This window comes from Enhydra lutris, unplaced genomic scaffold, assembly GCF_002288905.1.
Source record: "Enhydra lutris kenyoni isolate GAN:26980312 unplaced genomic scaffold, ASM228890v2 scaffoldscaffold20, whole genome shotgun sequence".
In the NCBI taxonomy this organism is placed as follows: domain Eukaryota; kingdom Metazoa; phylum Chordata; class Mammalia; order Carnivora; family Mustelidae; genus Enhydra; species Enhydra lutris.
This window is the reverse complement of record NW_019154104.1, coordinates 28,914,825-29,203,182: the sequence shown is the minus strand read 5'-3', so window position 1 is coordinate 29,203,182 and position 288,358 is coordinate 28,914,825. Positions and strand designations below refer to the sequence as shown.

At 49.2% G+C, this 288,358-nt stretch overlaps 3 protein-coding genes across 4 annotated transcripts in view; all 3 read right to left on the bottom strand.

Moving 5' to 3' along the window:
* LOC111148488 (Enah/Vasp-like) overlaps window positions 1-50,423 on the bottom strand; it is a 144,346-nt gene extending 93,923 nt beyond the window's left edge. The window contains exon 1 of the mRNA XM_022505069.1: window positions 50,168-50,423. Coding sequence (XP_022360777.1) covers window positions 50,168-50,172 — 5 coding nt within the window. The 5' untranslated portion in view covers window positions 50,173-50,423. The remainder of the gene's footprint in view (window positions 1-50,167) is intronic.
* Window positions 50,424-68,214: 17,791 nt separating this feature from the next.
* On the bottom strand, window positions 68,215-246,161 carry LOC111148526 (echinoderm microtubule associated protein like 1). 2 transcript variants are annotated; one of them, XM_022505153.1, is made up of 22 exons: window positions 246,020-246,161; window positions 142,223-142,405; window positions 127,616-127,751; window positions 114,375-114,509; window positions 103,628-103,656; window positions 99,992-100,121; window positions 96,428-96,577; window positions 95,597-95,666; window positions 93,766-93,876; window positions 92,843-92,938; window positions 91,099-91,233; window positions 90,344-90,443; window positions 89,154-89,308; window positions 86,477-86,602; window positions 86,071-86,202; window positions 83,408-83,475; window positions 81,126-81,214; window positions 73,614-73,711; window positions 73,422-73,509; window positions 71,950-72,045; window positions 70,432-70,562; window positions 68,215-69,790 (listed from the first exon to the last, which is right to left on the bottom strand). In XM_022505153.1, the coding sequence occupies exons 1-22, from the start codon at window positions 246,045-246,047 to the stop codon at window positions 69,665-69,667; spliced, it is 2,412 nt and encodes an 803-aa protein (XP_022360861.1). In that variant the 5' UTR covers window positions 246,048-246,161; the 3' UTR covers window positions 68,215-69,664. The 2 variants fall into 2 exon arrangements, with proteins under 2 accessions (XP_022360861.1, XP_022360860.1); XM_022505152.1 differs by lacking the exon at window positions 246,020-246,161 and adding an exon at window positions 195,761-195,827 and having other exon boundaries at window positions 68,289-69,790.
* An 8,372-nt stretch (window positions 246,162-254,533) lies between these two features.
* Window positions 254,534-286,864, bottom strand: LOC111148659 (cholesterol 24-hydroxylase). The gene is made up of 15 exons (XM_022505423.1): window positions 286,653-286,864; window positions 280,029-280,109; window positions 279,408-279,489; window positions 275,009-275,082; window positions 274,454-274,540; window positions 273,384-273,522; window positions 272,524-272,634; window positions 271,544-271,694; window positions 271,272-271,334; window positions 270,195-270,267; window positions 267,829-267,913; window positions 267,005-267,115; window positions 256,289-256,377; window positions 255,474-255,540; window positions 254,534-255,281 (listed from the first exon to the last, which is right to left on the bottom strand). Exons 1-15 carry the CDS (start codon window positions 286,772-286,774, stop codon window positions 255,114-255,116), a joined length of 1,503 nt encoding a protein of 500 aa, XP_022361131.1. The 5' UTR covers window positions 286,775-286,864; the 3' UTR covers window positions 254,534-255,113.
* Between the last annotated feature and the right edge of the window lie 1,494 nt (window positions 286,865-288,358).

The following is a 288,358-nucleotide window of genomic DNA, read 5'->3' as shown; positions in this document are numbered from 1 at the left end:
GTGGCCAGGGACTTAAGACCCCTTGGTCCCAACAGCTCTTGATCCCAGAAAAAACAAAACAAAACAAAACAAAACAAAACACAGGAAACACCACGTTTCCTAACAGTCCTAGCCAAAGTGCCATTGAGGACTCATGGAGAACAGACCCGCCTCCACAAATCTCCACGGCCAGGAGGCTCGGGCCCAGGGGTGTGCCTCACAGAAGCAGGGGTGAGGGGCTACGCCCGCGCACACCACACAGCCGCTCAGACTGCTGGGGGTGGAACGCTGGCCCCCCCACCCTACCCTCCTCTCCATACAGGCTGCTGCAAAACACGGCCTCTCTGTAGGAGGAAGAGCCATGGTGGTCTAAGAAAGGATCTGCTCGCTGCTCACTTCTGTTAATTTCTAGATCTTTGCGCACCATCTTACCTATCAAGATGGTCTTAAACTCCTACCTGTCTCTTTTGGCCAGGGCTAAGAAACAAATGACTAATCTGAACGAGGTGAAGAGTGCCCTCACCCCTTTCTCCATCAGAAGGAACTGCACTGGCAGGCAAACTTGCCGCAAGTTTCTCTTCCTGACAGTCTTTGAAAAGAGGAAACATCAAGAGTAATTACATCAAGAGTGTGACACATTAGAAATTCCTTTAAAAAACACACACGCAGATGGGCACATCTGAGGAAATGAGCAGTGTTAAAAAAAAAAACAAACCCCAACAACAACAAAACCAACACATGCATGCTGTTGAATGAAATTTACCATTTTGGAACTGTCCAAAAAATTTCTTGCTGCCAGGGACATGTCAGAAAAATACAAAATAAACTGCCTTAGCAGTCCAACTTGGGGTACAACAAAGTGAATGAGAGCAACGTGGTTCCTGATTTTCCAACTGCATGATTTCATTAAACTCCAAAAACATAGAAACCAGCAAAAACACAATTTAGAAGGAAAATTCAAGGAACAAAGTGTCATTTTTTTCAAAGTATCATTTTTTAAGAAGATTCACTGTATGTCAATTAGATCCCGATAAAACTGAAAGAAAAAAAAATCAGTTGTAACATACCAGTTATAGAACCCAGAGACAAAGAAGGCAAAATACACTCATTCATCCAACAACTGTTAACTGTCCTTCCAACAGCTGTGAGAGGCCGTGCTAAGGTACCAGGACAGAAATGAACTGGTAAATAACAATTAAAAACAACAACTTTGAGTTTTGTTGTTTACAAAGCATTTCTGCATCTAAAATCCCAATTTTCGGGGCGCCTGGGTGGCTCAGTGGGTTAAAGCCCCTGCCTTCGGCTCAGGTCATGATCTCAGGGTCCTGGGATCGAGCCCTACATCAGGCTCTCTGCTCAGCGCGGAGCCTGCTTCCCCCTCTCTCTCTGCCTGCCTCTCTGCCTACTTGTGATCTCTGTCAAATAAATAAATAAAATCTTAAAAAAAAAATAAAATCCCAATTTTCCTCACAATGATCCCATTTTTACAGGAAGGGCAAGAGAGACCCCCCAAAGAAAAAATGAATAGCCAATAAGAGCAGGACCCTGAATTCATGCTCATATGAGACTTCTTTTAACTTCTTCCACTTAACAGATTTTGCCCTGAACCCCCCCCCCCGCCCCGATTTCTAATTTCCGGGCTCTGAATCTCCCTCTGTTGCAGCATGATTTTGCAGAGCGTCAACAAAAAATCAAGTGTTAGGCAATAAAAGTTCCTTCACTACACATATGTGGGAAAGCCGGGGGCAAAAGTCCCACCCCACGGGACTTCCCAGAGCCTTCGTGTTACTGTGTACTGTGCTCTTCCAGGGGAGCTGGTGCACAGTTCTTCTCAAACAACTGACCACGGAACTCCTGTCCCCTGTGAAGCCTCTGTATGACTAGGCTGGCCGTCAAAAGCACAGGTCCCAGAGGCCGATGAGCGTGGGTTCAGACGCCAGCTCCGTGTGAGGCTGCTTCTGTGATTCAGCTGGTGTGTGCCTCCGTTTCTGTTACCTGCGAAACAGCAGCTCCGTCCCAGGATCCTTATGAGGACAGTGGTACGTGTGTTTATGCATAGGAAGTGCCGAGCAGGTTGCGGTGCTCATAGTTAAGGCTCAGTAAAGGTGCCGTTTCATTTTCTCCATGAAACAGTATGTAAGACAAGCACCGCTAGAGAACCTGACCGATTCTCCTTGTTTTACGAAATCAGGGTTGGAGGCTCTGAGACGGCAAAGCAAGCACTGGCTCTTTAGCTTGAAGATTTGGATCTGACTTCCAGCTTTGCCAGCTAAGCACAAGTCTGACCCTGGGAAAGCACCTTAGCCTCTCGGAATCTACCGGGGTGCCTCCGAGGGGAGCCGGTAACGGTAACCCCCAGCCCGCAGGCCTGCTGGGAAAACAGGGGGTGGCAACAGAAGGGCCTGCAATACACATGTGGGATCTTGTGTGTATGGGAATCAGGACGAGTCAGAAACATTTCATTTAAATACATAAGGGCATTTTAAGCCTCCCATGCATTTTTATTAGCTCATACACGTTTGTAAATCCCTACAGTTTTGAAAATCTACCACCTAGCACTTTTAGGCCTTCCTGCCGATCTACTGCCTAGACCAATTCTGGTCGTTCAAAAGCAGGTCCCACTCCCTGGACTCAGTAGCTCTTCCGGAATCCGCATCAGGCCTCCATGCCGCCAAGGGAACAGACACCAGGAAGGCAGGAATGGTTTTTTTTTTTAAGATTTTATGTATTTATTTGACAGAGAGAGAGATCACAAGTAGGCAGAGAGAGAGGAGGAAGCAGGCTCCCCGCCAAGCAGAGAGCATGATGTGGGGCTCTATCCCAGGACCCTGAGACCATGACCTAAGCTGAAGGCAGAGGCCCAACTCACTGAGCCACCCAGGTGCCCCAGGAATGGTCCTCTTTACTGCATGTCCCCCTCCAGGGCCTTTAACAACGACTGACATATGGCAGGAGGTTAAAGAGAAAGGTAATAAAAGGTGCGGAGAAGGCACGATGCACCCAGACCCCCTAAAGTGTGACAGATGGGAGGCAGCTGGAGCAAGCACTCTTCCTCCCTTCAAGTAACCCTCACTCTAGTCAAGCAAATAAGACTGAGAAAGATTAAATACTGGATTATGAGTGATGGACCTCGAGTGTTATACGGGAGTTTAGGAAGCACAGAGAAATTCGTGGGGATAAAGAGGTCAGGAAAGGGAGTGTGCACAGGGCTAGGTTTCAAAGGACTTCACCGGCGGACAACAGAGGCTGTGTGATGGGGAAGCAAGGTGGTGCGCGCAGGGCTGTATCCAAGCCAGGCTCGCTGGGGCAGCGGGAAGGTTCCTGGGAGCTGAGCTTTAGGAGAGCCTGCAGCAGGCCGCGGAGGGCTCCATGTGCAGGAGACGAGAGGAGCTGGATTGGCAGTGGACAGAGTGATAGCATAACCTGGTCCCCAGAGTAGTGGACACTTTCCCCTCCCTCTGCGGCCTTCTTGAAGCCGGTGGAGCCGAAGTCTTCAGTCAGGGCAGGGAGGAGCTGGTTCCCACTTGGTTCACAGTAGGATCTGATGATCATGAATGTCCCAACCAACAGCGGGAAAACGAGGTTATCGCCTACAGCAAAATGCGTCTACTTTCCTCTACCTTGGGCATCTCTACCTTCCTGACTTCAGTAAGCTGGAGAATAATAGAGCACCAGGTCTTCGCTCCACTGGGGCTTTGGAAGGGCTCCAGGTTTCTGACTATAGAAGCATCCTCTCTCCAGGAAAAGGAATTTCATCACCGAGTACAAAGACTTCTCTAAATCAGCGTCTGCTGGGTGTTCTGGTCATCATAAAGTCCCCTCACCACACAGTTTTACCCAGCTCCCATCTCCCTCAAGAAGGCTCTATCTCGACTTAATACACAGCTTCTAAACTACCGCAACCAGGGAAAGACGGACACCAGGCCACAACTTGGGAACACTCACGAGGGATCCCTGGAGGGGACGCCCATCTTCCAGTCCTGGTCCCTTCCTGGCACCCCCGGCATGCAGCCTGCATACCAGTGGCCAAGAGGGGATGGGACCTTTGAAGATGGAGGAGCTCCCAGGTTTCATGTTTTCTCCGGAGCTCCCCAAGGAAACTTCGCAGGTTGTCTTCTCTTCCAGCGCTCGTGCCGATGAAGACGGAGGGATGATGAAGAACGCATAGCTGGATCAATGGTGGCATTCCGCAGCCTCTGAACCCGCTGACTGGAGTGAAAACATTCCTCTCGCTTGTAAACAAGCACAAAATGAACTCCTCACAGCCAAACGACGAGTCGTGCAGTTACCGAACCCAAGAGAGACCTCGAACCAGCAGCAGTTCAGTGCGGACCGGATGCTGTAGTCTGTACCGGCCACACACACCAGACACACCTGGGTTCCCAAGTTCTAATTCAGTGCACACCTGGGTTCCGAGTTCGTACGTCTCCGGGTCCGGGGCTCTCAACTTTCCAAAGCTCCCATATGGCCATCGTCTTATTCTCTCTGAACCCCATCTCTGTAAACGAAATCTGATTTCTCTTTCCTGGGGGGACAAACTAAATCCCAGGCAAGACAAGTGACTTACCCAGTGTAACACAGTATCCCTAGAGCCGAGGGTTTCCAGACTCCGGAGCTCAAGTACCTCCTGCAAACTCTAGCTGGGAGTGAGTGTGCCTCAGAATTACTGGCGAGCTGACACAAGGCACATACCTCGGTTCTACGTCTGGAAATCTGGACTCAGTAGGGCTGAGGTGCAGCCTGGACCCCTGAGTTTAGACCTTGATGGGCCCTCTCAGTCGAGAACCGTCACACAAAATCCTCAACGTGAGGATCTTCAGTAGCTTCTCCTGATGCCCAACAGAACAGAAGCCCCTTTCCAACGTGTCCTGTCAGATGGGCAACAGCTCCTTCTTGTTGGAAAGGTGCTCACCACTCTGTTGTCTGTAATTCACTCTGCTCCCGCCCCCATGGAAGAGACCTCACACGTCGTACCTGTCCAAAGCAGCCCATGTTCCCTCAACAGACATTTATTTCTGATGGCAGGCTCCGGAAATAAAGAGATATAACCCCGAGGGGTACAAAACAATGAGTTCTCAGCTATGGCCAGAGCATGTGGGCACTGGGGGAATGTCCACACTCGGGGTGGGCTCTAGCTCTGCTAGCCTAATTAGACAGAATGCACCAGAGTCTCGGTCTGTCAACTGCAAGGAACTTAATTAATCTCTCAGACCAGTGAACCTGCGAGCAGACCAAGCCAGGGTCCAGGCATGTAGCCGATCAGTCACATCATGGTTTGCTGTGGCGCAAACATTTCAACCAACAGGGTTATCTTCCAAGGCCTGATTTCTGGCACTATGAGTCTGCCCTCTCTGGGAGGTGCTCCACTCGTGGTACGGCAGTCCTCTCTCCTGGCTCCTGCACAATTTCTAGCCCAGGATGAGGGTCTAACTAAATGCTTTGTAACTTAAGGGAGATTAAAGGAATTAATTTACTGAGTATCTGCTAGGGCACCTTGCTAGAGGCTGCATGTAAGTAATGTCCTTTAATCAACACCATAGCTCTGGTAGGTAGGCAACACCCCCATCTTACAGAAAGGCAAACCAGAGCACCAAGGGTCTGAGTAACTTGCTCACGGTAGTAAGGCTAGTGGAGAGGCCAAAGGGCCAGCTCCGCTTCCCTTGAATGTCACACGCACCCTGAGGGTGAAAAGGGTTTACCTCCACAAAGTAGTGAACTTCAAGGCAGAAAGTCATCAATCGTGAAGAAAAGACAAAACAGACTTGGTTACTCTGAGAAGGAGAAAAATCTCTGTTTTTCAGCCCAAGTGTGGCTGGGAGCACACACCGTAGCCCACTCCCCATCCTGATTTTCATCCACCCACACCCCATACTTCTCTAGGACACACTTAAGACATACGTCCTCCTAAAAATTCCCCCTTAACTCTCCATACAGCAAAACCAAACCCTCCTCTTCCCCATTTGCCTCATCAGTGTCCCTAAGAAATTCATCTTACTTTTCCAAGTGCATTTGTCTTTGGCTACCCTACTCTGTACTGCTGGTGTTGGCTCAGCACCTTTTCAGGACGGTAAATGTCTGCGTATTTGCAGTTTCTACTACGGCTTCTATTTAGTAAATGTTTAGGAAGTGTTTTTTCAGTGAATGGTCATCCTAACTGCAAAAAGGCCCTCCTTCCCTCCCAAAGACATGTAGGAAGTGTTCAGAACCTACACAGCTGGGAGATGATTTTGCAAGTACCCTAAACAGCGAGCAAGAATCCCAAGGATCCAGGCTGGCATCCTCTTCTGGGACTCATTCCTCCGGGTAATGAGTCCAGTTTAAGTCTTTCCTCCAAGTGTTGTTCTGTTGTGTTTAATATAAGAGATTATGACAATGCTGAGCAACAAAAAATGGGTAATGGAAATCAGGACTGTCTTAAAAAGTAACCTCTGAGCCAGTCATATATTAACTGATCAAGCTTCCACTAATTCCAAAATAGAAAATACAAACATTATAGCAAAATTTTGTCATTTACACACTTCTTTCCTATATATTATCCTCAAAACGGCCCTTTTCCTATAAATGAAGTAACTAAGGCCTAGAGAAATAAAGTGACTTAACCAAGATCACAGCTTTTAAGTTTACATTATATAAACTGAACCCAAGCCTTTGGACTCCAGATCCATGATATTGCCTCTCTTTGAGGAAAACTCAACAATAATTTTAACACTTACTTAATAACGGAGGATAGACTGATATTTTTAAATATGTCTGCTTTGCCATTCAACAGCTAAAGTGTTTCCCAAAATAACATTGTGCTGTGGCTACAGCACGAGGTGGAACTGTCAAGTCAACGCAATCTCTCTGTCCTTCCACTCTCCTGCTCTACTTCTCTCTCCCTTAACTCTCCCTCCTCTGCCACTTCCTCCAACCAGGTGCTCCTGCTCTCGCCTGGTAGAGACCCACACAGCTGTGCTTTCTAATAGACCCTGGGGGACCACAGATAGTGTGATCACAAGCTCCTCTCAGGGACCGTGACTTATATAATTCGAATTATCTTAATACCTGCAATATCAATCTTACGGACAATGTTCCCAATCACTCCTAAGTTGGTAGTGATAGAAGAGGATGGAGCTATGCTCCCTGACTTCCAAGAGCTCAGACCACAGGAGGGCAGAACGGTGTGAAAGAAACACTGCTGTCCAATTACCCTGTAGGAAGTACCCCAGAGAGACGGGATGGAGGGTCGGAGGGAGGCAGGACAAGGGGCAGTCTATTCCACCCTAGGTGGAGGGATCCTCTCCTCCTGTTCTCCACTCTCCACAGACATGGAGGTGTGCCAAGAGCCAGGTGACAACCGGCTCCGGGCCCACCGGAGAGACTCAGGAAGGTGTGCCAGCTGGAAGATGGAAGGTCAGTTCATGCGATGGCATTCCAGGCTCAGAGTGTCTGGGAAGATGAACTGAAATGAAACTGACTAGACCTCCTTGCTGGGTGACTTCAAACAAATTACCCAACCTCTCTGAGTGTCTGTCTTCATTTCTTTCATTCATTTAGTAAGTATTTACTAGATACCTGCCATGAGCAAGGCACTAGGGACATAGCAGCGAATAGAAATAGATTTTTATTTTTATTAAAGATTTTATTTATTTGAGAGAGGGGGAGGGAGAGGGAGAAAGAGAGAGAGAGGGCACAGAGGGAGAGGGAAAAGCAGGGTCCTGCTGAGCAGGGAGCCCAATGCAGGACTTGATCCCAGGACCCAGGGATCATGACCTCAGCCGAAGGCAGACGCTTAATGGGCTGAGCCTCCCAGGTGCCCCTCAGAAATAGATTTTTTAAAACCCTACCTTGTAGCACTTACATTCTGCTAAAGAGAGACAAACAATAAACAAACACAAAATTAAAATCCACAGCACGTTGACGGTGGTATGTGGTCTGGTGAAAAGATAAAGCTGAGTAAGGGGGCAGGGAGTGCCTGCTGGGGGGGGGGGGGCACCTTAAAAAGAGAAGTTGCGGCCATAACTGAGCAGAGACTCCAGGAGATGAGAAAGATCACCGCGCAAGCATCTGGGGCAGAGGCCGGGGGAGGGGCACCTGGCGTGCGCAAGGACAGGCCGGCGTGGCAGAGGGTGTGAAGGACACATGGCGCTGTCAGAGACGGAATATGGTGGCGACAGGGTCAGGCTAAGCAGGTCTGCAAGTTACCCTGAGAGCTGGGGCATGTGCAGGCAGGCGGGTAGCCACTGGAAAGTTCTGAGCACAAGACTGACACTTGATTTGACATTTTATAAAGAAAAACAAGTGAAGAACCAGGAGCAGGAGGATAAGGCAGACAGGACGCTGGGAGGTCGGTTCCAAGGCCATGGCGGTGAGTTGGGTGTGAGATGGCGGCAGTGTGGACTGGGTTGGTGGCACTGGAGACACTGAGAAGTGGTGGGACGCAGGGCATACTTTGAGGTGGAGCTGGGAGAACTCCCTGTGATGGCTCAGACAGGGAGAAAAAAAGGAGTCAGGGATGACTGAGCGGTCAGAAGGAAGGCTGGGCTGTGGACAACTAAGGAAGGTATGGCTTAGGAAAAGCCACGAGAACAGCGTTAGATGTGTTAGGTTAGAGATGCCCGTAGACTCCCAGACAGCAACACCAACCAAGCAGGGAAGACAGGGGACGAGCGTGGGGAAATGTCGGGGCGGGAGGTCTATGTTTGGGTTGTCCGTATCCCTGAGCTTCTGCTTTCACTGACGTTCTGTGGCTCAGAGTCACCACGGGCGAAGCGACCAGCGCTTGTGGGGCAGAGAGGCACGCACCGATCCAGTCCTGCGCCTTCCCCATCCCTGGCTAGCCCAGTCCCCATCTCCCGTTGATGAGGCTTACTTGTTCGCCGCAGCGTGACAGTCACTGAACTCAAACACCTGTCTCTTTGGTGGACTGCAGGGCCCAGGAAACGAGAGGGGTGAAGGCCGGCTTGGGCTCCACATTGGGTGGGCTATCCTGGCTCGAACTTCAGGTCTTCCCTGATACCACTCATTTTGACTCATTCCCATAATCCAGTGAAAGAGCAAGAAAAGTTAAAACACTTCCCAAGATTAGATATGAATCTGAGTAAAGAAAGAGGGGGCTGGCGTTTGCTTCCATGAAGCAGACAGACTCGCAGTAGTGACTTCCTGTTTTCAGGTGACTGACACATTCCAACTGCGGATTTTAGATCTTGATGCTGGTATACCACATTCCTTCTAGAAATAAATCAGAACAAGTATCAGGAATTCTGAGAAACAGTGGTTTCTGATTTGGGTTCCATTCTCCCTGGTGAGATTACGGAGCCAAAAATCACATTTAAAACTGTTTATTCTGGGGATGGCAAGTCATGTAGTCTCCATTCTGGGTCTAGAAGGGGAAAGAAAACTACAAAGTGTTCCACAAAGCTGTCTCTAGGGGTGCTCAGAAGGCAGTCTTTGCCGTCTGTTGGAACTGGTAAATGTGTACTAAACTATGAACCCAGTAAGCTTCTCATGTAACAAGTTTTTCTTAAAAAGGTAAAAACACAGGTGAAGTGTGTCTACCACAAAAGCCAGCTAGAACAGCTTGCCTAGTGTTGGAACAATACAGTCTTGAAGTCAATGGCAGGCCAAAAAAGAAAAAAAAAAAAAGCCCTAACCATCTGGAAAACGCTGGCCCAACCACTCAAGCTCTCAGGATTCCGCAATTGTGTGGTTTTGGCCCCGGCAAATCATGACAATCATCTGCACGTTCTAGAGTGAGATCATCCGCAGAGATTCCTTAGGAAATGTGACCGAGTTCTCTGGCACTCCGGCAGCCGGGGTGCGCTGAGGACACTTCACAGTTTTCTCAGGAGGTCAGCTGTCAGGTTTTTGACATGCTCTTCTGAACTAGTGCGCTCGCTGGGCACCCGGCCCTAACGTCAGGCTGCCCTTGAGCCAGCCAGGACACTTGGTTGTTTTTCCTTCCTTACTGAACCCTCTGAAAATGACCTGCGTCAACTGCTTACTTACTAAGGCCTTACTGTGCATCAAGCGGTTTTAGGCACAAAGGAGACAAAGTTAAAAACACAGAAGACTCGAAAGCTCTCAAGGAACTCATAGTCTAATACAGAATAACGGTGTGTCCGTGTGTCCATCAACGTGAACGTGGCCTGTGTGCTGTCAGGGTTGGGGTGTGTGCATGGAGGAGTACGTGCATCCGTGAGGCCCGGAAACACGTGTACATAAGCTGACAGAGCTGCCCCAGGTCCTCTCCACCACTGTACTCACAGAGAAAGAACAATATAATGTATAAAGTAAGTTCATGCCATCTCTTTTAATTCTAACAGCATTATAGACTTTCTTAAAAAATGATCAAGAAACTTGACAAGTCCACACAGGCCGTGCATGGCAGAAGCTAGGTTATAAACCAATTCCCCAACTCTCAGCCCTACCCAAGAGGAGGGGGCTGTTGGGAATATCAACTCCCACGAGTATGCCTGCTTCTGGTCCATCTGCCTGAACTTGATCTGCGGCTTCTGGCTCTGGATTTCTTTCCTCCCTGTACCTCCCTGCCTTTGCCTCAGACTTCCCATCTCAATAATGACAGTCTGCTCTCCCTAAGCCGATGGTTCTGAAAGTCTGGTCACCAGACCTATGGCATCAGAATCACCTGGGAACTTGCTAGAAATGTAGATCCTCAAGCCCACTCCAGACCTATTGCTGAATCTGAGCCTTTAGAAGGGGGACCCAGCAATGCGGGTTTTCACAGGCTCTGCAGGTGATTCTGCTGAAGGCTAGACCTTGAGCGTCACCCTGACCTAAGCTAAAAAGCTAAGTTCCTCTATAGAGCCTGTGTCACCCCACTACGATCACTTGGCCTGTGACTAAAGAAGAAAACCATTTGTCTGGTCCGTGCAGCAGTCACAGAATACAATCAGACCCGGCAAAGTTCTTCAGGGCCAGCTGAGGTAAAGCTGGAAACACAGGTAACAGACCTCCCCCTTCTGGTCTACTTTCCACAGATGGCCCCCCACTTTCTCAGTTCAGCAGCACAGCGGCCTTCAACTTCACCCCCTTCCAACTCATCGGACCCAGCTTTTGGGCTAGGAGCTCAGCAAAGTGGGACAGGCTTGTGGATACACAGCCCTCTTCCCTAACCAGGCAAGGAGGTGAACAGCTCCAAGCTCTGCTCAGGCAGTTAGCTAAGGCTTAATCCATCTAGAATCAATACTAACAGTAAGATATGAACCTCCCAATTATATTACTTTCTACAATCCCCCAAAGTCCTCTGTACTTCTCAGCAGATCAGAAAAACTACTTTTCAAACTGGGATTAGAACCCGGGACTCCTGACTCACTCTCCGTGGACCTATCTACTGTAACATGTCACGCTTAAAACAAATTCTTGTTAGTTATCTAATGGAGCTACGGTAAAACAGTAAGTGCTGGTCACTGTGTGAGGGCACAGGCCCATGTCAATAGAGCACGCTACCACATGGAAAGAATGTCCTTTTCACAACCCAGTGCATTAGAAATCATGCAGAGACACTCTCTTAAACAAAGGATAACTTCCTAGATCCAGAGCTCCAAGTTTACAGAAAGGGCGGGGGACAATCTTTCCAGCCCTGCTTTTCTTCATGCAAATCTGGGGATCCTCTCATCCACTCCCTTGATTTTGATTAAAAGGTCTCTAATTTCCTCTTACAAATAATGAAAGCTGCTTATTCTATTATCATGTTGATGTCTATTGCAGCAACGTCCTTCAGAGAGAACAAAAAAAAAAAGAAGAAGCCTGTAGAGACAGAGCTGAGGTCCCCACACACCCGCCCCCTGCCCATCAATATACTATTTACACTCTGTTCTAAAATCTACCAAAATTCCATTTGAGAAATGAGAGGCTGCTGGATGTCAGGAGCAGACACACACAAACACACTCTCTTCCATGTTCCAAAAGGTGGAAACCTGCACACAGATGATCAGATCACCCTCCCATTCCGCCTCCTTTATTTTCATTTCTTAGAAACTATCTCTGTTGGAACATCCCTTCCCACATTCACACCCGGAGACAAATCTGCAGAGAGGAGATGGAGGAGAGAGAAGGAATAAGATTCACAAAAGACTAATTTGGAGCATTGATAATTACAGCAGCTGGAGAGCTTACAAAAGCAGAGAAGGACCCTGCTAACAAAACACCATCAGGGCACTTCCCCGAAACCGGCCAGGCACGAGATTACTACTAACAATGAGGGAACAGTCAGAGGCCAAATCAAATCTCAACTAAGCAGGCAGACTTGCAGAATTTTTCACCTTCACTGCTACGATTAGCATTTTAAAAGAGCCGAAGACTCCATGAGTTTGACAAAGGAAGAAAAACAAAAGATAGCAAGAGACTCATTCTGGATAAACAGTTGCTGCTCTGCATTCATAACTCTACACCATCCACAGCAGCCCGGCAGCTCGAGGGAGGCACAAGGTGGGGTCTTCAGCCGATGTGCCCCCGACCAACCCAGCAAACCAATTACCCACCCTGCACTTGAGCATGCAGTATACCCCCCCGACCTGCACCACCTCTCTGCCTCCCACCCCCACAGCCGGGATCAACCCCACCGAAGGCCGAAAAGAATGCTTTTTTTGGGTGAGAACCAGCCAGAGCCTAAGCTGTCATTACACAGCAAAAACCTAGCGAGAACAAAAACCCAGCGGCAGGCTGATGTAGGAAGCCCGGAACGTACCTGAATTCTTCAAATGCAAACATGACCTAGTCAGAGACAATTTCCTTAGATTGTCTGGTAGCCTTTTTGGTTCGGAGGACAACCATTTAGTCAGTCAGATGGTGCAAAGTGCAGGAAAAAGAGGCGGGGTTTCCACACCCCCCAATATTCTGAAGTAAAAGGCTTTCTGCAGACGGGGGCCTGCAGCCTCCAGCTCCGCCAGCTGCTGACAAGCGGCAGCTAACAGGGGAGGCAGCTAGAAAACCATGTGATCATTCCAGCAAGTCTGATTAATGCAGTGTCTGCTTAGGCTCCAGGCGGGGAGCTGGAGGAGCCCAGAGAAATTAAGTCGAACCCTGGGACTCGCCTGGGATCCCGGGTGAATCACATATATGTACCCCTCTGCCCCCAAACCAAAAATTCAAAGGTCAGGACGTGGGAGGCAAAGGCCTCCAGGAATGCCGCCAGCTCCCTGCAACCTGACCGATGTCATCTTCTGTGGCTGCTGCTGTCACCACCAGGTATGGCCAGTCGGTCAGTGAACAGTATAGAGTAATATCAGGCTGCATTCTACTGACAATTCTTCAGAGTTCCACTCCCAAACATTTGCCCAGCCACAAATGCACAGACCGCTTCAGAATCACAGAGGTCACGTTCTGGGCTACCACTTTACCGTGAACAGCATGACCTTGTAGGTCAACTGTGATGAATGATCTCATTGACTTAATTACTCATTTACTGAGTGTCTAGTATGTACCAGACTCTTTTTAATTCCTTGAGGTACAAAAATTACTATAATAATTTCAGAACAGAAGAAAAAGGAAAAGATGTCAGCCAAAAAAAAAAAAAAAGTTTACCAGTTTGTAAAGCCTGAGCTGGCAAGATTCAGCTGTGTTCTGCAACGTGCCATTAAGGAGATGTTCAGCATTTAGAGCGCAAGTCTATAAAATAAGGCAGACAGATCTCAAATAAAAACCCGTGAGTCACTCTTGACTTGCTCTCCCTCACGACACAGATACAATCAGCCCCTAATTCTGATTCCGACTCTGGAAGGTTTCTTTGAGCCCAGCCCCTCCCACCCCCAGGCCCTCAGCACTTCTTTCACGGCCTTGTGCCTTAGAACTGGTCTTCCTCATTCTTTCTCCTCTTAAATCTGATTGTGATGCCGCTGCCCCTTCTAACCCCTCATTAGTTATTCAGTACCCATGGGATTATGCAAAAATGCCTCAGCCTCACAAAGAACGTCTTACTTCTCCAACTCTTCCTTCCTTCAAAACTGTCCACAAACCCCCAAATTCAGGAAGACAGTCCCAGTTCCCAAAATGTGCCAGGGCCACCTTCTTTTGGTCCATGAGGCAACTCCACAGATGATTCCTTGTTTCCCGTGTGACCTGTGTCCTCTCACGCATGCTCTGTCCCCAGGGGCCTGCACACCCCCAGGCCAGTCAGCTCTCTCTCTACCGCCACTGACCCACCGCATAGCACTCTGCTGACCGCACACATCCCTGAGGCCCGTCGGGCAGGGCCGTGCACTCCCAGAGCCTGGCACAGAGCCGGAGAGAAAGGAGTCATTCGGTAAAGGTCTGCAGCAGGAACCACCTTTCGCCTCTGCCTTCTGTTAGGGAGGACAGTGATGGGAGCGCAGGTATCCACACCACAAAGGTGCTCTGGGATGACTATGCCCCCTTCCCACGTTCTCTCTACCTTGAAGAGCAGCCAGAGTCCAGAGCCTGACTCAAAGAAATGAAGCGGTAATGCCCGACTGATCGGTGAGAATGATTTTGGGGGGAATCCTGAGATCCCTCGAACCACACGGCAATCATCAACTGAGCGGATCCAGAATGCCTTGCCCGATATTCCTGACAAGCCTCTGCCTGGGACCCTCCAGTGACAGCAGCTTCTTGGCAGAATCATGATATAACAGAAAACCCAAGAGATTCGGAGTCATTAAATAACCGAGTTTACGTCCCAGATCTGCCACTTCCTGACTCTGTGATCACCGGAGATGACTTGAGTGGCCCACGCCCCACTCCCTGCATGCACAGCGGGAGGAAGGCAGATGCCGGCCGTGCCCCTCTCACAGGATGGCAGTCGGGACCCCACAGGGCAGCACCTGCGGAGCTGTGAGAGCTCCTTGTCGAGTGGCTCAAATTACGGAACGTTCTCCATCGTCGTTACCGGTTCACGAGTCCGCCTCTCCCAGAGAGCACCGAGAGCCGGACAATCTCCTCTACGGCGAGGCCGCCCTCCTCAGTGCTGCGTTCTGTCTGCTCGCTGGCAGCTCATTTAGTTTTTGGGTGGGGGTCAAGGTATTTCTGTCCAGGATTCTCAGGACAGGAGGGGTGTGTGTGTGTGTGTGTGTGTGTGTGCAGACACCCCCCCCATGTATGGAGATCTGTATAAAATCACTGTCCAAAATCCTAAGTTTAAAGAAGCAGCAGAGACTACCCAAGGCTCAGAAGAACAAGTCCTCCACAGCAAACACAACGGTATGATGTTGCTATTTACTAACAACCTGGGCACAGCTGCAGGTGCACCGGGGGAGGGGCAGCTGGTGCGCAACCAGACGCGAGCTTCCGGAGGGAAAGGAGCTTCAGGGCATTCTCTTACCAGTCCTTCCCAGCCTCAAGGACGGGTCTAGTAAACAGCAGATGCTCAACAACCACTCCTGACTGAGAGAGGTGCTGGCTGGTCTCATGGCCAGAGCCCACGATGTTGGCATTATCTGCAAGGCGTGGGGAGGAGCAGCAGTGCTCTTAGCTCCTAGTCGTCGGCCGCCGCGGGCGCTGGCCAGATGTGCTTCAGCCTGGCCACGTGGCGGGTCCAGTGTGGCCAAGGCCTGGGGGATGGAGACCTCAGGACTTCATGCCTGTTTTCCATCAGTAACACAACAATCTCCTCTTGGAATGCTGGTTATACCTTTTAGGGCAATTCATAAGGTCCGAGTTCAAGCAGAGTTGGTGAAAAATCTCCAAATCCCAGAACCAAATGTATGGCAGACAAAATTTCATGAGACCCCCCAATTTACTAATAAGGAAATAGAGGCCAAAGAAGTTAAGTAACTTGCCCAAGGTCACACTGGTGTCAAGTCGCAGAGCAATGACGTGGAGCCAGGTGAGCTTAATGCCAGTGTTTGCCAGCCCTGTGCCCTCTTGGGTCGCAACAGCAATGACCCAACAGCTTCAGGTTGCCTCCAGCAGAGCGCTTATCCCATAGACTGTCAGGCAGCCTGTGGCTCTGTGACAAAGCTGGGCCACAGTGACCATTTGGGGTACTTCCACCTAGCTGGTCCACTCTAGTGCCTGAATGTCATGGCCAGGCACGCGTCTGTAAGGGCTGCAAGGGTGCGTCAGCTGCTGCAGGGAGGAAGGCATAGGATCTCAGGTTGACACAAGGCCAGACCCGGGATTGAGTGGGCTTCAAAGGCTAGGCACTCCATTTGATCAGACAGCGCCAAAGTGCCAGGAAGAGGGCCACAGTGAGGGTCCGTGCCTCCTGACAGCTCCACGCCTACCTGAATAGGCCAGGAAGGCACTTCTGTGACCAGAGAATGTTAAAAAACAAAAGGTCATCCCAGGTCATCTGCCAATGACTCAAGATTCAGACAAAGCCTGTTTCTGCCATGGGACTTTTTTTTTTTTGGAATGTTCCTTACATGGGACATAAAGCTGATAAATGTAGAGGGTTCCCGTTGAAGGAGGACTGAAGGGGCCAAAGATGGGGCGGCCAGGCTTTCCTCTGCCTCTAGCAAGGGCAGCCCAGAGAACGCCTGGCTTCCAGGACAGGCAGCCCTGTGGGCAGGGGTGGGGCTCATCATCACATTCATCCTCTTTAAACTAGACACACCCCCCTTTTTCTAGTCTCATTGTAAGAATAAAGGCCTCCTGATGTCCTGATGGGCCCGGCTCTCCTCCTGCCATGACTGGCCACAGTGGGCTGCCTGAGGAGCCTCCAGAGAAACAAACGTGGGGATGCTGAACCCAAATACAGGAGGTGTTTCCAGGCCCCTGACAAGCTGGGAAAGCTAACATTCCTAGGCACACAGTAGGCCTTTGGTCAAACACTTGTTGAATTCACTGAATGTGCTTTTACTGCAGTTGAATTAACCTTTCCAAAAATTTAAAAACAACAACAAAAATCCCTTCTTCAGTTGATAAGAAATGTGAGTCCTACACTCCGAACTAACTCTCCCCCCAAGTTACATAATTCAAGTGAACTTCTACAGTGACATTTAGCTTTAAAAAAAAGTTGCTTTTTTTAAAATTAAAGTTTTAAATAAAGCCGTCCCTCACCTCTATTTTGAGAATTCTATTTAAACGAAGAGCTACCCCTCAAAGGCATTCTACTACAAAGGAAACATGACTATATTTTTCAGTCTACCACTACTCAACAGGAGGGGTCACTGGTACTGATTTCTGTATTCCGTCTGCAGCAGTCTCTCTCAGCAGATCAGCATTGTCTAGATATCTGTGTCGGTTACTGGAGGGTTAGCTTTGCACTCACTAAACCAACAGCTGGAGAGCCATGACGCTAGCGCTACTCCAGGGGCTGCAGAGAGAACAGTGGGTACATGGAAGTCCTCAGTCTCCCAGAGCTGGCTGGGAAGTGGGGAGGGCAGATCACGAATGAATAAAGAGATTAGAGGGGCACCTGGGTGGCTCAGTGGGTTAAGCCTCTGCCTTCGGCCCAGGTCATGATCCCAGGGTCGTGGGATCGAGCCCCATATCGGGCTCCCTGCTCAGTGGGAAGCCTGCTTCCTCCTCTCTCTCTGCCGGCCTCTCTGCCTACTTGTGATCTGTCTGTCAAATAAATAAAATCTTAAAAAAAAAAAAAGATTAGAAAAGAGGGCAAAGGGCCACAGAGTGACGGGAGCTACTGAATTTAACCGAGATGACAAGAAAGATCCCCTCGGGGGTGACAGTTCTGGTGAGATTTAAGTGACAACAGGAGACAGTTGTGCAAACCTCAAGGAAGGATTACTGCAGGCGGAAGAATGAGCTGAGGTGGGAGGAAACAAGCTTGGCTGTCTCCCTCCCATGCAGCGCGGCTGGAACGGAAGAGTAAGGAACAGAAGAGTAAGGAACAGAGGAGTTGGAGAGGAGGACAGAGGAGGACAGAGAGGTCTGCAGAGCTTTAGCAGCCGCGGAAGCCACTGTGGAGTGTGAGACAAGGGAGTAACATGACAGATTTTCGTTTTTAGAAGGAACATGGAAGTGGGGAGACCAGTCAGAAGCTGCCGCAGCAGTGCAGGTAAGAGCAGACAGGGTCTGGACTCTGGGGTGCAGGACACAAGAGCAGAAAACAAGATAGTCTTTCTCACAATTACATGGTTTCATGTGGTTCTTAGGTTAGTAACAAAGCAAAGATGGAAAACACTTCAACAGAAATACTGAGCACCCCACGAAGATCATATGCCAAAGAAGTGTTAGCGCCATGTGAGCAAGGACCTTGTCCCATCTCTAGCGGTCTACGTTAGGGCCAGTGCCCGGAATCGCTCCGTGAATACGGGTTGGATTCATGAGCCTGCGGTCTGCAGATGAAGAGAATTTCATAAAAAGGCGGACCTGGATGAAGTCTGCATGCTCTTTCTGGGGCAGCCATCAGATAAGGTGCAGATTATCCTTTTGAATAAACAAGTGCATCTGCTCTAATGTCACCCAGATAGAACTTTGCCAAGAAAATCATACCAGGAACCAGGGAGAATCGCGGAGATAAAAGCATGCACGGCAAATTCACATATTCCATCAGGTCCCTACTGGGCCCCTGCCAGTAGGTCCAGCGCCACACAACCGCTGAGAGTCGAGGAGGGGCAAGAGAGAGAGACACACCTGCGGCCTTTCAGAAAGCTGGGAGCAGACCACAGGGCCTCAGAAAGCTCAGGGAGAGTCGGTGTTGGTAAGCCATTATGAAGGCGTCTGCAGCTGGGACAAAGGATTTTCTAGTGACCCTGTTCGCGCTGGTCTTCTTTCCCACCTCGGCTCACTGCTCTTATCAAGATCCTCTCGCAACCTGGTCCCAGTGTGCAGCAGCCCGTGAGCTTGGAGCATGAAGAGCTGAGCTGCGGTCTGAGCTCCAGCCCTTAGCTGCACAGCAAGTCACCTCACCTATCAGAGTCTCAGCCCACTCGTCTGCGCAGCGTGGGTAAAAACTCCTGTGCTCCTCCCTCACAAAGAAACTGCGACGGCCAAATACAACAGTCAGTGTGCCAGGGTTTCGTAAATTACATGTGCTAGATAAATAAATGATCATATTATCATCGACAACACAGGAAATCACCCTTTTCCACTTGGTGCCACTGAGGTCTTGACAAGGCAGGAATTTTAAGTGTTTATCCAGGTCACATAATTAGATGAGCCACAAATGCAACCGACTATCCAAGTGACCAAGAGAGTTTAAAAACACACGCAACCGTGGGAATTCAGGGCTAAAAGGACCTCACAGTCAGGTAAGTCAAACCCCACTTCAGGCAACAGTCTAGCTACCTAACCGAGATGCTTATCTCCTCATGTGTTCATTCTGTCAAAGTGTAATTTTCAAAAGCTAAAAACCTAACGGTCATACAAAAATATAGTATGCTTGTGGCAAGGGCTGATTTAAGTCATGATGAGGGAACAGTCGGATGACAAAGCTGGTTCAAAGGTGACACAAGAAACACACAGAGTCAATGGCAAAAAAAGAATGTTGTGATACTCTTGCAAAGATCGAAAACTGGCTCATGTCCCACAAAGCAATGACACCATACCTTTGTAGTTATCTTTTCTACTAAACACAGTCATTTAGCTCTCTAGCAGACAGAAATCACGTGTAACTCATTCATCTTCTACAGATTAGCATCTAACTTTACAAAACGAAGTCTTCTCCAAAAACATTAGGTGTGGGGCGCCTGTGTGGCTCAGTGTGTCAAAGCCTCTGCCTTCGGCTCAAGTCATGATCCCAGAGTCCTGGGATTGAGCCCCACGTCGGGCTCTCAGCTTGGCGGGGAGCCTGCTTCCTAACCTTTCTCTCTCTCTGCCTGCCTCGCTGCCTACTTGTGATCTCTGCCTGTCAAATAAAAAAAAATAATAAACAAAAAAACATATATATATATACCCCCTAAATCTAGCACAGGGCTTTAGTCTAGTCTCCAGCCTGAGCACATTCTTTCCCCCTTTTTTTATCTTCTTTCTTTTTCCAACCAACTTATCTTATCAATTCCTTTTTTAGAATTTTTTAAAAATTTTCATCTTTACAGCCATATTCCATCCCTTCATTGTGTTTACCCTTATTTTGGTACATATATAACTTTTTCTTTCTTTAAAATTTTGGAGGTAGTTTCTTCTAAGAGATCAAAATACACCCAAAATCAAGTGGGTGTATTTAAAATCTTTAAAAATCTTTAAAAACAACAAAAAAGGTTAGGTGTCCCTTAGGTGGGCTTGCTGAATGATGCTCTCGAGTGTACCAAAAGAGCACACTATAATCTTTCTGCCTCTGTACAAGCTGTAGGTAATTTTCCTATAATATCTCACCATAGCGTATCATCCATCCCCATGAACAGGTAATTAAGAAATTCTTTCCTATCTGGCCCATTTTTGCTTTTTTCCCATTTGCATCCTCTTATTTTGCGAAAATCCTTCAAATGACTGAAGTCAATTCTAAATCACTGCCTCGTTTTCTTAATTCAAATCATCCTGAAATGGGAGGTGGCGGAGGTGGCGGTGGTGGTGCTATTTTCCAGAACCTCCAGTTTCAGTGCTTCTCTGAATTCTCTCCAACTATCACACTTGTGGGTCTCTCAAGACAAAAAAGGGACCGTCTGATTCATCGGTGCTGATTCACAAACCCCTCCCCTCCCCCAGATCTGGCTATTCTGAAGCACTTACCATAATTAACTCTAATCCCCCAACTTCACAAACCCAGCCTATCATCCCTTTCCTTCCCATGTAATAGTGCTTGGAAGTCACAAACCAAACCCACTACAGAGACACATGCACACCGAACCCACACTAACTGGCACAATAATGCGAAGTCAAAGGAAAAATTGAGCAGATCAGAGACCGTCTTGTTCATATCTGTATTTTCCACAGAGGGTAGGGAACAGGAACGAACAAACTAATTAATTAATTAAATGTTGTAAAGAGCGGCAGGAAGGAGTGCATCCCAAAGGCTTTGGCACGTGACGTGTCTTCCCAGAAGCTAAGTGAGGAAGGGAATTTCTGAGACCAGTCCAGTGGGAGCCTTTGGAAGATGGACACTGCCTTAGTCCGCTCGGGCTACGGTGTGACAAACCGGGGAGTCTGTAAAGAGTCATGAATCTCTCACAGTTCTGCAGGCGGGAAGGCCAAGATCAGGGTACCAGCACGGTCAGGAAAGTGCCCTCTTCCAGGTCGCAAACTTCTTTGTATCTGCACACAGAAGGGGCCAGGGAGCTCCACGGGGTCTCTTTCATATAAGTCCCCCTCCTCACACCATCACGCTGGGGTTTAGGATCCCAACAAGTGAATTACGGTGGGACACAAACATTCAGGCCATGGTAGAGACCGAGTGAATGAATGATGTGAGAATTTCTGGCACTTGCTGGCAAGGCAGGGTGGATGTTTCATTTTGAGGGTAGGAAGTAAAGGTGGGGTCTAGATACGTACATCTAAAACCAGCCCACAGAGATGTGAGGTCTGTGCCGCCTTTGAAGAGGGGAGCTGCCCTGTGTTTTGGGCTCCTAAGGTCTAGAGTCCAGACACCCGTCCTGACCATGCAATTCTTTCCCAATTATACAAGCACTGAAAGGGAGAACCTTCATTTAATGCATGTCCTCCCTAGAGAAGGACTTACAGGGGAGACATACAATGGTAAAGAAATCGCATGAATATAAGCCTCAGCTGTAATTTGAGAAGTCCTGCTTTAAATTTTGTTCCCTCAAAAAGCTAGTTCTTCTTTCTCACATTTTATTTCTGATAATCAGGCTTTCTCTATTTCTGATTCCCTACTAAAATGTACAAGGTGGTGTTTTTCCTCCTCCAAAATAGCACTGCTTCTTAGTTTCCAAAAACATTTCATTTGCATAAGTCTTGCAATGGTGTTTATATTCCTTCTTACAAAAAGCTCTGACGCCCAGCCTATAGCCCTGCTGTTAAATTAATAGGTATCGCGATAAAGTGATTAAGACCTTCCCATGCAGCCCTAATGCTGAGCTGGGATTTGCCAGGAAGCTGACGACATCTGGAACTGTAGTTCTTTTTTAAAAATATATTTCTGTGAGCACGAAACAATACAAGCACCAGATTGTGTTCCGTGCCTCCTTCTCAAACCATTCACTCTCCTATGATGCTACCTCCCTTGGACCCCACAGCAAATACGGCATAAAAAAAGAAAAAGGAGAGCAAAAGGGACACAGGCTCTGGCGGAACCAAACTTTGAGAACCACTGTACTCTAGGAAGAGAACGTGGAACTTGAAGGGCTTCTTAGATTTCATTAAGTGGCATCGGTGACTCTAAGAAAAATGCCGGGCCCCTTCGGACCACAGAAAGAGAAAAACAGCACCGTCCCCACGGCTCCACAGTTACTGTCACGGATGGAGTCAGAACGGAGTCTCCTGGTTTCCAATGGAGGCGCTTGTCCTTTAAACCCGTGCCTCTCAAAAGCAGGCGCCTCCCCCAGCAGTCGGGCATCACCCACCTGCGAGCCTGAGCCCGTCAGAGAGGAACATTCTCAGCCCCTCCCAGACTAAGAATCAGAGACTTCAGGAAGGAGGATGCAACGCAGCAGTCTGTGTCTCAGCAAGCTCGCCGGGGGACTCCGACGGACACACGTTGAAGTCGGAGACCCGTGGACTGCTCTACCACCGGGGGCCTCAACTGGGGCCATCTGAATGGCCCAGGGACCATCTGGCACTGTGTGGAGACACTGTCAGCTGTCACAACTGGGGACGGGGGAATGCTACGGGCCCATGCTGGGTAGAGGCCAGGCATGCTGCCAACACCCTACTATGTGCAGCACAGCCCTCCACAACAAAGAATTAGCCGGCCCAAAATATCAGCCGTGCCGAGGCCGAGAAACCCCACACTTGCTCCTACAGGGACGGCAGGAGAGACAGAAGTTGCTAACGCTGCACTCTCTCCCTCAAAAGCGTCCATCCCCTCAGTTGGAGGTTCTCCTCTCTCTCATTAATGTGTCCTCTTGGGCTGGGCTCCCCAGCTGGCGTGCCTCCACCAGGTACGGGGCTCTGGCATCTGGACGCCCTCAGCTCCCCACGAGGCCAGTGGCCCAGACCCCGAAGCCAGTCCCTCCCATGGCAAACAGCTACACCCACTGCCCAGGTGTGCCACCCAAGTACTGTCATTTTCCGGGACAGCCATCATGGGACGAGAGATGGGAAATCAACACGGATCTTTAAACAAAGCTGGATCGACTTCTCATTTCCAGTGATGATGAACGGGGTGGTTCAGATCAACCCTTCTAGTGAAAATAACCCAGGTCACGCTGCTAAAAAAACAAGCTGGCATTTCTAAAGGCATCAAATTGCTGTCAAGATGGCAAGCAACTTCTAGGTTAAAACTGAAAAAGAAAGATGAGGGTCTGAAAAGGCAATTGGGCACAGAAGCCCCCTTTTGCCCTGAGGGCACTGGTTGTTCCTGGAAAAAAACAAACTTTCACGCTGGCATCACAGGACAAAAGAGTCACCCTGTCAAGGTGTCCCTTCTTCCTTGGAAGGGATCCACAGACACCTCCCCAGCAGCGATCCATGGCGCCTTAGCTGAAAAACTCCTACCACCTCCAGCGACCAGCGCCCCATAAGCAAGGGTCAGCACTCACTGAACAGTTATGATGTCCCCGGCTCTGCTCTGCATGTTGCATCAATTAACTTGACCCTGGGGGGGCAGCATGGAGTCAGGTTCTCTTATTTTTCCCATTTTACAGATGGGGAGACTGAGGAACAGAAAGGTGAAATAATTTGCCCAAGATCACACAGTTCAAAGATGGCAGAGCTTATCATACTCAAACATAGGCTACCAGACTTGTAACCACCACAGAACAAGTTAAAACCAAAGGGCACAAAGATGCTGACTTTTGTATGACTTAAAATAGCAAAAAACTCATTATCTATCACCAGGGATTGGTCAAATAAAATACAGTATATACAAGGAATCAGTACGGGGCGCCTGGGGGGCTCAGTCCGTTGAGTGCCAACTCTTGGTTTCATCTCAGGTCATGATCTCAGGGTCATGAGATGGAGCCCCTGCTCAAGATTCTCCCTTTCCCCCTCCCCCTGCTCGTCCTCTCACTCTCTCTGAAATAAATAAATAAAATCTTTTAAGAAAAATAAGAAAAAAATACTGGGTGCCTGGGTGGCTCACTTGGTTTAGAAAAATAAGAAAAATACAGAGTCACTGCAAACACAGACCTAGGTTAATACTGTTGAATAAAAACATTATAGAGAATTGTTACAAAGTATGAATTATTGTGTAACAAACACTTCCACAAATCAAACAAAAAAGCACATTACAGAAAAGACCCTCTAGTACAGTATATTCTCAGGGACGCAGGACCACATACATACAACCCCGCCCCATGGTCACAGGCCCAGCCTTTAGATTCAGAGAGCTTGCCACGACTTGACCTTGGGCAAATTAAATTACTTCTTTGTTCTGAAACATCAGTTTCCTTCTGAGCAAAATGGGGTAGCATTTTCATCTCAAAGGGTTTTGGTGAGAACCATGGAGCTGCTCAGGCCAGAGCTGCTACGGAACAGCTGTTCTGTTACTATTATGTTTTTATGTGTGCATGGATGTGAGCATAGAGATGTCTGGAAGCATGTCAGCAAAATGCTAATAACACTTATCTCTAGGGAACTGGCATCCTTGGTCATTTGTACTGTATTTTTTTGTACTTTTCTGTATCGCTTGATTTTTACGATGAACAGGAATGATTTTTATAAAAACAGTAACGCCATTTTATATATGCTCTCCCAACATACACATAAGGGTACACCCTGAACAGACTGTTCCAACAGCACTAACAGGACAGGCGACACCTCAGAGGTCCCGAGGAAACGAGAAGGGCAAGCTAGGGAAAGGGAAAGGCCTGGGACATTACCAGGCATCTAACAAATGCGTGTTGAGTGAAGGAAGGCATCCACGACTCAAGAGGCCACGGAGTGCAGTAGTACCGAGCTGGAAACTCGCACAGCTGCCGTGAAATACCAGCTCCGTCCTCCGAGCTGCTACCCCGATTTTTTAACCCTGCTGACCTTCGGCTGCCTCATCTGTGAAGCAGGCCTGTGCCGGTTCGGAAGGCCATCACACGGTTAAACGAGATCGTACACGTGAATGCAGTTTGCAGTTAGTAAAAGTTCCACAAAAGCTAGTTCTTCTCCGCCACCCCCCCAGGCCCCGGTGTGCCGATAACAAACTGGGTGGCGCTGGACAAGTTGTCTCCCCAGCCTTAGTTTCCTCACTTCTAAAATGAGAATAACATTTAGCCGCCTCTCGGGCTGCTGTGCTGATCATGTCCAGTAGTCCCGCGCAGTATAAATGGGAACACTTGCTATGATTGTTACGGGAGTGTTTCTGTTCAGTTTATTTTACAGCCTCTTGGCTTCAAAGAACTAATTTTAGGAAGCCTTTAAAATCTAACAAATATGCAGATTTTATTAATTGTAATAATTTACTGACCTTGCCCAGAAGAGCCTAATTCCTGTCTGCCTTGATGGGACTGGAATTGATACCTCCCAAGAAACCCGGGTCCAGCTTGGCCCAGCGTCCTGACTGCCCGGCACAGAGCAGGCGAGGGGCCACAGGGCCGGCGCCCACGACTGCAGTTTGGTTCCCCGACAATAGATGGGAACCCTTGCTTCTTTTCCTCGGTCTAAGACGAAGTGCTAACCTCTTCGAGGTGCCACACGCTGAAACCCTTACATAGCAGGCATGTCCGTACTCTTGCTATCAGACCTTCATGAGAGCTAACACTTACAGAGCGCTCTGAAAGCGTTTCTCAGACACTGTCTTCTACGGTCAAAGAAGCATCCAGCAAGGTGACCAAGCCGGGGATTACTATCCCTATTTTAAGAGGAAACCACGGATCCAGGCAGTTAAGCGAATCTGGTCAAAGGCAAGCTCTGCACTGTCCACCATGCTCGACGACAAGGGAAGAGTCTATAGTCCGTCCGTTTGGGAAAGGCGAGGAAGGAGGAACATAAGCCGGGCCTCCAGCCCTACTCAGGAGTACGGCCAGAGACCCCAGTGAGCAAGCAGGGCTTGGAGTTTACTTACATCGGAATCACATCTCCCTAATGAGACCAACCAAGAAAAGGAAACATTTATGTTTACAGCTCACATGACTTGGTTCTGCCCTAATTTTGGACGTCCAGCAGCCTGAATCAGTCTGTCCTCCTGAGTCAGAAAGTCCCCCTAGACCCTCAGGCTGTGGAAGCAGAAGGGCCCTGAGACATCAGGCAGTTTGATCCCCGTCCTTCATAAGCAGATACATGGTAGCGATGAGGCTTAGCAGAGGGGGCGACTCTCCAATATCAGCAGCAAGTTCAGGCAGAGCCAGGCCTAGCCCCTAGCTCCCCTGAATCAAGGCCCAGCTCCCTTCTCCCATCCTCCACGGGCAACCAATTAACTCCCATTCCCACTCCCAGGAACCCCCTGCCCTAACCCTTTGTCCTCCCAGGATCATAGTCATGTACCCTGACCAATGGACACTGAGCAGATGCCACGGGTGAATGTGGAGTAACAGCCCCCATTTCCGGACCTTTACTATACAAAGGATGAGCCCACCTGCCAATTAATATGTGCAGGAGGCCACGACCTGGTCTTTTAGAAAAGAAACAACCGATAGAAGAAACTCAGTTGTGAGTCCAAACATCTACATGACCCTTTCCTTCCAGCTTCTTCACTGAAAGCCTGAAACTCTCAGTGAGAAGCCTGATAGCTATGCCAGCCCCACCAGAAATGCCAAGAGAGTTACATCTGGGCAAACAATTATATTTACAAGTGGTTAAAAAAATGAATGCAATAACGAAGATGGGAAATATGTAGTATAAACTGAAGGCTTGGACTGCGGATCAAACAGTCTCTGGAAGTCTCTGGAACTCCACAGCCATGAATTTGTGAACAGTACCAGCTTAGGATGTGCGGTAGGGCCCCAGCTTTCCTGCTAAAGGCACAAATGTCTTGACTTCTTGTGCCTCAGACTCCTCACCCATAAAGAGAAAGACAGTAGAATTCTGGATCCCTGAAAAAAATAAAATAAAATTCAGAAAAAAGAGAGAGAGAGAGAGAGAGAGAGAGAGAGAGAGAGAGACAGTAGTACCTGCCCTCAAGGGTGACTGCAGAGATTAGAGACAATGTACGTGAAGTGGTTAGAAAAGTGCCTGGCCCGTGAGCAGTACTCCTTAATACCAATACTGCTATCATTATTACCAAAGACATTAATTAGGAAATAGAGTTCAGAACTTCTTGCCAAACTACACTTTTAGGGGCGCCTGGGTGGCTCAGTGGGTTGAGCCGCTGCCTTCGGCTCAGGTCATGATCTCAGGGTCCTGGGATCGAGCCCCGCATCGGGCTCTCTGCTCGGCGAGGAGCCTGCTTCCTCCTCTCTCTCTGCCTGCCTCTCTGCCTGCTTGTGATCTCTCTCTGTCAGATAAATAAATAAAATCTTTAAAAAAAAAAACAAAAAAAAAACTACACTTTTAACTCAAAGTTCACATTTTGTCATATTTTCACAAACTGTAATTACTCCCCAAAGAAAGCAGACTTCAAAAGAGAGCACAGGAAAAAAGTAACTTTTAGTCTTAAGGAAGTTTTCTGAACTTTGCTGGTATCCTGGTACATGCCAGAAGATGTTTGTTTCCCCCACAATTAAAGCATTTACTCTATCACTGTTCCTGTGAACACTTCCCCGAGTAGGTAATTGTCACTCATGCTCCTAGGCAAATAACCAACCTCAGTAACAGGGAGAAGGGGCAAGAACAGGGTCCCTCGACAGTATTTTCCCAATTCTTTACCATTCCCCATGCTTCTGCCACCCATCATCACAATCAAGATGAGATCTACCGTAGAAAATAAGCTGTTTCCAAAACACATGGTATAAATGAAGCCATCAGAACAGAGGCAAAACACAGTTAAACAGAAATGAGATTTATTCTATTCCATACCAAGTTAAAAATGAATGAGTAGAGAGTCAAATGATTTTCAGTATAGATGCTAGGAAAACTCATGGGGAAAAGCATGTCTTTTTCTACAAACAGCACTGAAACAATTGGAAATCCACAGGCAAAAATGTGAACTTAGGCCCTTACCTCACACCATACACAAGAATTAACTTAAAAGGAATCATAGGCTAAGTGTGAGAATTAAAAGTATCAACCTTCTAGAAGCAAACACAGGAGAAAATCTCCCTGATTTGGGCACGGGCAAAGAATGATCTATAAAAGACAACACTGGGGCGCCTGGGTGGCTCAGTGGGTTTAGCTTCTGCCTTCGGCTCAGATCGTACTCTCAGGGTCCTGAGATGGAGCCCCGCATCAGGCCTCTGCTTGACGGGGAGCCTGCTCCCCCACCACCCCCGCCTGCTTCTCTGCCTACTTGCGATCTCTGTCAAATAAATAAATAAAATCTTAAAAAAAAAAAAAAAAGACAACATTGGTAAACTGGACTTCATCAGAATTAAAAATATATGTACATCACTAAGTAAATGAAAGGACAGGGTGCCTGGGTAGCTCAGTCAGTTAAGCGTCTGCCTTTGGCTCAGGTCATGATTCCAGGGTCTTGGGACTGAGCCCGTGTCGGCTCCCTCTTCAGCAGGGAGTTTGGTTCTCTCTTCCCCTGCTCTTGTCTGCACTCGCACGCCCGCTCTCTGTCAAATAAATAAATAAAATCTTAAAAAAAAAAAAAAAGAAAGAAAACGAAAAGGCAAGCTACGCACTGGGAGGAGACACTGCAGACTGCAGATCTGATAAATGACTTCTAAGTAGAACATGTAACAAAATCTCAAAGTCAACGGTGAGAAAACAAGGATCATGTAAATGGAAAAAAACCTGCCTACCAACGACTGGGTGGCTGTGTGGCTAAGTAACCTAGACACCACCAGTCAATGAGACACTCCGCAGCTGACAAAAAATTAAACTCTTATCAAACAAACAAACAAACAACCCCCCCCCACACACACACAAAACAGAGGAATTGATGAAAGGATAGAAAGAAAACTACATGGACAGAAAAATGACACAGCAAATAACGTAAAATAGTGGCAGGTATGTAGGTGTTTACTAGGCAGTTCAATTTCTCTGAGTCTGAAAATGTTCATGATAAAATGCTGAAAAAAGGTAAGCTCTGGAATATTTAACGACACAAATAAGTCATTAAACACGGCATATTGGCAAATAACAGTGACAAAGCTGTGTGCATAGTACAAATCTGCAATATATACATTTTTAAAAAATGTGTAGCCATAGAAAAGGACACAGAGCAGAAAGCTACAGTGACTATCTCTGGACAATGTGCTAATGAGCACCTGTCCTCTACTCTCATTGCTTACCCATATTCTTTAAATTTTCCATAGTGATTAAATGTTTTTATGATTCAAAAAAAGAGGTGCCTTAAGAGCAATTAAGAAACAATTTCGGGGCACTGGGTAGCTCAGTGGGTTAAGTGTCTAACTCCTGATTTCGGCTCAGGTCATAATTTCAAGGTCATGGGATTGAGCCCCAAGGTGGGCTCCGTGCTTAGCCTGGAGTCTGCTTGAGATCCTCTCTCTCTGCTCTTCCCCACACTAATGCATGCTCCTCCCTCTCTCTCTCTCTCTCAAATAAATAAAAGCTTTGGAAAAAGAAAAAATTACAGATATGATTAAAATTTATTTGATCACACACGCAGTGACAGAAAACACTGTCCTCCAAAAAAGTTTAAAAAGTCTTTTTTTTTTTTTTAATTTGATAGACAGAGATTACAAGTAGTCAGAGAGACAGGCAGGAGGGAGAGGAGGAAGCAGGCTCCCCGCTAAGCAGAGAGCCCGATACAGGGCTCGATCCCAGGACCCTGGGATCATGACCTGAGCCGAAGGCAGAGGCCCAACCCACTGAGCCACTCAGGTGCCCCCAAAAGTTTAAAAAGTCTTAATTCAACATACATTCAATGACTAATCCTTTCAGACAGCTTCTGTGCCAACTGCTGAACTCCGTGGCAGGCGCTGACACCATTGATTAGGGCTGCACAACCTGAAATGCATGTATCAGAGAGAGAGCTGATAAAGCCCGGGTTCTGTCCTGGTCACACGGTCTGGAGTCAGCAACCGTAAGGGGCACCAACAAGCTGGAGACCGCTGACTGTTACACAAGGGTTAAGTGAGCCAAGTGTTTAACCCAAGGTGGAACAGATTTTGAGGAAATGACACCCAGAGTCTAATAATGTGCATGCTGTTTTGGATGATGTAGAACTTGAACTTCTTATCAGCAGAAATTTCGGAGAAGTAAATACCAGCTAAGTGTAACAAGAAGAAGGAAGAGATAGCTAGGGCTGACTGGGGAGTCCGCTATGCAGCCTCATGACCCAGGGAACACAAAAGCAGAAGCTGGGTGAATGCCTGTCACCGTAACAGCTACGATTACATTCACTCATTCAGCAAGTATTTACTAAGTGCTTATGATACAATGTGAAAGTTCTACAGTCTATGCTGTCCAACATGGTAGCCACCAGCCACACGGGGCTGTCCGTCACTTGAAACCTGGCATTACTATCAGGAGGAATATCATATGCAAAGAACACGTGAGGGTAGATTCCTCATAAGGAGAATAGAGGAAATTAAGCTGAAGAGCCAGAGAGGCCAGTTCACGCAAGACTTTACATACTATGCTAAGGAGTCATGACTTCATCCAGAAAGACAGAGAAATATCCTAATGAGACTTAGGAAGAGAAAGTTAACTCAGATTTGATTATTACCAATTTAACCAAGTACAGAGAGATTTTTTAAGAGGTAAACAACAAAAGTGGAATGCAATTAGAGTGTTTTAACAATGATGAAGACCTGACTTAATTCAGTATCATGCTTGGGAGAAGGGGACAGACGAAAGAGATTTTGAGGAGGAGAAAAATGACAACATGCCTGCCTGGATGTGGCGGGAGGGAACTGGACGACTCCAGGAAGTCTCCAGGTCTCCACTGTGGACACCAGTGGACACCTCACAGAGAACAGGAAGGAAAACAGTGAGTTCAGTTAAAAAACAGATTTATTGAGAAACAAATTTTTATCCCACGATATTCATCCATTTGAAGTACACAATTCATGATTTTTTAGCGTATTCATAGCATGCGTGGTGTGACCATCGCTGCACTCTACATTTAGAACGTCTCTGGGGCGCCTGGCTGGCTTCATCGGTATAATGTGGGCCTCTTGATCTTGGGGTTGTGAGTTCCAGCCCCATGTTGGGGGTAGGTCACTTAAAAAAAAATTGTGGCTCAGTTGGTTAAGAGCCTAACTCTTGATTTCGGCTCAGGTCATGATCTCAGGCTCAACAGACGGAGCCCCGCGTTGGACTCTGTGCTGAGTGTGGAGCCTGCTTAAGATTGTCTCCCTCTCTCCCTGTCCCTCCCTGTGTGAGAGAACTCATGCGCTCTCTTCTCTTAAAAAAAAAAAAAAAAAAGTTTTCATCATCCCCCAAAGAAACCTATTAACAGCCACTCCCATTCCCACCCCCATGCACCCCAAGCAACTACAAATCTACCTCTGTCTCTATGAATTTGCCCTTTCTGGACATTTCAAATATGTGGAGTCACACAATATGTGGTCTTCTGTGACTGGTCTCATTTACTCAGCATCGTGAGCTCAAAGTTCATCTACACTGTGCCAGGACTGGTACTTCCCTCCGTTTTGCTGTGGGTAATATTCCAGTGCGTGGCTATACCACACCTTGTCGGCATTCACGGTGCACAGACATCTGGGCTGTCACTGCTGTTTGGCTGTTAGGAATAATGCTGCGATTAACATCACATATGAGTTTTGTGTAAACCTGTGTTTTACTTTCTCTTGGGTATACGCCTAGGAGTGGAAATGCTGAGACATACGGTAACTCTGTGTGTTCAGGATTTGAAGACTTGCCGGACTGTTTTCCAGAGCTGTGGCACCCTTTTATGTTCTCCCCAGCAACGGGTTAGTGTTCCAGTAGGGGACTTACCCACGTAGCCACTTACTCAGTGTGTGACAGTCATGTGTGTCCTCACCAACCCTTGATACTAGTGTTATTATTCTAGCTCTCCTAGTGGGTGGTGAGGTGGTGTCCCACTGTGGCTCTGGTTTGCATTTCCTCATGTCCAAGGAGGATAATCACCTTTCCAGATGCTTCCTGGCCATCTGTATATCTTTGAAGAAGCGTCCCTTGAAATCACTTGCCTATTTTTAAGTTGGATTGTCTTTTTATTATTAAGTCTTAAGTATTCTTTATATGTTCTAGATCTAAGTCCCTTACTGGAGATAGGATTTGCAAATATTTCCTCCCATGCTGTGAGCTGTCTTCCCAACTTCTCAACAGTATAAGGTGCATGCACCTGGCAGACAAGCCTTTAATTTTGATGAAATCCAATTTATCTATTTTTTCTTTTATCATTTGTGTTTTGGTGTCATTTCTAAGAAACCACTGCCTGATACCAAGCCATGAAGATTCTCTCCTATTTTCTCCTTCAAGAGTTTTAAAGTTCCAGATCTTACACTGAAGTGCATAATCTATTATGAGTTAACTTCTGCACCATGAGTGAGGTAGAGGTTCAACTTCATTCTTTTTTTGTGGATATTCATTTGTCTCAGCATTTGTCAAAAAGCTCTTTTTTCCCATTCAATTGTCTTGTCATTTTTCTCAAAAACGTATTGGTTAAGAGGCACCTGGATGGCTCAGTCGTTAAGCATCTGCCTTCGGCTCAGATCGTGATCCCAGGGTCCTGGGATCGAGCCCCACATTGGGCTCCCTGCTTGGCAGGAAGCCTTCTTCTCTCTCTGCCACTCCCCCTGCTTGTGTTCCCTCTCTCACTGTGTCTCTCTTTTATAAATAGATAAAATCTTAAAAAATCAACAACAACCAATTGGTCATAAATTTAGCAACAGTGGGGCCAGTGTCAGACATGCCGAACTGAAGGTGCCTGTGCGCTGTCTCCTTGGGACTGAGCTCCCTATGTAGAAAACTGTGGCTTCTACCCACAGCCTAAGGATCGGCCCAATGCGCCCGATAAACATGCGGTGAGCGATGACCCATCTGTGCGAATCACGGCAGCGCGGCCTCGGCAGCCAGGGACTCGGATACTCGGAGGAACATCACTCTTTGCTCTGGGGAGGGGACTCGCTGGTCCTCCTTCCAGGGCTGCTCTCCTGCTGGAGATGCTTCATCTGATTCCGTATGTCGCTTACAGCTCCATTTTATGTAGTGACACAAACTGAGGGGAGCATTTTCCCTCTTCCCAGGAAGAGAAGTGTTTATACACTGGACCCCGACGCTGCCCCATGGGAAATGCCAGCCGGCAAGAGAAGGCGAGGCCCTTGGGACATGATCTGTCTGTAGGCACACGGGCTCCAAGGTGTGGTGTGTTTCCATTTGGTATAAAGGGTTTCGTTTGCGGCCGGGGCCAACATTGTTCTGTGATCAACCCCGTTCCAGAATTTAAATTTTTACATTGCTAATGGGTCATGTCCGAGCTCAGTGAAAGGAAGGCCCTCAAAAGGGACACTAATTAGAGATAAACCATGAAAAACTGGAAGAACTGAGGATGTTAAGCTAAGGCAAGGCTTTCTGAAGACCACTGGTCTTTAAGCACTGAAAAGCCAACAGGAAGAAAATGAACCAGCTCAAAGAAGTGCGAAAGGGAAGAACCAGAACAGAAGATGACATCTCCTAGCCTAGCCCACTGCAAATGCAAAAAAATAAAAATAAATAAAACCAAAAATTCGCACCTCCTTTCTGACATTTTGGTTTCAGGCTCGGCTCCCCATCTTGGCTCTCTCTCTCTAAAGGCCAGCTCTTACTGACGTCTGTAGCCTTGTCACGGGCCCATTGCCTTGCATGTGGTAGGCACTCAACAGGTGTATTTCAAGTAAAAATTTAAGCAGATCTGATACGCAAAAACAGATGAGTAAGTAGTAGCCATGTAAGTTTTAAAACAAAGAAGTCTACACTTTTTAAAAAATCACTTTGACTATAATAAATTTAAAATTTTAAAGTATTTTTCAAGAATTCACATTTACTGAAATGATGTTTATGTTAAATATTTAACACCACCCTTATGGTATAAAATTACCTCCCTGAGTGTTTACGCTGCCTAACCCAATCACATTGTCCATGTCTCCCAAGGATAAAAAGCACAGTAAGATCCAAACACAGCATCAGGCGCTCTTTTAGCTCTCAGGTCGAAGAGCCTGTGGTCATCATTTCAGCTCCTCTCCTGTCCCAACCTCAACGCTGTCCAGGATGGGACAGAGCAAAGATGGCACAACCATGCAGACACAGCTGAGGACACGGGAGGACACACCTGCTCACCAGTCAGACCCGGAACACCCTGGCAGGAGTCAGAGGCAGCCTCGGACCTGGGCTGGCCATGATGAACAAGGAAATGTACAGCACATTTATTTTCTTAAACATCCTACTCTCAGTTCTCTTGAAATCCTAGTTGGGGGGGGGGCCTGGGTGGCTCAGTGGGTTAAGCCTCTGCCTTTGGCTCAGGTCATGGTCTCAGGGTCCTGGGATCGAGCCCCGCATCGGGCTCCCTGCTCAGCAGAGAGCCTGCCTCCCCCGGCCCCTGCCTGCCTCTCTGCCTACTTGTGATCTCTGTCTGTCAAATAAATAAATAAAATCTTAAAAAAAAAAAAATCCAAGTCAGATGATTTTATTTTGTCTGTTCCTGTTGTCTATATCTCCCCTTGGTTTTCGTTTTTTTCGGTTAAGTTTTACCTCTCAAAGATCTGGTCATTTCTGACTGAGGGCCACCCGTTGCACAAGAAACCACAGGCGGTGGGAGACTCCTCTGAGAGGATTTGCTCTTGCTTCCAACAGGCAGGTAGGTCAGGGCTACAAACAACCCCACGTCACCTGAAGATAATCAGATACTGCTTCCTCCCGTTCTGAGAGGGCCAGTCTCCTCCGGTTCACCCTTGTCCCTAAGCAGAGCCCACAGCAAAAACCTGGCGAGTTTATGAGGGCTCCTCATCTGTGGCGGGTTCTCAACACCAATATCTCCCCAGCCGTGTCCATCTGCCTACAGCTCTAATCATCTTCTCAGGTGGCAACTGCAACGATTCCGGCAATGTTTCAAGAGGAGAAATGGTGCCAAACGTCAGGCATGCCCGTCTGTCCTCCTCCGATTCTTTGTTCTGCAAATCCTGCCTGGTAGCTCTCTCACACATTCAAATTGATTTTCTTTCTTGACTTTCCACTTTCTCCTGTTCTTAGTAGGACTGGTCCAAACAACCCAAAACACCACTGCCAGAAGAACCCCAAATCCAGCAAATTTAACACAACCTTTGTTTAAGACTGCACTGGTTTTGAAATTCGAGTCTTTCCCAGGGAACTACCTAAATCAAGACTGAATGAAGCAATATGGGTTATGGGAAAAACGCAATTACTGTTGACTAACAGGAAACCACACATCCTAACTCAAATAAAGCTCCCGAGCAGGGAGCCCAATGTGGGGCTCCATTCCAGAACCCCAGGATCATGACCTGAGCTGAAGGCAGACGCTTAACGACTGAGCCACCCAGGTGCCCCATCATTATGCATTTTAATCAAAACTCTAATGTGTTTTATGGCTGGAACTGAGGGTGTGAAACTCCTGTCAAAAAATGAGACAGCTGTAAACTCGCAGGCCAGGGAACAGCACTTGATTGTGCCCTTTCCCCGCTCTGCCCTCGGCCTGCCCTGCCCGAGGTGGGCTGACACCGCAGACAGGCTGAAACTATCCAACGATGTACCACAAAGTCTCAGGCTCACCCCTGAGCTGTACTTTTTGCTGGACTGAGCAGGAGGAGCTAAGGTCAAGGTCACAAGACTGGACAACGCATAAGACAGTCCCTGCTCTTGACCACGTCTGCCCGTAAGTAAAGGGGAGGATGTGGACAGAGGACAGTGGGGAGAAAAGACCTGTGCTTCCTGCCCCTGTTGGCCCACTGCCTTGTGAGCCCCAGGCAAGTGACTTCTGGCGTCTGGAGTCATTTCCCCGTCTGAGAAAGGAGGGAGTCACATATTATTCAACGAATAATTATTTGTAATAATATAATTATTGAGCACTTTCTATGTTCCAGGTCCACTGCTGGGTGTTGGGACTACAATGTCAGAAAAATCAGCCTTGCTCCTGACCTGGTGGCTGACTGGGTCAGCAGTTCTCCACTCTGGCTGCACATGTAATAATAATTGAAAGACTTTAACAATAGAACAAAACAACAACAGAACACCTTATCCCAGATTAACGGAGTATTCTGAGGGAGGGCCCCGGCACGGGGAGAAGCCATGGAAGAGATCCTTTCCAAGCATTTCTGATAGTCGGTGAGGATTAAAGCCCACCAGACTTGGAGGATTTCTAACTTTCTATGGTTTTACAAATGAGTATTTTTAACAGGTCGAAAATCTCCAAAATAAACTGTGGTATCATCAGTAATTTTGGAGGAGGATGATGAAGGGTAGGGATTGTCTTGACGTGCTAACGATGCTATCCTCAAAAGTGATACTTCCTGTGAGCGATCTCTAGCCTCACTCATATCTCTTGGAACCATATTCAAAAGCCATATGCACTATGTCATCAATGAGAATTCTCCCCAAGGGGTATATAGATGCCTGAGTCATTCCATTCCAGATTTGCTCCTTTGGGCCAAAGCACTATTTCCCAAACTCTAGTCATTCATGATCAGTGCTATTACTTAGACTTTCTTTAAAATCAATGCACTAGAACAATAAGAGTGCTAGCCCTACTAAATATGAAAACCTATTATAAAGCCTCTTTAATTAAAAGAGGCACATGAATAAATATAGACCAATGGAATGTAACAGAAAATCCAGAAATAGGTCAAATTAGTTAAATATGACAAAGGACAGCATCTCAAACCAGTGGGAGAAAAATGAAACTTTCAGTAAGTGATTTTGGGAAAACTGAAAAAAACAGACAAAGAAAGGATAAAATTGGATCCCTCCTTCCAACTGTATACGTCATTGCAACTGGGTCAGAGATTAAAACGTCTGGGTACCACAAAAAGAAAAGAAAGCATTCAAGCACTAGAAAAACCCAGGCAAAGCCAACCTGGAAGGATCGGAAACTCTGCAGCAATGGCTGAAAATCAAGAAGCAATGCACGAGGGGATGAAAGCAATGAAACGTATTTCCTTTCTATTTAGTAATAATATTCGCAAAACCACATGCACAAAGCAACCTTTCTGCATCGCTTCCGCTCCTCCTGCCTCACTGGTTCTGATTCTAGCCACCACTGAAGTGACCAGTCTTGCCCAGGCTCTGACCTACCTTCCCTGTCCCTGCTCCAGGCGATGCCATGAGCTATGGGAAAACAGTCTGCAATGACTGTTGACTAACAGAAAACCACACATGGGAGCCCTCTCGGGGCCACCCACTGTCGAAGGCAGACAGTAGCTGATGGGTATATGCTTCTCCCTTTCTCCCCACAAATGCGAGTCCTGTGCAATGCAGTCATCATCAAGTTGGCAGCTTAGAGCAAGGGCCTGATCAGGACAGAATGCCTATGTCAGCTCTTCCTCTTTCCGTCACCCTGCCCTCCCCTCATTCCTGCTCCCAGGGGGAACACTCCCTTGAAAGCTCCTCTCATGTGGGCCTTTGTCTCAGATACAGCCCTCTGGGGGCGGGGGGGAACTCAGTTAAAATACTGTGGATGTGATGCACTATTTTCTTCTAATGCATATAAAAATTATTAATATTTAAAAAGCACTCATCAGGAGAAACAGCACAACTTCCTATTGCTTAAGTGTGTGCCGTGAGCTTTCTTAAAAAGGGGACGAAGGGGGGCGCCTGGGTGGCTCAGTGGGTTAAAGCCTCTGCCTTCAGCTCAGGTCATGATCCCAGGGTCCTGGGATCGAGCCCCGCATCGGGCTCTCTGCTCAGCCGGGAGCCTGCTTCCTCCTCTCTCTCTGCCTGCCTCTCTGCCTACTTGTGATCTCTGTCTGTCAAGTAAATAAATAAATAATCTTTAAAAAAAAAAAAAAAAAAAGAAGGGACGAAGATGGGGCACCTGGGTGGCTCAAGTGGATTTAAGCCTCTGCCTTCAGCTCAGGTCATGATCTCAGGGTCCTGGGATCGAGCCCCCGCATCGGGCTCTCAGCGGGGAGCCTGCTTCCCCTCTTTCTCTGCCTGCCTCTCTGCCTGCTTGTGATCTCTCTCTGTCAAATAAATAAATAAAATCTTTAAAAAAAAAAAAAAAGGAGGGGGTGACGAAGAGACTAACTTCACAAGGGTGATACCTGAAAACATGACATCAGCCAGGTGACTGCGGTCAGTCTCAGCAGCCGTAGACCATGTCGCCTGAGCGTGCCTTCTGCGAGATGTGAAGAAATGGCACCTCGGCGCCTTGGCTCTGTGGTCTTCCTCCCAGAACCTGCAACCCCACTCTAACCCTGAGAAAAACCTGAGACAAATTCCAACAAGGGGCATCCTACAATAACCTAACCAGTACTCCTTGAAACAAGACAAGGTCATCAGAAATAAGGAAAGGCTGAAAAACTATCAAAGCAAGAAGGAGTTGAAGGAGCTACAACAATGAAATGTGCTGTGGTGTCCCGGATGGTACCCTGGAATAGAAGAAAGACACAAGGTAGAAGCAAGGAGTGAAGTTTGGACTTTAGTTAATAAGAATGTGTCGATATTAGCTCATTAAGTATAACAAATGTCCCCTAAATGTAAGATGTTAGTACCAGGGGAAATGACACCATTTATATGTGTGCAGGGTATATGGGAACTCTCCGTACTATCTATTCAAATTTTCTGTAAACACAAAATTGTTCTAAAATATAAATTCTATTAATAGAAAGAGAAAAAGAGATTTTAAGAAAGCATTCCTGCACCTCTGGCAATGGGATCTGCGTTTTGGAAGAACATTCACAAGTGATTCCCAGGCACGGTAAAGTTTGAGAAACATCCAAGACACCAAAAGTTACAGCACATAATGTCCTTACAAGGAAATAACAGGAAAAACAATCCAGCTACACATCAACAAACAATCATGCCCCACAGCAGCCGTATGGGAACAACGGACTAAAGCACCATCGCCCCAGTTGTGCAGTAAATCATTATTCACGTAATGAAACCGCTCTCGTTTGGATGCCAGCTTCCCCAATTTGGGGGTAGATGCCTGGAATGTTGTACTTGGAAGGACCCAGGCCAAGCTGGAATGACAATGTCATGATTCACTCTCCATTTTAGGTAGAGGTGGCAGCATCAATATTGATGAAGTATTTACCAAGTGCCAGGCACAATGCTAGGCTTTAGGAACCCAACAGTGATCAAAACAAGCATAATCCTCCATGAAGTAGAGGAGAAAAAATGTAAATAATTATAAATATAAAGAGTTACGGAAGAGGAGATATGGGATGCCATGCAGGCAAGTAACAGGGAAGGGCCTTCAGGGAAGGGCTCAAGGATTAACTCCTGGAGGAAGTGTATAGTCACTTACTTGAAAGAGAAAAAGAGAGTCCATGAGCAAGCTGGGGGTGGGACGGGGGCGGGGCAAGAGGAGGAGGGAGAAGCAGACTCTCTGCTGAGCAGGGAGCCCATGTGGGATTTGAGCCCAGGACCCCGGGGATCATGACCCAGGCCAAAGGCAGATGCTTAACTGACTGAGCCACCCAGGTGTCCCGCAGTTAGTATTTCTTAACATTAATGTTCTGGTACAATGATCTCTTCTCCCCCCAAATAGCCTGCCTCCTTTTTTGTCTTTATTCCAGCAGTTCTCCTTTGTATCTTTTATAGATAATCATTTTTAGAAATTGAAGCATTAGTAACAACTATGGCTTCTAAACCAAAAAATTACCACTTATGGAAGATGAGTGATTTAGTGATTGACAACGGACAGAATATCTGAATTTAGAATTGTTCCAGATTTTTCAGGGTTTTCAGGGTTGATCCAGATTTTTCAGGGTTGCAGACATAATGAATTGGGGTGGGGGAGGAAGGTAACTAACCTTTATTGGACATCACAGGCTAAGAACTTTTTATGCATTCTCGACAGATCCTCACAAAACCCTGTGGGGGAAGTGGAATTATCCTCAGTACACATGAGAAAAATGGAGGCTCATAAAGGTTAAGTAATTGGCTCAGTCAGGTAACAAGTGGCTCTGGAGCAGAATCAGGTCTGACTCTAAAATCCAGGCTGCTTAGAAAATAGGGGGCAAAGTGTGGCATAACACAACAGTTTTTTTAGAAAGTTTGTCCACATTCCAACATGAACTCCAAACTGAAGAGAAAATGTCTTTCACACAGCCTTAAAGACAAAGACACACTGTCACCGGCACGCCAGCAGCTATAGAGGAATGGGGAACGGGGCTCCCCCCACTGGTGAGCACATGGAACCACACCATTTACTTCTGACCTTTCTCTAGTCCTTTGTTTTGGGGGGGGAACCTCTAAGTTAAGATAGGATTAAACTTCCTTTTACTAACTTTATCTCTTTCTTTCTCTCTTCTCTGTTTAAAATTAACATTCTGATAATGTTAATTATCAGAGAATATATTTGCAAATGACATATCCGATAAAGGGTTAGTATTCGAAATTAAAATTAAAATGTTTATACCCTTTGATGCCAGTAATAATACCATTTTACTAATTTATCTTAAGGAAATAATCAAAGATGTGCCCTAAGAATTATGTGCACAGACATTAACCACTGTGCTATTTACAATGACGAAACCCTAAAAGCAAGTTAAAGGTCCCAAAATTGGAGTGCTGATAAAGTATGGTATGTCATATAATAGATACTATTCGCCTACTTAAAATATTTTCAAAGACTATTTAACAAGGGGGTAATACATACAAGTTAAATGTAAAATATCCAATACAAGTACACCGTCCAATATCAATTTTGTGAAAATGTTCCCTTACACATATAAAGGAACTAGAGTCCATGTTTAATGTGGTTTTCCCTAAACAACAGATCAATGCTGATTTGTATCATCTTCTCTACCTCCCTATGCTTTCAAATTCTCTGCATGTAGGGGCCGCCTGGATGGCTCAGTGGGTTAGCCCTCTGCCTTCGGCTCAGGTCATGATCTCAGGGTCCTGGGATCGAGCCCCGCATCAGGCTCTCTGCTCAGCGGGGAGCCTGCTCCCCCCTCCTTCTCTTCCTGCCTCTCTTCCTATCTCTCTGCCTACTTGCGATCTCTCTCTCTCTCTGTCAAATAATTTTAAAAAATTCTCTGCATGTAATATATACCACATTCAAATCAGGAAAAAGTTATTTTTCTAAAAAGTGAGAGAAAATTTCCAATAGAAATTGTTTCTATGGTGATCTCCTTTTGGGCTAGGAAAGAGAAAATGAAGAGTTGCTTGCTGAGGGGGCCAATGCCCTTCCCACCCCCCCACCCCGAGGTCAGCTGGAGGTCCCCTTCATATTAGCACGTATGATACAGTCATTTAACAACTCGGTTACCATTAAGCTCATAGTCTACTGCAAAGCTCAAACTTAGGTAGTATATAGATTCCCTTTAAAGGGAACCTGATTTATTTTCATGCAGTTTATTTATGTATAATTACAAATGTAAGGTTAAATTTATTATGTTTACAACTAGATACAAACAAAATGACCAAACCAGCAAAATTCAAAATGGCAGTCCTTTAACAAAAGGATGATTTTGCTCATATTAAAAATCAGCATCAGGGGCGCCTGGGTGGCTCAGTGGATTAAAGCCTCTGCTTTCGGCTCGGGTCATGATCCCAGGGTCTTGGGATGGAGCCTCGCATCGGGCTCTCTGCTCAGCAGGGAGCCTGCTTCCTCCTCTCTCTGCCTGTCTCTCTGCCTACTTGTGATCTGTCTGTCAAATAAATAAATAAATAAAAATCTTAAAAAAAAAATCATCATCAATCCACAACTATATAGTCAATTAATCTTTGAAAAGGCAGGAATGAATATCCAAAGGAAAAAGACGGTCTCTTCAACAAATGGTGTTGGGAAAACTGGACAGCAACGTGCTGAAGAATGAACCTGGACCACTTTCTTACACCACACACGAAAATATATTCATAATAGGAGCGCCTGGGTGGCTCACCTGGTTAAGTGTTCAATTCCTGGTTTTGGCTCCTGTCATGATCTCAGGGTCGTGAGCTTGAGCCCTGGTCAGGTGGTCAAGCTCCGTGCTCAGCGAGGAGTCTGCTTAAGACTCTCTCTCCCCCTCCCCCTGCTTCTCTCCCCACCCCCGTGCACATGCATGTGCTCTAATAAATAAATAAATCTTTTTTAAAAATAAATTCAAAATGGATTAAAATCTAAATGTGAGACATGAAAACATTAAAATCCTAGAGGAGAGCACAGGCAGTAACCTCTTTGACATTGGCCGTAGCAACTTCTTTCTAGACACATCTCTGAAGACACGGGAAACAAAAGCAGAAATGAACTAGTGGGACTTCATCAAAATAAAAAGCTGCTCAGTGAAGGAAACAAGAAAATTAAAGCGATCCTGTGGGATGAGAGAATATATTTGCAAATGACATTCCGATAAAGGGTTAATATTCAAAATACAGGGGTGCCTGGGAGGCTCAGTGGGTTGAGCCTCTGCCTTCGGCTCGTGTGTGATCCCAGAGTCCTGGGATCGAGCCCTGCATCGGGCTCTTTGTTTGGCGGGAAGCCTGCTTCCCCCTCTCTCTCTGCCTGCTGCTCTGCCTACTTGTGGTCTCTGTCTGTCAAATAAGTAAATAAAATCTTAAAAAAAAATACATAAAGGATTTATACAACTCAAAAAACTCCACAAATAATCCAATTAGCAAATGGGTAGAAAACACAAATAGACATTTTCCCAAACAAGACACACAGATGGCCAACAGACACATGAAAAGGTGTACAATATCACTCAGCATCAGGGAAATGCAAATCAAAACTATAATGACGTATCACCTCATCCCTGTCAGAATGGCTAAAAACAACACAAGAAACTCATGCTGGTGAGAATGTGTAGAAAGGGGAAGCCTCCTGCACTGTTGGCTGGAATGCAAACTGGTGCAGCCACTCTGGAAAACAGTGTGGAGGTTCCTCAAAAAGTTAAAAATAGAGCTACCCTATGACCCAGCAATTGCACTACTAGATATTTATACAAAGAATACAAAAATACTAATCCAAAGGGAGACATGCACCCTGATGTATACAGCATTATCTACAATAACCAGAAAAGGGAAAGAGCCCAAATGTCCATGGACTGATGAATGGATAAAGGAGATATGATGTGTGTGTATACACATACACACATGCACAAAGAAATACATATAATGGAATATGACTCAGCCATAAAAAAGAACGAAATTCTGGCATTTGCAATGGTGTGGATAGAAAGTATTATGCTAAGTGAAATAAGTCAGAGAAAGACAAACCCCATACGATTTTACTCATAGAATTTAAGAAACACGGGCGCCTGGGTGGCTCAGTGGGTTAAGCTTCTGCCTTTGGCTCCAGTCATGATCTCAGGGTCCTGGAATCGAGCCCCACACTGGGCTCTCTGCTCCGCAGGGAGCCTGCTTCCCGCCCCCGCCCACTGCCTGCCTCTCTGCCTGCTTGTGCTCTCTCTCTGTCAAATTAATAAATAAATCTTAAAAAAAAAAAAAAAAAAAAAGAATTTAAGAAACAAACACAAAACGAGCAAAGGGGGAAAAAAAAGTGGGGGAGAGAGGGAAACCAAGAAACAAGCTCTTAACTATAGAGAGCGGCTGGGCAGGGGGATGGGTGAGACAGGTGATGGGGATTAAGGAGTGCACGTGTTGTAATGAGCACCGGGTGCTGTATGAAGTATTGAATTACTGAATTGTACACTTGAAACTAGTACTACACTCTATGTTAACTGAAATTTAAATAAAATTTTAAAATAAAATACAATAAATGGCACTATGATTCATGGTGACTTCTTTTCACCAGCTTGGGAAATCACCAGCATAAGCTATTAGAACCATTTCCATACATGCCTCACACAAAGAGCATTGGAATATTGCTGGCTTGAATGGGTATTTTCTCAAACACTGTGAGATAGGTTTCTAAACTGCTCTGTATTCTTCAACAAATTACTGACATTAAAATTTCCATTAAAAGTAAAACTCGGGGTGCCTGGGTGGCTCAGTTGGTTGCAAGTCCGACTCCAGATTTCAGCTCAGGTCATGATCTCAGGGTCCTGAGATGGAGCCCTGTGTTGGCCTCTGCACTCAGCATGGACCCTGCTTGTCTCCTGCCTCTGTTCCTCCCCTTGTTCACATGCGCACACTCTCTCTCTTTCTCTAAAATAAATAAATAAATAAAATCTTAAAAAAAAAAAAAACAAACGTTAAAAACCATCGTCTACGAGGTCAATAAAGCACTGGCACCAGCCTAAAAACAGGCAGACAGAACAACAGAAGAGAGCCTAGATTTCCCTAGGCTCCCTAATATGACTTCCAAGGACTCCCTCCATGACCTGGAGAAATGCTCTTCTGTCCCCATTCCGCAGTGCTAGGTTCAGAAATGTACTTGGACCCACATGTGTTAGCCAGTACAGGCTTACGGTGATAAGTAAGGACTGTGTTTGTGCCTATGTATCTGGTTCTGGGCCCTGCAATCTCACTGCAGTCTGTATAACTCCAAGATTGATAAAACGCCCTTGGCCCAGAAGAGGTGGATCCCTGGCACAAAACCAGACCTGTGGGATGCTGGACCGGCTGTGTCCTACATACACAGGGCGGTCCCTGCTGGGGGCAGGTAACTGCTCTGAGGACAGGGGGGTGATCCTCATTCAGATGTTACTGGTTGCAACCATGCACCCTTGAAGACCACTGTGAGATCCAGATGCCTGTATCGCCATCTAATTAAGGAAATGTTACTGACACCTCTGCCATGTATCGACTGGTACAGTCAAGTAACTGACCAGCAGTTTTGAAGAAAAAAGTAATTTTGATCTTCACCTCGTAGTCCAGACAAATTGAAGGATGACTTTTTTTTTTAAAAGATATTTATTTATTTATTTGACAGACAGAGATCACAAGTAGGCAGAGAGGCAGGCAGAGAGAGAAGGAGGGGAAGCAGGCTCCCTGCTGAGCAGAGAGCCCAATGCGGAGCTAGATCCCAGGACCCTGGGAACATGAGCCCAATGCGGAGCTAGATCCCAGGACCCTGGGAACATGACCTGAGCCGAAGGCAGAGGCTTTAACCCACTGAGCCACCCAAGAACCCCGAAAGATGACTTCTTTATATTTTATATATAAAATAGAAAAACAAATTAATACTTATCAAACTTCTAGAGGAATGCTATCTTCAACATAAAAAAATGACAGGAAAACCACAAAGAAAAGGACTTAATGACATAAAAATCCTAACCTTCTATATATCAGATCTTTAAAAGATAAAAGGCAGATAAGGAAAATGTTCAGAAAAAAGAATGCTCCCCAAAGATAAATGACGAAAGCATAACAACAGAAATACACTGTATACTGCGAATGTGGGGGGTTTGGTTTTTAAGAAAAAAAGGATGCATAAAGGGATCTAGTATATCTGTAAATCATTTAAGGATGGGGAATATTTGGGAGGGGAGGTCTGGTTCTTTTCACCTCCCTACCCTCCTAATCCAGCAACAGGAACCAGTAAGCCCTCAAAAAGCGATTTTTTGAATGAAGACATGAAAATATATAAGGTCTGTTAGGAAAAGGGAAGGATTCAGGCAACAGTCTACAAAAGAAAGAAAAACTCAGGTACAGCCTTAATTATCTGAGGAGTTTGATCCAACAGGACATTTTTTTCCTAAAATATGTGAAAAATATGTGCCTCAAATGTTCAGTTTATTCATGAGGATGCATCTTGAGCCCTGTGCCTTTCTTAGACACTCCTGAAAAGGGATGCTTTGGAAACTACCTTGCATACCTTTATGAACAGGTCCCAGCTCCATACCCCTATGAGATTATCTAGCAAGAAAAATGTGTCACTTTCACTGAAAAAACTCGGGATTGAACAGAAAGCAAAATACTTTTCATGGATGAACCAAGTTGCTTATAAATATCCCAATCAAATGAGCTGACAACAGAGGTAATGAATATACTCCTTTGACTAATTTAGGTCCTTGCGCAAAAGCCAAGTACTTGGGGTACAAGTCAATGTACGCACGTTGGTGCTTAACTATAAACAGTCTGTGACAGAGAACCATGAACTGTCAGCAGCATTTAAAAAAAAAAACGGTGTAACACACTACAGAAATGATCCCTGAAAAAAAATCTGTGTAAAAAACAGACAACTTAAAGAAAAAGAATAACTGAATGGCCCACTTTGGAAAAGCCATTTATAAACTTTCATTTCTACAGTCATGCCATTTTATCCGATCCAAAAGAACAGAATATGAGAATTCTATTATGCTATTGTTGATCAAAAGATTAAATGTTCTATTCAAGAGGACCAGATAAAGGGTAATTTTAAACAAATAAACAAGGAAATTAAAACAAAAGAAAGAAATATGGAAAAAAGAGAGGAAAGCATCTGCTCCAATATCTTTTGCATCGCAGTAATGTCCTGCACTAAACTGCCATTTTATCAACTAATTATATATTACGGGAAAATAAAGATTTATTTTTGAGATTATCTTGATTCTAAGAGTATCTTACAAACTGACAATCTAATAGAGTTGACATACACATGAAAACACTGTTATTTATTGATTTAAAGAGTTTATTTATCTACTTGACAGAGAGAGAGCATGCGCACATGCAGGCAGTGGCAGGCAGAGGCAGACCCTGGGATCATGACCTGAGTCAAAGGCAGTGGTTTAACCGACTGAGCCACCCAGGCTTCCTGAAAATAGTTGTTATTATTCTCCACAGCATCTATAGCCTGCTAGCTTAAATCTCCTGCAGAATTCAATCCTGACTCAAACTGCCCCTAACCCGCAAGAATGAAGAGCTTTTACTACCAACAACCTTGGACTAAGTAAATCTGAACAATGTCTAACCGAAGAGAACTAGAAAAGCAGGGAAAGAATATAATAAATATTTGCATGGATGCCTGGAGAAGGAAGAAACGTCAGAGCCAGGAAAGTGAGCTCAGTATTCAGAGCTACTTTTCCCTGGGGGTGTTTGCCGATTCCTAAGGGAACACTAAAAGTTTGGTGTTGGCTTAGGGAGGGAAGGTGCTAGTGGAGAGCTGAGACCTGGGGGTAAAGGTGGACCAAACAGGCTGGTCCTCACAGGGACTGCAGCTCGGTTTAGAAAGAGCTCGATCCCTGAGACTGCACTGAAGTGACTCCAGATGCCAAGTGCCCCATTCGCCTGACGAAAGCAAATGTGGATTCTCTCTGGCAGAGGAAAACATCACCTTAGATCTCCAATAATTTCTACAAAATAATTAGGCAAATTCAATGGCCAGCACAAAATTAAAGAAAAAAAACAACAATAACAAAAACTAGGCATATAAGGAGATAAGATGAAATGAATGAAAACCAAGAGAAAACAGACAGCAGACAAGACTCATAATTAATGCCATAATCAGACACACCTTAAGATAATTATGCATACCATATTCAAGGAGATAAAAGACAAGATTGATAATTTTGGCAGATAATGGTAAGCTATAAAAAGAAAACCACATGGAAAATAAAGAATTGAAAAATATATAACTGAAATGAAAAACTCAACTGAGGCATGCCCAGCTGGCTCAGTGGGTAAAGCATGTGACTCTTGATCTTGGGGTTGTGAGTTTGAGCCCCATCTTGGGTGTTAAAAAAACCAAAACCAAAAAAAACACAAAGGGGCACCTAGGTGTCTGCCAGTTAAGCGTCTGACTTCAGCTCAGGTCCTGATCTTGGGGTCCTCAGATAGAGCCCCACATTAGGCTCCCTCCTCAGTGGGGAGTCTGCTTTTCCCTCTGCCTGTCCCTCTGGCTTGTGCTGGCGCTTGCTCTCTCTCTCTCTGAAATAAACAAATAAAATCTTTAAAAAATGAAATAAGAACCCCACCCTCAATTGATGGTTTAATAGATCATTTACAGCAGAAGAAAAAGAGATAAGTGAGGAGATACCCAGAATGAGGACAGAGAGACAAACAGAAAACACAGAAGAAAGGTTAAGAGACAGAAAATCCAATGAAAGATCTAACATGTTTAACTGGAGTCCCGGAAAGAAAGGTGAGACAGAATGGGGCAGAAGTATTATTTCATGTATTAATGGCTGATGACTTCCAAACCTAATGAAAGATGTTAAGGCCACGGATTCAAGAAGACCTAAGCACTCCAGTCATAAGTTAAAAAAAATAAAAATAAAGATAAAAAATAAAAGTCCCACCAGGAACAGCATAGAAAAATTGCTGAAAACCAAAGACAGAGAATATTTTAAAGGCACCCAGAGAAAAAGACTGCTTTCAAGAGAATGACAGATTGACAAGTGGCTTCTCAAAAGAAGTAATCCAAGTCAGTGATAATGAAATGTCTTTGAAATGCTTAAAGAAAACAATGGCAAACAAAGAATTCTTTAAGTACCTAAAAGGCCCTTCACAATGGAGGAAAATGTTCTAAAATTAGATTGCGGTAATGGTTGCAAAACTCTGTGAAAATACTAAAAACCACGGAATCGTATACTTTAAATGAGCAAATTTTATGCTGTGTGAATTGTATTTCAATTAAGCTATTGTTTTTCTTTTTTTTAAATTTAATTAAATTTAATTTTTTAAATGTATTCCAAAATTCATTGTTTATGCACCACACCCAGTGCTCCATGCAATTTGTTCCCTCCTTAATACCCACCACCAGGCTCACCCAAGACCCACTCCTTTCACCTCCAAAACCCTCAGTTTGTTTCTCAGAGTCCAAAGTCTCTCATGGTTTGTCTACCTCTCGGATTTCCCCCAACTCCCTTCTCCTCTCCATCTCATGTCCTCCGTGTTATTCCTTATGCTCCACGAATAAGCGAAACCATATGGTAATTGACTCTCTCTGCTTGACAAACACACAGTAAGAATCTGTCACCCCACACCTGCACTAAAGGAACACTAAAGGGTATTCTTCAGAGAAAAAAAAATGGTCCCAAATGGAAGTCTGGAAGATGACGAAGAAGGCACTGAAGAAATACGGGGGAAAGATGACCTTTTCCCCAGTGAAATGTAACCCCCTTTTCCACAAAAAATCAATTCCACAAAAAGTTACACACACACAAATACACGAAGTCACAGAAAAACAAATTCCAAGTGGACTGTGTAGATCTTAATCCGAACGGCAAAACAGTAGGACTTCTGCAAGGTGTTATAAGAAGCAATCTTCTTGACTTCAGACTGAAATTACAAATTAGGAGAGAAGAGCCATGTAAATCCCAAAGAAAAATGGGCAAAACATCTGAACAGGCACTTAATAATAAAAGAGGCTACCAAATAAAGAGGAGCGTGACCTCATGGGTTGGCAGGAAAGTACAATCTAAAACCACAGCGGGATACACTTCGCACTCGGTAGGATGGCTAAAGTTTTAAGACCGACAATACCTAGGGCTGACAAGGACGTGGCGCACAAGAACTCTCAAACGCTTGCGGGAAGGAGTATAAATCGGCCAAACGCTTTGGAAACTTGGTATCATCTATTAAATCTGAAGACATGCCAATCTTTTGACCCAGAAATTCCACTGTTAGATATGTCCCCGACAGAAATGAGTGCGCGGGGGGCACAGAAGTGTATGCATGATAGCCAAAAGGCAGACACAAGTCAAACGCCAGGGGACTGGACAAACTGCGGTGTGTTCATACAATGGGCTGCTACAGGTTAGTGAGCAAATGGATGAACCACGAAAACAACTTGGGGGAAGGCAGGCAGACACAAAAGAACACTCACTGTATTGTTCCGTTCACGTAAAGTTCACGAAACAAGCAAGATGAAACCGCAGACACCGTAGGTGCGACGGGCTGCGTGTCTGGAGGCACAATTGCCCAGAAAAAAGGCAAGGGGGTGATTACCCCGACCGGCGAGGGTCGGCGACCGCGGGAGAAGGACTCCGGCTCGCGGGGGCCCGCAGGGCTGTATTTCTTGGCCTGACAGCGAGCAGAGCCCCGGCCGGGGGACGGCTCGGGCCGGGCTGCCCTGGGGTCCGACACTGCCCCGCGCGCGAGAAGCCACGGGGAGGGGGCGCGAGACGCGAGCGGCTTCGGGAAACCGCCGAAGCTGGGCTAGCAGCGCGGCCGGGGGGCGCCCGGGAGGGGAGGCCGAACGGCCGCGGCCCGGCGCCACCACACCTGCCCGCCGGCCCGGCCCCCCGCCCCGCAGATGCCCCCCCGCCACCTCCACCGGCCGCCCGCGCCGCCCCCGCCGACCCGCCCGCAGTCCGCGCCGCCCCCGCCGACGCCCCCGCGCGCCCGCCCCGTCCTCTCCCGCCGCGCGGATCGTCCGACTCACCTCATTGTCGCTGCCAGGGCGGGCGCGCGGGGCCGGGGACGCGGCGCGGGGCGCGGGGCGTTAGCGGGGGAGCCGGCCCCGGGCGCGGCGGCTCCGCGTCTCGCTGGGCTGCGGGGGGCAGCGGGGGAGCATCTTCTCGGGGCGGGCGTCCGGGCCGCTAGCTGCGGAGACGGGCTGCTGTGGCGGCGCCTGACAGCTGGGCCCCGGCCCCTGCCATCTTGGCGGGCGCGTGCCCGGGCCGGCGTGTGCGCGCGCCGCCGGGGGCAGGGCGGGCGGCGGAGGGGAGGGGGCGAGCGCGCGCCCGCCTTAACTCGGGGCGCCGGCCCGGGCGGGCGCGGGCGGCGCGGCGACGGCCGAGGAGGAGGCGGGGGGCGCGCGCGGGCGGGCTCCGCCGCGAGCCGGGACTGAGGGGGCGTCCCTCCGCCTGCCGAGGGGGGTAGGCGCGTCTGCGTCCCGCCGCCCCCGGCCGCCGAGGAGAGTGCGCGCGCGGCGGCCCGAGCCCGACACAAAAGGCGCGGGGCCCCGCCGCCCGCGCCTCCGGGAGCGCAGAGCCGAGGGCTGCGAGGGGCGGGGCGGAGCTGCGAGGGGCCGGGCTTCTGGGGAAGGAGGACCCGCGACTGACAGGCCGGAGCTTCGGGGGCCGGGCTGTGGGGACGGGGCTTCCTGCGAAGGACGAGCCGCGGGGGGGCGGGGCTTAGGACAGAGGGGGCGGGGGAGGACCAGCGAGGGGCGGAGCCGTGAGGGTGAGGTGGAGTCGTGGGCGGGGCGGGGCGCCAGGCCGGCACGTGGAGCGCAGAGCCCCGCCCCGCGCGGGGTCCCCCCCCGCCCCTCCCCCCGCCCCTCCCCCCCGTTCTCCCCCATCCCTCCCCCCCGCCCCGGCATCCACCAAGGGCGCTTAGTATGCGGGCGTCGGTGTGAGTGGGCCCGGGGGTTCCCCCCCAACTTGCGCGGCTCCCCAGCTGCTCGGACGAAGGGGGCAGCCGGGATCCGAGGGGTGTCGAGGTCACCGACCCGTGAGCCCTCTTTTTGTAAATAGCCAGGTCTGGGACCGGAGTCGAAGCTTTGGGGTTACAGCAACACGTGGAGAATGTCCCCTAGCCCAAGGAGCGCCTTATGAGGCGCCCCCATACCACACCTGTGAAAAATCACAGCACGAAGTAGGCGCTCCCGGTTTTAACCGGTTGTTAAGTTCCCATCCTTCCTAAAGGTTAGCGATCTTCATTGCTGGCTAGAAAGCTTCCGGGGTCGCACTCCCCATATCTAAGTGGACACAGATCGTCGTACTTTCTCAATTCTGCCGCTGATGCTCCCTCTCCTGTCTTTCACAGTAACATGGAAATCATAGCCACCTTCTTAAAAACTGAGTCGAAACAAGAGCATATCAAGCATTTGGCGACGTTTGGGATTTAGGGCGGGGAAGGGTCCCTGTTTTACTCCTGGCCGGGATGAAGAGGCTCTGTGAGTTTTGTGGTTTTGCCCCCGGTGCAGGAAGTGGTGGAGCCGGTTCTCAGTCCAGGATTTCTCTGACTCAGAATCCCAGTGCCCGTTCGTTCTGGTTTGCTGCAGTTGAACGTGGTTCTCGAGGGGAGCAGGATGGCTCTCTAGGTGCTTACTCCCCTCCGTATCACCTGCCTCTCCCTCACCATCCACTTGTCATGAGTTCCTTAGGGACTGATAGTCACATTTTCTCTATTTGTTGGAGCTGGAGTCTTCAAACTCAAAAGGACACATTCGTCCCCTACGGTCCTGTTAGCAAGTCCAGAGGGTTTCAGCTCCTTCTCACCTTATTTGTCCCCCTCATTCCAGGGTCCAGGTTGGCTCACTGCTACAGAAGAGACTGGTTAGACACTAAAGATGACTAAAATGGTCAATCTGCAGGGCACCTGGAGACATGCAGGGGTGTTCTGTATAGGCAGTGTTACCCTTGGTCAGTGCACATTGGACTGTGGGAGATCACCACCCATGGCTCATGGGATATTGGCTCGTTTGTTCCCAGCTTGATTTATTGGAGCTTGTGGCCCACTCTGACCTCTCTGGTGCCTTGGAGTCTGGTAAGTTGTTACTATCCTGTAACTGGAAAAGGGTCACCGGGCCCTGTTAGTAACAGATTTACTATAGAACATTAGCACCAAAGGTGTGGGACATACACCTCCTGTCGATCTTTCCTGCTAACCACCAATATCCTGGAACAATAAAGACAGGAGGACAGAGAATTTTGATGCTGGAAGGGAACTGCAAATCCTTCTGTTGGTAGGAGATGGAGGGGTGGGACCCCAAGAAAGTGAAAGGGGTCCAATATCACTCAGTGAATTTGTAAGATCAGCTGTGGGGCTCCTGGAGAGATCACTTCCTGGATCCTGTGTCTGAGCCTCAGAGGGCTTCATGAGCAGCAGGCAGGGCTGGGGAGGACAGGCAGAGACCACTTGTGCTCTAAGCTGAGGGCTGCTCCTCCATGAATGGGTGTTGGTCGTGCCCACCCAGCCCAGGATGCTTAGGGAGGAGAACTTCACTTGTTGCTGCTCCACTGGCAGTGTAGACCTTTCTGAGCCTCCCTTTCTCACCCCACAGATGGGACTCCTACATCCTTGTAGGCACGGCTGAGGAACAGCACAATGTAGGCTCCTGAAAAGTCTTTCCACCCTCCCCCAGCAGCCTCACTCTTGCCTCTCCGTCCCCTCTCCACTAACTATACGTTTTTGAAACCAGTCTACTTAGCATGTTTCCCATTTACTGAAAAAGCCTTGACTCCTTAAAGGCACATGAATTCATGTTTTACATTCTTCCGATAAAAAGAACATTAACATTATTTTTGACACATATGGCCCCCAATTGATTTGTGTCTGAAGGTCACCGTTCCTCAGATTTGAAAAGATTGCTCACCAAAGCCAGTGACTTTGTGACACGTGATGTGTGGGGGTGTAGGACACGTAGCCAGGCTTACTACCCATGGGTCAACTGGAAGACCCTCCTGGACTGGTTTTGCCATTTGTGGGGGAGGCAGGAAACACAGGTGTTCTGCTGTTAGCCCCAGCTAGTCATAGAGCCACAGACACGTAATAGAGCCAGGAAGCCCTCAAAGATATCTGTCTAACCTCCTGTCCGGAGGGTGAAACTGAAGCCTGGAGAAGTCACACAGGCCAGTGGATAAAGAGCCAGATGGACACATGTTCCTGCAGACCCCACATTTCAAGACTGCCGATGTTACCCCCTGCTCCCTCCCTGTTTCTTGAGGCTTTTCCAGACTGGAGGGGGGCGTCACTGTTGAGGAACCAACCCTGTGCACCATCTTCTCTCTCTCTTGGTATTGCCAAACAAAACCTCACTCACCCCAAATAATCAAAAGAAACACAGTTGCTTTCAATGATTCACCAATGAGACCATGTCTGGTTCATATTACCAGCAGAAGTCAATTACTGCTCCATGCCAGAACCCAGAGTGAAGACATGCTTCTTTGAAGTGAAGACAACAGATGTCTCAGAGACCTGGGGGACCACCTGTGACACGGCACCTTTTTTTGAAAATCTGCCTTTGCACCATTAACCTCATTGACCAACTCACTTATTACCAACAGTGTTTTCCTTGAATACAACACAATTCATTTTCATTCATTCATTCATCCAAGGTTTTTGAGCATCTATGTATCTCGGCCTTGCTGATGCCCAGGATGCTGCCTCTGTCTCCCTGGCAAACCATCTTCAACCCCCACTCACCTGTCACCTCTCTCTCGGAGCCCTAAACACCCCCTTCCCCCAGGGCTGCAGGCACCATCCTCCATACTGCTTGGGGGTTTGGGGCTGAGCCCCATCACACCTTCACCATCTCATATTGCAATGGTCTTTTTGACCTGCTGGCTCCCCTGCTAGACCGTGAACTTCATGAGGACAGCATGCAGGTCTTAGTCCTCTTTTGACCCCATGTCTGTTACAGCACAGAAGTGAGGAGACCCTGTTGTCTCTTTGCCCTCATCCAAGCAATGCCTGCAGGAGGGGGTCATTTTGGAAATGCAAGCTCCTGCTTGTGCTCCTGTTCCGTCTGGCAGGAAACAGAAATTACTTCTGGCCCGTTTTACCTTCCCCGCACTCAGGGATGGCCTGTGGCTCATAGCTGGAGCTTCTCTTTTGACTCCACCTCTCAGGCTTTTCAGCTCAAAAAGCAGCTCTCCTTAGAGTCATGTTTCACCCTCTTTGAAGGCTCAGGAAGAGGCAAGTCTTGGGAGAGGGGCCTGGGGTGGTCATGCTGGGGATGACTCCAGCTTCCTGCTGAGTGTCTCAAAGACCTGGACCAACTGAGGGGAAGCTTGGCCAGATGTACGTGTTTTGGGGGGCTGGAGAGGAGGACCTTGTGTACCCTTCCCATAGAGGGCAACTTCTTAGTGCCACTCTTTGCAATGGGAGAAGCAGATTGAAGACCCAGGTTGGAGCAGGCCTACTTTTTTGGAGGAGCCTGGAGCCAAGTCCTGCCATCCCAGGCTGCCTGAGTGTTTCCACTTAATTAAGTTCAGAAAGCTGAGCCAAGGGTATCCTTTAGGCCACCCTGGCCAGCAACCCAGGAGAGAGCTGCTGATCCTTTTCCCAGGAGCCCCAAGGCCTTTGGGAAAGAATGTCCCATCCAGCTCTACCCTAGGGAGGCCCAACCTCCCTTGGGCTTTCCCAGCCCTGGAGATTAGGTCTCAGCTTGGGGGTGAGGTTGTCACCATCATCCCTGGGGAAGAGACTCCCTGGCCACTCCTCTCTCCTACCTGTCTCACACCTGTTTAGTGATCCTAACGGCCAGGCCTTTGTGGGGCTGAGGGGACTTGCCTACAATGGGGCTGGGTAGGCCTGAGCCTCTGAGCACACATTTTAGGGGACTTGGGAAATCTGAAGTCTTTGATCCCCTCATATGATTTTCTACCAAGAGAATGAGAAGACAGCAGGTGTCATGTCTAATGGAGGGAATGATAGAGAAGTTATAAGAAGAGTCAGGGAGATCTTGCTTGAGAGTAATATGAGAACAAAAAGTAATTCTTAGGAATAAAAACATTATTTTCAAAATTGAAAAAGTTAGTTAGAGGTAGTAAAAACCAGAAAAGACACTGATCTAGAACAAGGGTTGGCGTACTTTTTCTACAAAGGAAAAGATAATAAATATTTTTGGCTTTATTGCAGATCATCCAGTCTTTGTCATAACTACTCCACTTGGCCATTGCAGCTTGAAGACAGCCATAGCCAATCCATGAATGAATGGATGTAACTGTGTTCCGATAACACTTTGTTTACAAAAACAGGTGGCAGGCTGGATTGGGTCTGCAGGCCATAGTTTGTTGACTCGTGCCCTAGGAGATCAAACAAAAAATCTATTTCACAAAGCAGACAGAGTACAAAAGGAAGAAATAGAAATTAACATTGATAAAATAAAACACAGAAATGATAGATTCAAGAGATCTGACTTCTCAATAGTCAGAATCCCAAAAGGAATGGCAGGAAGAGAAGTCACAATTGAGGAAAAAATAGAGTTTTTTTTTTAAAGATTTTATTTATTTATTTGCAGACAGAGATCACAAGTAGGCAGAGAGGCAGGCAGAGAGAGAGAGGAGGAAGCAGGCTCCCTGCAGAGCAGAGAGCCCGATGTGGGGCTCGATCCCAGGACCCTGGGACCATGACCTGAGCCGAAGGCAGAGGCTTTAACCCACTGAGCCACCCAGGCGCCCCCAAAATAGAGTTTTTAAGTCAAAAGAGCTCATCAGAAGAATGAATGTTTTTTTCTAAGACCAGGAACAGCCAAGGTTATCTTCTCTTCCCGTGGCTTTTCAATACTGTCCTGGAGGTAATTAGACAAGGAGGGGGTGGAAAGGCATTCCATTGAAAAGGAAGAAGTAAAACAATCTCTATTTGCAGATGACATGATCTTGTGTATAGCAAATCTTAAGGAATCCATTAAAAAATTAATAAAACCAACAACTAAGTTCAGTAAGGTTGCAGGATGCAAGATCAATATCCAAAAAATTGATTGTATTTCTATATACTTGCCATGAACAATTTGAAAATGAAATTAAGAAAAAAATTCTACTTCAAAACATAGAAAAATAAAATATTTAGGGATAAACTTGATAAAAGAAGTGCAAGACATACACTGGAAACTACAAAATGTCACTGAAAGAAATTAAAGTAGACCTAAATAAATGGGAAGACATCCCATGTTCATGGATTGGAAGACTTGGTATTGTACAGATGGCAGTACTCCCCAAATTGACTTACAAATACAGTGCAATCCCTGTCAAAATCACCCCCTTTATTTTTTTCCAGAAATTAGCAACGTGATTCAAAGACTCATTTGGAAATGCAAAAGATCTAGAACAACTAAGACAGTCTTGAAGGAGAACACAGTTGGAAGATTCATATTACCTGAGTTCAAAATTTACAGCAAAGCTATAATAGTCAAGTACAGTGCTGGCTCGCAGAGAGTTAGGTATAGATACAGATTGATTGATGGAATAAAGAGTCCAGGGATAAACACATTGATGTGCAGTTGATTTTTAACAAGGGTGCCAAGATAATTCAGTGGAGGAAAGAGGAGTCTTCAATAAATGATGCTGAAACAACTAGAAATCCCCAGGCGAAAGAAGGAAGTTTAATACTTCACATCATATGCAACAATTACCTTAAAATGGTTCATAGACCTAAATGGAAGAGCCCAAACTATAAAACCCTTAGAAGAAAACGGCTGTGTAAATCTTTCTAACCTTGGGGCACCTGAGTGGCTCAGTGGGTTAAAGCCTCTGCCTTCAGGTCAGGTCATGATCCCAGGGTCCTGGGATCGAGCCCCGCATCGGGCTCTCTGCTCAGCAGGGAGCCTGCTTCCCCCTCTTTCTCTGCCTGCCTCTCTGCCTACTTGTGATCTCTGTCTGTCAAATAAATAAAATCTTTAAAAAAAAATCTTTCTAGCCTTGGGTTAGGCTAAATTTTCCTAGCTATGACATCAAAAACAAAAACAAAAACAATAACTCAAAAAACAAAGAACAAGTAACAAAAGAAAAAACAGATACATTGAATTTCATCAATATTAAAAACTTCTGTTGCAGATAATACCATCAAAGTGAAAAGACAACCCACAGAATGGGAGAAAATATTTGTAAATCGTATCTCTGAAGAAGATCTGTACCTAGAGTATATAATGAACGCTTCCAACTCTATAATATAAATACCAATAAGCCAAGTAACAAGTGAGCAAAGAAAGGATCTGAGCAGCTATGGCTCCAAAGATCTACAAGTGGCCAAAAGCATATGAAAAGATGCTCAAAATCATGACTATCAGGGAAATGCAAATAGAAACTGCAATGAGATACCACTTTACAGCCAATAAGATGGCTATAAATTAAAAAATAATAAGAAAGTAGAATAAGAAAGGAAAATAAGTAGGGTTGGCAGGTGGAGAAATTGGAACCCTCATACATTCTAGTGGATTGTAAAATGGTGCAACCACTTGGGAAAACAGATTAGCCCTTCTTCAACTATTCGACGCTGAGCTACAACATAACCAATGAGTCTACTCCTAGGTACATACCCCAGAGAAATGAAAACCTACATCCACACAATAGCTTGTATACCAATGCTCGTAGCAGCATTGTTCATAATAACCCCAAGGCGGGAACAGTCCAGCTGTCCATCAACTGGTGAGCGGGTAAACAAAACGTGGTCTATCCATTCAATGGAATATTATTTGGCAAGAGGAAACCGTACAGTACTGGTTTATGCTACAGTATCGATGAACCTTGCAAATACGATGCTGAGTGAAAGAAACCAGCCACAGAAGGCCACATATCATACAAGTCAATTCATAGGAAATGTCTAGAAAAGGGGACTCTGCAGAGGCAGAAGTAATCAGCAGTTGTGGGGCTAGGGGAGCAGGGTGGATCTAGGGAATTACTACCTGTTACAAACTGGCCTGTGTTCCACCCCCCCCAAATTCATATGTTGAAACCCTACCCCAGCACCTCAGAATGCATTTGGAGATAGGAACTATAAAGAGATAAGTAAGTTAAAACGAGGCCTTTAGTCTGGGCCAATCTAACTGATATCCTTATACTGAGGGAAGATTAGGCCCCCCAGTGAGATGCCAGGAACAGAGAAAAAGCCATGTGAAGGCATCTCAAGAAAGTGGCCGTCTGTACGCCGTGGGGAGTGGCCTCTGGAAAAAACCAGCCGTGTTGGCCCTGGCTCTGGGACTTCCAGCCCCCAGACCTGTGAGGAGATAAATGTCTGTTGTTTGAGGCCCCCTGCCCCCCGCCCCCCTGCCCCTGCCCCAGCCTGGGATGTTTTGCTTTGGCTGCCCCAGGAGATGGATACCCTGCCAGGGACTGTGGGGTTTCTTCTGGGGGTGATGAAAATATTCTAAAATTACATACTGGAGTTGGTTGCCCAGCTCGGTGGATATACTAAGAACCACTGAATAGCATTCCTTAAGTGGGTGAATTGCATGGGATGTGAATTACATCTCAACAAAGCTGTTTGGAAAAAGAGAGCGCACCAGGTGTCTGGGAGGATTAGTGTAGAACGACACACATTTAGACACAGTCTGGTAGAAATGCCTGTTTTTCTCTCCCACGCGGATGAGGCCCTCAACCAGAAAGGATTTTAGGCCTGCAGTTCCCTTTTCTCAGGGATCTGCAAACTTCTAGTTTCAAATTGCAGGTAAGAAGCCCGATAACCAGCCCGAGTCTCTCTTTACACGATGTATTAGCTTCCGGTCCCTGCCATACAGATGACCAAAGCTTGCTGGCTTCAAAAAACACACATGTATTCTCTTATAGGTCGGGGGGGTCGGAAGTCTGATGTGGGTCTCACTGGGCTGAAATCCAGGTGTTCGTGGAGCTGTGCTCGGAGGTGGGGAGAGTCTGTTCCTTGCCTTTCCCAGCTTCTAGAGGCTTCCTGCATTCCTTGGCTCATGGTCCCTCAGGAAGGACCATCTGCAAAGCCAGCATCAAATATGGATCAAGTCTGGGTCAGAGCTCTCTGGCTCTGCTCTCACATCTCCCTCACCTCCTCTTTTCCCTCCCTCTGCTCTAGTTATAGACCCTTGCAATTATATTGGGCACACCTGGGTAATCCGTGGTACTCTTCCCTGTTTTAAAGCCAGCCGATTAGCAACCTTAGTTCTACCTGCAACCTTAATCCCCCCTTGGGCATAGTACCTATATATTCATGGGTTCCAGAGGTCAGGACTGGATATTTCAGGGTGGCGTGGGTGTGAGCATTTCACACACAGGCAGTCTGTTTTTTTCTCCCAGAAGCTGAAGGGGGTTTCTTGTTGACCTTGGAGTTTGGAAATTTCACCAGAGTCCAGGGACACCCCGAATCACCATTAAAAAAAATAAATAAATAAAACTTTAGCTTAGAAACGTAAAAATACTCTTCGAGATAACTTTAAGCTGAAAGAAGAAATCAGTACGAAAACTATAAATTAATGAAAATGAGAAAACATCTAAGCAACACTTACAGGATACGGCAAAAGCATAACTTATACGTTTTTACTATACAATAGAGGGTATACATACATGTTTAAAACACAACAAGAAAAATTAAAAAAATTATGAGGGAGAACTTATCAAGATGAAATCTGAAAATAACGAATTAGAAACATGAATCCTGAGAAATGAAAGTAAAATCCACTTCTTCAAGATGAAAGGAAATGGAAAACAGGCAAAAACTAAGAGTAAAAGACAAAAACAAAAGTACGGGGCACTAGGCATGAGAAGGGATTTATAATTGCAGGATGAGCGAGAATAAAATAACTGCATTGTTTTGCAGTATATGTAACTGTAGGGTCATTGTATTGCATTAATATAACATTAACATTAACTGACATTAATATAACAATGGATAAGAAAATAATTACAAGCGAATATTGCTGTGGTTTTACTTCAATAAATTTGAGGATCTACATGAAATGGATGATTTTCCTGAGAAACAAATCGGGGGGAATGCTGGCGTTTGGGGCACAGGGATGGCGAGTGCTGGGAGATGCGAGCCGTCTCTGGGACCTCCTCTGAGGACGAGGACGTTCTGCCCTGTGACTGGGAATGGCCGCTGAGCTGACTGTCAGCAGGACAGCAGGTGGAGAGTCACCAGGGAGGGGGCGGGGCGGGAGGACCCGCCTCTGCCACCGCTCACTATGTGGCCCTTGCTGGGTGTGGACAGTGGACTTGGGAGACCCATGTGGCAGTTGGAGGTGGTGGGGGCGGGGTGGGGAGGAAAGGAGAGGTGGGTGGCATGTTTAGGGGGTGGACCAGGTCGAGGGTTTGGACATAGGATGAGTGTTTCTGGTCACTTCCGCCCTCTGACTGCTCCTGCCAAAGCAGGGACATTCTCACCCACGCCACAGAGTGGATTTTCCTGTAAGGTTTCATCCTAATGAAGCTGTTGCTGTCCAAAGTTTGAAAACCAGGTGATAGCCCCGACCCCTGGGGCTGCTTTCAGTCCTGATCCTTTCCCAGCATCCACTTGCTTAACCGCCTGGCCTCTTAGAATTGTAAAGATGTTCATTATTCAGTCCCCCGACAGAGATATGTATGAGTGTGTGTGTGTGCACGTGTGTGTGTTTTTCTTCTTTAAAAACCCACCGCTTCCTTTGGAACATAATTTAAACGTGCCTTTCCCAAATGACCAAGAACTAGGCTAGCGCGCAGGGGCTGCTGGGCGGCGAGGCAGGCAGTGGGTTTCCGCACACACGCCCGGCTTTCTCTTCTCAGAAGGACGAGGTTTACAGCCTTTAGGTAAAAATAGCTTTGTGCGGCTTGTGCCAGGAAGACATTTAGAAACGGAGGGAGGATTCGTTTGCTAAAAAAGAAAAAGCCTCCCAAATTGCTATCATAATTTTGGAATTCACTTCTGCAAAACCTATCAGGGGTCATAAAGATGTTTTTGCTCTCAAATTCAGTAATTGCACTTCTGGGATTTTTGCCCTGAAGAAGCAAGTCTAACTAAAAAGAAAGGCTTCATGGACAAGCTGTTCTCCGCGGTGTTGTTTGCAATAGTAAACCCCTGGAAGCAGGAAAAGACACTCGGGCTTAAGGGCAAAGGTTTAGGAATCTAATCCGAGTCCAAATGCTCCCCGTGGCAGCCCATGGCCCCGTCCATTTATGCCTCCACCTGACACTGGCTGGTAACCTGTCCATGCCAGACCCTGTGCTAAGAAAGACCAGGGGGTATGTGATACTGAGTGTTTATGCCTTGGGGAGCTTACCATGGAAAAGGTACAGGCAGTAGACTCCACTTGCAACTCAGTTTGACAAGGGGAGGATCCATGGGAGGGATCAGAACCCAGATGAGGCACTCCGGAAAGGCTTTCTGGAAGAAGTGTCTCGTGAGCTGTGTTATGAAAGTTACTGTGGTTGGAAAAACGGGAGGAAGAGCTTGTGGGTAGACGCACTGCGTGTGCGGACGGAGAAAAGCTCAGCCGTGAGAGCAGAGGGAGAGGGTGTTGCAGAAGAACGGAGAAAGCGGGGAACAGGCCCTGTTTGCCATGTGGGGTGCTTCTTCCTAAGAGCCCTTGAAGGATTTTAAGCGAGAGAGAGAGTGATGCCTTTAGAAAACTCAGCTCGACTGCCCTGTGGAGTAGGGCTGGTGTGGCTGCATGTGGGGGGGGGGGGGGGGTGATGCCACCAGCTCGGGCAGAGCCGTGTTGGTGGGAGGAGATGGGCATGTGGGAGATGGTTCCTGGAGAGACAGGCAGAGTGGTGCAGTGGTTGGGTATGGACTCTGAAACCGGACTGCCTGGGTTCAAATCCCAACTTACTCGCTGTGTAGCCCTCGGCAAGCTAACCAACCTCTCTGTTTTCCTCATTGTGGAAGGAGGATCCCCGTGGCAGGGTTGTCGGGCGTACTGCAGGGTCCCCGTGTGTGAGGTGTACCCAGCCGTGACCGGCACGAGTTAAGTGATGCTGTTGGACGTGGTGCGGCTGATTCGGGCAGTGAGGCGGAGACAGGCGTCTGGACTGATGCATGCATTGCTGGCTTGGGCTACTGGGATCTGGGAGTCCAGGGTTTGGGGAAGGAAGTGGGTGAATTTGGTCTGGGGCATGAGATCGTGGCACTCGTGGCTGAGCTGATGGACAGGTGCGTGAAGCTAAAGAAACGGACGTAGAGATGTGGATCTGAGCCTTATCCTCATTGGAGAGGTGGCAGACCTTGCGAGCCGATGGGGTGGCCCACCGGAGGGGGGCCCCGGCAGAGCCTGCAGCACCGGGGACAAAGGCCCTCAGTAAGGGTGGCCTTGATTCTCTTGTCTTGTCACCATCATCAGTGTGGGAGGACCGGACGGTCGCAGCAGCCAGTCACACGACCGATGGGAATTATTTATAACAAGTCTGTAATGACACTGGGAAATGCGTACAAAAGTGCGAGAGAAAAGCAACATAAAGCAGCACCCATGCACTATGTCAGCTATGGAAACACATCCGGAAATGTCCGCAGAGAAAAAATACGGGAAGGAGTCGCACTAAGAACCCAGTAGCGCTGCTTCTAGGTGGGGGGACATGGCAGGGCGTCTTGAATTTGCTATAATACGTTTTATCATTGAAAAATACAGTAAACTTCATTTTATTTGTTTTTTTTAAAGATTTTATTTATTTATTTGACAGAGAGAGAGGGCGCGCATGCACAAGCAGGGGGAGGGGCAGAGGGTGAGGGAGAAGCAGGCTTCCCGCCAAGCAAGAAGCCCGATGGGGGCTCCATCCCAGGACCCCGAGATCATGACCTGAGCTGAAGGCAGAGGCTTAACTGACTGGGCCATCCAGGTGTCCCTAAACTTTATTTTATAAAAGGAAACAAACTAGAACAGTGAGGCTCTGTCCCTGCGAAGGTCACAGTGACCTTGGACAAGTCCCTGTTTAATAAGGGCTCTGGTTTCTGTGTTTACAGAGAAAGGGTCTTGCTGAACAAAACATTGTTTCTTTCCTCACCATGTGCTCCCAGGGACTCTGCCTTGCAGACCGTCTCCCCCAGATGGCCACAGGCTTGGGTCCTCACTCTACCACTTAAATCTCTGCTCAAATCAAAAACCACTTTACTGACTGCTCAGGCTCAAGTATCCTGCATCACCCCTGACCCCTCCTGGGATCGAGCCCCACGTTGGGCTCCCTGCTCCTCGGGGAGCCTGCTTCTCCCGCTGCTGGTGTGCTCTCTCTCTCTCTCTCTCTCTGTCAAATAAATAAAAAAATCTTACAGAGGCCTGGGTGGCTCAGTCGTTTAAGCGTCTGGCTTCGCCCCAGGTCATGAACTCAGGTCTGGGGATCGAGTCCCATGTTGGGCTCTCTGCTCCACGGAGAGTCTACTCCCTCTGCCTGTTGCTCGGTCTCCCTGCTTGTGCAAATAAATAAATAAAATATTAAAAAAAAAACTTAAAAAAAAAAACAAAAACAAGATCCTCCCTTGTGTGGGGGAGGTGGGAGGGGGCTTGTTTCAATGCCCCGGATGTTCTTCGGTCGGACCCTGACGGTCTCCCGCTGCTGACAGTATACATCAGGGAGGCTGAGTGCTCTCGAGCGAGGTGCACAGAGTGAGATAAACTGGCCAGGAACTCCAGAATAACAGAAAAGCACCCCTGTGCCTTGTCGCCCTTCTGAATCTGGCCTTGAATCCCTTCCTATCGGGATGGGGGTGGGGGGAGAGGAGGAAGTGGAGAATTGTTCGGCATCTGGGTTCCCTTCCACTCCTCTGTTATATTAAGCTTCTGCATGACTAACCTTCTCCCACAGTGTTTCCCAAGATGGTATGCCGCGGAACATCGATCCTGGCCAATAATCAGCGTCGTGGGAGCCGAAGTGCCCAGTGCATGAGTATGGGAAATGTCAGGGTCAACAGGCTTCTTTGTTACAGAATTTCCGGTGTGTTACAGAGGCAACCTGCGCCTGAGTCTCTACCTAGGACACATCATATATAGTATGGGGCACTCCCGAAGTCATGCGGAGAGCCTGCACGAGCAGAGCGTCAGTCTGAGAATACTGGTGGGGGCGGGGGACACAGCTTGGGAGAACCTGGGACTGTCACCCAAGCAGCCTGGGGCAAACTCCTCTTTCTAACCCTCTGCCTCTTCCTCATCAAAGGGAGGGGGGCGAGTGATGCTACCTCTCGCAGCCGCTGTGCAGCCTTGTGGCCTGGTAGCAGGCACTCCGCTGGTGCCCAGGGTGGAGACTGGGCAGAATCTTGAGAAGCGAGCAGGTGCGTGCCCTAGAAAACCAGCGGTCTCCCTCCCAGGCAGCGATGTCAAACTCTTGCTCAGATGCACAAGGAAACTGCAGGAATCCTGATGGTTTGTGTCACCAGCTGTTGAACTGACATGTCAGTCCAGGAGCCAAGATCCAACGGAAGTGGCCGTCTGAAGGTGCTGCTGGGCTACGGGCGGAACTTACCAAGGACGTTCCCAAGAGACCTCTTAGCCTCCCTCATCGCTGTTATGGGTACAAAAGTGTCTGGCAGTAGAATTAAAAAAAAAAAAAAAAGTCTCTGTAAGGGGAATTTCTTTGGGGCAAGGTTGAGCTGTTGATTCCAGCCCCCTTCCTCCCAAGAGGGAGGGGAGAGCTTGGTGGGTGGCCCCTGGGATTGGTGAGTTGATGGCTGAAAATCGAAAGGCAGGAGGTGGCTCTCAGCCAGATGTGCAGAGAAGGCTGTGTGTGGGGGGATGGAACCTCCTTCCCGCCAGTCTCAGGGTCGGGGAGTGGGGGGGCACAGAGGTTTCCTCTGACCGAGGTAGAGAGCCTGGATTCTGCCCACAGGGCCTCCTGGAGTGGGGAGGGGGGCTCCCACCAAAAGAGGACTGGGGAGCAACTCCCGGTGATCAAGTCCTGCCGGGAGTGGGGGGGGGGCACGAGAGGCTCCTCATAGAACACCCTTATCCAGTGTAAGGGGACTCAGGGTGAGACTGTCTGCAATGTTGGGGCTCCCCAAGATCCTCGAAAACTCCCTGAGGACAGTCGCTTGAAAAGCCTGCCCCATCCAGCGAGTGGAAGTCCGACGGAGTCGTGGAAGCATTTTCCTTGCTCTGGCCCCACACTCCCCGCCTACCGAGGTCAGAACCCGGAGCGTCCTTCCAGCCGGAGGAAGAGAAGCCGGCGCTGCTTTCTGCCACAAGGTGGCGCGCCTGCAGCCCGCGGAGCCCGGGGAGGGGGTTAGGGTCCAATCCAGCGGGGAGGGTTACCTTTGCCGTCTTCATCTGGCAGGCGCCGCTGCCCTTACTTTGCTCTCAGCCCAGACAACCATATTTGTTGCTAATTCGTCCACATCCTGAACTCAAGCAAATCTGTGTTCACGGGCCCCCCAACCTCACCCCTCCCTTGGGCTTCCCGAGTGAAGGGTGCTCACGTATCCAAAGAGAGCAGGAACGTACCTAGACCACCCTCCCCGCCACCAGCCCTCCCAGGTTCCAGCACGGGAGTGGAGGAGCCGAGCTGGAGCAGCGGGGACCCTGTGGGAGGGGCTGGAACTGCCGCTCCCTGGAAACAAGGCTCAGCCCTCAAAGGGGAAAGAAGGTTTCGGAGCTGGTCCCGTGTCTGGTCTCCCTCTCACCGGCCAGCCAAGGTGGGAAGAATCTAGGTCGGGTGTCGCAGAAGGGGGGCATCCCCAGGGACCAGAGGCAGGGTGTGGGGAGGGGCAGGGTGCAAAGCGGCAGTGAGCTGGGGCTCAGAGTGGGCTTTGGAGAAGGGTCCTGAGCTCAGCTGCACACGGGTGCTCTAGCCCCTGCGCCAGGCTTCTAGGTGGGCTCTGCATCCCATGCTTTGCCTGGTTGGGTGGCATCCCTGCGTGGTGCTTGGCATGGAGACATGGCTGGTCTGACATCGGAGAGACCGGAAGGTGGACCGGATATCAAACCATAAGAACTCACTGTCGCTGGTCAGTGGTGATGGTGTTACGGTGGTTACTGAAATAAATTGTTGTGGGAGCTGCAGACGGAGGCATTACAGGGGAATGACATGATGACTTGGACTTGCTTTGAAAACATCCCAGTCCTCTATGTCATCCAGATTTGGGGAGACAGAGGAAACAAGATTCTCTGAATGTGCATAATTTTTGAAGCTTGGTGAGAGGCTCTACTTCAGTGTATGTTCAAAATTTCCCATAAAGTGATATATGTATATATTTTCACCAAACTGCCTCCCGGTTGTGCAGTTAGACACCGTTTGAGGAGGCCAGAGGAGTTCAAACGTTGCTTCTTCTATGGGCTCTTCTAGAAGCCCATAGAAGATCTAGAGATCATATGCTGGTAGTCTGTTCCCAGATGACAGAAAACATGGTTAATGGGTGCAGTGTGTCATTTCTGGGCAGTGGAAGTAGTCATTCAAAACCTTAGGGGGTTAGGGGTGCCTGGGTGGCTCAGTTGGTTGAGCATCTGACTCTTGATTTCAGCTCAAGTCATGATCTCAGGGTGGTGAGATTGAGCCCTATGTCAGGCTCCACCCTGGGTGTGGTCCTCTCTCTCCCTCTTCTCTGCACCCGCCCCCTGCACTCTCTAAAAAAAAAAAAAAAAGTTGGAGGGTGGGGAAGATGCGTGTGTGGGCTCTGGAGTGAGGCCTCTCCTTGCAGGCAGCCTGTGCTCCTCTGGGTGCCCTGGGCCTCTGAGTACCCCTGGCTGGGGCAGAGGCCCTTTCCTCACCCGGCTGGACCAGCTTCCCGAAATCTCGGCCACACCCCAGTGTCAGACGTGGCGCTCTTCTGTGGCACCGGGCACCTGCTGCTGGACTTCTGTCCTGAGCCTGCTAGCCAAATGCCTACGCTTGCACTTGCTCTTGGACGTCACGGAGGCCCCTCACCTCGCTTTACCCTGTCCCAGGCGTCATCCACCTTCGGACTCGCAGTGCTCTGCATCTTGGCCAACGGCTTTACCCTGTCCCAGGCGTCATCCACCTTCGGACTTGCAGTGCTCTGCATCTTGGCCAACGGCACGGCCATCGGACCACAGAACGGGGTGGGGCCCGAACCACACCCACGGGCCCATCCGCGGTCCTTCATCTGCTGACATGCCTCCCCCGGAAACTTCCCTCGGACCAGCCCTTCTTCTCTGCAGCCACCGCTAGTAGCCGGGCTGCGGCTGTCAGTGCCTCACGGAGATTCAGGCAACAGCCCCTCGGCTGTCACTCTTCATAGCCCAGCTAAGCTGACAGGGGCCTCGGGCCACTGGGAGGAAGAGGCCTGGCAGTCGCCCCTGCTTCCGGGCCTCTTGTCCTAGCGTAGTCTTGGATCTCAGAAGGTCGTTATCTCAGAGTCGTGAGGTCGAGCCCCACAACGGGCTCTGTGCTGGGTGTGGCGCCTGCTTGAGATTCTCTCTCTCCTTTTCCCTCTCCCACCCCCCAAAATAAGTAAATAAATAAAATATGGACAAATATGAACAGTAATAGTTTATATAAATATCCTTTTTCCTTTATGAACCTGGAAAAGGGTAGAATTATATAGAAATAAAAGTAGATCTTATAAGATCAATAATGGGTCCCTTTCCCCTTCCTTGATCTGGTGATTCCCCTAATTATTAATGTAAAGGTTTTTGGTTTTGCCAGTATTACATAGCCAAGTAAAAATAACAACTAGATATGGTAATTAAGCTGAAAAAAACTTTTTAAGTTTTAAAATTTTTTTTAGAAATTCTAACCCCAACATGGGGCTCGAACTTATAGCCCTGGGACTGAGGGTTGCATGCTCCTCCACCTGAGCCAGGCAGACATCCTTCAGCTGAATTCCTTTTTTTTTTTTTTAAAGATTTATTTATTTTAGAGAGAGAGAGACAGAGCATGAGCAGGAGGCACAGAGGGAGAGAGAGAATCCCAAGTAGATTGCACTGAATGTACACGGAGCCCCATGTGGGGCACAGTCCCACGACCCCAAGACCACGACCCAAACCGAGACCAAGAGTTGGATGCCCAACCCACTCCGTCACCCAGGCGCCCCTAAGCTGAATTCTTTATGGTCCTCGAATCCGATGAGTGCTTACACACGGTATGCAAGCTAAAGTCCCATTTGCAAATGACCCAGGTGAGAACAAAAAAAAAATATGTCTATGAAACAGAATATAGTGTGAATCATGTCTAATTTTAAATATTTTAATTTATATATTTTCATGATTATAGGTCAATAAGAAATCCTTTTCAGCTTTAATTTCATTATAGAATATATTTGATAAGGATACATACAAACAGATTCATCTTTAATACACGTCTCTACGGTGGCCCGCACTTGCGCCGCAGGCTGGAGACGGGACAAACGTGCCTCCAGATGTGCTTATTAGTCAGCCACTCTGGACAACCAGCGCCGTGGAGTTCAGTTAATTCCATTCATTTACTTGCCTAGAACAAGTAGAAATCTTAGTGTTTGTTTTTAAGTCTGTTTATTACTCTTCTATTTTTAAAATCTGAGATACATTCCCCAATGTAAACAATAAATTTCAATCTGTCACACAATCAAAATGGATAAGGCCTTCTTGACAAACGTACGCCACCTCTGTCTGACTCGTCAGAGTGCAGTCTTGTTTTGTAGTGTAGAGAGTCGTCCACGCACAGAAGACGGGAAAAGAAGCTGCCCTTGGCACCCGGTGGAACCTTCCAGACTTCTCCCCGCTGCAGGTTTATTGTACACTTCAGAGATACTGTTTTGACTTGGTCTACTTGGTCTTAGAATACAAATATACAATGTCCACAAGCATAAAATAGTAAAGCCTAGCCTTACGTCTTTAGGATGAATTTCTACAGTCCTATACAATACCAGATCATGCCGACTCGTAGACGGAAGAAGGTGGCTTAGATGTCTCCACCGCTCCTCCGGGCAAGTGAGCGCGGGACAGAAGGGAGTGAGGCGGGGGCCTGCACTGGGGTACGCGGACAGTGTCACTGAGATTCTACGGTGCCTGCATACTCTGCTGAAGTGCGGAAGTTACTCTGGAGTACAGTCTGCTTAACGCAAGAAGACTGCAACCCTTTTCTCGCCAGCCTCCCAGAGGGAGGACAGAAGGAACCCTCGGAAAATGTAACCAAATAAAGCCACATTTGCGTTTCCCAATTCAGCTGTGCAGCTCAGTCCTCCTCGCTCTTCTCCATCGCTTTATCCCCTTAGGACCAATTAATCAATAGCGATCCCAATTCAGTACCTCATTATTGTCATAAATATTTCACTTAGCGAGCTAGGTGGGGAGAGAGTAAAGCTTATGTACAATATTTTAAAAGGCATTTCTGTGACCATTTTTGAAGGGTTCGTAGAAAAGTTACGAAGGATATACCAGTTGCTTCTGTTGATGTCACCATAATGTAAACCCTGGCATTTTTTTTTTTTAAATATGAAATGTGCACTGTTTTATATACTGTACAACCAAGGAGAACCGTGAACCGCTGCTCTGGTGTGACGCTCACTGATTCGCTAAGCTAAGGTAACCGGTAGAGGGAGTGGTTTTCCTGAGGTTTGTCAGAACTTCTCAGAACAGAAATCACAGTGGTGGAGCGCAGCACAAGTGCCTGCCCCTGTCCTGCTCCCCGCGCTTCCTGCTGGACTAAATGACCCGCCACTGCATGATGCTCGTGTCCTTGCCGCCTGTGGATATGAGGTGGCTGTCGCCACAGAGAAAATCAACGTTGGTGACGTGGCTGCTGTGCCCACTGTATACGTGGCTCGGAGCCTGGGGAAGAATGACAGAGAAAGAGCTTAACGCAGAGTGTCCTATGCGGAGTCGGAAAGTCCTGGAATTCTACGCTCGTTCTTCCCTCCCACAGCAGCTCTCGCACATGCACCTGCTTCGTGCACAGGCGCAGTAGGGACGTGCCAACAAACCACGCAGAGGCCCTCCCTGCAGCCCGAGAGTCTGGCCTGGTGGGGGGACAGAGACGGGCAGGGGACACATTCAGGGCCCAAGTGCTGTACCAGGCCTGGGACCGCCCAAAGGAAGGACCAACCGGGTGCCCCGGGTTGAGGGGGAAGGTGAAGGGCTTCAGGTCTGGGAAGGACGGGGCAGGGTGATCTAGGCACTGGTGTTGGCTCAGCTCCAGCAGGGCTGGAGCAGAGAGAGGCTGGTGGGGGGCGTGAGGCCCATTTAAGGAAGCCACAGAGGTGGACAAGCCAGCTCCAAGGGCTCTGTGGGTGGGGGTTCTCCCTAGAGAGCAGTGGGGAGCCCAGAAGAGCGCCAGGACAGCGGGACGACAGGGTTGTGTCTGCGCGCGAGACTGGAGGTTCATGCAGGCGGCCTTTCTAGTCCATCACCAGACTGCCAGGTGGGGCCACGACACACGCGCCCCGAGGGCAGGGTCCGGGGGAAGACCATACCCTGAACTGTGAGCAAGGATAAGAGAACAGGTGCACTTTGCCGAAGTCGTCGCCGGTGGACAGCAGCTTCCTCTCATGGGCCCGACACACGGCGTTGATGTCGGTTCCGTCAGAGCCCTCTGGCCACACTCCTGAAATGAAGGCCACAGACAGAGCCCTGAAGTCCAGAGACACCAGGGCACGCTACGCGGGGCCCGCCACTGAGCTGCCACAGAGATCAGACCGCCCGGAGTCCCTCGCTCTCGAAGCCAGGGCCAGCTCCCAGCCTGCCCGTGATCGTCTCTGCTGCGGCAGCTCCCAGATCACTGGTCCCAGGCGAGAGCCACGGCAGGCTCCGGGCTCCTATGACTCTCGGGGGCCCCTTCCTTCTGGACTCCACAGCACAGAGCGTGCCAGAAACCCTGGCTTGGGACACAATGCCTTTCCTTTATTCCCAAAGCATCTGAGGAGAAGCTGACCAGTCCTCAGCCTACAGTTTCCTAACTTTTGGGTTTTTGGGGGGAACTCTATATGAGTCTCTCCAAAGGACTGTTTAACCCTGTATGTGCCTTTTAGGTTTTTTTTTTTGTTGTTGTTGTTTTTTAAGATTCTCTTTATTTATGAGAGTGTGTGTGTGTATAGTGGGGGGGGGGAGCAGAGGGAGAGGGACAAGCAGAGTCCTCGCTGAGCATGGAGCCCGAAGAGGGGGGCCTGGAGGGCTCGATCCCACTGCCCTGAGATCATGACCTGAGCTGAAATCAAGAGTCAGCAGACGCTCAACAGACTGAGCCACCCAGGCACCCTCGGTGTTTCTTGGTATCTGCCCTCTGTGGCTGCTTGGGTGGCATCCGGCGGGTGTGGCGTCTGCCTGCCATGGGTCTGGAGCCTGGCAGCGGGAGGGGGCAGTGTCTGCTGATCATTGCTCTGGGAGACCCTTTTGGTCCCAATAACTTTGCATCTGAGACAGCTGACTGTACATCCATTTCTCAACTGGCAGATCTAGAGTAAAGCCAGGAGTTCCTAGCATTTATACCAGAAAATGATAGATGCTAGCTCTAAAGAGATTTGTGAAATTCTGACCACTTTACTGACTTATGGTCTTACATAAAGAGATTATAAATATTGTCTTTTCTTTTTTATTCTGCTACACTGTGGCAATTTATTTTACACCATTTATAAATATATTCCAATCTCAACTTTACAGAAAGTGAAAAATTTAAAGAACCCAAAAAAATATAACTAACAAATGATAAATAGATTGAGTGCCATCTGGCCTATCTTTCTAGGAAGTCTGGCACAACCTCACAGAAGATTCTAGAATATCTCAGGACTCATTTCATACAATAAGGGTTAAACCTCTCTCTGGTTCTCGCCTGGCTCTTCCCCTGGGAGCAGCAGGGAGCATGTCCATGTAGGGTTCATGTGGCAACAGAGCAGTTGGACAAAACCGGCGACCATGAGAGCTTGTAACTATTAGGGAAATATTCTAAAAGTGGATACATGTTATTTTGAACTGAATGAAAGCTTCAGAAAACTTACCAAAGACATGGAACCCCAAAGTGCAGGTGTAAGTAGCCCACTCAATGTCTCTCGTAGTTTCCACACTTACGACTTGCTTACAAGCAGAGGGAACCCCTGGAACAAGCAGTACAAGTCTGGTGATGTCTGAGCCAAAGGCCCCCCTCCTCCCCTGACAAGGCTGGCCCTTAGAGCCCTGTCCCACCAGCGAGAGCCCTGCGGAGTGGGACCCCTTCCACTTCCCAGCCCCGTGTGCCCAACCCCTGGGGCCTCCGGGTACCACCTCCCATCCATTTCCCTCTTTGGGGCTGTTTCCTGCAGTTTGGCTTCTCTTTGACCATCCGCGGGTACCTTGGCCTCCAACTGCTCAGTGTCTCCCTTCCCTGCTCCCCCACAGAGCTCTTGAACAGCTGCCACAGGCTGTCACATCAGGCCCCCCAGCTGTCCCCCAACACACACACACACACACACACCCGTTCAGCCCGGGGTTAGGAGTGGCAGCTTATGGAAACCAGTCATACCCAGGTGATTTGTTTGTTCCGCAAACGAGTTCTCACTCATAGTGTATGAGACCGTGTCTGAGAAGACTCTAGACCCATGGCCTATTTCTGAAGTCTGTCCCCCTGCTTCTGCCCTGTGTCAGGCAGCACCTTGGACAGGGCAGGGAGGGAAGACTGGGTACACCACTTGGCATGTGCTATTTCCCTCTTTCCTCCAAGCCAGCAGCTCCACCTGTCTGGGTTCCCCAGCAAGTGGACAGCTGCCTCCCTGTGCACCGGCTCTTGATGCCGTGGCCTCGTGTCTGAGCCCAGATTTCCTGTCTATAAAAGGGATAAGCCTGGAGAGCTGTGGATCATGAGAGAAAATGTATATAAAGTTTTTAGTACCATCCTGCAGGCTGCACATGAGACCCTCCTTTTGCCCCACGATCCCCGTGCTTAGCCCAGAGCTCGGCACACGGCAGGTGCCAGGCACACGTGTAAGAAGCCAGTGCATGAGGTGTGGCCTGTGCTCCGGAAGTGCCAGCCTTATCATCCTCAGTGTCCTCAGGTCCTGCCTGGATACAGACACTGCCAGCAAGGGTGGGGAGAGAAGCAGAAGGGGCCCCAGGGGCTGCTGTCCCCCCAGGCAGGAGAGACTTCACTGTGTCTGCCTGCTTGGGATGACGCCTTCGCAACCCACTCTTTCTTGCCCCGCTTGCCCCCCTCGGGTGTCTCCCTCCAGGACTTGGCATCCCTCTCCCTGGAGCCCAGCATCTTCTGCTCCAGAGGGGCCCACACTACCCTGGGCCCCCAAGGATCTCAGTGGTGGGAAGGATCTTAGAGGTGGCCCTTCCCAACTCCCCTGCGTTATAGAAAAGGAAACAGAGGCCTGGAGGCGATGGCACAGGCCGAGGCAGTATGGGAAGTGGGGTTTTGCAGGAGACCCCGTTTTGGTCTCAGAGTGAATGTTCTATGTGATCCAAACCCAGACAGGCCCTGGGGTGTACTCACAGTAAAGGATTTCATAGTCTCCAGAATTTGACACGAGGAATTGTGAGTTCACAGACCAGTCCAGGTGAGTAATGAAGCTGGAATGACCCTGGGAGGGAAGAGCGGGATGCGTTTCATGTCCCTTGTAAATTCCTGGCACGACAGACACGCGGTGACCACACACATCCCCACGAAAATGAGAAGAGAGCCTACCGAGCACTTGCCGACACGCGTGTACTTCCTCCCGTTGTCGCTGACTCCGTAGATGTAGATGCAGTTGTCGTGCGAGCCGATGGCTAAGAAGGTCCCGTCTGCAGAAACGCGCAGTGACATTTACTTTGAATACAAACACTTATCAATGAGTAATGACATCACAGATCTATAAAAAAATAGCCAAATTAGGGACTTAAAGAGAAAAGTTTGCTTTTCGGGGAGTCCTATACCACTTCCAAAGCTGTCTTTTAGAAATCCACTCCTGGGGGTGCCTGGGTGGCTCAGGTCTGGTCATGATCCCAGGGTTCTGGGATCGAGCCCCGCATCGATCCCCCCCCCCCCCCGCCGTCTCTGCATGCTTCTCTGCCTTCTTGTGATCTCTGTCTGTTGAATAAATAAAATCCTTAAAAAAAAAAAAAAAAAAAAGAAATCCACCCCTGACCAGATCTCTCCCCTTAGCAGCTCCGTCCCTGCCACTCCCACAGGGAAGGACCAACACTTGTTCCCTCGGTGACGGGCCTACAAGACCCTCCCTGATGTGGCCACCTCGCTCCTCACTGAGCTTCAGGCTCTCAGACCTTTGCACATACCGTCCTCCCTCCACCACCCTGCCCTGCCTGAAAGGCCCCTCCCACCGCACCTCTGCACACACTGTCTTCCCTTCTATCCCTGCCCTGCCTGGAACACCCCTCCTACCTCATCTCTGCATGCTCTGTCCCCCCTCCCACCCCCTTGCCCTGCCTGGAAGGCCCTATCCCCCTCTCTTCCAAATAGGCCATCAGTTAGCATTTTAGCCTGGGTTTCTGGCCTCAGGAAAGCCTAAGGAATGGGGCTTTGGTGCTTGTGTGGAAACACAGGGAAGGAGCTCAATGTAGCATAAAAGCAGAGCCCGCTTTCGTAGCCGGCAGAGGAGCTGCCAAGTGTGAAGGCAAAGAGGGGCGATGCAGGATATACTGGGAAGGAAACAAGGCCCGAGAGCCTAATCCAGAAAGGGTCAGACTTTCCTGAGGCCAGGAAGCAGAAGGAAGGAGACAGGAACCATGTGTGGGGCGGGCACCGGGGTCTGGAATGGAACCCCGAGTAGCAGGGTCTCTGTGCACCAGCTGGGGGACTGCGATGTGTCCCTTCTCACACCAAGCACCAGCGCCTCCATCCACAGAGCGTGGCAACAGTTCCGTTTCATAGCAATTCAGAGGATTCCCTGGATAGCATTTGGAAAGGTCCCGGGGGTCACTGGCCATCGTAAGTCATTAAGAAAGGTTCTCCCCCCAACCACTGTCATCAGATTTTCCTTCTCCAAGGTAGGGAGTCCTACAGGAAACAAACCATCAGGAAATGCTGTTTCAGGAAGTCCTAGCCTGGGCCAGGTCAAAATAAGGGTGTTGGCAAGACCAAGTCAGCCTGTCCCAGGTGGGAATCCTGATGGAATAGGGGTAAACAGGCCAAGGACAGCGGAGGCCTGGAGGGGGAGACCATCTGTGGTGACGGTTCTCGAGAAGGCTGCAGAGCTGCATGGGAAACCATCCACCCTTGAATCCTCCAACTGACAGGGCCCTGACAATAATGATGATGATAAACACTAAAGGCTAATGATAATTATTATCAAATTACAACAGTTCACATTTAGGTAGTGTCCACTAGGTACCATCCTAAGCTCTTCCTATATTCTTCCTGTATTCATGTATTTCATCCTCATAAACCCTGAAGACAGGCAGATATGCCCATTTTTCAGGAGAGAAAATGGAGGCACAAGTGGTAAAGTAATTTGCCCAGGGTCACACAGGTTTACGGAAGCTGGGATTTGAACCCAGGCAGTCTGACTCCAGAGCCTGGAGGATTTCGTTGCTGATTCTGCTGCCCGTGACATAGATTAAGGGCAAAGCACGGCTGAAAGCCTGCCGCTCGACGTGTCGGCGTGCTGGCCTGTATACTCCTAAGCCAATGACCTCAAGGTAAGAGCTACCGTATCATCTGTTAACTTTCTTCATAACGGAACCATCTGTTATAATTTTAGCTGCTCCAGCTCTAGGGTTTTGACTACTCTAGGCACCTCCTGTAAGTGGGATCATACAATTTGTCTTTTTGTGTCTGCCTTATTTCACTCAGCGTGACGTTCTCGAGAGTCACCTGTTAGAGCATGTGTTACAATTTCCTTCCTTTTCAAGGCTGAATACTATTCTGTTGAACGGCTAGACCACATTTTGCTTCTCCATCCATCTACTGATGGACACGGGGGTTGCTTCTACCACTTAGAATAGTTCTCATAGAATAACAGTGCCATGAACATGGTGTACAAAAGCCTCTTTGAGAAAAGGGTCCCCTGGTTAATGAAGAAAAGCTCCATGGAGCGCCTGGGTGGCTCAGTTGGTTAAGCGGCTGCCTTCCGCTTGGGTCATGATTCCAGGGTCCTGGGAATGAGCCCTGCATCGGGCTCCCTGCTCCAGAGGATGCCATGAGGATAACTGACAAGAAATGCAAACATACTCCCCAAAGAACTCCGCTCATGTCCACAGGAGCTGGTAGAGATCTGAGGGCTTCCTCGGAAAGAGTGCAGACAAAGTCTTCTTGCACTTCAAGAACATTCAAATAACCAGAAAATGATTACAAACATGTAATACGCATAGAAGAATGCAAAATATTTGCCAGAATTAACACTAAAATATGATACTTAAAACATTAAGAATGAAAGGCATTCTGAGCTGAGTAAACATCTTCTCAACATCGGAGAAAAGGTTCCAAGGTGCCTGGGGGGGGTGTCTGTTTAGGGTGACAAGTGTGAACTTTGCTCAGGCACCAGGAAAACACATCTGGGAGGGGTGCTCCTTCTCTAATGATACCAGCGAAGATTAAGAACACGGCTCCGCCATGACGTAGAGAGGACGACCGTTCAGCCTATAAAATAGAGAATTCCTACAAAGCGGTAGCAGCTCAGTCTGGGCCAAGTATGTCCAAGGACAAAACTGCTATTTCCGAGAGTGTTTATGTAGCTGAATATCCTGCATATCACAGAAAAATAGCATTTCCTAAAACACAAGCATCCAATGACAAGGCCTAGAAGCAAGGGCCCGCCCAGCAGCCATGAGCACTCCTGGCACCCACACTGTCAGAAGGACTCAGGCTTCCACTGGCCCGAGATGAGTAAACTGCTCCACCTGTGATAACTATCACAGACGGAAAGAGAACAAATATACTTTGGTTCACAATGGCATCCAACCCACCACCACTGACTGATCACTGTTAAGGCATACAAAGAACAAATTCATTATTTTGGAAATTGGTAAATAAAGTAAAAGACACCAAGCAGGGGCACCTGGGTGGCTCAGGCAGTTAAGCGTCCAACGCTTGCTTTCCACTTGGGTTGTGATCTCAGGGTTGTGAGATCATGCCCCGCGTCAGGCTCCATGCTCAGCACATAGTCTGCTTAAGACTGTCTCTCCCTCTCCCTCTGCCCCTCCCTGCTGCTTGCACACACTCTCTCTCAAATAAATAAATCTAAAAAAAAAAAAAAAGAAATCAGGCATTTAACTTGACTTTCCTTAACGAACGCTGCCATGCTTCTGGATAACAAAGTAGATGATCAGCAGTTTTTCTTTATGGAACTATTCTATCTAATAAGTGAAGAAGAAAATCTAACATCACCAAACCACTCATTTGTAGCCCCGTGTGGATCTGGGGATTGGGCACCAATAGCTCCTAAGATCACACAAAGTGAGAGAAGAAGATGTGACTCTCTGGTAGCTGGAAGACAGTAATACAAGCAGAATCTAGATGGAATCCAGCTCTAGAAGCAAACATCACATCAGAGGAAGTCCAACGGACAGAGGAACATGTTAATAGGACACCATGGGGACACACTCAGCAAAATCCAGAGTGGAGAAAACAACTACAGGAAAAATGAGCCCATTCCTTCAAGTGAACATTGTACACATGAGGGGGGGAGGGGATGGAGGAGGGAGAGAGAGAATAAGCACGAGGAACTGTGGATTAAAAGGGACTTCAGGGGCGCCTGGGTGGCTCAGGCCGTTAAGCGTCTGCTTCGGCTCAGGTCATGATCGCAGGGTCCTGGGATCCAACCCTGCATCAGGCTCTCTGCTCAGTGGGAGCCTCCTTCTCCTTCGCCGCTTCCCCTGCTTGTAGTCCCTCTCTCACTATCTCCCTTTTAAATAAATAAATAAAATCTTTAAAAAAAAAAAAAAAGGACTTCAGAGACATCCCAGGCAGTTACTACATGTGAGACTTTTTTGGATCCCAATTTAAACTGTTAAGAAGTCAAGTGAAAATTTGAATACTGACTATTCATGATATTAAGAAGTTAATGCTATTTGGGCTGAGCAGGCGACAGTGACATTGTGGCTATGTTAAAAATAAGTAGGCAGGGCTTCCAGCTGTGGCCCACGGAGAAGCCTGGCAAATCCTCTCCCCATAATGCGATTATAAAGACGTACAAAACCGACCAAAATAACCATTTCCGCACTCTGGAAATGATCAAAGGCATAAATCCATCCGAGAAGTGTTTATGCTTAAAAAGCTGCTGAACCTGTGGGAAAGGACAGCATGAGTCCCTGGGGCGCTTGCCTGGGGCTGTGCTCACCCCGCCCACCGGCTGGGGGGCTCCGAGGTTCTGGCCGGGCAGGGCCCTGAGCACCAACGGCTTTATTTCCGTGGTCAGGCGGCTCACTCCCTACAAAGCTCTGGGCTGCAGCACTGTAGACAGAAGTGACCATCTCCAGGTTGGTGGAGCGGCGAGTGCCCATGGTTCCCGCAGGCTGTACTCACGGCCGCTGCTGGAGTGAGTCCATTGTGGCGGTGGGAGGCCGCGCGCATGCGTGTACGTGCCTGCGTGGGGGCAGCCAGGAGAGAAGCCCCGCTCGCCCGAAGCTCGCAGCCATGGCGAGGTTGTGCGCATGCCCGGGGAAGACGCCGCAGCGCCAGCGGAAGTAGGAGCCAGGCACACCCGGAAACGGCCTGAACTCCAGACACGCCCTGCACGCACGGCCGCGGGCCGAGGATGCGAGCCTCCGTGGCTGCGGGGGTTGGGGCGCAGCTCTGGCCTGTCCTGCACCCAAAATGTGTGAAGCCAGACGGAGAGGGCTGGGAAGAGAAACTAACAGGTCCCACGGTGTCAGCGGGAGAGGGCAAGCCTTCCCTCTCGGCCACGGCCGGAGCAGTCAGACAGGACACGGACGACCCCAGCGACACACCGGTCAGCTCTGACGCTGGCCACCAGCTTGTCCCACCGACCAGTAGAGGGCGCTGCCCCCAGGAGGGCACGACGCACAGTCTCCTCAAGTGCGCCTGGGACACGGTCCGGGACAACCAGTGCCAGGCCGGAAAAACAAGTCTCCGTGAAGCAAGCGTGATTAAAGCCACACAAGATGCGCTCTAGGCCACGACAGGAGGGGACATGGGAAATCCCCCAACGTTCGGAATTCATCAGCACACATCTAAAGAACCCGCAGGCCCAAGAAGGAATCATTAGGGAAGTTAGGAAATGTTTTGAACGGAATGGACGTGAAAACACAACGTATCAAAGTCTATGGGATGTGACTGAAACCGCTCGAAGGGAAATACTCTTTTTCAGACAAAGGAGGGGAAGGGGCAGAGGGAGAGGCGGCGAGAGAATCTGGAGCAGGCTCCACACCCAGCGTGGAGCCCAGCACGGGGCTGGATCCCACGACCCTGAGATCATGACCTGAGCCCAAACCAGGAGTCCGACGCTTAACGGACTGAGCCACCCAGGCGCCCCAACAATCACCTTTCTGAAAGAAAGCCGAGGGGAAAAGCTTCAGGACTTGGGTGCGACACTAAAAGCATGATCCCTCAAAGAAAAGCCTGAGAAACTGGGCTTGATCAGAATGGAAAGCTTCTGCTTCAGAAGACCCCATTGAGAAGATGGGAAGACAAGCCACACCTGGGAGAAAACATGCAAGTGGCAGAGCTGATAAAGAACGTATACACCGGGGGCACCTGAGTGGCTCAGTGGATTAAGCCGCTGCCTTCGGCTCAGGTCATGATCTCAGGGTCCTGGGATTGAGTCCAGCGTCGGGCTCCCTGCTCAGCGGGGTGCCTGCTTCCCTCTCTCTCTCTCTCTGCCTGCCTCTCCGTCTACTTGTGATCTCTAATAAATAAATAAAATCTTAAAAAAAAAAAGAACGTATACACGGACTCTAGAAAGCGCTCTTACAACTCAAGAGTAAGACAGACAACCTGACTAGAAAACAGGCAGAATACCCGAAAAGGTATTTCACCAAAGGTACAGGAGTGATTGACAGGCACAGGTGAACATTCCCAGCGTTTCCGAGTTTGGGAGCCAAGTTAAAACCGCGCAGGAGGGGACCTGGGTGGCTCAGTGGGTTAAGGCCTCTGCCTTCGGCTCAGGTCATGATCCCAGGGTCCTGGGATGGAGCCCCGCATCGGGCTCTCTGCTCAGCAAGGAGCCTGCTTCCTCCTCTCTCTCTGCCTGCCTCTCTGCCTACTTGTAATCTCTGTCTGTCAAATAAATAAATAAAATCTTTAAAAAAACAAAAAACAAAACCGCAGCAGGATACTACTCCACCCCTACCAGAAGGGTCGTTGTGAAAGAGGCAGGTAATAACGGGTGTGGGTGGAAATGCAGAGAAAAACCCAAATCCCCACATGTTGCTTGTGGAAACCTGAGACCATGTAGACTCTGTGGCAAGCAGCTGGGCACCGTTTCATAAAATGTTAGACAGATTTACCACACAATCCACCAGTCCTATGCCTAGGAATTCACCTACGAGAAATGAAAACAAACCACAAAGAGACCTACAGTGAGTGCTCCCAGGGGCACTCTTCGTAATAACCAGAAACCAGACACCACCCCCGTGGCCGCTGACGGATGAACGGATAAGCATATAATGAGGCATATCCACGAAGTGGAATCCTTTCTAGCACTTCAAAAGGAATCGAGTACGGACACATGCATAACAACCCGAATTAATCTCAAAAACCAGTATTCCAGGTAGAAGATCTCTGTAGTATGTGATTCCATTGATAGGGAATGTCCGGAAAAGGCGATTTATAGAACAGACAGCAGATCAGTGGTTGCCTAAGGCTGAGGGGTGGGAGTAGAGCTTAATCGCTAAGGGGCAGGGAGGGAAGTTTTGGGGCGATGGCAAGGTTTGTGGTGACGGCTGCTCGGTGGCATGAATTCACTCAGAATCTGTCAATTACACCTGAATAAAGGTGTTAAAAAATAAAGAGGCCTCATCTTTTCAAGATCTGTTCGGTAATATTAACAGATGAAGGGCTAAGTTCTGGGACTGCTTCGAAGGGGCTCCTGCGAAGCCAGATCGGCTAAGCGTGGGTACTGTCTGCAGCTGGGTGGTGACCGCACGGGACTCAGTACGCGAATCGGTCTAATTTTGTCTACGTTTGACAGTAAGAAGCAGGACAGTTTAAGCTCTGCTCAGGAGGCTTGCGAGATTTCTTTCTTTAAAGACATGCACGCAGGATTTCCTAACTGTATGGCCAGCGGACTGCGGCTCTCACCCGGGGAGTAACGCATTACGGACAGCTGTTCGTTTCCGTCCGTGTGAACGGTGACCAGGTCTTTTGTTTCCGTATCGAACACAAACCACCTGTTGTGAACACGAGAAAAAGCACGGTAAGTTGTTTGGTGAGAAGATAAAGGAAGACTAGCACACCTGACAGTAACTGTTAAAAACCATTCCTCTCGGGGCTTCATAAATACTCTGTTGGCTTAACAAGAACGCTTATTCTCGGCTTTTCTTTCAGGCAAAGTTCCTTCAGGTAAGCATTTCCTAAAGAAAGAAGCAGCATGCTGGCTTTCCTTTGAAATGATGTGGTTCCAGCGTGGTGACAGGGACCTCAGGGCTTGAGTTTTGTCACTTGTATCTCAAAGGACAGAAAGCCCTGAGGCTAGGCCCCCGGCCAGAGGAGGCAGCACACGGGGCCCCTGCACGGGTTTCCCCAGACATCTGGCCCTAGAGCAGCAGGGTGGGTCCCAGGGGCTGGGCTGGGCCAGCCTTGGGGTGTCTGGCCTCCAGAGAGTGATGCCGGCAGCAACAGCCCAGGGAAAGCCTGGGTGGAGAGGGTGGCAGAAGGGCGGCCACGGACCTGGTCTGGACTCCACGTCCTTGATTATCCAATGAGGATAAGGGCCAAGTCCACCGTGGAGGCACAGTGTTGAAGCAAACCCTAAGGGATACAGATGTGCTTTCTATCTGCCAACAAGGACTCGGTACTCGGTGCATGTACTCTCCCGCCTGTGTGTTCTCGGGTGGTGACAGTCACGAGCCTCCAGTGTTTCCAGGGATGGAAAGGACTGTGGGTGCCCTGTTGTGGCAGCTTCAGACCCAGAGGCCCCCAGACAGGGTACACTCCATGGGCTCGGCCAGCGAGCAGTGCTAGTTTCTCTGTTTCCTAGTCCAGGGGACAGGCTGACCCCCGAAATTTGGATTTGGCTTCTCGACTTGTGTCTTCAACAACCATCTACCTTTAATGTGTTGTTGACCGTGAACAGAGGCCAGAACATAAGTGCAAGGGCTGGGGCTGACTGGGCTATGCTCCGGAGCCCTGTGAACGGCCCCATCCAGAGCTAATCTGGTGCGAGGACCAGAGATGTGGGAGGCAGACACGGCGGGAAGCACTAGAGTCCACGTGCCCTTTCTCCCACCCACGGGACCTTGTCTGTGATTCTGGGCATCCTGGTGCGGCCCCCAGGCCCCGTCCTACCGCTCGTAGTCAGCACGTGGCTCTAGTGATCACTGGCTGTCAGCCGCTCATCAGAGCCCATTGAGTCTGAAGCTTCCACCGTCCCCAGGAGAGTTAAAAGGAGGGTGTGTGTGTGTGTGTGTGTGTGGGTGGGTGTGGGTGTCACACACAAATGCACATGCAGCAAAACATTTTCATGAAGAATTCCGTTGGCTGTGAGGTGCCCAGCTCTTAAGATGCTGTGACCTGTGACTTATAAATGGTTCCTCTTTCCTCATACACACTCCACAGTCATCCCAACAGAGTCTAAATGGTTTGCTTTCTAGAGAGAAAGGATGGGAGGAAATCACTAAAAATATCTGAATTAAACCGCAACAAGCATATATGTACCATGACAAGCGATATGAAAGTGTAATCAAAATGTACAAAACACTGAGCACCAGAGCCACCAACACGCCAGAGAACACCTATGCCACCTCCTCCAATTGCCAGGGCCGCGTGTCTAGGCAGGTAATACCGTCACGGTTTATGACGTGACACTACTCAGAGCGGTTGTCCGGCTGGCCCAGAGACACAGCTGCTGAGTGGTGGAGCCGCGAGTCAAGCGCACGCCTACTGCCTGGCCTGTTGGAGACTCTTGGTAAATACACGTTGGCAGAATCTGAGCACGAGGCTCGGGATCTGGGCAGTTTCTAGAATTTTGAAAGGGCAGCAAGAAAAGCATTTTTAAACTCTTGGGGCTCTGAAATGCTTTCTCGCCCAATTCCAAAGCTGAGGCTCCTCCCACAGCCTGCAGATCAGGGCTTGGGGAGCTCCACAAATCCCCCGAAACTGTAGGCAAGCATGTCTGTGTGTGCGTGTGTGTGCGCATGCGTGCGTGTACATGTATGTCTGTGCATGGGCAGAAAGTTCCAGAGCTTTCGTCAGATACCCCCTTCCCTGCCCTGTCCTGAATGCGAAGGTTGCCGTCTTCCCTGTTAGTTTTGAGTTCTGGCTTAATTCTTGGGCGGTGGCTAGAAGCTGGGTGGGGCAGCCACCCCGCGCCTGACCCCGGGGGACCACAGACCCAAAGCGGAGCCCTGGCGACACGGACTTACCTGCCAGTCAGTGTTCCCACCGCAAGCACAGACCCTGAAGGATGAAAACCAGAAGACTGAGCTGGATCCTAAAACATTGTAAAGGAAGTGTAAATTGATGGCCAGACACAGCACTACCGCAGAAAACACACACGCACGGCTGTTCCAAAGGGGCTTCGTGGCCCCACTGAAACAACAAGGCTCTCTGCGCTCCAAGAGAGGAAAACGTTCTCCTACTCCGGTGAAGGTCACGTGTCCGTCACACTAGATATGGGTCCCTTTAGAGGTTTTCCTCTTTCTGTCTGAATTATCTTTTCATGCCTACAGGAATCAGAAGACAGACCAACACATAAATGCTCTTCCTCCCAGTCCTGGCAGCCCCTTGGGTTGACCCCCATGGTGTGCCTGATGGCCCTGGAAACAGGACCGCCGAGCCCGATGCCAGTAGTGGCACTGGATCAGCCCCCCCGGGGCGCGTGCAGCACACTCAGCAGGCCCGGAAGGGTCTCGAGACCAGGAAGCACATTCACGTTTGGATCCAGTGTCCCTGACTAACGTGTCCATCACTAACTCTGGCACAAGGTGGGATGGGACCGGTGATAGAGGAAGAAGCAAGTTGTCAAGTCACAGGAGAGAGAGAGTTAGAGGAAGCTCGACTGGGAGACTGGGCAGACGCTTCCTGGTGCCAAGACCCTCGGAACTGGAGCTTCCGGTCCAGGAGGGATCAGGCTGGTGAAAGAGGGAGCAGACACCCTGATCAGTATTTTCTGGGATCAGGTGCTATGAGGACGAGAGTGTGATCCAAGAGGTCGAAGCGACCCAGTGTGGGGCGTATTTGAGTAATGACGGGTAGAAAGGGCATCCCAAGCTGGGATGTCCCGGTGGGATGGAAGGTGTGTGGATGTCACTAATGAAGGCTGTGCCTTCACGGTCAGGGCTGAGATCACGGGGAAACAAGAGCATGGTGACACTGACTGTTTTCTTTCCGTATAGAGTGTGACGTGACTGGGGCGCCTGGCTGGCTCAGGCGGTAGAGCCTGTGACTCCTGATCTCCGTGTTGAGTTCCAGCCCCACACTGGGTGTAGAGAGGACTTAAAAACAGTAGAATCTTTAAAAATTAAAAGTGTGACATGATTGAGTCTGCTTTAGATAGAAGGTCCCTTGGTGGAGGGGCTTCGAATGGACCCAAGCGAGAGGAGACTGGTGACAGGGAGACCGAGAAAGCAGCACCCGTGGGAATGGAAATAGAGTCGGGCATCGAGACGCCACCGCGTCAACTGAAAAACGAGAGGGCAGGTACTGACTCTGTTCTGGGCAATGATTTCTTCAGGTGGGAGCTGCAACCAAGCTCAGGGCCGCCCCGAGACACAGAGAGAGCCACCTCCGCTTGGAGCTTTGCTGTGTCATTAATTCTCTCAGGCTCCTTACATTTCCCCATTGAGGACACTGAGGCACAGGGAGGGTCTCGTCCAAAGCCACATGGCAGTGGGTTAAGGAGTGAGGACTTAACCAGAGATCTTTCTGGCGCCTGGTTCTGAGCCCCTTCCCTTTCTGTCGGGCTGAGGGGTGACCGGTCAGGGGAGCAGGAAGGGGATGGAGCCTCCAGGATTGCTTTCAGGGGGGCTGCGGCCGAAGAGCAGCAGGGGAGGTCGCCCCCCCCAGCTGTGTCCCCCCATCTGTTCCTCCAACCCCCAGGCAGACAGGTCCAACACAGGACACCGCTTCCTTCAGCCCATCCTGCCACCTGGGCCGACCCACTCTTCCGTCTGAGGGGTTTGGGTCCTGTCACTTCGGTGTTCAGCTCCATCAGTGGCGGCCAGCTCTAGACCCTCGGTGACCTTCTCGGAGGCAAGGGGCCAGGGGGTAAAGGGCTGAAATGCAGATGTGGATGCTGGGGAGTGCCAGGCCCTCGGTGGGAGCTGCGAGGAGGAGTGGGGGCTGCAGAGGGCGGGACACGTCAGCAAGGACACGGGCTACACAGGACGTACGGTGCTTCAGAGTCTGTTCCACGCAGGGGAAGACCGGGGATCGGGGAATCAGACTGAGCTGCCTGTAAGCGCTGGCTCTGTCACTTGCTGACCTAGCGGCCACGGCCAGCCAGTGGACTTGGCTAAGCCTCGGCTTCCAATCTGGTCACCTGGCACCCTGGCAGGTGCAGCTCCAGCTCCTGCACGCCCAGTGCCCGGCGCTCAGCAACTGCCCCGCGGCTGGCTCCACGCGGGCAGGACAAGGACGTCCCCACGCTCCAGTACGTAATCTGCGTTCCTTCTGTGAGGATCACAGTGAAGCCCACTGGAAGTCTAAAGCCTGAGGGTCAAACTCCAATTGTAGAGATAAATTACGTCGGATGCATAAATTCTCGTTGCAAAGGTGCGCTGTAGGCGGGGCATGGGCTCACGACAGGCTTCTGAGCACGGAAGGCAGTGAAGGAACTCTGCGCTCAGGGGAACCCCCCAACTCTGCAAGGCTAGCTTGCTGTTGAAAAACTCACCAGCAACCTTCAGGATGACACGGAGGGGACCACTTGAGGCCGTGTTTAAACCAATGCCGGCCAAAGGGGGTGAACTGGGTGACATTTACTTTGGGACAATTTTCTATCTCTATCCATTGCATGCAAAAACATAAACGAACGTGTTCCAGATGAACTTTCATAAGAAAAACGCCACGTAACGTGCATGTCTACCTCAATGACTTTGTCCCAGACGGGCCGGTGACCAACAGCGTCCCAGAGAGTGGCATGCCTGTCATGCCCACAGGTCAGAAACTGAGGTTTGGAGGCGTGGATGGCCAGTCCCCAGAGCTCATCGGTGTGACCCTGCAAAGGACCAAGACAGAGGAAGCCCTCTGAAACACTCGGGGAGACTCGGGGGCGGGGGCCTGTGGCATCCACATGCTTTCGGCTGCCCTGCCCAGTTTCCCTTCCCACCAGACCTAAGCCAGGACAGCAGCTGAAACTCTGATGCCAAGGAAGGCTTCGCTGCTATAAAACAAAGGGATCGTCCCCTGTGTGCAAGGCTCTCTCATGCTCTCTGAGCCTCTGATACCACAGCTGGTGAAGGCCGTGCTGGGCCGGCTGGGCGGGAGCGCACCTGAGTGATGGGTGTGAAGTCCCCTGACAGAGTGCCCTGCAGAACGAAGTTTCTAGTTGTGCCTATCAAGATCACATCGCCCTTCCCCTCGGTCACTGTCCGGATCGGGCCAAACTGTTCTGGAATCTGCATTGAGAAGAAAACATTGAAAATGTCCTTAAATATTAGCTCCACCATTCCAAATATGTGTTTATATATCATGATGACAGCCCCTCCCTCCTCCCTCCCACATACACATGCACCCATGCACACACACACACGCACACGTGCACACACATACACATAACATGGAGAGAGAGCAAGGTCCAGAGCTGGGACTTGTTGAGTGAACGATCAAAACCTCACATTGGACGTTTAAACTCCAAACATGTATATAAGTATAAAAGAATCAGCAAGAGTGGACGCCTGGGTGGCTCAGTCGGTTAAGCGGCTGCCTTCGGCTCAGGTCATGATCTCAGGGTCCTGGGATCGAATCCCACATCGGACTCCTTGCTCCGCAGGGAGCCTGCTTCTCCCTCTGCCTCTACCTGCCACTCTGCCTGCTTGTGCTCTCTCTATCTCTCTGACAAATAAATAAAATCTTAAAAAAAAAAAAAAAGAATCGGCAAGAGTAAGGTCATTAAACAAAAACAATGAAAAATGAAGTATCTTTTTCTTGGTTGGAGTAAAAAAATTAGAAACAACACTGGTTAGTTTACTCTTTTCTTCTTGTGGCTTTGGATAGCAGTAGCGGGTAAAATTTGGAAAGTATAAAACAGAATAATAAGCTGTAAGAAGAGTTCCTGGGGCATCTGGGGGCTCAGTGGGTTAAAGCCTCTGCCTTCGGCTCAGGTCATGATCTCAGGGTCCTGGGATCGAGCCCTGCATTGGGCTCTCTGCTCAGCAGGGAGCCTGCTTCCCACTCCCCTGCCCCCCGCCTGCTTCTCTGCCTACTTATGATCTCTGTCAAATAAATAAAATATTAAAAAAAAAAAAAGAGTTCCTAAAATTTACTGTAACTTAAAACGGTAAATTCTTTGGCAACTCCGTACAACTTAGTTTTGTAATCCATTGTTCATGTCAGTAAACGTATGGAATTACCTAAATTTTAAGACAAACAATTTCAAAATATGCCTGCCAAGATCAATTTGCTGCATGATGAAATACACAGAAGTTCTTGCACTTTATAAAGGAACAAACATAGAGACCCTGCTGGGGGGACTCTGGGCACCCTAGTTTTGGAAAGGAAAGACACCGCCTGCTCTCTCACATACTTTCCATCTCCAGCGCAGTCTGTCGGCACAGATTTAAGAAAAGGTGAAGATAATCCATGCTAAGGAAGAGGAAGGTATGGATGCTAAAAAATTGATGAGAATCTTCTAGAAACTGGATGAGGCTCTGAGGCTTCTGTTGCAGTTACGATTTAACACAGAAGCCCATTCAGTGAAATGCTGGTCAAATCTTAGGCTAGAGAATGGCAGCACGATGAAGATCTCCGTGAATGGGGAGGCGATTTCCAAAGCTCACCCAGAGGCCTTCCTTTATTAACAGCAATAATCAACAGAACCCTATCAATACCGCCAAAGCAGTGGGCCGCGCTGCCCTCTGATAGAACCGGTTACAGGATGTGACATGATGCATTGTGAGTGTTGTACACACCCACTCAGAGGCTGGAGAAGGTCTATAATGTGTCCACTGGACGTTATGGATAGGGACCCTCAGCCTTCGCACTGATGCCCGCCTTGATGTGTGTCTGCTCCTAGGTCCCCAGAACCTGGGGGAGGGGGTCCAGTGAGTGTGTACGAGGCAGATTAAACTTCTTTCCTGTGGTTCCTACTGGTGTGCAGGGTAATAAGTTGGTAAAATTGATAGTGAAAGGAGAGAGAGCTTTAGAGAATATGTTGGCACTCAGCCATGAACAAGGTAAATACTCAGTAAATATTAGTTCCAGGTAGTAATGTCTCCAGAGTCACACCTGGAAATTAAAGAGGAAAAAGATGAAAGATTTTTTTTATTTAAAAGATTTTATTTATTTGTTTGAGGAGGGGGGAGATGAGCAGGGGAAGGGGCAGAGAGAGAGAGAGAAGCAGACTCCCCACTGAGCAGGGAGCCCAACGTGGGGCTGGATCCCAGGACCTGGAGATCGTGACCTGAGCCGAAGGCAGATGCTCAATGGACTGAGCCACACAGGCACCCCGAGAAGAAAGATTTGAATGAAAAATAAAAATGTGGATAATATTCCCTTGGAAAGATGAGACTGTTCTCTTACAAAAATACTCTAAATGGGCAATATATTACAACCTAAAATTTTACAAACCTAATTCCATTTTAGTAGTTATACTTAAACTGCTTCCAATGATTTTAATAAAACATTTCCTTTTTTTTTTTTTTAAGATTTCATTCATTCATGACAAAGAGAGAGGGAAAGAGGGAACACAAGCACAGAGGAGCTGGAGAGGGAGAAGCAGGCTCCCTGCCGAGCAGGGAGCCTGATATGGGCAGACGCTTAACTGACTGAGCCACCCACGTGCCCCAAAATGTTTCCTTTTTAATAAAGTTTTATCTAAACCATTTTTGAAACAGCAAGATGAAGATTTCAAACTAACAAGGAAACTGGTTAGTGCACCAGTTTCGGGAGGTTCAAAATGAATTTTGAAAAAAGAAAAGAATTTCGATAACGCTGCTTGCTTTATCTTACCTCAGTTTTACGAAGTTTCTGATAGTTTCCGTTCCAAGAAATGAGCTTGCGGTCCTTCCCTCCTCCTGACACCAGCGTGCCATCCCGTAAAATACAAAGTGCAAAAATGCCCCCCTCGTGGGCCCCTTGAACAGCGTAGCTTATCCGATTCGTACCTAAACACACCAAGAAAACCATCCTCAGGACGTTATCAAAGAAGTCGCCTCCATCCATCCCATTTCTCTTTGGTTTTAAAGTGGCATCTCGTCGGTTAGGACATCTCTGTAGTGTGCATCTACAAGGGATGCATTTCTAGAAGCTTGTGCAGCAGCAGACAAGCACGCTCTGCGCTACTTCACGGTCCAGGAGGACACGCTCATGGAAAGCCGAGGACGGAGCGAGCGTGGCGAGACTGCGCACGGTAAAGAACGGGGGCTTGGGTTCACATCCTCGACAAGTGGCTTCACTGTCCTACACCTCAGTTTCCCCTTTGTGTCCTGCTTATCCTGTAGGAGCCTGCTAAGCGTAAAACGGGGTGACGTGGGAAGCACCTGCCCCCACAGTAGTGGGGACACTAGGGAAGTCACCACGTTACCCGGAAGTCACATCCAGGGGTCTATTTCTGCCTTCACCCCCAACCCAAACTCTAAGCCCTCTGAGGACAGGGATGGTGTGGTTTCCCTTTCCTCCTGCTGCAAACGCTCATTGAACTTGACCAGATGGATGTTTTCTGATTAACGAATCCTCCTTAAGCGGCTGTGGGTTCCCTGACACCACGGCCTTGCGATCATCGGCGTGCTCGGTGGCTAACGTGCTGTCTCGCACACAATTAGTTCTCAGTAACTATCTGCCAGAAGCCGCGGGAACCAGGGAAGTTATTTAAGTGTCTTATAGCTAAATAGTCATTGACACCTTCACCATTGTAATTGGTTAATAGAACTCTTATTAAAGCTATTCCATCAAAATATTTTGGGCTTAAAGAGCCTTCTGCAGTGATAGAAAGTGCACAATTCTTGGCTATTCTTGTTTTCCTCTGTTCTAGTTTTAAGGTTTCAGGTTACACACGCACCCATATTCATATGCACTTATTAAACTTGGGGTTTAGCTGTAATTCTGTTAGCTCTGTTCACAGACAGCTCTTAGAGAAGTTGCGTTTAGCCTCGTATAATATTCGTCCCCCATCTTTTGCTCTGGGGACAAGTCTGTGTTACCTTTTCCCCACACCAAGATGTTGCCGCTTGAGTCTCCAGTGATGGTGTCACCGTTTTCGGAAAAAGTCACGCAGAGGACAAACTTTGGCTTTTCTTGCTTCTGCGGGATGTTGTAAATATATACACGGATTTAGTCAAGACGCCCTCTAATTTGTTTTCCTCTGACCTAGAGGCACGGTGCTCCTAAGCCGCACGTGCCTTTCATTTTCATCTACCGTTATATAACATATGCCACGAGAGTATCTGCTTTAAAACAGTGAAATTTCTGGCAATTTTAAAGTTGCAGACAGTTGGGGCAGAGGAGGGTGTCATGGGACGGGCTGTGTTGTCATGACTAGAGCCTCAGAACAGGGCCCCGGCACTGGAACGAAGCAGTCCTCTAACTGGGCCCCTGCCGGGAAGGAGGCGCTGTCCCTGGTACTCACAAGCCCCAGGACCTTCTTGGTTGTTCTTTGCAAGGACCACGCATAGTGGGGGGGCAGCACCCGGCCCCCAGAGCGACTGTCCCTGCGCTTCTCCCCTTGTTGGTTCATCTTTCCTTCCTGGCATCACCAAGGATACCCACAGAGACACAAGGGGCCCTCAGTTCTGTGAGGGGTCCCTGGGAATAATCTTCATCACTACACCCCCGATAGATGTCCTGATTTGCCGGTCACAGCAAATTCCGGAGACTGCGGTACGCCTCACTGCTCCAGAGAAGCCCTGACCACATGCACCACTCAGTGAAGACTCAAACAAATGGAATGTAACATTACCTCGAATAATCCTTGCTTCTTAATAAGGGAGTTTCCTTCTAATGTCCAAAAGTAGAGATGTGATTTTCCGCAGGTAACTATTACGTTAGTGTCCGTGGGGTGGAAATCCGCAGCAAACACGGCTTCGTTAGAACACTTTGAGCAAAACAGGAGAATCAAATGTCTCAAATCTCTGGACACGTCAGAAAATAAGTGACAGCTGAGCCGCAGACAGCGTGTCCGGGCCGAGCCCTAAAGCCTCTTGATTTTTCTCCCCACTGAGCTCACCTTCCATAAACACTCAGCTTACGTTTGCTGGGTGTCCTAACCTCTCCTTGTCTGTCTGTCTCCCCCGCTGGGCTGTAGCCCCAAGGACAGGGACCTCAGCTCCTCTCTCTCTACAGGGGAGGGGTAGCCCAGCACGAGCAGGCATGAAGCATGTCTTTGCTGAAGGGCCGGGTGGAAACTTAAGGACCCAAGAATTTGCTCTCATCTCTGTCACGGATTCCCAGCCGAGGCTGAAAACAGAATCGCCTGACGTGTGTTACAACGTGGTGTCAAGCCTCAGCCCCACCTGGGGATGGGAATTTTGGGAGGGACCCAGGAGTCTGGATTTTATCCAGCTCCATCCCTCCTGGCTGACTTTGGCTGTCCCCTTTGCTCTGGGATTCCCTCCTCGTAATTCCCAGGACTCTGCCGGTGGTTTGGTGACCAGGCCAGGGCTCCAGGGCTGGGGATCTGGCTCTTGGGAGTCACTGCACCGCCCCTGACCTGTTCACTGGGTTCGCAGCACCTGCACTTGGGCTGCATGAATCTGACCCTGATTGCTCCTTCTGCTCGAAATTCAGTCACAAGCCTTAAACCTAGGTGACAATTTGCCTCTGACCACTTCCAACCCAGCAACCTAGCAAGAACTTAAATACTCGACCAGAATGTTAGTAAGCTGGTGTTAGGAAACATGCCAGATTAGAATACGGACCCAGCATCCCAGACACTCGAGGGAGAAAGATAAGACAATGGATGGTGGTCCTGATGGCCGGGAAGTAAAGTGGTCTAAAGCTAACGGAGGACAGGATGGGAACTCTGAAGTCACGTCTGTTAACGACTGGGATCCATTTATGATTTCCACAGGAGGAAAATACAAGAGAGCGTAAGGAAAGCTGAGGGACCTATCGCACAAGATGGACCGGAGGTGGTAAAGAGAAGCCCAGCGCACCCCCGTCGGAAGGGCCCCGCGGGGAGGGGCTGGGGTCCCGCAGGGGCGCTTGCCTTCGCAGAGGCCACTCAGCTTTGGCCAAGACCCGTGTTGGCCATGCTGGCCTCTCCCTCAGCCCTCACTGCTCCTGACCTGTCCCCACTCCTCTGTCCCCGCCCTGTGGCACAAGGGGGTCACCTCCCGTACCACCACACCTGCAGCGCCCCCCGCAACAGCACGACCACACATTTTTGGAATAAAATGAGGCAGCAGCGAACAGGGAACATGGGAGTGGCTCCGAAGGGGAGGGGCTGTGACATGAGGAAGAAGGAAACCTTACGGGTGTCATGAAGGGGGAAGAGACCCTGCCAGGACTTGGGACCACACCCTGGGAGGGGAAAGGGGCGGGCTTGGGATTCCTGGGGGCTGGTGTCAGGTCCGAGGCCCGGCCCGGGAATGGGGAGCCTGTGGCCCACCAAGAAGTGGGACCTGGGCCTGGGAGCCAGCAGGAGCAGAAGGCTCCACTCGGGGAAATTACAGTGGAGCCCGGCAGGGGGCTTGGAGAGAGACCTTCACGTCGGCCAGCCGCTCCTCCTTCTGCCAGTCCCACACGGACAGCACGTGGTCGTTGGAGTCGTCCACAGTGCACAGACTGCTCCCTCCGTTCTGGAAAACAAAAGGTGTTCCCAGGAAGGCTACATTTGAGAATACAGCACATTACAAGTGACTAACAGTGAACATTAATTTTCCTTTTAATAGTGTGCATTTGGGCTAAAGAATACATATGCACCACTGTGAGACCTGCTTTCCGGTCACTGCGGAACAGTGGGTGAACGTGGGCGAGGAAGGGATGTGAGCAGCGGAGAGCGGTCAGGGATGGTCCTGCCCGGTTGGTTCTATTAGGAAAAGTCCAAAGGGGCTGCAGGGCCCCCTCCTGGAGGAGCCGGTGTCCACAGCACACACAGCACACGTCTGTGACTAATGGGCAGGGTGACCAGGAGGCTGTGTGGGAGCAAAGGCCCTGGGGCCGCGGCACGTGCTGTTCTGATGGGAACACGTGCACGTGTGAGTGACTGTTTCTCTGGAACAGTTTTTTCCAGGGTGGATCTGTTGAATGGGCACATCCTGAGGAAGATCTGGAGACCACGAGGCCCCTTTGGCTCCTGCTAACGGACAGGTAGCTGGCGTGGGGAAGGCAGAGACACGAGGGCCACCTGTCAAGGAGCAGGTGAAATTCAAGGTCAGCGTGGGCAAAACTGCCCCGAGGAACACGAAGGCAGCGCTGTGGGGCCTCTTCCTGTCAGGTGTGTGACCCCGAGGGGACACGTGTGACCTTTGAAGAGGGGACCTGAGGCGCAGGATGGTGTCGGCCTGCAAACCGACACACACACCTGGCAGCCAGCGAGTGTGTCAACTTCCTCCCTCTTCAACCTTGAGCGGCTGCTCTCCTCCCTACGGACAAGGGTGCCCGTGCCCACGGGGCTCGCACTTACAGATTTTGAGAACGCGATACAGGTGACGGCTCGGTCGAAAAACCCGACTCCGATGACGTGCAGCGTGTTCAGCGTCACCGAGTCCCAGATGCGCACGTGTGGGGGCAGTTGCTGTTTAGAAGGAAATGCGGAGAGAGAGTCGCTGGCTGCGCGGAGCGTGCACATCTGTCTTCACCTTGAAGCTACAAGACTACTTCAGTTCTGTCAAAATGAAAGGTCTTTTCCTGCATTTGAAGTCTCTGCCTGTGAGCATCAACGAAACGTGGCCGGTGGCTGCCGGACATCGTGGCCCCTGAGACCAGCTGAACGTCGGGGCAGGGCCAGCGGGTTTTACGTTTTGAACAGCCCATTCTTCCTGACTGTACAGCAGGAACAGTCCCCCTTGGGCACCCAGATGAGCCCAAATTTTAAAAACGAAGAATGACAAGGAAAGCGGGATCTCACCCAAGGGCTATTCCTGTGAGGTCTCTATTGTCATTAAGTGTAAATACACCTAAATCCAGCAGTCAGTCCCCAACAATTAGTACCGAGAGTTTAACACTCTTGGGCCTCGCAGGAGCAAAACGGGCAATTGATTATGCACAGATGAAATTTAGAATCGTTACCGTTAGTTCAAAGCCCTCTCAGTTGTGTTCCAAGGTGAACGGTTCTAATTCTTCTCTCCCTCAAGAGAAGAAAGTGTCCTAGAGCCATCAGCAGGCGGATTGGGAGAAGGAGTAGCATTACACCAGGTGGACAGAGTGGGGTGACCCCTGGCCTGGACTTGATCTGTGTAGCTGTGTGTCTGTGATGGTCAGATGACCTCTCTGTGTCTCTGTGCGCCTGAACTGAAGGCCTGGCTCGGAGAGCCATTCCGTCTTCCCCGGCTCGAAATTCTGATTGGATTCAATGCCAGAGACGGAAATACCCTTTCAATCCACTAGAGGGAGGAATACAAGGTTTGCTACTAATTTCAGACCTGAAAGCCACTTAACATTAAAAAAATAAAAAGATATGGGCCCATGGGTGGCTCAGTGGGTTAAGTCTCTGCCTTCGGCTCAGGTCATGATCCCAGGGTCCTGGGATCGAGCCCCGCATCGGGCTCTCTGCTCAGGGGGGAGCCTGTTTCCTCCTCTCTCTCTCTGCCTCTCTGCCTACTTGTGATCTCTGTCAAATAAATAAATAAAAAAATTAAATTAAATTAAATTTTTAAAAAATGGACATGCTCCTTGTAATGAGGTTCATTTCATGTACGGTACAAGAATAAGCTGTGCAAAGTAGATAGCAAAGAAACTACCAGGAGTTTTGGGTAAGACATGGCAAGGACCACAGACTGTGGTCAAGAACCAAGTGGAAGGCAGTTTCACGTTATTTTCAGTTTGTTAGAATCCACTAGTTCCTACTCTGATTCCTTACAATTCAAGTTAAAGTCTTGCCGAGGTGCTTACAAAGTTGTGCCCAAATTCTCCTGCAGCCTTTGAGGGCCCCAGGGTGACACCAGGAGTACAGGCTATTCAGGCCGAGGGTCTACAGTTTGCTTGTGACGCCTGGGGGGGCTCAGTCGGTTAAGCCTCTGCCTTCAGCTCAAGCCATGATCCCAGGATCCAGGATCGAGCCCCACGTCGGGCTCCCTGCTCAGCGGGGAGTGTGCTTCTCCCTCTGTCCCTGCCCATGCTCGTGTTCTCTCTCTCAAAGAAATGAAAAAATAAAAAATAAAAAAATTTTTTGCAACAAAAAATTTGAATCAGATACTTTATATCTAGGTGGACTTAATTCATCAGTGAAATGCTTCCAGAAGAGGATATCCAGTTAACCGTTCATTATAGAAATGTGAAAAGATAACGCAACTCACCTTTCCATCCTTAGATGTGCCTGCAACTTGTCCCGTTGCGATGGTGATCCTGTCAGGGTGAACTGCTAGGCTGAAAAAAAAAAGTATTTATAGAACAGCCACTCTTTAAAGATAAGCCTTACTTTTCTCTTGGCCAAATATGATCTAGTCAAAAATTTAAATATGAGACCGACATGGTGCCTAACTTCTCACGGACTCAGGACAAGCTCCCTGAGCACACCAACACCCTTGGCCAATTAGTGCCTGTTTCGTTCTACCCTTTCTCGAGAATTTCCAAACTCAAGGAGAAAGCATCCTTTGCTTGGGAAATACCAAGTCTCCTACGACCACCTTTATCAAGTATGTTAAGCAGCAGAAACATCATCTTTTTCCAACAGGATTTTTATACTTGACCAGGGCTATAGGACGGATAGAAATAGGGAAAGTCGCCCATTCAACCACCTGTCCTTCTGAGATACATAAAAGCCCTATCAAAAGCTATAGGTGAATTATGAGTGAATAAAAAGTGAATGAATTATAGCAAACCCAGGCATAAGCGTGAACATTTTTATTAAAAAATAAGAACTCCAGTCAGAAGCCATTAGCATCTTTGCTAAGGAGGCCTCCAAACAGGGGTATGTGGGAAGTTTGGGTGACACAGTTGGTTGTGATTACGTGTTACATGGATAGAAACGAAACTAGTCTCTGGTGTCCTAGACAGCCAGCTAACTAGCCGACCTCCAGCTATGACAGCGCGACCCTAAGGGAGAGCTCTTCTCTGATGGTCTCTTTACTTCTATCTCAGCCCCAGTGTCTCTGCTGTGGCGCCTGCTGCACGGGGTAAGGACCCACCACTTCACATCGTCGTTGTGGCCGGTGTAGTGTCTCTGCAGCTGCTCCTCCACGTTGTACAGCACCACCACGGAGGCGATGAAGTACACTGTCTCCCCCGTCGGGAGCAGGTACAGGTTGTTTCGACAGTCGCGGCCCCGGTACCCATAGCTTGGTATGTGTCAAGAGAAACTCGATTTCCTTTGAGAGCTGACAACGCGTCAGCTGTGTTCACCGGGGACAGACAACACAATTCCGTAAGACCCTTCCCATCTATTTCTCTTGGTTCAGTAACATGAAATCGTAAAAACTCGGTGCCAGATACATGGGACTCTCAACGGGCAGGCGTAGGTTGGGAAATTGTCCTTGAATTGAGGTGAATAGGTCTTTCTAAAAGATGGGGCTTTGTTTTTAGAAATTATGTTCATCTTGAAAGCTGAATTTTTCAGCTGGATCAAAAATGTCACTTGTTATTTTATTTACTAAAGGTCCCTAGAGGGGCTATTGGTGAAGTCGTCAGAAAGTGAACTATTTTGAACTGAGCCAATCAATCCTAGACCGTGGGAGCCACAGCCAGGGCCAGAATTCTTTGTTGAACTGTTTGGATTATCCGAGGATGCCTGGCTTCTTCACAATTAGTCTGCCTTTAAGTGTTGCCGAGGTCGGACTGTGGGGCTCTCAGTTTTGGGGCTGTGAGTTCAAGCCCCACGTTGGGTGTAGAGATTACTTAAAAATAAAATCAGTTTAAAAACTCAATTTTGGGGCACCTGGGTGGCTCAGTGGGTTAAGTCTCTGCCTTCGGCTCAGGTCATGATCCCGGCATCCTGGGATCAAGCCTCGCATCGGGCTCTCTGCTCAGCAGGGAGCCTGCTTCCTCCTCTCTCTGCCTGCCTCTCTGCCTACTTGTGATCTCTGTCTGCCATATAAATAAATAAAATCTTAAAAAAAAAAAATCAATTTTGCCAAGCTGGTTTCCTGAAAGGCCTGCCCCCGTAACCAGCTTGACTCTAGAAGTGAAATCACCTGGGCACTGTACTTTGACACTGTTTAACACAAACGCTGGAATGTTTTGCTCCAGAATTTGTTCTCTCTTTCCCCTAGTTGTCAGACCACCTGCTCAGCTCTACCTCCGTGTCTCGAGGTCTAAACTGTATTCATTCTCCTTCCTGCTTGGGTGTCGGCTGTCACAGGGGAGGGCTCAACTGTAAGGACAGGAGAGAAGGCAGGGCCAGCGGGCCACCATCTCCCAAGGCCTATCCCATCCCTCCCTCGGCCAGCCTGGGGACTGACATCACCACGACGCCGCGGCTTCACCAGAGGCCTCGCTCTGGTTCTAGAATCCCGGCTAGCAAATGAATCGAATCCCTACGATGGGCTGTGGCATTTGCAGCTCGGTTGGAACAAAATAGATCTGAGAATGCGGGGTAACTGCGTTGTCTCAACTACCAAGCCCTGTGAGCTCAGAAGGACTGTTCCCCAAAAAACCTCTGCGTTCTTTCTTTATCAAGTATTCAAAAGTAAATTTTAAGATACTGGTAACTGACTTGTAGACCTTAGTTATTGAGTCAAACTTGCCTGTTATAGTCATCAAGGAGCTAAATCTTTTCAATTTTTTTTCTTATGTTATAAAAGTACTTGTAAAAGGTGCAAACAACACTCCCACATATGTACGTAAAGGGTAAAAAACCGCACTCCACCTTGCCACAACCACCCCTACCTCCTTGGAGATAATGACCTCTGTGAAGATTTTGGCGTGTACACTTTCGAACCCCGAAAACTATTTTGGGAGCAAAACATCACTTGAACTTAGATGTGAAGAATGAATCTAACCAAAGTCCCATTTATCTGAAGTAAATGCCACTGTTTTACAACTTGAAAATATGAATAGAGAGTCGGCTGAAAAAAATGTGTTTTGAATGGTGCTTTCCAGCCATGATGGAACCGAACGTGTAAACCGGTATCGACTTAAAGAACGGAATCACTGTGATCTCACGCGTCAAAAGAGATGTCCATAAATGCTTAGGAGACCTGAGTTTGAAAATGTAAAAAATATGCCCCCAAAGAATATGATACCGTCATTTCAAATAGCAATTTTTCCAACTGAAATGACAACACCATCTATTTAAACCAACTTCCTAGAATTTATATCCGGGGCTTGGCATCCAACTGGTACTCAACGAAAATTTGTATGAGGGCGAAGAAAGGCTTTTTGATCTTTGTCTTAAAATCTGCATGGACTGGAGGGTTTGCTCTGAAGTTAAACAAATAAAGTAAAATAAAATAAAGTAGAATTAAATAAGGAAAAATAGAGCAAAAAATTAAAAAAAACCCCGACACTTCATTCACCCTTTGTCATAGGCTCTATTTCTTTGTGTTTTAGGCTTTTTCTCCTCGGAGCTCATTCATGTTTCCAAATCTCATAGGATGAAGTCTCCAGCAGCTTTATCTCAAGGTTAGTCCTAGGGCAGACTCGGATTTCTGTGGCTTAGATTTTGGGCAGGGGAGGACTTTTCTTTCTCTTAAAGCAGCATTCTAGCTATGCTAATGTCAACTTTCTTTACGCCCGCACTGGACCTCCTACATTCAGTACCGGGGTGTTCCTGGTTATTCCTTCAGTTAGTCTCCCAAGGCTGGCCAAGCCCCCCGCTGGTTTGAGGGGGAATGTCTGTCCTTCCCTCCAGGGTGTCTATCACTCTTTGTCTGGGTGTAAGGACTTCCTGCCACACAGTGTAGTTCAATCTCTGATAGTCTTATTTTCCTAAGTGTGCAAGTCTGGTGTCCTCCTGCATGTCCTGTGTGTCCAGGTAAGCAGGTAGAGCTCTGGCTTTTCCGCCTGCCCTGCAGAACTGGCCGAGCCTATGATAGCTACTATTAAAAACGATCCGTTCTTTCAATTTCATTAGAATCCTAAACTCTGCCCATTTATGATTATTATCAGTAAGACTGCTTTTCTATTAGTTTTCAACTACATTTATTCTGCTGGAAAGATTAAGATTCAGGCCAGAAAGTGATGTATTTTCTTATGACTCTCTAAAAAAACAAAACAAAACAAAAACAAACAAACCCCATCCAGCATTTAACTATTTTCTCTTCGGGAAAGTAAGGTGGATGTATTTGAGCCAGGACTACGACCTTTCCTTCGGGACTTGTAAGAGAGTGTCCCCCACAATCAGGAGCCCTCCCAGAGCCCCTCTTTTGCTCGAACACCAGACTGGGTGTTCACATACAGGCCTTTTTGTTAAATTAATTTTTTAAAAAGTGAGAATAGAATACTTTGGTTTTCTTAAAACTTAAGAGAACGTGGGGCACGCGGGTGGCTCAGTCGGTTAAGCCTCCGACTCTGATTTTAGCTCAGGTCATGATCTCAGGGTTGTTAGATCGAGCCCCACACGGGGGTCCGTGCTCAGTGCGGAGGCAGCTTGGGATTCTCTCTCTTTTTCTCTGCCCTTCCCCCCCCCCCCCAAGTAAATAAATACATGCTTAAGAGAACTTAAGTTACATCACTTAATTTTAAGTTAAATTTTAAGCTCCGGGCATGAATCAACTTAAACCTCGTGCCAGGTCCGGTCAGTAAATAAAGGATACACCCATTCCAGCTTCAGTCTCTTGGTCGGTAGCTCTACTTTTGCTTCCAAATTATAGGAGTCCACTTGGTCTTTGGGCATGTACATGGTAACAGGGCGTCCCCGAAGAAACATTTTTACGTATCCTTCTTCTACAAAAAGAACATAGAGATCAGTAAGACACCTCAGTGCCCAGTGCCTCTGAAAACAAATGTTATCTTTTCTTTAGCCTTTTAGTGTAAAAGCAAAAACTTTACCCTTCGTATGATTTCTAATTAATGTGGAACCAAAACACAATGCTGAAGAGTTTAAAACAAAAGTTTTTGCCCTGTTTATGTTTGACAGGCTGCCTAAGTACACGAAATACATGAGAAAACATAAAAGGTAGGAAAAACTAGATTCCATTATTTTTCCACATGAGACTTGGTAGCTCGCATTTTCTCTATCATCAGGAGGGGGGAAAATGCCACCTCAAAAAATTACAACTAACACAAGAAATCTACTAAAATTTTTTATTGATTTCAATGTATGTACAATTTTAGTATCAAAATTCATAAGATTTCCTTAAATTTTAAATTGGTTTGGTAGAGTGCCATGTAATGCAATATAGTGCAATGTAATGTATCTTTATGTGTCTTTTACAGTGGACAGCCTTTTCGAGAGTAAAGAACACAAAATCGGCAGAAGTACATGCTAGGGTACACGCAAGAAGGAAAATGCTCAAGGAAAAACTAGAAAGAAAATAAAAGAACAAAAGACCCATTAGAGAGAGGCATCATGAAATAGAACCTTCTAGAACAAACATTTTTATAATAACATCATTTGTGGTGTTTCAAGAAATAACGGGGCAAGAGGAACACCCAGAGGCACATCAGCATGGGGCAAGTGCGGTTTTACAAAAAAATCAGCTGGGGTTTTCTGCTGGCACCCGGGAGATGGTGAGACCAGAGAGAATGTCTGTGAGCTCCTGGTGAATTCTGTTAAAACTCACAGCAGACCAAATGCCCGGGCCCCTGTGGCAGTTAAATCGGGGAGTTGGAACCGGTGTGGCAGCACAGAACTCAACAGAGAAACACCCGTGGAGAGGAAACAGGTGAGGTCACGGAGGGGTTACACCGCCAGAAGCACGGCATTTACAGGTTAGTTTTGTAAGTCTTGTCCCCAAGGAGCTTCAAACAATGCCACATGCGATATGGCCTGCAGGTTAAGGGGCCGTCGCGGTTGCATGTTCCCTGTGTGCGTGCACTTCGGGGCTCACATGCACACGTGGGATGCTCGCTCACTCTGCACAGACAGTCTGACTTGTGACTAAGAATCCCACGTGCTCATCCTGCAGATGCCACGCCAGCCGCTCAGGTCCGTGGACCTTCCTGTGAGGACACTGCCGCCAGGCTGTCCTCCCCAGATCCCCTGGGGCCGGCCTTTCCCAGGTCTGGCACCCCAGGCTCTCTTACTGCTCCCCCGGAGCATTTTACATTCTGCTGCCAAACCATCAAGGCCCAGAGTGGATTTCAGCAAGTCCTTCCTCCATGCAAAGTCCTTCGCCCGCTGTGTCACCTGCTGGCGTCTAGCGCCCTGCCTGCCCTCTCGTGTGATCTCTCTGGCCGCAGCACCGGCCCATATCCTCCTGTCTGGCCAGATGTGTCTCCTGCACTCTGCTCTGGGCCTCTGCCCTTGCCGAAACCTCTTCCCTTCCTTAATCCCTCACCCGAGTCTGAGCTCATGGGGCTGTGTGGCTGCCACACCTGCAGGACCCAGGAGCCCCCGGTGGACGACAGGAGGGAAAAGAAAGCAGGGACGTGTGAGCTCGGAGCTAGAAGACACGCGGTCACATCCACTCTCCTTGTACGAGAGCAGGCAGAGCGCGTGGATGGGTAATAAAGAGGCTGTTGTGCTATCTCTGCAGCTCGGCGGAGCCCTCCGCAGCTGCCACAATCCGTGCGCGTGAGATACTGGGTCTGTTACAGCTGTGCACTGGCGAAGTCATCACAACGCCTGCTTAGCACAATTATAGTCACTGACCGGGGGAAAAAGCCCCGGGGTTTTGCCTTGGTGCTGTTCTGCGCTGGTAGTTCAGACGTTCTACATCTAAAGTCAAAACGCAGGGGTGCCTGGGAGGCACAGTCGGTTGAGCGTCCGACTCCTGGTTTCCGCTTAGGTCGTGATCTCAGGGTCGTGGGATCGAGCCCTGCATTGGGCTCTGTGCTCAGCATGGGGTCTGCTGGAGATTCTCTCCCTCTGCCCCTCTCTCCCCAGATAAATAAATCTCAAAAAAAAATTTCAAATCAAAATGCAGCAAGGGAAAGCAAAAGTATTTTCTAGGCATGTTAGGACCATAGCTCACAGCGGCCAACCAGAAGGCGCGGAGGGGAAGGCCAGCAGTGGTACAAGACACCAGGTCAAGCAGTGGGGCATTCAGCACTGCCCTATAGCTCTCTTAAGTTTTGTCTGGCGTTTTCAAAGTGCCTGCAACCAGCCAATAATCAAGCCAGATCAAATGTATAAGCTACTTATTAAAACCCATCCAAGTCAATGCACGGGGATGCTTTTAACTGAAAATAAGTTGGAGTGGCTCATGTGCCCAAAACGTTTTCATACCAGGAAAATATCTGCTTGCCTGTACAAAAGAAGTTTCTGCAGCCTGGGTAGCAGCTTTGCTCAGAGAGCTATGAGGTTTCAGAAATGCCGCCTACCTTTGCAGTGTGTCACCCGGCGTTTCCCTTGTGATTTCGGAGACAGGGACAGAAGCGCTAGATAAAGAGATGGCAAGAACTGCGAGAGGGACCGGCCCGCCCGCTCGCTGGGGAGCAGCCTCGCTGGGGAGCAGCTGGCTCTCAGTCGGAGCCACTGCCCCACCCCCGGCAGGAGAGCCTGCCTTCAGTGCAGGGGTGCAGACCAGCGCGCTCAACGCCTGGCTTGGGGCAACTACGTTTTCAGGGCGTGATCTCATGCCTCCTGAAAATGAAATGAATACTCAAGCACATGCCGACAAACACAGACACTGACTTTTGTAGAGGTTTCGATTCTGAACTGAAGGGGAAAATACTGGAAAAGTTAAAACGAAATGATTTTACTCAACTGATACCGTACTTGTCAATGGTTTTGCATTTTAAATGCGCGATTCAATCAGGTTATGATCCTAAAAATAGCATCTACCTTATTACAAAATGTGTAAAAAAAAAAAAAAAAGGTAAATGGAAAGGTCCATATGAACTATTAGTTCGCAGTTTAGGAAATCAAAGGCAGAAAGAGAGGGAAAAAAAGCTACTTTTAGACAAAGTTATAACATAATGCATCAGAAAGCTTCCCTTTTGGAGAGAGGCAGGTGTTGAGCCGGAAGCCCCGAGGGTCAGGGAGGACTATCAAGGCAACACAGTGTTTTCCTCCAGAAATTCTGCCTCTGCTTTATTGGTGGCATTTTGCTCTTCCTCCTTATTGGCGCAACTTAAATCGGGTTTAAGGGAGTGAATAGAGGGTCCAGTCTTTATGACCGTTGTATGGCCGGTGTCTGCGGCCTGAGCCCCGCCGCCTGGGTGCCGGCTGCTGGCACTCAGCCCGTGAGCCCCGCCACGCGGACAGAGCAGGTGACAAGCTACTTATCCGTCCCTCAAGTCCTGAGGGGAGTGTGGGGCCCGCACAAAGATGAAATCCAACTTACCTGCGCTGAAGACGGGCTCCTTGGGTTTGCTGTGGAGACGAAAGAGAGACAGGTTTAGAGGGAGGCTTGGGGGGACGGTGAGCCTCGCTCACGGGGAGGCCGGTCCTGGATGCCACACCGGTGACGGTCGTTAAGGAGAAAAACAAAACCATGCGACAGCAAAAAGGAACACGGGTATAGGAGCGTGTCTAAAAGCGGGTGCGAGAGGCTATAATCCCAGCCTTCTCCCCACGACTGAGCTTTGTACGAGAGCACGTGAGGGTCTAGGAAGAAAAGGTGCTTCACCAAGATGGGAATGGCTGCATCTACACGTGGAAAGCTTTGCTCTCCTTCCCTGTGCTCTTTTGATAGATTATTTAAATAATTTATTTAAAACCAGCGAATTCCTGACACAGGGCCTTCTGCGTAAGGACCCTCAGAGCTCAGCTCCTAGCAGGGCAGCTGCTATAAGAAGAAAAAGAGGACAAGAATAAAGATATCAGGGGTGCAGCCGTCTCAGTGCTGGGGGACCCCGCTGCGCACTTCCGCCAGGCTGGGACCACCCCTGACTGCCCCTGGGGGAACCAAGCCCCCAGTGCATTCAAGGTCATCCCTAGGGGCAGGCTTCCATGCGGGGAGCTCCCACGAGGAGGGCCCTGGGTAGGAGGATATGCCTGCCCCTTCCCAAAACAAGCACCTGCAGGGAGAGGTTACCCCCCGCCTGCCAGGCCAGGGAAGGGACTCTCGGGCAGGACAGCACATGTGTCCTGTTCAATCAGAGAGCCAGTGCCTGGTCCCCAGTCTGTGAGACTCCTGTGTCTGCCCCGTGCTCCCGTGTACCACACCACCCCGCTTCCTGGAGGACCTCCCGCTTTCACACTCCGAACAAGACAGACTGCGTAAAGGAAAGCCACCCCCGAGAGAGCCTGAGGAAGCACACCAATGTATATGTGCCATGTTTTTTTAAAAAGTACCTGAGCTGGGGCGCCTGGGTGGCTTAGTGGGTTAAAGCCTCTGCCTTCGGCTCAGGTCATGATCTCAGGGTCCTGGGATTGAGCCCCACATCGGGCTCTCTGCTCAGCGGGGAACCTGCTTCCCTCTCTCTCTCTCTGCCTATCTCTCTGCCTACTTGTGACCTCTGTCTAGCAAATAAATAAAAAATCTTAAAAAAAAAAAAAAAAAGTAGGGACGCCTGGGTGGCTCAGTTGGTTGGGCAGCTGCCTTCGGCTCAGGTCATGATCCCGGCGTCCTGGGATCGAGTCCCACATCGGGCTCCTCGCTCATCAGGGAGCCTGCTTCTCCCTCTGCCTCTGCCTGCCATTCTGTCTGCCTGTGTTCGTTCTCTCTCCCTCTCTCTCTCTGACAAATAAATAAATAAAATCTTAAAAAAAAAAAAAAAGTACCTGAGCTGATAGAGCACTAATACTACTTTTCTCCTCCATTTTTTTCAAATACATTGAGAAATATCACGAGTAAGGATTAGCTGTGACCTGGGGGCGCCTGGGAGGCTCAGTCAGTTGGGCGACCAACACTTGATTTCAGCTCAGGGCGGGATCTCGGGGTCGCGGGATCGAGCCCCACGTTGGGCTCCATGCTCAGCACAGAGTCAGCTCAAGATTCTCTCCCTCCAGCTGCTCCTCCCCCAACCCTCTTGAATAAACAAATGAAATTTTATAAAGAAAAAGAATTAGCTGTAACGCCACAATATAATAAATGCTATTATCAATGTCCTTTATTCCCAGAAAATTTTATGCCGTATAGGGGCAGGAGGAGGGGACGGGACTCTGGACTGATGCTTTAGAAACGCTCTGCTCAAATGTGTTTTAAATAGTCGGATCCGTGGCATGACGCTGACCTTTGGTCACTGAAAACTACTCTGGAAGCACGGGGCAATCTTTACTGTGACAGTCTGTCTTCCACTGGCCCCTAAGGCCCTACTGTCACCTCTCCCGACAACTCTCTTTTTCTGTCCGCCTCTCCCCTGTCCCCTGGTCACTGAGTGAGCTGCCCTGTCCATGGTGGCCCTCACTCGTGCCGGAGCTCAGCTCCTATGTCAAGCCTCTCCCCTGGCTTTCCTGCCTCCTGGACACAGGTCCCACGGCCCCTGCATTGTCTGGGCTTTGAGCCACTTCCCAGAGAGGCCTCTCTGATACTCTGCTCTTCAACCCCCTCCGGAGCTACCCCCCTGCCCCCATCCCCTCCCCACCCCCCGCCCCCGGCCGCTGCTGCAGGGAGGTGCCTCCAGAGGGCAGGGACCTCTGCTCGTCTCACTGCTGGGTTCCCTGCCTGGCACCTGGTAAGGCCGGGTCGTGTGGGGGGGCTTCCCTTGGCTCCCCCATGGGGTCCGCAGACTTCACCATGCACCGCGCCTCCAGGGCTATGGGCTCTTGTCTTTCCTGGAGGGGCGGCCAGCTCTTGCCCAGCACATGCATGAGCCCCACAGGGACAGCATTTCTCCTGGTTCCCCTGCTCCGCCCTTGGGCGACAGCAGCCTGACGTGCCCGTGCCCCAGAGGGGGTGTCCTGCGCTCCTGACCTGCTCCCGGTCCGTCCCGAGCTCACTGCAAGTCCACAGAAAGGCAGGAGTGTGTGTGTGTGTCCCTGGTGCCAGGGGCTCCCAAGACTTCCAAACGATGGTGCCAGTCCACACTCAGCTTAATTATCCCGTGAGCTTCCAGTTGTTTCTTCCGACGTGCGTCCAGGAAGGCTCCTCTCCTCCTGTCGCTCTGCCCAAGATGAGCACAGCCGAGGGCCCGTCTCTCCCAGGACAGGCTTGTCACCGTGTGGATTTCTAGCTCAGCATGAGTACTCTGCGACCTCAGCTCCAGGGTGGGTTTAAAATAGCCGTGATTTTGCAGATCACCGGCCTGGGTTCCCTGTCGGGGCCAGAGCGACACTCCTAGGATCACCCAAGTCGAAGCACGAGGCTGACCTCTGACTTTCACGTACTGTTAGCTTCCCGGGCGGGGAGGACACGCGGGGTTAACGTTGAACCACAAGACTGCAGAGCAAGACGACTGTTAGAGGGACATCATGACAGGGAATCGGAAGACATGAAGGCCGTTTTTCCATCATGACTTTGAACACAAAAACCACGAACACAGGAATAAGCCATCCAGAACCTTTCCTGGAGACTGAAAAGTGTGATTATGACCTCTGTCCTTCTCAGAGAGAGAGAGAGATCCACAGGGCAGTTTGAATTCCAAACACAGGAAGGCCCGCGGACTTTTGAGGCTGAGCTTGTAACATAAGAAGAACAATCAACGAGCTCTGTGAAAACGCCAGAAACGAGGGCGCCTGGGTGGCTCCGTCGGTGAAGCGTCTGCCTCTGGCTCAGGTCATGATCCCAGCAGGGAATCTGCTTCTTCCTCTCTCTCTGCTCTCGCCCCCTCCCTCGTGCCCTCTCTCTCAAATAAATAAGTAAAATGTACTAGAAACGGCAGTGTGAGTGTTAACAATCGAGGGTCACAGAGAGAGGCCCCAGGTAGCACCGCTCCTAGTTCTTAAATTTTGCTCTGAACTGTGTATCACATTTTGCGCCTATTACATTTAGAAAGGATACTACTGCTGCGTTTCATTATTCTAGAAAGCTATGTTGTTATAGAATATACACTCTTTACTTGCGAACCCCTTATTAGCGTCTCTGCACCAGCATCCCTTCCTAAACGGCGCCGGAGTGCCAGGGGAGAGGGCGTCCCACTCCTGTGTGCAAGTCTTGTAGGTACAAATGGACGGACTGACAGTGAACCTTTCCAACTAGCAGCACAGGGACGAACCCCAGAAGGGGCTGTGACGACAGTGATCCAAGATTAAAGACACGATGGCCTCCAGTCAAAATCCATTCAGAAGGGACGCCTGGGTGGCTCAGTTGGTTAAGCAGCTGCCTTCGGCTCAGGTCATGATCCCAGCGTCCTGGGATCGAGTCCCACATCGGGCTCCTTGCTCCTCAGGGAGCCTGCTTCTCCCTCTGCCTGCCATTCTGTCTGCCTGTGCTTGCTCTCTCTCCCTCTCTCTCTCTGACAAATAAATAAATAAAATCTTTAAAAAAAAAAATAAAAAAGATAAAATTAAAAAAAAAAAAAATCCATTCAGAACACCTGTCTTTTCCAAAACTCGCCGTTGGCAGATTGAGAGTGGACCCTGGGAACCTGATGCTGTTGCCTGGGCTGCAAGTTTGCTCGGTGCAGGACGAGACCCCCCGTCCAGTGTTGCGTGTCTGGTCTCCTGTGACCTGTTCCTTAGCGTGAGCTAAGTGGGGAAATATAAGTGTGCCCCCGTGGGGAGGCTGACGCAGGTGTGTCCCCCCCCGCCCCCCCAGAGCGACTTGAGCACGGAGGAGAGACAGGATTTCCCCTCTGCTGAGCAGACCTTCGCTTCTTGGCTCCTCTGCACTGGGCGGTGGCCCATCCCTCCAAAATGAACAGTGTTGCAGTCGGGTATGGCTTTTACGGCTCTGTTTTGGCAGGAAGATTTGCTGGAAGAGTTTGGCTGTGTGTTTCCTTGAGCAGTTGGCTCAGGAGACGATCGGAAGGACTCTCAGACACTGTAAGCAGTACCTGGGGACTCATGGAGGAGGCGAGGCAGCTGAGAGCCTTTGCCAGACCAGCAGCTGGATCTGGAGGAAACCAAGCCACCGAGCAAAGGAAAAGTTCCTGCTGGGAGCCGTGAGCTCGCACCCACGCAGCAGCTACAGCCACCTGGGTCCACGTCGCGCGTTACCAGCGCCCCGATAACGTCCACTGTGGACTCTGGGCACAGCGGTGGTCTCCTAGTGGTTGTCTGTCTGTTCATCCGCTAATACTCAGCTGCCCCAAGGAAGGCTGGGTGTGCACAGGGAGGGGCGTCTGGTGGAGAACTTGCTCGGACTCCAATGCAAGCCGCATCCACCATGCTCCTCCTCTGCGGTGGGATCTGCGCTCGGCACTTCCATATCTGTTACCTAATTTGCTCCACGTGCCTGAAAGGGGGTTCAGGGGCCCAGGTCCTGTGCACTGCAGGTCTGACACCTGAGTGCCGTGTGTGCCTTGGGGGACCAGGATGAGAGCAGAGCCAACACGTGTCCAATGCTGTTTGAGGAGAGACACTTGTTTTTGAAAATGACTGCTCAGGCTCCATCAAGGAGGACACCATTCCAGAGTCAAACGTGTTATTTCTCTGAAACTTATTCACCTGTGAAAACTGTTGTTCTTGGCACACACGCCATGAGTCCTTCTGAAAAGGACCCACTTGAAATAACATTTCCACTGGAAATCAAAACACTTTACCGCGTAAGAAATGACTCTCCATATAAATGCCCTTACGCGGCTTTCTGCTAGAAAGAGGGTCATTTAGGAACCAGCTAGAAGAGTTTAGAAGTCACTGGAGACCTCACTGGGAGCAAAGACCATTTCATAGACATTTCCAGCCAATACTTCCAGCTTAATGTGGCAGAATGAGCCCAGATTTTGAAGTCGGCTGCACCTTACTCAGGTCAGGCAAGAAGATTTACCTCTGGAAGCCCTACTTCCTTTCACCTACAAAATGGGACTAAATCCACTGTCAGGTATAGGCCAGATCAGATAAAGTGTGTCACAGAGCGCCCAGGACACGGTGATTACTTAATGTCCCTTCCCTCTTCCGAATTTCATTGATAAGAACCTGCACATATTTCCAGGCCCTCTGCCTGCCAGCCTCCTAATGATAACAACATACAGAATATTAGCACTTAGTACTTTAACATTTATTAAAAGATAAATGACCCCACAGCTTGGAGAGTGAACCCCTTTTTCCGTAAAGGGAAGATGCTTAACTCAAGTCACCTCATTTCCAGTGCAAAACATTTTGGAATCTGAAGGGCCGTGTCAAACCTGTCTACCAGTAGGTGGTGCTGTTCACACATTTTTCTTAAATGACTTTTTTTTTTTTTTTTTGGTCTGTTTTTTAAAAAATTAAATATATATTCTTTCATTCGTGCCAGAAATATTTATTGAGCAGTAACTGGCTGCCAGGCCCTGTGTGAGGTGCTAGTGATACAAAGAATAATAAGGGGCAACTTCTGCCTTCCCAAAGCTCCAGGGAGGGCAAGAGGCCTGCGTGGGGATGGGGTGAGCTGGGAGGAAGTTCCAGATAAAGCAAATGAGCAGGCACTAAGCAATCAGAAAGGCAACTGACTCAGACCGAAGAGCCAGGGCAGGCTTCCCAGAGAAAGGGGCATCCTGCGCTGGGTCTTGAAGGATCAGCTGGAGTTCCTCCAAATGTACCCAACCATCGACCCCGCCAAATCTCCAGACACACATACGTCATGCAGTTTAGAAGGGGAAAACCCTCCACTCGCTAAGTGCTAGAAGGTGTAATTCATTAAGCTATATATTTCTTTGTGTGGGGGTTTTAGCTTTTTAAAAAAAAATCTGTGTTTTATAATACAATAAGGATTTTTCTTTTTTAAAAGATTTTATTTAAAAAATAAAGATTTTATTTATTTGTTTATTTATTTAAGAGAGAGAGAGAGAGAGAGAGTCAGGGGAGGTCCAGAGGGAGAGGGACAGGGACAAGCAGACTCTGTGTGGAGTGCAGAGCCTGACCCAGGGCTGGATCTCACAACCCTGAGATCATGACTTGAGCTGAGATCAAGAGTCAGATGCTTTACTGACTCAGCCACCCAGGTGCCCCTACACAAGAAAGGTTTTTCTAAATACACTATCTTCTTACTTAGATTTGCATTTCTTTAATTCAGACTGGGTTTAATCATGGGGGAGCACACGTTACTTGTGTAATACATCAATTATCTCAGAGAAAAAATTCTTGCTGGGGACAAGTGAGAGCTGGTGTTAGAGACACATGAATATCGGGGCCCAAGAGGAGGGGCGCCAGCAGACAAGGGCCCTTGCTGCCAGACCGAGGGTGAAGATTCAGATTACAAGCTCAGTGATGTTCAAGTAAAAGAACAAATTTTAGCCCTGAGGACCTCGAGGTGTCACTGAAAAGACTATTTCATGGAACACTAGAGCTGGAGGAAGGATGGAGCTCGGAGTCCCCAGCTCAGGGTTCTGGACCCTACAGTCTGGATAAAACAGCTGGTACGGGCGTTCAGGTAGCTCAGTATAAAACAGTCTCTAGGGGGGCATTTTCACATCCTTGCTATTTTGAAGTGTTTTTTTTTTTTTTTTCTTTTCTTTCCACTTTTGCTCACTCTTAAGATGGGGAGTTTAAGAGTGTGTGTGTGTGTTTTACTAATAAATGTGTGTTCTAACAAGGTTTCCAGCTGAGACATTTCTTGTTCTAACAAAATGAGCCCATTACAACAACTTTTTGATGGAAACAAAGTATCTAGTTTACAAAGCTGATATATGTCACTCCAGTCAGAATTACAAAGGGGGGTACGGACCAGTTTTCTAACTGAAACACTCAAGCAGTCAAGCAACATTTTACATAAAACTGCGTTCTAAGTAGTAGTTGTTCTTCTGTCTGATAATAACACTTCTTTTTTTAAATTAAAAAAAAAATCCCTATTGGGTTACTACAGAGGCTATGTCAGATAGCACAGGTCGTTCATCAGAATGTTACTGTTGATTTCCTATTTAAATTTAATACGTACTTTATTACAACACAAATCACTATGTAACCGCTAATATTTATCATCAGTAATCCATAGAGTAAACATCAACCTTGCCATATATTGCTTTTGTTTTTATGTAAGTCTTGTCGGTGAGAAGATTACGTGCTGTTGTTATAAGCAGAGTACTTTAAGGTGTTAGACACTCGAAGACAAGCCTACAAGGTCACAAGAACGACCGTCAAATCCAGTGACCACTTCCAAAGGAAATGAGACACAGGAACATTGAAATTCATAAAAGAACATGGTTTCTGTGGAAGTAAAACACGCCATTATTTTCAAGTAAATTAGTCTATCTCGGAAACTGTGAACGTTGAGGACCTCAAAAACACGATTTTATGTTTGACATGAGGGTTTGGACGAGGTCTATGGAGTCGTTCATATTTGCTGGAATTCTCATCAACAACTATACGTGCTGACGTGGGATTGTCTTCCTGGAGCGAGAGGAGGCTTTTTCCAATTTTCGTACAAGGGCCACACGCGCGGAAACAGCTCTGCGTATGGTGTGCGGCAACGTGCGCTCGGGAGCCAAGAGTCTGCTTCTCCCAAGATATGGCCCCGGCGTGGGTGCGCGGTGCTCTTGCTGCGCAAAGCCGGGCCCGTCCAGGGTCACCCCTGGGCTCACTCGCCCTCCCTGCATCCCGGCCAGCTCTCCTGCAGCCCTGCTCACTCTGGTGCGACGGGGACAACCGTGCAGACGTGTCACACTTTCTGACCACTCCCTGATTCCCCACCCCTGCCCCTCTGACCCCTTCTAGATCTTGCCCGAACTCAGGTTGTGTTCCTGGGACTGCATCACGCACATGAACCTCAGTGAATGTGTGTCGGACCAGAAACAAGACTAATTGCTTCCACCCCCACGTAACCCCCTTATCTCACGAGTGAGGGAAAGAAAGTTCCCGGTTCCGGAAACCTCGTCAACGGTCCTCCTGCGCTCTGCTTGGGCCTCGTGCACTAAGAGCCGCCACCACCATGATGCCCGCGACCAGGTGCCAAGCCTTGGGCTGCGGGTTCTCCTCCCAGTCAGTTTGACAAGATTCGAGGCAATTGGGTATGCGATCCCTCAGGCACCCGGGAGAAAGCTGAGGCTTGGAGAAGTTCCTGGTTTACAAACCCAGACCTTTCTTTTACTCTAGAGTTTGTGCCCTTTCCATTTTGTCTTGCTGTCCCCAGGAACCGCATAAGACCAGCTCTGAAAATGGACGACGGCCTCCTGGAACCATGGACAGACAGACATTGGAGCAATCAGGAGACGAGCACTCCATCGGAGAGCACTGAAGACCATGGTGGTTTAAAGAGGGTTATGTCAGGCCATGTCCCTACAGCTTTCTCTGAACACTTTAAGTCCCGGCCACCGGGCATTGGTCCGGGAGACTCCAGCTCTGGTTTGGGGCCAGACCAATAGAGCCCAGGATGGGGGCTGCTCACAGGGGAAGGGAGAGGAGGAAGGAAGTAAGGAGTCAGGCAGAGACTGAATCACCAACTTGACCTTCTCCGTGCTGCTTCTTCCTGTCTCAGTTACTGGGCTATTATTCCCTCCGGCCCCTGAAGGTATCTGCCACACCAGCAATTGCCTACGAGAAGGCAAGAACTTTCCTTCTCAGGTGTGTGCAACTCAACCTGTTCAGTGGCACACAGGCCTCAACTTTTCCTGGGTCCGAACGAAACAAAGGATTTATTTTTAAACGGACATGTTTAGTTGCTTGAGTTATTTTTAGAAAATGAGAAGATTTTCCCCATCCTTCATTTCCAAATCAAAATTTCCTACCGTGGCAGTAAAAACAAAACAAAACCAAACAAAACCTTTTGCAAATATCTTTTATGGAAATATTTACCCAGTGCATTTATCAATGCCATAGGATTTGAAAGATAAAACAGATCTGGAGTTTGCACAAGGCAGATTCTCTTTGGAAATTCTTAATAAAAATCAGATGTGCACAGAAGGAGCCAAGTTTTTAAGAACTGCCAAGATCTAGACATTTCAGGCCAACTTCCAAGCTTACCGTAAACTCAGAGAAGCCTGCAGCAAGGCCCATTTACGCTCTATTGCCAACGTAGCCATGTGGCCTTATTTCTAAGATATTATGGTCCAATTAACATAATCTTCTGATAAGAAGTACTAACAGTCTAAATTATAAGACAGAAGCCCATGTCAGTCTCTGAGGCTGTTATTCGACGGTGGGGGGCCCTAACCTGCTACAGTTGGGGAAGGTGCCTGCATCTTTTCCACAAAAGGTACCTTTTAGGGATAAAACTCAAAAAGAATTTAAGGTTCCTTGCAGGACTGAATCAGAGTGGATTTACAAACTTGGAATTTTTACAGCCTGTGGGCTAGAGTCAATCACTTTATGACTAAGCCTTCTTCTTACATAAACATTTGGTGGGGGGGGAGCCATGTTTAGCCTGTGAAGCTGAAATCCCTTCCTCAGCCTTGATCAACAGAGAGAGAGTAGAACTATGGCACGGTGTTTAAAAAGAGCATAAAGTACAGCATCAGGTATGTGCCCAGAGACACCGGTCTCCTGGGCCCCACATGTTTGTACACCTGACACAGGCCATTAAAACGGCAACAATTCCCTTTCACTAATAAAAGGCTACTAGTAGTTGTGTAGGTGTTTATCATAATCCATGATAAATTAACCTCAAAGGGAAAATTCAGAATTAGAAGTAAGCGTGTTTCGTGAGACCAGAAAGAAACAGTCCTATACCTGGTGTCGGCTCCGTATTAAAAATGGTTTCTGACAAATGATAAAACTTCAACTTTTCATCCAGTCTGCCTTGGGAAATACGGTTGACAAAGTTAAACAACCCAGTGAAACTAATTTCAAAATGGCAGCAGAATGTACTAGAAGTATAGGGTGTCCCATAAGGAAATTCAGAATGGCTTCCCCCAGTCCGTGGATTTGGTACTGAGCAAATTCTCGGGAATTCTTTCTGTCGGCATCAGGGTGGTGGGATTTCAAGATCTTGCCCTCTACCTGGACAGTGATGGTGGGAGCTAGGATGAGGGTCTGCCTCCACAGGCCAGTGGCTGAGGGCCCGCAGCCCTCTCAGAAGGCCTGCCCCCGGCGGAGAGCTCGAAGCTCACGTGCATTTTAGGGGATCTTCTGATTCATCTCTGGGGAAAAGAAGTAACAGAACATCCCGACAGCAGGAGCCCAGAGAGGAAGCCCCTTACCTCTCACTGTTCTTCTTGCCGCTGGAAGAGCTGCTCGTGGATCCTGTGCGGTTTCGGTTTCCTTTGGAATCCCCATGGCTTTCCTTCCGGCCGCCAGGAGATACTCTCTCGGAGGAGCTGGTCCTCTTGATGGTGCTACAGCGAGAGGTAAAGGACAACGAGATTCTTAATGGGGTGCTTTTATTTTATTGCCAAGCATAAAAATATATTACACAGAACATTGTACTTTCATGTACAATGAAATTTGTATTTAAGAGCTCAACTTTGATCCTAACTATAGGATGTCTGTCTCTACGTGTGTGTGTCTGTCTGTCCATATTCCTAATTGCAGAACATCACTTGGAATCAATGCCTCCATTTGCTGCCTTTGGGACAGTGGCAACTGGTACCCAGTTCAATGTCACAGCAGAAACTGCAAGGGAATCCCCCACAGCCCCGGGTGAGAGCACTCCAGCAGTTTTGCAAGAAGGAGCCTGCCCCGGAGCAGGGTTCAGTCTAAGGCAGGGGTGACACCCCCAGAGGGCATTTGGCAATGTCTGGAGACATCTTTAATGGTCCCAGCTGGGGGGAGAGGGCTCTACTGGAATCTAGTAGGCGGACAGGCCAGGGATGCTGCCAAAGGTCGCACAACTCCCAGGACAACCTTGAGACAAAAGCCACCCAGCCCCCCAAAGTCCACAGCGCCGATATGGAGGAGCTCTGGTCTAAGAGCACATGTGGGACAAATGGAAATAGGACACCCCCGGTAATGACAAACACGGTCCACCCTGTGTGTGATGCCCCAGTTTGGAGGTAGCGCCCCTGCAGTGTAGCCTTGGGGAGCCGGACGGGTGGGGGTCTGGGGGCGGTGTCTGGGAAGACTTCCTGGAGACAGTGAATTTCTGGGAGAGATGAAATGAATGGCGTGAATGTGCTGTCATCACACAGTCGGGGAGAGATGTGCTAGGAGAAGGGCAGACCATGCGGCATGAAGGTACATCAGCCAGGACCCGGGCTGCAGGTGGGACGGGCAGCACCTGGAGCACAGACGTGAATTACGGGCATCCCTGTGACGTCCGGGTCCTCACCACCAGGCCACGCGTTTCTCGGGACCCTAGCTCATGGGTCCTTCTTATATACTTTGAGAGCCTGGTACAGAAGTTTGATGTTCATTCAGTGAAAAAGACCGAAATAAGTGAATCAATAAATGGGCATATCACAGAGAGCCCGTCACGAGGCGCTCTAACACCTGCTCTCGGCAAGAGAGGAGAGGGCTGGCCAGTGGGCATGTGGAGAAGGCTGGAGAGGCGGGAGGAGGAAGCCAGGAGAGAAGGCCCGAAGGCAGGAGGAAGCAGGGTGCAGACAGAGCGGGGGCTGTTGGTGGAGATGGGATGAGACATTAGTGCCAGGTGGCTGCTGACGGGACGGGCCCAGGGAGGGTGGCAGATCAGACCACATTTCAACCGGGGAACATGGGAATCAAGGGACTTACGACCAAGGCTACACTCCCCCAGGAGGGTATGAGCCCCCCTTTCTCCTAATGACACAGCACAGCCACGCACTGGGTTTCTCAGTAGCCACCCCCACCGACTCTGACTCGCCTGTCCTCACCCCCTTCCTTCAGGCCAGCTTCAGTCCCTTTCCCTTTGGAATTGCTCAGCACTCAGAGAAGGACCTCTTTGCATGTTTTTAAAACCTGCGTGGCGTATCAGCTTTTGAAAAAGCATCGCAACCTTCTGGGTGAGCAAAAACAAACCACGTGACCGTCATCGTGATGACATTGGTGTGCTTTCCGCACAGACTTTCCGGGAACTAAGAAAGCTTTGGATCTGGAGCACCAGAATCTTACAACTGCGATCTGAACGGGGATGCCTTAAGGTCAAAATTGTGCATTTTTAGAACGCTTAATTTGGGGACAAGGAAATTACAGATCTTAGGAGAGCGCTGCATTTCTGAAATTTGGGACTGAGGTTTAAAAATTCTAGAAACCTTTGTGTTTAAAGTTTAATTTCTTCCAGAGACAAGACACAGCAAGCTGATTTAACTTTGCGGGATCTTTCTCTGCCAAGCGTCTAGCACGGGCCTTGGAGGCACGCTGCCTGGTCCCCAACGGGTTCCCCCGGGGGAGCAGCAGCAGCAGCCTGAGCGTCACCCGTGTGGTGTCCTTAGGGGAGTTCACGGCAAGTTCATGGCAACTTAAAGACTAGTATAGAAGACGCTTCCAGAGCTGGTAGAACCACGAGTGTTCATCAGTTACAGCAAACATTAACCGATTTTCTAATAATGCTGAGCTTAGCGGCCAGATCTACCAGGGGACACCAGGGATGGGAACGAGGAACTAGCAGGTGGCAGGGACGGGCCATGTAAACTAAGAACTTTGCGGCTGGCATATGTGACTTAATCGAGTCTCCCGCAAAGGTCGCATGATCCCCTTCTACAGATGAGGACATGGAGGGACACAGGAGCTCGAGTGGGATTGTTCGCTCCTTGTTCTCTCTGCGGGGCTTCCTACTCAGGACTGCGCACGGTTCAGGAGATACGTGCACACGGGGCTGAGGACCTGCTGAACATCTGAAAAGCCAACGAACGTCAATCATTAACATGGTTACAGGATCTGAGGCTAGACCAACAGGAGACCCTGAAGACCGCTGTGCTGCGGTGGTAATGGGACCTCCCGCACCCGCGCTGTGCAATCAATCGAAGGGCCCCTCGCTTTTGAGTCCTTCTACTCGGTCCGCACACGTTCAGGAGACCCACAGACCTGTTCATCTACACGCGAGAGCCACGGGGACAAAGTGGAAGACACCGAGAGTGATGACGAAAGCGTGGAAAAGTATTTTGCGAAGCTTCAATAAATAACAGAACACACAGCACACACCAAAACGAGAACATTTGTGTCCGCCTGTACAGACTGGGATGTAATTCATCACGGCTCTTCCCAGATATTAGTCATCCGCATATTTGCATTAAAATGTGAAACTTTAAAAAATATATACTATTGTTGGATACAGAGGAAAAACAAGATATTTCCTTTTGAGAGCCAAGAGCTCTTCTGAATTAAAGAGGATTTACCAGGACTCCAAGTGAAGGACAGAAGATAAAGCTGGAAGACGAGACATTCACAGGATCGAGGGCAGCCAGAAGGAGTAACGCACACTCACTGCGAGAAGCCTCCTTTCATAACCAGCAGCGAAAAATCAAAGAAGTTACGTTCCCTCTGGACAGCAAGGTAAAATATTTCTCTTCATTGTGAAAGTGGTAGAAGGTCTGGCTTGTGAGAGACTGTACCATAATGGAACACATTTTTTAGCGCTTAAAGCAAGTAAAATATTTTTGGTATAAAAATGCATGGATCCCATCCTTTCTGCCTTTTGCTCCTGGTCTCTACACCCACTGCCAAACCAAAAACCTTCTAAGTTCTGAAAATAAAATGGTTCTTTATATTTCATTCCATACCCATTTGAAGGTTGCGTGACCGGCGGCAAGCTTTTTTCCTACGGTTAGACCGTAACTCCGTAACTCTGAGCAACAAGCTACAATTATGTGTCTCTCATTATGTGATCTGGAATCAAGGATTGGCTTTCCAGAATTGTGTGAGAAGATCCCAAAAGTTTACAACTGAAAAAACAGAAAACAGACAGGTAGCGCTTGCATACCACCAGAGGTCTTCTGATGATGTCGTTTGTCATCACCCACTGGGGTGATGATCCTTGATTAGAACAATTATCCACTCAACAGATATTTCTTTTTTTTTTTTTAAGATTTTATTTATTTATTTGACAGGCAGAGATCACAAGTAGGCAGAGAGGCAGGCAGAGAGAGAGGAGGGAGCAGGCTCCCCACTGAGCAGAGAGCCCGACTCGGGGCTCGATCCCAGGACCCTGGGACTATGACCTGAGCCGAAGGCAGAGGCTTTAACCCACTGAGCCTCCAGGCCACCCAGGCACCCCTCAACAGATATTTCTGAGGCACTGACCCTATGTGGGGTGCTGGGCTGAGCACTGGTGAGTCAACATGGGACAAGGACCAATCTGGAATTTGTCCTGCAAGTTACAATTCCTTTTTTTTTTTTAAGATTATATTTTGGGGTGGGGGGAGAGAGAGGGAGATCACAGAGGGAGAGTGAGGGGAAGAAATAGACCCCCACTGAGGAGGAAGGGCTGATGTGGGGCTTGACGTGGGGCATCGATCCCAGGACCCTGAGATCATGACTTGAGCTGAAGGAAGACACTTAACCGACCAATCCACCCAGGCACCCCAGCAAGTTCCAATTCTTGCAGGAGATCACTCATTTCAGTAATTACAAAATGCTCTTATCTCCCTCTCTTCGTCATGTCCTAGGAAGGCTAGTGGTCTTGGAGAATCTGACGGTTCTTCAGAAATTTCTGTTCTACCATGTGAACCCAGATCCCTAAACCCAGGGGGTGACTGTGTCACTTCTGATCAAGGGACAGGAGCCAAGTCATCTTCCTCTGTTCAATGGAAGAATGACTCTATCTCTATTTTGCTACAGAAACAGACTCAAAATGTGAGTTTAACATCTACGTTTCAATGGATCTGACTGATAAGGAAATATATCAGAAGTAATAATAATAATTAAAACTCCCCCCGGAAAATCAGATTTCCTTTCCTACTTTTTGAGATTGCGTGCATGTCCAGCATTTACAAATGGGTCTTTCTAACAGGTGTAACCATTTTTCCAAAGCACTGTCAGCTGTTTATTTGGAAGCAATAGATGCTTATCCCCTTATTTTACACTTGGAACAGCGTGTTTTTAAAATAATGCTCTGTTTTGTACCAGTTTTGTTCTTTTGATCTCTTTTCTCACAGCTCCGCTATTGTAAAACTCTACTTAGGAGCAGAAAGAATGAGTGATTGTCTCTGTTCTGAGCCAGTGGAAATGTTACTTTATTGTCTGCGTTAGCATCCCCGCTGAGCTAGGTATGACCTAGAATGTCTTCCCGGATTTTCTGTCTTTTTTCCTTTGACTAATGGAAACAAAGCTTTTCCCAAGGATTCCAAATCAAGCCCCCAATCGAAGTCTTAATTGGCGACACAAAGCACAACCGCTGGGTGCTGGACAATTTCCAAAGGCGATTTTGTTCTTAAGCACCAGGCTGAAAAAAACCCAGAGGACAGAAAACAAACATATACCCATCCACACAGTGCAGATGCCCCGACTTGGTTAATTTGGAACTCGGATTATAGAAAAATTCCTGCATGATTGTAAACATATTTGAAACGTCCTGAAAGCTATTTTATTCTTAATATTCAGGATGCCCAGCGTGCTTCTTGCTCTTTTCAGAATTCTCTCCTAATGAGAGATCTATAGGAACTTGACCACAGAGGAATAATTAGAGGCTACAGTTTGGGTTTCCAGCAGCCAAGTGGATGGGAACTCACATCCACGGATGCCCATAAAAGCCAGAAAAACAAAATTAATGGATCACCATGTCCTACCCTGAAAACCAAGAGTCTTGGACACTCAATTGAGAAAACCACGTATTACTGGTTGGCTGCTTGACAACTGCTGATTAGACGAACCAAACTGATTATTCTGTAAAGTAAAAAGAGGCGTCTGCAGAGGCCTTAGAATATTTCTGGAAGGAAGGTTATTGTTTAAGTGTTAACACGTATATAGGCACACAATATGATGGCTACAAATAACCAGGCTTCCTCCCTCCCTCTCTTCTTTCCTTCCTTTCCTCTTAAACTAATCTTGCTGAGAGCAGTCACTAACCATGAGCTCTCGCGAATAAAGCTGACATAGGGGGCAGAGGACCCAGGCCTCTGCTTACAGCAGATGGCCAGTTCTGTCCTTGGAGTCCAGCCCCTGAGCCCGTAAATACCCAGCAGTCCTATCTCTCAGACCTGCTGCCACAAGGTCCCATCAGCTGCTCCCATCGGCACCCGCGGGGGCATCTCAGAACATCGCTGTCCTGACAGCAGCACGCAGACAGCATGGGGCATACAAGAGGAATCATTTCCAAACGGTAATTATATCAAGCGCTTTTTATGAGCCGATGTAAGTGCTGACCTGGACATCTGGGGGAAGCAGCCTAGTGTCATGGGAGGAGCACGGGCTCTGGATGCACGTGAACCTGGGTCTGAGCCCCTTCCCAGCTCTGTGCCCGTGGGACCTGGGGATGTTTCCTCGTTTCTCTGAGCTTCAGTCTTCTTATAAAATAGAAATACTAATATCTACCTTGCAAGTCATTTTGAGGACTAGTGATACCAATATTAAAAACATGGTACTTTATATGCTTCTATTATTATTGAAGGATGATTTCTGCCAGCTTCACTGACTTAGGGGGGCCCAAAGCACCCACGGATGCCTCCGTGTTTTCACACCCAGGGAGAGCGACCGTCCAATTCCGGAGCCCCGCCTCACTTATCTGGTCAGTTTCAGAAACCTATTCCCCAGCCTTACCCTACTCTGAGTACACGTTTCAAACACTAGAACTGAAAGTACAATTTGCCAGGAATTCTAGCATTTATGCCGCATTAATCTAGCATTAATCCTACGAGGTCTAAGAAAGCCATCCACAGTCTGTAAAGTGAAGGGCATTATCACACTACATCAAAGTTACTTTGGACCAGAGAGAATTCTACAAATTCAAGGAGCAAGAATGCTGGACACAAGCTCTCATGAAATGAACTGAAAGCCAGAAATTGTGTTTGTATTTCAATTTTTCCTTTCTTTTTTTTTTTTGCCCTGAAAAAAGTTTTTATTTTATTTAAATTCCAAATATATAAGAGGTATAAATGATAAAATTCTATTTTATCCAGAATAAAGGGAAAGAATCTCTCATTTTCCATTAGTAATTTGCTACTTTATTTTTTAAAAAGAAATTTTTTTTTGAGTAGTCCCCACACCCAATGTGGGGCTCAAACTTACGACTTCAAGATCAAGAGTTGTAGGCTCTACCGAATGAGCCAGGGGGGCACCACAATAATTTGCTACTTTAAAAAGTCACTCTTGAGGGGGTGCCCTGGTGGCTCAGTCAACTGGCTAAGCATCCAACTCTTAATTTCGGCTCAGGTCAACATCTCAGGGTTGTGAGATCGAGCACCATGTTGGGTTCTGCACTGGGCGTGGAGCCTGCTTAAGGGTCGCTCCCTCCCCCTCCATGTGCACTTGTGTGCTCTCTCCCTCTCTCTCTCAAAAAAAAAAAGTCACTCTTGAAATACAATGTCTCGCTCTTGAATAACCAATGTGTCGAAGAGGAAATCACAAGGGAATTTAGAAAATATCTATAAACAAATGAAAATAAAGACAAAACACCCTAAAACTGTGGGATGCAGAGAACACAATATGGGAGGGAAGTTTATAGCAGTAAAGATGTGCATTGAGAAGAAGGATTTCAAACAACAACCTAACTTTCTACCTCAAGGAACAAGGAAAAGGAGAACTGAAACAAAAGTTAGTACAAGTAAAGGACCTAATAAAGATTAGAGCAAAGATAAATAAAACAGAGGACAGAAAAAAAGAAAAAAAAATCAAACTATACATTTTTTTTAAAAGATCAACAAAATTGACAAATCCTCAGCTAGACTAGGAAAAAAGATAAGAGACCCAAACAACTAAAATTAGAAATGAAAGAGGGGATTTTATAGTGGATGCCACAGAAGTGATAAGAATTCTGTGAGACTACTATGAGCAATTATATGCTAACAAAGTGGATAACCTAGAGGAAATGGATCCGTTCCCAGAATCATACAACCTTCCAAGACCGAATCACGACGAAATAAAAACCCCAACAGACCAATAACTAGAAGGAAATTGAAAAAGTCATAAAAAAAAATCTTTCAACAAAGAGAAGCCCAGGGCCCGAGAACATCACCAGAGAGTCCTACCAAACATTTAAAGATGAATTAACACCAATTCTCCTCAAACTCGTTCAAAGAACTAAAGGGTTGGGGGGTGCAGTGGGGGGATTCTTCCAATCTCATTTTATGATACCAAAACCAGACAAAGACACAGGAAGAAAAATTATTGACCAATATCCCTGATGAAGCTTGAAGCAAAAATCCTCAACAAAATGCCATCAAAGTGAATTCAACTGCACATTAAAAGGATTACAGGAGTCTCCCCCCTTTTCCATGGAGGACATGTTCTAAGACGCCCAGTGATGCCCGAAATAGTGGGTAGTACCAAACCCTATTTTAACAGCTTTTTCCTATAAGTACATATCTATGATCAAGTTTGGTTTATAAATTGGGCATAGTAAGAGATTAGTAACAATAATTAAGAATAAAATAGAATAATTATAACAATATACTGTAATAAAAGTTATGTGACTATGGTCTCTGTCTCTCAAAATATCTCTCATTATGCTCTACTCACCCTTCTTTTTGTGATGATGTGACACGGTACCATGTCTATGTGATGGGCTGATGTGAGATGAATGAGGTAGGCACTGTGACATAGTGTCAGGCTACTGCTGACCTTCTGGTGGTATGTCAGAAGGAGGGTCATGTGCTTCTGGACTGAGTCTGACTATGGGCAACTGAAATTGCAGAAAGTGAGACCACAGGTAAGAGGGGACCATTAGACCATAGCCCAGTGGGATCTAGACCTGAAATGCAAGGATGGTTCAAAATACGAAAACCAATGTAATACACCACATGAACATAATGAAGGACAAATACCACATCCCTATCTTAATGGATGCAGAAAAAGCACTTGACAAAACTCAACATTCTTTCATGTTAAAAACTCTCAACAAATTAGAAATAGAAGGAAACTGTCTTAACATAATAAAAGTTCACAGCTTTTAAATTAAAAGCTCACAGCTAACATCCTATGCAACACTGAAAAACTAAAAGCTTTTCCTCTAAGATCAGGAACAAGGCAAGGAGATCCACTTGTGTCACTCCTGTTCTACACGGTACTAGAAATCCTAGCCAGCACAATTAGATAAGAAAGAGAAATGAAATCTACTGACATTAGAAAAGAGAAGCAAAGTTATCTCTGTTTGCAGATGGCATGACCTTACACGTAGAAAGTCCTAAAGATTCCACACACACAAACATTTTAAACCTAATAAATAATTTAAGCAAAGTTGTGGGATATAAAAATCAGCAAAAACCAGTTGCATTCCTATACACTAAAAATGACTAACACAAAAAAGGAAAAAATCCCATTTGCTGCCCGATCAAAAAGGATAACATACTCAGGAATAAATTTAACTGAGGAAGTAAAAGACTTGTACATGAAAAACTATAAAAGGCTGCTAAAAGAAATCAAAGAAGACATAAATAAGTGGAAACCCACCCCATTTTCATGAACTGGAAGACCTAATATTATTAAAATGTCTATCCTACCCAAAATGATTTATAGATTCAATGCATCAACATGGTATTTTTTGCAGAAATAGAAAAAAAAAAATCCCAAAATTTAGAAGGAATCTCAAGGGATCCCAAATAGCCAAAACAGCCTTGAAAAAGAGGAACAAAGTCGGAGGCTTCAAAGCGTCTGATTTCAAAATAAGCTACAAAGTAACACTAATCAACCTAGTGGGGTATCTTTATTAGCACAAAGAGAGAAAAACAGATCAATGGAACAGAATAGAGAGCCCAGAAATAAACCCGGGTATGTGGCCAAATGATCTTCAGCAAGGGAGCCAAGAGCACACGACAGGAAAAGGACAGTCCTTCTCAACAAATGGCAAAGGGAGAACTGAATATCCACACGCAGGAGAATGAAGTTGGACCCTGACCTTAGACGATACACAAAAATTAGCTCGAAAGGGGTTAAAGACCTAAATGCATGACCTAAAACCATAAAAGCCCCAGAAGGAAACGCCAGGGGAAATCTTTGGGATATTGTATTTGTCAATGATTTCTTGGATGTGGCATGAGAAGCAAAAATAGACACTTGGAACTACATCACAATTAAAAACTTGTGCATCAAGGAAACAACAGAGTAAAAAGGCAATCTATGTGATGGGAGGACATGTTTGCAAATGGTGTATCTAATAAGGAGTTCATACCCGAATACATAAGGAAATCCTACAGTTCTGGAAGAATGACAGGAAAAGGAATAATTTTTTTAAAACTTATTTGACAGATAGGGATAACAAGTAGGCAGAGAGGCAGACAGAGAGAGGAGGAAGCAGGCTCCCCGCTGAGCAGAGAGCTGGATGTGGGGCTCGATCCCAGGGCCCTGGGATCATGACCTGAGCCCAAAGTAGAGGCTTTAACCCACTGAGCCACCCAGGCGCCCCGAAAAGGAATAATTTAAATGATCATTTAAATAATAATTTAATTTAAATAATTTAAATAAATAATTCAAATAATTAACATTGGCAAAGGGCTTGAGCAGACATTTCTCCAAAGAAGACATACAACAGCCAACAAGCATATCACAAAATGCTCAATATCCAGGTAGCTGGCTGGCTCGGTAAGTAAAGTCTGTGACTCTTGATCTCAGGTCATGAGTTCGAGCCACATATTGGACATAGAGATTACTTAAAAAAAAAAAGATGCTCAATGTCACTTATTGTATGAGAAATGCCAATCAAAACCACAATGAGGTATCACCTCATATCCATTAGGATGGCCACTTGCAAAAGAACAGAAAATGACAACTTTTTGGCAGGGATGAGAAGAAATTAGAACTTTTGTACATTGTTGGTGGGTATGTAAAATGGTGTCGCCATTATGGAAACAGTACGGCGGTTCCTCAAAACATTAAAAATAGAATTACCTTATGACTCAGCAATCCCACTTCTGGGTATATACCCAAAAGAATTAAAAGCAGGATTCTGAAGAGCTATTTGTACAGCCACAGTAATTGTAGCATCATTTACAACAGCCAAGAGGGAGAAACAAGCCAAATGGCTATCAACAGTTGAATGGATAAAGAAAATGTGGGGTGTGGGGGTGTGGGGGTATGTGACACAGACTTAAGAAAGCAGGAAATCCTGGGGCACCTGGGGGGCTCAGTGGGTTAAGCCTCTGCCTTCGGCTCAGGTCATGATCCCAGAGTCCTGGGATCGAGCCCCGCATCGGGCTCTCTGCTCAGCGGGGAGCCTGCTTCCCCCTCTCTCCCTGCCTGCCTCTCTGCCTACTTGTGATCTCTCTCTCTCTGTCAAATAAATAAATAAAATCTTAAAAAAAAAAAAAAAAAGAAAGCAGGAAATCCTGTGAAATGCCACAATATGGATGAAGCTGGAGGATAGGATGCTACTTGAAAGGACTCCATCTCAAAGGGACAAATAAATACGATTCCATTCCTAGGAAGAATGGAAAGCAGTCAGAGTCACAGAGACAGAATGCAGAAAGGTGATCGCCAAGGGTGGGGATACGAATTACCATTTAACAGGTGTAGAGATTCCGTGTTGTGAGGTCAAAAAGTTCTTCAAACTGAAGGTCCACAGAGGAGAGGGGGTGGGGATGGGGGAAGCGGGGGCTGGGGACAGAGGAGGGCACTTGTCCTGATGAGCGCCGGCCTTTGTGCGGAAGCACTGAATCGCTCTACAAGCGATTCTCATCGAAACTAATACAAGCCTGTAGGTTCACTGGGTTGGAATTAAAATTTAAATAAATAAATACATAATTTAAAAAAGAAACAGAAAGAAAAGGTGAAAGAGTTCCTGAGATCTGCTGCACGACATAGTGCAACAGTCCTTAACGCTACTGAACTGTGCGCTTACAAATGGCCGAGATGGTACATTTAATGTGTTTTATAACAGATGGCAATCGGAATCCTAAAATAAAGTCAGCCTTGACCATCTTTGAAATCTAGGCCAAAAAAAAAAAAAAAAGGTAGTCCATATCTACTGTCGCCCGTCAGAATGCAGAAGAGGTCACTTCACGCTGATTAGAAAAATGATTCAAGCAAGTATCACACAGATACAACATGAGGCTAAGAATGTCATTTTTAAGTTTCAAAAAGCCCTGCAAAATCAATTTTCTTTCTTTTTTTTTTTTTTTTTAAGATTATTTATTTATTTATTTGATAGAGAGACAGTGAGAGAGAGCATGAGAGGGGAGAAGGTCAGAGGAAGAAGTAGACTCCCTGTAGAGCCAGGAGCCCAATGCGAGACTTGATCCCAGGACTCTGGGATCGTGACCTGAGCTGAAGGCAGTCGTCCAACCAACTGAGCCAGCCAGGTGCCCCAAAATCAATTTTCTTAAAATTCCCAAACACTAAGTACATGAAACTCTATCTGATAAACGCACAAGGAAAGTTGGCTTGTTCAGTGAGAGGACGAACACTATATATTTGAAAGAGAGAATGGATGGCCACGTTTTCCTCCAAGTCACAGCCCAGCATCTGATCCAAAGCCTGCAAGCCCGCTGGTGGTCCCTGTGCGGCCCAGAGCCTGCTCACGCTCCCTGACCCCGCCCCTGCTAGGCAGTTGTTATGGTAATGAGCCCTAAGAGCTTCTACGGGTGGGCTCCTTACAAGCCCAGCAGGCTGCACGCTCAAGAATTTCTTTAAGGCTTTCTAGACTATATTACCATCAGGTGTTTAATTTTCTAGAACCTAACAGCTTAGACAAGTGGCCTGGCATATAAGATACGAAATTTTAATATGACAATCATGACATTATAGAAACGTTACAAGCAGACCATGCTCTATCTGACAGACAACATCCATATGTACAACTTCACCATTAAACACAATTTAAAAGTATGAGCTTATCCAGATTTTATAGATAAAAAGTTAAGGTTGGTACGGCAATCTGAATTTTGTTCTATGCCATGTATAAAGCTGGGAAGAGCATATCCTTTTTTTTTTTTTTTTAAGAGCATGTTTTTTTTTTTTAAGATTTTATTTATTTATTGGAGAGAGAGAGCGTGAGCAGGAGGATCCACAGGCAGGAGACCTCCCCCCCCCTGCTGAGGAGGGAGCCTGATGCTGGGCTGGATCGGGAACCCTGGGATCATGACCTGAGCCAAAGGCAGGTACTGACTGAGCCATGCAGGCGCACCTGCATTTTTTTATTAGTTTTTTAAAGAGCATATTCATTTTAACACAGGTTACACTCCCATTTGTGTTTTCAAGAAACCCTTGAGCAAAAATACAAAATGGCACACTGTGGTGTTAGCCAAAGAGGTTTCAAAGGCAGTAAGATTAAGTCTAAAAGAAGCAGGAAAATACATTTACAGAGGTCCTGATACGGCAACACAGCAAATACTGTACTTTTGTTGAGTTTTAACTCAGATAACTGTCACATAAACAGGAAATCTTGATTTCAAACCTGAGCTGGAACACCTTTTCGAGTTGGGTTAAGGCACTCGGTACCTACCTTTTGGTTGCGGCGGGCACAGCAGTCTCTTTCCTGGTCCCCGAGGGGGACGGTAGAGAGCCACTAGGTCTCTTTGGTAACACGGTGCCGTTGTGGACAGTGGTCCTTAAAGGCAAGGTCTGCGCCAGTGGTCTTGCTGTGAGACAAGCAGAAAACGCAATCAGAGCTTTCCTCCTTTGTCAAAGTAACGTTTTACAGAACTCAAGGTAGATGGGTCGGCAAGGGACATCGATTTTAAAATGCTGGCAGAACTGACAAAGGTGCAAAGAGAACTCAGAGGAGACTGTCAACAAAGGGAGCTGAACAATGAGCCTGGACACAATCTCCCCCCCTTACGCAGAAACGCACTCGAAATGGACCAAAGACCTGGGGGTAAAATGCAAAACTGTAAAACTTCTCGATGAAAACACAGCAGAAAATCTGTGTCCTCGGGTTTGGTGACTTTTCAGATACAACACCAAAAGCATAGTCCCTGCAAGGAAAAAAAAAATGATGGCTTGGACTTCATTAAAATTATAAAAATGTTTGCACCGTGAAAGACATTGTTACAAGGATGAAAAGACGGAGCTACGAACCGGGAGAAGATACTTGCAAATCACGTATCTGACAGAGGACTTGTATACAGAATATAAAAAAGAATGCTGAAAACTCTGCAGGCAGAACACAAGCCGCCCAATTAAAAAAATGGGCAAAAGATCTGAACAGACACTTCACCAAAGAAGATCTACAGATGGCAAATAAGCATATGAAAAGATGCCCGACATCTTTTGTCATTAGGGAAATGCAGATTAAAACAATAATGAGATATCTCTATACACCTATTAGGGTGGCTAAAATCCAAAAAACAAACAAAATAGCGATTGCTGGCCCGGACCAGAGCACCAGGGACTCTCATTCATTGTTGGTGAGGATGCGAAATGGAAGGCACGTTGGAAGACAGTTTGGTGGTTGTTAAATACAGTCTTACGGTATGAGATCATCGCGTGGCATGAGGTACTCAACTGATCTGAAAACTTATGTCTCTATAAAACCTATATTTAATACTTACAGCAATTGTATTCATGATGGTCAAAAACTGGAAGCAACTGAGATGTCCTTCAGTTGGTGAGTGGCTAAACAAATCGTGGTCCATCCAGACAATGGAACATGATTCAGCAAAAAAAAAAAAAAAAAAAAAAAAAGGAAAGAAAGGAAGGAAGGAAGCAATGCGCATGGACAGGGACGAGTCTTAAGTCCACACCGCTCAGTGAAAGCAGCCAGGCTGAATGGCTCCATCCGCATGATGTCACTGAGGCAAAACTACAGAGACAAAGACCAGACCGGTGGCTGCCAGAGGTTGGCCAAGTCAAGGTGGGAAGCTGAATTAGGTAAGATGCGAGAGCATTTGAGGGTGGGAATCTGTATGAGGCTGCAGGGTGACTAAGTGACACCAAGCATCTGTCGAAACCTCCAGACTCTTACAGCACAAAGAAGGAAATTTAATGTATGCAGATGAAAATCCGTTAGGGGCTGGGGGAACCCATGATGGAGAAAAGAATGGAACTATGCCACAAGAATGTGCTCTAACCTCCTGGAAGGGGGTGGCCAGGAAGGTGCTGTGGAAACAGGGAGAGACTATTAAGATGGCCAAGGAGCCCATCTGTGCACTGTGCTTGGATCAGTAACGTTGTTTCCCACCGGGCATGGTCGGTCAACATCCCTGAAACCACTGTCATGCGCCCCAGCAGTGAATGATTAAGGAATGGCAAGGAAGATGGTGGGAACCCAGCTTCTCACTGTTGCACAAGGAGGGTACAGACAAGCAAGGGGGATGGCGCTGAATGAGCTGAGGGTAGGAAACCTCACTATGAAGCCATGTTTAGCCTGATGCAGCCACAGGTACAAATTATACCTATGTATGTAAACATGGGTCAGTAGAAACACACTTTTTTTTTTTTTAAGATTTATTTATCTGAGAGAGAGAGAGAGAACATGCAAGTGGGGGGAGGGAGAGAATCTTCAAGCAGATTCTCCACTGAGCGTGGAGCCTGACATGGGGCTCGATCCCACAACCCATGAGGTCATGACCTGAGCTGAAACCGTGAGTTGGATGCTTAACTGACTGAGCCACCCAGGTGTCCCAGGATAAACATATTCCTCAGCTCTGCCTGCTGAGAATACTGAACGCAAGGGCATCCAGCACCCAAGCGCTGGTTACTAACACAATTCCGCAACAACTAAGAACCAGGACTCCTCGGGGAGATGCCCAGATCTGGGGCTGGGGCAGGGCGCTACATCATGAGCATGGAGCCACCCGGACAGCCAGAGAGTCTGGAAAGGCTCGGAAGCAATAGTAAAGCCCCAAACCGGATACAGATGGGGCCAAGTCAAAGGGCCCCAGGAGTCAACTGAAAGAGCGCCCCAGTGGCCAGAGCTGGGAGCACTTCAGTGACGAAATACAGACAGTAGCACTGGATTATAGCCCTGGATTAAGCATAAAATAAATATCCAGGATTCCAGACTGATAGAATGACTGGATAAATGATTAAATGGGTGGGAAAAGATAATTTCTCCCGTGCAGAATTCCAGATCATTTACATAGATGGTTTATCCCCAAGGAGGTGGCGCACAGTCCTCTACTCTGCTAGGTGTGGGTGGCATGGTGACCGCCTTCCACGCAGCGCAGGGTGGCGTCAGGGCAGGGAGGCCTTCACTGTGGACAAACCTGGTGAACTATATTCTGGCCAGCGTCATGGTGATGAGTCACGTCGACAGTATGGTCCCTGGACAAGATGGGACAGAAATACCCTTTCCCTCTACAGTCTTCTCCCTAAACCCCAGGACCTGCCAGACAAACCCAAGTCAAAAGACAATGAACTCTCTGACCAGGGCTTCTCCAAACTGCTGGTCATCAGAAAGAAGGAAAATCTGGGAAACGGTCAGTCTAGAGGAGCCTCGGGAGAGAGGACGACCAAATGTCATCCCGGAGGGGATCCTGGAACAACAAAGGAAGGATGTTAGGGATAAACTAAGGAAATCCAGATAAAGTGTGCCTCTAATTAATAAAAAATGTGTCATTAGGGCTCCTGGGTGGCGTAGTCGGTTAAGCATGTGACTCTTGATTTTGGCTCGGGTCATGATCTCAGGGTCGTGGAATTGAGACCCAAGTCAGGCTTTGCACTCAATGGGGAGTCTGCTTGAGGATTTGCTCTCTTTCTCTCTGTCCCTCCCCACTACACGCTGTCTCTCTCTCAAATAAATAAATCAATCTTTTTTTTTTTTAAAGAGGTAAAATAAGAAATAAAGCAAGTATCATTGTGGCATACTAATGTAAAATGTTACTCGTAGGCGAAACCAGGTGCGGCTGACGGCAACTTTCCGTACGATCCTTGCAACTTTCTGTAAATCTAACACTATTCTGAAATAAAAAAAATCGATTTGAAATGCTAGTAGAATTTATTTTGTGCATCACAGAATTAAACCTGCCTTGACTGAGGTTCTTAAAAACAATGACAAAACTGCACAGAATGTTTTTAACACACCGACACCTTTTGGTCCCTAAGGCAGGGAGTTGGGCTTCCTTCTTTTTTCAAAAGTGACAGAAAACAGCAAAAAGCACAGGCAGTGCCCCACCACCCTCCGCGTGCTCTCTTTGCTCGCCTCCTGAGCACCTGCCCACCAGGGGCCCGGCATGCTGGGAGCCAGCCTCCCTCAGCAAGACCCCGCAGCTCCCGAGCCGGGACCCCCCATCTTCTCTCCCGTCTGCCACGCCCCCTGGACAGGACCCTTCTCCCCTGCAGGAGGACGTACGTCGTCACCATCATTGTCACCGCTCTGCCTTCTCTCTCTGCTTTGTCCACTACTTCTGTTTCCATTCTGGTTTTTGTTTTTGTTTTAATATATGGACTGGGTTAACCGGAGTTCCCTCAACGTTCCATCCACCGGAACCCCTGGATGTGACCTTATTTAGAAATAGGTCTTTGTCAAAGTAATTAGTAAAGATGAGGTCATACAGGATTAGGGTGGGCCCTGAACCCAGTGATGGTGTCCTTGTGAGGAACACAGAAGGAACACAGAGGCCCCGGGAGAGGAGGTCAGGCGATGGCAGAGGCAGAGCTGGGAGCGAAGCACCTAGAAGCCAGGGAATGCCAAGGACGGCCAACAGCCACCGAAGCTGGACAGAGGCCTGGAACAGTCTCTCGTAGAGCCTCCAGCAGGCACCGAATGGCCGTGCCCACACCTTGCCCTCAGCCCAGGGATACTGGTCTCGGACTGCCGGCCTCAAGCAGTGTGAGAGAGTAAGTCTGCTGTTTCAGGCCCCCAGTGTGCGGTCACTGGTCACAGCAGCCCTAGATGGTGAGAAGGATGCGTACGTCAGCTGGCTGTCCCTTCCGTTCCTGCTGCTCCTGCCTGTCCAGCCTGGCTCTGAAGCGTGACTCCTAGACCTGAGGGAGGGTCTCCTGCGTGTTTGGTCAGCCCTGTCCAGGCTCGTGTCCCCACGGCCCTCACCTTGACGTCCCTCGCCACCATCCCCGACGGTGCCCCGGAGCCGCCCACAGTGTTACAGGTGGTCAGGACGACACAGAACGGAAGGGCAGCTGCACAAGCTCGCTGTGGGGCAGAGCGGGCAACTGGCAGGGTGCGGTCTTGTCCTCCTGGGACCTGCATGGGTGGGGGGCTCCTACTTCACAACCAGCCCAGAGAGGAGAGGACACGGTCCCAACCCCTGGGTTACGGCACTTCTCACAACCTCTGCAAGCTGCTCTCATTCTGTCCGTATGGCTTCATTTCTCCCACTGCGTGCCCAGACTCTTCCGTGCGCCCCCACAAACCAACAAGCACAACAATGCCACTTCCTCAGCTTTGCCTCTGCCGGGCTCGCGCACTTGAGTGTGCCCAGACTCACCCGGAGGGCGCGTTACAGTACAGACCACGGGGCTCCGGCCCCAGGGTTTCCGATGCTGGGTCTAGGGTATAGCCCAAGAGTCTGCCTTTCTAACAAGCTCATGGGTTGTGCGGCCATCGCTCTGGGGACCACACTTTGAGACCCACAGGCTAGGCCATTGTGCCCCCCTTGTCATCCCTGGCCTCCCGGATGGTCCCTCTGAGCTCCCGCCCCACGCCAGTTTGTACCTGGCAATTTAGCCCTTGCTTATATACTGCGGGGCGGTGGGGGGGGGGGACGCCCTAACCTTACTTTCCAGAGTAACAGTGGACACCTGTGTTGGGGGGTGTCACCTAGATCTCACCACCCTGTCCATGTGCTTTGCACACCTCGCTCCGGAGGGAGGCAGCCTGGGGGGACAGCTCTGTCCTTGGGCTGAGAGCAGAGCAGCAGCCCTCACCCCCCTCCCAGGCCCCACGGACCGAGGGAAGGGAGCAGTTGCCTGAACGTAAAGAGAGAAAACCTGCTTGGGGAGCAGCGGCAATGCTCAGGGAGGGACATGGCCCGCCAAGGGACCCCCGTGTGGGAGGAGCCAAGGAAAAGTAAATACTTGGGCCTCCCTCCCTCCCCTCCTTCCAAGCCCCAGCGAGGGCTCCCGATGCCCCAGACTAACTGGGAGGTGGAGGCCAAGGGCCTGCTGGTGCAGTCCCCACAGGTCGGCCTGCAGGGCAGAGCTGGTTGGAGGAGGGGACCGGAAGGACCCAGAGGGGCTCACAGAGGATGTCTGGCACGCGGCTTCTCTTGGCCCAGACCGCCCAGCCATTCCCTCACGCTCGAGGTGAGCCTCCTCCCTGCTCCCACAGCCCGGCCTGTGCTGCTGCCCCGGAACGCAGCATGGCAACTGTCTGTTTATTCCCCTGTCCCCTCCATCGACGAGGGAGGCTCCGTGAAGGTGGCATGCCTTCCCAGAAGGTGTTCAGCCAGGATTTGGAGATCGGCCTGTGCTGGATTTCAAGAACAAAGCCTTGCTTCCAAGAGAAGGCGTTATGTTACCATTTCTGAGTCATTATGAAAATTTCATTTCTTCTTGAGTCATAATTTCAAAGTTCAGTCTCATAAGAACCTAGTTCTGTCTTTCTCCCAAAAGGGGAGCTGTAATTGTAGAAGCCCATGAAAGATCAGCTGCATGGGCAGGCTCTCTGACCTGGGGCAACAGATCTTGTACATTAAACTACGACAGAGGATGCCTGGGGGGCTCGGTCAGTTAAGCGTCTGCCTTCAGCTCAGGTCATCAACCCAAGGTCCCGGGATCGAGTCCCGCAATGGGGTCCTTGCTGAGTGGGGCTCCTGCTTCTCCCTCTCCTTCGGTTTGCTACCCCCCAACCCCTACTTGTGCTCTCTCTGACAAATAAATAAAATCTTTTAAAAAATGATCTCTAACAGGGCATCATCAGAAGCAAACAGAATCCTTTAGGTTCTGATGAGAAATCATGAAAGAAAAACCAAGGACGGGGCAGGGGCACGGTGACCGTCCTCGGAGTGACGGAGGGGCGGAGAGATCTCGTTAGGGCCACACGCCTATCTGGGTACTATCCCCCGGTTTTCCTCACCACTCACTTGGTTAATAGCGCTGGAACTGCCCCCAATATGCCTTTAACCGAGAGGCCATTGTGCTCACGATGCCTCAGCAGGTCGCTTCCATGTTTCCCCATCTAGATGTGCTCAGCCACTCAAGGAGGAAAGGCGGCCACCATAAAGGGAAAGTTCCAGAAGAAAAAAGTGCCTCCCGGTGTCCAGTGTGAACGAGTACCAGCCTGGATGGGGAGGACACAAGAGCCACTACAATGAGTCATTTTCAGACAAGCGATCTTCAAGACCGAGGAAGAGAAACAGCGCAGGGAAAGGTTCAAACACAATTTCCTCTCATCAGGTGTGAAGATAAATTACTCCTTTGCCTCCACGTGACACTCAGAGATGAGACATTCTTCTGGTTCCTAAAAGGGATCTTTTAAATAACATTTTAATTGTTCCTAGGGGCAAAACATAGACACACGGCATGAAAGAAGAATTTCTCAAATAAAAGGGGAAGGAATGATAAATGGTGTGTATTCAGAATGCATTCGTTGGAGCCGTATCAGGACGGCTGGAATCTCAAATCTCGTGGGAGACTGAGAAGTACAGAGGACTGGAGGGATGGGACAGGCTGGCCTCCCTTGCAGTTTGGTTTACTTACGGAGCCTCGGAGAAGTTACGACCCTTCTGAGCCCCAGCTTCCCTGTGAGCGACGGGTAGCCCCAGCCAGCCTGCAGGGCCGCTGCAGAGATCAGGAGTGAGAGTGGGAGCTGCGCGCAGCATGTCCGGGCTGCTACAGGCACACAAGAAGTGGAGGCTCTCATCCTATGGCTACAACCAGATGATGAAATGCTTTTGGCCATCAGGGTGCACTCGAACCCCCGGAACGTGATGGGAGTGGAATTAGCATCTCAAGTCAGTTACGGTCAGAGGCACCTACAGCGGAGTCAGATCCACGAGTGCCCTCAGCCGCACCCAGCACACACGGGCACGGACAGGGGACGATGCCTGGCAAAGTGAGGGCGGCAGGGGAGTGTAGGTAGGGGCAGGACCTCAGGTCTGGGTACGAGGGCCAGAGCACTAGCCCCAGTGTGTCCCCAGCTGGCAGTGTGACCTGAGGTCCCATTTTTAGTTCAGATGTGCTCTAAGGATGGCTCTTCCTGATGTGGGAAGAGTGCTCTGAGTTTCCGTGACTTCGCCACCCCGAGTTGGTTCGTAGCCAGACCTGACAGCCCACCGGGGAGCTGAGCCACGAGCAGAAGGGGACAGGACCCTGGCCCAGCCACACGTGCAGGACCAACAGCCGGTCATTACTTGGCATATGCTTTCGTAGAAAGTCCTCGATAAACTACCAGGAGTTAAATTTTCTGCAAAATGACTCCACAGCACGGTAGCTAAAAGTCTCTGGCTCTAATAAAAGTATCTGCAATCTCAGGTCTAAAACAGTCACAGTTAAGCCTGAAATGAATTTCTTTTAAATCTTTTTAGGTGGCAGGATTGGAATATTTAGACTTCAAGGATGACTAGCTGTGATGTCGTATTTTCAAAACTACCGTTGATATAAATGCAGAAATTCGAGGGTAGCTAGTCAAACCTGCCAATGCTTATTATCATGAGATGTTACAACCCAAAGACCAAGAAACCCTTTTCATTCACATCACAGCAATAACTCAATATGCAATATTTGATAAGTGAAACATCCCCGTAGGTTTCAAAATAAATTTAATTATGCAAGTGTGACTATGTATGTGGTTATGTGTAGAAATTCAAAGTTTAATTTTAGCATATCTTGCCATTATGAATCTAGACTTCTTAATTATCCATTTATTTTATTTTATTTATTTTTTAAAAAATTTTTATCTATGTATTTGACAGAGCGACAGCGAGAGCGGGAACACAAGCAAAGGGAGTGGGAGAGGGAGAAGCAGGCTTCCTGCTGAGCAGGGAGCCCACTTTGGGGGCTCGATCCTAGGACCCCGGGATCATGACCTGGGCTGAAGGCAGATGCTAAGTGACTGAGCCACCCAGGTGCCCCTATTTTATTTTCTTTTTTAGAGAGAGAGAATCCCAAGCAGTTTCCATACCCAGCACAGAGCCCACCATGGGACTTGATCTCACAGACCTGAGATCATGACCTGAGCCAAAATCAAGAGTTCAACACTTCACCAGCTGAGCCACCCAGGGGCCCCAAACTGGAAGGAATCAATTTATAGGCTTCATTTATTATTATTTTTTTAAAGTAGGCTCCACACCCAGTGTGGACCCCAACGTGGGTCTTAAACTCACGACCCTGAGCTTGAGACCCTAATTATCCATTTCAAAATTTATGAGATGTCCATGTTTGGAACCAGAGGAGGCAGACTGTGTCTGCTACTCAGTGAGACAAAGTGGGTCATTAAGTCCGGGGGAAGATCCCGTCGCTGACAACCCAGCAAAGTCACCCGTGCTCTCATCCTCTGATGGGCAATCCTGCTGCTAGGAACCTGTCCTAAAGACATACGGACAATGGCGCAAAATGCTTTAACTTGTAAGGTGAAGTGCGGCATCACCTGTAAGACAGAAGACCACGCACAGGGATGGGTGGGGTGATCCGTGGGGGACTCTCACCGCGGCCGTTTCATAATATAAAGTTCTTTATTTTATTTTTTAAGATTTTCTTTATTTGTTTTAGAGAGAGAGAGAACGGGGGAGGAGCACAGGGAAAGGGAGAGAAAATCTCAAGCAGACTCTATGCAGAACCTGATGTGGGACTCGATCTCACGACCCTGAGATTATGACCTGAGCCAAAAATCAAGAGTCAGACGCTTAACCAACTGAGCCACCCGGGCGCCCCATCATAATACAAAGTTTGAATGCAATCCTTCTTAGTCTCTGGGAAACTGAATACATCTACTAAGCCTTCTCGTAATTCATTAATAACGCCTATCTAAACTGGGGAAGGCAATTCATGGGGAAAATGAGAGAGACCACAGTGTGTTGTCTTAAAAAAACCCCAAAGTTATGCTCCGTAGTAGAGCCGTCTGTAAGTCGAAAGACAAGGAGAAAGCACTGTGTAGGAGAAAGAGGGACTCAAACTGCTGATTGCACTGAACCGGGATAAGGAACTAGTTATTTGTTAATTTCGTTTGCTGCAGAGCGTGTACAATTTTAATTAGTGAGTTGTGCCTTGCTCCTAAAGTGTGTGAAGGGACCACACATAATGTCTCACACCATCACGTGCCAAATACGATCGATGCTGTGTGGGACACTTTGCAGATCTTGAGAGGAGAGCTCTCGTTTCAAGTCCTTTGGTTATTCATTTCCTGAATATTTGGTTTGATTTGAATAATGCAAATTTAAGTGATATCGCTAAGCAGTGCAACACAGATGGTGGGAAGAAGGCATGTCCAGCCAGGCCCTGGGGACCAGTCCCGGATTTGTGTAACCTGGGGTAAATAATCCAATTTCCTAGAGGCTGTTTTCTCATCTGTAAAATGGGCCTGACAGCTCCTACTTCAAAGACCTATGGAGCGGGGAGACAGGATCATATATTCCAAATATCTATTGCGATGTCCAGAACCCAGCCAATCAATAAATGGTAGGTACACCCATACCTACTGATTCTGAAAATCAGGAGCAAGCATCAGGGTAGCAGAGGCTACTGAAAGGTGAGCCGCAGGCTGCTTTTAGCCGTGGCCTCAGGGGCTAAGTCCTGACACCGGAGGTCTTGATGTCCCAGAACAGCAGGACCCACGTGCATATGAGCGTCTCTACCAGAAAGTTTTGGTTCTACTTAGTAATTCTCTGATCTGTTAATTAATGGGGCTCAGAATATAACCATTAAAAAAGGCTGCAAAAGGTATGTTAAAGTTTACAGAAGGCAAGCTTCCAGATTATGGTCTGCACCCACAAGCAAAATGTAAAATGAAAATTGGAATTACTTGCTAGTTAATGCCTAACAAAGTGGACAATCCCAGATACATGGGACAGTGACTATATTTTAATCTACATTTTACAGTGAAATCTTACAGCACTCCCCTAGCACTGAAATGGAAATTAGCCATGCATGTATACAATGGCTTATTATGAATTTAACTCCAAACCACAATTCCTTGTCTTCTTGAGAACACGCGTGAGCCAACGCTGGCCTCAGCACATTTGCCCTGAGCCCTGCTGTTGTTTTCAGCGCAGTGAAGATCAGCGTCAGGAGTAAGAAAGGAGTAATTTTTATTTTTTAATTCATTTTTAATTTATTTTATTTATTTGAGAGAGACAGGGAGCACACAAGTGGGGTAAGAGGCAGAGGGAGAAACAGACTTCCCGCTGGCCTTGATCCCAGGACCCCAGGATCATGACCTGAGTCAAAGGGAGATGCTTAACTGACTGAGCCACCCAGGCGCCCCAGAAAGGAGTCATTTTTCAAACACAAATTTCTTCTGCTTATTACACCAAAGAATATTTAGAAACCAACTAAAAGATATAAAAAGAGAAAAGCAATCACAATCCTGCCACTCAGGAAAACAAACAAGCCATCAGTGAACTCTTGGCACAGTTCTTTTCCGTCTTTTTGCACAGATTTTAACTACTTACTTGAATTATGCCACGTATACATTTTTATATCTTGCCCTTGACTCTTCATGCAAAGTACAGGCACTTTCCTTGTTGTTACCAATAACACAGACGTTCTTAACGATGACGCTGTAGGAAGGAAGGGCTGTGGTTTTCTAGCCATGCCCTGATAGCTCGCACTCCTTCCATTCCTTTCTACCCATTTATCCCCCAATAGCATGATGTGGCCGTAAACTCTAACTCATGAAGCTCTCCTGAATTTTTACTCACAAGAGCACCTATAAGGGGGTCTTTCTCACTGCTGGTGAGGAGCGAGGATTGCCCCTGCTCCAACCACAACACTGAAAAAACTTTAATATTGCCAAGAATTTTATTTTTTTTTTATTTTATTTTTTTATTTTTTTATGTGACAGAGAGAGAGATCACAAGTAGGCAGAGAGGCAGGCAGAGAGAGAGGGGAAAGCAGGCTCCCGGCTGAGCAGAGAGCCCGATGTGGGGCTCGATCCCAGGACCCTGAGATCATGACCTGAGCCGAAGGCAGTGGCTTAACCCGCTGAGCCACCCAGGCGCCCCTTGCCAAGAATTTTAAAAAATATGTGCCTTCACCAACCAGCTGATTCCCTTTTCTCCACTATACCCAAACTCAGCATAATTAAAAAATGCCAAATGTCCCCATCTGAGAGTCCATCGAACGTAAAGAAAGCAAACTTCGCAGGCTGAGGTTCTCCGGAGTACAGGGCAAGCGGCCCTTAATATTAAAAAAAAAAAAAAAAGGCAAAAGAGAAGAATAGCGAAATTTGGGGAGCTCAGGTAGAGACTGAGCACCTCCTGAGATCCAGGGCAGTATCACTGGTTAAAAATCCCAGGGACAGGAGAATGTTGTCAAAGCAGAGTGGTCCGCGACGTAGCCCCCCTGTGTAAACCCCACGTGCACAGGCCCGGCATCGGCCGGGTTGGCCACAGTCTGCCCCCTGTCTCGGGAAGCCATGAACTTGATCTGACCGTGATTACTTGCCCGAGACTGTAGTCTCACTGTTATGCGAGTGAAGCCCCACGAAGAATAATAAAGTAAGTCAAAGCTAAAAGGTCACAGAACTTTCTTGACATAAGGGAAGTTCTGTCACAGAAAGAGATTAGAATCATGACGGACGGCCTCGCAGGCCACACTGCGGCTACTGTGCGGACCCGGCACCCCGGCCGGGCTGTCTCGGAGCCGGACCCCGCTGAGCACTTTGAAAGCTCCCCGCCCCCAGGGTGGCACAGCCATTCCTGCCACAGGCAAACAGCCCAGAGATGTGCACCCAGAGCTCGAAACACCGAACCTGAAGCTTCCTACCAGTTCGTTCGCATGCCGTGTGCCCCGTCTTCTTCAAGTCTGTAGGGGACGGCAGGCCAAAATAATGGAGAGTGTGAGAATAAAAATAATGGGGCCTTTTGCAACCAAAGGAAGTTTGCTTCCGATCCGTCTTGTCTGATCCCCCAACTGAGCCGTGGCTACTGAGGGCAGCTCTCCAGCTAGAGGTGCACAGGCACCCCCACGGCTTCCCCCAGAAGGGAAGCCGGGACCCAGAGCTTCGGACAGGCCCCCGCTTCCCTGTCCTGCAACCTGCTTGGGGGAAACTGGCCCTCTGCACTCCACTCACCAGCTTTCTTTTCTTTGTTCTATCTCTTGGGGGTGACCCCCTGGCTAGTATGCTCTGATTTACTTTCACTCGTGAAGAGAATCTTATACAGAAATAGAGCTCACTATGAAAACAAATTACTCTCTTAGATGAACTTTTATAAAAACCAAACTTAACTCTTAATCAAAAGAAGAAAACTCCTCGGTAGGTCTCTTGTATTATTTTTTCCCGAATTAAAAAACAAACAAACAAACAAAAAAACCAGAACTTTTGGAAGTCTGACGCTTTATGGGAAGCAACAATTTTGAATATACACTTTAGGGTTTTATTTTTGGAAAGCTGAGCAGGTCGGGAATTCCTAAAATAACCTGCTTTCTGTTTAGAATACCCTGATCACTCTAACTTAGCAGGAAGAAAAAAAACATGATTTAAAAGGATTATTCAAGGAGCACCTGGGTGGCTCATCAGTTAAGCATCTGACTTCAGCCCAGGTCCTGATCTCGGGGTCCTAATCAAACCCCTGTTCAAGCTCCCTGCTCAGCGGGGAGCCTGCTTCTCCCTCTCCTTCTGCCCCTCCACCCCCAGCTTGCGCTCTGTCTCTCAAATAAGTAAAATCTTTTAAATAAATAAATAAAAGGGTTTTTCAAGAGGTAGTGTTACATGGTAACAGATGGCTACACTTGTAGTGAACACAGCATACAGAGATACTGAATCACTATGTTGTAAACCCGAAACTAATGCCACATTGTGCGTCCACCATACTCAGATAAAAATAAAATTACGGAAATCTGGAGACTGCCCACCACATATCTCTTCATCGAGCTGGTGATAATTACCCAGAAGGACAAAGAAATAGATTTCTTTCCATGGAGATGTGAAACGTAGCCAAGTACTTGAGAAAAAAGTAACATATGCACCATCAGACAGTACCCTCTCCTGACTCCAAGAAAAACATGGTAACTGTGAAATAATTTGTTAAATCCAAACAACCAAAAAAAAAAAAAAAAGCTAATTTTAAAGGGACATTTACATGCCAGTGTGATCGCAAATGTTTTAATCAAAGGAATTTAAGCCACGATGCATCGTGTTTTCTAAAGTGAGCCATGAGGAACAGACGATGAGCAGTGGATGTGGGTTGCAAGCAGACATCAGGGCACTGACGGGGACTAGCAGGACAGAAGCTTTTATGAGACGTTGTACTTCCAAATTTTAAGAAGAGGGTCACTACAAAGTTACTTCAAACACAAATATTGCTTTTTTTATGTTTCACACACACACAAACACACACACACACACACACACACGCCACGGGGAAATGAAATGATGATTTGAATTTGCCGGAAACCCACTAGGTACTGGATTCTATAGCAGGCTCCGTTCTCCTGGACAGCAGAGCAGGAGGTTCGAAAGGAACAGGAGGCTGTGCCCGGGAGGAGCATACTAGCTCCAAGTGGGGGCAGTGAGTGATGTTCTAAACTCCTTGCGGGTTCTAAACTCCTCAGGGAAGGGCCTGCCCTCTGGGCCCTCGGTCCTCGGCTCCGAGCTTTGCTGTGGCGTAGGATAATTAGCTATTGGCTGGGCTGAACTGAATGGTAGCAGACAAGCTGAGTACAGAGAAAGAAAGCAGAGCCGTTGAGAAGTTTCTAGGGGGAACAGCTTCTGGGAAGCCCAAAGGATTGTGGGGTTTTTTGGTTCTAGGTTCTGCCTCGCAATGTACTCCCAACCTAAACTTGTCAATGGTTGCTCCCAGCCGTCCACTGTGGGTGGTTCCAAGCCTTTCCTGATCACCGACACGTGTACAGCCCTGGGCTGAACAGCTCACTGACTTCCAGCCCAAGGAACCCTGTCCCGCCTCGAGGGAGGGTTCTGGCAACCCTGAGACCAGCTCGTTGATGTTCTGGTCTCCCGCCTCCGTCACTGCTGAAAACCGCGTGTGTCCGCTAGGGACGAGCCCCTGCTCCAGCCCAAGTGTCCGCTGCTCTGTGCACCGGAAATGCCCACCTTTGGTAGGTCCTTTCCTGTTCAGCACAGCCTGCTGCTCCTCCGTGATGTTGAGCCGCCGAACCACGTCCGCCAGCGCTGATTTGAGCAGCTGGATGTCGTCTTCTTGCATCTGGACACGCTGCTCCAGGGAGGCAATGCGGTCTGTCACCTCCATGCTGCTGGCAGCCGAGGCGCTGTCATCTAAACCAAAGGACAGGAAGCAGGGACTCTTTAGTGCTCCCCAGAGAAATCAGACCGACACCCGCGTGCACACACACGGCTAAAGCATAACCGTATTTACCGATGGAAGGCAGCTGCTCTTACGCAGAAACCACGGGACAGCACGACTACCCAGAACTACGACCCCTCATTCTGCTATGGTCTTTATCGTTCTGCTTGTGCTTTTCATTTCTTTTTAGCTGGGTTTTTTTTTTTTTTTTTTAAGATTTTATTTATTTGTTTTAGACAGAGAGGGAGAGAGACAGAGCACAAGTAGTGGGGAGGGTCAGGCAGAGAAGCAGACTCCCACTGAGCAGGGAGCCTGACTCGGGGCTCGGTCCCAGGACCCTGGGATCATGACCTGAGCCGAAGGCAGATGCTTAACTGACTGGGCCACCCAGGCGCCCTTAGTTGTGGTCATTATATTATTCTAGATACAAAGCAATGTATTTTCTTTCCCATGACATCAGATACCTCAGGGGTGGGGGCAGGGGGGCGGCTAGGGTCACCCACTTCAACTTGGTACAAGCTGCAGAAATCCCCTGCATGGCCTTCTAGCTTTGGAGCCGTCAATGCCAGCAGATGGGGTGGTCCGACAATCATACGACTACGCTGTCTCCTGAAACCAATATTACGCACTGTATGTTAACTAACTAGAATTTAAATAAAAATTTGAAAAAAAAAACAAAAACCTTTCTGCATGATTTCACTATGTAACTAATGTATTATCTTTCCCAGGTAACATAGCTTTAACATAGCAGTTACCAACTGCTTTGGTTTCAGGATTCATGTATATTAGTAACAATTACTGAGGACCACAAACAGCGTCTGTTTGTGTGAATTCTGTCCATCAATATCTACTGTATTGAAAATTAAAACAGGCATTTTATAAATATTTAATCATGACCTATTTAAAAATGGCAAAAGCATGACATGTTCAATAGCACATTTGTATGGAAAATTGTTGTTTTTAAAAACAAAAATAGTTTTTAAAAAGATTGACATTTTGAATATCTAAAAATTTTCTTTAATGTCTGACTTATTAGAAAATAACTGGATGTGTTTCTGCATTCAATCTGCTGTGATATGTTAATTTGGTTGGAATATATAAAGAAAATTTGGCCTCATGCTGACATGTAGTAGGAAAAGGAAGAAGTACTTTAATAGCCTCTTCAGATAATTAGGGGTAATCTTGTTATTCAGTCAAAACACGATAGATGGTAACGTTACAAAAGTTAGCCGCAATGCAGAATCTAAGACCATATAAATAAAATTGTTTTACGTTGTTAAAAACGAAAAAACACAAGACTACACTATTTATCAGTCATGCCTGCTAAGGTCTGGCTATTCGGACAAAGAAATACGAGGGGTCAGATCTGCTTGGTAAGCATCCCCTTGCAGCGATAGCCATCCTAGTCTATCGCATTGAACCATTAATTGCCAGTTCCTTATCAGGGCCTCCCCGGTTCCACACAGTCTCTTTGCCTCTGGAATTCATTTCATGCCATTCCTCCTTTCACCCTCTTGCTTTGGTCACACTGACCTCTCGCAACTGCCCTAACAGCTTCGGTATCTGCTGTTGCCTTTACTTGAAACATTTCTTTTTCTCTCTTTTTTTCCCCCCTTGTCTTTCCTTTTCCTTTTCTTTTAAATATTTATTTATTTATTTATTTATTTATTTATTTATTTATTTTTGAGAGAGAGAGAGAGAGAGGCAGGGGAGGGGCAGAGGGAGTGGGAGAGAGAGAATCTTAAGCAGACTCTATGCCTAGCATAGAGCCTGATGCAGGGCTCAATCTCATGACCCTGAGATCATGACCTGAGCCCAGATCAAGAGTTGGACGCTCAGTGGACTGAGCCACCCAGGCACCCCTACTTGAAACACTTCTCAACAGGCTCTTTGCAGGACCAAATTCTTCTGTTCTTTAGGTGTCAGTTCAACTGGAGCTCTTCAGAGACCTTCCTAACGACCTAACCTAAGGTCAGTCCTTGGATCACCTCAACCTAATTTATTTCTTCTACAACATTACTGTGCTCTCATTAGCTTATCTCCTGACCCCTGACTAAAACGTAAGCATCATGGAGTTGCTTCTGCCTCTAGGCATGACAGACCCTTTATGGACAGCACCACCTGCCCTCCTGCTCACAGAGGGCAATTTCAAGCCTGGAAATTAAACAACAACCACCAAACCAAATCAAACCAAACCAAACAAAACCCAAAAAACTACCTGAAAGTACTAGAGAGGAGACACAGGTATGTAGACTCTGATGGGGAGTTCACACTCACTTAGAAAAATAAACAAGTAAATCCCTTTTGTGTGGCTTCTAGCCAGATCTAAGCAGTACATGGCAGGGGTGGGGGTATATGTGGGAAACCCTGCAGCCATTTTGTCTGAAGAAAACCAAGAAGTGAAGTCCAAAAACTGTCAACACTGAGGAGAGGGGAAATTCCAGAAGGGAAGACACCAGAGGGGGATTCCCAAATTCTTTCTATCTGAGCTCGGGCTGACCCAGGAATCACACCCACATGGAACAGACTCAAGCACCGTCCCTCACAGCAGAAGAGCAGAACTCAGATGGGAGGCACAGCCCAAGAAGCAGTGTGCAGTTCAAGTCTAGCCAAGGAACACAGCCACCAAGACAAAGGGAAGAACACTTCTCAGAGGAAAATAATAGAAGACAAAATCCCCACAACTTAAGATTTGTAATATCCAGGATACGATCCAAAATTGCTCAACATTCTAAGAATCAAGAAATGGAACATAGTCTCAAGAGGAAAGAAAATAGATTGAGTCCGACTCCAAAACGAACAAAATATTGGAACTAACAGATAAGGAAAATGAGATATTTCCAATGAATGAAAACTTCAGCAGAGAAGTGGGAAGCATTGGCAGTGAAACAGAAACAATAAAAAAAAATGAACCAAATGGAAATTCTAGAACTGAAAAACACAATTTTTGGAGTAGAGAATTCGCTGACTGGATGCAGCTGCATGGACATGACAGAGGAAAGACAAGTAAGCCTGAGACTGAGGAGAGGACCTCTCCAGGGTGAAGAACACAGAGAAAAGAACTGAGAAAAAAAATTAACTGAGTCCCTTGGGGATTTGTTAGATGGTCTCAAATAGTCCAACATATATTACATTAGAATATCAAGAGAATGAAGCAGGAAAAAATATCTAAAATATAAAGGCTCCAAATATCCTAAATTTGATGAAAGACAGAAATGTAAAAAACAACAAAATGCTAAACAAACACAAAGCAAAATAAACACAAGAACCCCACCTCCAAGTATTGCACAATCAAACTACTGAAAACCAGATGCAACACACTTACTGAAAGCAGCAAGAGCAAATGGCATAGTTTATGCTGGGGAAGGACCATGCAGACTAGAAGACAGTAGAACATCTCTAAAGTACTGAATGGGGACACCTGGGTGGCTCAGTTGGTTAAACGTCTGCCTTCAGCTTGGGTCCTGGGATTGAGTCCCACGTTGGGCTCCCTGCTCAGCAGGGTGTCTGCTTCTGTCTCTGTCTCTGCCCCTCCCCTCTGTTTATACATGTTCTCTCTCTCTCTGTCTGAAATAAATAAAATCTTAAAAAAAAAATAGAGTACTGAATGAAGAAAATTCAATCCAAAATTCTATAACCAGCAAAAATATCCTCCAACAGTGAATGCAAAGAAAAAAAAAAAAAAATAAAGGAAAACTGAAAGAATTCATTGCCAGCAGATCAACATTGCAAGAAGTACCAAAGGAAATTCTTCAGGGTAAAGGGAGATTATATAGGAGAGAAACTCAGATAGTCAAGAAAGAATGAACAGCCCTGGAAATGATAAATATCTGAGTGAGTTCAAGACTTTTTTTCCTTTTTGCATTACTTGTTAATGTTCTTATAAATCACTAAAATGCTGAAGATGAAAGTTATAACATTGTCTGCTAGGATTCATGAGGGGTGTACGTGTAATATATATAACTACCATAACATAAAGGATGGGGAAGGTATGGGTCTATAAGGCTTTAATATTTTACATAAGATTTTAACAGTAATAATAGTATAACAGTATACATTATCAACTGTGAAAAGTTAAAGATGTATATTGTAATCTCTAGAGAACTACTAGAGAATAATAAGGATAGCTAAAAAAAAAAAAACCCAAAAGAAACATTAAATTGAAATTCTATATTCAAATAATCCAAAAGAAGGAGGGAAAAGGGAGAGAGGAACAGAAAGTAAACAAATAGGGGGAAAAAAGGAGAAAGAGAAATGTAAACTTATTACAGCAATAATTACATTAAATGGTACATTAAAGTAATAATTGCATTAAACACATCAATTAAGGGGTGTCTGGGTGGCTCAGCTGGTTGAGTCTAACTCTTGATTTTTTGGCTCAGGTCATGGTCTCAGGGTCCTGGGATTGATCCCTGTCTCAGGCTCCATGCTCAGCAGGGAGTCTGCTTGAGATTCTCTCTCTCCCTCTCCCTCTGCCCTCCCCCACCCCCATGCTCATCTCTCTCTAAAATAAATAAATGGGGCACCTGGGTGGCTCAGTCAATTAAGTGGCTACCTTTGGCTTGGGTCATGATCCCAGGGTCCTGGGATCAAGCCTCACATTGGGCTCCCTGCTCAGCGGGGAGCCTGCTTCTCCCACTCTCTCTCTGCCTGCTACTCTGCCTACTTGTGCTCTCTATCTCTCTGTCAAATAAATAAATAAAAGCTTTTAAAAATAATTAATTAAAAAAAGAAAGAAAGAAAAAAAGAAAACTAACACATTAACAATTCAAAGTCCAAGAATGTCAGGGGGAAAAAAGGTAAGACCTAACTATATGCTATGTACAAGATACACACTTTTTTTTAAGGATTTTATTTATTTATTTGACAGAGAGAGATCACAAGTAGGCAGAGAGGCAGGCAGAGAGAGAGAGGGAAGCAGGCTCCCTGCCGAGCAAAAGGCCCAATGCAGGAGTCGATCCCAGGACCCTGAGATCATGACCTGAGCTGAAGGCAGAGGCTTAACCCACTGAGCCACCCAGGCACCCAAGATACACACTTTAAATACAAAGACACAGGTTGAAAGAAATGAATAGAGAAAAGGACACAGCATGCAAATAGTAAGCATAAGAAGGCTAGAGTGCCAATATTGATAATCAGATAAAACAGATACCAAAAAATTGTACTACCAGAGATAAAGAGGGCCATTTCATAATCAAAAAGGATCAATTTATCAAAAAGATAAGACAACCATAATAATAGAGTTTTAAAACACATGTAACAAAAACAGACAGAATTAAAGTGGGAAATAGGCAATCCCACAATTATTCCTGAAGATTTTATCCCTCCTCTCTCTGCAGCTGATAGAACAATTACTTTAAGAAATCAGTAAAGAAATAGAAAGTTTGAACAGCATTATAAACCAGTCTGACTTCCTGGATAGTATGGAAAGCTACACTCAACAATGGCAGTGCACATGGTATATTTACTGGGACACATTGTGTTCTGGGCCCCAAAAACAGACCTGAATGAAGTTAAAGACTAAAAGAGTATGTTTCCTGACCACTGTGGCATTAAGTTAGAAATTGAAAACAGTAAGAGAACCATGAAAACTGCTACTACTTATAAACTACACACTTAAAAAAAAAAGATTTATTCATTCATTTACTTATTTGAGAGAGAGAGAGAATGAGCATGAGTTGGGGAGGAGCAGAGGGAGACTCCTGCTCAGTGTAGCCACCTGCTGAGTGTAGAGCCTGATACAGGAATGTATCCCACAACCCTGGGATCATGACCTGAGCTGAAGTCAAAGGTCAGATGCCCAACTGACTAAGCCACCCAGGCACTTCTAAATAAACATTAAGTCAAAGACAACATCACAGGAGAAATTAGAAAATATTTTTAATTGAATGATAGTGAAAATGTAACACACCAAAATGTGTAGGTTGCAACAAAGCAGGTCTTTGAGGAAAATTCATAGCTTTAAAATCTCCTTATTAGGAAAGAAGAGCATTCTCAAATCAATGATTCTCAGCTTTTACATTAAGTAACTAGAAAAAGATGAGCAAATTAAAACAAAATCAAGCAGAAAGAAGGGAAATAATGAGATGAAATCAATGGGATACGATATGGACAAACAATGAAGAAAATAAATGAAATCAGAAGCCAGCTCTCTGAAAACATCAGTAAAACATAAGCTCCATAACAGCAGAAATTTTTTCTGCTGGTCCACTGCTCTGTCTTCCCACTATGTAGCACCTCTTAGGAACTCAATAGATACTTGGTAAATGAATGGATAGCAGGGTAAATGGGTATCTCTTATGAAGCAGGCATCAAATGAGTTGCTGGGGATATGAAGATGATTGGATTAACATAGTTATTATCCTTCAAAAGCTCTTTGTGTAGTAGAGAAGACACATGTCCACTAATGTCTAAGACAATTTGATAATCATATAATTATAATAATTATATAATATATAATATATAATTAATATATATAATATAATATAATTATGTAATAATTATATAATTGAGAAATATATAAAGTGGCAAGTGACCATAAAGAAGGGGATATTGAATCTATCTGGGAAAACAGGAGCCAGTAGGGGTTGGCCTTGGTGGACAAAATCATCTACATGGAAATCAAGAAGAACAGTGTTCAGGCAATGGAAATACTTGGAACAAAAACATGGAAACAGGGAAGCATAGTGAGTACTCAGATAATCATGGCCTTTGAAATTGAAGTCTACCACTTTGTAGTTTCTGCTTACTGGATATAAATCTGCCATGCTCCTAAATTCAGGTTCTGTCAACATTCTGGGTAACAGATCCTTGTTTCATACACAGAAATACTGTTCAAGTGTGTCTGTGGCACTCCCAAGAGTTCCTCACAACCATAGAACTCATCAAGCATTCACGTGCGCTTAGGACTGCTAAGATCTTACAAAGAAAACACTGTACAAGTCTTTAAAAAATATGTACAGACCTATCTGTCTAAAGAAACCAAACTTGAGGCACGAGTTTGCGAATGAACTTCACACACACTCCTCACCCTCCAAGAACTACAAACTCCGATCTCTACACTCCTAAAGGAGGAGTCGTATGTTTCAGGTTGGGAACACTGGTGAGAATGTCTTTGTTTTTTCTGTCTGTGTAGATGGATGGAGACATAGAAATAACTTTAAAAATCCAGCAGAAAGAAAATAAACACCCCAATTTATAAATAGGCAAAAGAGTTGAACAGACCCTTCACCAAGTGGCAAACAGGCATATGAAAATGGTGCTCAGTGTTCCCGGCCATGGGAAGAATGCAAATTCAAACCACAATGAGGTGTCACTGCACAGCTCCTAGAATGGCTAAAATACTAAACGCCGGCCAAACCAGATGCAGCCAGAATACGGGGCACAGAACCTCTCTTAGGTCCCTGGTGGACAGGTAAGATGGTAGCTCACTCGGGAGAGCAGGTTGGCAGTTCCTTTTTTTAAAGTTAAACCCACACCTAGCTGGGGACCCAGAAATCCCCAAGCACTTACTAGAGAAATGAACACCTGCACACCGAAGTTGAGAGCGTCTCTATTCATACTTGGTGAAAACTGGGAACAGTGAACGGAGTAATAAACAGGAAGGAACAACTGATACCGGGGTCTAGGTGGACCACTCGCTACGCTGCATGACGGAAGCAGTCCCTGAAGGTGACACTGTATCACTGCACCACGTGACATTCTCCAAAAGACAAAGCTACAGTGAGGGAGCACAGATCGGGGCTGCCAAGGCTTGGGATGGGGCCTGGCACTAGCAAGTTTTGGGGAAAGATGGAAATGTTCTGAATCCTGACAGTGGCGGTAATTACAGAGCTCTATTCTGTGTCAAAATATATAGAACTGTCTCCAAAAAGCAGATTTGTTGGATGTTAACACAAAAAATTAAATAACTTTTTGAGAGTGCAAGGGAGATCAAGTCTGCCCATCGGCTTTGCTGGTACTTGGCTTGTGAAGGCTGGTCGCTTTCATCCCTCGAGATCTCAGCAAAGAAATATTCCAAGTGGAATACTTGCTGCTCACTGGCAAGAGACCATCCTCAAGTTCTACATAACTTCTTGTGACTACACAGCAGCTCTGTGTGATTCCTCCATCCATCCTGTGACCTGGATGGGAAAGCAAGAAAGCCCCACTTGATCAAGCCAAGCCAAATGGAGGGGAGATGAGGGGAGACACAAAGGCATCCTCCTCCAGAGAAGCAGGAAACAGCTGAATAAAATCTTTTAACGTGTGAATAAAAGAAAGGAGGACAAGCCTGTGTAGCAGGTGTCACACAGGGGCCCGGGCCATGACAGACCTAATTGGGAAGGTCTCCAGCCTCAGGAAGAAGGCAGGAAAAGATCTATGGACTGGGAGAAGCCATCGTAGAGCACGTTAGTGTTGGAGAGTACTTGTAGGAGGGGGGGATATACTCTGGTCATGGACAGTGTGGACTCTGGATGGTGGGGTCGCCTAGGGTCAGATCCCAGCCCTGCTACTTACTAGCTGTGTGACCTGGGGCAAATTATTTAATCTCTGTGTGCCTCAGTTTCCCCATTTGTAAAACAGGGACAACAACAGTGATGTACTTTCGCGGGTTGTTGTACTATTCAAATTAGTTAATGCACATAGAGCACTTGGGATGTATTTTTGCATATGGTAAATGCTTTATAAAGGCAAGCTACAATCGGGCTACTGTTGTTGTTAGTGTTCATTATTATTACCAATAAAAATCACTGAAGTTGAGTGTAACATTTCCTTCAAAATTCCTATGTGTGTTGTCTGAATGCTGTTATGCAAAATAGCACTGGAAAATTAATTAGAAATTAGTGTCTGATTAATAGTGTGTGTCTTCTAAGTCACAAAAGAATCTGGCATATGGACCTGTGCATTTCTATGACTTGGCGGTTGTCTGAGTAGACAGCAGGTGTGAGAGACGGTGCGCGCTGGCTGTGGGCACGAGTACGGCACCGAGACGCACTAAGTCGGCTGGTTTCACCCCACCTCGCACTGTCCAGCCGATATTATACCGATGACGGCATTCCGAGGCGGGCAAGGCAGGCCTGGCCCGAGTTCTAAACATTCACAATGCAAAATGGCACCACTGTGGCCTCCGTTAGCTCTGTAGATGCCGTTCATGGAAGTGCACAAATCAGACTCTATTTTAATTACGCTGCCAAATGCCAAATGTGTGTAAGAAAAACATGGAATTTTAATATTTTACCTAAAAAAAAACCCCAAAACTGAAAGCACAAGCCCCCCCCCCCCCACCTCAATGTCTGCCTTCAAATACGAGTGATTAAAAACAGGAAAGTCTGGTCAGCTTCAGAGAACCTCTATTTGCAAGACTTGCTGAAGTTGTCCCTGGGACCTAATCCCTGTGCTTTGCAAATCCTCCGGCAACCTGCACTGGATTTTCCTGCTTCTGCTTCCCGGGTGGCTACTCTCAGGAACAGACTGGAAGGCTTCCCGGGCCACAGCGTGAGCTGTCCACAGTTCTTAACCTTCTTGCATACGGAAAAGGCCAGTGTTGATCACATGACTTTACAAATTCAAGTTCAGCCGGCAAAAAAACTGGAATGGGATAATGAAAAATGAAACCCAAAGCCTGGTCTAACCAACACAAACCACTTCCTGCCTCAGGACATCTCACAGGATTCCACAGTGCGAGACGGGAGAGCTCCGCTCCATTCCACCAGAGCAAACCTTGTTCGATTGCAAATCCAGCATGAGTAACACCTTAGCGAGCTCTGAATTTTAAAATAACGTTCATTCCTGTAGCTCTAAATTCTACCCACGCATGTCATTAAAATAGTATTAACAACAGAACCGCTTTATCTTCTTTTCAAAGCTTTTGCATTCCTGTCCAATATCGTTGCACTTTGTGGAGTTCAGGGGAGCGGCTGAAAAAGACCAACTTTTTCACATTTTCACCCGTTGGGTTTTTAAACTTATGTCTGAATTGGAACTAGCCGCTGGATCTTGGTGCCTGCTGACATCCTCAGGAAGTCACCGGGGATCTGTTTACACAGGACAGGCAGAGAGACCCTTTATCTCGGGATCAGGAAACCGTCAGTGATCAGGCTGCAGAAACTGACAGCACCGGCAAGGGACAGACAAGGTTTAACCTGCGGTAGAACCCGACCCACGGTGGGGTGAGGCCCGTGGCGAAGAGTTCTGAGCTGGCCAACTGCTCTAGAGGACGCCCTGTATCCTCGGCCAGCGGCAGACCCCCTCGGGGCCATGGATCCCAGCCTCGGGTCGGCATTCTGTCCAGGTCCACACCTCGGGGAGGCTGACACTCAGTGAATCCTGCTCTGGACTGCCTGGGCTCCGGGACCCGAGCAAGAGCACTGCTTTGGAGTTCGAACTGGGCAGGGTTCAGTCCCCGGGTGTGTCGCTCATTAGCTGTGCAGTTTTGGCAAAGGACTTGGCCGCTCCAGCAGTAACGCCACCTGTCTTTGGAAGTTCTTGTGAAGATAAATGTTGGCTTATACCAACTTCTAACACGACGGTGGCAAACAGATGCTCAACACGATGGCAGAATCACTATCGTTCATTGTGGCTAGCACCACTGTTCATAACAGCAAATGCGAACACTGACCTTCACTGAGGTCAGCACTGACAACGGCTACTGGGCAATTTTTGCACCTCGGGTCAACTGAGGAAATACGACATTGACCTAAAGTAAGGCAGGGTCCCAGACAAGCCCTCCTGTGACAGCCCACCGTGAGTGGCCAGGGATGGACTGAGCATTACCTCCACAGCCCCATCTCTGACGTGACTCTCATGAGAACCTCGCCTTATGCCCGCTTCTGCGTTTCAAGAGGGGACACAGGTCCAGGTAGGTCCTAAGTCACCCCTGGCTCCAGTGGCAGGGAGAGGATCCTGTGGCTCTGCCCTTGCCCTAGATCTTCATGTAGCCAGCTCTGGATGTGACTTTTAGGTTTAATTACTGCTTGACAGTAAAAAGTAGCACAAAAAGATCCAGTAACTTGTCTTTTATAATTCTATTTAAAAGGCAAGGGAAGTGCACTTTGTCGCCGATTCATAGGATTCTCTCATTACATAGAGAGAAACAGGCTCTTGACTCTGTAATGTTGTTGGTGTCTGAGTAATGTTCCTGGAGGTCAAAGGGGGACTATTAATTTTCAAAGGCTAACTTAGAATCTGTCCCCTTTATCTTGAGATGTTCTCTCTTTTCTTTAATTATTTTTTTAAATCTTTTTTTTTTTTAAGATTTTATTTACTTGAGGTGGGGGGAAGACCACGAGCAGGGGGAGAGACAGAGGGAGAAGCAGACTTCCCGACGAGCAGAGAGCCCGGCGCAGGGCTCGATCCCGGGACCCGGAGATCATGACCTGAGCCGAAGGCAGACGCTTCACTGACTGAGCCACCAAGGCGCCCCTCTTTTCTTTATTTAAAACAATAAGGAGAGTCCCCGAACACCACCATCTGCCCTTCCTCCCCGACCTGCTACTGTCAGACGCTCTACCTCAGACGCGTTATCTTTCGTCCATACAACACTCCCCCACTCAGGTGTCAGCCCCGTCCCACAGATGAGGTTGGAGAAGTCGGGTTTCTCATCCGTCTCTTTTAAATCTTATAAAGATGGAAAGCGGTGCCCAAGTCTAGCTGGAGGGCATCTACTCTTCACCCCACACACATTGCCCATCTAAGTGACAAGCATTAATTCCAGGGGGACTTGTATGATACTAAGTAAAATACACATAGAATTTTTGTTTTGTTTTACCTCTCTTGAAATATTAGACAAATGCCATTTAGAGAAATATCTCGTTACCAGGTTTTAGCATTTTAGGTCATATAAGCACTAAGGAGTAACAGTTTCTCACTCACTGATTTGCTGTAAAAGCTCTGTGTGATGTGAGATTGATGGTCACACTCTGAGTCATTCCAGAGCATCCACTCGCAAAAGCAACATAGATACAGTCAGTAAAGGAGCCACGTGCCCTCTTTCTCCCGTGCCGTCGTTTCCAGGCGTGGATTCCAGCTGTGCTGTCAGATGTGCAGCCCTGCCACCACTCCTGGCCGAAGGGCACCAGCCTTCTCTCTGCTCTCAGACTCCCGGTTCTCCTGTGTCCGCCTCCGTCTGTCAGATGCTCCGAGTCTTACTCAGCTCTGGGCTGGACCTGCCACCTAAGCTTTGACTCTGAAATTCACCGCTCGCTGGAAAATGACAAGAACTGACCCTCTCTGTCAATAAACGTGTCTTGATGGATGCTCACGCCAACATCCGTAACCTTGACCGGGAAGATTTCTACAGCAGTCCTTGACTGTACAAAACTGTGGCCCCTGCCTATCGAAATCTGGAGAGCAATGGCATAAAGGTCTTTGAGGAGTCTTAGGTTGTGAAAAAAGGGTGCTGGAGACCAGAAGAATACACCTAAGACCGAAGACCCTGAGAGGCACCATGGGACAGGGTTGGAATTTCAGTGACACGGAGCTTAAAGCCAACAGACTTCCCATCTCGCTCGGTAAGTGCTCCCGAGCATCCTTCCGGGCCAGACCCAGGCAGCGAACACCGTGACCTTCCCACCCGTAGTCCACTCGGTCCAGCAGAGGAGACGGGCCCACAAACAACCATCACAGAAATACGGGAACACGGACGAGAGGCAATTACACAGCCCTCCTCCACCCCCACCCCACCCCGCCCCAGGCCCATCCCAGACTTGGCAAGGGGTTCAGCTGGAGCCATCCTGTGAGGACCAGACATATCTGCATCAACGCGCAGGTGTAGGGGGAGAGCAGGACTTCAGGGGAGCTGCCGGGCTTCAACTGTGAATAATGAATGAAGCAAAGAGAGCGAATGAGAACAATCGCAGGAAGAAGAGCCTCGGAATTCTCTAGCTGAGCATTTAGAAAATGGGTTAATTACTTATCTTGAGGAGACTCTAATTTCATTTTTCCTAGCCAGAGTTATCAAGCCAGCAGAGACTTTTTCCGTGAAGCCCTGAGACTCCTTGAAATGTCTGAAAGGATTAACACGATTAACACCACATAAACACACACACACACACACACACACACACACATACACACACACACACACACCGGCCGGTGCCCCCTCCACACACAGGCACATACACACACGTGCTCCCAACACATACGCACACTTACATGCATGGATGTGTGTGCGCACACACTCACGCACACACCCCTACCTTTGCAAGTAATTTTGTTTCTTGTTTCTGCTAGAAACGAAAAGACTTAGAAGTTTAAGGTTGTTAATTCTTTTTTTTTTCACTTTCCACTTTTAAAGCAAACAACATCCTGTGGTTGAGCTGAAAAGAAACCCCCAAGAAGACATGAAGCGAAGACATGAAGATATGATGCTTTAAAAATTGGCCTTCACTCCAAAGTCCAGCAGTACGAGGAACACGGAGGTCAGGAGGGCGTAGCCGGTCCCCGGGCCGTAAATCACACAGGATTGCCAATCCCAACCTCAAAAGGAAGGATTAAAAATATGGAGGTGGGGAATGGGAGAGCGGACAAAATCATGAGCATAGCATAGAACTTGAAAGAGATCTAAAACCGCCGTCTCAGTTTTATTTTAGAAGGAGACTGCCACAATATTCACCTGTCACATTTGTCCACTTCTAGGTAGATACCATGTGGTCAGGTCCTAAACGGACTTAACAAAAAAGTATATAAAAAGGTCACTTCAATAAATTTTTATTTGATATGATGGTTTTAAAACATTTCAGCAAAAAGAATAAAAATAAAAATAATAAAATAAAATAAAAAGAATAAAATAAAAGCTAATCTTATCTTCTTATTTTCTTTAATTTCCATTAGTATAACATGTTCCAATGTAAAGTACTTTATGGTTCCATTCTCCCTAACACCAGTCTTCTTCTAGACGGGACTATTTCCATTTGTTTCACACAATAGTCCCCTGCATGGGAGTTTGTCCTTCAATTGTTGGGATGAAAGCCAAAAAAGCAAAGTTTAAATGGCTGAAAATCCATAAATAGGGCGAAAGCCATGTGATTGGTTCTCCAAGATAAAACCTCCTAAAACACACAAGGTAGCAATCTGTCTTCAAGATAATTCAGTAGGTGGGTTTGGCTCATGAAAGACATTAAAACTGAAAATGCCTAGGTTCTCACTGAATCTAGGTCTTCTCTTTCAGGTTCCTATCAAAAAGTGGGGGTCACAACATTCTGAGGTCAGAATCCAAAGGACATCTGAGTCCTATCCACTCTCCACATTCTTTTGCTATCTTCCATATATAAAATGCTTTCTCTGCCCTTTTATTTTTTTAATTTTTTTTTAAAGATTTTATTTATTTATTTGACAGAGAGAGATCACAAGTAGACGGAGAGGCAGGCAGAGAGAGAGAGAGAGAGAGGGAAGCAGGCTCCCTGCCGAGCAGAGAGCCCGATGCGGGACTCGATCCCAGGACCCTGAGATCATGACCTGAACCGAAGGCAGCGGCTTAACCCACTGAGCCACCCAGGCGCCCTCTCTGCCCTTTTATTGATATTATGTACCTACTTTTTACTCAAGTGCCATCAACTTCTGCATCCAGCCAAGATGGAGTTACGAGCACCGTGTGTGTCATTCTACCTACAACGGCTAAAAGGAACCAACAAAATATATTACACCAGGCCTTTGAAGACATTCGTGGCATCAGACCACGAGGGACAGTGGCCGCTCAGAAATGCTCAGCAAAGGAGGGGACTCTACAATTGCCCTGCATACAGCCCAGAGGCTCCCGGAAGTGAGGCAGACCCTGTAACTGTCCCACAGGTAGCCTGGAGTTTCCCAGAAGTGATGCAGGGAAACCGAGGTGAAGCCTGAAGGTCTCCTTAAGTTGGGGAGACAGAGCTGGAAGCCCAGAAAAATCCAGGAGTCCACAGGGCAGAACGTTAGAAGAGAGAGCCACAAGGAGAGAACATTTGGGACATCTCAGAGTCTTCTGCCTTGTGTCAGTCTTCTGACACCCCTGAGTCTTCTGCCAGGTATGGATCTGCACTTATGTGTGAGGAAAAAAGATGGGCCAAGAACCACCCAGAAAGAGTAGAAAGAACAGCCACCAGAGCCTACACAGGGCTGGGAACAGTTTTCCTGTCATCAACAGCTACGGTGGAAAACCATACACTCCACAGGGCGCTGGGTGGAGAACCGGGAGGATTTGGCCCTAGACTAACAGCTGGTCCCCACCCCGCCCACCCGGAACAAGGCTTGAGGGCAAGACTCAAAAGGATCAAACTATTTCCAAGTAACAACCACATCCCAGAAAGAAGCTTAAAGGTATGTATAGGAAGATAAAAATACCTAGCTCCCCACCAGGTAAAATTCATAATGCCTGGTATCCAAGGAAAAATGATGACCAGACATTCTAAGAAGCAGGAAAACATGACCCATAATAAGGGAAAGAATCAACCAAGCAAACTAACCCAGAAACGATAGCAGTGATAGAATTAGACAAGGAAAATTATACAGTTATTATAACTGTATTATATCTATGAGAGCCAGAGGAAAGACTAACTATGTTAGATAGAGGCATGGAAGATATACACACACACACACACACACACACACACACACATTTTTTTTTTTAGTTAACTTTTTACAGTTAAACTTCTAGGGATACCTCGGTGACTCAGTTGAGCATCTGACTTGGTTTCAACTCAGGTCCTGATCCCCTTGGTCACAAGACTGAGTCCCACATTAGGCTCTATACTCAGCCGGGGTCTGCTTGGACATTCACTCCCTCTGCCCTCCCCTCTCTCAAATAAATAAATATTTTAAAAATAAACTAAAAAAAAATAAAGATAAACTAAAAAAAAGTCCAACTTCTAGACATGAAAACTACAATCTGCTAGATGAAACTAACTGAAAAAAAAAAATGAGCAAACCTGAAGAAATAGCAATAGCGATTATCCAAAATGAAATACAGAGAGAAAACAGACCGGAATGAGGTTGGGAGAGAGGGGGAAAGAGAGCGAGGGAGAGAATATGGGACTAAACACCAGGGAGTTTGTAAGACAACCTCAAGTGTCCTGATATATATGTAATTCAGGTCCCCAAAGGAAGGGGGGAGGGAAAAAATTGGAGAAATAATGGCTGAAATTTTTCCAAATTTGATGAAAATTATAAATCCACAGATCAATAAGCTCAATAAATCCCAAGTGCATCAAACATGAAGGAAATCACACCACAGCAGAGCAAAATCACATTAAGACCAGTGATAAAGAGAAAATTTGGCAAACTAGGAATACAGAAGTTCCTTGACTTGACAAAGAGCATGTGCAAAAGACCTACAGCTACACCATGCTTAATGGTAAGAAAGTGGATGCTTTTCTCCCTCAAAGTGGGAACAAGGCAAGGACACCCCTCTTACCTTCTACTGGACATCACGCTGAAAGTCCTAGTGAGGGCAAGAAGACAGGAAAAGGAAGTAAAAGGTATACGAATTGGGAAAGAAGACTTAAAACTGCAAATGACATGACTGTCTACGTAGGAAACTCCAAAGAATTAACAAAAACTCCCAGACCTAGTAAGTGATTATAACAAGGTTGCAGGATACAAGGTTAATATACAAAAGTCAACTGCTCTCCAAAATACTAGCAATGAACAAGTGGAATTTAAAATTAAAATAGGACGCTATTATATAATGCCCCCCAAATGAAGCACTTAGGTGTAAGTTTAGCAAAATACATATACAAGATTTATATGTAAATTTACTATAAGGAAATTTTTAAAAGATCTAAAGAAATACAGCGATACTCCAGGTTCGTAGATTAGAAGTCCCAATATTGTTAGAATGTCGGTTTTTCCCAAATTGATTTACAGATTCAACCCATAATCCCAGCAAGCTATTTTGTGGGTCCTGACAAACTGATCCTAAAGTTTATATGGAAAGGCAGAAGACCGAAAATAGCCATCACAATACTGAAGAAAGGCAACAATGTTAGAGAACAGATACTCCCTGACTTAATGACTTATTAAAAGCTACAGTAATCAAAACATCATGTTATGGTGAAGGAACAGACATACAGTCTAGGGCGCCTGGGTAGCGCAGTGGGTTAAGTGGCAGACTCCTGGTTTCATTCAGCTCGGGTGGTGATCTCAGGGTTGTGAGATCGAGCCCTGTGTTGGGCTCTACGCTCAGGGCAGAGTCTGCTCAGATTCTTTCTCCTTCTCCTTCTGCCCCTCCCGCTCGTGTTCTCTCTATCCCTCTCTCTAAAATAAATAAGTAAATAAGTCTTTAAAAGAAAAGGAGAGGAGGAGGTGAAGGAAAATGATCTCAGCTACTGAAGAAACCCCAAGGAAGCAGAAGAAAGGAAGTGATATGTTTCAGAGCAGAAATCAATGAGCTAGGACAAAAAACAATAGGGAAAAATCAATAAAACCAAGAGCTCATTCTTGGAGACAATAAATAAAATTGACAGAACTGAATCCAAATTACTCAGGATAAAGAGACAGGGCACAAAATATTAGAATCCGGAATAAGAGGTAACATTATTACAGATCTATCGATATTAAAAGGACAAGAAGGGTATAATAAGAACAAATTTATACCAATACATTCAACTTAAATAAAATGGAAGTTCTTTGAAAGATAAAACTATCAAAGCTAACAGCTAATCTAAATAGCTTTATTAAAGGAACTGAATTTATAGTTAACTTTTCCACGAAGAAAACCCTATACCCAGATAACTTCACTAGTGGATTCTACCAAACATTTCAGGAAGAAATAATACCAACTTTATACAAAGTCCTGCAGACAGCTGAAGAGAGAGACTATTTCTCGATTAATCTCCATGCCAGCATGACTCTAACGTCAAAATCAGATCTATTACCAGAAAGTATGGGTTTGTGGGTGGCACAACTGCGTCTCTGATGTTCTGCTGCGGGAATCCAAAATGGTGCCACCACTTTGGAAAGTGGTTAAACCCACGCCCACTGTTTGGGCCAACCATTCCACTCCTTGGTGTGTACCCAAGAGAAATGAAAGCATATATCCACTCAAACACTTGGACACAAAAGTTCAGAGCAGCTTGGTCTGTAATAGCCAAAAACTGGAAACAGCCCAAATGTCCATCACCCAATGAATGTAACAAGTGTCCGCAGAATGGATACACTACTCAGGAATAAAAACATATTACTGATAGAAGCAACAGCATGATGAGTCTCAGAATAATTACACTAAGTGAGAGAAGCCAGAAAATAGAGTACGTGCTGAATGAGTCCGTTTATACAAAATGACACAAGATGCAAACTAAGCTATAGGGACAGGAGGTCGGTGGTTGGAAGGTGGGGGAGACAGGGGGGATGATGAAGGGGCACAAAAAACTTCAAGGGGTTAAAATCTTTAAAAAAAAAAAACAACTTCAAGGGATCATGACGTGCACTCTCTTTATTGCGGTTTATGGTTTTACAGATATACGCATACATAAAAATTCACCAACTTGTCCACTTACATATGTTCAGATGACTGTGCATCAACGATACTTCCATAAAGTTTCTTTTTTTTTAAGGGGAGGTAAGCAGCAAAACAAACAACTCCCTCCCGGTCTTTCAGTAAAAAAAAAAAAAAAAGAAGAGAAAAAATTAAATATATTTTAATGAATCTAGAAAACCTGCTCGTGTGTTACAAGATATCAAAATCTTCATGGAATGACGCAGGATGCAAAAAGCTAACTATGTTAGATAGAGGCATGGAAGATATACACACACACACACACACACACACACACACACACATTTTTTTTTTTAGTTAACTTTTTACAGTTAAACTTCTAGGGATACCTCGGTGACTCAGTTGAGCATCTGACTTGGTTTCAACTCAGGTCCTGATCCCCTTGGTCACAAGACTGAGTCCCACATTAGGCTCTATACTCAGCCGGGGTCTGCTTGGACATTCACTCCCTCTGCCCTCCCCTCTCTCAAATAAATAAATATTTTAAAAATAAACTAAAAAAAAATAAAGATAAACTAAAAAAAAGTCCAACTTCTAGACATGAAAACTACAATCTGCTAGATGAAACTAACTGAAAAAAAAAAATGAGCAAACCTGAAGAAATAGCAATAGCGATTATCCAAAATGAAATACAGAGAGAAAACAGACCGGAATGAGGTTGGGAGAGAGGGGGAAAGAGAGCGAGGGAGAGAATATGGGACTAAACACCAGGGAGTTTGTAAGACAACCTCAAGTGTCCTGATATATATGTAATTCAGGTCCCCAAAGGAAGGGGGGAGGGAAAAAATTGGAGAAATAATGGCTGAAATTTTTCCAAATTTGATGAAAATTATAAATCCACAGATCAATAAGCTCAATAAATCCCAAGTGCATCAAACATGAAGGAAATCACACCACAGCAGAGCAAAATCACATTAAGACCAGTGATAAAGAGAAAATTTGGCAAACTAGGAATACAGAAGTTCCTTGACTTGACAAAGAGCATGTGCAAAAGACCTACAGCTACACCATGCTTAATGGTAAGAAAGTGGATGCTTTTCTCCCTCAAAGTGGGAACAAGGCAAGGACACCCCTCTTACCTTCTACTGGACATCACGCTGAAAGTCCTAGTGAGGGCAAGAAGACAGGAAAAGGAAGTAAAAGGTATACGAATTGGGAAAGAAGACTTAAAACTGCAAATGACATGACTGTCTACGTAGGAAACTCCAAAGAATTAACAAAAACTCCCAGACCTAGTAAGTGATTATAACAAGGTTGCAGGATACAAGGTTAATATACAAAAGTCAACTGCTCTCCAAAATACTAGCAATGAACAAGTGGAATTTAAAATTAAAATAGGACGCTATTATATAATGCCCCCCAAATGAAGCACTTAGGTGTAAGTTTAGCAAAATACATATACAAGATTTATATGTAAATTTACTATAAGGAAATTTTTAAAAGATCTAAAGAAATACAGCGATACTCCAGGTTCGTAGATTAGAAGTCCCAATATTGTTAGAATGTCGGTTTTTCCCAAATTGATTTACAGATTCAACCCATAATCCCAGCAAGCTATTTTGTGGGTCCTGACAAACTGATCCTAAAGTTTATATGGAAAGGCAGAAGACCGAAAATAGCCATCACAATACTGAAGAAAGGCAACAATGTTAGAGAACAGATACTCCCTGACTTAATGACTTATTAAAAGCTACAGTAATCAAAACATCATGTTATGGTGAAGGAACAGACATACAGTCTAGGGCGCCTGGGTAGCGCAGTGGGTTAAGTGGCAGACTCCTGGTTTCATTCAGCTCGGGTGGTGATCTCAGGGTTGTGAGATCGAGCCCTGTGTTGGGCTCTACGCTCAGGGCAGAGTCTGCTCAGATTCTTTCTCCTTCTCCTTCTGCCCCTCCCGCTCGTGTTCTCTCTATCCCTCTCTCTAAAATAAATAAGTAAATAAGTCTTTAAAAGAAAAGGAGAGGAGGAGGTGAAGGAAAATGATCTCAGCTACTGAAGAAACCCCAAGGAAGCAGAAGAAAGGAAGTGATATGTTTCAGAGCAGAAATCAATGAGCTAGGACAAAAAACAATAGGGAAAAATCAATAAAACCAAGAGCTCATTCTTGGAGACAATAAATAAAATTGACAGAACTGAATCCAAATTACTCAGGATAAAGAGACAGGGCACAAAATATTAGAATCCGGAATAAGAGGTAACATTATTACAGATCTATCGATATTAAAAGGACAAGAAGGGTATAATAAGAACAAATTTATACCAATACATTCAACTTAAATAAAATGGAAGTTCTTTGAAAGATAAAACTATCAAAGCTAACAGCTAATCTAAATAGCTTTATTAAAGGAACTGAATTTATAGTTAACTTTTCCACGAAGAAAACCCTATACCCAGATAACTTCACTAGTGGATTCTACCAAACATTTCAGGAAGAAATAATACCAACTTTATACAAAGTCCTGCAGACAGCTGAAGAGAGAGACTATTTCTCGATTAATCTCCATGCCAGCATGACTCTAACGTCAAAATCAGATCTATTACCAGAAAGTATGGGTTTGTGGGTGGCACAACTGCGTCTCTGATGTTCTGCTGCGGGAATCCAAAATGGTGCCACCACTTTGGAAAGTGGTTAAACCCACGCCCACTGTTTGGGCCAACCATTCCACTCCTTGGTGTGTACCCAAGAGAAATGAAAGCATATATCCACTCAAACACTTGGACACAAAAGTTCAGAGCAGCTTGGTCTGTAATAGCCAAAAACTGGAAACAGCCCAAATGTCCATCACCCAATGAATGTAACAAGTGTCCGCAGAATGGATACACTACTCAGGAATAAAAACATATTACTGATAGAAGCAACAGCATGATGAGTCTCAGAATAATTACACTAAGTGAGAGAAGCCAGAAAATAGAGTACGTGCTGAATGAGTCCGTTTATACAAAATGACACAAGATGCAAACTAAGCTATAGGGACAGGAGGTCGGTGGTTGGAAGGTGGGGGAGACAGGGGGGATGATGAAGGGGCACAAAAAACTTCAAGGGGTTAAAATCTTTAAAAAAAAAAAACAACTTCAAGGGATCATGACGTGCACTCTCTTTATTGCGGTTTATGGTTTTACAGATATACGCATACATAAAAATTCACCAACTTGTCCACTTACATATGTTCAGATGACTGTGCATCAACGATACTTCCATAAAGTTTCTTTTTTTTTAAGGGGAGGTAAGCAGCAAAACAAACAACTCCCTCCCGGTCTTTCAGTAAAAAAAAAAAAAAAAGAAGAGAAAAAATTAAATATATTTTAATGAATCTAGAAAACCTGCTCGTGTGTTACAAGATATCAAAATCTTCATGGAATGACGCAGGATGCAAAAAGAGAAAGAAAGAAAGAAAGAAAGAAAGAAAGAAAGAAAGAAAGAAAGAAAGAAAAAGGAAGGAAGGAAAAATATTCAGTTTGAACAAAGAAAGGAAAAAAGATAAATTGGACTGTTTCTGGACCTAAAGGTTATAGCAGATTTTTTATTAAAGAAAAAAAACGAGAAGATTTTTAATCAGCCAGGAATTACATATTCTAGGAGTCATAGTGGAACTGTATTTCTCCCACCTCCCACCCACCCCAATCCTACTCTCTTAGACTAGCTTTCAAAATCCCACTGGGAATTCCTCATTCCAAATTCCACAGCTGCTGACGGTCCCACGGGAGCAGTGCCTCAGGGTGAGGATGCAGGATGTGTTCTGCCGCACCCACCCTTGGGGGCTGCTGTGCCCGTCACCCCCAGTTCCCCCTCCACGGAGGGGGATACTGACCTCGAGCACCCTACTAAACCGTGGAGCTGAGTATTCAGATCTAGCCAAGAAGACAGCTGGCTCTCTACATTCAAAACCCTGCTTCCAACCCCAATCAAATACACTGGCAAATGCAGCTCAGAGTACATTTCCGTAATGTTATCACTTTGCAGAGTGTTTCTGAGTAACAGGAATTGACCATCAAATTCTCCAATTTCTTAAATGCTTGTGAAAAGGATACCTGTGCATTTGAGCTGTAGCATTTTCCAAAGTGAAACTTTGCAGTCTGATTCTTTACGTGAGATCCATTTAAAATCCAATCGGAAACATGAATACTAGATAAAAGTACAAGAAAGTCAAGAGACTGGGAGTGGGGAGGAACAGGAGATGATTAAAATAACCTTGTCTATCTAGACCCTCAGAGAATAAGCTTCCTAGAAAGTCAAGTATTAGGAGGGGTACACATTTTCTAGGAGCACACTTTTTTAAAGTTCTGACCATTTTGTTCAATAACAAAAAGAAACCACCCAAAAAAAAATGGGCAAGGGACTTGAACAGACGTTTTTTCCAAGAAGATGCACAAATGGCCAATGGGCTCATGAAAAGATATTTAACATTATTTTGGTCATTAGAAAACTGCATAGCAAAACCACAATGAGACACCCCTGCACACGTGCTAGGATGGGGAGAAGCGACAAAACTGAAAGTAACAAGGCCTGGCCAGGAAGTGGAGAGATTGAGCGTCACGCACTTCCCCTGGGGAGAACAGGGTGGTGGTTCCTCCAGGAATTAAACGCAGACTCACCATTTCACTCCTGGGCTATACACCTAAGAACTGGAAACAGGGACTTGAGTTGATGTTTGCACACTCGCATCCAGACCAGTGTTATTCACAATAGCCTAAAGACGGAAACACCCCACGTATCCACTTGCTGATGAACGGAAGATACAGTGTAACCATACAATGGATAGTATTCAGCAATGAAAAGAAATGAAGTTCAAACACCTGCTACAATGTGGATGGAACTTGAAAATATTACGCCAAAGTGAAACAAGCCAGTCATAAAAAGACAAATAGAGGATGATCCCAGTTATATGAAATATCTAGCCTGGGCAAACTCATAAAGGCAGACAGCCAGGGGCTGGTGGGGGATACAGCGGAAGAAGGGGGCTATTGCTTCATGGGGACTGAGTTTCTGTCTGGGGTTATGAAAAAATGCTGGAAATAGACAGTGGTGATGGCTGCACAAGTTTGTGAAAGTGATTCACGTTGTCAGGTTTGTACACTTTAATATGGTTAAAGTAGCCAATTTTGTTATATATATTTATCACATTAAAAAGGTACCGCAATGTTTCTTCAACCATTTTGAATGACTGGCTTCCAAGAAAATGATATACAGTTCATCCCTGAACAATACAGGGTTAGGGATGCTGATCCCCACCTCCACCAGAGTCCAAAATCCACATAGAACTCGACTCCCCAACAACCTAGCTACGGATTACCTGCCGCTGACGGGAAGCCTCACGGCGAACAGTCTAGTAACGCACACGCCGTACGTTGTATGTATTGTGTGCTGTATTCTTACAATAAAGTGAGCTAGAGAAAAGTAAATGCTATTAGGAAAAGATAAGGAAGAGAAAATACAGTGACAGCACTGTGTGTATCGACAAAACCCCCCACATAGGTGGACCCGTGCCATTTAGCCCCATGTTGTGCTGATCAGGGGTAACCCATACTCGTGCATCCCCGCCCCCGTGCCAGAGGCAGTGCTGGGTCGGGGAGAGGCAAAGTGCAAATCCTCGTGGGCACAGGTGACAATGCCAAGAAAAGTGTAAGGGCGAGAGTACAAGCCGATGTTCCCAAGAGGCATGGAGGGGGCTCTAAGGGGAGCTCGGCGCATCTAGAAGGCTTCCTGGTGCTGAAGTCAGTGGTGGCTGAGTTTTCAAGGACTAAAAGGAGTTTGCCAAATAGAAAAAAGAAGGCATCCAAACAGGTGCCTGGTTCAAAACAGCAGCTGATGAGCCTGCACCCCTATTTTTTGAGTTACAAAAATGGAACAAATATGGGGGGGGGGGGCGGGAAATGAGCACATGATGACCGGGGCCATAAGGAGAAAGAAGTGTGATTATCAGCCATCGAGGAAAAGAGCCCAGAATTGAAGAACCTGCCTGCAAGCACACGAGCAACTTCCAGTTCCTGCCTTCCTCTCTCCAGGCGAGGGCCTGCAGAGGGTCCAGACCCTGGGTGCAGGCTTTCTGCTAGGATAGTTGCAGTACTCCTGCCAACACGGTCCAGCAGCCTTACGAGGGTGGGGTCGGTTTCTTGGGGCTGCCATAGCGACGACCCACAGCCGGGGATCTTCAACAATAGAAACGTATTTTCTCAGTGTTCTGGAGGCTGGAAGCCCCACGTCAAGGTGCTGGCAGGGCTGGTTTCTCCTGGCGAGCAGACACCACCTCATCCCCGTGTCCTCACAGGGTCTTCTCTGTACCCATCTGCGCTCCAATCTCCCCTCTTACAGGATGCCAGTCATATAGATCAGGGCCCATCCTAGGGACCTCCCCGAACCTCCATGACCTCTTTAAAGACCTTACCTCCAATGACAGTCGCCTTCCGAGGTGCTGGGCGGTTAGGACCTCAACGTCCAAGGATATTTACGCATGACTAGTCCCCACCAGGTCGGGCTGCTCTGCCCAGGGATTTAGAGCCTGCTAGGGGCTCTCCATGCAGTAGGACGAAAACCATGTTCTGCACTGCCCTCCTGATTTTACCCCCAATAGTGTACGATGCCCTGCTCCAAGTGAATAAAAGACTCATGACATCATATCTGGAACCACCTCGAAGAGCCCTCTGCAGTACTCTGCACCACAGTCACACACACGCCTTCTGTTCCTGACTCGCTTTCCCTCTTGGCCTCAGGGGGCATACTGGCTTTTTGTCCCTCCAAAATGCCATCACATTTGTAGCGCTCACAGAATCCTCAAATAGTCTAAACAGTATTTTCATTTTTTTTCCCTAAGATGTTTTTCAAGGAGCAGGACAACGTGACCCTGGGACACCAGCACTGGGCTCTGTGGTGTTGGTCTTGCTCCAGCCGGTGAACGAGGGCACGTGTCCGGGGCACCAGCATTCTCACAACCCGGTGGGAACCCAGGGAGGCGGTGACGCGCTGCTTACGTAAGGGTGCTCAGGGCAACTGGATTCGGGGGAGGGAGGGGTCACGGCGGAACCCCAGCCCTGACTGCTTGTGCTCTGTGCACCCCCACCACTTGCCTGCACCCTAGCCCTGCTCAGAATCAACAAAGGCGAGCACCCTCGACAGGCAGCAGACAGTCAGCCCTCGCAAGAACACAGGCTCAGAGAGGCAGACATGATGGTCTGTTACTATTTAACTGTGCCAAGGGCTTTCAGCAGCTGTAGGCACGGATCTCTGCTTGCTCACCGCAAAGCTGAGCGGCCAGAGAGTCAGAGCTCCTGTGAACAGAGATGCGTCCGGTCTAGGAAACTTCACTCCCCGTGCTCTCTCTCCAAACATATCCCACCCGACCGTTCCCATCACCATCTACAGGGCAGAATTCTGGAACCCGTAAGTGAAAATCCATGGTGCCCTTTACATGGCAAGGGGCTGGCTAGAGCTAGTGATGAATGTGGTGAACTTGGGAGGAGCTCCCAGGAAGTGCTCAGCCCTGCTCCAGGTGCAAAGGGTAACAGCTCCCATCCTTCAGGAGCTTGGAGCTAACAAGGAAAACCACAGGAAACCATCAGTCCACGGGCTACAGGGAGCGATGAGACAGAGGTGGCCATAAGGTCCCGGGGGAACTGGGAAGATCAGAGAGGTGGTGCAAAGGGCAGACACTGAAGACAGGTGCTCAGCTGTGCCATGTTCTAGCTAGGAGATACTGGCAATGGCTTGATCTCTCTGAGCCTGGGTCTTCTCATTGTAAAGTGTTACATATATTGTAAGTGCTCTCTAAGTGTTACATAGAAGAGTGAAGATAAGAAACAATGCCTAGTAAAGTCCTCCTCCTAACAAATCACAACTCTTCTTGTTTTAGCCTGGGGCAATCAGGGAGAGCTTCCTGGAGGAAGTGGTGCTGAATGCTAGTGATCCACAGTGACAACCAGACTGCCTAACCCAAATTATTTCTGTCACTAGTTCACCTTCATCAGGGTACTTACTACTCTAGGAAATTCCCTTGCTCATTGATTTGCTTCCTTGCTTGTGGTCCCTCCCCTATTAGGCCATAAGGACCTTTTTGTTGTTGTTGTTCCCTTCACTACTCTTTCTCTAGAGCCTAGACCGTGGGCGTGGCCTGCTGGAGGCACTCAGTAAATACGTGCTGGAGGAAACAGCAGACTGTCCTCGGGTGCTGTTCTCGCCCGCAGTCTTTCCGCACACGCTGTTGCACCTACTTGCTCAAGGGGCAAGGCACCGTGATAGGTACTACGCGATCACTCGATCCAATTTTGTAGACGATAGAAATTCAGGCTGAGACCCACGGTCCCCTCCAGGCCTTGTGATTCCAAGACCTGTGACTCTGCCACACTGCACCCACTGGGAAGGGGCCTGGTTCTGATGGCTACGCTGGGCCCTGGCTCTGGTGAGGCCAGGAGAAGATCGACCCCCACGGCAGCCAACGAGGCCCACGAACATGGCAGATGCTGCAGGGAGCCGGGAGCCGGGAGCCAGCCCAGGCATGGGAGAAGAAGCTATCCTACCAGCAGCATGGTCCCCAGAGCGGCAATTTTATAAAAAGAAATGGAGTCAGTATAAGACGCGAGCTACGCATCCAAAGGCCGCCTCCCCCACCATCCCCTGGAACTGACAGGCATGGCGGATGGTGAGTCTCAATCTGGAAAGGCGGCGGGGGGGGGGCTTGGTCTTCTTCCCGGAGGAGGTGGCTTCTGGAGGCCCAGCACTTAGGCAGGCGGGAGCCCAGCCTGTCAAGGCTTTGACGCTCCGGTGCGAATCCAGAAGACACAGATGGACTGGACCGGTGACAACCAGCATGTCTGGTGGGGCGAACTGGGCCAAAAAGAGAGAGTGTTAAGATATGAGGAGGCTGGAGGGAGGTTTCAGCGGCTGAAACGGGGACCAAGCAATGGAAATCAGAAACACAGCCAAACGCAGGGAGCACACGGGCTCGCAAGTCCCTCCAACAGAGCTTCCTCTCCTGCTACCCTGTGCAGGCAAGTTCAAGTCCAATGTCTCCCATGGGGGACCCACATCAACACAAAAGGAAAATCAATGATGTTTCAAAGCAGGACAGACAAAGGGGGCAGGCTCTGGAAGTCCCTGTGCAAGAGGTGTCGTACAGGGGAGGGTACAGAAGGAGAACTGATGTGGACGGACAAAGAAAGGAATCAGAGCAAGAAGCAGAAAAGGGGTGGGGAGGGCAAGACCTCCTCCCCCCGCCATACCCCTTGCAGGAGCACAAGGACTCACTCAACTACCATTCAAATGACACGTGAAAGTACTTTGAAAATGTCACGGTACCGTCTGTACGTAAGCGGTTATTACTGCTGGCGTTATTCAAACAACTGAATGTTGTTACATGGGCTGCCGGGTCCCCCCTTACACACGCACACACACGCATGCACACACACGCGCATGCATATTCTCATAGCATTTCTCCTGCTTTCTCATTTCTCCTGCATATTCTCAGCATTCGGTACTCAAAAATACCATTAACGACAGAGCCATGGTCTAAAAAAAGTGAAATTTTTTTGGAAAAAGAACCCTAGAATGATAAGTACTTCTAACTGCACCGAAGAGACACATTGTCTGCCCTCCGGATAGATGCCAGAGCTCCTATTTGCAATCATCCGCAACCCCTCACAGGCGGCAAAGTGCCTTTGTTCAGAAAAGAGCAACCCAATCTCTCATTTCTGCACACCAGGCTGCTTGTCTGCTCACATCACTCAGTGCTCCACAGTGATGCGCCATCACTCGAGGCCGCCGCTTCATCTGCCCTCCTGATGCATGGCCCTCCTGATAGGGAGTGAATACTCTGTGGCTATCTGACCGCAGATATGCTTCCTGTTAATGGTCTGTGGTTAGCCACAGAAGTACGTTACGGAATCCACGTAGGAGCAAATAGAAATGTAATTGTCGATCCTTATCTAAGTGATCTTTAGATCTGCTCCAATTCCGTTTCATCATTTGTTGTCACATGGGGGAGAATATCTCGAGTTGGAAGAAAGTAAGTGCCCCCTCTTTCCTGGTGCAGAAGACAGCAGGTGTGACAAAGAGAAAGAGCCCTTAAAAGACCCAGGCTAGAGGCATGTTACCCTGAAGAGACCACTGAACCCTAGACTCAATGCCCTCATCTGTATCATAGGGATAGTGACCCTATCTCACGGGGTCACCATGTTGAGACACTCACATTTAAAGAGCTTTATATAAAAGCAGGACAGATTTAGAGGTCCGTGCCAGAATGCGTCCAGCACTAGTAAAGCCGTTAGCACCCAACCTCGGCCTCTGCCTGCCAACAATTTCGGGGGATGGTACTTTCCTAAAGCAGGTGATTCCATGGTTAGGAAGTGAGTCGGCTTTGTAAAAATCACAGCCGAACCCTGCCCCGGGCTCTGTGTGTCTTCCCAGCACGGCCACCTCCTTTCATGCTCCCCCCATCGCCTTGTCATCACTGTGCTTTGGGTCCCTCTCCGGCAACGGCTACGACAGGGCCACTCAACACAGTTGTTACCCAGAGCTGGACCCACGAAAACCACATCTTCGATTCTGAGCCAACCTGCGGATCCTCGTCTGATGTCCCTGTGCGAGTTGTACGGAGGAACGAGTGTGCTCATAGGAAGTGCATGAGGTTCTTGGGGAAAGGATGACTGTCCCTTTGATCGGACGCTCTCCCAGTCTATCTGGATATGTGTAGGACTGGTTTGCTAAGAAGTCATTGCAAAGCAAAGAGTAAAACCCTGATGCAGAAAGAAAGTCTGGAAAGGCACTCCTCTTTATCCCCGAGAACCCTGTCCCTGCAAGCTGTCCCTACCTGTCAGCTGCGCATTGACAGGAAGAACCAAGCTGCACAGAAGTTTCCTTCTGAAGGTGTTTTCACCTGCAACGTGGTGAGCGACTGGCTTTCCACGACGTGTCAGCATTGATCACAGCAAGAGTAACACCCTACAGTCCATTTTCAGTCAACACAAAACCAAGAATGACTTATCAGTAAAATAAAATACTATGTTAACCCTCCCCTGTCTTAAAAAAACACGGTGTATAGGCAGAGCTAAAAAGCTTTAAATGAAAAATATATGTTTATAAAAAATAAAAAATTTTTTAAAAAAGCTTTAAATGAAAATATATTTCAAGATAGACGAACTTGCACACCCCCCTCCCAGGTGGTTGCTGAAACCCTTGTTGCCCAGTTCCCTGGGCGGACAACAGCAACTCCTATGGCGGGTTCTTCTGGCACAAGCCCCCCAGATGCTGAATTACAGGGGAAACACCTCTAGTAGACAGCCCGATTGTTAGTGAATTGTCTGTGTGCCGTAAGTTTGGAATTAGGAGATTCTTTTGATCCTTTTGAAAAAATATATTTGTTTATTTTAGAGAGAGAGTGTGAGTGGGGGGAGGGGCAGAGGGAAAGAGAGAGAAGCAGACTCCCCGCTGAGCGTGGAGTCCTGCCCTGGGGCTTGAACCCACGACCCTGGCATCAGGGCTCTCAGATCATGACCCAAGCCAAGACCAAGAGTTGGATGCCCAACCTACTGAGCCACCAAGGGACCCCCTTTGACCTTTAATCCTTCTTGATTTTAGAAGTACAGAATCACATTAGAAAAACATTTTTAAACATAAGGAGAGGGGCACCTGGGTGGCTCAGTGGGTTAAAGCCTCTGCCTTCAGCTCAGGTCATGATCCCAGGGTCCTGGGATCGAGCCCCACATGGGCTCTTTGCTCAGCGGGGAGCCTGCATCCCTTCCTCTCTCTCTGCCTGCCTCTCTGCCTACTTGGGATCTCTGTCAAATAAACAAATTAAATCTTAAAAAAAAAAAAAAGTAAGGAGAAATGCGAAACAGGACATGGGGCTGGCTGCCTGGTGCCCAGCCATCGTTCAGGGTGGGCGGGAGCATCACCAGGGATGCCAAGCAGGGAGAGGCTGAGCTGCCCCATTCCAAACTCCCCCTTCTCCCATCCGTGTCTGCTTCACCTACTGCCGTGGATGGAAACCTCTAGAAAATGCTCCTGACATGACAGCTCTGAGATGAGCATGTGTCCCTCCGCCCTGCCCCGCAATGCCACAGCCACGGGAAAGACGACACTTCCAACATTACAATTCCATCTCTGGCCACTGGACAGAATGAAAATCCTAATTTCCAAAACATCATGAGTATAAAGAAAGAAGGGTAAAATGCCTGAGAACTATGAAACCGTAGATGGGGAAAGAGCTGCTCTGTTTGCAAAAGCAAAATAGCTGGGCTGGGGGAGTAGGGGTAGACTACAGACTGAAACGGGTATTTTTAATCATGCTGCCCAGACTTGAAGTCTAGGTTTAGCTGAGAAACAGAAATATGCGTGATGCGGTCCGTGTTGCTCGTGAAGGGTCCCACTCAGAACGTTACACTTAGAAGCACGGTCAGATCAGAACGCAGCGTTTAGTGGAAGACTGGCTGCTTTTTCGCTTTTTCTCTACTCTCTCCTAGAGATGTCAGGACCAGGAAGACCCAGGTCTTGGGTTTCCTTCCCCCCACCTGCCGACCCGCCCTGACTCCTCTCTGCACTAGAGCCTTTCTCCTCCTGGGTGGTCTCGTCAACTCTCGGGGCTTCAGCCTTGACCTCTGTTCTCTATGGATGACTCCTCAGTTGAAGTCTCTGTGGCCCAGACTGTTCCCATCTCCAGACCTGACCCCATCAGCCCACTGACATCTTCACCTGCAGACACAGACACACATGTAAGTATATATACGTGTGTGTGTGTGTGTGTGTGTGTGTGTGTGTGTGTGTGTGTGCAGAGATGAATGTAATCCATGAAGTTAAAGTTGCCGCTTTGGCTGTCATCACCTTCCCGTGCTCCCTCACCCCTGAACGCACTCTGACAGCCAGTCATTAATCTACAGACTCAGCATGTCCTTAACTGTTTCCATATTTCCTCCCTCAATGTCAAATCAATCATCAAATCCTGCTCACTCGAAATTTTTCAACATTGAGACTATGAGATAGCTGTCTGATTGTCAGTGGACCCCATTTCTGTTAGCCCCAACTTGCTGGCTCCTGGGGTTTGCTCTCTGGGTTCCTGGGGGCACTCCAACTGGCTCGCCTACCAACAGTGTTACCAGCCTTCTTCCCTCCCATTCATCGCTCCATCAGAGTGATCTGACAACCTCACAGCACCGCCCAAATCCTAGCAGTCTCCCTGTCTTTGGGAGGAAATACTTAGCACTTGGGATCCAGCACTTGGGGTCCAGCTTCTGCATACACTGTTGCCGCCCACACCCCCACCAGCTCCTGGGCTCCAAGTTCCCCAAGGACTTCAGGCTCTGAAGCAAGGACTTCTTGCTTCCAAGCCTCCTCCCAAGCCACTCGATCTTCATGGAACCCCTTCCCCTGTTCTTTACTTGGCTTACTTCTACTCTCCAAAGCTCAGCAGATCTTTGCTTCCAAGCCTCCTCCCAAGCCACTCGATCTTCATGGAACCCCTTCCCCTGTTCTTTACTTGGCTTACTTCTACTCTCCAAAGCTCAGCAGATCTTTGCTACTTCCTCCAAGAAACATTCATCACCACCACTAGATCCGTGAGCTGCGTTGGGTGATTCTGACCATTATCACCCCACTGACTTGACCCATTCTCCATCAGACTGTGAGCTTGAAAACAGGGACTGTGATGTTCCTCATTGGTACCTCCAGCCCCTAGGGCGTCACCTGGCACAAAGCCAGCCCTCGGTAGAGATGCCGCATGAAGGTGCTCCCAGTACTGACGGCAGTGGTTCTAACAGGAAGGTCCAAGACCCCTGAGAGCCCCGGAGGCCCCTTTAGGAGGTCATGAGGTCAAAACTATTTTCATTGTAATACCAAGACTTTATCTGCCTTTGCCACTGTGTGGACATGTGCGGAAGCGGCGGTAGGTAAAATCGCGGGAATCTTGGCCCAGTCACGGCGGTGCCACCAGGTCACTGGGCTCTTTGCTGTCACTGACAGTAAAAACGCCAAGTGCAGGTAGGGATATCTTTGCTGAAGCTGCAAACAATAGTGATTTTAATAGAACTCACCCCGTTAAGAATATGTCTCTAATAATCTGAGCGACAAATGGCAAGTACATAGAAAGCACTTCTGCTGCGTTGACCAAAGTTCACTGGTTGTCCTCAGGCAAAGCCCTGTGCAACTGGGCTGGACCTTTCCCCAGGAACCAGCATCTCCACCGGCAGGAACAGCTGAGAGACACACCGTGGCTATTTGGACGTGAGTGCTTGTAGTCATTTTCTCAAACACGAGTGGAATGAACTTGATCTTTCAGGAATGACAATTGACAGTATTTGTTGCCAATGATAAAAAACTGAGCTTTCGAGAAAAAGACAGAACTTTGGAAAACTTGTACCAGCGTCCGTGAGCTTGATAACTTCCCAATACTTACAGTCTTTTCTGATGGTACCGGTGGTGACATCAAGCCCTATGATCTCGTTGGTATTATGTAATGAACTGTGTCAACCCTTGCGAGATCTGCACCATCCAGGGTGTCAGTGGTTTTCAAGCGACCAAAACCACGCAGAGGTCCAGGAGCCATTCAGATGCCAGATGGACCAGAAGGTGTGACCTCTGACCCCCAGTGTCAACCCAAAGGACTGAGGGGAAAGACAGGCACACACATCTCCATGACAACGGGCTCCCTCCTCTCCTTCGGAACTGGCTTGTGCGCCCTCACAGTGAGAAGTGTGCTTTGTACTTGCGTCTGACAAATGTGCCATTTCAATGAAGGCTTTCCTCATTTCAAACAAGATCTACAACTTTCAAACCTGGACCAAACTGAGAGGGGATACGGAGAAAGCCTGGGGAGCAGGAAGCCCAGGAACTGGGCCCCAGCTGTCACCAGGGTCACCAGGTGAGCTGAGCAGAGCATCCTGCCCTAGCAACTCCATGTCTATGTCTGCAGCTTGGAATACCTGTGGCCTGAGCGCAGTGCCCTGTGGGAATCCAGTAAAACACAGGGAAAGTACCTCCTGTCGGACCTCTGACTACAGGGTCCCCAGGCCACACTGTACGTCTCCCCGACAGCATTTGGTATCAGTAATAACCCTCTGAAAGGCAGGGGTGTAAAGAAGATCAATGGGACAAACAAAGTATTAGGAAAGAAAGGGGGAGGGGTGCCTGGGTGGCTCAGTGGGTCAAACCTCTGCCTTCAGCTTAGGTCACAGTCTCAGGGTCCTGGGATTGGGCCCTGCATCGGGCTCTCTGCTCAGCGGGGAGCCTGCTTCCCCCCCTCTCTCAGTCTGCCTCTACCTACTTGTGATCTCTGTCTCCACCAAATAAATAAATAAAATCTTAAAAAAAAAAAAAAAGAAAAAGCAAGAAAGAAAAAAGAAAGAAAGAAAGGGGGAAAGGCCAGAAAGAGGGAAAAGTAAAACAGCGTGTAAACCTTCACACTCTGAAGTATCAGCAGACACCCCCTGAGAAAGCACTCACTACACAGGAATCCCCACATTCTCCCTCCTTGAGATCTCTATCTTGCAGGAGCCACCTTTTACCTCCAAGGGAGCAAATACAAAAAGAACTCAGTGAAGTCCCAGGGTGTGAAATTAACATACGGAGATCTCTTGCATTCCTATACATGTAACAAAGGAGCAGAGAGAGAAATTAAGAAAACAACACCATTTGCAATGGCACCCAAAAGAGTAAAATACCTGGGAATAAATTTACCCAAGGAGGAGAAAGGCCTGTACTCTGAAAACTGTAGAACACGGATGGAAGAAACTGAGGATGACACAAACAAATGGAAAGACATTCCACGCTCGTGGACAGGGAGAACCAATATTGTTACAATGTCCATACCATCCAAAACAATTTACAGATTTAATGTAATCCCTACCAAAATACCAGCAGCCATCTTTCACAGAACTAGAACAAATAACCCAAAAATTTGTGTGGGACCCCCGAAGACCACGAGTAGCCAAAGCAATCTTGAAAAAGAAGCAAAACTAAAGGCATCACAAGTCCAGATTTCAAGATAAACTACAAAGTTGTGGTCATCAAGACAGTATGGTACTGGTACAAAAACAGACACACAGAGACCAGAACAGAGAGCCCAGAAATAAACCCATGTTTATATGGTCAATTAATCCACAACAAAGGAGGCAAGAATATACAATGGGGAAAAGACAGTCTCTTTAACAAATGGTGTTGGGAAAACTGGATAGCCACATGCAGAAGAATGCAGCTGGACCACTTTCTTACACCACACAGAAAAAATAAACTCAAATTGGATTAAAGACCTAAGTATGAGACCTGAAACCATAAAATTAATAGAAAACCTAGGCACTAATTTCTCAGACATGGGCCATGGCAACTTCTTTCTCCATATATCTGCTCTGGCAAGAGAAGCAAAAGCAAAACTAAACTACTGGACGACATGAAAATCAAAAGCGTTCACACAGCTAAAGAAACAGTCAACAATCAGAAAGGCAACCTGTGGAATGGGAGAATTTGCAACTGACATCTGATAAGGGGTTAATGTCTGAAATATATAAAGAATGCATACAACTCCCCTCCCCCACAAAAATGCAACTAAAAGATGGGCAGAGGACACGAACAGACAGTTTTCCAAAGAAGACATACGGACGGCCGACAGACACATGAAGACATGCTCAAAATCACTCATCACCAGGGAAATGCAAATGAAAACCACAATGAAAAAAAAAAAACCTGCTGTGAGATATCCCCGCACATCTGTCAGAAAAGCTAAAATCAAATCCGTAAGAAACAACAAGTGTTGGTGAGGATGTGGGGAAAAACCCGGTAGACTGTTGGTGGAAATGCAAACTGGTACAATCACCGTGAGAAACAGTATGGACTTTTCTCCAAAAGTTAAAAATCGGGCTACAGTATCATCTAGTAATTCTGCTGCTGGGTATTTCCCGAAGAAAACAAAACCACTAATTCAAAAAGATGTACACAGTCTAATGTGTATAGCAGCCTTATTTACAATCGCCAAATTATGCAGCCCAAGTGTCCATTGATAGGTGAATGGATAAAGAAGATGTGGCGTGTACATTACGCACAAAATACAGACTCTGGACCGTGGAGAACAAACTGATGTTGCCAGCGGGAGGCGGGTGGGGGGTGGGGGAAATAGGTTAAGAGGGTTAAGAGTAAACTTTCCACGAGGAGCTCTGAGTCACCGATGGAATTGGTGAATCACTATATTGTATATCTGAAACTAATTAACGTGTATGCTAATTATACTCGAACAAGGAAAAAAACCACACCAAATGCTTGTCTTAGATAGAAGCTTCTCCACGAGAGAAGCATTGTTAATTGTCACCAACATGATTTATCTTTCTAACCATAAAGAAGAGACAGAAGAAAAATCACCAACACCCTAAAAATCCCCTTAATGTATGGTAACCCACCAATAAGCAACTTGGAAAAGTTCCTCCATGATCACTTAGGAGTTAAACTACGAATCTCTAATTCTGCCATCCAACCAGAACTGTTCTCCCAGACCGCAGAAAGTATGACAAAGACCTGCTGAAATCTGGCTATTGAACATAAATATCTATTCATTCCCATTTAACAAAGGCAAACAAAAAGAAACCATTGTTTATAGACAAAAGAGAGATCATTACAATTTTCTCTAAAATAAATCAGTGCTAACCACCACACAACAAGGGATACGTCGTCACCACCACCGTATTAGAAGATGAACCGTTTGTTTCTAAAACAAAGCCTCATGGATCTGTTTAGGGGAACATTCAAGCTCACAGTTTTCAAAACGACGAGGCAATGCCCCAAACCCCGAGCTGTGGGTTCTATAGGAAAGTTCTGGAACCAAACCAAGAGAGTGTGAATGCTGGTTCTGCCACTCCCTTAGCTGTGCGACCCTGGGCAAACTACTAGGCCTCCTTGAGCCTCAGGTGTCCCATCCATAAACATGCGCTAAGTCAGCCTGCCCAGCCACAGGACTGCTGGAGAGTAGAGAGCACACTGACCTAGCACAGTACCTAGTACAAACTCGCTCGGATAGGACCACTGAGACCTGCCTGCTTGAAGGACACCCTGCAGAGGAACAGTCGTGGCCTAGGAATATGGGAAGAGTCATCTTCATGGCTGGGAGGTGCCCGGCCCAAATTGGGGGGAAGAGGAGAAGGAAGGGGAGAGGGAGGGAGGGAGGGGAGTAGGGGGAAGGGAGGAAGAGGGGAGGGGAGCTGGACCAGCTTCAACAGACTCCATGGGATGAGAATGCAAGCCTCCGTGTTCTATAAAACAGCCTTAACTTGTATTTTAACAAACTTCACTCTTTGCCTTATGACCTATTAATTTAAAAACTGCTTTATAATAAACTTGGTTCCTTTGACTTTCTTTTTGGGTTCTTATTTTAAGGTAAATTTCTGCCCTGAGTCCTGGCAGGTCCCCACCATCTCTAGGTTTACAGAAAAATGACAACAGCTTTGCATTCTTTACTGTTGGAGCAGGGAGAACAGTGTGGTCTCTTAGTTAGGAGTTACAAGAACACAAAACACTGCAGAAGTCAGTAGGGGTGTCAGATACAGGACCATGGCCCCCGTGGGTCCCCCATGGATCCCGGCCTCAAACCCCATCAGCACCTCCATGCCCTGTGCAAAACGGAGTCTGGGTCAGAAATCCCAGCGCATAAACCTGAGGATCCATGTTGCCCAAGGTTTATTACCTTTAGCTGATAACTTACTACTGACCGGGATTAGTACAATCATATGCAAAGTTTACTGTCTCTTTACATCTCTACATTTTATTAACAGGTAGTTAACTTCTGTCAGTCTGATAATCTACCAGATTGTCCTTTCTGCAACCAAAAACCCATGTAAATGTACATGTTACAACGTTTGAATTTTTGCCTTGAAGATTTTTTTTTTTTGAAAGCTAAGCAACTGTTGTATTTTTTCCCTTAAATCAAAGCCAGCATTTCTCTTGCACGAATTTGTCATTTGTTGTTCCCTCACCAAGAAACATGAAATTGACAGGGTTGCTATTTCAAAGCACACAAAACTGGTTCGGCCATCCACGTAACCCTTTTTGCTGGGCATAATAAGGTTAATCATCTTTCCTCCAGAAAGGTAGCTAGCGAAGATTCCCGGGCCAAAGAGGGCCCTTCGTTTCCAAGGGCGGCACCTAATTTATTCAGCCTCGAGGAGAAAGACGTGGGGCTGACAGTGTGGAACGGATTTTTTGGCAGAGTGAATTAGAGATCCTTTGGCTGAAGGGCCCTCTGCCCGCGCTCCCCTTGCTAGCAATGGATCCGGGGAGAGAATCATTACACTTAGAAAAGCTTCATCCCTTCACTTGCTTTTAAAACCATGTGAGAATGTTTAGCTAAAGAAAAGCAAATTGTGACAAAGCAGTCGTAACTGAGATGCTAGCGGCTGGGAACTCCAAACTATTTGGAGCCTCCATTCAAAGGGTTATATTATTTCCTTGACCCCTGAAACTTTCAGCAACCCTGCCGAGAAGCCTGTGTTCCCCCCCTCCCACCCACCTACTTCAAAAGGGCCCTAAATCTTAACACTCTGAGTCTTGTTGGTATGGAGGAAACCTCCGAGGCAGACAAATTGGTAGAACCCATTGTCTGGGGAGGGAAGAGGGCCGTGCACCCTGGGAGTGCATAATCAACCAGAAAGGGTCACCGAGAGGCTCCTGGCAGGGGACAGACTCCCAGGAACACCTGAATGCCGCCCCGCCCCTCGAGGGTGCAGATGCCAATTCCCCAGCCTCCCAGTTAGCATTTCTAGCCACAGTAGGTCAAAAAAGGAAACGTCGTGTGAATGTTGCCTAAAATCTACATTTTTAGAGTTAGTGAAACAATATTCATTTGATTGACCTGCCAGTCTATCCCCAGACAATCTGGGGTCCTGAAGACACAGCCTAGTAAGTGCCCGCAGGCACAGGTGACTAAGACATACCTGCCTGCTGGGGTGGGAAAGCGCACCCCACCCCCCAGTGTGGGCAGGGCAAGTGCTGGCGTGCCTAAGGCACAACCACGCAGACTAATTCACGGGCAGGGAGCAGGGAGCCCACTTTGCAGCACAGAAAACCGAGGCACACCGAAGTTCATGGCTTTGTCCCAGGATTCTGAAAAGAGCCCCCACTCCATTAGGAGTGGGCTTTGAAAAGATGAATCTCAAAAGATAGAAATGGGTCCAAGTCAACAAATCGTTAGGAAGGCCGCTGCACGCAGCAGATCGGCGGGAGCACCGGGGTGGGGTCGCAGGCTGGAGAGCTGGGTGTCCCCCCCCACTGCTCTGCTTCTGGAAGAGGCCAGCCCCAGTCCCACCGGGAACAGTGTGAGGAACCCCAACGGCCTGCCAGCTGGAGACAGCAAGCAGATGCCAAGCGTCACTGTTGCTTTTTGAGAGGCAAGCGCCAGGCCTTGTTAATAGGAGACACACAAATTCGTGGGGACAGAAGCAAGGGAGGGTGGGTGGGAGAGAGGAAGACAGCACAGTCCCGGCACTCTCCCTGAGCTTTGCTTTCTTGGGACAAAATTCCCCACAAAATCAGGCACAGCTGGCCGCCTGGCTCTGTGGGCACCTGGCTGGCTCCGGGGCAGGTGGCTGCCCCATCTCGGCTTTGCGGTTCCCTCTGGGGACACCCTGCACCTGTGAGCCAGGCTTTCCCCTGAATGTGGGCCAAGCATCAGGCCAGCGTGCAGAGTCTCACCAGAAAGCGCCCTGGCCACGGGGCCAGCTTGGCTGTCAGGTCCCAGGGGCGCACAACCCCTACTCCCTAAAGCCCCAGTGCCTGATATGCTTCTGAATTCAGATTCTGACCTCCAAACGGAAGCCCGGAACACACATCTATTACCCAATAGCCCCAGAAGCCCCTGGGATAGCATCCATAAAAACATACTCAAAAATACAGGAAAGCAGAACTCGTATCTAAAAAGAAAGAAATATAAACCATTAAAACCACATGCTTCAATTCAGATGAGCTGTTTTTTTTCCTCACCAAGTGATTTCAGAGCAGGCCAAGACTAACAAACGAGTTACCAAAAAACATTTGGTGCTCAGAGCCTTCTGGACTTTGAAATCACAGATAAGGGAGATGGGCTGACTTAGTAGCTCCTTCTTCCTTGGGGCTGCTGGATCTCGGGGCACCCGAGATCCAGCCTGTGCTAGGGGTGGGTCTAGCAAACAGGCAAAGCCCCAGCCTGGGCTCCAAGGCACCTGTCCGAGCATCGGACACACTTCTGGCCACACGTTGGCCGGGATGAAAAACCACACGCAGAAGGAGGTGCCACTGTGACTCCAACAGTTTCTCCAGCCTTTAAGAACCATTAGATGGTGATTTTAGAGAGAACAGGAGTTTAAAAAAACAAAACCAAACAAAACCAAACCAAGGCACTCTACCCAGAATGTGGTCCTGAAGTATAAGGTCCACGTTCAGTAAATATGGTATTTAAGAAGACAAGGAAATTCACACTTTTAAGAAAATGCTATGGAATCCTGTAATCTTATGACAACTTACGTGTTAGGCATCCAGGTTTCTAAATGTCAGCTTTTCCTAAAGCAGAGTGCATTAATAATTTTCAAGATCCAGCAAATAACAAAACTTGCAGACTAAGAGAGGCAATTATCCAGGCCTTATTTTCTTTCTAAACAGAGTGCTCTGCTAAAGGTAGATTACCAGATGGAAGTAATTGCTCAGGCGAGGACGGGGGTAGGGAAGGCACAGCTCCAAGGGACCTGGATGGAGACCTGCCCGTGAGGCCTGTCCCTGCCCCGAGTGGCTGTGGCGAGCAGGTAGCATCCATCCGTCTCCCGGACCCTCTGTCAGATGCGTGTCGTGCCAAGAACTTTACTCACCTCAGAGCCTGCTTGTGAGAATTAAGTGAGAAACAGATCTGAAGGAGCTTCTGGAACTCTAAAACACTAGAGGGGAGATTGTTTTCCATTGGGGTTGTATTTTCAGGTCAGTAAAGGGGATGAAAATAGCATCAAAATTACCCTTGAAAACTCCCTTAGTCCACAGTGCCTGGCATACGGGGTTCTGTGCACAACTGCCCCAGCTCCATAAATCCTTCCAATGCTGGAACAGATGACAGTTGGACCATGTTTAGAGGCCGTGGTGAATAGAAATCGGGTAAATAAAACAAAATAAAATTGTACATATGGTTTTGTTTGGGTTTTTTTTTTTGAAGATTTTATTTATTTGGGGTGCCTGGGTGGGTCAGTGTGTTGGGCCTCTGCCTTTGGCTCGGGTCATGATCTCGGGGTGAAATCAGATAAAATCTTAAAAAAAAAAAAAGATTTTATTTATTTGACACAGAGAGAGATCACAAGCAGGCAGAGAGGCAGGCAGAGAGAGAGGGGGAAGCAGGCTCCCCACTGAGCAGAGAGCCCGATGTGGGGCTTGATCCCAGGACCCTGAGATCATGACCTGAGCCGAAGGCAGAGGCTCAACCCACTGAGCCACCCAGGCGCCCCTGTACATAGGGTTTAATTCACAGATCTAGTTTTCCACCAACTACGGGCACACACACGTGCCGTCCATGAGTCCAGGATTCTGTGCGCTGACCCCACCCCATGCTCGTTAAGGGGCTTTGGCACGTGCACGGAGCTATCGCACTCCTGTAAACAAGGAAGAAGCGGTTTTGGTAACACTGTAAAGCTCTTCAGGATTGGGAAGTTCTCCCTTGGCCTTTCGTGGTGATTTAAAGGTAGCGTGCATGGCCCTTTCTAAAATTTTACCATCGACTTTTCATTCAACAAGCACTCATCGAACATACTCGGCGTGCAAAGCACCTTGGAGAGCAGCGGAAGGGAGCAAAGCCGAGGGACAGCATAGGGTCCCTGCCCTCACGGAACTCGCGGGCTGCTGGTGGGAACCACGGCTGTGCAGCCAACCCCAGCCACGTGCACGCTGGCGGGAACCACGCGCCAGCCACACACGTATGTGCCCCAGTCTGGAGGTGCAGAGGAAAGCAGAAGTAGCTCCGGGTGGACGCGGAGTTCGCTAGGAGACGGTCTCAGCGGGGCCCGGGGGGAGCTGCACCTCCATGTGGGAACAGGAGGGGATAAGGTCGAGAAGGCATGACCATCGAGCCATGGCAGCTCTCGGCGCACTGGAGGAATGACGCACATGGTAGGCAGAGGGATGGGCTAAGACCCCAAATCCAACATCGATGGGATGCCTCTGTGGCATCAGGAGCCAGGCTAGATCAACGCTGCTGTGACCGTCAAGACAGCAGGAGGACAATGCTCACTGCCGGACACGGACCTCTCCGCCGTGGACCACACCGCTGGGCCTCTCGCGTGGGCCCTCCACGTCCTCCCACCACTCTTCTGCCCTGTCCTCCGTGCCGGGAGGCTGCTGGGGATGGGGGTGGTGGAACAGGCTCCTTTGAGTCTGCCCAGTGGGGCACGGAGCTGCGACGGGAGGGAGCGAGGAGCGTGGGGTCAGGGTGTCAACTCCCCCGGCTCCTTCATAGTGGACAGAATCGAGATTCCAGCGCAGACCTGTCCTTCTCCAAAGCCCATGCTCTGACCCCTGGAAAAAGTGCTTCGTTTATAGACCACCGAGGGTCTTGGAAGAGATGCACATCATCTTTTGTGCTCATTCTCAGGAGCTAATGATTCATTTTGCACACAGGCAGCCTTGGCTTGTTTTTTTTTTTTTTTAAACGGTCCTGCAAATGAGATGCTCCAATCAGACAGTCATGTCAGTGGATTGTGCCAAATGTGTAACAGCGATCTCTAAAAAAGAAAGAAACTCAGGAGATATTCCAAGACTCTCGCCCAGATCCCTCCTAGATCATGGGTCTCACATCTGCTGTTTCCTTTCTTAGGTTCTTAGCTAATTGCGAGAGAATGCACGCTATTGGTGATCAGAAGGCATATGTCACGGAATTTCTTTAGCAGACATATGCCCCTCATCATTTTTTCTAAACTGCTCTAACATTTTTTCCCCACCTCCTCCATTCCTAAGAGAACTTAGACACTTGTGACCCTGCTTTGCTTGTCAGGGGGGCCCCTGTTGCTGTTCCATGGGTGTTAAGCACAGTTCTGAGCCTGAGCCCTGCTTCTAGAACTCTGCACCGCCCTTCCAGAGCCAGGCCTCATACTGACGCTAGCTTGGGGGAAAGAACACACTTTTCATTACAGGGGTCCCAGAGAGAAGCAGCTTAGACTTTAAACAGGCTGAGCAGAGCTGCTGGATGGCACGTGGGTGTGATCAGGTGACACCCAGCAGACGCTCTGACAGCCTTGAACTTTGAGGTAATTATCCCACTCTTTACGCCCGACTGTGCACCCTTAGTTAGACGGGGTTCAGTTTGGAGATTCTAGAACTTCCTGAAACAATAGTTTTTAAAAAAGGATTCAGCAAGTAAAATAAGTCGGACTCCCGGCAGATGAATGGGGGGTGCCAGGGTCTGGGGGCAGGGCGGGGGGGGTCTGGGTTTAAGGGAGTTTCAGTTCTGCACGATGATAGGTGTTCTGGGATGGACAGTGGTGACGTGACTGTGCTTAGTGCCACCCGATGGCAAGCATCACACGGTTAAAAGGGTGTGGTTTAGGCGACGTGCGTTTTACCCCAGTTAAAGATTTTTTATAAGGGTTCGGGGGAAAGTGAGGGAGTAATGACAGTACGAGGGGTGCTAGAGAGGAATGAAAAGTACCAGAGCTGCTCACGGGGAGACTGACCAGCATCACGGAGGCTGGTGACAGCCGTCACAGGGGCCGTTCAGAGAGAACGACGTAGCTTCCTCGGCAGGCAGTCACCAGACTAAAACGGCTCGGCCTTTGGGTCACTGTGCTGGGCACAGAGGGCCCGTGGTGTGGCCATCTGGAGGCCGCTGGTCCGGAGGGACAGCAAGGTTTGCAGTGAGACTCGGACAGGAGGCTGGGGCCACTGGGTGAACTGGCTTCAAGCCGCTGAGCTCCGGAGGTTTCCAGGGCATGGAGCTGGGTTCTAACGGCCGAGGAGCAGGCAGGTGACAAAGGACAGGGAAGGCAGGGCCCCGACATGTGAGGACGCCCGTCAGGCAGGTGGCACCTTCCGACACAGCTAGAAGAAGTCGGGGTGGCAGAATCCAAGGCTGCCTGCGGGAAAGGAGGCCCCGGGCCAAGGAGGCAGCAGGGAGGCAGCAGGGAGGCAGTTCCAGACCCAGCCCCTGTCCTCCTGGCTATGGGGAACTTCCGTGGGACTCTGAACAACTCAGAGATAAACGGGATTTCCGCCTCAGAAAGTGCTGAAGTGGGACGATGGGAAGGGAAATGGGGTGAAGACAAGGAAACATGTCCTGAGACCCCACAGTGAACCAGAGAAAGGCACACAGGTCTGAGCCAGTATTCGGCATGTGCCCCCCTCCCCCTGGAGAAGCAAGGCCCAGACCGAACGCATCCCCTAAGCCCCCTCCGTGTCCATGATCGTCCCCACTCCGACCCATCACTTGCTCGCTGAGCATAACCGAGCACTCAGCAGGCTGTGGACAGTGGAGCTCAGCTCCTGGGTTCAAATCCCAGCTCTGCCAAGCGCTGGCCAGGGGACCTCGAGCAAGTCACCCAAAGTCTGGGGCCTCTGCTGCCTCATCAGTCAGACCAGAGATGGTAACAGGCATCACCTCTAAGGGGTGCGATGAGGATGAAGGAGGGGGTACCCAAAAAGCACCCGCCACTCCTTGCGGAGAGCACCGCCCCTCCCCCAGCCCCCTGCAGCCCCACAGGACAGCAGGCCCCAGCCCCACCTCGGAGAGCACAGGCTCTAGTCTGGACGCGACGACTGTGGTGACTGCGGCAGGAGTGCTAGCCGTCCGTCCAGGATGTGGTATGAATGCATATGCTTATATAACTAAATTATATCCACTCAGTACCAGGCCATTTTTAGGGAAGGCGAAGAGAGCGTGCATGGAGCCAGATCTGCCTCCGAGAGCACTGGATGTGGGCAGTCCTGCTTAATTACTTTCTAAAGGACTAATTTGGCGGAGCCAGGCTAGCAGGTTATTATCTTCATTAGGTCCCCCATCCGGTGCCCGAGGAGCGGCTCCCGCGGGACTGCATCGCGAGGGGCTTCCTAACGGAGCGGCATCACTCAGCCCCGGGCCCAGGGATTCTCAGCGGTTTGCGGCGCAGTAATTGGGGCTAAAGCGTGTCCCTGTCCCGCTGCTGTAACGCGAGCGAGTCCTAAGTCCAGCCGACCACTTCCCAACGGGAGCATATTTTTCTAAGAATGGTAAAAATTCTTGTTACACAAAACAACTTTTTCGGGGGGCTGTTTCACTGCCAGATCTCTTCTGATGTTAAAAACGCTGGTTTTGCCAAGAACTACTTCACGGTGTCAATTACTTTGGCTGGAAATACTGTGTTTTAAGCCCGTTGAACCGCCAAGTGCTTTTCGCAGACGTTCCTCCTGCGGCTTTGGGAGCCGGCGTCCAGCTCCCGGCATTCTGGGCCGTCTGCGCCAACCAGGCCAGGCTCGTCCCTGTCATATGTCACCTGCTGCCGGCCTTTCGCGATGAGGTCCCCTGGCCCGCAGTGCCTTCCCTTCTGAATGCCCAAGTCCACTGGTTCTTTGATGTGGGGAACAGCTGAACGTCACACGATGTATGCACGTATGCACACCCACGGGACACGTGGGCCCACCTGCCTACCCGGTAGCTCTACCTATAAATACACGTGCTTCGCAGGCATATGGAGAAGTGGCGTGAGTGCGTTCTCCAACCACAATTTAGCGTGCACCTGCTACCCGGGAGCCGTTTTGCTGGTGTGTGGGTTGGGGAGGGGGGCTCCGGGACAAGGACGGCAGTCCCTGATCCCACTCAACCGGTGTTCAGCAGGAGACCCACTCGGTCCCAGGTGTTGCTGAAGCATGGACACCAAGAGCATTTGCCAGGAGACTCTGCCCAGAAGGTGGTGACAGCCTAATGAGGGACGTGAGACTAAGCCGCAGTGACAGGCCTCTGGGATAATCACGGTAACGGAGATTTATGCCAGATAACCACATGGCCACGAGGGGAAGACCTCACTCTGCTCAGGCAGGTGGGAGCCAGGAGGAGCGGGGAGCTGGCTAAGCCGGCAGCCCCCCCTGAAGACGCCCTGGGAGGGAGGGGGTGCTCTGAAGACTTTCAGTCGGGAGCCTGCTATGATCAGATCTGTCTTCCAGAAAGAGCATTCCAGAAACGTCACCGCTCTCCTTCGGTGAGCTCATCTGTGCCACGGATTCGGCTACTACCTACTGATGGCTCTCGAATTTTTTACGCCTGCTCCAGACTTCTCCCTGGCTCTAGACCCCACAGCCCATTCGGACCTTCAGCTGGCATGTTCCACAGGCCCTCACACCCGCAAACCACAGCAGAACCGTCATCTGCCTGCCCATCCTTCTAGCTCCTTTATCTCGGCAAGTGGCCCTCACTCAGGTGAGCCAGAAGCCTGGCTCTCCCTCCTCTCCCTGCCCTGGACGACAACAGTCCTGGTGAGGTGGGCCCTCGGCACCCCTCAAGTGGAAAACCCCACCACTGTCCCCTGGCTTCACTCCACGGACTCCCGCCTCCACCCTCCCCTCCCCTGCTGGCCTACCCTCCACGCTGCAAGGGGGACCCCTCTTTCAAAAATCCCTGAGGATCTGGCCACCTCACTCCCTTGCCTCAAAATCCTCTGCCACATTCTCTCTGCTCCTCAGAATAAGACCAAATGCCTTAGTGTGGCCGAGAAACCCCAAGTGTGGCCCAGAAGCCCCACAGGATCCTCCCAGCTTCATTTCAATCCACTCCTTCCTCTTTCCCGCTATGAGAACTTTCCGTTTCCAAAAGGTGTTCCCACCGTCCACTTGCTCATCGCTTTCCCTGGTCTGGACGGCTCTTTCCCCCCCCCATCCCCACCCTCTCCCCACCCCCTTGCAGGGTTTGACTTCCACTGTCCCTGGAAAGAAACCCCAATGCACATCCCTTGAGTCCTGTCCCCGGCAACACTCTACACGGTTCCTGATACTTAGGACCGTCCATCCCTTGGCTTGTCAAGTCCCTCATCAGAAGAAAGCAAGGAATGTCTAGATCCCAATGAGCAGTGCAGGGTTCCAGAAGGCAAGGGCCACACTGACCATGTGCATACTCGGGAACCCCCCTCCATCACTGAAATAATGAGCACCGTGGATATTCTACTTGTTTAATAAAAAAGGAACACGTTGAAGGGGGCTGAGACTGGAAGCAGAAAGGCTAGTTTGGGGCCATTTTCAAAAACACAGACGAAAACCCAGCTGAGAAGTGATGAGCCTCTGAACTGAGCAGAAGGGTTGGGTTGTCGGACGCTCGGGGAGCAGAACCCACAGGGCCCACTGAGACGGGAGGATGCAGCACAGAAAAGTCCAGGACGATTCTCAGGGAAATCTAGGGTAGTTTATTAAGCCCAGAGAGTTCAGATCTTTTCCAGAAAGCTGGCAGAATAAATACTGCATTTTAAGACACAACTAAGTGTTCTGCAAACATGTGGTTTTCCACACCAAGAGCATTTTCCAATAAAGATACAGCTGTAGAGGAAACAAAATTGGAAGTGCGCCTACCTAACTCTTCATTTAAAAAGTGGGCCTTTAAAGAAAGATAAACTCTTTCAAACAGCTATTTCTTTACAGTAAGCCAAAGAGGATGGCACCTGTTGCCACTCATACCCCAGGACACTCCCAGGCCAGAACAGCACTCAAACAAATACGTTGCTTCCAGCCGAATAGTAAATGCAGGTGTCAAACATCTAGTGAGAAATTCACCAAGCTTCTGGGGGCAGGGAGCTGTATTGATTCATAGTTACACAGCATTTAGAGTTTACAAATAGTTTTTTTGATTACTAATGTTTCTGCTGGCATTTTAAAAAAGATCTTATTGATTTGACACAGAGAAAGAGAGAGCACACAAGCAGGCAGAGAAACAGGCAGAGGGAGAGGGAGAAGCAGGCTCCCCGCTGAGCAGGGAATCTGTCTGATGCGGAGCTTGTCCAATGTGGGGCTCGATCCCAGACTCCCTGGGATCATGACCTGAGCCGAAGGCAGACACTTAACCCACTGAGCCACGCAGGCGCCTCTCTGCTGGCATTTAAAACATTTTGCTACTATTAGAAACCCTCTAATAATAAGCTAGGATTTTAAAGATGAATAAAAATATTTTTCCTGAAAGATTTTTAGTAGCACAAAATACCATTTATTTCAAGTCCCTGCTAATAAAAACAATGCTTTAATGTAGAATTTTCAATGCCACCGTGATGAAGTTTTTCACGCTACTGGTTTTATGGCCTGAACAGACTGTAACACTAGAAAGCAAGATGTTCTTTCTCTTTCCTTATCTACCGTCCACTCAACCAAAGTGTTTATTTCTTAAGAGAATATATGAAAAGGCTTACGCTATCTCAAAAATTAACAATAGCCACCTAATGGTTATTTTTTAAACACGGTTTTGTGAATTTTCCACCAAAATGCCCAGTTTTATTTATAATGCCATAAATGCTTGTGGTTCGGCTATAAAATAAATTCCTTGCCGGGCAGAGTACCACATGTACCAAGAAGAAATTCTTACTGAGCACAGGGACCTGCTTTGCACTTTCCATGAAAGCATTTTCTTTGGATTTTGCTATCACAGAAAGCCCACGCCAGTGCCCGGTCACCACAGAGGAGTGCAGAAGAGGTCTGAAAATAATTCCTAGTTCTGAGTTCAGATGATTTCCTCACAGGAGCTCCTTGATCCTGCTGTATACCCAACTATGTGCCCACGTGAAAAGCCCAACCTAATCCTAGTTAGGAGGAAGTCATGTGTGACAGATGCCAAAAGATGTTCAAGATTTTAAATTATTCTGCATTTTCAAAATATAAATCCCTAGAAATTAAAAAGATTTTCCATTTCAAAACTAGAAAAAATAAATAGCAGTAGCTCAAAAGATATGATAGTGATCTCAAGACATGACTGGGAGTAGCAGGTACCATAGACCTGACCTGCTATGGTTATTAAAAAGTACCACATGCAGGAGAAGAAGAACAGGGAATGAATGGGTCATTAAACTCTGTGTAGGCTTCAGAAGGAATTTGATAGTCTCTCAAGACACCTTCCAAAGGAAGATGGAGAAAAGGCTGCTATCCAGAATCATAACCCTTTAAGACGGTGACCAATTTCCACATTATGATAGCGCAGAAGTATTTTATATGAGCACCAGGATTATTTATAGCATCACAACCCAGATTACATTGTATTGTAAACTGACAGGGCTCTGTCTTCTGGAAGAAACTCCCCCTCCAAAAAGAAAGGTAAAAGTAAGAAAATTAAGGACTTATCCATCATACATATAAAAAAAATAAGAGTTTTAAGTGAAAATCAGTAAGAGGTAACAATGTGAAATGACAAGCAAAAAGGCTAATATCATCTTGGGCTGCATTATAGGAAGTATAAACTTTAAAATAAGGGAGGTGAAATATCCTGCTCTATTCTGCTCTGTTTAAAAACTGTGTCTGGAATACCACATTCAGTTGTGTCCAATTTTAAAAGGTCCACGGACAAAAAGAAACACATGTGGATCAGGCAATCCAAAATGATTAAGAGCCTAAAATTGTATCTTATAAGGAATTACTTTTTTCCAAAGGTAATGTTTAGTTAGGAGAAGACTTCAGAAAGAGCTATCATAATTGTTTTCAAACATGTAACAACCTGGTGTATGGAAAAGAGATTAAACCTATTCTCTGTACCCAAGAGGCAGAACTTGGGCCAAATTTTGAGTGCACACAGGAACCAACCATCTGAACTATCCATAGAAGGGATGGTCTGCATGGAGAGATAGTGAGTTTCCAGTCCCTTGGAACTGCTCAAGCAGAGGCTGAATAAAATTTGGAGCATTCTCACATACACCAGAGATTTCAGGCCCTGGAGGGATGGGTGGCCTGGATCAGAGGGCCAGCCTGCTGTCCTCTTCCTACTTCAACTAAAGCAGCTCCATGTTCATCTGCTTGACATTTGAGTTCCTGGGTAAGTGGTACTTTGAAGAAACAGCTCAAAGTCTGAAGAAAGGAAACCACAAGATGAAATGCCTGTTAGGTCCCCTCAAACACTGAGATCCTTCTAACCTACTGCGTCTGAGCAAGGATGAGTGCAGATTCCTTCTGGTGAGCTCCAACTGAAGAAAAGTATCCAAAGTGACTCACATAAATGAAATGGCAACATTTTATACTTTGCTCCCACTTCTTTCCTTCTTTGATCCAGTTCAACTCCTTGTTGTTTAATCCAAGGGTGTAATGTAAAAAGAGGTTGATATTTAGATTTCAAAAAGTTCCGATTGGTTCCCCCAAAACAGTAAAAGCCAGAGTTACCACGTGACCCAGCAATTCTGCTCCTAGGTATCTACCCAAGAAAGATGAAAACATATGTCTACACAAAAAAGCTTGTATGTGAATGTTCATAGGATCATTACTCAGAATAGTTTAAAAAAAGTGGAAACAATCCAAATGCTCATGGACAGGAGAATGGATACATGAAATGTGGTATAGCCAGGAAACAGAATATTATTTGGCCATAAAAAGGAACAAAGTACTGACATGTGCTACAAATTTGGGCAAACCTTAAAACATGATGCTTACTGAAAGTAGCCCAATGCAAAGGTCAACTATTAGCATGATTCCATTTACGTGAAAACATCCAGAACCGACAGAGACAGGAAGCAGATTAGCAGTCATCAGGGTCTAGAGTGATGCGGAAGTGGCAGGAACTGCTGCTACCCAGGCTTCTTTTTGGGGTGGTGAAAATGTTCTAAAATTAGGTATCAGTGATGCTGACACAGTTCTGTCAGTATATTGAAAACCACTTAATGGTACACTTAAAAAGGGTGAATTTTTATGGGATGTCAATATCATCTCAACAAAGGTGTTATTGAAACAAACAAACAGAAAGACTCAGACTGGCGTCCAAGCCTCACTGGTCGTGCAGCCTTCTAGAGTCACCAAATGTCTCTTTCTGTTTTTTAAGGTTTATTAATTTATTTTAGGGGGGCAGGGCAGAGGGAGAGGGAGGAGAGAAGCAGACTTCCTGCTGAGTGCAGAGCCTGCCCTCTCCATGTCACAACCCTGAAATCATGACCTGAGCCAAAATCAAGAGTCGGACCCTTAACCCGTGGGGCCTCCCAGGTACCGCATCCCCAAATCTCTTTGAGCCTCAGTTTTCTCATACATACTATGATTTACCGCACAGGGACGCTTTGAAGATATATCGAGTAAAGAATGGTAAGTATTTCCCAAATCATGAATTGGCTTATAAATGATAACTTTCCTTCACTTTTCAACAACGGTGGTTTTTCTTGGAGCAATAAAAGAAGTTCGTGGTTTCTCGCTCTTTGACCAGAGTTCTAAATACTTTGGAGAAAAAACTGCTGCGTGAGTTTTTTCCTGAAACGAGGGCGCCAGTATCTGAAAGATGAGAGTGACCAGTCTTTGGGGGAAGACTAGACACCCCCTGACTTTACACTGAGGATCTGCTGCAAATTAGATAGGAGACAGAGCAAGGGAAAAAAGGATGAGAGGAAGACAAGAAGTGCATTCATTTGAGCAAAGTTTTCCTTCTCTTTCGGATATTCGCTTCCATCTTTATCTCCCCAGGAGGACGCTGGGACAGTCATCCAGCTAATAAGCCTGGGTTGTAATTGCTGAAGCTGATCTAGAACTACGGCTTCTTAGCCGCTGTCATTATCCATTATCGGAAGCAGGAGGCTTCATCAACATATGAAAATGGAGGAGTTCACATATTACGCTGTTGTGGTCTGGGCCATTGTCATGTAAATCTCTAATTTAAAAAGAAAAAATTTTTTTCTCAGTGCAGCTAATGAAATACCCACATGTTTAATTTCATTCTTGGTGAACTGGTGTTTCCTTGATCCGCTGCCTTAATGGAATCATCATAGTAATTAGCTAAATTGTACTCATTTATACTTTTCCTTAATGGAAGCCTCTTGAAATGAATAATTTCACATGAAAACATCTGTTGCTTGCAACATCATTAGTTAACGCCCATTCTGTCCCATAAACTACTCTTGCTGTAAAGTGTATTCATATGGTAACCAAAACATAATAAAAACAGAGCTGAGAACTTTCTGAGAAAAGAAATTCAACAGCTATGATTCATTCAACTGTGTTTGGAAGTGATCTTACGGTTTGAGTCTAGCTATTTTAAAGTGATTTTTCTTAAACTGTTACCCACACAATATAGAAGAGCTGACCGTTACCTTCTTCTAGGCATCATTAGCAGGAAGCTACACTACCAGTATCTCTAAACTAGCAATTAACAAGAAAAGGCAGAAAACCAAAACACTCATGAACAGATGTGTAGGTCAACTTGAGGAATGAAGTGCTATTTAGGAATGAAATAACCAGGCCCCCTAACAACTGCTCAAATAAAAATACCTAGGCTCATTTCCATAACCTAAATCAAACTGTCAACATATATGCCACATATTAATTTTTAAAAATCCTTCATGCCTGAAATTCATTTAATATAATTTTTCAGCCACATGCCTTTTACAACTAACATAAGGGGAATTCTCTCATAAACACTTCAGAGGCTGTACTGCCTTTACACCAAAAATAGTAATTCAGATAGGATGGATTGTAGGTCATTTAAGGAAACCATTCAAAATTTAATTGGAACTCTATTCAGCGTACGGGAGAACCAAATGCTCCCATGACTCTAAACTGTAAGGGATTCCAGTGGCCCATGGAGAACCAAATACATTCTGTGTGCCTCAACATCTTCAGACCACCAAAAACACAGGGGCTCTGCTCTGGGAAACTGCTGGTACATCTGGAGAGTCAAAACTTCCTTTAATTCCACTGAAGAGAGCATTACTAAGTTAATGAAGGCCTGCATGTGATTAACATGAAAATTAATCACTGCTGAAACTATCAGAAAAATTCTTCCATGAAAAAGACAACGATCAATTCCACCCGAGGTTAAAACATCATCATGCAGGGAAAAATCCACACACTCCGTCATCTTTAGGGCTCCAGCAAATACCTCCTATTTGCAAACAGGTGTCAAAGAGCTGGAAAAGTTCCCCTAAATCACAATCAGATTGCAAAATAAATTGCTCAAGTCGTCAATGCACCTAGAATTCCAAATTATTCCGATCGCACTACAGGAGAATTCTATAAAATACACATTGTTTCTCCTTTAACAAACTTTTGGGACCCTCTGATCAAGCAGTAAATCCAACGTAGGAAAAAAAAACTGGTTAACTTTTGATCATGAATTATCATACATCGTGTTCTCCTAAAATATGCTGCATGATGTGAAAATCTTTTTCCACCCCGCCAGGGAGACTAAAATCTTTCAAGCACGTAGGATTTTACATTTTGTAAAAGATGCCACATTGCCAGTTAAGACTGTTTCCTTCCTGTTTAAAAAAAAAAAAAAAAAAAAAAAGGCAACAAAATCTAGCATCCCGTCAACAAAACAGTGCGAGCACTTTCCAGCCAGGTTCACTCCGCCCGCGCGCTGCGCTGCACCGGGGCGGTTGCACCAAAGGAGCCCGAACGGCTCGCGAGGGTCCAGCCGCCCCCTACCCGGCGCCGGTCTCCAAGGAGGTCCTGCTTCCCGGGGATTTCTTCCCCGAGCTCTTCCCGCGGAGCCTCGCGGGCGGACCCGAGTCCGGCAGCCAAGAGCAGCACGTCCCCGCGCCCGCGGCGGCCCGGCCTCCCCACGCGCCGCCCGGCCCCGTGCGCTGGCTCCGCGGGTCCCCGGCGGGCCGGGCGCGGACGCGGGGCCGGCAGGCGCGGGGCGCGGGCGGCGGGGGCGAGCCCAGGCGCGGCCCGCGGGCCTGCACAATGCGCCCGCGGCGGCGGGAACCGCGCGCCTCCGCCGCAACTTTGCGCGGCCTCCCGCCCCGGCCTCGCCCCGCGGCCCGGCCCGCCGCCCCCCGCCCCGCGCCCCGCGCCCCCGCGGCCGCCGCCCCTCACCGTTGCAGAACTGGAGCAGCGAGGACGTGTCGTACAGGCTGCTGTAGCTCGAGAAGCCGTCCTCCATGCTGAGGCCGCCGGGCCGCGCCCGCTCCCCCGGCCCGGCCGCGCCGCCGCCGCTCACTCCCACACTGAGCCGAGCCGAGCCGCGGCCGGCGCTGGCGCTGGGGCCGGCCCTGCTGTGGCGGCGGCCGCGGCCGGTTACCATGGCAACCCCGGGCCCGCCGCCGCCGCCGCCACAGCCGCGGCCGCCGCGCGGGCCTGACGCCGGCGCTGCCCGCACTGCGCCAGGGGGCGGCCTCGGCGGGGCGGCGGGGCGGGGCCGGGGGCCGGGAGCTGGGGACGCTGCTGACCCGCCGGGGTCCAGGCGCGCGGGGGGCCTGCGGGGGCGTCGCCGCCGGGCCCAGCCTCCTCGCACGGCCGGGGCGCCCCCGGGAGGGCGGGCCGCGGGGGCCGCGGTGACAAAGGGAGAGGCGGGGCGGGCGCGGAGGGAGCGGGGCGCCGCCCCGGCCGGGGAGCCCTCCCCTGCCGGCGCCGAGGCCCGCGCTCCCCGGAGGCCCCGTCCCCGCGCTCGCCTTCGGCTCCAGGACCAAACATGGGCCGCGATTCGCGCCGGGAGCCGCTCCACTCCCGACCACGTCCCCCGCCGCGGCGCGCCCCTCTCCCCACAGGCCCCCCGCCGCGGCGCGCCCGGCCCCGAGGGAGGGGTGGCCCTGGGCGCGGGCTCCGCTCGGCGCTCTGCTCTCGGGCGGGGAGGGCCGAGGCTCAGCCGCCGCGGGCCACAGAGTCTGGGCGGCCTGGGCAGGAGCCACGACATCTGCTCCGCTCCTTCCCCTCTGATCGGCCCCCGCGGCACAGATTTGTCACATTACACACTTGTTAACCGGCTCCGGGAGCCGCGGAGGGCCCGTGCACTGTCTCGGGACGACAGAGTTCCGACGAAATTCCGGAGCGGGGAAGACCCCGGACCAGCCTTCTGTAACTTTCCCAGCACGCGCACACGCACACACGCGCGCGCACACGCACACACGCGCGCGCACACGCACACACACGCACTGCATTAATGCCCGGAGCTCCACCACGCTCTGCCTGAAGTCCGGGCGCTGGGAAGTGGGGAGAAAAACACGTGCGCCAGTGACCCTCGGGCCGGGAGGGTGCAGAAAACACTGCCAGCATCCGTGCTTCTTGCTCCACGACGGTGACAATTCCCTTCCGCCTCTTCACCACAGTGATTCGCTTACATGTTCTAATTCACCTACATGCCTGAATGGTTTCAAGTCGTAGGTATTCGCCGGTAGGGCCTGAACACCCCATAGGTGACGTAAGTAAAAAGTTACCATCAGGAACGCGAGCGGGCCTCACCGGGCTCAGCCGGGGCTCGGTCACTGCAAGTGGCATGTTTGGCATGGGGGTTAGCCACCACTGGCAGTGCAAGCTGTGGGCGGAAGGGAGGTTGAAGACCTTCTCCCTGACCTGGTCAGGGAGACCAGGCACAGAGGACAAGAGGGATTGTTGACGAGGAAAGTTCGTGTAGGACCATGAAGGGCTGCAGGGGTGGGTTGGAGTGTGGCTCAGAGCTGAAGGACAGTGGGAAGGCCAGCATTCGTGATCCTGGGTCTGCTGACAAGCCAAAGGGCTGCTCTGAGAGGAACGGAAAGCTTGTATTGCAGACAAGTGGGAAATGAGATTGCGCTGGTGGGGGCGAGCCAGGTAGGATAGGCCCCCGCCCACAGAGGACCTGAAGGCAGCGGGTGGCAGACAGAGGAGGGAGGTGAGAGCAAGCGGCTGCGGGAGCTGCATTAGAGAGATGAGTCTGTGTGTGTGGACAGGACAGCGGGGGCCAGGGCCGGGAGCTGGGGAGGCCCAGGGCCGGACGAGGCCTGAGCGCCTCCACAGTCAGAGGGATGCGCCAGAGGGAACTTCCTATAGGACAGACAGCTGGAGAGGCAGGAAAACCGATTGAAGACAGCAAGCTTCCCACTAGAAATGATCCAAGCAATTTGGAGAGTGTAAAGGGCGTCCCAATGAAAGAATGGGATTTGGGTAGAAATTGTTTAAAAAAAAAACAACAAAAACCTTTCTAAAGGTGAAGATGGTAAGTCAGCCAAAGCTGGCCAGAGCCTTGGGATGGGAAGAGAGAAATTCCGAAGGAGTTGGAAAGAGAGGCAGGAAACTCGCATAAGATATTGTCTCATTAAACTAGGAGCACAGAAAGTAGCAGAGGGGTGGGCATTTTCACAGTACTCTCTGCAGGACAGGTCAAGGAGGACAGGGCTGGGCAAGGGCCCTTCTATCCGGTAGCAGAGAGCTTGCCGGGTGGCCTGGAGCATCTTGGTGAGCTGTGGGGAGGGGAGCCAGGCTGCTGGTCATCAAACAGAGAGCACACGTGGGTGCACATTTGAGAACTTTGGCAGGGAAAGGAAATTCGGGCCAACTCCAGAGGGCTGGGGAGGCAGAAGGGTCACATAAAGCCACCCCTGCCACCGCCCAGCACAGGTGAAACCTCCACGTCTCTGAAGCAAGAGGTAGGGGGCACCTGGGTGGCTCAGTCTTTATGCCCTTGACTCAGGTCATGACCCCAGGGTCCAGGGAGGGAGCCCAACATCAGGCTCCCTGCTCAATGGGAAGCCTGCTTCTCCCTCTCCCACTCCCCCTGCTTGTGTTGACTCTCTTGTTGTGTCTCTCTCTATCAAATAAATAAATATTAAATAATAAAGTCAGGCAGGTGCTATAGAGAAGGGGCTTTCGAAGCACAAGGCTGAACACAGGTGCACTTTGATCTTTGCTCTGGTCTGTCTTCTCACTTCCCACCCTCCCCGCTTCAAACTCAGTCCTAATATCCCCTCCACTCCACTTTGCAGTTTTGTGCATTAGAATACAGCAGATAATTGACATGAAAGCTGACTGCAGTATTCTTCACATTGGAAAGGAAAAGATAATTATGAATAAATGATTAAAACATGGCTCTTCTTAAGAATGTTAATATTCTTGATTTATCGTATTCAAGGAATGCTACTGGATGACAGCTAAGACGAGTTAAGAACAAAGAAAATTCAGAAGCAGGGCAGGAGAGAAATTGAGCTCGAGATTTTCGTAGAAGATCTTACTTCTGCTAGAGCAAAATTACAAACAACAGTGAAGAACTCAGTCCACTTGCTTTTCAGATGATAAAGATCATTATTACACTCTTAACCGAGAATACTTAACGGCTATATTTTTCCCACAATGGCAAAAGCTCACTCTAAAAAAAAAAAAGCAAAATTTAGTATAATTACAAGGATATGCATATTAAGTCAATTAGGTATAATCTACACAGCATTGAAAAAGATCCATGGGGAATGTCAAAAAAAAAAAAAAAAATCTCTGAACGCTTAATTAATGATGTGTGATTTTTGTGCCCAAACATTTTAACAGATTGTTATTCCATGTCACTTTGAGATCATTTATGGCCCAAGACCAAGAACTGTAGTCATTGTGATAAGTGACTTACCCTCTCCAGGACAACTTAACCACAGCACTCAGTGGCATTAATAGCAGCATATTGTACAGTATGTGAAAAAAGAGAAAGGAAAATAGGAGCTTTGTAGCTTCTATTCGTGGAGAAGTAATTTTTTAAATTACCCAGAAATGTAGCTTGTGTACCTATTGTTTAATTCAACATTTCTCCAGAAATAGTTGGTACAGTTCCGGGCACCATGCTTGGGGCTGGGAATACAGCCACAGAACACAGTACTTTCTAGACTGCAGGTGGCCGTGTGTAGTCGATGTAAAGAGTCATATGTGCACTTTTTTTTTTTTTTTAAGATTTTATTTATTTGCCAGAGAGAGAGAGAGAGAGCAAGCGAGCACACACAAGCAGGCAGAGAGGCAGGCAGACACAGCAAGAGAAGCAGGCTCCCTGCCGAGCAAGGAGCCTGATGGGGGACTCGATCCCAGGACCCTGGGATCATGACCTGAGTCGAAGGCAGCGGCTTAACCCACTGAGCCACCCAGGCGTCCATCATATGTGCACTTTAAAGAATGAAGTAGGAAGTCTACTTCTGAGTCTGCACCCAAAGGAATTGAAAGTGGCTGGGTGGCTAAGTCGCTCGAGTGTCCAACTCTTGACTTCTCGATTTTGGTTCAGGGTCATGAGATCAAGCCCTACATCTGGCTCAGTTCGGAGTCTGCTTGCTATTCTCTCCCTCTGCCTGTCCCCCCACTCGTGTGCGTGCTCTCAAATAAGTAAATAAATAAATTCTTTTTGAAAATAAATAAGATATAAAGAAAGGACACTTTGACACCTGCTACAATGTAGATGAACCTTGAGGACCTTATGTTAAAGGAAAGAAGCCAGTCACAAAGAGACATATACTAAGTGATTACATTTACACGAGGTCCCTAGAGGAGTCAAGTTCATAGAGATAGAAGTAGAATGGTGGGTGCGAGGGGCTGAGGGGAATGGGAAGGAAGTGAGTGTTCAACAGGGCAGAGTTTCAGTTTGGAATGATGAGAAAGTTCTGGAGATGGAGGGGGGTGCTCATTACACAGCAGGGTTATTGTACTGAACTGTGCCCTTACAAGTTAAAATGGCAAATTTTATGCATATTTCAAAACCGATGAAAAAGAAATGGAATAAGAAATATCAGAATACATTGAACTCACTAAGAATAAGAGTTTTTACTCGAAACATTGGTTTTTACTTGGAATGTGTACTGGGTCGTTGTGTAAAATGTGTTTCTCCCTATAGGACACGAAGTCAAGGAGACAGGCAGATAATAACGAATTGTGATAAGTGCTAGGAAACAGAAGCAGAAGAAAGAAGAATTTCAGATTATTCCAGAGAGCGTGACTACCGGACGGAGGGTAGGAGAGGGAATCAGAGCAGGGGAAGCTGCTCAACCAGGTCAGAACCCAGGACCAGCTGAGGAACCGCAAGGGTCACCCAGCAGGAAGAATGGCCTGCTCACATGGTGGTTCTGATTAAATTCTAAGATCCAAGGAAAGCTGCCCTTAGGTTAATGTTATGGGTTAAACAGTGTCGGTCCAAATTCATTTGCTGAAGCACTAACCTCTAGCCCTTGGAATGTGGCTTTCTTTGGAGGCAGGGTATTTATAGAGGTAATGAAGTTAAAATGAGGTCATTAGGTTGCGTCCTCATCCAAGGGGACTGATGTCCACAGATGAAAAAGGGATTAGGACACAGACACACACAAAAGGAAGACCACATGATGACACAGGTAAAAGGCAGTCGTCAACAAACCAAGCAGAGATACCTGGGACAGATCATTCCCTCGTGGCTCTCAGAAGGAGGCAACCAAGCCTTCACCTTGATTTTGGACTCCCAGCCTTCACAACAAAGAGACAGTCAATTTCTGCTGCTTCAGCCCTCCCCCAGCATGTAGAACTTGGTTACTACCCCCCTGGCAAACTAACAGAGTCAATATAGAATCCCAATGTCCAGAATTAGCTATACCATAGATCCAGAAATTCATTACTGATATTGGAATACAAAATACGCTTCCTATGATAAGATCGTCCCTGCATCAAACAAGAGGTCATCAGAGATGCCTAGCCTCAGAAAAGAACATTAAACGCTCCCACCTGCCTGCCAATACCACTGTATTCCCCTACAACGTCCCTGACAAATGCTCCCTTGGCCATTTCAAAACTGAAAAGCTTGAATTATGGAAAAGATGGCTGGTTATTTCTATCCCAAATCACCTTCCCCAAAGCATCCTTCAGCGATCCCACTTTTGTCTGGTCGATCTTGTCTCCCGTGTCCTGGTGCAGCCTGTCTGTTCCGAGACGCTGCGGTCACAGCCAGTGTCCTGTTTTCCCGGCTCTGTTTTGTGACTCCAGGGTTAGCCTGCCCAGACAGGGGTTAATGAGGGCATTTCATTCTCTGTTGCCTACCCCATTAAGTGCAAATATCTTGGCGCAGAACTCAAGTGTGTCTGAGTTCCCGCGGCAAATGCTGTCTTTGGCATCTGACACGCTCCTGCCGCACCACGCTATCGGCAGCTCCCGTTCATGACTCTCAGTCATGCCATGCACTTGAAAGCTCTGGACCTCTGCCCATGCCCCAGCCCTGAGTGCCTGCCTTCCCCGCCCGCCACCACTGAAGCCACGCGATCCTGTCCGCTGCACTTCCAACATCTGCTGGTATTTTACTCCATCCCTTATGTTAAGTGGCCTTGCCTTGTAGGAACTTGTGTGTGTGTGTGTGTGTGTGTGTGTGTGTGTGTGTGTGTGTGCCTGTGTGTGTCCATCCATCCCAGGAGATTAGATGCCCCAAACATCCCTCATGCTGGGCATGGCTGGCACTGAGTACACGCTGAGGAATGAATGAAATGAATGATTGAACCTGCTAGACAAATTCAGTTGCTCATGACACGCAATGGGCTTTCAAATGCTTTGAAGACTTTGAAGAGAGCGTTCCTGCTTTCCAGGCTGAAGCCCTCCACGTCCTCCCTGGCCATCCCGTGACGTACTTTCTCAACCCCTTGTCTGAAGAGATGCCCACGTTTCTCAAGGGGGCTCTTTTCTCCTGAATCCTGGCACCCAGAGCTGAACACAATAACCTCAGAGGACAGACCTGTGTGACCTTTCCCTTTAACAACCTGGATGTCATGATTCTGTTAATGCGACCGAAGTCCATATTGATTTTTTTTTCTCTTTGAGCAATCAGGATATATACTGTTGGTTCCTGTTGAACTTCTGGCCAGTGATAAACCCATCAGTCTTTCCAAATGAGCTGCTGTTGCGTCTTCTCCATCCTGTATTGAGCTAATCCATTAAAAAAAAAAAAATCTAAAGACAATTTATCTTTACCCTCGTCAAATGTCATGTTGTTGGTGTCAACCCATCCTCTTAGCCAACCCAAATCTTTAAATTCTGAACTCTGGCATCTAACGCATCAGCATGCTGGCGACAGGAAGTGTGCGGTACCAAACCCTTTACTGATAATTGACAAAGTCATCCCCCCGCAGGAGGGGGAGAAGCTCTGCAGTCCGCATCTCCAGGAATCTATTTATCTGTACCTTAAACATGTTTTCCAGCTCAACATGAAATTCCCAACTGTGGGGCACCTGGGTGGTTCAGTGGGTTAAGCCTCTGCCTTCGGCTAGAGTCATGATCTCAGCATCCTGGGAATGAGCCCTGCCCTGCATCGGGCTCTCTGCTCGGCGGGGAGCCGCTTCCCCCCCCAACCCCTGCCTGCCTCTCTGCCTACTTGTGATCTCTTGTCTGTCAAATAAATAAATAAAATCTTAAAAAAAAAAAAAAAAAGGAATTCCTCAACTGTTCACCCAGCCCATTTTTCTCTGTCGTGCAGTGTTTGGTGAAGGATCTTTACCAGTGCTTTGTAAATCCAGTCTGGTAACCCCGTGAAAAACAGAGAACAAAAGTTGGTTTGGCTCTTGGGGACGGCCTTTCCTTCCAAGTCATACACACTAGCTCCTCAAAGATCTGTTAAAATTTTGCTCAGAACCAATATTAATATCAAATTTGTCATCCGTATTTTCCAGAATCCAACTTTTTCTGCTTTGGGGGAAATTATGACATTTTTCCCTTCCCGGTTTTCTGCAACGCCCGTCTGGTGAGGTTCGAGATGGTTTGTCGACCTATTGGCCGTCACTAAGGAGCCTCTGTCATTTCTCACCTGCCTTTGGGCTCTTGACAATGTCTCCAGGGGTGTTTCTTCTACTCTTTCCAGTTTTACAACTGTTCTCCCGATGGGAGAGAAAGAAACCCAGAAAGTGAAGTCCAGGATATGCAGGTCGTGGCCCCTGTTCCTCTCACTGTCCTTTGTGATCATTCGCCAGCCCCCCAGCAGCCGGCATGGAGCCTCCGTAGCGCTTGCCCTGGCTTCGCCCCTGGGAGCCTCGTCCTCACGTTTGGAGGCAGATCCAAAGCCCATCTCACAAAGGTGAGTCAGCTGCAGTGCGGGGAACCTGACTACCTGTGCGGCACCTGTCCCGGCCGGGCTGGGGCGGGCGAGATACGTGGGTGCAGAAGCCGCACACACAGCCGAATGCAGGGCCTCTCCGGCCTCATTACCCTACGGTGGCACCGCGGAACCGGGAACATCTGAGCCTTCCAAATTAATGTGCTCGTAGTCCGGATGGACACGAAAACTCCTCATGATCTGAGACACTCATGGCTTTGTTCCTCTTGGGTCATTCACTCAAAAGTGTTCTTGAGGATTTGCCTCCATCAAAATAATTTACGAATCTGGGAGTTTCTGAAATGAAGCGGAAGTTTACAAGTCATATTCCATTTTCCCCCTTTTAAAATTTTGTTTCGTTGAGGAGACTCGGCGTTGTGATTGTCTGGGCTTCCTAAGAGTCATACGGGTGTTGCCGCCGATTGCGAACAAAATGTCCGTTGCACCGGCTCCACTGCACGACGTCATTTTCGGGAATCTGAGTTCGTGTTCTCCATTGTGTTACCCGCGAGGTTTCATGGCAGTCCTTGGCATCCCACCGACTAACCACAGTTAGAGACACCAGGGTTAGGTCAGCTGTTCATCCCGGAGTGCGGGGCAGCTGGACTTGGGCCCGTGCCCGGGGTGATCAGCAGCAGTCCCCCTGGGACTCTGGGATATTCTGGTTTGGATGACAAGTTATACGGTAATCCCAGCTAGCGTGGAAAGACTTAGAATCTATCCGTATCGTATGTTTTAAAATTACTGAGATTCACACAGGTGTATTGAACGTTCTACCTTAAACTGCCTCATGGCATCAAAGTTGCAAGAAAGAAAGTTGCCAGAAATCTGAATATTTATCTGGAACGCCAAGTAAATAGACCTGTTTCTGAGGCTTGACTGGTTCCTTCCCACCACCCGCAGCAGGGGCTTTCACATCTCTGCGGGCTAGCCACACGGTACTCATTTGTAATTAACTAAGAGTCCTGGAGACTTGCTAAAATATTTGCCTCTGGACTTCCAACTCCAGCTATCCCACTGAAGAAGACAAAGGGTTAAAGGGTCTTCTGACGAGGGATCACTAGTAAGGCAGTGCAGCTCCCCTCTTAATCATGGCTTGTTCACTGCACGCTTCATCACAAACAGGGCGCTGACCATTGGTTCACTCCCCTGCACACACTGAGGGACTACTGTTTGCCGGGAAGAGAGGACACAAAGGGGAATAAGGCGCCAGCACACCCCCTGGGGGTCTCAGGGTCCAGGAGGGAGCATATGCATGGGAACACAGCAAACACACAGGAGGAGACCAAGGCACACAGGAGCCCGTCGGGGATACGCCCAAGTTGCCCTCCGTGAATCAGCTCCAGCCCAAGCTACAAGCCTGTGGGGTAGGGAGTACTGCCTCAGTTTCTTACATGGGGGGCACTCAGGTGGTGCAGTGTCTGACTCTTGATTTAGGCTCAGGTCACAATCTCAGGGTAATGGGGTCGAGCCCCACAACAGGCTCTGTGCCCAGCGTGCAGTCTGCTTGTCCCTCTCCCTCTGCTCTTCCCCCACTCCCCCACCCCTGCTCTCTTTAGCTCTCTCTACAAAATAAATAAATGAAAACTTAAACAAACAAACAAAAAATTTTACACATAGGGAAACTTCCCTGTGAGCAGAGAGGCAGGTGCCTGGCCTGAGGTCATGGGGCTGGTGAGTGGTGAAGACAAGATTAAAATCTGGTCTGATCAGGCCCAGACCCTCCCTGTTGTGCTTCGACTATTCCCTCCGCCGCTGAGGATGAGGTAAGAGCCAGGGGGAAGGAAGGGGAGATTTCACTCAGGAGAAAAAGCTGATGCCCGCTGCCCACGGGAAGGAAGAACTCCAAGACAGGGTAGGGCCTCGGACATCCTGGAGGGTGCAGCCCTCAGGTCCAAATGCACCTTACCCATCGGCGCATGCAGAAAGTCTTTGCTGCTTGGGCCTGGGACACGTGAAGGCATGAGGACTACTGTACCCCCAGTGGCTGGGGCAGACGGAGAAGAGCCAGGGGTGGATGGACCCAGAGCTCCAGTCTTGATGGCCTGGGAGACAAGACAGTGGGAAGACAAGAGAAAGCCAACCAGGGAAGAGGCTTTGCATGCCCAGTGTGTCTGGGAAATGGTAAGCCATCCAGCTCTGTTCAAGTCAAGTGTGGGAGAGGAGGTCAAACTGGAGGCCCCACTGGGGAGGGTCTGGGAGCCCCTACCTACGAAGGGGTTGGGCTTGGCCCATGGGCAGTAGGAAGCCCCTTGAACACCACACAGGCTGTGCTTCCAGAAGGCTGATGGGGCAGGGCATGTCAACTGGACCAGGGGACCCTGAGGTCATGAAAACAAGCTAGTGGATGCCTAGCGTATTTCCCAGTGAGGTGGTGAAGGCCTGAGTGCTGGCCTCCCAGCTGGGTGGGAAATGGGCTGGTCAGACCAGGTTGCTGATTCAGAGGACACGGAGGGAGGATGTCTTCTAAGAGACAAGAAGTCGGGGGCAGAGTGGGTTGTCAGGAAGGGAGAAGGGTGCCTGCAAAAGGCCATGGCTCTGGCAGTGAGGATGCCACTGGGGACACAGAGGCTGGACAGCTGAGCACTGGCAAGGCCTGAGGGCTGGAGGTGGTTAGGATCAGGCAGTCACAAGGGAAGAGGGGAAAAGAGCAGGAAAACCCACCTCAGGGGCAGCATGGGTGACGAGGACATTGTCAGGACGGGAAGAGCAAGCGGAGTTGTTGGGAGGAAGAAAGACTCAGAGGAAGGGAAGTTGGTGATGATTCAGGAACGCGGGAGGTGGCTACTGGGACAGGCTTCTGGAGGACACAGTATGCGGGAGAGTGTCCTTGGACAGGAGGAGGGAGGGCACATCTTCTGGGAAGAAGAGAGGGTGAGAAGGATAAAATGGGTGTAAAGCCACCAAAAAGGTGAGGTTATATTCATTTGTTCAACAGGTCTTGATTGGCAGCATAATTGTCCTCAGAAAGAAGATCTAACAGTAGCTTTCCAGGGAAAGACAGTAGACTGAGCATGTTCTGCTGAAGCTCTTCACACCCACAGCAGAGAGGACAGAAGGGGAGCCCATCCATGGAACCACAGGCTGGGGACCAGGACAAGACATGTCAGGGCTCATGTACCCCCAACAAACTGCAGCTGAGTCCAGTAAGGGTGGGGCAACCAAAGAAGCACCCCATTTGCTACCACAGAGCCCCCCACACACACAAAGAGTCAAGCATGGGCAGCACCAGCACCTATGGAAATGAGGGGCACAAGAGGATTGGCCAAAAGTATGCTTAGGAAGCTGATACGGACAGAACTGTGTGTCCTCGAATTCCTGAAGCCCTAACCTGAGCGGCTCTGTGTGCAGATAGGGCTCTAGGAAGTAATTAGGGTCAAATGAGGTCATAATGGTGGGCCCTAATCTGGTAGAATTGGAAGCTTTATAAGAGGAAGATCTCTCGGGGCGCCTGGGTGGCTCAGTGGGTTAAGCCGCTGCCTTCGGCTCAGGTCATGATCCCAGGTCCTGGGTTCAAGCCCCACATCGGGCTTTCTGCTCAACAGGGAGCCTGCATCCTCCTCTCTCTCTGCCTGCCTCTCTGCCTACTTGTGATTTCTCTCTGTCAAATAAATAAATAAAATCTTAAAAAAAAAAAAAAAAAGAGGAAGATCTCTCTCTGCCCACCGCCCTCTCCATCTCCGTCATGCGAGGACACCATGAGAAGACCACTGTCAGCAGCCAGGAAGCGCCCCCTCCCACCTGCAGGAACCAGCATTGCTGGCACCCTGATCTCGTACTTCCAGCCTCCAGGACTGGGAGCAAATAAATTTCTGTTGTATAAGCCCCTCTGCTTGTCAAGGTGTTTTGTTATGGCAGCCCAAGATGACTTCGACAAAAGCAGTTAGACCCTTCCTGATGCCCTTCTTCTCCCTGCAGAAGATTGGAGGTTTAATCTCTGCAACAGGGGAACTAAGGGATTCTCTACACCAATGGATACGAGGGGGCACCATCCTCAAAAGGAGAAAGAACCCATTGCCTAAGGCTGAATGAGAAGCTATCACCCCAATTTCTTCCCACCCTCGGCTCTGGGAATCTGGGCAGCCAAGTATCAGCTCTTGAGAGCAGAGTATGGGAGACCCTACTTTAGGGAATATGACAGACTCAGGAAAAGACCTGGAGCTGGGGAAGGTCAGAAATCACAGGGAAGTCTCCCTTGTTGATAAACCTCATCAGTGGACTTGAGAACATATAAAAGTATAAAAGGAGGAGGATATGAGGAAAGAGACAATATAGAGAACAGAAGAAAATAAAACAATCATCGACATTCTCAATGATCCAAGTTATTGCAGCTGCAAGATAAGGACAAGGTGGTAGAGTTAGATGATAAAAGAGAGTTTTGGGGAATTAAAATATTACTGCAGAAATAAGATGTGCACAGAAGAGGCTAAATAGAGTTAAGGAAATCTCCCCCAAAAATAACACAAAAAGACAAATCAATATAGAATGTAGGGGGAAAATCTAGTAATCCTATTGGAAAATTCAGTGTCTAAAAACAGGAGTTTCAGAAAGCAAAAACAGAATTAGAGGAAAAGAAATCATCAAAGAAATAATTCAAGAAAAAATCCCAGGACAAAGGGACAGAGATTCCTAGATTGGAAGGACCTAGTACACGTGCAACACAATGGAGAAAGAGAAAACCAAATTTCTACCCTGAGACACTCTAGAACACGGGGAATAAGGAAATCATCCTGAAAACTCCCAGGGTGAACAACGGGTCTCAGACAAAGGATCAAGAACGAGAATGGCCTTGGATTTCCAAGTAGCAATGTACAGTGCTCATTACCTTCTGATGATAAAGAAATGCAAAAAGTTGAGTCTTGGAGGGCTGCTTGTTTTCAACCTATGATCACAGGCCCAGACAAACCATCAGATCAGGTGTGTAAGTAGACTTAAGATATTTTCAGTCCTGTAAGCTCTCAAAATTTAGCTCCTGTGTGCCTTCATTCTCAGGAAGCTACTGCAGGATGTGGTCCAGCAAAACAAGGGAGTTGCCAAGAAAGCAAAAGACATAGGATCCAAACAACAACAACGACGATGACAATAGGGAATCAGATCCAGCAGAGAGGTGAAAGGAACCCCCAGGAAGATGGGACGAGAGATCTCAAGACATTAGCTGTTCCATGCATAGTAACCATTGTGCTAGTAGGTAGCCAGTCAGATGCCTGCCTGAGGACAGAGGTACTGGGGAAATGACACCAAGAAGATGGAACTGGAAACTATTGAGAGGAGATTTACACAGAAGCTGGAGTATTTGGGGATGACTTAGTGATAGATACATGCAAAACCAAAGACAGTTAGTTATTCCAGGAAAACAAACAAAAAAATGTAGAAGAAAGGAAATTCAATCAGATACTACATGGCTTAACCATGGAGAGCATTTCATCATCAGAATAATATAAACACACAGTGATCAAATAAAAAATAATGACATCACATAAACTTAACCAAGGAGGTAAAAGACTTATACTTTGAAAACTATAAAACACTGATGGAAGAAATTGAAGATGACCCAGACAAATGGAAAGATATTCCATGTTCATGGATTGGGGAAAGCAATATTGCTAAAATGCCCATACTACCCAAAATGATCTACAGATTCAATCCAGTCCCTATCAAAGTACCAATAACACTTTGCACAGAACTGGAACAAATAATCCTAAAATTTGTGTGGAACCATAAAAGATGCCAAGTAGCCAAAGTGATCTTGAAAAAGAATAAAACTGGAGGTATTACAATTCCAGATTTCAAGATATACAACAAAGTTGTAGTAATCAAAAAATGTTTGGGGGGGCACCTGGGTGACTCATGCATTTGGGCATCCAATTCTTGATTTCTGCTCAGGTCATGATCTCAGGGTCATGGGATTGAGCCCCAAATGGGACTCTGTGCTCAGTGGGGAGTCTGCTTGGGATTCTTTCCCTTCCTCTGCCCCTATCGCCACACGTGCTTGCTCTCTCTCTCTCTCTCAAAAATAAATCAATCTTCTAAAAAAAATGTTTGGTACTGGCACAAAAATAGACATATAGATCAAAGAAACAGAATAGAGAGTCCAGAAATAAATCCATGCATATATGGTCAATCGCTTAAAGACCTAAATATGAGACCCAAAACCATAAAATTCCTAGAAGAACACATAGATAATAATCTTTTTGACATCAGCCATAGAAACATTTTTCTAAATATGTCTGCTCTGGCAAGGGAAACAAAAGCAAAATTCAACTATTGGGACTACGTCAAAATAAAAAGCTTCTGCATAGCAAAGGAAACCATCAACAATGTAAAAAGACAACCTATTGAATGGGAGAAGATACTTGCAAATGATGTATTCAGTAAGGAGTTAGTATCCCAAATATATAAAGAACTGATACAACTCAAAACCAAAAAACCAAATAATCCCATTAAAAAATAGAGAGAAAATGAGAAGACAGAAAGGGACTTTCTTCCAAAGAAGACATCCGGATGGCCGACAGGCACATGAAAAGATGCTCAGCATCACTCCGCATCAGGGAAGTGCAAATCCGAGCCACGATGAGAGACCGCCTCACACCTGTCAGATGGCTGGAATAAAAAACACGAGAAACAAGTGTTGCCAAGGATGTGGAGAAAGAGGAAACTGTGCACTGTTGGTGGGAATGCACACTGACAGGATTACTGTGGAAAACAGTATGGAGATGCTGCAAAAAAATTAAAAATTGAACTAGCATACAACCCAGTAATTCCACTACTGGTTATTTACCCAGAGAAAACAAAACACTAATTCACAAAGATATATGCGACCCTATGGTTATTGCAGCATTATTCATTAACAGCCAAGATACGGAAACAGCCCAGGTGTCCACCAACAGATGAATGGATAAAGAAGAGGTAAGATACATTCTTATATTTATGCACCCATAAAAAAGAACAGAATCTTGCCATTTGCAACAACATGGATGGGTCTAGAGGGTATAGTGCTAAAATAAGTCAGAGAAGGAAAAATACCAGATTTTACTCATATGTGAAATTTAAGCAACAAAACAAATGAAGAAAGAAAAAAAAGAGGCAAAAATTCAGACTCTAACTATAGAGAACAAATTGATGGTCGGGGTGGGGGTGAAATAGGGGAAAAGGATTAAGAATATACTTATCATGGGGCGCGTGGGTGGCTCAGGTGTTTAAGCATCTGCCTTCAGCTCAGGTCATGATCCTAGGGTTCCGGGATCGAGCCCCACCTCAGGCTCCCTGCTCAGGAGGGGGTCTGCTTCTCCCTCTCCCTTTGCCTGCTGCTCTGCCTACCTGTGCTCTCTCCCTCTGTCTCTGTGTCAAATAAAGAAATAAAATCTCTTAAAAAAATAAAATACACTTATGATGAATACTGACTTACGCATAGAATTGTTGAATCATTACATTATACTCCTGAAACTAATACACCACTATGTTTTTTATACTTGAGTAATAATACTACTAAATTACGACATGACTACTACACTGGATAGAGGGGGAGGAGTGTGTGTGGACGTGTGGGTGTGTAATGAGCCACGTAAATGAGAGCTAGGTCTTCATCCTCCTGAACCTTCATTCCTGAACCTAGAAGATCAGGAAGAATCAGGATACTCATGCTATTTCAAGAAAGATAAATGCATACCAAAAGGAAGAGATACAATATTTGGAAGTAGTAGTTACGTCTGGGAGGTTCAAATGTGGGGATAGCAGGAAGGGAGCTAACTGCTTTTTTTTATTATTATTTTTTAAATTTTTTTAAATTAAGCCTTGTAAATCTACCTGGTTTTTAAAAATATGTGCACTATGACTTTAATGAACTGAGGTTAATTTTAAAAACTAATGTGCATTTTAATCTAACTTCCCAAGCTTCAATTTGTGTACTTGTTCTTTAGTTTGTTTGCTTGCTCATGTATTCATTCTATAGACATTTGCTGGGAACCTTCTTCTGAAAGTCAGGTGCTGTGGCAATGAAGGTGAACTCTCAGCTCCTGCCCTTAAAGGACCTTTCTTTTAATAAGAAAAACGTCAAGGAGGTTAAAGATTTATGTGTCTTTTTACTTTGTTTTTACATAGTAGGTGGGTTTCTGAAGAACTCTAACTCGTGCACTTGAAAACTGGTGGAAGGCTTGGGACAATGTGGTTGGAGCTTCCAGTATGAAGGGCGTTCTAGTAAACCTGCCAGGGAGAAAAAAATCCCTATAGTGTGTCAATGTGTAGGTTCCTATTTTTAATATATTGGCCACTCTGACAAGAAATAGAGGTGTTGGCAGGAAAGGTAGTTTGAGAACAAATTTATGGCCAACACATAGCCATTTGGGAAGAGAGGGATTAATTTATGACCAATATTACGAATGACAACAACTTAGAATTCATTTATATACCATATACTGTGATGCGGTCCTTAATTACATGATTATGTGCATTTTTGATGATGTCATTTACTGATTAAAAACTAACCATATCCGATGAATGGGATAATGACATGTTCATCTAGACGTCATTGGGATTCTGCAGTAATTAATTTCACAGGCTTTTACACTTTCTCTATTTAAAACAGATAGGACTTCCCTCCTTTCAGTTCTAACTATGAGGACCTCAAGGACACACTTTTCTACATATTTAATATATGAACAGCTGTTTTATCTGCTAAGATTTTATTTTTGCCCAAAGGACATTTTATTGCACCAAATTACAGCAGCAGGAAATATTCTTAAGAGATAGCCATAGTTTGGGAAAACCATCTGTTTCAGATGGAAGAGTAGAAACATAAACTGTACCATGCAAATTTGCTAAGAGACGCTTTCTCCCAAATGCTACCTTTTGTGCGATGACTATAATGTCCTGGACCGATCTACAAATGTTGTGTTCAAAGTCTTTGTTGCTACCCCAGCACTGCCTTTATGTGGGAAATAGAGGCTCAGAAGTTAGACCCCTGTTTTAGGCATGCCTCCCAAATTGGTCCAAAAATTATATTCAACAAAGTACATCCCATGGTAATGGAAATGTATCCTCCAAGCACAGCCAGGTTGGTCTGCTAAAATGCAGCTCGAATGCAATTGCCACCCCGCTCAGAAGTTCCCAGGGACTCCCCACTGCCTGGAGACCGAAGAGTAAGCCCGACCTGGGAACTGATGTGATGGGTTCAAGTCAGACCCTCCAGTGTGGAGTCTATCACGTCTGCCCATGCCTCAGCCTGTTCACCTGTGACATGAAACCCTTCATTCTCGGGATACACACCCACTCTGTTCCATCTCAGACTTCATGCTGTTTCTTCTCGTTGCCCCCTGTTACAGACTGAATTTTGTCCCCCAATTTCCTATATGGGAGCCCTAACCCTTGATGCACCCGCATTTGGAGAGAAGGAGGGACTCAAGGTTAAATGAAGTCACAGGGTAGGGCCCTCATGTGACAGGACTGGTGTCCTTCTAAGAAAAGGAAGACACCAGAGCTTTCTCTCTTCTCCATGTGAGCATGCGATGGGAAGGTGGCTATCTGCAGGACCGGAGAGAGTCTCCCCAGAAATCAGACTTGCCGGCACCTCCATCTTCACCTTCCAGAAAGCAAATCTCTGTAGTCTAAGCCCCCCAGGTTGTGGTATCATGTTACAACAGCCTAAACAGGCTGCAGATACACTCTGCATTTTCTCAGTCACCTTCTCTCAAGGGTCATCTCAGATGCCTCCCATTCTGGGGACCCCTCCTCCCTCCTTGCCAGATGCCCCGCCCCCTCCTCTGAGCCCCTGCGCCCCCAGTACCGTGGAGAGGAACTCCAGTGTGGGACCTTGTCTTGGTGCCCAGTGGGCTCTGCATTCCCTGAGAATCCAGACTGGATCCCTCCTGATGCTCTGTGATTAGAAAATGGATTTGCCGCGGGCACACAGCCTCCTGGAACTTTACGAGCGGGCTGTGATGCTCTGCCTGTCTTAACACTGTGCCAGCAGGCTACGTTCCTAATTATATAACAGTATTAGAATATAAAAATGCATGTCAGTATGAAGAAAGGAACAACCTCTTTTTTTTTTTTTTTTGTATTTTGTAACTAGAAAATCTCTTTATGGTCACTGGACTCGTTTCCATTTTAAGCTAATGAGTAAATTGCATTTCTGGCTCTTTAACTGACTAGGTTAAATTTAGCTCATCTTTCCCCTTCAACTCAAGCTGTCAGTGGGATTTGCAATTCGAATTTTCGCTCTCAACTTTGTCCACCATTCAGGGGGATGCCAGCAACGTGCCCACACCCCCACCCCCAACCTCCCACCCCCCCCTTCCAGCCCTTTCTTTCTGCATCTTCTCCTGACCCAAGGCTCCCCAAGGATGCACCAGGACAGCTCCTTAACCCTGAGCTTGTGGGTCACCCATGAGCAAGGCTGACATCCTTGGCTCATCCCCGTGAGCAGACAAGGTGTAAGTGAGCAGTCATGCAGCTGGCAGCCCAGCATAAAGAAGGCCCAAAGGACTTCATAAACTCTGCAATAGCCGGAATGGCCGGGCCTGCAGCAAGGGCCTGGAGCCCCTGATGTGTCTGCCAGGAGCCCTTTCCTTGCTGGACATGGGGAGGTTGGAGGGGCCCTGGAAGGAGGCTGGGTGGCAGGACAATAGAGTGCACTCAGGGGTGGACTGCGAGAAGAGGCAGCCTTCCAGCAATACAGAGCGGTACAGAAATGTCCTGAATCCAAACAAGTACTTGAATCTTAACAATCGCCACGGCCAAACCGTGGCAGCTGACTCCGGGCCCTGCCAGGACCCTGTGGCAAAGAGCAGGATGGGTGCTAGGCCGTGCCCACAGGGCTGGCTCTGGGGACCAGACCCATTCTGAGGGCGAGGGAAAGTCCTCCACCCCTAGAATCCCACTCTCTCGCCTCCAAGACCTCTGTTCTTTGCTTGGAGCTCTGCCTCACTCCATCCCTCCGAACCTGGCCCCTCTTAGCCCTGCGAACGGCTCTTCCCGGACCCAAGCTCTTCCTGCCCACCCCATCCACCCAGGGCATGGTTCAGAGGCCCAGTACCCCAGCCCTCAGCAGGACAGCCTGAGGGTGGGAGAGAGAAGATGCTCACCCAGTCTTTGCGAAGAAGAAAGACACCTGGCCAGTTCCTCCCGGCATGAGCCCCTGGCCGCCCCTCCTCCAAGGGGGCTAGGAGGCAGAGACCAGCCTCAGGAGCAGAGCGCCGGCATCCTGCTTCTCTCGTTGTCATTAAGTAAGATGGGTTGGTGATTTCCAAGCAGAGAGGCATCCATTATGCAAGCACTAATGGGGCTCTGGGCCTCCCAAGCGGCTGGGAGCAGGGCGGGTCTGCGGGGGGGCGGGAGCACACCCACCTGGCCTGGCGGTGTCCTCTTCCCATCCCCGTCTCTGTTCTCCACCACAAGGCCCTGCGTATCTGGGTGGTGGCAAGTAGGGCAGAGGAAGCCACCCCAGGGGACTGGCGGCAGTTAGTGAAATGAGCTCAGTGATCTGGGGAGCCTACGAGCACAGATGGGATCTGGGAGCAAGCGCCGCGTCTGCAGTCAGAGCTACTAGGAATTTTGGTGAATTTTCTGCAGAAAAACTGGAAAACATTTTCTCTCTTTCAGGTGTGGGACCCTGGGCAAATGTCCACCCTGTTCTGGGATTAACACAAGAGGGAGGTGGATTCTGAAACCTCCCAGCGTCTTTCTAGCCCCAGCCTCCTATGTCCCTGGCTGGATCACAGGCCCCCAAACACCCCACCATGGAGTGAGAAAATGTGCAGTGCATTTTCATAATGCACAGAATGAATTTGACTTCAGTTCTCTGCCTTGTTCTGAGATGGTCTAGCTGATGTTTTTGCGATTTTTTTTTTTAACGAAATGATGGCTTGAGTAGATGGTCATTATTTTTAAATGTCCTCATTTCGTGAAATAAAAAGTTTACACCCTTATGTTGCTGCCTTGGGGGGGTCAGGGCCACGCAAGCAAAAGCCTGTGAATGACGTGTAGCAGCAAAGCCTGGACCCCGGAGGACTCTTACTTTGGGCTTTGGTCACTGCAGGCCCTAGGCTGGGGGCAGGGGTAGAAGGGGAGGGGAGGGGACACAGATGTTCACCCATCTGTGAGAACATCCATTACGACGACCCTGCTACCAGGATGTTCAGAAAACTGGGGCGGGGGAGGGGGGACCTCTTGCATTTTGTTCAATGAGCTCTTCTAGTAAGAGCACCTGCCCCTTGCCTGCCAGACATTAGAGAACCATGGGTCAAACTGTGGGTCGTGACCCACTCTTGGCTCATGAAATCAATTTAACAAGGGACTGAAACCAGCATTTTTTAAATGAAATACCATGGAGCAGAGCAGAAAATATCAGAGTATATCATGTGTGAACATGGAGTAGGATAAGTATTGATTCAGAAACCATTTGTTTTAAATATATAGTCAAATATACATGTATTTGAATATATAGTCAAATATACATGTATTTGAATATATAGTCAAATATATTAATATATTCAAATATACACATATATTCATATACACATGCATATATATGTTTTCATCTTCTGCATGGAGGAGTAAATTCCTCACAAACCAACCTTCCCACAGACAACGTCTACAAATAAACAAACTATGGACAAAATAGCAAAAACAACATCTTGAGGGTCCTGGAGAGTAAACACAAGCAGGCGGGTTTTGGAGAAACATTAAAACCTAGAAGAGGGGCGCCTGGGGGGGCTCAGTCAGTTAAGCATCTGCCTTTGGCTCAGGTCATGATCTCAGTGTCCTGGGATTGAGCCCCACATCAGACTCCCTGCTCAGTGGGAATTCTGCTTCTCCCTCTGCCCCTCACTCTGTTCATGCTCTCTCTCTCTCTCACTCAAATAAGTAAATAAAATCTTTTTTTTTAAACCTATAAGAATCAACCCACATAGGGCAATTTCCCATTTTTGTGGCTTTTCCCTGGAGGCAGGCACATTTGTGCTGGGGGGACAAGGTGGCTAGATTCCAATAGGAAGCCTATTGTCTCTCTGGACTGAGGAACCAGAAGAAGGAGGCGTGGACAACCAAAGTGGCTGGAGAGTGGGGAGGAACCCTATAATGGAGAGAGTCAGAGAAGGAATACATAAAATTGTGTGTGTTAACTCTGCCCAAGTTTCTGGCCAACCCCCAAACCACACGGGCATGTGGCATATTAAAAGCAGCTTGAACTAAAATCTGGGCTCCCACCCACCACAAGTGTTTGAATCTAACCAAGTTAGTTCCTGCTGAAACGAAAACATCAATCCTCTTCAAAACAATATCACCAAATCCAGAGTTTCTACAACAGAACACCCATAATGTCCAGAATACAATCCAAAATTACTCTATGTATGCAGAGCCAGGAAAATGCCACCTATTCTCAAAAAAAATGTCAATCAATGGAAACCAACCTTAATATGACCCGGATATTGGAATGATTAGATAAGATCTTTAAAGCAGCTATGATAACAATATTCAGTGAGGTAAAGAAAAGTATGTTCTGGGCACCTGGGTGGCTCAGCGGGTTAAAGCCTCTGCCTTTGGCTCAGGTCATGATCTCAGGGTCCTGGGATCGAGCCCTGCATTGGGCTCCCTGCTTAGCGGGGAGCCTGCTTCCTCCTCTCTCTCTCTCTCTCTGCATGCCTCTTTGCCTACTTGTGATCTCTGTCTGTCAAATAAATAAAATCTTAAAAAAAAAAAAAGAAAAGTATGTTCTGATAAAGAAAAGATAGGATGTCTCAACCAAGAGATATAAAATATAAAAATGAACCAATTGGCAACGTTATTCGTAATAGTTAAAAAGTAGGAAAAAAATCCAACATCTGTCAACTGATGAGTGGGTTAACGAAATGTGGTATATTTGTGCAATGGAATATTATTCAGCCATTAAAAAAATGAAGCAGTGGTATAGGCTACCACATGAATAAACCTTGAAAATATTCTTAAGTGAAAGAAACCAGACATAAAGACCACATATTTTATGATTCCATTATAGGAAATTTCTATAATAGGAAATATATATATATAGGAAATTTCTATAAAAACAGAAAGTCGATTAGTAGTTGCCAGCAGCTGGAATGAAGAGGGAATGGGAGTGATTACCAATAAATATTGGGTTTCTTTTGTGAGTAATGAAATGTTTTAGAATTATGTAGTGGTGACGATTGTACAATTTTGTGCACATACTAAAAAACCTCTGAATTATACATTTTAAATTAATCAAGTGAAAATTTCAGAACTGAAAACCACAGTATTTGAAATGAAAAAATTCACTGGACTCAGAATGAGAAGGAAAAATAATCCATAAACTTGAAAAGGGATGAATAAAAATTTTCCAATCTGAAAGAGAGAAGATAAAGACAATAAAATAGTGCCTCAAGGACAGTAAAACAATATCAGAGGTTTAAGAGTTCCAGAGGAGGGGCTGCCTGGGTGGCTCAGTGGGTTAAGCCTCTGCCTTCAGCTCAGGTCATGATCTCAGGGTCCTGGGATCGAGTCCCACATCAGCCTCTCTGCTAGGCAGTGAGCCTGCTTCCTCCTCTCTCTCTCTCTCTCTCTCTCTCTACTTGTGATCTCTCTCTCTGTCAAATAAATAAAATCTTAAAAAAAAAAAAAAAAGAATTCCAGAGGAAAGGAAGAGAACAGGGTGGAAAATATTATCTGAAGAAATAATAGCTGAAAACTTCTCACACTTGAAGAAAAACACAAATTAAAATTTCAAGAGGCTCAGCACATCTGAATAGGATAAAGAAAGCTATGTCTGGGAAACATCACAAAACACTGCTTGAAACTAGATCAAGGCAACAGCTGGAAAACAGACAGAGAAAAACCATGCATATATACAAGGAAATCAATCATTGAATGACTGCAGACATCTTATTGAAAACCATGGAGGCCAGAGGACAGTGGAACAACAGCTTTAAAGTGTTGAAAGAAAAAATACTATCAACCCAGAAGTCTATATCCAGCAAAAGTATTCTTCAAGAATAAAGATAAAATAAAGACATTTTAAAATAAAGGAAACTTCGGTCACTCGTGCCCACCAGACCTGTGCTATAAGATATGCTAAAGGAAGTTCTTCAGTCTGAAGGCAAAGGAAGGAGAACATCTCAGATTTTCATGAATGAATGAATGGCATCAGAAATAGCAAATACAAAAGACCATTTTCCTCTTTACTTGAAAAATCATCCATTTCTGGGGTGCCTACATGGCCCAGTTGGTTAAGTGTCTGGCTCTATTTTGGTTAAGCTCAAGATCTCAGCTTAACTGAGTTTGAGTTGTGAGTTTGTGAGGTCGTGAATTCGAGTCCTGTGTCTGGCTCCATGCTCAGTGCAGAGCCTACTTGAAATTCTCTTTCTTTCTCCCTCCATCCCTCCTCCTGCTCTCTAAATAAATAAATAAAAATCTAAAGAAAATTACCCATTTCTGTCTGAAGCAAAAATTTTAACACTGTCTTGTGGAATTCATAATTGATACAACTATAATACATATTGTAATGGCAGTGTAAGGATGATGGGAATGAGGATAAGTGCACCAAATGGGTGCAAAATTCTTACATTTTATGTGAATCACCCGACTTTAACCTGAAGCATAAGTGAAAAATTAAGATGTATGTTATAATCCCCAGAATGATTACTAAAAAGACAGAGTGTGAGGAGGTGTAGCTAAAAAGTCAATGGGTAGATTAAAATGGAATCCCCCAAAATATTCAAATGATTCCCAAAAAGGGCACCCAGGTGGCTTAATTGGTTAAGCACTGGATGCCTGATTTCAGCTCAGGTCATGATCTCAGGGTCATGGGATCGAGCCTTGCATCTGGCTCTGCACTCTGTGGGGAGTCTGTTTCAGGATTCACTTTCCCTCTGCCCCATCCCCCATTCACTCGAGCTCTCTCTCTCTAAAATAAATACATAAATAAGTAACTAAATAAATAAATCTTTAAAAAAATGAGCAGTAAAGGTGAATAAGAGAAATTAAAAACAGAGGTGACAAAGGGGAAATAAAAAATAAATTATATTAAATGGGAGCAGGCAACCACTCTAGTCAGAAGGCAGAGGTTACTAGAATGGGACGAGAAGTGAGACACAGCTAAACATATATGTTGTCTACCAGAGACCCATTTTAAATATGAAGTCACATTGACAGAAAATAAATGGGTTGGAAAGGATGCGACACACCAGCCGTAGGTACGACCAGGTTGGAGTGGCTCTATCAATACCAGATAAAATGGGCTTCAGGACAGAGAATATCACTTGAGTTGAAGAGAGACACCATCTAAAGATGAAAGAGTCAAAAGAAGACATACCCATAATAAAGGTGTCTGTGCCAACTAGAGCCTCAAAGTACATGAAGCAAGACTAACAGTTCTAAAGGGAAGAAATAGGGACTTGCAGCCGGTTCACTCAGTAGAGTATGCGACTCTGGGTCTCGGGGTTGTGAGTTCAAGCCCCATATTGGGTATAGAAATGACTTAAAAATTAAAATTCTTTGAAAAAGTAACAAAGGGGAGAAATAGATAACTTCACAATCATACAAGATTTTAATATCCCTCTGTCAGCAATTTATAGAACAGTTAGACCATTTTTTTAAAAATCAGTAATGACAGAGGATCCCAACACATCTTGACCTAATTGATATTTATATATATGAGTTATGACATAAAATATATTTCTTACTATGACTCATTTCTTAAAAAAAAAAAAAGACGGAAAATCACTCTGCTGGGGCAAACACTAAGGACTAAATCATAGACACTTTAAATTCAACATCTAATGGGTGAGGCAGACACAGATCATTCTCATCACAGTGGAAATTGCTAGAGGCAAGAGTAGGAAAGGGAAGGACTTAATGTTTATTCCATCGGTGCTGGGTGCCAGGCTCTATGCTCAACACCACACGGTTACAGAATTCTCATTATTTGGCCAGGTGCTTTATGACCCCCATTTTACAGATGGGGGACCTGAGGCCCAGGGAGGTAAAATTACTGGTCTAGTGTCAGAACTGGAATTTGAAGTGGCCCTGACTCTCAGAAAAGGACCAGAAGGAGACAGAGAGGGCAATCTCTTCACTTTGGAGGAAAGTGGGGAACAGCATTACAATGGGGATCAGGTGTCATGAGAACCCTGTGGACACGAGAGAAGGAGGCAGGAAGGTCTGTGTGTGACATTTATGAATGTCCGGTGACTGGAATTCGAGGAGCAGGAGGGATGGGTGGGACATGAGCTGGAAGGGTGACAGGGGCTAGATCAGGTCCAGCTGGCCCCTGTTTCTATTTCCAGGAGAGAATGGAGAAAGGGGATAGTAACGAAATAAAGGGGCCTTGAGTGTTTTGCCTGTCTGCCCTTCCTTGGCTGGCTGCTCTGGAAGGTGGAGGACAGGGAGAGTTTTCTCAACCTTTAAACTGAGTGTCTCCAATGTACCGTCCCCAGAAAACCTGAGCATCAACAGCAGGTACATTAGAGGACACCACAGCACTTGTCCAGATGCTGAAACACCTATGCCTTGTCCTTGGTCCAGATTGGTATTTTAAAGGGTGGGGATTGGTAGTGTGGAGAGCTCCCCCTTCATCAGTTATGAGGCCCCCAAAAGAGTGACATCAGGCAGACCACATAAACGAAGGAGGTTTGGATTGTCTGCTCTGAATGCATGGCTGGGGGTGAGAAAGGGACCCCTGGAAATGAGAGAGGCTCTTGTTTCCCTCCCACTGCCAAGACTCTGGCTTCTCTGTTCTGACTTCCCAAGTGACCCTCTCCTGCACGCACTCCTCCAGAGCCTTCTCCTCCTGGCGCCCAGGGCAGGGTCCCTGGGACCAGAGCCATGACCTTCGGAACAGTGCTTTTCTTGGCATCTCAGGGATGGGTTCTTCCCGTGGGAGGACCTTAAACTGGGTCAGTTTTTTGCACAGGCGACCAGGATACCATCTGCAGAACAGGTCTTACTATCTGCACACTGACACCCCCAGCTCCCCGAGTCCCCATCACAGCTGCAAAATCCCTGCTGGGATGACTTGCCAGAAGAGAGGGTTACCACTCCTCCCTTCTATGCCTCTCAAGTTGCTGGCCAAGTGGGGTCTGCGGAGAAAGGACCAGAAGAGGATCCTCTGGCGGGATCCCCTCAGTGGTGGAGGGGTCTGCAGCTCTTGGCTGTCTTAACTCCATATCAAAACACCCAGCCAATGCCAGCTTGAGTCACTCTGGAGCCCTAAACTGGGGACAAAAAGACACCCAACATTGGGGGTTTTTCAAATGCACTTTGAAGTTTCCCACTTCGGCCAGCGGTCTGGTGCCCAGGACACACGATCTGAGCACAGATCCTCTTTGTGTGCATTACTTGAGTGCTGTAGTGTGTGCAGTCGTTCCTGGCCTGCCTGGATCTGTCCACCTCCCTCCGCTTCTACATTCTGGACACACGAAGCTACTGACAACTCCTTCAATCCCAGGCGGCCGCCACGCACCTTTGCGCACAGCTGTCCTGGCACCACGAAATCTCTTCCTCTGTGGCAGCCTGTTCAGTGTGGCAGTTTGAGTCCTTCACTCTCAGCCGGGACAGCTGCTCTACGAAACTCTCTGAGACCCCACCCCACCACACAGAATGTCCCCTTCCCTTTTCTGGGTCACCTCTGCCAACAGAGAGGTTCTGAGAAGTTCTCATAACACGTGGCATTGTAATTAAGCAGTTTCCCAGCTGTAGGACACACCACTTTACTTTGGAACGTTTCTGAAATAGGGTTGAATCTCCCATTTCACTGTGCCCTTCTAAGTTAAGTGTGCTTTTCTCTGTCCCCCACCCACAGGAAAGGCTGCTATGAAATCAAAGGCCGGTCTCAGAAGTGGGGTGACTCAGCTCCCTCCCCCAAGTTGTGTCCATGGCCCCACAGCCTGGTACAGATTGAACTTGGCAAGTGCTTGCTGGATCCAAATTTGAGCTCAATGGAAGTATTTCTTGAAGCCTGCACTAGGAAAAGTCATGTGTTCGGCAAATTGGAGGGATTGGGATGACACAATAAAGTTCCTGTCCATGATGAGGTCAAGGCTGCTGTGTGTGTGAATGAGGGCGTCGGAAGGAACACAGCCAAAAGCACCTCCAGTTAAAACCACCTGCGGCAGCACCTTGGCCAGGACTAAGGGGCTTTGTATTTGAGGAATTTGGAGGGATTTTTTTTTTTAAATAAAGTTTTACAATTTGTAAATGTCTTGCATTTTCTCAATCAATTCCATAGAGAACCCTAGTTGCCATTCTGCATCTCATTTTACAGAGAAAGGAACCAAGGCTCAGAGAAGGAAAGAGCCTTGCCCAAGGTCAACAATCAGAATGTGCCAGAACCAGCCAGAAAGTGCTGGAACCAGGACCAGTTGCCCAGCTGTTCTCATTCCCTGACTCCTGCTCTCTCTGAGTCCGAGAAAACTCGGCTTGGTGGAAGCTACCTCTTCTCTTTAAAATAGAAACATGTAGCCCACTCTCCAGCAGAAGTCAAATCTCAGTTCGGTGAAATGAGCAGGAAACTCTGAAGTTTCTCCCTATGCCTTCTCCTCACACGGTCACCATGGCAATGGGAAAATATTATGCGGTGAAGGAATTGTGGGAATATGAATCAGCAAAACCAGCAAGAGGACCTTGGAAAACTATGATTCCCAGTGGACGGGCCGCGCTTTCAAAGCGCACACTCCAAGATGAGGGACTGCTCTTTGCCTCCTGTAGAAGCTCCACAGCCCGGCCTCTCTCCATTAGCGACAGACCCGCTGTCTCCGTGCGGATGCCGGCCTCCTCCTCTCTTTACAAGAAAGGCTTGGGCCGTTTGTGAGCACGACTGCTGCTTGGCAACACAGACTTGTGGGTATCTGCTGGCTTCATTGCATTTTAAACATCTTCCCTTGCCAAGTGGAACAAATTATTGATGTGGATTTGGGTGGATATTTCACGTTGTCCAATATAGTTTCAACGGTGAAGAGTTCTAACCCGGCTCTTAAGTCCAAGATAATGACGCTATTAATCAAGCATTAAATAGTGTGAGAGCGTCATGACCGGCTCATCCCACCGTTACTAAGCCTCCCTGAAATTCTCAGTCAATCTGTGGGTGATAAGAAATACTGATCCAGTTCCCCAAAATAATTACGCATAGAATTGCCGTAAGATCTAGCAATCCCACTTCTGGCTGTGCACTCAAAACAGTGCGAAGCAGATATTTGCAAGCCTGTCTTCACAGCAGCAGTGCTCACGAGAGCCAACAGGTGGAAGCAGCCCAGGTGCCCAGGGACAGCTGAATGGAGAAACAAAAGTCGGTGTACCCATAAAACGGAATAGTATTCAGCCTTAATATGTGAGGACATTCTACCAAAACACTAATTCAAAGGGATACATGCACCCAGATTACGGAAGCACCCCAAGTGTCCATCGATTGACGAATGGATAAAAAAGAGGTTGTGTCTAGATATCTACAACGGAATATTACTCAGCCCTGAAAAAGAATGAAATCTTGCCATTTGCAACGACATGGATGGAGCTAGAGAGACTTGTGCTAAGTGAGATAAGTCAGAGAGAGACAAATACCATATGGTCTCACTCACAGGTGGAATTCAAGAAATAAAACATGAGCCAAGGGAATAAGAGAGCACGAGAGAGACAAACCAAGAAACAGACTCGTAACTATGGAGAGCAAACGGGTGGTTACCAGAGGGGGGCTGGGCGGGGGAAGTAGGGGATGGAAACAAGGAGTCTAGCTATTCTGATGACCACCAGGCGACGTATGGAAGTGATGAATCACTATATTACACACCTGAAACTGATGTAACACTGTTAACTATTCTAGAATTGAAATTAAAAAGAAAATTTTTTGAAGGTAAGGAAATTCTGGTGCTTGCAGAGAAGAATAAACTTCTCTTCACCTAAGGTTGGGTGGGGGGAGTAAGGGAATTCCAACCCCTGCTACAGCATGGATGAAACTTGAGGACATTAATGCTAAGTGACAATCACAAAAGGCAGTCACCTAAACCGGTCACAAAAGACAAATCCTGTATGGTTCCACCTATATGATATCCCTAGAGGAGTCAAATTCACAGAGACAGAAAGTAGAACAGTGGTTACCATGGGCAGGGGGAGGGGCGAGGCAGAGTTAGCGCTTAATGAATAATGAATACAGAGTTTCTGTTTTGTGGAATGGAGAGTTCTAGAGACAGATGATGGTGGCGAATTCACAGTGTGAATGTGCTTAATGCCCCTGAACTGCGTACTTAAACATGGGTAATGTGGTGTGTTTTATCACAAGAAAACAATGCCAGTTGAGGAACGGGTAAGGCCATGGTTTGGGTGTCCCCAGACACTGACACAGACCTCCCGCCGGCCAAGCCAAAGGTCTAGCAGGAACCTTTCGTGCATACGTCACCCAGCATGCCAGCTTCTGTGGCCATGCACAGTTCGTCCCGCTTTTTCTGCCCTGTACCTGGCCTGCAAGGCTGGTGGGGGCCTCTCTCCTTTCTTCCTCCGATCAGCCACCAAGTTGTTTCCTTCCAGCAGCACCTCCGGTGTCCCCTCCAGGAAGCCTGCTCTGACCCTCCACGGCCCTCTTTGCCCTCTGTCCCTCTACAAGTCCGGGAGCTCCACTGGGCTCTGGCCTTTGAAAACAGGAATGCAGTACCTAACACCAGCGGCACCGGGAGCTTGTTAGAAATGCAGATTATCCGCCCAGTGACTCAGAATCTCTGGGCTCAGCAATCTGAGCTTTAACAGTCCTGCAGGTGAAGAGAAATGCATCCCTCATCCTCTCCCCTCCCCCTCCTTTCACCCCATAGCTCTTAACCCACAGCTGCTCAGAGAGTGAGCACGAAGGGCCTGCCCTTGGCCCCGGGGCAGACTGAGGTGCCATTCCCATGCAGAGCCCCCTGAGGGAGGCAGTTCCTCGTCCTTTGGTCTCTTTCCTTCCTTGCCCTGCTGTCCCCGCTCTGGACCCGGTTCTCCTGGGAGCATGGCTCTGGGGGCCCCACGTCACACACAGGGCAGCAGCTCCTTCCCGCTTACCCCTAGGAACTGAACACACACGGGGCGTCCCCCGCTGCGCGTGGTGACCGCCATGGCTTAGCGTCGATGAGCGTATCTTGAGAAGAGCGGATTCTTCCCTAAGGCGTCCGTCCTTCCAGCCAAGAGAGCGGGATGTCTGTAGGACAGAGGCTCTTTGCTCTCCACACAGACCCCCTCCCACCCTCCGTGGGTGTCGAGGTGAATTCACACGTTGAGCGGGCTGGGCCAAGGGATGCCCCGATCAGCGGTCAAACGTTATTTCTGGAAGTGTTTGTGCGGGTGTCTCGGGAAGCACGTGTGAATGTACAGCTGAGTAAAGATCGCCCTCCTCGGTGTGGGGGGGAGCCCCCGGTCCTCTCGGGGCCTGAATGGAACAAAAAGGTGGAGGAAGGGCGAGTGTGCTCGCTGGGACGTCACCTCGTCATCTTGGCTCCGGCCCTGGGTCACCTGTGCTCCTGACCGTGGGATGCAGACTGGGACTCACACCCCCTGTGACTTACTGGCCCCCAGGTGCTCAGGCCTTCGGACTGGATTGAATTATTCCACCGACTTTCCTGATTCTCAAGCCTGGAGACGGCGGGAGCTCTCAGCCTCTCAGCCTCCGTAACCTGGTGAGCCGATCCCTGCAGTGCATCTCCTCTTAGAGACGCCTGCGCGCATCCTGTCGCTTCTGTCTGTCTGCAGAGTCCTGGGTGTTCATCCAGGGGCTCCTCGGCCCCGACTCTGTCCCTGTTCAGGCTGGCCCCATCTGGCCCCACGTGGGTGTGCATGTGGGGGGCAGAGACCGTTCATTGGGCAGAATACGCCTCTCAGGCCGCCACCTGCCCAGCCCTTTCCTGGAAAGAACCAGCCTGTACTCAGGCACCTTTCGATAAGGATCACAGCAGCGTCTCGGCCAAGGGGCAGCACAGATGCACGTCTTCGGGTTGTCATCCACAGAGAAAGAGCAACAGGGGGGCTGTGGCTTCCCTGGCTGAACCCTCCACCCCCACCCCTGCCCTGCACCCCCAGCCCCCTCTGGGAGGTCGCACCCCACAGGAGAGCCACTGGCTGTGTGGGGGCTGGATCGGGCCTCACCCCTCCCACAGCGCAAGGCTGAGGCTCATCCTGCCTGGTTTCCCCGTGGGCAGAGCGTGGGCAGCACGGCTCCCCTGCTCAGAGTTTCACACGAGACCTGGCCCCGAGAGCAGGCAGGGCTGCCATTTTCCTGGTCCAGCTGTCTAGGGAGGACACACAGGGCAGCAGCCCCAGCTTTGTGCTCCTTTGGGGAAGTGACCAAGAGGAAGGGGTTCTGGCAGATGGAGGTTTTCTGAACAAGGGCCCAGCAGGAGCAGCTTCGCTTGTGTCCAGTGGGAAAGACCACCCTTAGCCCCAGTGGTGGGCAGGAAGGCACAAGGGAGGACACTTAGGGCTGAATTCTGGCCCCGGCTCTTTCTGTCCATGGGACCTGGGGCAGGTCAGCGGCCTCTGTGAGCAGCACTTTACTGTGTGCAGGGCTATGGAGACAAGGAAGAGAAAAAGTGAGAGGGAAAGAGGGAAGGGGAGGAGGGGGAGGAGGGAGGAGGAGGGGGGAGGAGGGGGAGGGAGGCGGAGGAGGAAGCAGCCCAGGAGGAAAGGAAGAGGAAAGGACGGTGGAAGGAGGGCATCCCCGGAGGTCACACTGCAAATCACTAGCCGGCATGGGATTCCTGCGTGGCTCGGGCGCCCCCACTCCGCTGCCCAGACCTCCGGGCTGCAAACCCTCTCCTCCTCGAGGAAGCGCTCAAGGCCCTGAGCTGGCCTGCAGTCCAGCAAGAAGCAAAGTGCAGCCCCGACACCTAAACCCTGCTTTGGAGGGAGGGCCTCCCTGGGTCAGTGACCTCTGGGAGCCAAAGCCTCCCACTGGCCCGGCCTGTCCTGGCCCAGCAGAGCAGGTGTGCTGACCCGCGTACAGGGCCGAAGGGGCGTCCCCCACAGCCCTGAGTGGCCAGTCCACATCACTCCCCATGCTCATTTTGTTTTAAAAGATTTTATTTTATGTATCTGAGAGAGCGCGCAAGGAAGCAGGTGGGGAGAGGAGCAGAGGGACGGGGACAAGTAGACTCCACGCTGAGCACAGAGCCCAACGCAGGGCTCGATCTCACGACCCTGAGATCGCGACCCGACCTGAGCCGAAATCAGGAGTCGGTGCTGCACCGCCTTAGCCTCGCACGAGCCCCTCCCACACGCGTATTTATTCTGTGCTGAGGCTCGAAGAGGTGAAGGGACGGGAACAGTAAAAGCCAAAACCCGTCGAACATCTGTCCAGCTCAGTGGAGGCTCCAGAGGGAAGCCACGAGGATAGTTACGCCGACCACAGCCACGCTCGCTGGGCATGCGGGGGCCGGCCCCGGGCTCCGTAACCCCGGCAATGGTCCAGGGAACCTCACTGTGGGCCCTCCGGTCGGTCGGCCTCCCTCAGCTTCTGCGATCTGTCGGGCTGCGTGTCCTTCCCTTCTCGCGGCTGAGCGCTGCTCTCCTGTGGGAATGCACTGGTCTAGTTACCGATTTTTCGCGTTGACAGGCACGTAGCCAGTGTCCAGTTTGAAGCTTTCGTGAACTTGCTGCTGCCAACATTCTTGTCTTTTAGTAAATACGTGTATTTCTGTCTCTTGGGGCCATCCCTGGGAGTCGTAGGTGTGTTCCTGCGTGCTCGCACACGCGTACGCACACACACAGACGTCTACAGGCATCCCGACGGCATCATTCCACTTTAGCAGCTAATCTCGGTTTTCCAAAATGCTTTCAGGAAGTGACAGTCCGGCCGGAAGGCGTGTTGAGTTCCAGCGGCCCTGGCGCTTGCCCAGCCTTCGTACTTGCAAATGCGTGACGTCGTCTAAAGCAAGCAACGCCCATCTATAGTGTGGGATCTGGAACGTGTCTGCCGTCAGGGTAGTGCCTGGAGGAGGTCTCTGGGGGACTTGGGGGGTCGCATCCTGTCTCTTGGTCAGGGTACGGGTGACACAGGCGTGTGACACTTTGTGAAAAGTCACCACGCAGAGCACTTACGACGCGCTCGCTTTGCTGTATGTTTGCACACTAAATATGAATCTTTAAAAAACACACTTAGGGTGCCTGGACGGCTCAGTCGGTTGAGCGTCGCCTTCGGTTCAGGTCAGGATCCAGGGGTCCTGGGATCGTGCCCCACGTCGGGCTCGCTGCTCCGTGGGGAGTCTGCTTGTCCCTCGGCCCTCCCTGCTCCTAATCATGCTCTCTCTCTCTCCTATGCTTTCTCTCTCTCAAATAAACAAAATCTTAAAAGAAAAAAAAAGGGGGCGCCTGGGTGGCTCAGTGGGTTGAGCCTCTGCCTTCAGCTCAGGTCATGATCTCAGGGTCCTGGGATCGAGGCCCGCATCGGGCTCTCTGCTCAGCAGGGAGCCTGCTTCCTCCTCTCTCTCTCTGCCTGCCTCTCTGCCTACTTGTGATCTCTGTCAAATAAATAAATAAATAAAATCTTTAAAAAAAAAAAAAAAAAAAAAAAGAAAGGACACTTACGAGGAATCCCAGGCGCAGGCGGCATTATTGCCCTGCTGGGACGGTGAAGACGCCGACAGTCCAGGTCACTGCCAGGGGGTGGGGTCCCTCTCCCGACCCATCCCCACATCTGTTCAGTCGTGGAGTTGGTTCGACCTCCGCGATGTTTCTCTGACTGGCCACCAGTTTCCACTGGCGTCAGCCCTCAGGCTGGATGGCCCCCTGCTTGCCTGTGGCTCCCTGGGGTCGGGTGTTGGTCCATCGGTGGCCCTTGGGCAGCATTTGAACCCCCGCCCTGTACGTACTGGCTGAAGACAAGGACAGAGTGAGACACGGTTTGCTCAGCCGGATGTGGGACGGGTGATGCCGGTGTGGGGACCGTCAGGCTCAGGATGGGCGCTTCCTCGGTGGGGACAAAACGAGCAGTGGGGCTGTGAGCGTGCGTCTGGGGTTGGAGCGGGCCCCCATCCTGTCTTCGAGGCCCTTAGAGTGAGGCTGGGGAGGGAAGCGCGTTTCCTGCCGTGGGAGGCTAGTCATGTGGAGGAGGGAACGGGTCGATAGGTGCCCTCCATTAGTGACACGACAGAAGAATTAAATTAGTAGATGGATGAAATTCATTTCCTTTGAGCAGTGACTTTTTAAAACCCTTCGCAGTAACGCCCAAACAGAAGGGAATGGTTCCAGGCACTTGGTTCTGCAGTCATTAGAAGCAGTAATTCTAGAGATGACACAGCAACATGAGAAACACTCAGGACGTGATGGTGAGACCGAGGGACGGGAGACGCCCTCTAACGGGTGGCTTGTGGGGACCGTCCTGCTCAGCAACAGGCGTGGCAGGGAGGGAAGCCCGCAGGCCAGCACACAGCATCTCCAAACGAAGGGACCGCCGTGATAGTGGTTTCTTGTTCTCTGCGTCTCTAACTTTCCATAGAGGTTTTGCTTCTTGTACACGTTTGGGAGTTTATTTTTTGAAAGATGGAATGGTTTCAGCCTAGGCCCATAGCACTCCATCCATGCACGTTAGCAGTGTTCTGGGGGGCGTCCTCTGGCCCTGCTGCAAGGAGGGGAGAAGGAAACGTGCCCGGGGCTTCAACCACGGCTGCGGGGCTGGAGACCGTGTTCCGTTAGCGCTCTCTGAACCTGCAGTGCCGCCTCCCAGCCACTCACCAGGACAGGCCCTTCCCTCTCCGGCTGAGGCCTGGGCCATGACCAGGAAGGTGGGAATTAAAGGAAGGCTCTGCTCTGACGTGCCCACACACAGAGGTTGTGAGTAGCAGAAAAGGAGCTGACAGTTCCAGAAGGACGTAGACAGAGAAACACGACCCCCCTGGCCCAGCACTATCCTCAAGGGTGGCTGAGGTGTGACCCGTAAGACGTGGAGGAACATCCGGAAAGCCCCGGGGAAGATGGGCCCAGGGGTCAGCAGCTGGGCAAGAGGAGGGACGGACACGGGGGAGGGGCGGCCTCCATCCAGCCAAGCAGACCATGCAGAGCTCACCTTGAGCCCTGACTGCCCATGTGCCCACTGCTCACACGGCAACACATCTGGGAGGCCGACGGGGGCTCTGGGGGAGGGCAGTGCCTGTGCTCTCTCCAGACACCTCCTTCCCTTCCTGCTACCACCTGGGTCCTACCCTGACTCTCAGCCCAGGGCTTATCGCAAGATGCCGGGGCCCCTGGGACCGGAGCACGCTCCCATTCAGAGGGAGACGAGCCCTTGAAATCTAAACAACATGTAAATCACACGTCTGGGCGCCAGCTTTTCAGCTGTGGGAGACTGCGCGGTCAGACTATCAAGGTCTGTGATTCTGAAGCAAGTGCCCTGGGGGGTGCTGAGGGCACACCTGCTCTGCCCCCTCCGGCTGCGCCAGCCTTGCCAGTTTAAAGAAGCAACAGCCAAGTAAACTCCAGATTCTTAGAAGACCAGACCCCAGCGGCACCCCGCAATTTCATTGTCACGGTGAGGGAGGGCATGCAGAGTCTGGGCTTTACAAGAAGGGCTTGTGAGCAAGCCTTGTAGGGACCAAGCACTCCCCGCCTTCCCTGGCCTCCCCAGGAAGCCTCCCTATCGAATGCATAATTTATGAGGACGAGATCATGCATATTCATGAGCTCATCGCCTTCCAAGGCCAGTGGCTGTCTCTGAAAAATCTCCCATAATGAATTATTGCATGGGAAGCCGCGGGCTGGGCTCAAAGCAGGACTCAGTCCTCAAAATTACTATTATCTCTAAAACTTGCTTTGAAGAAAATGCTCCCAACTGTGCCTACCTCTGGTCAAATGTGGGGGAGATGCAAGAACGAAGCCTCCACCGTAGGAACCCTTGAGCCCCCAGGCTGCACAGAGAGGGACGCACCAGTAGCATTTCAGGGAAACCGAGGCAAGTCTCCCTTCAGCCCGGAAAAAGCAACGCTGTGTGCGTCGTGGGTAGAACTCTGGAATAAGCCCTCTTAAGGCTCTGTTCACATAATAGCAGGAGCCCACAAGCCCCCTGGCAGGTTCTTACCCTGTCTGGACCTCAGTCTTCCCCATCTGTGGACTGGGAGGCTGATCCCTGCTCGCACCCACTCTAAGACACGCTTTTCACAGTTGAGCGCCTCTGAGCCCGGAGCGAGTTCACCCATCAACGCCTCGGCTGGCGTCGGGGTATGAAGGGCGGATTTTCTCTTTCCTAGTGGTCCAGAGGAGAATGTGTGTCTGACAATCAGTGCGATCCTTGGCTCTGACGAGCACAGGCATCCTTCATCCTGCTGTGCTTGGCAGATGCCGCGATCTTTACAAACTGGAGTGCTGTGGCCGTCCTGTGTCGGGCAAGTCTCCTGGCACAATTTTCCCAACCACACTCGCTCACTTCGTGTCTCTGGGTCCCGGTCTGATAATTCTCTAGAAATTTCATTATTCTTTTTGTTATTCTTGTATTTGTTAAGGTGATCTGAGCTCAGCTGCCTGGATGGCTCAGTCGATTAAGTGTCTGCCTTCAGCTCGGGTCACGATCCCAGGGTCCTGGGATCCGGGCCTGTATCAGGTTCCCTGTGCAGGGGGGAGTCTGCTTCTCCCTCTGCCCCTCCCCGCTGCTTGTGTGTGCTCACACACTCTCTCTTAAAATAAATAAATAGGTAAATCTTTAAGAAAAACAGGGGATCTGTGCTCAGTGATCAGCACCACTGAAAGCTCGGCGTGGTCAGCATTTCTTAGAAAGGAATATTTTCTAATGAAGGTACGTGCGCTGTTTTCTTGGACACTTCCTAGATCATTTATATATGCCATGCGAACGAAAACTTGCACTTGTCTCGTTTTATAGTGACCGTCCCCATATCGCGGCGGTCTGGAGCCCAACCCACAGCATCTCCGAGGTGCATCTGTACAGCCCTAAGCGCTCCCTTCCAAAGCCCTGACTCTGCTCGGGGCAGGGAGCCCGGGGCTTACGAACAGATGAGAGACCAAGGCCACCTCACCGGGCGCGCAGGCCGGCAGGTAGCAGGAAGGCTCCCCTTCCCACTTCTGGATTCGTCTGGGAGAGAAACCTGTTCGCAGAAATCCTGAAGTCGACATTTTATTCGGTGCGCGTTGTGGCGTTTGAAGTGTGAAATAAGGGCCGGTTTAACTTAGATGTTGGGGTAGGCGTGGGAGGGAGCGTAGAAGTTTTCCCAAACTAGTCACAACCTGGTTAAAATGTTACTCACGAAACCCGAGACAGTGATTCAGCTAATACCCCATCTGGCATTTCTTGCTTACAAGCAACTCACACGTGACTCCACTTTGATTCTGCTTTAGTAAACATCAACCAGCCCACTTCCGGAGCCCAATAAAAAGCAGTCTTGAAAGCCTCACCGTGCAGGAGCATGTGTGTGTGCCTGTGAGCGTGCGTGTGTGTGCACAGGCGTGTGTGTGCACGTGTGCGTGTGCGTGCGTGTGTGTGTGCGGTGGGCAGGCTCGTCCACGAGCACCCCAGGGTGTGTGGCCTGCGTGTACGCAGGGCTTGGCCTTGTTGATGTGTGACCTTTGCTGTCACCCGGGGCCCCAGGTTTGGTTTGATGTCCTGCTGTCACCACCTCGGGATCCTTGATGATTCTTGAACAGGGCCTGCGTGTTCTTTTTGCACGGGGCCCTGCAAATTGTGTGACCGGTCTGGGTGTATGTGCGTGCATGTGTGCGTGTGTGTGTGTCTGCAGGTCTGGCTCACTTGTCCCAGGCAGTGTGGGCGTGAGCATACGGATGAGGAGCACATGTGAGGACTGGAGAGCGTGAACACGAGGAGGGTGTGGAGAACCTCAGAGATGGGCCAACGGGGGCCAGAGACTGGGACCGTGAGCCACAGGGGAAGCCCGGAGATGCAGATCCCAGGAGCCTGGGTGGGGCTCAGGAATGCACCGTTCCGGGCAGCACCCCCACCCCACGCCGCTGTAAGGACCAAAGTTTGAGAACTCCAGGCTGTACATTTAGGGCACTGAAAAGTTAGGCCCGCGATCCTCTAAGGCGAGGTTTAGAACATCCCCAGCTCCAGCCAGCTCACCACCCACCCTAGCATCTCAAGTTCAGGTTCTTAAAGGAACAGAAGCCTGCCAGGAACACCAAGGAGTGGTTGGACACCAAGGCTGCTAACCTCAGGGAACCCCGGCCAGAGGCCTCCCTTGGCTGCCTGGGCCCCAAGCCGAGCAGTGACTCATGCTGGAGCGGGGACGGAGTGGCCTTGAGGGCCAGCCCTCCCCTCCCACCTCCCTGCAGCACAGGGCGGGGCCAGACCTGCTACCCGTGACTTCTCCAGTTTATCAGTGGGGGGTCTCGCCGCAGACCCTGTTCCTGGCGCCGTGCTCCTGCCCGTGTTCTGGGCCTGGCATCCCACACCGAGAGCCGCCCTGAATTGGACTGATGGGGGTCAGCAGCAGCACCCCTCCCCGTGGTGCCATCTCCAGCAGCACGGGGAAGGGTCCTCAGGGCAGGCGCTGACCCTTGGACGGATGGCGCCTGGTGACCTCACCCAGGGTAATTCCCTTCCGGAGCTCCATTTCACTGAAAGCCGTCCCAGGGTCAAGACGCTATCCCCTCGCTGAGTACAGTAATGGCGGGGAGAGGGCGGCCCCTCACCAGCTGGCGACCTGGCAGGTTCCTTGAGCTCTCCGAGCCTCAGTTTCTTCACCCCTGTGCCAACTCTCTGCTGGGGCTTGGCTCCTGCCCTCTGCCTTCCTCAGGCACACCTCCTCCAGGCAGCCCCTGCTTGACCAACGGACGCGTCTCAGTTTCCCCGCCCCATCCCCATGGCGAGGGGGCTATGGGGATTGAGCCACTGATCAGCAACAGTGCAAATCAGAATTGGAGTCCTACAAGCTCTGGGGACCAGGAAAAGCCCCCCATTTCCCCAGAGGGGAAGTGGCCCTGCCTTGAGTGCTTTTATTTATGGCTGCCACTGTGAGGCACCTACTGTGTACCAGGAACCCCGCAGACCCCCTGCTGGAGCCCTTGAAACCATCACAAGATGTAGGTGGGGATGTCATAGATAAGGAGGCGAGGGCTCAGAGAGGTTAGGCGTCTTGCCCAAGGACACACAGCCAGTGTAATCTGAGCTTGAAGCCCAGGGCCTTCGCCGGAACCCGAATGCAGAGATACCTGGCCTCTCAGAGCCAGTGTCAGCCCAGCCTCAAGACCTTTTGGGCCTTTAGGAGCCCAATGCCATCTGAGGCTGCCTATCCCCATGGTTCCTCCCTCCGCTTCCCGACATAGCCTTGGTGGCAGGGGGCCCAGCGCCAGCCCTTCCATTATTCACGCCTCCCTTCGGCAGCCAGCGGGGACCTGGCCCAGAGGCTCAGGCTTTGCCAGGAGAGATAAGGCGCCAACACCTGACTCGTCCTTCTCTGAGCTGCATCTCGATTTTCCAAAAGAACACAAAGGCTTGTTGTTCCTGGCCCAGTGCCACAAGTTGGACCTCCTTCTCATGAAAGGAAGAGAAACCATTAGCAGGATTAAGAGCTGTTAGATGTTTTTAAAAAGACCGATTAGATTTACAGCTTTTCCTTGTGACCACCTGTCCCCTCCTGTAACCACGCTGGTGTCTGAGGGGCAGGCGCTTGCCATCTGCAGGGGTCTGGGGTGGGGGTGTGGGGGAGCTGGGTCCACGTAGCACATCCCAGCCCAGCTGCTACCAGTCCCGCCTTAGAGGTGGGGAAACTGAGGCTTGCTCAGACCACTCAGTGGGTGGATGGCTTTGCCGGTGTTCTCTGCCCTGGGACGGCAAGCTGACTCAACAGTCCTCAAAACAAGAAACAAGTGACTTTGTGTATGCAAACCCGGCCCACCCACCCCCGAACCTCTAACTTTACAGTTGGGCAAGCAGAGCTCGAAAACGAGAAGGCCAGGCCACCAAAGGGAGCCCTGGGGAGTCGGTCTGCAGTGCCTGCGCCTCACCCTTCCCCCCTCTTCTCCTCCAGCATGGGGAGCCCCCACCCCGGGCAGACCAGGCTGGGAGTCGAGGCCTGGCCTCACCCAGAAGTCACGCATGCCAGTGTTGGGGGAAGCAGGGGTGGGGGAGGCGGCGTTCCAGGCTGAGAGGTGTTCCTCTCCCCTGCAGACCGCACCCCTGCCCCAGGATTAAGGGGATGTCACAAGAAGGGACACAGTGTGGCGGTGTCTTGTGCCCCCACCTCCAGGGGTAAGGCTTCAGAGAGCACCCCCACTTCCCACATCAGGAAATTGAGGCCCAGAGAGGGAAGGGATTGTCTGTGAACCCCAGTGACACAGGGCAGGGACAAGGGAGGTCCTCACACTAGGCACGTGATGATCCACACCCTCTGAGCCCCAGTTTTCTTGTCCATAAAGTGGGAGTGAGGGTAAGCCCTGGTGGTGGGACTATGGGGGAGAGAGAACAGGGTGTACAGAAGGGCCTTGGACGGGTCTCGACTCTAGTGCTTCCTTCGTAAAGGCCGCTGCAGGAAGAGCAGCCAGCAGCGTGGGGGGAATGACGAGGCCATTTGCTGAGCACCTACTATGTGCCAGTTGCTGGGCACGGACTCAGACGTGGATGCCGCCCTCACAATGGTCACCATCTTGTAGGGGCAGGGCAGGAAGGGAGAGGCTAGGACGGAAGAAAGGCTTTGCTAGGGATGAGGAGGTGTTCCCGGAGGAGGAACCAAAAGGTAAGAAATGGCCCAGAAAGTGCTGAGTTCTAGCTCCTCACTGTACTTGGGGTGGGAGGGTGGGGGAGGGCTGGCCGGTCCCCTAGAGAAGCTGTGTGTGCCAGGCGAGGGGCTTAGACCACGCTCCAGTGGAGAAAAGTCCCCAAGAAGTCCCATCCGCTGAAGTGTCAGGGGGCTCGGGCCACAGGGCTGGGAGGAGAGGCGCCCCGTGGGATAGGCAGGTGGTGGGGGGTGCCTCCCCAGGGGAGGAGGTGACACCCCTGTCTTTGCAGGCAGGACCCCCTCCAGGTGTTTGCCTGCCAAGCAACCTTCCCCCTTCCTTCTCCTGGCCACCCTCAGGCAGGCCCTGAGTTCCAGGCAGGGAAACTGAGGCTCGGCCAGATGCAGTCACCTGCCGTGTGCCTCCCACAGAGGCCTGGTTCTCACTCATGCTCCCTCTCGGCTTCCCTGAGGACGTCATCCATCACCCACATAATTTCGGGTTTATTTCCTTATTCAGGCTTCGCTATTTTTTTTTAAAAACCTGCTATTTCAAAAAGTCTAATTTTTTTAACATGCTATTTTTGAAAGGAAGCATCTCTTCCTTCCTGCGGTCAGGTCCCACCGGGCTCCCTCTCGCACTGACCTTTGCTTACTCCAGGCCACCAACCACTTTCTTCACAGGGGCGGAAAGGAAGGGGAGACATCTGCCCCCGACACTGGTCAAGCTTTGGTGCAGCAGCCAATGGCGGTTCAGGAGGGAGGGAGAAGAGCAGGGCTCAGAGGCCAGGAAGGTATGGGGCGCAAAGCTCTTTCCTTGGGGGGGTCTAAGCCCCTCGGGCTGTTTCCCTGGGTCCCCAGGCAGAGCCCTGGGAGGCCACAAGCTTCTCGGGCATCTGTGTCGGTGCCTGCAGTAGGGTGAAGGCGCCAACTCTACTCACTAGGTCCTTGGAATGTTACCATATATGGGGAAAGGGTCTTCGTAGATGTAATTAAATTAAGGAGGGGGGGGAGGGACTCTCCTGGTTTATCCAGATGGCCCTAAATGCCACGGCGAGAGTATTTAGGGGAGAGCGGCAGACAGAGATCTGATGCAGAGAAGGGGGGCAATGTGACCAAGGAGACAGGGACGGAGGGACACGGTCTCCACTCAAGGGTGCTGGAAGAGACCAGGGATGGATTCTCACCCGTGAGAGCAGGGCCTTCCTGACACTTGGTCTTCGGCCCAGTGTGTCTAATTGTAGGCTTTGGGCCTCCCGAACGGTGAGAAAATTAATTTCTGTGGTTTCATGCCACCAAGTTTGTGGCCATTTGTCACGGGAGCCCCGGGAAGCAAATGCAGAGCCACAGCCAGACTGATGACCCCCCCGCCCCGACACACACAAGAAAGGCCTGGTCTCCTCCTTCACTGGGCTGACACTCAAGTGTACAGACATCCAACAAAATAAAGCTACACTTCACCTGAAGCCCTATCCCGCCTCCCTCCCGCCTTCCTGCTTTCTCCTGAGCACACTCCCCCCGGAAAGGAAGCAAGTGCGTTGACCCGAACCTTCACTCCCATCTCTAGAACGCCCCCACCCTGCCCTTGACCATGAACACTCGTCCATTCGTGCTTGACAGCCACCCTATACGGTACCATCAGCTTCATTTTACACATGAGCAAACAAGGGCCCAGAGAGGTTCTGTGACTTGCAAAGGTCACACAGCACTGGGTAGCTGAGCCTGAACGCCAATGCCAGTCTCACTGATTCCCAGTCACACTCTAGTCCCTGCTTCTCGCCTGCTGCCCCGAGGGGCCGTGGACACAGTGACAGCATCCACACCCAGCCCCAGAGCTTGGAGTCCCCTTGGGGCATGACCCAGGATGGCAAGCTGCCCCAGGGCCATCGGGGTGAACTCTGCCTTTCTCCCACTGGGCCCAGAACAGAACTGGAATTGTTCCCTCCGGGGCAGCCTAATGAGCTCGCTATCTGGAGCCGGGTTTGCTTTCCGCTGTGATGAGGTGATTGTGTTCCCTCACCTCCCACCCAGCTCCCGGCTCAGGTTACAGCCACACAATCAGGTTGACCATCCCATCAGCACCTCCGCCAGGCCCCAGGCTCCTGCCCAAGCTCGTGCGAGGATGCTCCTGGCCTATTTCCAGAGCTCTCCATGGACAGACGGAGGCTTGCAAGTCCAGGAAGGGCAATGTGACCAGCCTGGGGAGTAGTCAAGGGGAGGAGGCCAAACAAGATAAGAAAACCTTGCAGGTGTCCCTAGCCCGAAACCCGAATGGCCGGCAGGCTTATCTTCCCTGAGCCTGCGGTCTGGACACCTGCCTCATCTGGGTTGTACAGACGTGGCCGGCTCACTTGGCCAGCCCAGACCAGCAACTGGGGAAGAAATCACCAAGGCTGGACCCGTGTCAGTCACCGCCTTCTCCGAAGAGATTTGTCCTTCTCCTAAATGGGTTTGGAACTTGCAGAAACTTCCAGTTTTCTAGCTTTCTCCGACTCCTTCCCTCTCACCAGCCTTCAGGGGAGGCCCTGTAAGCCCAGACCACAGCTTCGGGCAGGAAACATTTGCTAGGAAGCTGCTCTGGGCCAAGACCCTGGAATGATCTCAGTGAATCCTCATCACAGCCTGGGACGCAGGCACTGCCCCAGTCCCCATTTTGCAGATGAGGACATTGAGGCTTACGGTCTCAGAGCCAAGCGGGTGATGCCAAGGAGCACAGGAAAAGACACTCAACACCACCAGTCGCAGGGAAAGGCCAATCAACGCCACGGTGAGACACCCACCTGCTCAGATGACCGGAATCAAACAGGTAACAAGCAGCGTCGGTGAGGGTGTGCAGAAAGGGGGGCCCTCGTGCACCCCTGGGGTGCTGTCGCTGCGGAAGACGGTCCAGGGGTCCTCGGAAGGTGCCATGGAGACACCCTCCAGCCCAACAAGCCTGCTTGGAGGCGTACGCCCGAGAGAGATGAAGACATCTGTCCCGAGTCATGCGCTCGTGTCCGCGGTAGCGTTGGTCATCACAGCCGAAATGTAGAAATGGCCCAAATGTTGGTCACCTGGTGACTGGATAAAGTCACGTGTGTTCTCGCCACACGACGGATGAAGCACGGACGCAGACGCAGGGGGAGACTAAAAACATCCCGCGAGGGGAAAGGCCACACGCTGCACGATTCTGCTTATAAGAATGAAACAGCCACAACGGCGAATCCGCAGAGACAGAGACATGAGTGGCTGGGGCGCCGGGAAGGACTGCAAAGGGGTGGGGGTTTCTTCCCGAGGTGATTAAAATGACCCCAAGCGGGCTATGTGAGCGCAGTGGTACAACCCTGGGAATGGAGTAAGATCCGCCGCCCTGGACACTCGAGGTGGGCGAGCTGTGGGAGATGTATGAATTGCCGCTCAGTAACGCCGCTCCCAGAACCAGAAGTTACAGTGCCGGGGTGGGCCCCAGTACGCTGCCTGGAGCCTGCAGCCTGAGCACTGCTGGGGACTCAGAGGGACCTGAGCACAAGTCCCCTGGCCAGCTGCCCCCTAGGGGCCTCCACGAGCCAGGGCCCCTGCTCTCCCCTCACGTGACAGGGCCTGGCGGGACTCACGCACACAGGACAAGCCTGATAAGCACCGCCAAGTCAGGTGGTCCAGGGAGACCACGGGCCCCTCCAGAGAAAAGCAGAAGGGAGAGTGTTTTCTGCAACTGCACCATGCGTTGACACATTTTTCCATCTGAAATAAATCAGGCGGGAACCCTAGAAGATGTGTTTAAACTGGAGCGAGAGCTCTCTAAACAGTCTGACTTAGAGGTTGGACTGTGGGGGCCTGGGCTGCAGGGGAATGTGATCCCCAGCAGGGAGTCCTACCATACCAGCTTTAGTAACGCGATTAATATAACTTATTTTAATTACTATAATATTAATCGATATTAATCGATGAATAAAAATTATATTTAATTACTAATATTAATGTTTTAAATTCCAGCTTTATTTCTCGCTATTCGGTTGACGTCATCGACCCTTACGGAAAGGCTTAGAGACAACCTCTAGTGTTTGCAAACGTTTTGAAGCCAGGTCTCATCTCATACGAAACGACACGTGGCATTCGCGGCCACCCCGCTCCTGTTACGCTGGTTTCGTTCGTGCGGCCACTCGTCAAACGGACAGCGAGCCTCTGCGTGGTGCGGTGGCGCGGGATCAAGGAAATAGCGCCTGCCTCAGAGAGATGGCGCACGGACCCCTAATTCACCTCCCCATCTATTCCCACCGTCATTTGCCCTGAGGTCAGACTCCGGCTCTTCATCAGGGGACTGCGGTGGCCGAGCGGGCTCGGGAGCTGTCCGGCCAGTACCCCCTCCGGTGCGCGAGCAAATAAGGAATCAATGGAGCCTCGCGGCAATTAACGGCTCATGTTTCTCTTGGTTATGCTTTTCCTTGCTGGCGTGGTGACACAATCGCTCAGTCGCTTATGTCTGTGCTTTTAAATGCAAATTCAAATCTGTGGGAAAGAACACATTTTAAAAAATCTTGTCCCTTGCTTTGTGACTTGCATGGTGGAATGATTCATAATTTGCATTTCAGATGCTTAAGGACCGCGGCTCCGACGATACGCTCCCAACATTTCATAATTAAAATGGATTACTTTTTTTTTTTTTAAGTCAGTTGGGGACAAAAGTCCATGGGGGGGCGGATATGACTGCCGTTCACAAATGGAGAGCAGTCCCCCCCCCACACCCTGGCCATTAGCTGTGGCCATGTGACTCGCTCGAGCCAATGAAATGCCCGCAGTGGCAGGACGGGCGACTTGGGCATGGGAGCATTTGTCAGCGCGGTGTCTCTATCTCTCTGCCGGGCCTCATAACCCAGAAAGCATGGGTCCATATGGAGGCGTCAGGCTGAGCTCCCGCTTAGGCAACCCGCCCAGGAGTTACCCAGATCCGCAAAGGACTTTGCATGAACGGGAAATACACCTTTGTTGCTTTAAGCCACTGGGATTTATCTGTTTTGTTTTTTGCTTTTGTTTTTTTTTTTTTTTCCCAGCACACAGTGAGTCTATCCCAGCCCCTATAGTCAGTAAAAAACAAAGGGTCTGTGTTGACGAATGCAAAGATTTGAAATCAGGATTGGATGATAATGGGTATCGCTAACTCATCTCAGCCACCAGTTTCCTTTATCTTTTTCTTAAGATTTTATTTATTTACTTAAGGGAGAGCCCATGGGGACAGGGAGAGAGAATCTGAAGCAGACTCCACACTGAGCAGGGAGCCCAAGGCAGGGCTCAATTCCACAACCACAGATCATGACCTGAGTCCAAACCAAGAGTCGGCGGACGCTTAACTGACTGAGCCACCCAGATGCCCCTTGGCCACCAGTTTCTGTCTTTTTTTTTTTTTTTAATATTTTATTTATTTATTTGACAGACCGAGATCACATGTAGGCAGAGAGACAGGCAGAGAGAGGAGGAAGCAGGCTCCCCGCTGAGCAGAGAGCCTGATGCGAAGCTCGATCCCAGGACCCTGGGATCATGACCTGAGCCGAAGGCCCAGGCTTTAACCCACTGAGCCACCCAGGTGCCCCCAGTTTCTGTCTTTTATTTTGACCCCCATGTGTTTTTACAGACCAGCTCTAGGCCCTTGCCAGGTCACCCCCAGTCCCCTAGAGACAAGCATCTGTCCTCTGGACCTCCGTGATGGGGGAGGCAGCCTCCCTGCCCCCACACTCAGTTGCTTAGTCCCCTACTCCCCCATCCCTCGCCTCCTGAGTCAGCCTCAGCCTCTCTCCCCAGGACCATCCTTGCCAGCCTCCTTCTGGGCCTCTTGGCCTCCAGATTCTGGTCCCTGCCCCCCACACATTGAAGCAATCCAGGTACTGTCAGCTCACGTTCTCGCTGACCCCTATTGCCCAAGAGATGAAACCCGAACCCACTTACCTGTCTAGAAAGAGGGAAGCCCTCATCAACAGGAGGGGACACCCTGAGAGATGACGAGACCCTGGGACCAAGCCTGCCTCTCCTGGGGGAAGACACTTCCTTTCCAAGAGCAGGACCTAAATTAAAATGTTTTGCTTAAATCTCTTTGTAGACACGGCTGCAGGCCCCAAGGCCAGTTGGTAAACAAGGAGACTCAAACCCATGCCAGGACGAGGAGGGAAAAGGAAGTGGGGTTCTCTCTGGGTTCTGGGGATGCCGGAGGAAGTGAGTGGGATATGGGGTGGCCTACTGCAATGTCAGGCCCTCCGCCCTTGGGAAAAAAACCCTTGTATCCAGGCAAAGACAGACACTTGGGGAGCCAACTATGGGGACCTTTGGGGGGGCCCCAGAGAGCTGTTGGCCCCCTGAGTGAATTGCTCAGAACAAGTCCAGGAGCTGCAGAGCTGAGGGAGAGGATAAAGACAGGGGGACAGGCAGTAGCTAGTCTGTCCACTATCTACTGCAATGAACCAAGGGGCCATGGCCTCGGTGGGAGTTTACGCAGAAAGACAAAGGGAGTCACTCTGTTGGCTGAGCCCTCATCACGTCCTCATCATACCCGCCAAAGCAAGGCGAGTGGAAACCCACCACTGAGGCTCAGAGAGGCTAAGTGACTCACCTGAGGCCACAGAGCCGGGAGACAGGGCAGTAGAGTCGAGATTCGAACCCCGGGCTCGGAGGGACTTGCCCTCGTTGCTCTGCTGAGAATAACAACGGCCTATTCTGTGGGGCTTGGAATTGTAAAACAGCTTTGCTGGAAGCCCTCCCAAACACGTGGGTTCTGCCAGGGCAGAGGCTGGATTCTCTTCCTGCAGAGTTCTGCCGGGAGGGGAGGGGGCCGGCCACGAGTCAAAGGCAGGAAGGGACAATCAACAGACCCAGAGTGCCTGGAGCCAGCACCTTCCGGCCCCTCCGTCCAGGCCACACCAGCCCTTAGAGACACTGTCTCCAGACCCAGCAAGGGACATGGTAGGGCCCCATTTTACAGATGGGGGAACTGAGTCTCCATGGGAAAGGGGCCCGTCCTGTGCTGGGCTTCGCTCAGGGGCGGAGCCAGGCCTAGAATCCAGACAGCTGTGAGGGAAGCCCCTTCCCTGGACCGGGTGTGGGGCTGGCAGCTCCCAGGACAGGCAGCTTCCTACTATAAATACAACATTGCCTCGTGGTAACCTTAGCCTCCAGGCTCCCCTGTCCAGGCGCAGGGCCACAAGTCCTGGAGCCGACCGCCTGCCACTCTGCTCCTGCCCCGTGCAGTTTTCTGGACACCCTAACAAGGTACCACATTTTTTTTGGCACAGATTCCAAATTATTGGAGCCAATCCTGAGCTAGGATTGGCTGAGCTAGCCCTGAGCTAGCCCTGAGAAGGGCTGTTGTTCAGATGAGAACCACAAGGGCCTACAAGACTCCCCAACCCCCACCTGTGGGCGAGCAGGGTAGGATTTCCTGGATGGGTCTGGGGAGGTGGGTTCGAATCCAACTCTGCCATGTACCAGCTGGAAACCTGGGGCCAGTCTATTTGCCTCTCTGAGCCTCAGTTTCCCTACCTGTATGGTGGAGTTCATGCACACCCTCCAGGGATCAAACAACATCTCCAAGGTGGCCAGGACAAGATGTAGCACATAGTCTGTCCCCTCCATTTTCCTCTTTGGCTGCAGCTCACTTACTAGGGGACGGTAATTACAGTTACACCTGCTAACAGTAAGACGGGCGTTATGTCAAGCAGGTTATATGCTTTCTGCCACTTAATCCTCATTGGGACTTGAGGAGCTAATGTCCTATTATTGTGCCCACTGGACAGATGAGGAAACTGAGGCCCAGTGACCTTCAGTAACCTGCCCACGGTCACACAGGTCATGGCTGGGCAGCTGAGAACTTTCTTGCTACAGACAGAGGCCCAGGGACTGGTTTCTGAAAAGAGGTAGAAATATTTCACGGTATCCTCCTGGACCCAACCATTGCCATGGGGTTGGAATCCTAGAAAGTCTTGACCTTCAGACAACACACTCTAGGAGACCCCCCAAACATGCACACGCCTTGCACCCAGGTGTTGCCTCTACTGCCAACCAGATTCCCCAGCAAGTCCAGCACAGCAGAGAAAAAAACCATCGCACAGTGCCCTACAGGAAGCCGAGTCCCACGCTCGCCCAGGTGACCCGCCCAGCCAGGGTGGGCACAGCCACCACCGCGCCTGCCGGCCCCAGCCCAGCTGACCCTCTCCTATACTGTACAGGGGCATAAAGGCCGTGTCTCCTCTCGCCTCCTGGACACACACGCACACGCACACGCACATGCTCGGCGCCCATCCCGTCAGCCCAGCAGGCTAAATACTGTTCCGGCTTCCTGAAATATCGTTCTCTGTGCGGGGGTTTACAGCGCTAAAAGCAGGGCTGTGTCCCTGGCGGAAGGAGAGAGCTATTCCGGGTTTGTGTCAGGTGCTGGCGGAACCAGCCAGAAGGGCCTGTCTGCCGCCCCCCCGCCCCCACATACCGGCTCCTCGGTGGACAATTCTTGGCAGCCTGCACCCCTAATGCCTGGCGGAAGAGGGTGAGGTCAGGCCAGTTTTGTTGGTGTCCCCCTCCCCAACACACTCTCTCTCTCTCTCTGTTCCAAATCTGACTTGGCCCGGCCCAGGCGCCAGGACTGTCTATCAGACACCCTGCCCGGAGGACCGCACTGCTGTCCATCACAACCAATCCAGGACCCCCAGCCTGGCCTGACCTGTCTGGGCATGTCCCCGCGTGGCGTTGCGGGACAGATAAGGACTCCAGGGGACACAGACGTGCAGTGGCTTAGGCAAGAAGGCGCGGCCGGAGCGGCCAGACCAGGAGACACCGGCTCCTGCCCGGGACTCTCCACCTGCTGCTTCCGCGAGGCCATGACTGAGTGCCCCGATACAGATCGGCGGTCACCCGTTATCACATTCAGGCTTCACAACCACCTGCGCGGAGGGCTGGCGCTGCCTTTCTTTTCACTTGGGGATACGGAGCTTCAGAGCAGGGAAGCTCCTTGCCCCAGGTCAGTCACCCAATCTAGAAGTGAGAGAATTGGGGATTTGAACCCGGGCTGCCTGGAGGAGGCTGTCTGCAGCCCTGGCCCCACTGTGGCCAGCTCCGAGGGATGTCCATCTCAGAACCTGCCTTCAGCTGCGGGAGCTGAGGGCGGCCAGCCAGCCGCACAGGCAGCCAGTCCCCTGGGGAGGGCAGACGGTCTGTGTGCAGACCACAGTATCTGACTGGCCCTCTGTCTTTGTGTCCCCGGCCATTTCCAACCTAGGGGATTTGGGGACTCCTGGAGGGCCTGCCTTGTGCGAGCAGACCCGGGCCTCCGAACTTCCCAAAGGTCTCCGACCTCTGGGGAATCAGATGGAAGCTGGAGGCCCCCCCACCCCGGACACATGTTCACACACACTTGTTTGCATGCGGTTCCAGGGGCCCGTGGCTCCCCATGCCCAGGCACAGTCCAGTGCCCGCGGCGCCGTGGGGCAGCCCCCGACTCCCTGGCTAGCAGCGGGAGGGGTTCGCAGCGGGCACAGCTTCCTGCTCCAGCCCCACCGGGAAGCTCGCGGTGCAGCAGAACTTAGCTCCGAAAGGCCAGTTCCCCTTCCAGGAGCGCAGCAACCCCCCACCCCCGCCCACCCCAGGCATCCGCTAGGAGGAAGGGGGTCCAGCCCCACAGCTGCCTGCAGCCTGGGGTGGGGGCGCCCAGTGCCGTCGGCGCCCAGCAGCATTGGCCCTGCAACCGGAGCCGTGGTGGGTAAATATAGCACTGCCACTCACCGGCCGAGGGGCCCTCGCCGTCCGACATGGTGCAGGAGATGGGCGGGCAGTCGGCCACCAGCCTGCAGGGACGCTCAGAGCTGTCAGTGGCTGTCACCCACCTGGTGGGGCTTGGGGCTGCCGGGCCTGCTCCGTGTCCAGTCCCCAGGCAGCGTCCCGCCCCAGCCCGCCCAGCGGCCCCCCCATGCTGGGCTGGGCAGATAAGAACAGGCTCCTGAGCCAGGAGCCCGCCCGATTGGTGGATAAATCTGGGCCCTGCCCTCCCCTGCCCTGGGCCTCTCCCGGGCAGCCTCGGAATGTTGCCTGAGAAACTGTTGCACCCCTGGGTACTTGGTCAGTCCCCAAGACCCCAGCCCCAGCCCTGGAGACCCCAGAGTGCCTGTGTCGCTCTCTCTGGGAAGGGACCCACAGCGCTGGTGAGGGGCTTTTATGGCCATTGTAGAAAAAGAGTGATGCCGCCCACTGAGCCCACGCCTGGTGCTGCCACACGTGTCCTCTCACTCGGCTCTCCGGAGCAGCCATGACCCACCCAAGGCCACCCGGCCAGGGAGGGGTGTGACCAGAGCCAGACTCTGGAGCCCGACTGTCTGTCTCCAAGGTTACGGGAAGGCATGGCCCTTGCCTTTGTCCGGCAGACCAAGAGCAGCCACTTCTGGGCACCTCCTGGGTGCCAACTGCTCCTCGTGTGCTGGGGGTGCTGGAGGGGGATGGAGGTGATCGCCCTGGGGAGCCACGTGACCCAGTGTTGGGCACAGAGTGGGGACTCAGGAAATACCGGTTGGGAGGAAACATCTCAGCAAGTGCTTAGTATGCACTTGCTGTGTGCTTGCCTAAGAGGTAGCCCAGGCCTTCTCCTGAGTCCCCACAAGGGCCTGGGCCAGAGACGAGGGCAATGAGGCAAGGGGAGGGCTTTGAGCTCCACTCCCAGAGACATCACCCTGGGGCTGGGCATCACTGGGCCCCCTTAGGGCTCAAGGTCTACCTGGTTCTGCCTGCAGGGCACAGAAGGAGGGAAATGACTTAAAAAGGAGAGAAGCTGGTAATCAACCCCAATTAGATACGGGAGGGCTTCCTGGAAGAGCTGACCTTTGAGTTATGTCTTTGAAGAATACAAAAGCTTTTTCAGGGAAAGAGAGGGCATTCCAGGAAGAGACCAGCAGGTGCGAAGATAAGAACTGGGGAAGCCTGACTGGAGACCGCCGGGCATCCCTGGCAGGGGCTGGAGGTCACGATCATCCCAAGGAGAGGAGGCTGGTACTTGTAGAAGGGGAGGCATCAGGGGAGGCTTCTTGGAAGAGGGGGCAGATCCTGGTGCTCAAGGGTCCATGAGTCTCAGAAAAATGAGAGGGGGGTGGAACAGCATCAGAGGCATACAGCAGCCCTTCAAAGACACTGAGGCCTTTCCCAGCTCAGACACCTGGGGGATGAACACAGGAGGGCCCAGGCCACCATGTTCCAAAGGACTGCCTTTTGGAGATGGAGTGGGGGAGACCTGCAGAGTCACACTAGCTGTCAGAGATAACAGCATAGGAAATCAATCCCTGTAAGGCTGTTCCAGGCCTCCTGGCCTTTGCCTGTGCTGTTCCCTTGGTCAGGAATTCCCTGTCCTCCTCCCCCTTCTCCTCCTCTGTGTAGCCTTGTCTAACTGTCCTTGAAGGTGGGCCAGGGGCCCCTGCATTCTGCTGCACAATGTGCCCTCACTGTAGTCAGTGCCTGGCCCTGGTTTTGCGCACCTCTTGGTTGGCTCTTGTTGTATGATAATGAGCTCACCATCCCTGGAGGTATGTAAACAGGGCTGGACAACCACTGCAAGAGGACACAGGGGAGGGAGTTCAAGCATCAGATTGGGTTGGTTCAATGCCTTTGGGGCCCCTCTAGAGTGACCAACTTGTCCTGGTTTCCATGGACTTTGCCCTGTTTCGGCCCCAGAAGTCCTGCCTGTCTCCTGGGAACCCTCAATCGTGGGCAAACAAGGACTGTCAGTTGTTGTGGGTCCCTCCTGAGATTTTTAAGTGAGAAAAGAAAAAAGGGAGAGAGAGAGACGAAGCAAGGCTGGGGCTGTCTCTGGAAGCCCACAGCCCCCTCTCTCCACCCTGAGCAGTGCCCTCCTCCCCTCCCACCACCAGATCCCATTCCAGGGCAGCTCTGGGAGTGAGTGGAAACCGGATGCAGGTCAGCAGGGAGAGGAGAGGCTCCTGAGGGCGTCCTCACCTGCACAGGGGGCGGAGTCTCACCTGCTGGGTTTTGAGGATTACCTGAGATGAAGCCCAGCAACAGTGTGGCCATCTCTGCAAGGGGCAGCTTCATCCCCAGGGAGGTGCGGGACCAGGAAGGGGCACCGGAGCCCACCCGCCAAGCCCTCCACTCAGCCCTTGGGTGGGGTCAGACCCGCTCCTGGGATGGCCCAGGAGGTCGTGGCCCCTTTCCGCACCTCTGCCTCTGCATCTGGGGAGTATGTAGGAGCACCTCCTGTGTACTTGGCCCTGGACCAGGCTGAGGGCAGGAAGAACTTCAGAGTCCCTGGCGAGAGGTGTGCCTGGTCCCAGGGGGCCACGCTCCGCCCTTATCTTCTGTAGCACCTGCTCTGAGGCAACCTGGCACGAGTCGGGTGGACAGAGGAGCACATGGGGAATGCGCCTTCGGGTGTCCGCTGACTGCCAGTAGCCCAGTCCAGGGGGGCTGGGTTGTGCCCAGGGCCGGACACACTTGGTGGTGCCACAGAAAAGAATCCCGCCAAGCCACCTGGCGTCCCAGACCGAGGCCCTCCCTCACCTCCACCGCTGCTGGGGCCACCACAGGACCGCGGCCAGGATGCACGGAGAGTCAGAGCGCCCGGGGCCGAGCACCACTCTGCCAGCCCTCCTTGGAGACCGGGACAAGCCCACCCCAGCCTCTGCTTCTCATTCGAAAGTGGGAGGCTGAGGTGGGATGAGCCCCAAGGCCCAGATGCCCTGGAGGGGCTCTCTACCTCCCCACCCTGCGGCCAACAGCCTGTCCGCCCCCCGAGTCCCACCCGAACAGACCGCCAGTGTCCCCCCGCTAGAGCTGGCTCCCTTCGCACAGGCCACATCCCCTTCCTGTCCCCGACCCCAAGCACTTTCCTGTTGGTTGTTTTATTATTGTGAGAACATGTGTTGGGAAAAAAACAACTCGATTCCTCTGCTCCTGAGGTCACCACAGCAGCCATGGGCCACGGCACGCATGTGCAGACGTGTGGCTGTGTGTGCGCTGGTGAACACGTGTGTGACAACGCACGTGGGTGGGCACGGGCCAAGTGAGCACAGGCGGGTGCACATCTATGTGTGGGAGCGCGTGTATGCGTGCAGGGGAGGGGGGGTGAGCACGGATGTGGGGGGGGGAGTGTAAACACATTTATTGGACTACAGTGGGGCCAGCTCTGAGCGAGGCCCCTTCCAGGCCCTGCCTCACGTCAAGGTCTCAAGGGAGGGCAACACCCCCCCCCCCCCCCCCCCCCCCCCCCCCCCGCTGCTGCAAGGAGGGCGCCGGAGAAAAGGAGGGTCAGGGCTGGCCTGATCAAAGGTGGGGGGGGCGCCCCAGCATGCTGGGGTCAGGGAGGAGGCCTATTTCCTGCCTGCTCACCTGTTCACCCCAGATTCACATGGACACCTGCTGGTCTCAGGGGCCCCAGGAACTCCTCCCTGCTGGAGATCCTGTCTTCCTGGGCCTTGGGCCCCCCACAAAAGAGAGGCAAGAAAGTTTTGAACACAGAGCCTCGCCTGGGCCCTCAGTGGCCATGACATGAGGAAGGACAGTGTATGTCCACACTGGGGGCCTCCTGGGTGTGTGAGCTCGGGCAGGGCCCCTCACCTCCCTGACCTCGGAGGGAGGGTGAAGCGTGCGGCACTGTGAGGGCCTGGGCGCCGCGGGGCCTCAGGACCCTTCCGGGGTCTGTTTGCTACCTTAGGTTCCAACAGACCCTCCTTACAGCTCAGGTCGCAGCCTAAGACACACAGGCATGGCCGCTGGGACCCACATAGAGGAAGACAGACAGGCCGTGGCAGAGAGGCTGCAGAAACACATTGATACGGAGACACAAGTAGACACACAGATACACACGTGCGGTGCGGCTCTGCAGCTGCTTTCCCACACCCGGGGGTCCCTGTTCAGCACAGGTGCCTGAGGCTGATGGCCGCCCAGGGGGCCTTGGAGGAGCCCCACAGCCTCCATGCTCGCAGCCCGCAGAGAAGCTCAGAGAGGGGGGGTCCAGCAGCAGGATGCGTTCCTGGCGTAGGAGGGTGGGGGCCGCTCTCAGCTCCTTGCCGGGCAACATCCTCACCTCTGGGTAGGGGCCAAGGAGCAGCCCTCGTTTGGGGAGTGTGAGGGGTGGGAGTGGCTCCGGGGACATGGAGCTGCTGGGGAGGCTCTGGCCTCCTCCTTGGGCTCTGGGGCTCACAGCAGGGGTGAGACCCCCCCACAGGAAGAGTGAGGCCTTGTCTGCACAGCGTTGACCCGGGGACCCTCCACACCCCACCTGGGAGCCAGGCGCCCGCACAGAAGGCCCCAGTGTCCCCCTTGCTCCTGCCTGGCCTCACCGTCCTGTGGCCCAAGGACCACCCGCCAGGTCAGGCTTGGGAGCTCGGCACAGTAGGGTGAGGGTTGCCAGTGGGTTGGGGCTCTGGGGTGCCCCTGCAGGTACTGGCACACTTGCCCCTGGCTACCTCGTCAGGGCGGTGATTACTCTGGCCCAGGGTCCAGCCCACCAGCAGGGACTACCTAAGGTGGGCAACACCAGGGGGGTGACCATGGCTTCCTCAAGCAAGGACAGGAAGTACGGGGGAAGCCGTGTTCTGGGAGAAACGAACGTTCCTCAAGCTCCAGGCCAGGGAAGGGCCTTGATCCCACGTGTGCCCACCCCAGCCCTGATTCAGGGAAATGGCCTTCGGGCAACAAGTCTCCCTTCCCTGCCAGAAATACCCCCAGTGTCTGCCCCTCCCCCAAGCTCGGGTTATATTTAGAGGTCCAGGCGGAGATGCCCAAGGCTGTCTGGAGCCCGGGATGACTTCCGGGCAGACATGTGGATTTAGGAGTCATCTGCCCCAGGGGGGTGAGAGCCTCCTTTGGGTCCCACATTCATCAGGAAGCCTGCTGAAGAGGCAGGATTCTTGCCCCAGAGGAAAGCAAACGTCCTTGCAGAGGGGAGGGCTTGAGCGCCCTCTTGCTCCCGTCCTGAGGTCCCCTCCAGGTGGCCGTGTTCTCTCTCATTAATCAGGCAGGAAACATACACCCATACTGTTCATGAGGCTGACCGGGGTGGCCCTACCAAACTCTGGGCCACCATAAAGGACACCATGCCTGACTGGCCAAGACAATCAGGAGGGGCCAAGCTCCACCCAGAACCTGCCTGGGGGGGTCAGCTAATTGTGGCCCTCTGTCCACTCACGTTGGCTACCTCTGAGGCCCAGCAGGGCCACTAGGTGACTCCAGAGCCAGCCTCTTGTCCTAGTGTGCACAGCAGAGAGGAAGAAAACCTCCCACAGCTGCACCAGGCTTAGCCCCAGCGCAGGCAGGCCAAGGCTCTCGGGTCCAACCACCAGCCTGACCTTGGCCACAGGCCACCCGGGAGGCGCCCTCATCACCAGCTTCAAGGACCCTCAAGCAGCAGGGCCCTGGTGGTGGCTTCAGTTCGGCCAAGAGCATGCTAAGTGTTAGAGCAGCTCCGCCCCGAATGGCCCTCCCCACCAGCTCTCCCAGGCAGGAGGAAGCCGCCTGCTCCCCTGTCCCCCTCTCAGTGTGCTTCTCCTCCGCGGGGCTTTTCTTGCCGAAGCTCCCCCCGGACTGGCCAGCGTCCCACCGCCAGACCTAGCCCATCGCCAGGAGAGGTCGCGGTCTCGGCACGCCGGCCTGCGTGGTTGTCCCTCTAGGGCCCCACCCGCTGCCGCGCCTCGGCGGCCCCACCTGCGACAGGGGCATGGCGACGCCCGCCTGCCCATCCGCACCCGAGTGGCCGGCGGACCCCACAGACCACCCTCGCCTGGGCCCGCCGGAGTTTGCGCCCTCCCGGCTGGCCCCGCCCCCAGGAGGCTGGACCTGCGCCGCTGCGGGCCCCGCCCCTCCGGGCCTCCAGTCCCCGCGGGAAGGGGAGGCACCGCCCACTCGGCCTGCCGCTGCCGCGCCGAGCCGAGAGCTGCGCCGGGACGCCACCCTGTGGCTCTTCTGGGAACTGCACAGCCTGGCCCCCCAGGAAAGCCCTTCCTTCCCGAGAGGTCACAAGCGATAAAGATACTCACGCTCTTAATTCTCCCATCAGTCTTAGGATCTCCTATCATCCGTCCTCCTTTACAGACGGGGAAACTGAGGCCCAAGTCGCATAAACATAAAGGGGACAGTGCAGGTTGGATTTGACCCCACGAAGCCTGGCTGCAAGGCCTTGGTTTTAATCCCTTCCATCTGGCCTGGGTCCCCAGGATTGACACCATCTTTGTGCACACTGGAGTCTCCCCAGGCGGCCCAGGACAGGCTTCGGGGTCCCACCCCAGCGGCTGATCCAGCTGGCCCAAGCGACTCATCGACGCAGCCAAGCCCGAGAACCATGTGCTCCAGAAGAAAGTGGCTCTGGAAGGTCAGGACAGGTGCACTGACCCACAGACGGTGACAGCAGAGCAGCGCGGGGCAGGACGCAGGCTCTGCTCTTCCCACTCACCTCAGGCCTCCAGCCCCGGGAGGCAAGCCCAGGCCTTCAGCAACAGGGTTTGCTGAGATGGTGGAAGGCCAGAGTGCAAGGGGCTACAGGTTTGAGTCTTGACTCCACTATGGCCTGGCTGTGTGCTGTGGCCTTAACTTTCTCATCTGTGAAATGGGTCATACTCAGGAGGACTTGAAGAAATAACGATGTGAAGACTCAGGTTCAGCAATGGATAGATATCTGCTAAGTCAGAGCATGGTAAAGGCAATTTGAAGTTTCCAGTGGGAGCCGACCCCTCCAGGCAATGCCAGGTCATGCCCCTGGAGTGCTGAGGCTTGGTAGCCTGTGGACCTCTTAGACATACACTGAAGGAAGTTCTGTCCTGTGGGGCCAAGCTGAGCCATGGCAGGATGTAGGGCATGGAGCAGGGGGTGCTGGTGGAGAACTGGGGGTTGGCGTGGGGTGGCTGGCTTGGGGACCTAGTGGGGTGTGCCTAGGGTACATGTGGGCCATAAAGTTTGTGGGATGGGGGCAGCTGTGGGGCTCTTGGAGGGCTGCAGGGGGACTGGTGAACCTCAGAGACAGGCTGTAGAGGATGGGGCCTAGGGGTCCCAGCACGACAGGTCCCTGGGAGCACAGCAAGGCTGAGGGCTCAGAACAGTGGCATTTGGGTGGCCGTGGGAAGGGGCATTTTTGAACTGAGGAGAGATAAGCAAGGGCTGGGTTTGGCCAGGCGCTGGAGGCAGAGCCCAGGCACACTGTTCTCAAACCACAGGAGGGTCTGGGGCCCCCCAGACAGGGAACTGGGTGGGAGTGTAGCTTGAGAAGCGCCTCGCTCAGTGCTCAGTGTGGCCGGAGGGCTGGGGGAGTGGGAGCACTCCGTCTGCAGGCCGTCTGCAGCTACAGAGGGTCCTGGAGGCCAGAGCCTTGGCCGAGAGGCCAGGCAGACTACTGGTACCAGTCCCATGACCCACCTGGGCCAGAGGCCTAGCTCTACTCTGGTATAATATACCCACGTGTACTGGCATGTCACTTCTTCCCCTGACCCTCAGTTTCCTCTTCCGCAAAATGGGAAGATCGCCTCAGTTCAAGACTGCACAAGCATTGAGTTACCGATGTAAAGCAAGGGCCAGCTCAAATCTACGCCCTCCCTGGTGCGGAGAGGGGCCCTCTCCAGGGCAGGTACCCCAGGCAGTGGGCTCGGGCGCTTGGTTTTCTCTGCAAGGAAACATGCCCCCATGTGCTGAAGGAGAAACTCAGGGGGTCCTTTTCCTTGGATGGGCCCAGAGGATGTGGCTGGTCCAGTATTTACTGCCCCTTGGCCACCTCTAGGCCCTGGGGAGAAATGAACGACGTCTTCACCCACCCACCTCCCCCACTGTGGGAGTCCTAGTCTCGCCTCCTCCAAGCCGGTCCGGAGGGGAAGCGCTGTGCCAGAAGGTGTGGAGGAAGGTAGCAGGTGCAAGGCCAGGCATTCAGGTGCCCTGGTCCACCAAGCTGTCCCCAGGAGAGGTCCTGGGGGCTCTAGCCTGTGTGAGGCCCTCTGGGGTATCAGCACCTTGTTGGGAGTCACCTAGACCTCACAGGCCCCAGGGCCCTGGACCCTGTCACTCCAAGTTCTCAAAACCCTGCCTGTAATACCAACCTCACACCACACCCAGAAACATGGTCTTGCCTCCAATAAAGGGAATAGGTTTCTCCTGACACAGAAACCCCCTGGGCAGTCTTCTCCCAAGATGTCTGGGATTAGCTGCGGGGTTAGCTTCCAGGCTGCGTGAGCCCTCGGACTGGCCTCTACACCGCTCTCATTTGCCAGATGAGCAACTGAGGCCAGAGCGCTCTGGCTGGGTTTTGTCATTCATTCATGCAGTCAACACATATTTATTGAGCATTGACTCTGGGTCAGGCCCGGGGGCAGGCTCAGAGACGAATCATACACAGACCTTGCCCATGAGGCACTCACAGCCTGGCAGGGCGGCCAGTCACATCAAAGGACACTCACAATACAGTGTGGTCAGTGTGGTGTTAGAGGTAGCACAGGTGACCAAGGGAGCACAGAGTAGGAGGGGCCCCTGGCCCGGCCGGGGGGTGGCAGGGAGGGCTTCCTGGAGGAGGTGACACCTGAAGAGGGTTTTAGGAAGTGAGCAAGAGTTAGGGTGTGTGGCAGGGTGAGTGGCCTATGCAAAGAGGTTTGGGGTAGGAGATGGCACATCTGGGCAGCAGCTGGGAATTAGGCGGGGGCCAGTCCAGGAGGGGCGTGGAGTTAGCAGTGGACAGGGAGCTCTGGGGGGGTTGTGAAGCAGGTCGTGGTTGGCAGGGGGCCCACTGGGAGCCAGCGTGGAGGGTGCCCCTGAGGAAGGGGGCAGGGGAGCAGGGTGGGTGGCCATGGGGCTGCAGAGGAGCGTGGGTGTGGCGCCCTTGCCCGATGAGTCCCATCCACCCCAGGCCCACTCAGCAGGGTGGTGGGGGTGCGGGCTGCCAGCCCCGGGGCCGCAGAGTGCACAGCACGGGGTCCAGCGGCTTGAGCGTGGCCTGCTCCTGCAGCCCGTAGCGCTGCCCGGGCACCAGCCGGAACTCGAGCCTCTGCAGCAGCTTGGCCATGACCACCTTCACCTCCATCTGTGTGCGGAAGTGAGGGCGGGCAGGAGGCCCGGGGCATGAGCGCGCAGCAGAGCCTGCAGCCGGCTGGCCCAGCCCCCCGACCCCCAGCCCAAGGGTCCCAGAGCAGGGCTCGGAAATGCCTCCTGGCCTGGGATGAGACACCAGCCCTGAAGTCAGCTCCCAGCAGAAACCCCAGCCCTGGACTCGTACCTGAGCAAACTGCTGTCCGATGCAGGAGCGCGGTCCCAGAGAGAAGGGGAAGTAGGTGAACCTCGGCCTGCAGGGAGACAGCAGTCAGGAGGTGGCCGCCCAGTCGCAGCCCCACCCCAGCGGTGACAAACCCATCCCCCACTGATGAACGGCTCTGCCCCGCGGCCGGGCTGTGCATGCGCTGAAAACACCAACAGCTGGTCTGTGGGGCTCCTCGTCAGCATTTCTCATTCTAGCCTCCTCTGGAGCCTTCCAGAAAGAGTCGTTATTATCCCCAGTTCACCGAAGGAGCAACTAAAGAGCTTGTAATCCGATGGCACTTCTATGTTCGACCAGTCACATGTGCAGTTCTGGGCAGGGTCTGGGTCTGGACGCAGGTGGCCTGTCCCTGGACCCTGGCCAACCCCCCCAAGCCCCAACTGTACTTTCAGGCATTCACCCCCATAGCGAGCTGCAGAGGGAGCCAACAGGATTCCCATTTCTCAGATAGGACCATCAAGGCAGGGGGAGGTACAGTCCCCTGGCGCCAATCACAGGGTTTCCCAGTACAGGGGATGGGTTATGAGCATGGATTTTGAAACCAGTCTGAGCTGGCCTCAAACCGCAGCTCTGCGGCTCCTGGCTGTGTGCCCTTGTTCAAGTTACCTAACCTCTCTGTGCTGTGATTTCCTCTCCATGAAAGGGGGCAGAGCAGGGAATCACGACTCCCTCACAGTGACCTGAGAGGCTATGTGGGCTCAGGGGTCATTGGCAGTTCAGACCCGAGGTCCCTGGGCCACTCTTCTCGCACATGCACAGCTTGAAGAAAGACTTACTTGGGTGCTTTGGGGCTGAAGCGATCAGGGTTGAAAGTCAGTGGGTCCTCAAAGTACGTGTCCATCCGCCCCATGACATAGGTGCTAAACTGAGGGGAGAGGATCCAGCTGTCTCTGGTTCCAAACATGAGCACCCTCACACCTCCCTGACTCCTGGTCCCTCCCGCCGGGGCCACCCGCTGGAGGGACCAGGAGCACGGAAGGTCCCCCTCCCTCTACTCCACCCACACATGTGGGCCAGTGTGGGACTCCACCAGCATCTGGAAAGTGCCTCAGATGAAGGGAGGGGGCAGCCCAGGGTACCAACAAGGGCCAGCTGGCTACAGCATCATCCCATGCTTGGCCCCGTGCTGTGGTGGGACCACAACTAGCCCTGTTTTACAGATGAGAAAACTGAGGCTCAGAGAGAAAAGTTCCTGACTTGCCTGAAGTCACCTGGCCAAACTGAGATCAAACTCAGGTCTGCTTCGAGAGCATCTTTATCAAGATCTCTGAGAGCCGTTATTCAGCACAAGGTTTGCATCTGGGGCTCAGGGGTTGGGGGGTTGGGGAGGGGAGTGAGGCAGAGAACCTGCAGGTCCCCACCACGCTTTCAGTTGTCTCCCTACTGGGGTTAATGTTCCGTGCCCCCAAACTCCATGGGCCATATGTGCCCCCCATAACTTGGGCCCTGGGTCCCGACCTCTGCCTCATTACTCCTGCACAAAAGCACTGCTTGAGCCCAGTCTGTCCCCTGGTTCTCTGTGTTGAGAGTCCAAGGCAGGCAGGGTGAAGGAAGGGCCTGGACGAAGCTCTGAAAAGTGAGGGGGAGCATGAGGTGGAGAGGGGGGTCTGAGATCAGCAAAGAGTACCTACTGTGTGCTAGGGTTTTGTGCCAGACACGTGACACACGTCATTCTTTGACTCTTCTCAGTAAATTATGACTCAGGCATCATCATCCCCATCTTACAAGGAGGGCACTGAGGCCCAGAGATGACTCAGCCTGCCACAGAGGGGCTGATTGGAGCTGGGGTCTGCCACTCAAGGCCCTCACATCTGTACCCCTTCCCAGCCAGATGTAAGGGGATTCTAAACCACCTCCTGGGTCACAGGCACGTGGTACTGGTGCAGGGTTGTGCAGAAAAAAAGAGGGGGCAGATAAACAGAATAAAGAACACATATCGGGAAGCCCTCATACATGCTGGAGAGGGCATAGCAGAGTCCTGGGAAGTCCGGGTGAGGGGGAAAAGGGGAGGGGGCTGCCTAATGGATAGAACCAGAGGCATGTCGCTTTCCTTCATAAATAAAATCAGATCATGTGCTGGGTTGAACTGTGTCCCCCCAAAAATCTCATGTTAAAGTCTTAACCTCAGAATGTGACAGATAGTCTCCTTAAAGAGATACTCAAGTTAAAATGAGGTCATTAGGGTGGACCCTACTCCTGTCTGGCTCGTGTCCTTAGAAGAAGAGATTAGGACAGACACACAGAAGAGGTCTTGGGAGGACCCTGTGGGAAGATGGCATCTGCAAGCCAAGGAGAGAGGATTCAGGAGAAACCAATCCTGCCTTGAACTTGGACCCCCAGCCTCCAGAATTGTGAGAAAGGACATTTCCACCGCTAAGTGCCCATCTGTGGTGCTTTGTTCCGGCAGCCCCAGGAGATGAAACCAGATCCCTACCTCACACCATACACAAAATCAACTCCAGGTAGATAGGAACTTAACTTGCAAAAGAAAAATGTGAAATTGTTAGAAGACAATCTAAGCGACAATGCTGACCTCAGGATGGGGGCTCGGGGGGGGGGTTCCCTAAGACAAAACAAGAGAAGGGACCACTACAAAGCGAAGAACTTCAAATCATTGAAAACGCTTTAGCAAAGAGAAGCCACAAAGCTAAAGATGAAATTTGGAAAATACATACCTGACAAAGGATTAACATAAGAATTTTTAAAGAGAGCTCTGTACAGGGATGAGACAACCCAGAAGAAGAAAAGGAGCACAGGGCTGCAAGCCTCACAGTAAGGAGCCAGGAAAGTGCAAATCAAGACCACAGGGAAATCCTTGTACTTATTCCCTTGGCAGGAAAAAAAAAAAAAAGGCAGCTGGACCATACTAGGTGCTGGGGAGGATAAGGAACCACATCTGTGGGCATCTGGATTGGCCCAGGTGCTCTGGAAAACACTTTGGCGCTAGTTTACCAAGCTGACCATTTAGATATCCCACACCCCAGCCCTCCCCTCCCTGTCTGCCCCGTCCACTGGTCACGCTGGCAGGAATGGTCACCAGCAGTGCTCAGGAGAGCAGGATGCCCGCTGACCCAGAACCAAGAATGGGGTGCTGGTCTACACACAGCAGAATATGATACAGCAGGGAACTGAGGGCCCACAGTCACAAAGCAATCCTGGGAGATACTACCGTGTGGGCACACACACACACACACACACAACACACACATGTGTATGCATGCGCACGAAAAGGTGAGGCAATGGCAAAATTCAGAACAGTGATTGTTTCTGGAGGGCAGCTGGACAGTGACACATTTCTAGTTTGGGGGTAGGTTTCTGGGAGGTCACTGTGCATGAAGGGATGCCCGATGAGGGAATAAAAGAATGCATGTGTAAACAAAGAAACAAGTAGGGGCGCCTGGGTGGCTCAGTCAGTTGAGCATCTGAATCTTGATTTTGGCTCAGGTCATGATCTCAGGGTTGTGAGATCGAGGCCTGCCTGGGCTCTGTGCTCAGCATGGAGACTGCTTAAGATTCTTCTCTCCCAGGCAAGATGGTGGAGGAGTAGCGGACTGAAATGACATCATGTCACAGGAGTTTGGCTAGATAGTCATCAAACCATTCTGAACACCTACAAACTCAACAGGAGATTGAAGAGAAGAGCAGCGATTCTAGGAACAGAAAGTCAACCCATTCTGAAAGGTAGGACATGCAGAGAAGTGAATCCAAAGCGAGGGGAAGATAGACCGCAGTGGGAGGGGCTGGCTCCCAGCCAGCAGCGGAGCAACAGAGCACAAAATCAGAACTTTTAGAAGTCTGCTCCACCGAGGGACATCGCTCCAGAGGCTAGGCGGGGGTGGAGCCCTCGCAGGGAGTGTGCTCTTCAAGTCCTGCGGGGTCATAGAAGGATCGGAGGTGTCTGAGCATAGCAGAGCTCCCAGGTAGCGGAGCAGGGAAGCCGACTACAGAGACGGAGCCGAGGAGTGAGCTCTCAGCTCAGGGTTGCCTTAAACCATGATCCACAGCACAGTCGGGCCACTGCTCTTTGAGCTGGGACCCCACAAGTGGCACATCTGGGAGACTCACCTTCCTCCTCTGGAGGCAGAAAACTGCTGGGTTTGGAGACTCCAAATGGGGTTGTGTGCCAGAGACCAAAATGTTTGGTCTCAGGCCGGGTGAGCCCAGAGCACGGCCGGAGATCAGGGAGACAAGAGTGGTTGACCCCTTTCCTCTGAGGGTGCACTGAGGAGTGGAGGCCCCAGCTCTTGGCTCCTCCAGCCCGAGAATGGGAGGCCTCAATCTTCATTCCTGTCCTCTAGAGCTCTATGGAAAGCTTTCAGGGAACAAAACTCCCAAGAGTGAACCTTGGGAGCTTTTGGGTTCGCTCTTGGGTTTACTTAGCCTGGCCCCTGGCAAGGGTGGTGCGATTCTGCCTTGGGCAAAGACATTTGAGAATCACTGCAATCCAGAAGATTAGCAAGAATATCCAGCCAAGATCAAGGTCATAGATCTGCGAGAACTGTGGAACTCCACAGTTCAGGGAAAGCAGTGCATAGAATTCATGGCTTTTCCCCCCATGATCCTTTAGTCTTTCAAAGTTAAATTAAATTTTTTTAATTTCGTTTTTTTCTTATTCTGATTTTTTTTAACTTTTCCTCTTTCCTCTTTTAATGTTTTTTAACTAGTTTATCTTAACAATACCTTTCTAAAAAATATTTTTAAGCCTTCATTATTATAGTCATATTTTATCCTTCATTGTATTTAACCTTATTTTTGTATACATATAGGGTTATTTTTTCCTAAAAAATTTTGGGATACAATTTCTTCTAAAAGATCAAAATATACTCTAAATCTAGCACATGGCTTTATTCTAGTCTCCAGCTTGAGCACATTCTCTCCCCCTTTTTTTATCTTCTTTCTTTCTCCAACCAACTTATCTTATCAATTCCTTTTTTAGAATTTTTTTAAAATTTTCATCTTTACAGTCATATTCCATCCCTTCATTGTGTTTACCCTTATTTTCGTATATATATAACTTTTCCTTTCTTTAAAAATTTTGGGAGGTAGTTTCTTCTAAGAGATCAAAATACACCCAAAATCAAGTGGGTGGCTCTGTTCTATTCACCAGTCTAATATATATATATATTTTTTAAATTTCTTTATACCCCCCCTTTCTTCTCCTCCCAGTTTGGGGTCTTCTCTGATTTGGTTAGTGTACATTTTTCTGGGGTCTTTTCCACCCTTTTAGTATTTTATTCTCTCATTCATATATTCTTATCTGGATAAAATGAAAAGGCAGAAAAACTCACCACAAAACAAACAAACAAACAAAAAACCAGAGGCAGTACCGAAGGCTAGAGATCTAATCAATACAGACATTGGTAATATGTCAGATCTAGAGTGCAAAATGATGATTCTCAAGGTGCTAGCTGGGCTCGAAAAAGGCATGGAGGATATTAGAGAAACCCTGTCTGGAGAAATAAAATCTCTTTCTGGAGAAATAAAAGAACTAAAATCTAACCAAGCTGAAATCAAAAAAGGAATTAATGAGGTGCAATAAAAAATGGAGGCTCTTACTGCTAGGATAAATGACGCAGAAGAGAGAATTAGTGATATAGAAGACCAAATGATGGGGAATAAAGAAGCTGAGCAAAAGAGAGACAACCAACTACTGGGCCAGAAAGGAGAATTCTAGAGATAAGTGATACCATAAGACGAAACAATGTTAGAATAATTGGGATTCCAGAAGAAGAAGAAAGAGAGAGAGGGGTAGAAAGTATATTGGAGCAAATTATAATAGAGAATTTCCCTAATATGGCAAAGGGAACAAGCATCAAAATCCAGGAGGCACAGAGAAACCCCCTCAAAATCAATAAAAATAGGTCCACACACCATCATCTAATAGTAAAACTTACTGGTCTTAGTGACAAAGAGAAAATCCTGGAAGCAGCTCAGGACAAGACGTCTGTAACATACAATGGTAGAAATATTAGATTGGCAGCGGACTTATCCACAGAGACCTCGCAGGCTTCAAGGACTGACACGATATATTCAGAGCACTAAATGAGAAAAATATGCAGCCAAGAATACTATATACAGCTAGGCTATCATTGAAAATAGGAGAGGGGCGCCTGGATGGCTCAGTGGGTTAAGCCGCTGCCTTCGGCTCAGGTCATGATCCCAGGTCCTGGGTTCAAGCCCCGCATCGGGCTTTCTGCTCAGCAGGGAGCCTGCTTCCTCCTCTCTCTGCCTGCCTCTCTGCCTGCTTGTGATTTCTCTCTGTCAAATAAATAAATAAAAAAAAAAAAGAAAGAAAATAGGAGAGATAAAAAGCTTCCAGGACAAACAAAAATTAAAAGAATTTGGAAAACCAAACCAGCCCTACAGGAATCATTGAAAGGGGTCCTCTAAGCAAAGAAAGAGCCTTAAAGAAGAAGACCAGAAAGGAACAGAGACAATATACAGTAACAGTCACCTTACAGGCAATACAATGGCACTGAATTCATATCTTTCAATAGTTACCCCAAATGTAAATGGGTTAAATGCCCCAATCAAAAGTCATAGGGTATCAGAATGGATTAAAAAAAAAACCATCAGTGTGCTGTCTACAAGAAACTCATTTTAGACCCAAAGACACCTCCAGATTTAAAGTGAGGAGGCAGGAAACAATTTACCATGCTAATGTACATCCAAAGAAAGCTGGGGTGGCTATCCTTACATCAGATAAATTAGATTTTAAGCCAAAGACTATAATAAGAGATGAGGAAGGACACTATATCGTACTCAAAGGGTCTGTCCAACAAGAAGCTCTAACAATCTTAAATATCTATGCCTCTAACATGGGAGCAACCAACTATATAAACCAATTAATAACAAAATCAAAGAAACACATTGACAATAATACAATAATAGTAGGGAACTTTAATGCCCCCCCCCTCACTGAAATGGACACATCATCCAAGCAAAAGATCAACAAGGAAACAAAGGCCTTAAATGACACACTGGACCAGATGGACATCACAGATATATTCAGAACATTTCATCCCAAAGCAACAGAATACACATTCTTCTCTAGTGCACATGGAACATTCTCCAGAATAGATCACATCCTGGGTCACAAATCAGGTCTCAACCAGTACCAAAAGATTGGGATCATTCCCTGCATATTTTCAGACCACAATGCTCTGAAGCTAGAACTCAAACATAAGAGGAAAGTTGGAAAGAACTCAAATACATGGAGGCTAAAGAGCATCCTAATAAGAATGAATGGGTCAACCAGGAAATTAAAGAAGAATTGAAAATTCATGGAAACAAATGATAATGGAAACACAACGGTTCAAAATCTGTGGGACATAGCAAAGGTGGTCCTGAAAGGAAAGTATATAGCCATACAAGCCTTTCTCAAGAAACAAGAAAGTTCTCAAGTACACAACCTAACCCTACACCTAAAGGAGCTGGAGGAAAAACAGCAGAGAAAGCCTAAACCCAGCAGGAGAAGAGAAACCATAAAGATCAGAGCAGAAATCAATGAAATAGAAACCAAAAGAACAGTAGAACAAATAAATGAAACTAGGAGCTGGTTCTTTGAAAGAATTAATAAGATTGGTAAACCCCGGGATGCCTGGGTGGCTCAGTTGGTTAAGCGGCTGCCTTCAGCTCAGGTCATGATCCCAGCGTCCTGGGATCGAGTCGCACGTCGGGCTCCTTGCTCAGCAGGGAGCCTGCTTCTCCCTCTGGCTCTGCCTGCCTCTCTGTCTGCCTGTGCTACTCTATCTGACAAATAAATAAATAAAATCTTAAAAAAAAAAAAAAAAGATTGGTAAACCCCTGGCCAGACTTATCAAAAAGAAAAGAGAAAGGACCCAAACTAATAAAATCATGAACAAAAGAGGAGAGATCACAACCAACACCAAAGAAACACAAACAATTATAAGAACATATTATGAGCAACACTACGCCAGCAAATTAGACAATCTGGAAGAAATGGATGCATTCCTAGAGACCTGTAAACTACCAAAACTGAACCAGGAAGAAATAGAAAACCTGAACAGACCCATAACCAGTAAGGAGATTGAAGCAGTCATCAAAAATCTCCTAAAAACAAGAGCCCAGGGCCAGACATCTTCCCAGGGGAAAATTACCAAACATTTAAAAAAGAACTAATACCTGTTCTCCTGAAACTGTTCCAAAAAATAGAAATGGAAGGAAAACTTCCAAACTCATTTTATGAGGCCAGCATTACCTTGATCCCAAAACCAGACAGAGACCCCATCAAAAAGGAGAATTACAGACCAATATCCTTGATGAACACATGCAAAAATTCTCACCAAAATACCAACCAATAGGATCCAACAGTACGTTGAAAGGATTATTCACCACGACCAAGTGGGATTTATTCCTGGGCTGCAACATTAGTTCAACATCTGCAAATCAATCACTGTGATACAGTACATTAATAAAAGAAAGAACAAGAACCATATGATACTCCCAATAGATGCTGAAAAAGAATTTGACAAAGTACAGCATCCTTTCTTGATCAAAACTCTTCAAAGTGTAGGGATAGAGGGTATATACCTCAATATCATCAAAGCCATCTATGAAAAACCCACAGCGAATATCATTCTCAATGGAGATAAACTGAGAGCTTTTCCCCTAAGATCAGGAACACGGCAGGGCTGTCCACTATCACCACTGCTCTTCAACATAGTACTAGAAGTCCTAGCCTCAGCAATCAGACAACAAAAAGAAATTAAAGGCATCCGAATCGGCAAAGAAGAAGTCAAACTCTCACTCTTTGCAAATGATATGATACTTTATGTGGAAAACCCAAAATATTCCACTCCAAAACTGCTAGAACTTATACTGGAATTCAGTAAAGTGTCAGGATATAAAATCAATGCACTAAAATAAGTTGCATTTCTATACATCAACAACAAGACAGAAGAAAGAGAAATTAAGGAGTCAATCCCATTTACAGTTGTATCCAAAACCATAAGATACCTAGGAATAAACCTAACCAAAGAGGCAAAGAATCTGTACTCAGAAAACTATAAAGTACTCATGAAAGAAATTGAGGAAGACACAAAGAAATGGAAAAATGCTCCATGCTCATGGATTGGAAGAACAAACATTGTGAAAATGTCTATGCTACCTAAAGCAATCTACTCATTTAACGCAATCCCTATCAAAATACCATCAATTTTTTTTCAAAGAAATGGACCAAATAATCCTAAAATTTATATGGAACCAGAAAAAAGCATGAATAGAGGAATGTTGAAAAAGAAAGCCAGTGTTGGTGGCATCACAATTCCGGACTTCAAGCTCTATTACAAAGCAAATATATTCTCATCAGCATCAAGACAGTATGGTACTGGCCCAAAAACAGACACATAGATCAATGGAACAGAATAGAGAGCCCAGAAATAGACCTTCAACTTTATGGTCAACTAATCTTTGACAAAACAGGAACGAATGTCCAGTGGAAAAAAGACAGTCTCTTCAACAAATGGTGTTGGGAAAATTGGACAGCCACATGCAGAAGAATGAAACTGGACCATTTCCTTACACCACACACAAAAATAGACTCAAAATGGATGAAAGACCTCAATGTGAGACAGGAATCCATCAAAATCCTTGAGGAGAGCACAAGCAGCAACCTCTTCAACCTCAGCTGCAGCAACTTCTTCCTAGAGACATCGCCAAAGGCAAGGGAAGCAAGGGCAAAAATGAACTATTGGGACTTCATCAAGATCAAAAGCTTTTGCACAGCAAAGGAAACAGTCCACAAAACCAAAAGACAGCTGACAGAGAGGAAGAAAATATTTGCAAATGACATATCAGATAAAGGGCTAGTATCCAAAATATATAAATAATTTATCAAACTCAACACCCAAAGAACAAATAATCCAATCAAGAAATGGGCAGAGGATATGAACAGACATTTCTGCAAAACAGACATCCAGATGGCCAACAGACACATGAAAAAGTGCTCCACTCACTCGGCATCAGGGAAATACAAATCAAAACCACAATGAGATACCACCTCACACCAGTCAGAATGGCTAAAATTAACAAGTCAGGAAACGACAGATGCTGGTGAGGATGTGGAGAAAGGGAAACCCTCCTACACTGTTGGCAGGAATGCAAGCTGTTGCAGCCACTCTGGAAAACAGCATGGAGGCTCCTCAAATAGTTGAAAATAGAGCTACCCTATGACCCAGCAATTGCACTACTGGGTATTTACCCTAAAGATACAAACGTAGTCATCCGAAGGGGCACGTGTACCCGAATGTTCATAGCAGCAATGTCCACAATAGCCAAACTATGGAAAGAACCTAGATGTCCATCAACAGATGAATGGATAAAGAAGATGTGGCATATATATACGATGGAATACTATGCAGCCATCAAAAGAAATGAAATCTTGTCATTTGCCACAACATGGATGGAACTAGAGAGTATTATGCTAAGCGAAATAAGTCAATCGGAGAAAGACAATTATCATATGATCTCCCTGATATGAGGAATTTGAGAGGCAGAGTGGAGGTTTGGGAGGTAGGGAAGGAAAAAATGAAACAAGATGGAATTGGGAGGGAGACAAACCATAAGAGACTCTTAATCTGGGGCGCCTGGGTGGCTCAGTGGGTTAAGCCGCTGCCTTCGGCTCAGGTCATGATCTCAGGGTCCTGGGATCGAGTCCCGCATCGGGTTCTCTGCTTGGCAGGGAGCCTGCTTCCCTCCCTCTCTCTGCCTGCCTCTCTGTCTATTTGTGATCTCTCTCTGTCAAATAAATAAATAAAATCTTTAAAAAAAAAGAGACTCTTAATCTCACAAAACAAACTGAGGGTTGCTGGGGGTAGGGGGGTAGGGAGAGGGTGGTTGAATTATGGACATTGGGGAGGGTATGGGAAATGGTGAGTGCTGTGAGGTGTGTAAGTCTGACGATTCACAGACCTGTACCCCTGGGGCTAATAATACATTATACATTAATAAAAATAATTAATAAATAAATTTAAAAAAATAAATAAGGGCAAAATGCTATAACTGAAAAAAAAAAAAAAAGATTATTCTCTCCCTCTGCCTCTGCCCCTCCCTGCCCCTCCACTCACACTCTTGTGCTTGCTCTCTAAAGAACAAAAAAACAAAAAACAAACAAGTAAAGGAGAGGTGGGGGGAAGTCACCTCCATGGGAGAAGGGGTGGTGGAGGAGAGAGAGAAGGAACTGGACAGCCTGGGGTCAGCTGTGAAACTGCGCACATCTTGTATCTGTCCCTGGCCGGCTATGTGACCTCAGGAAAGTGACCTAACCTCTCTAAGCCTCAGTGTCCTCAGATGTAAACAAGGTGCCTCCTTTCCAGAATCATCCACTGTAACCTTACACTGGACTGTGTGAAAGGGAAGAAAGACCTCACATGGTTATAGTGCAACTTGAATGAGAACCCCCAGTGGTGACAATGGGGCCAAGGACATCCCAACCTCAGAGCTGGGGGCAGGCAGGGAGGGCCCCCACACACCAGGAGCGGAGTGTTGCCAGGCACTCTGACCCCGTCAATCAAGGTCTCCTCCTCCAGCAGGCGAAAGGTGCCCCACGCTGGCGGGTACAGCCTCAGCGACTCTTTGAGAACCTACAGAAGCCACACGGGGAGACAAGGAGAGAAGTCAGGAGATCCCCCAGATCGCGCTAGTGTCTTGCCCCGGACCCACCTTTGCTCCCACTCCCAGGGCTGAATATGTACCCACATCTAGGACTGGGTCTCAGACCCCTGCAAAGTTAGCCTCAGCTTCTTGTCCAACCCCTCTTGTCACAGGAGAAACTGACACCCAAAAGGAGAAGGGAGTTGGGCAGAACCCCTGTGGCGGAGCCTGGACCAGGACCCAGGCCTTCTCTCTAAACCAGGGCACCACCATCCCAGAAGGGCCCTCCCTGAGCTCAAGCCAGGCCTCCTGCTGTGCTCTGTTGGGGAGGGGAGGGGGCCCGTGAATCTGGCCCCTGGAGGCCAGGCTTGAGGCTCCTGGAAGTGCCTGGCCTAGCTGGGAAGTGCAAACAGCGTCATTCCATCGAGGGCTGCTTCCCCACCTAGGCTGCGCACTGGGGTCACCTGGGAGGCCTTTACAAAGGCTGTGGCCCCTCCTGACCCACCGAAGCCTGCCCCAGTGACTCTGATGTCATTGGTCTGTGGCAGCTCTGGTCATGGGAATTTTTTTTTTTTTAATCTCCTGGGACATTCTCCCGTGCAGTGAAGTTAGAGAACACCAGTATGAAAGGGTTCCAGGTGCAGAAGGCCTGGCTTGACGAACCACCCCCAAGTGCCCAGAAGCTTCTCTCCTGCCCCCACACCTGGGACAGGTACTGCAGTCTCCCCAGGTCGTCACAGTCAAGGTGCCTCTTAGAACCGATGACCTCGTCCACCTCCGCCTGCAGCCTGTTGGGGCAGATGAAGACAAGCTCGTCCCCAAGGAGAGGTTCCCCCCCGCCGCCTAGTTTTAGGAAGGGGGGGATGGAGGGGAGCAAGAAGTGAGCCTCCTGAGACAGTCCATCGTGTGCACGCACACACGTATACACACACGCACAGTCCGCCCCTTGGTTGAAGACATCCAGGAACCACCACGTCCCAACCGAGATGCCTGAGCAGTTGGCAGCTGTGTTCCAGGGCCTGTACGAATTCCCCCTTCATGCTTGCTGCTTGGAACTGGCGGCAGAAAATAAACGCACCACCGATCCAGCTCTCTGCACCGAGCAGCCTGTCTCAGCCTGGCTCGTAGCAGCCGACAGCTGGAAACAGAATGAGCAGTGCAGGGATGCTGGCTGAGTAATGACGGGTACTGTTAGAAGAATATGCAGCACCAAGAGTGGGTTTGGACCATGTCACACCCACGAGGAAGGCAGAAAAGAACAAGCATTAGCAAGGATGTGGAGAAATTAGAACCCTTGTGCACTGTCCGTGGGAATGGAACCCGCTGCAGGTGTATATGGAAAATAGGATGGCGGTTCCTCCAAACAGGAAATGTAGAATTACCATATGCTCCAGCAGTGCCATTCTGGGTGTGTGTGCCCCCAAATAGAAAGTAGGGGGTCGTAGATACTTGTACACCCAAGTTCATGGCTGCATTAGTCACAGCAGCTGAAGGGCAGAAGCAACCCCAGTGTCCATCACCAGATGAATGGACCAGCAAAATGTGGTCTGTCCATGGGGTGCCTGGGTGGCTCAGTCATCCAAGCATCTGCCTCCAGCTCAGGTCTTGATCCCGGGGTCTCCAGATCGAATCCCATGTCCTGCTCCCTGCTCAGTGAGGAGTCTGCTTCTCCCTTCCTTCTGTCCCTCCCCCTGCTCCTTCACTCTCAAATAAAAAAATATTTCTTAAAAATGTGGTCTACCCACACGATGCAATATTATTCAGTCTTAAAAGAGAGGGAAGTTCTGACACCTGCTAAAACAAAGGCGGACCTTGAAGACATTACCCTAAGTGAGATAAGCCAGACAAAAACGTCGGTTAGTGTGTGATTCCTGTGTGAGGTCCCCAGAGGAGTTAAATTCACAGAGACAGAGAGTAGAATGGGGCCAGGGGCTGAGGGGATTGGGAAGCTAGCGTTTACTGGAGACAGTATCAGTTGCAACGATGAGAAAGTTCTGGAAATGGTGGTGATAATTGCACAGTAATGGGAATGTGCTTAATGCCGCTGAACTATGCCCTTAAGAAATTACAATGTCCAATTTTATGTATGTATGTGTGTGTTTGTTTATATCCACAGTATAAAAGAGTGGATTTGGGAGAAGAGTTTATAATAAATAATGTGGGGCGATGCGATAAAACACATGGTGAAATTCAGTAGCTAGTTGTGAACTGCTTCCAGAGGGTGGGGCACTGTGGGTAGAATAATAATAATAATGGTAATTATTATTATTAGTAGTAGTAGTAGTAGTATAACTTTTCTGCTTTTTCCAAATTTTTATAAAGAGCATATTAGTATTACAGATACAGTTAAAACCCTAACCAACCACTTTATCCTCACAAGCGATCATTCACATCTGCCCTTGGACACTGCCAATTAACAACTGTAATCAAGGCTTTCCCCGCCTCCAGGGCTCCCACCCCCAAGCCTATTGGGGTTTTCAGAGTGCTTTCACATTGGTGCAGTTGGTCTGCGCAACCGTTTGCGTTTGCATTTAAGGAAACCAATGGCCCAGCTCAAAGGCCATCTCCAGGCACCCTCCTTTGTCTCGCAAGTTGAATATAAGCCCTTCCTCAATGCTGAGTTGGGAATTCTGTTCAGTTCTCAGTGCCAGCCCCTGGCCAGGCACTGAGCATGGTGTGGAGAGGGAAAGAGCCATGATCCCTGATTTTTTGGAGCTTTAATTTCATGACTGAAATAGACTCAAAGCAAACTGGCCCAGGAGAAAACGGCATTCGTGAGCTGGGAGGAGGCTAGGAGGGGAAAACATAGAATGACTACTTTAGGGGTGTGAGAAGGCTTCTGTGGGGCTGGCCAGGGAGTTCTCCAAGAAAAAAAGCAAGGAGAGGAGCTTCCAGAAGAGGGACTGGCATGTGCAAAGGCCCTGGGGTAAAGAGAAGCAGGACACACTGGAGGAGGCTCCGTGGTGGGAGGCTGGAGCTGTCTGTCTTCTAGGAACAAGACATCAGTGAATCCCTTCACCAGCTTCAAGGGGAGCTACTACCTGACCCCCAAATCTCCCCATTCCATACCTTGCCAGGATTTCAGGCTGGCGGGACAGCTCCATCACCGTGAATGCCAAGTGATTGGCAGAGGTCTCATGGCCTGTGGGAGAGGAGAGCAGCAGTTCCACATGGGGCTACCGGGCTGCTGCTGGCCCGGCCCACCCGCCTCTGAGACCCTGAGCATGTGGTGGCAGTTCAGGTCCTCACTTCTGCCCCCTGCATCTGCGCTGCACATACAGATAGGAAGGAGAGAGGCTGCCCACCCGCAGATCCCCTGCGCCCGCCAGTGTAGTCCAATAAACGGCATCTGCTCCCAGACATCTGGTTTTTACACCCTAAAAGCTCCTTCTGGGGCACCTGGGTGGTTCAGTAGGTTAAGCGTCTGCCTTTGGCTCAGGTCATGATCCCAGGGTCCTGGGATCAAGCCCCATGTTGGGCTCTCTGCTCAGAGGGGAGCCTGCTTCCCCCTCCCGCTCTGCTGCTCCCCCTGCTTGTGCTTTCTCTCTCTCTCTGGGTCTCAAATAAATAAAATCTTAAAAAAAAATATTTGATGAGCAAAGGAATGAAGTTGCCTGGCACATCTTTTTATGCTGGTCTAAGGAAGGCCTCCCCACAAATCCCGAGTGGGGCGAAGCCTTGAGTTCACATGGCCAAGCTCTCCTGCCAATAGGCAGCTTCACATGGTGCCTGGGTGGCTCAGTCGTTAAGCATCCGCCTTCAGCTCGGGTCATGATCCCGGGGTTCCGGGATCGAGCCCCACATCGGGCTCCCTGCTCAGTGGGGAGCCTGCTTGTCCCTCTCCCTCTCCCACTGCTTGTGTTCCCTCTCTCACTGTGTCTCTGTCAAAAAAAAAAAAAAAAAAGGCAGCTTCACGACCCCTCACGATGGCCAGCTCCATCACCAGGTCAGCAGCCACCAAGAAGGCCTCCCGGACCTCCCCGAGCAGAGAGAGGCCTTCTGCTCCCTTATCCCAGCCCCTCACTTCTGCATCTGAACTCTGCGCAGACAGCCTGAAAAATTGCCCCAAGTCAGGGTTTAGGGGATGTCTGGTTCCCACCATTCCTGCAAAGTCCTGAGCCTTTGGACACCCCTGCAGGTACAGACCAGCAATGAAGAAGGTGACGAAGTTGTCCAGCAGGATCTCATCATCCTGGGCCCCCTCTTCAGCTGAAAGACAAGGAGGGTCTCAGGGCCGGGCCACAGACACCCGCTACACACATACCCCTCCCTTCCTCTCCCTGCAGCTGAGCAAGGAAGCAAACGCCCTTCTCCGCGAAAGTCAGAGAGAGACACTGAGAGTCAAGTGTGATCAGCCACCGTGATGGGGGCACCCCTGCTGCCCGGCCCTCTCCTGGCCCATGTGGGAGCCCTCAAACCTTTGAGGATCTGCGTGAGGATGTCGGCAGGTGCTTCCTCCCCCCTCTTCAGGGCCTCCCGGCGACGCTGGACCCAGTCCTTGCCAACCTGGCGCAGAAAGCGAATGCTCTCCCGGGTCTCGCGGAGCTGCTTCCACTTCCCTGGCATAAACTGAACAGGGGCTCCCGCTCAGGACGCCGACCGAGCACACGCATCCACCTCTCCCGCTCCCCCAACTCTGCAACGGCTTTAGAAACCCACCGCGGCAATGGCAACCTGGGAGGTGGGAAGATTGCGAGAAAATCCTAGCAAAGAGGAAGCCGCCAAGGAGACTTAACCAACATGGCAGGCCAAGCCCAAGCATCGGCTTCCCCGTCCTGTACCAAATCCCTAGATATGATGGGAAAGATGCCTGGAAAATAAGAAGGGATCCCTGAAGGATGGAGGCAGCTAGGACTGCGAGGAAGGAGGAAGCCACAGCCAGAGGGGAGTAGGTGGAATCAACAGCAGAAAAGATGGGGGGGCATCAGGGGACCCCCAGCTCAGAGGCTGAAGTCCCAGGGAACAGGAAGAGGCCCTGGGCATCTGTCTGAGGATCAACTCAAGTACCACCTTTCTCCTTCCTCTTTCATGCCTGGAACAAGGTAGTGATGGCTGGAGCTGCAGCAGCCATCTTATAACAATGAGCTGATGTGCTGGAGACAGTGGAACGGAAAGACAAAACATTCCAGGACCATCAGACACTGTGTCGCTATCACAGCCATCCTCGATAATCTGCTTCAGGATGATTTTACATGAGAGAAAGATTAACTCCTAATTTACTTAAGCCACTTTGTTTTTTCATTCTCTACGTTAGGAGATGTACGCAAATCCTAACAGATTCACTTCGCTCATACCAGTGCTCAAAACCCATTCTGGAAAAAGGTCACTGGAGGAGGTGCTCCAGCAAACTAGGATGCCAGTTCTGGTGACTGGTCACCGGAGGGGGTGCAGGCAGTACCTTCGCCAGAGTGTTTCGAGATGCAGAAATCCCCTCCAGGATCAGTTTCACCTTCAGGGACAGAGGCTTCTGGGCACCCAGCAGCATGCCTGTCTCCATCCCAAAAGCTGCCTGGGGGAGAGAGAAGGGCGAGGTCATCCCTGGGTTGGTGGGAAGACTTGAAAACCCAGTGCAGAACCTGGCACTGCTCAGCTAGAGACACCCAGGCCCCAGGACTAAGGGTTTATGTGCGTCATGTCATCCACTCCTTACAATGACCCACAATGATTCCAACCCCCTGGAAGGCAGTGAGGACCACATGGCACACAGGAGCCACTCCACAAACTTGGTTTCCCTCCCTGACAAGATGCATTTCCCCAGAAATGCAGCCTTCCTTGGTGTCCCTTCTAGACCCAGCCTCCCAGTGAATTACTGAGTGACAATGACCCTTCCCTCACCAACTGCGTGCACTCCAGCTGCCTGAGCTGCCCTTACCTGGGTGGGGGGGGTTGGTTATTGGGCCACTGCTGAGCCTGCCAGGGTGCAGAGCCAAGCCAGACCCAGGGCAGGCACTTAAGGGGAGGTAGGCTTTGGGCTGGGAGGCAAGCAGACGTGAGAGCCAGTCCAGCTTCCGCCACTGACCAGACACAGGCCAGTCCCCACACCTCTCAGGATCCACTCGCAGAAATGAGTTAGCAGGTGTGGTCTCGTGAGAGCACATGTTGAATATTCGAGGAGATACAAAGCTCCCCACCCAGAGCAGAGGCTGACCGGTGGAGGAGGAGGCAGGTGGGGGGATGCCAGGAAAGGGAAGAGGGAGAGAAGAGCAGCCCCTGACCCATGTTGGACCCCACTCTCCTGGCCCACCAGCCTCCCATCACCTTGGCCAGGATGTCCATGGTGGTGCAGGTCAGCATATCCTGCATGGACACCGGGGTCTGCCCGTCAGCCTTGGCCTCCAGAATCTCCACCAGCTGCTCGGCTTTCTCGTTGAACGTTTCCATCAAGCTGACCAAGGAGCTGGGGGAACAGTATCCGTTGAAGAAGCCAAGAAATTGGAAACAACTCAAATATGTCTATCGACTGATGAATGGATAAGCAGAATGTGGTATATCCAATACAATGGAATTTCATTTGATAATAAAAAAGGGAAATTCTGGGGCACCTAGGTGGCTCAGTTGGTTGAGTGACTGCCTTTGGCTTGGGTCATGGTCCTGGGGTCCTGGGATCGGGTCCCGCATTGGGCTCCCTGTTCTGTGGGGAACATGCTTCTCCCTCTGCCTGCCACTCCCCCTGCTTGTGCTCGCTCTCTCTCTCTCTATCAAATAAATAAAATCTTAAAAAAAAAGGGGGGGGATTCTGAATCATGCTTGGGCATGGATGAACTTCCAAAATCTTATGCTAAGTGAAAGAAGCCAAAAGAAATGTTGTAGGATTCCCTTTATACGAAATGTCTAGAATACGAAAATCCACAGAGACGGAAAGAGGATTAGTGGTTTCCGGGTGCTGAGGCCACTGAAGGGAAATGGGGAGTGCTTGCTTTTTGGGGTTATGAATGTATTCTAAAATGGACTGTGGTGATGGTTGTACAATTTTGTGACTAGGCGAAAACCCACTCGATTGTAAGTGATGAATTGTATGGTATGGAAACCGGACCGCAATAAAAGCTATTTAAAACATAAAATGTAGCCCAAAGTGAGAACTGTAATAAAGAAAATGAAAAACCCAGAGGAGGACTGATATGGTCTAAGTGGGGGAGTTCCTGGGGGGGAGACCCCCACCCCCAGGCATCACTGCCGCTCTCCCCGGGATGTTCATTCCTACATTGCTGGCAGCCTGCCTTGCTCTCTCTCTGACTACTAATGCCCTCTCCTCTCTCCCTTCAGCTGGGGTGAATCCCCTCCTGTGAACCCACCCCCTTCCCAAAGCCCGCCATCTTGGAGACACTCACCTGCGGCTGAAGGCCAGGTCCATGACCCGGCGCTGCTTATGCCAGCGCTCATAGTCACATTCCGACACCAAGCCTTGGCCAAAGAGTCTGCCGGAGACAAACGTCTGACATGAGAAATGGGGAGGGAAGGGGGACTGATGGCTTCATGGGGACGGGATCACCTTTCAGGATGGTGGAAATGTTCTGGAACTACACAGTGGTGATGGTTACACCATATTGTGAATGGACCAAATGCCACAGAATTGTAACTCCAAGGTGGTTAAAATGATGACTTTTGTGAATTTTACCACAACAAAAAAATAAATAAGAAATGGGATGGTCGTGTGCCCCAAACTTGCAACCCCCCCACCCGCCCATCCACTATCCAGAGGGGAAAGAGGAGAAGGAAGGTGACAATGACAAGAGCGGTGGCCACTATTTATGGGGCACCTGTTGTGTGCCTGGAAGCCAGGGCTCAGGCCTTCACGCTATGCCCAATGCCCTGGGCCCTGAGGCCCCCCTGCCTGCCACCAGAGAATTTCCCGTCCTCTCCCCAAGCCCCTCCTCATGCCTTACCTCTCACCAAACACAGTCTGGATTGCGTGGTACATCTTGGAGTCCTTGTTGTACTTGGTGGACATCAGGAACTTCTAAACATCCCCAAAAAGCCAACATGAGCTCGTGCACCCGTGAGAGGCTGCAAAGGACTCAGTAGTTTTCTGGACTCTTGGGAAACAATGCCCCAGCAGTCACCATTACCTGAGTCCCAGCTGTGCCATGAGGACTTCGTCCAGCACAATCTCACCTAACCCTCCAGAAACCCTGCCTTCCAGCAACAGCATCTTGTTTGGGGATGAGGAAAGCAGGGCACAGAGGGGCACAGTGATATTCCTGTGGCCACACAGTGAGAGCGTGTGGGGGGTCCTCAATTCTGTGCCCATGCACGGACCTCAGGGCACACCATCTTCCAAAGCGGCAAGAACCAGAGTGGGGAAGGGGAGAAGCTCAAAGGGAGGCCTTCTGGGACACAGGAGAGACCCTTGGCACAGATTCAGTATTGTTAGTGCCAACCTAGGCACAGAAGTCAAGGAAGGCTTCCTGGAGGAAGGATCTCAACTTGCCTCACCACAAGCTGGATGGTAGCAATAATAACATTGGCTGACAGCTCTTAAGCCAGTGCAGCCAAGGGGTTAAAAGCTCAGGCTTGAATTTGGAGTCAGTTGGCTTGAATTTGGACCCAGGCTCAGCATCTTGGCTCTACCACTTGCTAACTCTATGACCACAGGCAAGTTACTCATCTCCTCTGCCTTCAGCTTCCTCATCTCCCATGATGGGGTAAGAAGAGTGCCTGCCTGGGAAGGTTGCTGTGAAGAGTAAATTCACTCTGCATGAAAAGTCTGAGAGCACTGGGACACAGCAGCTGCTCCATAAATGCCAGGGCCACACCAGCATCCTATAGCTCACTTAGTGCACAGTCAGCCTGAAGATGTAGGTGCTATTTTTATGCTCATCTTACATATGATGAAGAAACTGAGATTTTAAATGCCTGAGGTCACACACACGGTGAATGGCAGACCTAGGATTTGGATCCAGGCAGTTTGCCATGGGAGAGAGGAAAGAGAAGACTGTGATCCAGGCAGAGAAAGCCCAGGCCACATGCTGCCTTCAGGCTGAGGGAGAGGTGGGGAGGGGCAGCAGGGGGGCTGGATCCCAGAGGTCTGCCTTATGGCTTACTGAGCTTTATCCCGTGGGCACTGGAAAGAAGCAAGGCAGTATCTCTACTCTACGTTAATCCAGGGACTGCTGGTATCTGGGAGCCGAGCCTAGGGGGGTGTAATATCAATTTTTCAGGGAAAGAAAACCCCCAAAATAGCTGACTTTGGATCATGAGCCATATCCTGAGAACCCCAGCCCCCCCCCAAACACTGTCACTTGTAAACCAACTTTTGTCACTACCCACTCCTACAGGTTCCATCCCAATGACAATAAAGGCTCAACTCCCAGGTCCCTCTCAAACATACCTAAATAACCCAAGGTCTGTGCTAACCCCCCAACCTAAACTGAGGAGTCCCACACTGAGGTACAGCAGCCTCAACACAGGCTCCAATTGTGTGTCCCCATAGTCAGGGGTCCCCATGTCTGCTGTCCCTGGGGCTGGGGATCCTTTGAAGGCCCAGTGAGCTAGGTTCTGGGACATGAGGGGTGAATGGGGCACCCTCAGCACCTTTGCTGCCTTCTCTGAGTGTCTATACTGACAGCACTCTTCTGCACATTAAGGGATAACTGCTGGGAACTTGACCTCTTGCCATAAGCAATAAAAAAAAATTTTTTTTAGGGGCACCTGGGTGGCTCAGTGTTAAGCCACTGCCTTCAGCTCAGGTCGTGATCTCGGGGTCCTGGGATCGAGTCCCACATCGGGCTCTCTGCTCGGCAGGAAGCCTGCTTCCCTCTCTCTCTCTGCCTGCCTCTCCGTCTACTTGTCATCTCTCTCTGTCAAATAAATAAATAACATCTTTAAAAAAAAATTTTTTTTAAAGGCAAAATGCATGAAATGTCTGTTTTCAGACACTAGACAACAGGACGTGCAGGATTGTGAATCCCAAAAGAAGGAAAAGAAAAAAAAGATGTGAGCCCTACAACCTAAGATTACTCCAACTTACTATAATTTCAAGATAAAGGCAATAAAATATAAAACTGAAATATAGCCCAGCAGGCTTTCCAAGTTGATAAAACAGAAATCAGAATCCAGACAGGCCAGAGGAGGCTAGAATTTATAAGACAGAGCACCCAAGGGAAGGGAACGATGCATAGGAAGAGCTCCTGCGCAGAAATCTGCACAGGGATCCCCTACATCTTTGGATGAATGACCCATACATGTGCATGTAGTGAACACAAGACCGAGTTCAAAATAACTTCTAGGAAAAGGAGAAATATGGAGTAACTACAGGCTAAACTATTCTCAGAGCTTACACAGCCCAAGAACTGTTCAAGTTCCCAAAGGAATGAAACAAAAGTGAGCACTCAACAATGTACAACTCACAATGTCCAGGGTCCAACATGAAATCACTAGACTGCCAAAGAGCAGAAAAATCTACCAATAACCAGGCCCAGAAATAACAGAGATGACAGAGTTTGCAGACAGGAACTTCAACACATCTATTACGAATATTGCAAATACTTGCAAGGAACCCACATAACCAAGAATTTCGAAGACTCCTACAGAGCATTAACAAAAAGAAAAGTGCACCAAGGAAGATCATAATCAAATTTCTGACACCAGTGATAAAGAGAAAATCTTTAAAGTAGACAGAGATGAAGTAGTATATCAGTAGACTGATATAAGTTAAAGATTATACTATAAATCCCAGGACTACCACTAAGAGAAAAAGAAAGAGGGCCAATAAGCAAATGATGGAGATAAGATGGAATACTAAAACATACTTAATCCAAAAGAAGGCAGGAAAGGAGGAGAGGAGAACAAAGAACAGCTAGGACAGAGAACAGTAACAGTATGGTAGATTTAAACCTCACCATATCGATGATTACATTAAATATGAATGATCTAAGCACTCCAATTAAAAGGCAGAGATTGTCAGACAGTAAAACAGCAAAACCCAACTATATGCTATAGGAAACCCACTTTAAATATAAAAACCCAAGGACATCTGGTGGCTCACTCCTTAAGCATCTGCCTTTGGCTCAGGTCATGATCCCAGGGTCCTGGGATTGAGTCCTACATTGAGCTCTCTGCTCAGTGGGGAGTCTGCTTCTCCTCTCACTCTTCCTTTGTTCTCTCCCTCTCTCTCCCTCTCAAGTGAAAAAAATAAAATCTTTTTTAAAATGTGTGTGTAGGGGCGCCTGGGTGGCTCAGTGGGTTAAAGCCTCTGCCTTCGGCTCAGGTCATGATCCCAGGGTTCCACATCGGGTTCTCTGCTCCGCAGGGAGCCTGCTTCCTCCTCCCTCTCTCTCTGCCTGCCTCTCTGCCTACTTGTGATCTCTGTCTGTCAAATAAATAAATAAAATCTTAAAAAAATAAAAAAATAAAAAAAAATAAAATGTGTGTGTATACACACACACACACACATTTATATATATATAATTGTGTCTATATTTGAAATTAATTTTTTTTAAAAAATGATTTTCAGCATCCTCTTAGAGACACCATGGTGGTTCAGTCTTTTCTCCTGATCTGGACCCCAAGTTGCATTTTCTCCGTCTCCTGCCAAGAATCACCCTGCTCAGCTGCTAAGTACCTAGTGTGAGAACAGACGCACCGACATTTATTGGGCAATTGCTGGGTGTCAGGCATGGGCTGGGTGACTCACACGTGTTATTTCAGCTCCAGCATCATCCCTATTTTATAGATGAGGACACGGAGGCCCAGAGTGATGGCAGAGCCACCAGACTTGAGCCCAGTTCAGCCAACTCCAAGGTAAATGATCTGCTGGCCATTCTTAGTGCTTCGTACCCACATGGCAGGTGTCCTCCTGTCCATAGTACAGACTGATCCATGCTCCCTGTCTGTTTCTTCATCTCTAACATGGGGGCTAATGAAAGGCTCTCCCCCTGTGAGGATTAAATGGATTCATAATTGTGAAATACGTAAAGAAGTGCATGTTTAGGATCTGTTGTCCCTTTCTTTGTAAATAATTGTTTATATAAATATTTGTGAAATAAATCAATTGATCTTTAATTCTCATTCTAGCCCAGAGACAGAGGGGTTAAGATCCCACCTTGAAGATGAAGGAACCAAGGCTGAAAGAGATGAGCAAGCTAAATGTGTGTGCCACCTGGGCCACACTCCCAAATGGCGGGTGGTCAGAGAGAAAGACACCACTCATTTCTGGATCCTTGGGAAACCAGCCCAAATGCTGGTGCCTCCAGGACATTTCTCCTGCAGTCCCTGGGATCTGAGTTTTGTGCCCCCAACCTGGGAAGGAAAGGGCCCTCCCCATGGAACCACTCGGCTTCCTACCTTGACCGACTCAGGGCTCGTGACGATGACTGAGGTTTTGTGGAAGACATTGACCCGCACGACAGGGCCATACTTCTTAGCCCTAGAAACCAAAATGACCCAAAGGAGGCTGTCAGCTATGGGAGACATGAATATCACCATCACCATCACCACCCAGCAGGAGGATCAGGGTGTCCCATCCTAGGACTCCCTGCTGAGTCACACACACCCCCCCCCACACACACACACTGGGTCTCCTTTTCCACATCCATGAAATAGGGTTGTTACACTTCTCCTTTGCTGGGAATCAAGCCAGATCGTGTCTTTGAAAATGCTTTGGCAAGTGTAAAACACCACCACATACACTGACTATTACCGAGTCACATCCCCCACCCAGCTTACAGATGAAGAAACTGAGGCTCAGAATGTCTGATGGCTGGTCTCAGGTCACACGGCTGGCGAAAGGCAGAGTTTGCCTTCTGAACCAGCCTCCTCTGCCTCTCCACTCAGGGAAGGAACTTTGGGGGTAGCAGTAACCTGGCAGGGGAGGGGGGAGTGTATGCGCTGGCCTGAGGGATGGGGGTGGTGCCCCATGAGGGACCTGGGTTGGAGTAAGGGCAACAAATGACAACTGGGACCCACCAATCCAAAAACACATCTTGGAGCACGCGGCCACAAACCTCATCCTTTCTCCAAAAGTAGGGGAGATGTCCTAGAAGGAAACTAGAAGAAACGGGAAATATTAAGATCACCAGAAGTCACCATTAAAGAGTGCCCCCCTCCCCACAGGACCCAGTGAGGTCGGCGTTATTAGGCCCACTTCGCAGATGGAAGGACTGAGGCACGAGGAGGTATGGTGCTGGCTCAGGGGCACCGGGCAGTAAGAATGAAGGCAGGACACAAAGTCAGGTCTGGCCAGCTCCAGATGTCTCCACAGAGAAGACAGAGAAGGATGAGACCATCTCCCTGGTGCAGGGGCGGGGGCTGGTACGTGGAAAGTGGACAGTATTATTGCGTGCATTTACCTTGAGACATCCACTGAACACTGACTGCAGGCTGGACACCATTCTCCGCCTCATTCCAGCTGACCTTCCCTACTGCCGGGAGGTAGATCTGTTGTTAACCTGTCTTACAGGTGCGGCAGCATAGGCACAGAGGTGATCATCTGCTCACCATGGCATGGTTGGGACCAGGCCACCCCAAAGTCCTTCTCGCCAGGGGGTTTTTGGTGATGCTAAGTCTGCAGTGTGTGCATAAGTCTGGTGTGATCACTAGCAGGTGATCAAGTCTTTTTGGCGTCAGCTTGTGGCAAATTTTAAGGTGCTTCCTATCCCCTGCATGACTTACTCCAGCCAAGCTCACTGACTGCACCATCTAGAATGGACAACGAAACTGCAGATGGGGTTTCTGGGTCAGAGAACTCACCTCCTGGCAGGAGATGGAGAGCACATAAACAAATAGGTAAGTAAATATGCAGTCGGAGAGTGATGGGAGAAAAAGCAGAGGGGTAGATAATCAGAGGCAGGGATAGGAGGGGGGTTGCCGTTTTCTATAGGCAGGTCGGGAAATGGCCCTGTAAGAAGGTAACATGTGAGCTGTCATAAGTGAGGGACTTGGCTGCCCAGGTATCTGGGAGAAGAGCATTCCTGGCCAAGGAAATAGCAGGTGCAAAGGTCCTGAGGTAGGAGTGTACTTGATAAGTTCAAGGAACAGGGGGCGGGTGTTGAAGCTGGAGTACAGTATTTAAGGGAGATGTGGTACAGGATAGGTTTCCCAAGATAGGTGTCAGATCACCAATAGCCTTGTGGACTGCTGTCAAACTTTTGCTTTGACCTTGAAACTGGGGTCACTGGAGGGTTTTGAGCAGAGCAGAGACAGGGTCTGATGGGTTTTCAATGGCTCACACTCACAGCTGCTGTGCTGGGAGTAAATGGGATGGATGGAGGGCAGGAAGGGAGGCAGGGGTACCAGCGAGGGGCTGTGAAAGGGGACAGGGCTCAGACCCGTGCAGTCGAGAAGCCCCGTTTCTAGTGTACATTGTAGGAAGAACCAAGCGGACTTGCTGTGGGGGTGGGTGTGAGAGTGGTGTCAGGGCTGACCCAAGTCTCCTGGGCTGAGTGTCGGAAGGATGAATGGGGCTGCCATTTACTAAGGCGAGGAGGACTGAAAAGGAGCTGGTGGGGGGTGGCAGACCCCATCGTGCCCACCTCTGCCCTTGGGTATTTGAGGACCAGCATGGAGACTCTGACGGGGGTGCCCAGCTCTGCCTGCCAGAAGGGCGGGCCAGAAGTTCCAGCTCCACACCCCCAGGGCAGCCTCCACCAATGACCCTGTGCCCTCCATCTGGGTGGGGGTAAGCTCCCAGAGCTCCCCGGGGAGGGGGTGCACCTCAGTTCCTCCCAGAGGTAACTTGCTTTATTGGCTTTCTGACCTCCTCTATCTAATTGCCAGCTCCCCCCGGGATCACCACCCCCAAACCACTTACATTTCCATTTTTGTCTCAGGATCAGCTCCTGGGGACCAACCTGAGACAAGCGGATTAAACTAGGCATTGGGCTCTGAACCTGTCAGGTTTGCAGAGGAAAGCTACTAAGGGAAGCAACAGGTGAGCACGCACTTGAAGCCAGGCTACAGATGGGAATGTGACAGTCCTCAGCAGAGAGGCAGCACTTAGAGCCCGGGCAATGGGATCAGACCCCACAGGGGTGAGTGTAGACGGGGAAGAGACCCAATGACTGAGCCAGGCCATCAGGCAGCAAAGGGACCACCAACCAGGGAGACTGAGTGGGAGCTGCTGGGGAGGCTGGAGGCGAGCTGTGGGGAGTGGAGGGGGAAGGCTGCAGAGAGAACAAGACAGGGAAGGGATGGGCGCTCCCCCAGGCTGCCCTGGGACCAGGCAAGACCAGGACTGAAGTGTTTTTGTGCATGGAGCTATGGGGGCCACTGGTCACTGGGACCTTGGCCAGAGCAGGGTGGGCAGAGAGGCCGGGTGGTGGGCCCAAGAGAGGAAGAGGAGGAGAAATGGGGGCCCAAAGGTAGGTGGGCTTCTCAGGGGGTGGCTGAGGGGTGTAGAACCGGGGGCGGCCGTTGGAGGGAACCGGAAGGGAAGAGACAGGTGGTGGTTTTTTTCCTTTTTTTTTCTTTCTTTCTTTCTTTCTTTTTTTTTTTTTTTTAACAACGTGTTATATAAAAATGGGAATGATGCAGGAGACAAGGAAAACTGATGGCAGCGGGGTTGCTGCTGGGTGTTGCTGAACTTAGGGGCCGGCTCTCCTTGGCCACAAGCCCTGAGGTCCGGGTGGGAAGGGCGCGTGGGCCCAGGGCAGGGTAGGGGGCAGCAGCGGCCGCGCGGCCCCTGAAGGAAGTTCTTCCAGGCTGTTTCATTTACTCGGGAGGTAGGAGGCAAGAATAAAGGCTGAGAGCGGGGATGGAGGGGGAGGTGGCAGGGACGGAAAAGAAGCAAGAACACTTGGAGAGTGGGAGGGCAGATGCGTGAGGAAAGAAGTGCAGTGTGGCCGCGGGCAGCGGAAGTGCACTCCGGGTGAGCAGCCGTGAACTCACTCTGCTCCACCGACGGAGAGACGGACCCTGGACATCGCACAGGACTGGCTGTATTTCCAGATTAATCTAGGATCCGTGGTCACTCCCCATAGCTGCACGCTTCGGGAGAACGTTCTGTTTGCAATCGCCGGAGCGAGAACAGAGTCTAGACCCTCCTCACCCTCCCAGGCCTGTCTGAGAGCCTCCACTGGGAACACTGGGGCCCGCTGCCGTTTGGGGAAGAAGGGGATTGACCCCTCAAGAAGGCCCAGGGGACAGAGTGGCGTGGGGTCCCCACCGCAAGAAAGGAACTAAAATCCGTTCCTTCCAGGTCCTGCAGGGGGCGCTGGGGAGGCAAAGGCCGCGCGGGAAGACCGGGGAAAGGATGGTAGAGCACCGGGGCTGGGCTGGGGGTAGACTGGATATGGCGGAGCAGCCCAGGGAGAGAGAGAGGAGGGTGAAAATCCCCCTCCCAGCCCGGTCTGTAGCACTGTGGTTGGCACTGGGGCGATCCAGGGTTTCCTGAGGGCAGAGGAAAGTCTTGGCTGGTGGAGAAGCAGAGGTCATCTGGAGAGCCCGCTGTGAGGCCAGCCCCAGGGAGGAAGGGAGCCCCCACAACGGCTGAGTGGTAGGCCTTTGCCAGGAGTGAGGGTGAGGGGCCATGCCTGTGCCTCCTGCCAGTGGAATGGGGTGGTGAGGGCTCAGCTGGGCACCCAAAGGTCCTTTGGACATGCCACCCAACAGAGCCAGCAAGGGGTCACCACCGTCACAGGAGCCAACTGGCAATTTGTTGAACAGACCCCACCTCGGGCAACCTGGCAAGTAGGAATGGGAAGAGGGAGATGATGCCCCCCAGGAGCCACCCTTGAAAAACTGATTCCAAAATAAGTAAAAACTGGAAGAGGGAGGCTTTTTTGTTGTCAAGTTTACATCCATCCCACGCTACCGGGAGAGTGGGGGCTGATGAGGAAGTTGAGAGCAGTGAGAGAAAAATGAAGAAACCACAAGTATTTGTGTGGGATCCGAACGTGGGGTCTGAGTTTTCAGCTGCTACACGGATGGTTGCAGTAGGATGTTGTCTGTGGGGAACTCCGGGAGGGCATCCTGGAAGAGAGGGCATCCTGGTGACTCCTGCTGAATGAGGAGGAGGATGGGTGGGACAGGGGAGCACAGCAGCTGCCCCTTGTAAGGCTGAGGGATGCTTGCCTGAAAGTTGGCAAAACCTGGAAGCACCAAGTGGCAAATGTTAGTACTAGACACTTGATATGTGCACTTCTTTGCCAGTCATGGTGTTGCCAATCATGGTTTGAGGATCCAGCCTTTGAATAGCAAAGCAGCTGATCGGTGCTAGAAGAGGTTCCAGAACTTTCATTTAATGCAGTTTTATATGTGACCACCAAACAACTGTTAATCCCCAACCTTTTTGCATATGCCTCGTTCAGTTCAACTCCTTAGACTAAAGAGCCCAACTATAATTATATTTAATTATGTAATTAAGGGTTATATAATTAACCTCTTCCCACTCCTCCACCCACCCACACGCACCTGTAGGTCACACGTAGATTCTGCAGTGTAGGATTTGGGGGAGAATTCAGGCATAAAAGGGAAGAAATACAGACACATACTACTACACGGACAAACCTGGAAAACATGGTGCTCAGTGAAAGAACCAAGCCACAAAAGGCCACATCTTGTATGATTGCGTTTATATGTAATGTGCCAAACAGACAAATCTAGAGACAAAACAGATTAGTGGTTGCTTAGGGCCGGGGGATGAGGGGTCAGGGGAGATGAGGAGTGACAACTAGTGGGCTTCTATTTGGAGTGATGGAAATGTTCTGGAACCAGCAGTTAAGATTGAACAACTCTGTCACTATACTAAAAAGCACTGGTTGTATACTTTAAAAGGGTAAATCTTATGGCACAGTTTTATTTTTAAAATGCAACTTTAAAAAAAGAGATGGGTGAGGGGCCAAAAGGGGCTTGATTTAAGTTCTGCCTTCTCAAGACAAAGAGATTAGACCTGGTCTGCAGTGCTGGAAGTACATGGGTTTACGAGAAGACCAAGTCATGATGAGACCCAGCAGAATGAGCACAACGTTCATTCAACCCCAAGCTGTTCATGACTGATTTGAAAAGTTGGAAGGGTGACAGTGTACCTAACAGAGCTGGTAGGCGATTTCTACCACCCACTTCGAATCACTGTTTATTGAGTGTCTACTATGCATGTCCCAGCTGCGGCTGTGCCAGATGTCAGGAACATGGTAGTGAACAAGACAGACACAGGCCTATGGGAAAGACAGACACTTAACAAGAGGTTGCACAGATAATTACCCAACTCTTACAATGACATAGTTTTTACAAAATGAACATGATATTTTCAGGCATGGAAGCAGGTGGGACCTCCCTGAGGAGTTAGCATTGAAGCCAAGCCTGGAAGGTGAGGGGAAGAACCATCTGAGTGGCGTGGAAGACAGAGCTGCTAAGCACGGGAAAAGGAAGACCCCAAGGTGGGCGAGGGCACCTGGGAAGACAGCCAGCAGGGAGAACAATCACCTCCCTGTGTCACCAGCCACTGAGATCTTTCCCAAACCCACCAAATAGAGATTCAGGCTTCCAATGCCTGGTCATCTGGCTTGGACTGGAGGTGGGCACCTTCCAGAATGTTCATGTCCTGAGGTTTTAAAAAGTGTGTCCATTGTTTATTCATTCATTCAACAAATATTTATTGAGCATCTGCAGTGTGCCAGGTGCTGGGGATACATGGGCGAACACACAGCGTCCCTGCCCTCCTGGGGCTCACATTCTAAAGGAGGGGGAGACAGACACAGTCAACAGGTGAACAGACAGTCAACAAGTGAACAGAAGGTAACTTCAGGGGTGATGGCCCGTTAAGGAGTTTGCGGCTAGGTGGGCTTTTACAGAGGTGGATGGGGAACAGCAAGACCCTGGAGCTGCAGGACGGGGGTTGCAGAAAGATGGGGCCAGCAGTGAGCAAGCTGGGGTAGGGCGGGGGGGGGGGTGAAAACAGTACAGAGTGGGTTCTGAGAGCTCAGCAGGGGCCTTGCTGGCCATAGGGTGGACTTAATCTAGAATTAGATTTCCTTCTAAAGTGATGGAAAGCTTTTGGAGCAGAGAAATGACACGTTTGATTTAGCTTCAGAAAGGTAAGCTTCTGGTTGGGGGGGTAGGTAAGTTGGGTGGGGGTGGGGGACAAGGATGGAATGGAAGTACTAAGGAGAAGACAAAAAGGATATACCAGGACAGAAATACAAAGGGGAATGTGACCAGAGTAGAGTGTGTTGCAATCCAGGTTGAGTGACCCCGTTCCGAGTCTTAAAGTTAAGAGTGCCTACTTCAGAGGCAAGGCTGACCTGGGCTTAAATCTAGGCTTACCAACTGTGTGACCTTGGGCAGGTGACTTTGCCTCCGCGCGCCTCAGTCTCCGCGTCTGAACGATGGGGTAACAATAGCGCCTACCTAACAGGGTTGTCGCTGCCATCACGTTTGTGGGGCCCAGCAGAGCGCGGTGGGCGCCGAGCAGCTGCCGCGGCTGTGAGTAATTTGTTACTAAGAATAGTTAGCGCCCCTCTCCCGGCCGCCGTCTCCAAGCGGCCACGCGCAACGGCGAGGCTGGACCCCCGGCCCCGACGCCGGCTTGGACGCGGTCCCCCGGCCCCCCATTCGAGCGCCCCATCCAGGCCCCCGCCCCCACCCCCCGCTCACCTGGGCCGCGGCGGCCCGGGGATGTGCTCGTAGCGGCTGCGAGCGCGGTGCACGAAGGTGCAGCAGAGGCCGAAGGCGACCAGGACGGCGCTGCCGAGCAGCAGCAGCAGCCCGGGGCTCATGGCTCCTGGGCAGGCCAGGCCAGGGTCGGGGCCGGGCACCGAGGGGGCGGGAGGCCGCGAGCCGACTCAGCTGTCAGCGCCGCGCGCCGCCTCGGCCCGAGGCCCGGCGCGACCCAGCACCGCCTACTCCCGCTCCGGCTCCGCCCCCGCCGGTTCGACCCCTCCCAGGGCGCTCCGTCCCCGCCAACCACGTCTCCGCCTCCAGCTCCCGCTCTCGGGGGCCGCCCCCGCCCCTCCCCAAGCCCCGCCCCAACCTCAACACAGCTCCAGCTCAGGCCCCGCCCAGAGCATGGGATTTCCGCCAGTCACAACGCCGTTTCTGGCTCAGACCCCCATGCTCCGCCCCTTCCCCGCCTCCCCAGGCCCCGCCCCCAGCCTATCAAACGTTCCATCCCCACAGCAGCTCCGCCCAGAACGCGTTGTCCTAGGCAACCCCGATTCCTCCGCGCTTCCTGCCCCGGCAGCCGCGCTAAGTCCTGCGGGCTGGTTCCGCTCTCTGCGGCGCCCTCAAATAACGGCGTTTTCCGCGCGCGGTCCTAGGCCCCCTCCCTTCTCCCTAAAACCTTCCTGGGAACCCATCCCAGCCTCCACACGCGCGTCTTACTCCGACTGCTCCCACGCCTCCCTCTGGAGCCCCCAGCCCCAAAGTGGTTCCCCCCGCCCGGCCGGCCCCCGCCGAGTGCCCGTGGTCTCCCTGCAGGGCCCACGGACCGGTGGCGAGGACCCCGGGGGCAGAGGGGGGCCGTGTCCGCGAGCGAAGAGCGCCCGGCTGGACCAGAGTCGGTCGGCCCTCCTCGCGTCGCGGCACCTCCGGAGCCTTCCAGACCCCGGAGAGTCGGGTCGGAGGCAGTGACCCGGGTCCCAAGGAGCCGGAGTCGGAGCGCGCGCAAGTCTGGGTGCGCGAGGTCGCCCGCGACGTAAGGCGACAGATGTGCCCGCGGTGGCCAGAGGGTATTTGTTAGGTAATAACCGAGACTTCCGTGCCGTTTATGTAACCCTCTTCTCCTCGCCCGTTCGGGTGTGACGGCGGAGGATGCCCAGCGCCGCACTTTCGGTTCTCGCTCCCGCACTGGGAGCGGGGGGCGGGGGGCGGGGGGAGCGGGCGGGGGCACCCCGAGCGCGAGCAGTGGATGGAAGGGCCAGCTGTGCGCGCTCCTAGTCCCGATAAAGCTCCAGCGGGCTGGGGGCTGGGGGCGGGGGGTGGTGCCCAAAGATGCTGCCGGGGTCCTGAGAAGGGGACATGCCACTGCCCCGTTCGTGGGCCAGTCCCGGAGAGGCTTGGGGGCTGGGAAACCGAGGTCTGTACCTCTTCCCAAGGCGCAGCCGGGGACAGTCAGCAGCAGGGACATGACTGTGGGGGGTGGGTGGGATGCAGGGTGACGGAGAGGGCCACGCTTTAAGAACTGGACCCAGAAGAGACAGGAATTCTGTCCGCGACTACCGCAGCCTGGGCATCCACCGGGGCGCGGGGAGCCGGACGCATCTGCTGCTGGGGCGGGGAGACGCTGGCTTGCCGGGGCGCCCCCATGTGGCGGCGGGAAGCAGCCGCTGGCTGGTCCTGCTTTTGGGGGGGCGCGGGGACGG

Bases quoted from the DNA above. Each gene is read 5' to 3' on its own strand.
- LOC111148526 (XM_022505152.1), bottom strand. From the start codon at position 195,827: ATGGAGGACGGCTTCTCGAGCTACAGCAGCCTGTACGACACGTCCTCG. The intron at 96,578-99,991 runs GTATCCTTTATT...ACACATACCAAG, and splicing joins AGACTGAAGCTGGAATGGGT to CTATGGGTACCGGGGCCGCG. The intron at 93,877-95,596 runs GTGAGTTGCGTT...CCTTCTAAACAG, and splicing joins GCACATCTAAGGATGGAAAG to CAACTGCCCCCACACGTGCG.
- LOC111148659 (XM_022505423.1), bottom strand. From the start codon at position 286,774: ATGAGCCCCGGGCTGCTGCTGCTGCTCGGCAGCGCCGTCCTGGTCGCC. The intron at 274,541-275,008 runs GTAAGGCATGAG...TGTCTCCGGCAG, and splicing joins CAGACTGTGTTTGGTGAGAG to ACTCTTTGGCCAAGGCTTGG. The intron at 256,378-267,004 runs GTGTGTGGGGGC...CTCTCCCCTCAG, and splicing joins CTGGCAACACTCCGCTCCTG to TTTAGCACCTATGTCATGGG.